Source organism: Cynocephalus volans, chromosome 1 (genome assembly GCF_027409185.1).
Source record: "Cynocephalus volans isolate mCynVol1 chromosome 1, mCynVol1.pri, whole genome shotgun sequence".
Lineage (NCBI taxonomy): Eukaryota > Metazoa > Chordata > Mammalia > Dermoptera > Cynocephalidae > Cynocephalus > Cynocephalus volans.
The window spans coordinates 82636439-82906136 of record NC_084460.1 but is presented as its reverse complement, the minus strand read 5'-3'; the positions used below and the strand labels follow the sequence as shown (position 1 = coordinate 82906136).

Genomic DNA, 269698 nt, shown 5'->3' with positions numbered 1-269698 from the left:
TTTTTCCTCCCCAGGGGTTTAAATCTCTTTCTGCTTGGTTTCCATTGAGAGTTACACCCTGGGCATAAAAAACTGGGCATTCCTTGCCATTTCATCTTCTTTCCCATTTCTAGCTGCCCTCCCAGTGGAACTACAATTTATTTCAGTGTTATTTGGCCCATTGTTAAAAGAACCATGGTGCTTATACAGATGACAGAACAAGTAAGTCTTGGCTATTGCAAAGAGCCACCTGCCATGGTTTGTATGTGTCCCCCAAGTTCACATGTTGGAAACTTAAACCCCAATGCAACAATGTTGGGAGATGGGCCTAATAAGAGGTGATTAGGTCATGAGGGCAGAGCCAATCCAGAGAATGGATTAATGTTCTTATTGTGCAAGTGGATTAGTGATCGAGGGAGTGGGTTTATTATAAAAATGGGTCTGGCCTCCTCTTGCTCCCTTCCTCTCACCCTCCCTTACCCTTCCACCTTCCGGTATGGGATGACACAGCACACAGACCCTCGCCAGATGCTGGTGGCATGCTCCTGGACCTCCCAGCCTCCAGACCATAAGCCAAATCAATTTCTGTTCATTATAAATTACCCCATCTGTGGTATTCTGTTAGAGCAGACAAAGTGGAGTAAGACACCACCCTAGCTGTGTTAGTAGATCTGAGAAAAACACAAATTCCTCGACTTGATCCCTAAAGCCCCTGCAACCTGGTCACCTTACACCAACTCTGCTCCAGCCTAAAGGTCTACATCTGACCCTGAATTCTCTTAACTCTTCCTCCAGCTGTAGCCTGGTGCCCACCAGGGGATGGGGTCTGTGCTCCCTGTCCCCACCTCTTCCAGCTCATTCCAGTGACCTGGCATCTACCTGCCTTTCTAACTGACACTCCAGTCTCCACTGAAGGCCAGCACCCAGTCCCGGCCCCAGCCCTCTGTGCCATGGCCTTGACCTTCTATTTTTTTTTTGTTTTTTTCCTGCAGCTGGCTGGTACAGGTATATGAACACTTGACCTTGGTGTTATCAGCACCACACTCTACACACTCTATCCAAGTGAGCTAAATGGCCAGCCAGACCTTCTATCTTGGCCTTGCCAAACCTTTCCTTGGCGAGCTGGATGCCCTTCTCCCCTAGATGCTGCCTGGGGACCTATCTATATCTGAACAAACCTTCCCCTCATTCCCTGAGTAAAGGGCTCTATTTCCTCCCCAGGCATGAACTCTCAACTGCTCCAGACTCTGGCTGTACCAGCTCTACCCACCAGATGAGAAAACTCTTTAGGGGTAGAGGAGGATGCACATCAGCTTGTCTTAGCCTGACCTGGCCACTTCCCAGGGTCAGGTAGCTTGCCACTTTCTTTGGAGGGCCCCTAATGCATCACCAGCCACAGTTTCCAGGTGCTCAGGTAACTGGGTGAGCTGAGTCTTTCAGCTGGACTCCTTAAAGAACCAGTTTTACATCACATAGTGCCACCCCACATTCCCTGTCCTCCCATTCTCCGCTTTATTTTTCTCCATAGCATGTATCACCATTCCGATAAACTATCTTTCCCCCTCCCCTCCTCCAGAAGCTCCCTGAGATTTTAGTCTGCTTTGCTCAAACATTGTCGCCCCATGGTTGCTGCACAAAAACTCTCTGTTTAATGGATGACTGGCATGCCCAGATCCTCAGCAGTCAGTGCCAGAGCACACATACAGAGGTGCTGGGAAGACCAGGAGTTCTTCCTTCTCAGCTGTCACAGCCCAGCTGCCTCAGGGCTGCCAAAGAGGCTTTCTAAACCTTCTCCACCTTAGCCTCAGCAAAAAATTGTCTACAAGTGCATCCTCTGTACTGCACTGGGCCTGTGGGAATGCAGAGCCTACAGGGAGCTTATTACCCCAGCTAGCCTCTGAACCATTGCCCTGCTGAAAAACGAACTGTTCCTCCTGCATGCAAGCCCTCCATGTGCCTTCACACCCCCAGAGTGGAGCTGTGTGTTACCCGCCTGTACCCCTCCTTTCCAGACAGGAGCCTGCCTCACTCAGCTTCACATCCCCAGCGCCCAGAGCAGTGCAGAGAAGCTATGAAGGGTGTCGTAAATATTTGATGAATAAATGAGTACCTGGGATTCCACATGCAGAGAGAGCCAGCCCCTTCTGAATTAATTATGTGACAGATGCCAGAGCATGATGAGTTTACTTCCCCACATTGTGATTAATGATTTTTTTCCAAAGAGTTTTTCAATTCTGAGATTCAAGTTTTATATTGTAAATTTCAAGATATCCCTTATACTATAATACTCTTTGCAAAAGATACAACATAAATTTTAGCATATATTGATGATTATGTTTCCTTTCCCTAGATCTTAACTATCTTCTTTTACTCAGAGCTGATTTTTTTTTAAGTTACGTGGAAGTGTTTTATGATATTCAAAATAAAAGTATGTGAAGGATAGCTGATGCTGCCTTTACTATCTCTTTGTGCCTGAAATAATTAAACTTTTTATTTATTTATTTATTTTACAGGCAATAACTAAGTATCCAGTTTCTCTTGGATTTAGGAGAAGGTGATTATTTAAAAAGAGAAAATAATACACAGAGAAAAAATAAAATGATTGTCTTCACATCAACAGGAGTAGAGACTGAGAATTTTCTAAATAGAACTACTTATGGATTGGACTAAGTTTTAAACCGTGCTAGATATCTAGTTAATTATATTCCCCAACTATAATTGTTAAAACTAATTTAATAAGCATGGCAAGAAAGCTTAAGGGGAGACAAATTCTCCTTTATAATTTTCAAAATTAGATACTTACACTGATCAATGTATAGATAAGTGCTTATGTGCCAGTTCATTTCTTGCCATGGAGATACTGTACTCCTCCCTGAGAGTTTTAGAAAGGTAAATCCCAGAAGGCAAAAGTAGTGTACCTCTGTTGTGGCTATCTGCGCAACATCCATTACCCCATTTTCTGGTAACAGTGTCTTGACTTTCCTTTGGGGAGACACCCCTCTCTCCACCTTCAGTTCATGAGGCTAGGAATAGTCATATGACCTATGCTTGGCCAATCACAGATTAGTTCAGAAATGGGTACATGACTAAAGCTGGGCCAATGAGAGCCTGACCTGGGATTGTGCTGGCACTATTGAGAAAGAGTACTTTGCCCTTTGGTATTGCTAGAGCTTGGAGCTGCTTCCTGAGAGTGAAGCCCACACAAAAGAAAGCACACAGATGGCAAATTCCACTTGCACTGCAACATGGATGTATCAGTAGTAGGTAATTTCTATAGTTTGTCCATTATATTAGCCAGTTTTCTGTTGCTTATAACAGAATACCAGAAACTGGGTAGTATATAAAGAAAATAAATTTATTTCTTACAATTATGGAGGCTGGAAAGTTCAAGGTACAGAAGGCATATCTGGTGAGGGCCTTCTTCATGGTGGGAAGTCCCAGTGCAGTACAGGGCATCACTTGGCAAGAGGTCTGAGTATATCCACATGCTCTTTTCCTCTATTCTAATCTCATGATAACTCATTCATCCATTAACTCACTAATCCATGAATGGATTAATCTATTCATGAGGGAATAGACCTCATGATCCAATCACTTCTTAAAAGCCCCACTTTTCAAATACCATAGTTGGATTTCCCACCCCGTTAACAATATTATAGTGAGGGCTAAGTTTCAACATGCGCTTTGGAGGGAACAAACATTCAAACTCCAATATTCATAATCAATCTGGTCCTCCACCAGTTAGTTGGGGTTTAAATTTTGGCTCAATCCAATAATTCCAATACCCCACTGGGAGTATGCTCAGTTTCTCAGGTGGCCTCCCCGTTCTTCCGCTCCTCCCATAAAGATGCTATCTGGATGTATGGCTTGTATTTAGTGGGTACATGCCATTATGTCTGGCCTGGTTGATAAAATATTGAAATATGTATGGAACAGTTGGTAAACAGGTACTGTCCTGAGGTCCCTGAGTACTCTCCATTGCTACCCCTGAGCCCCCCTAATCTCCCCACAATCCCTCAACTAAAGGGTTAATGCTGGACACAACAGGGCATCTCCATTCAGCCTCATGAGTGCCTGAGCCTGTAAGGATTTTTCAATGTTTTGAACATCATCCCTTGTAGGGTGTATAGGGTGGAGGTGGTATGTAGTTTCCATGTCTTCATGGTGTTGAGAGGAAGGAAACTCTGGGCCTTGTACTGCCCCTTGAGTATAGCTGCCCTGTGTTTGCTGATTTCTCAGGGCAATGCCCACTTTTTGCCTGTCCTTAGTGTACCCGAGCCTGTGATGTGGAAGTCTGCTGATAGTGAGCTTGTGGTCCATCCTCCAGTCTGAGGCAGTGCTCCAAAAGGTGCTCCCTGGCTGGCTTAGCTTTTTCTCTGCTCTTTTGGCTGCTATAGACTCCCTGTGACTCCTCCTGCTTCTCCTTCCATATAAGCATGTTCCAGTTTCCCAGAGTCAAAAAAACAATGACAGAAAACCACAGCCAGACTTCTTTTCTAGCTGTACCTTCCCCTTCCCTGCCCAGCTAACTCCCCTAAAGCAGCAGCCAATACCCGCTGCCCCCGCTTCTCCTCTTCCTTGACTCTGTTTGCTTCTAAGAAACCCATTGTGGCTTGGTTTCTGTTTTCACATCCCCACCAAAACCAGAATCACACGAGTCATCAATGATTTCCTCATTGCCAAATTCAACAGACACATTCCTGTGCTCATTTGCTGGACATCTCTGTGGCATTTCCCACTCCTGACCACTCCCTCAACCTGGAGAGTGTCTTATGTGAACAGCTTGAGGCCACTTTTTCCCTGTTTTCTTCCCATTCCTTCACCTCTCCTCAGGATCTCTTATTTGATCCTCAGAAGCTAGTATCTGTCAGGGTTTGGTTCTCATGATTCCATGATCTGCTTATTCTGCCAGCTCTTCTGGGCCATCTCAGCCCTGCCCCAGCTTCAGTGACCACCTCTCTGTTGACTGTTCCCCTATGGGCATCTCCACGCCTCTCTCCAAGTTTCTAACTCCTCCTGGAGGCCTTCACCTGGTTGTCCCACAAGTACATCAAAACGTGTTCAATACATGCCAGCTTCCTGTCAGACTGATTTCTATTCCTCTATTTCCTATCACGTGGTATTACCATATGTGAAGCTGCACAAAGAAGAACCTGGAAACCATCTAGATTCTTATTTTCCTCTCCCCATCCCCTGCGTACCGAGACAGAACCTGGTACCTGGCAGTGTACAAAGTATCCATTCAAAGTAGCGTGTGAATGGATGAATGACTACAGGGATTCAGAACAGCAAAGTTCTAACCTGAGTCTGAAACTTAATGTCATTTTACCATTCACGTTTTTTTTTTTTTAACTGCTTCTTCATTAACACATGGGAATCCACCCAGTTGATTTTCAACTCTGATTCCAGACTACTCCAGCCTGACACCTTAAGCACTTATCCACCATTTCTTCTTATCCACTAACCCCATTCCTCCTTCTTGTGCCTTTGCCACCTAGGAACAGAAGAGAGAGGCCCCTGTGATAAAGCACAACTTAAAGCATAAATTACACCACCTTGCAGAAAATATTTCACTCTGATAAGAGGGCCTGGTGTCTCTCTGCAGCCACCCTGAGTCACAGTGAGAGTTGGGAGGGGAGGAAAAGGAGTGGGAGGGACAGAGGTGGGAGCAACCGGAGGAAAGATAAGCAGGCCATTTCCTCCCTTTCCTGTCATGCCTGATCCTGTAACACATCGTGAGTCTCTCCAAGTGCGGCACACGGGCAAAGTGCCTTCTCTCCGGTCCGCACGACTCTGTCTGGAAACTAGTACCACACCGTGTGATTGCCTCCTGAACGCCCATGCGCCTAGCACTTTTTATTTCTCAAAACATTGCATGAATATGTGAGTGCCTTCCACATGTTGGCACTGTACTAAGCAATGTGCAGTTTATCTTACACAAATCCCGCGACCCTAGCGGGTAGGTCTTGTTTTTATTTCGGTTTTGTAGACCAGGAAACGAGGGTTAGAGAGGCTGACTGCTTCACTGAGGCCGTCCAGCTAGTAGTGTAGTCCTGCACATCAGCAGATTAGACCCAGGTCAATCCGACTCTACGCGCCCATCTGGGGCGGCCGCGGCTACGCTGCTGCTGACGCAGGCGTGGCTATCTTTCGTCGGTGCACGTGTACTGAGTACACGGTCTCCAGGCGCTTCGTTAGCGTCGCTGAAGGAGTGCCTCGGCCATGCCAACGAGAGCTGGCTCCGGTCCCAGTTGCCAGAAGCCAGAAATGCAGCTTTGAACCTTTCCCATCGCCTCTCTGCCCTTTAAGGAGGTTGTGCCTTTAACATTCTGCGGCTCCCTTCCAGGGGTGCAGTGTCCCCAGCGTGCTGCCAAGACGCGGGACACCCCCGCGCCCGGGCCACCCGGCTCTCCACGGCGGCCCCTGGCGGCTCGGCTGACGCACGCGCTCTCGCCCGCAGTCCTAGCGCGGAGCCGAGAGGCCGCAGGCCCTCTCCGCGCATGCGCGGGCCGCGACCGACCTCTCGGCCGTGCGGGGCCGACGCCAGTGTCGCCCCCGTGGCCTGGGAAGTCGGGGCTCGCGTCGGGTCTCAGCTCCCAGGCAGCTCGGAAGCCGGCAGGACTTTCCTCGCAAAGTAATGCCGCTGATTAAAACGAGAACCTCTGAGGTCACTGAGGACTCTTCCCCGGGCTGGGGGCGGCACCTGAGGTTGTGAGCTGGCGGAAGGCGGCGGCCTGCAGGAGGCGGGTTCCTCGTGGCCGCTGGGGCGCAGGAGGAAACCTGGGCGCCGGCTTCACACAGGCTGCGACGGGGAGTGTGCGTGCGGTGGGGGAGGTGACCAGGGAGAGGACACAGACAACAGGGGCAGCCAATTTACCCCACTCGTCCCGTGATCTTACTCCCGCTCCACGTGAAGAGTCCTTCCCTACAACTGAAACATTTTTATTTTTTTGAAATCAAAAAAATAAAGCACGGGAAGGGAAAAGCATGCTCATCAGAAAGTGCCTTAAGTGGTGAAAATGAACGAGATGTCAGCATTCTGAATTTGCACACCATGATACCCTCAGTCCTCCCTCCCCGGGGGTGCCACCGTGTGAAGCCCTGGGTTGTGGCTCTGAGTTTGCTTTTCCCTCTCAGGGAACGTGGAACAGCCTCTGCAGGGCTTAGGCCTGCGGTGAGCCAGAGGAGACCGGGGAAGAAGGGCCCGTCTGCAAGGTGCATCCTCCCCACCCCACGCGCAGCTCGTGCCTGTGCAGGGACAGTTCTTCCCTTCACCGCTGAGGGCATGAGTTTGTCCTGTGAAGGCTGAAGCTGAAGTCCTGCTTCTTCAAACAGGGATTTTCAGGTCATAGTAAGCGCTGGGAGGGCAGAAGATTGTCATCTGGGCCAAGGAGAGCCTTTGCCTGTGATTTCTTCTGTCAGAGTCAATGCGGAGCTGAACTCACCACACCCGGGAGGGAGATGTGCTGGCGGGAGGGCCGCAAGCTGTGCGGGGATCACAGATGATATCGTTCATTTCAGATCACTCGATTTACTTTGATTGCATTTCACTTCATTTCATTTTCTTCCCAAGTCCTAAGAAGTCTGGAAAGGGAAATACTGAAAACAATTGAAAAAGTTAAACAAGGCATGAAATGAGGTAACCCCTAAAATTAAATAGAGGTTGTAGGGATTTAACGTCTTAAGGATTTGCTTAGGTGACGTTTTAGCAATTTTTTGTTTGAGAATTGCGGATACACACACACACACCAACGCCACAAAAAACAAAACTTCAAGGAGGAAAGGTGACCTGGAAAACTGTTCATTTACTACGTCATTTCTAAGATTCACTAGATCAGAAAAAGGATATAGGGTGGGAATGTGTGGAGTGGGTGAGAAGCAGGGGTGGGGGGAGTTTTTTGAATGTGTTTCATCCGTGACTAATGTCTACAACAATGAGAAGAAAGTAATCTTTGTCTTCTGCAAAGGGAAATTGGAATTCAAAGTTTTGAAGAAACATCCTGGAAGCCACCACAGCCTCCTAGGGCCCAGCACAGCTGGGTTCTTGGAAATTCACCTACTTTTTCCAAAGGCACGTCAAAGAAGATACTGTTTTATTAAAGAGATTGTACAATCCAGGGGCTCTTTCATATTAGCAAACACCCAAATACCCCCACTATTTATGTGCCGGTTACTTCTAGCCAAGTTTGAGGGGAGACCCCCCCAAGGTATCATTAGTATAGTTTGTTGTCATGTATGTTTGTTTATTCTGGGTTGCTGTTTAAAAATAGCAGAACTTCTATGTCCAAATAGACACACACCCTGAGAAAGCTTTCAGACCACTATAAAAAAGTGGGAGCAGTGCCAGCCACATTCATCCCAGGGGATAATTCTATGCTAGCCTCTCTTCCACCCCCAACAAGTTTAAAGATGGTACCACAGTATGTGTATTTCATGCGTGGACACATCACTCCCCTATCCCAGTTACCTTTACTGGCCTGTCACTCCATATGCATAGAAATTTAGCCCAGGTCTGAAGATCCGAAAGCGTAGCTTGTGAAGAGATAAGGTCTCACAGGAGATTAATATCAATAATCTGTGAATATTCTATCCGAGATCACATTTATTTTTAAGAAACAACATCTAAACTGTCGGAGTTCAAAAAGCAGTTTCTTTGTTGTAATGTAGTACAGGAAAAAGGGTTCGGGATGTGGCAATTTAATTTGTATCTAATTTCAGCAAAATAATTGCAGACTGCTTCTAGCTTGAATGAGCAGTGAGGTATAGTTCCCAGTAGTTACTTATTTTAGTAGCACTCCCTCAGGATGAATGCTAGCTATTTTCAGTTGCATGTGGGAAAACCAAGGGTGCTGCCAAGCTGTGGCAAGTTGGCCTCGTGTGTTTGTGCGTGTGCTGTCAACCAGGATAGTTAGTTCCACTCAGATTCACTTCTAATTTGCAGTTGGCGTGTGACCTGTTTCTTTATTCAGTTTGGGGTCCCGATCACTTCCTGTCTTTGGCGCCCTGCCTTCCCACCTATCTCTACCCCTACAGGCAGCTTTTGGCTGAATCCATCTAATAATAGCAGTGCAAGTGCCAAGTGGGTTGCATAAAGTCCTCAGGGAGAGATGTGAAACGAAGCACATTGTTCTTTAGGCTCCCAGGGACAGAGTGTACTCATCAACAAAAACAAACTAATATGCAGTAAAATTATACATCTCTGTATATAATTTATGCAGAATGGAATAATGCTGAGAAGGGGCCTTAAATAGCTTTTGGTATATGTGGCAGGCAGCCTCTAAAACAGCCTCCAATAACTACCACTTCCTGGTATTCACACTCTTGTGTAACCTCCTCTCGAATGTGGGCTGGATGGACCTCGTGCCTGGCTTTAAACAAATAGAATACAAAAAAAGTGATGGAGTGTCACTTCCAAGATTAGTTTATAAGAAGTCTCTCACTCTCTCAGCCAACTGCTATGTTGTGAACTATCCTACGGAGAGGCCCATGTGGCAAGGGAATGATGTCTCCGGACCACAGCTGCATGAGAGAGCCTGGAAGGTGATCCTCCCTCAGCAGAACCTTGAGTTGATGTTGGTCCTGGCTAACACCTTGATTGCAGCCTGTGAGACCCTGAGACAGAGGACCACTAAGCTACATCTGGATTCCTGACCCACAGAAACTATGACAATACATGTTTGTTGTTTTAAGCTTCTCAGTTTTGGGGTAATTTTTTATGCAGCAGTAGGAAACTAATATAGTATATTTCCCAAAGAAGGTAATTAAACCCCCCCAGTAACCCCACCAGAGCTCTGTCTCCAGTCTTACCTCCTGCTACAGCTCCCCCCCATTAACCCCAGGGTCACTTTTTGGCATATGTTACTCTTAGGTATCTTTATGTCTTGGTAGGAGCTATTTCTCCTGCCTGAAATGACCAATCGCATCTCCACAAAGTAAGTTTCTTGACAACTTGACACTCCTTGACACCTGGTTCAGATGCTCTTGGAAAACCTTCCTAACTCAGCCAGGTGGAGCTCCTGTCCCCTGTCTCAGGGTCTCCACAGTGCTTTGCCCCTGCCTGTGCAAGGTGTGATGTCCTCATTGGTAGGCCTGCTGGGCTGCAACTCCTGGGCAGCAGGAAACTCTTCTTTATCTTCCAGTCCCTGGTGCCTAGTACCGCACTGTTCTGAAACACCACTCCTGGAATGGATCAGTGACTATTTCACAGAAGCAAGGATCTTAGGCAGAATAGGGCATCCGGTAACTAGTTCCACTCTCACCTGTTGCAGGAATCTTACTATACCATCCTCAAGGTATTTGGTAGAAGACTACTTTGGGTGATTGGACAACACATGTATTTTGAGGACTCAATCAGCATGTCAAATGCCATAGCAGCCTGCAGTACTGTATAGCTCAGTACTAGCTCCTTAGCCCATCAGTTAAGGTCATGGGATCCTGAAAGTTGACACTTGTATAATCTGAGTTATCACCATGTCAATCCATGTCCTTGGTGTCAATATGCCCTCAGTATCATGGACATTCTTTCCCTCCATTTTTAGAGAAAGCTAGAAAGAATACATGAAGGCATCCCTAGGGACAAGCCAAAGGGACATCCTTAGGGACAAAACTGAAAGAGGGGAAGGTTGTGTTTGTATCTCAGATGGTGATCTAGTCCATGACGAGAGAGGCTCACAGCAGGGAAGGCTCTTGGAAGATCCTGCAGGTGTGGAATGCATTGTAGGCCTATCTATCCCATCGCCGGCTCCTCCATTGCTCTTCTCAAGGTCTCTAGCTCACCTGTAACAAACAGCTTCCTAACTGGTCTTAGGACATTTACTGATGACCTTTTCCAAGCTGTTCTCCACAGGGCGGCCAGAGTAGTCCTCCTGAAATGCACATCTGATCTCATCGCCCATCTGCTTACACACTTCAGTGGCTCCCTGTGCATGGCCTGTCTTGTGTCCAGCCTGGTCAAGAGTCTCTCCCCCTTGCTGTCTGTGCTCTGGCCACACTTGCATCCTTCATGGCCTTGAAAACACGTGCGCCATCCCACCCTGGGGCTGCACAGTACCCATCGGGCCTAGTTAATCCCATTGTTCCTTTAGGTTTCATTTCACTGGTCGTTTCCTCAGAGATTTCCCTGATGTCCTGTATTAAATCAAGTCCCGTTATTATATACTCAGGGCCCCACACATTGCAGTGTTGTTAAATTGTGTGAGTATTTGATCAAGGTCGTCTCCTTCTCTATTTTATAAGTAGAGAACGGGACCTCCCTACTTATACAATGAAGCAGGGACCATGTCTGTCTTTGCTGACATTGTATTCTTGGTAACTAGTATGATCTGGTAAAGGGCAAGCAATCAATATTTATTGAATGAGTGAATGAATTATGGGGCTATTGAGGGTACATGGCAAAAAATGAGAAATGCAGGAAGAATGAGAATTTAACAGAAACCAAAGCTGGGGCACAGGAAGATAATTTGAAGTACACCATCCTGAAATAGCTGTCAGAGTTTCTTTAGACTACAAATTTGAAGAGTGAACCACATTTACTGACAGCTATATGCAGCTTTTATTCCCCCAGGCTACAGTAGCTTCAGGGAAAACCAAGGTTTTCAGTTAATTCCCAGAGTCTTGGCTCTGCCTCCCCGCCTCCTCCACCTCCAGCCACACCAGCCCTCCCTTCCCTGGGGAGGGGATGAAGGGCTGAGCTGCGGACACGTACCTCCTGGGCCCCCTTTCTCGGGGGCATCATGTGTTTGTGTTGCTGCCACCCCCAGCACAGCCCCTGCACCGTTCTCCGCGGAGGACACCTGATGGCCGCCATTGCTGTGGCTGGCCTGCTGGTGCTTCTGCCTGTGACGGAGGGGGACTTGTTTCCCTCCAAGTGTGGATGACTTTTCAGTCAGCCTCCAATAGAACAATAATCGATTCCCCTCTCTTCTCCCTAAAGTGATTCCGTCCTTCCTTGATTGTCATCTCTCTCAGCAGTTTTGTAGCAGGCAAGTAATTTTCCCTTATTTGTTTAAAAGTCTGAAATCTAGGGATATAGACCTGTCAATTGGATTCATTTCCCACCCTGTTTCTCCCAGGGCCAGGGGGCCTGACAGGACAAGAGGTGATGACCATACATCCCACAATCATTTATGGCATCAGGGCGAGAGAGGAAGACGCCGCTGTCATCCCCAGGAAGCTTGCCATCTTATGGACCCTGTCCAGGTGGCTTCACCTCTGGGTTAGGTATTCAACTGTCTGGCAAAGGCTCAGAATCCATCCTCTCTCTGTTAATTTTTGCCAAAAGCCAAGAGTTTAGAAGAACATTAATCTGTTTTTCTTCTAGCTTTTCCTGCACAGATTGACCCACGGCTTTTAAAGTGCAAGTCTATACACCGATCATACAGTTTGGGAGGGCTCCTGAGTCACTTGAGATATCAGCTCTTTTTTATTTCTAGCTCTTGCAAATCTCTGAATCAGCAATGTGGAAAACGGGGCTTCAGAAAAATTAAGGGAGGCTTGAAGTGAGCAGAGCAGAGTGTTCGCAAGAGCTGCGCGCTGCCGCACAGGCCGATCGCTGTCTAAGGGGGCTCGGGGTGACGTCTGCCGCTCTCAGCAACATCCACAGGCCGTGTGGGCAGATCACTGATGCTCAGAGATGAAAATACCCAGTGATATCAGCGGCTGCCATCACAGCCAGGACTTCCTAGAGGTGTGTGGTGTCAGGACGGCCTGACTCAGCCCCTTCATTTACCTGGGCCTGGCCTTGCTGTGGCGAGAACCAATCCGATGCCTTCTCCCCCGCGCCCTCTGCCCGCAGCACAGCTCTGCTATCTCTTTAGCACCGTGCACCGCGTCACATGGCGACCGATGAAGGCAGGAGCCTGGGCCCAGTTTCTCCCTCTCTCTAGCGCCTGGCACAGGGCCTGGTATCTAGTAGGTTTCTGATGAATAAGTGAATGGCTGTAGAGACGTACTCTGGGAAGCACAAGGGGCTTCTATAGCGGCAACACGTTCAATATCACAGTATGCTGTTGGCTGTTTACAGTGTGTAGGATCCAAAAAACGGATCCTTTGTACCTCCTGGGAAAGGTGTGTCTTGTGGGGGGACTGCACAAAGAAAGGTGCCTGCAAGTTAGGGATCAGGGCAGGCACAGGCAGACCGAAGGCCCAGGAAAAATGACACTGAAATGTAGATGTTCATCCTCGGGAGGCTCCAGAACATCCAAGGCAGAGCCCAGATTCTCCACGAAATAGTGCCTGAGAACAGGGCTGGGGGAGGCAGGGTCCCCCTGACACCCCAGGAGGACTCCCGTGCCTTACCCGGACTTTCCACTAGGGGGCAGGCTGAGGCCGGAGAAGACAGGCGGCGGAGGCTCCTCAGGCCCCAGTACACCCAGCCTCACGTCCCACACGGCTGGGTGGGCTGTGTGTAGTACTCAGACAAGGCCAGGCCTCTCTTCCTGCCTGTCGTTGCCTCTGTGATTTTATATGCCTTGGCCTGTGACATCAGAAACCACACGACCATGGTAACCAAAGTGTACAGCTCAATGTGAATGTTAATAAACAGAAGAAAAGAAAAATAAAAAGGTCCCTGGTGTTCTTACTTTACTTACCGTTCGTGGTTTTGCTATCCATGCCTCATGTATCTTTTATTATCCTGCACAATCAAGAGGTACCTGAATTCAGCGACTTTGTTAAATGAAAAGATACACTGGGAAAATGTGCATTGGTCTCCTGTTCATCAAGCCTTGAAAATAGCAGCACATTTCCTTATGTGTGAGATACCACTTCCTCCTGATATCCTGTTCAACACTCCTCTTGTGGACCAACCCATCATTTCAAGGGAAAATTATTTTCTTGCTAATTCCCACACACCTTCAAAAGTCATTTATTTCCAAGAAATTCCAGGTGATGGGATCCTTAAATGGTTTAAGTTTTTCGAGTCCTCAGTGATTGAAGAAAAACAGCACAACTGTCCTTCTGTACAAATTATTGGGCCCATAGGCCTGGACCTAAAATAAACTAGACTGAGCATAAAGGAATAAATATTTTACCAAGCCAGATCACAGAAATTAAAATCTCTGTGTAGGGATGAGAGTTGCTTCATACAAAATCAGAGGCTTGGAGAGTTATAGTTGAGAATGTCTGATGAGAAGCCTATTAATGCTTGATAACGTTAATAGAAATCTTTGCCTTAGTGAAATTAATGACTCTTTAATGAACCAACCATATTACATGAGCCAGTAGGGAATGGCAGGACAGTCCTAAAAGAAATGGTTTTCTAGAGGAATCAGAACTCTTATGCAAACTTTTCATGCTGCAGACTTTTTTTGAATGCTACCCCTGATTTCATTCTAATAGTATTCACAGATGAGAAATATCTTTTTAAGATCGAGCATCATGTCAAGTTACTTAATGGATTGTAACGTGCTCTCAAGAATTACCTAAAAATATGCAGTTTCAATGATACCATAGATTAGTTCATCTAAAATTGTTTGATTTTCAGTTAAAAACATAAACAGGCTTGGATATATTTGGACACAGATGTTGCCAGAGTTTCCAGAGTTTCCAGATTTCATTGTTTAAAGGTATTCCATAAATTTGACAAAATGTGTTGAGAAGGCATCCATCTGATTGGGTATTCAGGCTTAGAAAGAAAGTAATTACAGGGCCAGAGACTGGGAGTCAGCCCTCATTCACTAAAATTTGCTTTCGCATATCAACATAGCTTGACCTAGATTTTTTAGATGCATGTAGAGGACATTGATGTAATTCAGCTTAACCAGTTTTTCAAATATCTTGAGGAATCTGGAATCAGAAATGACAGACTTGACGGACAAAAGCCTGCAGGAGTAACCAAATCTTAAGTAATCATAGCGGTTCTAAAAATAGTGTCTTTCCTTCTTATTGAGCAAAATTTTCATCTTCTTTCTAGGGAACATTTGTTTGCCAGGTCCCTTAGAAAATGCCCAGATGCCAGCTTCCCCTCTCCCTCGCTGCCCTTTGGCTTTTGAGTCTTCCCACCTCCAGGCGGCCTCTGTGGTCAGCCAACGTGACCTCCAACCTTCCTCACCTTTCTCTGAGGGCAGGGGCCTCACTTTTCCTCCTGACAAAGCACTTTCAGTCAACTCTTGGGTTTCTTCATGGTTGATTAAACTGTCTGTGTTTATTCAGGACCCTCTCCTCTTTCTGTGTCCGGCAGCTGACCTTTCTGTTGGTACACTGTCGGCGGAGAAAGCTCACAGGGCAGGCCATCTGACTGCTTGTCAGCAGCCCTGGTACAGATTTTGTCCTGCAAAACATTTAGGCTGTTGAAATATCAGTGCATCTTCAAAGCGTGTGGATTTTCACCTCGGTAGTTTTTGGAGTTGCTGTTACTGGCTGAGGCAGGAGGCATGTGAAAGAGGAAAACATGAGACAGCCTGTGAGTTATATCCACTGGCATCTCCCTTGAACCTCACAGATGACGGTCATCTTGCCATTAAGCTCCACAGTGCTTCACATGGTATGAGGTTCTTAATAAGAGTAGACAGACAGGGTTTTATTGCTTGGAAATGGGAAGGAGAGAGAAAAGGAAGCACAGAGAGTTTTGTGGAGTGGCCAAAAGACAGGCCAGGACAAATTCCTTAAGCCAGAACTCCCTTTACAGAGGTTCTTGTTTGCAGGACCACTACCCTACCTGCTGACACCTGCTCTGGGGCTCTCAGGTGAACTCAGCTCCCAGGAGCACCCGCGCCCCAATACCCAGGTCAGACGCCAGTTCCACCACGTGCAGCATTGCTCCTTTCTCTGAACACTGTGACATGTACTTGGTACTTTTGCATGTTTGTATTTTGCTTATTTGTGTGTGAATCTTATCACCCTGGCTTGACTGGAGTGCGAGGAATGTGCCTTCTGTATCTTCGCGTGCCTGGAAGCCTGCGGCACATACTTTAGTGAGAGTAAATGGATAAATGGAGGTGCAGACTGAGGCCCTCCCCAGGCCTCTCTCACATTCCTCTAATGCCACTTACTCACCTTGATACCTTATGCGAATTGTTCCTCACAGTACGAATATCCTCAGCTCCTGTCTTGTACAATTGTTTGGCTTTATTTTCAGTTTAGTCATTCGCCCATCTCGCCTTTATCTGTCTGCCTAGTCGTTGCTACCCATCTCAGACGGTAAACCTCAGGGCACTGAGGTTCCACTGAACTCCTTTGCCTACCACTTGACAATAACACAGGCAGTGGGTGGACACTTACTAGACTTCAGGAGATGACGTTCATGATCGGAGAAGTGAGTTGCTGGAGCGGGTGGCTGGTCCTCTTAGAATTAACGGTTGATGGTCCAGGACTCTGCATGTTCTCAGTCACTACTGTTCTCTCTCTTGTCATGAATCTGCACCTCCCCATCCCCCCCCCCGCCCCATGCATTTTGTCTAGTTCAGCCACAAGTGAGTCAGCGAGAGATCAGAAGACCTATTTTCTAAAGGCAACATTTCCAGCAGCCTTGGGTCAGACAATACTGTCTTGGGGGGCTGTCATGTGCATTGTAGGATGTTCAGCAGCATTCCTTGTCTCTACCTGCTAGATGCTGGAAGCATCCCCCATTTTGGGCAACTAAAATCATCTCCAGATATTGCCAAATGTTCCTGGGGCCGGGGGGAAGGATCTGGGAGCCACTGCTCTAAGGGGTAAAGGTGGAGGCCACAGCCCCGGAGGGAAGGAAATGATCACCATAACCAGGGGTTTCTTCTTCTCTTTGGAGGTTTTTCATTTCCTTTTGTTTTGTTTTGTTAATGTAACCAGCATGGTGTTCTGCCCTAGACAGTTTGGGGACAGGAGAGATTCCAAAAATGTATTTAAATTATATAGCATTTCACCACTTTGTCCTTTTTTCCCTTTAGGAGTCATTTTTCCCACTGTTACCACTAGGCTGGGCCCTGCTTTCTGTGGCCTGATCCTGTCTTGTTTTAGGAATCCCACTGGCTCTCTGCAAACTCTCAGGGACAAATGAACTGAGGAGAGGCACCAGCAGGGCTGCCTGCTGTCCCAGGGTCTGGACACTGCCATCAGAAAGACACTGTGTTTGGGGCTCTGTTCCTCAGCTTTGCTGATCCAGGAACTAGATTTTTGTCTTCCCTGGGAATTAATAAGTGGTTGGGAGCAATAATTCACCCAAACCGAACTCACCGGACACTAGGCTGCAAACCAAACTGTTGCAGTATTGCCTTAGAATGCTCATCTCCCCAGAGCTCTCGCTCAGGTTTTGGAACGTGGGGCGAGTGGTGTGAAACGAGGTGCAGAGGGCAGTTGGTCTCCCAGGGTGGCAGGCTCCAGGCCATGGCCCGGTGTTGGCCTCTCTGTCTGATGACCCTGATGGCCTGGGGTGGGGTGGGGGAGGCTGGGATCTAAGAGGAGAGTGAGAGCTTAAAGATGTGCACAATCTTTAGAAATCACTTACAGTTTCTGCTTCAGTGAAATGTTGGCGTCCTGAGGCAAAGTGCCAATTATCCCTCCCTAGTGGATCCCTTTCCAGAGTGGCTTCCACTATCTGGACTGGGGCACTGCAATAGCCATGGCAGAGGTGGAATCAGGACAGAGGGAGTTGGATGATCTCATGAGACGTTCTCTCCAGGCTGTGGAAAAGCCTGATGAAATCACCCTGCTCCTAAGGAAAGCTCGTCTCCCTAGAGGTGGGAACAGCTGCTTCTGCCTGGGGGGAGCCTTGCTCTGGCTGAAGGGGGCTAAGCCTCCCTGGCAGCCTCAGGCCCCGGGACCCCCTCGCCCCACCTCCTCTGTAGCCACAGGCTTTATTCAAGGCTCTGGTCACCCCCATTCACTAACACCATGCAGGTGCGTCCTTCCGCACTCAGGGCTTGCTTGGCACAGCTTCCAGAACCCGGTGATCACAGGGGTTTCTCCCAGAGGGTCCTGCAGCCTCACTGCTGCCCCTGACCGGTAACCACGGTCAGACGTGTTCCCCAGGTTTGCCACTTGGCCTTACCCCTCTTTGGAGATGCCTTCTCCTTGACGGTAGCTGAAGCCAGAAGAGAATTCCGCTAACGGACGGTAGATGCCTTTGTGACGTTCATATTTCTCATAATGAAGTGGCAGGCAAGGAAGGAACATTGTGGTCGCCACATTTTCCAGCAATGACAGCAGAAGCCGTCCCTTTCTCAATGCCGCCTTTTGAGCCCTGCCTGTGCTGGGCTGGCAGCGGGTCCTCAGGACGTGGAAATGCATTTGGCTCCACCTGTTTTTGTGTCCCAGACCAAGTGGGGCACTAGAGCGACCACACTGAGAGGCCCTTTTTGCCAATTGAGTCATTCTCTTTCCCATTGCTGGGCCTTTGTTGGAGAGTCCTTTATCACTTTTGAAAATGTTATTTCTTAGGAAATAAGAGAACAGTATGGCCATAGATAATGTTGCTGGTAAGTTCTATTACTTGAGGCACATTTACTGTAATAGAAAAATATGAATCTGACCAGTGTGTTAGGTCAACAACCATCGTCTTTATCCCCAAACACCATGGTACCTGTACTTCAAAAGCATGTTCTTCAAAAGCCATTGTGTTGGGGAGACAGGATGAACTATGCTTGTCTGATGTCAATTTCCTCTAAAAAAGAAAGAGAGGAGAATGAACAAAAGCTGCTCCATTGCAGCAGGGCTCTCCGTGAGTGTTTCCATGCTGGTCTGCTTCACGGCTGATTTTTGTCAGGGATGTTCCAGATTTTCTTTCTGCATTTGATTCTCGTGGCTTTTTATTCAAAGCCTCATGGCTTTGTATTAGCCCATTTCTGTTGCTTATAACAAAATACTTGGAACTGGCTACTTTGTAAGAAAACCAGTTTTATTGCTTACAGTTTCGGAGGCTTGGAAGTCCAAAGTCCAGGGAACACATCTGGTGAGGGTCTTCTTTGGTGTTGGCTTTACAGCAGTGCAGGGATCTCACATGGCAGAAAATGGCAGAGAAGAGAGACTCTCGTGTCCTTTTATTTTAAAAAATTTTTAAATTTATTTTATTTTATTGAATCAAAATTGATTATACATATTTTGGGGGCTCGACATTGAGATATGTTGGTCAAATCAATATTACTAGCATATATATTGTTATAAATCATAATTATTCTTTATGCTGATTGTTCGATCTCTCCCTGTCCTCTTCTCTCTCCCCCTCCCCCCTCGAATTACCCTAGATTTCTTCTCTGCCTCTGATAGAATAATGGTTACTCTGTTGATATGTTGCCTAGATGATCTGTCCAATGCTGAGAGGTGTGATCAGGTCCCCCAGTATTATAATACAGCAAATGCTTCTTCTGTCACTCTGGAATGGGCTTTGTGGAGAGACATCCTATTCTTTATTTCTGCTGGTGACTCTCCTTGTGTCAATGCACTCCAGTGGTTGGCGGACCATCTGCGTGGTGGTTGTGGCTCTAGCTGCTTTTGTGGCAGCCATGGTTATTGTGGTGGCTGTGGTGGGCCACCCACATCGAGGTGATGTTTTTGGCATGTTCCTTGGCACTGGCCATGTGCCTGGTTGTGGGATGTGTCTGGCCCCCAAGGTGCTGTCACAGTGTGCCTGCTTGTGGGAGGGGGGTCCAGTCCCCTTCTCAATGTCTTGGGTCCCTGGCTGGGCCCCAAGATGTTGGTGTTGTGTGCCTGGTTGTGGGAGGGGGGGTCTGGTCCATGGATTCATGCCTCAGGCCCCTGGGTTGGCCCCAAGGCACTGGCACAGTGTGCCTGGTTGTGGGAGGGAAGTCCAGTCCTTGGCTCCAAGCCTCCAGTTCCCAGGCTGGCCCCAAGATGCTGGTGGTGTGCCTAGGCTGGAACTAATTTTTTGTCCTTTGCTTACTTCTAAAACAGGGGAACTTCCTGTGGGAACTAGTACTTGAGCTGTGTGGTTGAGCTAAATTGCTGTTTTGCTGCTGTTTCCCTAGGGGAAGGCTTTTTGTGCAGCTGAGCGTTTAATGGTTGACCTTATAGGTACTTCTGGCTCTCCAGAGACCCAGTGCACCTGGGTTGTGTAGAAACTCTGATCTGGGTCTGAGTCGTTTCATCAAACTCCACCACGTGCAATTCTGCATTCCCAACCAGTCTCCTCTGAATGGTCCTGCACTGATTGGGAGCTGTCCTTGCTGTGTCCCAGTGTTCTCCTGATGGGCCTGTCTCCCCCACTGCCCATGCTCCAAACACTTCCCATGGGGCCGGCACTGTGCTCTGGTCCCTTACAATGACTCACTGGCCTCTTTATGGCTCCTTTTTTCAGTTGTTCTGGCTCCTCACTCCTGCGTGGGTCCATGGGAACCCTATTAGTCGTCTTGCTGTCCTGGGGGCCACCAAGGCCCTCTTCTCCCCTGAAGCCTCCAAATAACTCCATCTGAAGGGTACAGCTGCAGCTTCTGTCAGCTCCTGCTTCATGTGCTCAGCAGCTCCAGCCTTAAAGTGGCTGCAGCATGAAACCCTCAGAGCAGTTTTTTCCTCCTCTCATCATGGTTTCTCCTGCCTTCATGATGAACTCTGTAGATCTCTCCTCCTCTTCCCCTGAGCTCCAAAGGTCCCAGCTTGGCTGATGTTACATTTTTATAGTTGTAAATTGGTTGATTTGTGGGAGAGAGTGATGCTGGGGACTGTCAATTCTGCCATCTTGACCAGAACTCTCATGTCCTACTTTTAAAGCCCTCAGAACCATGCCCACAACCACCATGAAACCATCAACTTGATCATCTCTTCAGGGCCCCACCTTTCAATTACCAGAATAGGATCTCCCACTCTCTTTACACTGGCACAGTGGAGACTAAGTTTTGGGGGACATCAATCCACAGCACCAGACCTAAGTCAGTATCCTTTGCTCGTTTGAGTTAAATGTGTCTCATTAAAGGTGTCCCGATTCTCAGTGCTTTCACACTTGGTAGGAACGTCCTCTAAAGAGATGATGAAAAAGGGTGGGATAGGGACTTGGCAGTGGAGTCCCGGAAGTGAAGATCAACACAGAGCAGCTTTCAGGTTCACTGATTTTTCTCGCAGACTTTTTGGAAATGTTTTTATATTAAATAGCGATATAATAATAGAGTTGACTGAAGTATCAATTTGCATAAATTTTAGAGATTGTGCTCAACACTTCAAAAACATTTTATGTTTATAGCAGGTGTCATAAGCAATCCCCTCAAATTCCTGAAGTGGGTAGTGTTATGCATTGAACTGTGTCTTCCCAAAATATGTCAAAGTACTAACCCCCAGTGCTTCAGAATGTGAGCTTTTTTGGAAACAGAGTTGATGCCGTGTAATTAAAGTTCAGATAAGGTCATACTGGAGCAGGATGAACCCCTAACATAGTATGACTGATGCCCTTATACAAAGGGGAATTTGGACCCAGCCATGCACACAGGAGCACATCATGTGAAGACGGAGGAAGAGGTTTACCTGCAAGCCAAGGAATTCCGAAGGTTACAACTAAGGGCCTGCAACAGATCCTCCCTCACAGCCCACAGAAGAAACCAGCCCTGCTGACACATTGATTTGGGGCTTTTGGACTCCAAAACCATGAAAAAATAAATTTCTGTTGTTTTAAGCCACCTAGTTTGTGGTAGTTTATTACCGCAGCTCTAGCAAACTAATACAAATGGTCATTCTTTTCTCTTGCTTGGGGTACTTCATTGACAGAGTCAGAGAAGCACCAAACTGTGTCAAGGAAACAGCTTAATTCTAGAGCCTAGAGACCTAGATTTGGATTCTGGCCATGCCACCTACAAGTTGTATGTCTCTGGGTGCGGATCCAAATGCCCCATTGCGAGAATAAACAAGAGCTGTGTGTAGTAACATCAACAATGGGACCTGGCAACCTGGTGGGTCCTCAATGGATGTTATTCTTGTTTCCCTGTTTTCTTCTGAGCACTTTGTATAACAGACGAAGAGCTGAGGGCCTGGAGAGGTAAAATGACATGTCCTCAGTCACGCCGTGAGTCACTGCAAGGCTGGATATCAAATCCAGGCCCCTGACTCCACACCTGCCCTGTGGTTATCCTTGATGTAGTCTCTCAGTGCTCCCCATCATAAAAACTCCCCACACACTGTCTCCCACAAGCAATTGCAGAGGAGAGGCTCCAGACCCCGGTGCTCTTTATGACATGCAGTGAGAGGTGCCTGCTATTGAAAGGTTCTTGTACTACCCAGAGAGCCTGCTTACCAAAAGAAACGTCCCGGCTTTAGTCTTATTTTTACATATTCTTGACATGTAATTGTTAGCATGAGCTAATTACTGCATCATAAAAAAGTTATATTTTGTTAAAAAGTGTTTTGCAATATTCCTTGTGGGAAAAAAGGGCTTGGGCCTTTTAAGAAAGAACCAGTTAGAGTCAGAGGGCTGGTGGAGGTTGTAAAAACTGCAGTGGCCTGTCTTTCAGAAGCACAACCTGGGTGCATTGGAAAAAGGCATTGATAAACGGGGATTCTGCAAAGGAGTTGGTGGGGACTAATCCCGGATGCAAAGTGGCCTGAGTTACGTCTTTCGAACAGAAAAAAGCTGTTGGGGAGAAATGAGTTTGCAGATTCAGGAATGTTGCCTAAGTTATGTTTCAGCATCAATAAAGATCAAGGGCTGGAGTCCAGCCTGCACAGAGCTTGTCTACCCCAGGAGACAGATACCCTCTGGAGAAAGCTACAGGTCCCCTTCTCCAAAACATGCCCCAATACGCCTATCCACAAAACATTGCAAGCACTGCAAGGGGTTCATGTTTCTTCCCAGCTTCAAGTCACTTTTAGGTCTCCGAACGCCAGGTTAAGAACCTCCTCATTCTCATTTACCTTTGCCACCCGCCCCCACCAAAAAAAAAAAAAAAAAAAAGAAAAAGAAAAAAGAAAAGAAGAGGAAAAGCTAAGTGCTAGTTTAAAGGACATTTTACGTCTTCTTTTCTATTTAATGGCTAAAGCTCACTCAGAAAAAAATGATGTGGCCTGGTGTAAAGAACAGTCAGTGATACAATAGTATCGGTGGAGAAACTAAAAGTCAAGGTTTTTTGAAGAGAACAGACAGAGTAGGGAGGCCCTTGCTGGGTTTCAGGGGCTGTCACTGCGTGGTCATGAGCCTTGGGTCACCCCCGCACTCCTCTCAGCCTCAGGGTCTTCGCGGACACCGTGGAAGTAACTGCCCACCTCCCAGCGGCCTCTGTGAGTGAGGAAGGGGACCACACCACAGATCTCAAATTAGTATGTAAATTGTGACTGAATAGAACACAATATTAATATAAAAAGAAGGTCCTCCCTGAGCCCACAATTCTGAGAACAAGGACATAGGCCCCTGGGACTGGAACCCAAAGTAGAAATAGATCTTTAGTGCTAACATGGCTTTGCCTTTGGTGAATTAACTCCAATGTCACCACGAGTGTTAGAAAGTTTGGGAAATGTGATGGGCAAAAAGGTGCCTCTGTGTTCACAAGGCCACACATAGCAGAGCTGATGTGTACCTGAGTCTACTCCAGAGAAGACTTTACTAGTGATAGCTTGGTGCATTTGCCCCAAGTGCTCTTTCCAGTGAAAACACACAACCAACTTTCTGCAGAGAGCCCTTGGCCAGGGGCCTGGAGACCTGCAAGGAGGCCTCGGCTTCTTGAGGATGGGCGGGAGACAGCTAGCAGGCACTGCTGTGGCCCAGACAAATGCTATCTCCAAAGATATCTGCCAATCCCTACAAGCTATGCCCAGGAGTGATCTCACTGCTTTCTTCTCTCTGCCAAGGATTCCACCCAAGCCTGTTTTATAGGAAGGTGCCTTTCTTCTGAGCAGAGGAGACTATCCCTGGGTTGAGCACAATATGAGTGAATGATTACCGGCAGCTGTAAAATTATCTTAGAAAGCATTTAAGTTTTCCCACAAAAAGGATCTGGTTTTGACACATCTGTCTTTTTAGTTCATTTGTTGCAGGTAAAAGGCTGCCAAAGTCATTTAATGATGCCAGGGTAAGGCTCACTGTAGGAAGTAGGGTAGCCAAGGATTTGGGATTAGATTAGATGACATGTGTAAACACCTCACAAGAGTCAACACTCAGGAAATGGTAGCTCTGAGCAGGGGCATCCCAGACCACTTGAGACATTTGCAACAATCCTGGAGAGTAATCTGCCGCTCAAACTCCAGGGAGTGATGGTCCCAGTCGGGCGTGACATCCCTTTGCCAGCCGAGCACCTTTGAGGGTCAGTTTTCTCCTCTATCTCATAACCTACAAAGGCAACTCTCTGAGTCACACACCAAGTGGACTTGTTCTGAGGAAGTAATCCACGTTCATTTGCTATGATAAACTAGTGTGGCCCCCAGAAAGAAAAGCAGGGCTTTTCCCAGGGGTTGGGGGGCCTGCCCTGGAGTGGGGTATATGATGCAGCAATGAACCCCACACTGGGGATGCTGAGATGAACAGGGTGCATTTTTGACAGGAAACACGAGGGCATCTAGGTTCAAGTTGTGGCCCAGGCAGAGGTTCTGAGCCAGGGTGGGTGGGTCCACGGGCAGCCCAAGTCCGGGACATCTGGGCTGGAGCACTTCCTGTCAGACACTGGCCGTCAGGATCCACAGGGAGATCCCCACCCAAGGGAAGCTGTCTGCTTAGTCAAAGCCTGAGTTTCCTAAAATGACTCCAGTCTCCAAAGATTCCCTGGACAGATGCTTTCTCCAAATGAACTTTGGTTTCTGACTTTTAACAATCTCAATGATTCCTCACGTCTGCATCTAGGAGATCTCTTTAGCTCAGATCCCTCAATCAGTACAGCAATGAGGACATCCCCCATCCCCATAAATCTTAGCTCGGATGGCTCCCTAGTGCCCTTTTAGGCTTCTATCCCCCACCCCGAAAAACTGTCCCTTTATCTCTAGGCAATCAAATCTGGGCAGAACCACTCGAACAATAGTTACCACCCCAAAATCTGGAGAACTGAACCCTTTAGCAAATGCATAAGTCTCAAAAGTCCCCGCCATTTAATGTAGGCTTATTCTCTGTCTGAAATATGTAGAAATTTAATTGTCTCATCTGTGGAATGGTGGTGACACCAGCTTATCTGGCTGGACCAGACAAAACTGAACCTGAGCATTTCTGGAGGTCTCTTCCGTCTCTAGAGTCTACGATTCTGAGATACTTCCAAATATACACACTGAAAATGAGTTTTTCTAAAAACAGATTGTGGTTCCCACAAAATTACTAATGACTGAATTGAGTACAAGTACTAATGACTCAATTAAGTCCTGTTTAGTTCTGGCCTCAGGAGAAACTTTATAATTTTCTTTTTAGCTGAAAACTTTCTTCCCCATCAAATACTGTATCAAAATGGCAAGATCCTCTACTGAGTGTTAATGTTACCATAGCAAACCAAGGGGGAGACTGTGAAAGTCTGAAATGTTGATATGTGACTCATTATTTTTAAAAAGTAAATGTGACAGAAAGAGGAAAGTTGCCTCCTCCTGCATCCCAGCGCAGCCCACAGCCCAGGGCCAGACACGGAGGACGCCCTGGCCCACCCCTGCCTTCGCGCACGTTCTCCCGGAGTTTGCAGAGTTTCCCCTCCCACCTGGCCTGTCTGAAGGCCCCTCATCTGCAGAGTCCCCACAGTGCAAATACGACTGCTTCTCCAGATTTCCCATGGCCCGTCTGCCCTCCTGGCCAGCCGGATCTGCTCCCTCTCAAGCTCCAGCCCTTTGTGCACTGTGACAGTGCTGGCCACATTACACTGCGTGGGTTGTACACGTGTCTGTCTCTGCTGCTGGACATAAGCTTCTGGAAGGCAGAGATGCTCTCTGTCATCACCCCCCCCATGGGCCCTTATGCAGGTTAGACATTTAGTACATTTTTACAAAGTTGAGTCGAATGAAGAAGGGTGACAGTTCTCCCATCCAGAGGTATGTATGTACAGATGTCACAGATTCTTTGGAACATATGTGAAAGTGGGAGTGACGTGGTTGGTGAAGTCAGGGTGCCTAACTCTTGGCACTATTGACCTTAGGCTAGATCACTCTTGGTTGTGGGGGGCTGTCCTGTGAGTTGCAAGATGTTTAGCAGCTCCCTTGGCCATTCCCAGTAGGTGCCAATAGCATCCCCACCTCCCAAGTTATGATAACCAAAGACACTGGCAATATCTCGATATTGCCAATGTCCCCTGGGGGCGGAACTGTCCCCAGGTGAGAAGCATTGATGTGACTCCAGAAAGAGGCTGAGAGGAAGTGCCACACACCCTGCCTGATGACGTTTCCACACAGAGTTGCTCTGACTCCTGTAATCATTGTTGTTTTAACACAACAGCATGAAGAAGCTACTTATATATATCTTCTGGCCAAATACTTCACCCTGACAGGCTATCACAGTGCCTGCTAGTCAAACACTGGAATTTTCTTACAGGAGTTGGGAAAGCCAGAACTGGATAAGGCTTAAAACCCCCTTTGAAATACAAATATTTTTGTTTGGGAGGTTGTGGTCTTGGAGACAGCACGACAGCTACTAATAGGTGCTTGGGGTCATGCCAGGAAGACTACAAGGGCAAAAAGTAATAACAGCAACAAGAGCCTGTAAGAAAAACATATTTTTCCTTAGAAGGTTGTGGGGCATCATTACTGCTTAAAATACTCACATGTACAAACTCAAGGCAGGTGCACACCTGTTTTGGCCCAAGCCCTGGGGCTGTGGGATTGATAGCTGGAGTATTTTGGGGGTGCAGGGAGGTGATAGAGTTTGGATGTGTTGTCCCCTCCAAAACTTATGTGGAAATTTGATCCCCATGTGGCAGTGTTGGAAACTGAGTCATGGGAGAGGATCCCTCATGAATGGATTAATGCTCTCCCTGGGGGAGGGGGAAGTAATGAGTGAGTTTTTGCTCTATTAGTTCCCGCAAGAGCTGGTTATTTAAAAAGACCCTGGCACCTTCTCTCTCTCTCTCTCTCTCTCTCTTGCTTCCTCTCACCATGTGATCTGCTTGTACCCGCCGACTCCTGCCACTTTCTGCCATGAGTAGAAGCAGCCTGAGGCCCATGCCATATGCAGCTGTCCCAGAATCGTAAGCCAAATAAACCTCTTTCCTTTATAAATTACCCAATCTCAGGTATTCTGTTATAGCAACACAAAACAGACTAATACAGGAGGTAATCCCCATATGCCATCAGCCTGGCCTCCTTGGGCCGGGCCACTGTCAGCCAGGGAGCAGTGCACAGGTGCATGGAGCTGCGATGAAGTGCATTTGTTCAAACATGGGAAACGGGGTCAGGAAAAGCCACCGCCCTTGCTTTTCTGCGAGGCTGTTGCACTCCAGCATGTCAGGAGCCGAACCCAAGCGATGCCCATGGCCATGAAAGCCCTGCAGGACAGGGCCTGGGGGAGCTGTGGGATTGTTTTGTCCTCACTGAGGAGGTAAAAGACTGATTTTTGAGGCAGTAACTGAGACATCACGCACTAACAACATAGGGCGTTGGCCCAAGGCCTTTCCACAACTCCTCCATCACATCATTCATCCCCCAGGATGCCGAGGCCTTTGGAGTCATGGGGGCGCTTGAGTAAAGGGCCCGTGGTTTGGTGTAGAACATCCCAGGCCAACCTATGAGAGTGGCCGATGCAGCTGCGAGACAGGACATCTGCCTGCAATGGTGACAATGCCACCCAGTCACTCGCATGTCTGACCTCCTGTCATCTGCATTCAGGGTGAGAAAATCAAAGATTTGCAGCAACAAGCAGGTTGTTGACACCATGCTCTTCTCTCTGACCCCAGGAGAGGAACTCACTTTAACCCTGGCAAGAGATGCTACTGGGCTTTGGGACGCATGGTTTCATCAGACACCAAACACCATAACAAGGGCAAGAATAACAAGGGTTAGTTTCTTCCCTGACACACAGGGACTGATGGAAGAGGTTTTTCCCACACAGATTTTATACTCCTAAGGGCAAGTCTGCAAAATAGGTATCGAAGCAAGGAGCCATCAATCTGCTGTTCAGAGCAGCCTGAGGAGTCCCTCCCTGTCTCCAAACCTCGGTTTTCCCATCTACAACATACAGTTTGCAATACCTGTGGCAGCTACCTATGGTGTGGTCAAAAGGACTAGTTTAAACAATGGTTCTTAGTTTGGGATCAATGGCTACATAGGTTTCGGGGGGGCTGTGAAACCCCAATATTAGCATGATGCATTTTGTCTCTACTGTATATGTTCATGTGCATCTTCCTGAGGCAGGATTTGTAGCTTTCACTGTATTCTCAAAGAATATATTTACTTCTAACATGTTAAGAACCCCTGGTTTAGGTAATGTGTGAAAGTGATGTATAATTGTAAGCACCCCCAAACTAAGTTATCATCAGAGAACACTGTTGAGGAGAAAGGGACACAGAGGAGCATCTACCATGGGTTAGGGGCTGTGCAGGACACAGAGAGAAGTGGGAAAACACGACTCTTGGCCTCCTGGAGCATATGACAGAGTTTGGACCTGAGACCAAAACAGATCAAAAGCTGAAAAGAAAAGGTAAATGTAGACAACACAGCTGAAAGGTCAGAAGAATCTAAGTGCCCACAGAGTCAGAGGAGAGAGATGGGCTCCCTGCAGTGGGATCAGGTCTGGGCTCAGGGCGAGAGCAGGATTGCATATAGGGGTTGGCAGGGAAGGGCATTTGTGGCACAGGGATGGCCTGGTGTGGCAGAGCTTGCATAGTGAGTGTGGAGACACATTGCATGCAGGAGACCCTCTGATAGGGACTGAGGGTCACAGAGGAGGAGGCTGCACTGTAGAGCCAGTTCTGGGGGGGACAGTCCAACCTGGGTGCCCCTTCAGATATGCACAAACTGCTCATGGTCCTTCAGGCTTTGCCCCGCAGATGGGGTTGAGGGGCTGGTCTAGAGAAGCCTGGTGGGGAGACCAGAGCCTGCCCAGGACAGATGTTCTCTTCCTGGTGACTCACGTGCTCTGGGAAGCTCTTCACGTCTAGAAGTCATTCTTGCTGTGAAGCTCACAGCAGCAGCAAAGTTCCTCTAGTGGGGCCTCATGTGACCGTACCCTCCACCTAGTTACCCCAAAGCAGACTAGGCAGATAAAGCACTGGAAAATGAGGGGAAAAAATTAAATATAATTTGATATTTCAGAAAAATATAGTGAAATAGTCATCATGAGAAACATGGGAACTTTGTTAATGTTTTTACATGTGTTGTTTCTACATGTAACTCTTGTGTGGTGGGGCCACTGTAACCCTTTTTTTGTCTGAGGGCTCCCGGGTGGTCCTATTCAGACCCTGGGCTCCACTGACCGCCAAAGCCACCCCTCCCCAAATCAGCAAGGGTTTGAACAAATGGCCATCTCTCCACTCCTCTGAGACTCTGGAAGGGCTTTCTTGGGAGCTCTTGGGGTCTTGCCATGGCCCTGCGGATATAAAGATCCTGAAGATTTTTTGTAGAATGTACTCTTGAAGACTGCAGTTGACTCTGGAGACCAATGCAGGACCAGTCTTTCCACCTTGCAGCCCGACACTCACTTCCCAAGGGAGCAATTAATTATCTGCAGACCTACAGGTTACTCAAAGTAAATATCTGAAGAAGTCTTATCTGGAGTACCCCAAGATGGTTCTCCTAGAAAAAGCAGCTGAGACCAGAAAGCCCGGCCTCTCTCAGAAAGAGAAGAGTCTGCCATTCCCTGACCACCCTCCTGTCCAATTGGCTCCTCTTTCCCTGTATGACATGCACCCACCCTAGGAACCCCCTCCCTGGCCCTGTGACTTTTCATACCTTGCTTCTATCCCTGAAATTTACCCATCCCCTTTTTCATACTGTAATGGCCTGGATGAATGATGGAGTCTCTGAGGGAGAATCTGGTCTCTTTCTGTTCCCAAGTACCAGAGGTGCCTGCAGAAAAATGGCCTTATTTTCATCCACTGGAATGAGGAGTGCTTCTTACCAGCCAGGAGGGAAAGATAGGGCTTGGAGATATTGTGTAAGGGAGAGACCTCTTGGGGACAGCCAGCCTCCTAAAATTACCCCATGTCCTGATCTGTTTTCAGAATCCCCCCAAAGCCAGGAGATGATGTCTTTTGGCTTCTCTCTTCTGCGCTGGGCTCATCGGGTGGAGAAAGGGACTCCAGCCTGGTACAAGGCAGCAGGTGGGTCACCTGGTTATTTCTGTTTTCATCTGGAACTCTGAGCTTTGACTGGTTAAAAGCAACCAGGAAGCAAGGAGACTGGGAGGGGAAGAGGCTAAAACTCAGCTCCAGTTAAAGCAGGATTGTTTATTTTACCTATTTACTCATACCCACTTCCGGCATAGTGCCTCATACACTGTGGCTTGTATTTAGAATTTCTCATACACATCTTCTCAAAGCTTAACAGTTCCTGGATTTCTTAATTTCCACAGAATTCTACTTTGGTGAAGTATGGTGGGTGGGGAGGCAAGAGTTCAATGTGGTAAATGAATCTGGGCTCAGGGATCAGCAATGGTTAGATTTTAGTGTGCCTCCCCTGCCAGGTACCATGATGTGGTAAACAGTTTTTGGTTTTGGCCATGGCCCTCATCTTCTCTGGGAATTAGTTCTCCCATATGGGAAGCTGGGCCAAGGACAGGCATGTGAACCATGCAAGGTCAGTCAGATCCTCCTTCCTTGGAATCTGAAATTTGGTCAAAGTCATCAAAAGACAGAAACTTATTGGAACACATTCATTATTCACAGTGGTGTGACCAGGTGATCCTGGTGAGGTGGTCCTATGTATTAGACTCTTGATTCTGTGTTGCTTCCTGCCTGCGAAGTTATCCCAGTTCCTGTCCATTCTGTCCTGGTTTCTGAGCCTGGTTTCCAGATGTGCCATTGCAAGATCAGCTGTTTTTCCAGTAAATTCCCTCTTGATTTACATTAGCCAAGGTCAGTTTCTGTTGCTTGCCACCCAAGGAGCCTTAACTGATACCCACAATGAGCCTGTGCTTCTGAGAGTCCCTTCAGTCACACCTCGGTTTCAGACATTGCCCCAAAGTTGTTCTAGAAGCAAATGAAGTCTTTTCATTTATCCTGACTCTACTGTAATAATTTTCTAGAATTCACTTCTTTCTTTAGTTGCCAAGTTCATGCTGGTCATTAGGTGATTGTAGTTTATAGCCAGCCTTTTGTTTTCTTTTAGCATTTTTTAGTTCATTTCAAACTTGGCCAAATGTCTCCACCCCATACCTGGGACCAAGCTTGCTTCTCTTATGGTCTGCTGCTTGATGCTACTCAGACAGGGGACACTAAGACCCGTGCCAGGGAAAGCAAACCAAGACAGCATTTCTGCAAGCCAAGTTGGAAAAACTACCAACAAGAGCTTCTAAAATGTTCTTTCTTTTTGAACTAGTAATTCAACTGATTTAGGAACTTATCCTAAGAAGTTGTCAGAGAAGCATAAAGATGTGTAAGTATATTTATCACAATATTATTTTGTTGTAAGTTAAAACTCAAAAACATTTCCCAGCAGCAGGGAAATGCTTAAATAAACAATGGTATATTCATACGATATGTGATATGTCAACTCAAAATCATGGTTTTGTAGAATATTTAATGCCATGAAGAAAATTCTCGCAGTATCTTGTGTACCAGGAGGAAACAAACAAACCTGGACGCAGAACTGTACATACAAGATAATCTCAGTTTTCTTTTCCAAGTTGGGAAGGACTGTACCAACATATCAGTAGTGGTTAGTACTTGATGGTTGATCATGGGTGGTTTAGCAGGCTCTTTGAGGGCAGGAACCACGTCTTGCTTAAGGTTATAGTTCTAAATCCTATCTCAAGTCCAGGCACATAGCTTGGCTACTGAAATAATAAATAACCTTCTTTATATTTTTCCATAGTTGTATTTTCTTTTAAATAATTAATGTGCATTTTACATAAAATCAGACAAAATATTTTAGGCAATAAAACTTCAGTGCAAGTTTATTGAAATTCTATTCATGCATCAAGGTCCCTGTGGCACTTTTAAAATGTGGCCAGAAGTATTTTACTACTTCTTCCATAGAGAGGTGGGGTCTGTGTCCCCTCCTTCTAAGTGGAACTGCTTCAACCAATGAGTGTAGTAGAAATGATGCCATGTGACTTCTGAGGCTAGGTCATAAAAGGCCAGGGGGCTTCTGTCTCATTTGCTAGGAATATTGATATTGAGGCTCTGAACCACCATGTGAGAGGTTGACCACCCCGAGGCTGCTGTATGGAGAGGCCAAATGCAGGTGCTCTGTTCAGCTATCCCAGCTGAGCCTGTCTTTCAGCCCAGGTGCCAGCATATGAGTGACTAAGCCATCTTGGAAGTAGATGCTTCCAGCCCCCTGTTGTTTGAATCACTCCCAGATAGGATCCCAGACAGCATGGGGCAGAGACATGCTGTCCACACTGTGCCCTACCCAAATTCCTGACCCCTTGAGAGTTGCAAAATGGTGCTTGTCTTATGCCACTGTTTGAGGTGGTTTGCTAGACAGCAGTAGACCCCCCCCCAAAAAACAAGTCCTACTCAAACTTCTCCTCATGAAACCTTCATTGATCCTTCATGCCCTTACCACAGTCTCAAGCTTACCACTCAAATTAGTCACTGTTGTCTCAAAAAGTCTTTCTTTATACCCATATCAGAGTACTGGCTTTTCTTGCTTTCTCCACAAGCTGATGAGTTCCCTAAGAGAGGCAACTCTGTGAGTCATTTTGTGTTCTCGGAGCACCTAGCACAGTGTCCAGCACACTGAGTTTAATTGATGGTCCCTTGATTCCTTCTGATATCAGTATAATGCACAAGAGAGACAGAAATTGACAGAAAAGGCAAATTTGATGTGTATGTCAGGCTTTTGTGGACTTCTGGCTCTCTCCATGATTCTGGGCTGCAACCTGATATCACAGATAGCACTATACCTGAAAACCATCCCAAGGGTCTTAGTTTGCTAGGGCTGTGTATCAGTCCATTTTTGTTGCTTATAACAAAATACTTGAAACTGGGTGATTTAAAAAGAAAAACGAAGTTTATCGCTTACAGTTTCTGAGGCTGGGAAGTCCAAAGTCCATCTGGTGGTGGTGACAGTGACCCAGGGGTCTCACATTGCAAGATGGTGGAAGCAGAGACAGCACACACAGAGAGAAAGACAGACTCTCCTCTTCTTTTAAAGCCCTCAGGACCATGCCCCTGACCACCATTTTTAATCCATTCACTGCTGCACAGTCCTACAATCCAATCACTTCTTCAAGGCCCCACCTTTCAATTACCATAATAGGATCTCCCGACCTCTTAACAGTCATAGTGGGGACTAAGTTTCTAATACATAAAACTTGGGGGACAAGATTCAAGCTTCAATGGGTTTTGGGGGGAACTAATTCAATCCATTACAGGCTGCCATAACAAAGTACCACAGATGGAGGGCTTAAACAACAGAAATTTATTTTCTCATAGTTCTGGAGGCTGGAAGTTCAAGATCGAGGGGTTAGCAGGTTTGGTTTCTCCCGAGGCCTCTCCTCCTGACTTGCAGATGACCATCTTCTCACTGTGTCCTTACATGGTCTTTTCTCTGTGTATACACTTCTGGCGACTCTTCCTCTTTTTATAAAAACACCAGTCCTGTTGGATTAGGGTCCTACCCTTGTGACCTCACTTAGCTTTAATTACCTTTTCTAAAAGGCCTTATCTCTAAATATAGTCATATTACTGGTTAGGGCTTCAACATATGAATTTCAGGGGCACACAATTCCATCCATAACATCAAGGGACACAGTGGAATCTTAGTTATTGTTTGCATTCCCTGTAGTTGTAGATGTCAGTGAAAAGACCCAAAGAACACAGTGATCTAAATTCTGCCCATAAACACTTCCTGGTCATAAGTTCCAGGCTTACACTGTTCTTGCTCTCATATCCCTTTAAATAATGACCTACTTAGGTGAAAGAAGTCTGTGACAACTTGCCCTTTTCCACAGCCAATGACAAGATGTAACTGCACGTAGGCTTTGTTTGTTTGATTGTTTGGTGCCCAAGGAAACCTCAAACAAATCTTCAGTATCACTGTCAGCCCACAAAATAGTGCTGATTGCAAAGTGATGCACAATATGTCACTCGCGTACAGGAGGGTGTTCTTCAATCACAACACCATCACTTGCTGAGGCTAAATAAAGAGCATCAATAAAGGCGTTTGGAAAAGAAGTTGCTACAAGCAATCAGAGGATGATTTAAGGCTTGCAGGAATGCCAGGAGCTAGGGTGTCTAGGGACTACTCTTCAAAATTTTCCTTCTCAAATTAATTCCTAGCAATTTCCTTTCTTGTCAGGCTGTTTTTATTGTTTTATATCATACTTTAAAAATATGATGGAGGAAGGGGAGAGAGAGAGCTCAACCTGTTACTGATTTGAGACTATTTTATACCCATATCTGTAAGCTATGGTTACTGAATTAGGCATGGAGCAAATATTCAAGGTCACATATTGGCCCTTCGCAATTCAAATTAAAAGGTACCTATCCTGCATTTTGCTCCTTGTTGTCAGCTGGTCTTTGTCATGCTACCTCACTGTCAAACCAGCCCTCTCCCTACACCCCCTCCCACCTTACTTTCACCACTTAAGGAATGAGAAAACGTTTCTGATGTTTCTGGTTTTGATTCATGGTATCACCAATGTATGCTCTACATGAGTCAATCAGCTCTTGTTTCCGCATAACGTAGCATGTTTGCACAATCGCCACCTGCCTGTATGGAGTATTCTAATACAAAAAAGTTCTTTATGTGAAAATAATGCCAGAAATACATTTTCTCTGCCAGTTGAAACTGGTAGGAATTTTGTTCCAATCTTTAAGAAGGCTTCATCTGTGCTCAACACGATGAAGCCCTCAAGATTTGTATCTTTCTTGAATTGTCTAAAGGTAGGAAGAGATTCAACTTGCTAAGAGCCCTTGTTTTTGACACGAAGACAAATATCCACTTCTGTGCTATCCTTCACAAAGCAGTGATTCATTTTAAAAAACCTCTCAGGAGCATCGATTCTCCAGATAGAGAAAATGAACACAAGTCTTGCTTTCTCCATTAATTTTAATATGTTCTTTCTGTGCTGTTTCACTTCAGAAAAGAGGCATAATTACTATCTTTATGAGTCAGACTCATAGCTCAGCACCTGCTAGAAAATTAAAAAACATTTTCCCCATGTCACATTCCAAAGTGAGGCTCATTGTTTTTGCGAAGTTGCTGGTGTTCACTCATTTGCCAAAATGACTATATTGCAGGCTTTAAAAGCCATGGTGATAATGGAAAACAATGACTAGAGACATTTCCAAATGTCAATACGTAAAGATAGTAACATGAACTTGATAAACTTGGATTTTCATTCTTTTTAAATTATTCATGGATTAATAAAGGAGAGTCTGTTTCTCCTAGGCATGACAAAGTGGCAGATGCAGGCAGTTCAGAGTTGTGTTCTTAAAACATACCCAGGTAGTTACTTAGGCAGCAGATATGGAATTCAGTCAATGCTAACTATGAAAGGAGATTAAATATGTTTGAATATATTATTGACATAAAGATTAAAGAATAATTGAAAGTAAGCAAAACTGGTATCATGACATAATAACTGTCCAGCTCAGGAAGGGGCAGGGTGCAATAAAAAAAATCTTTACACTGTCAATTTCTTGCCTAAATGCTCTATAAAGACATAAAGGTCAAAATACTATTATTCTGCAAATGGCAAATGTAGTGTTTGATCCCAATGCCAAACAAAAGACAGTTTTAGAGTGCCAGCTCTCTCGATTGTGCCATATTTTCCCAGCAACTTCAAAGGGTGTTTCTGTACAACACTAGCAAAATTTATTTTTTTTAAAAAAATTATTTATTATTATTATTTTTTTACATTCTAACATGTTGTGGAGCAGTTGGGGGGAGGGCGAGAGAGGGAGGAAAAGGGCGTAGGGTGGGAGGAAGAGGAAGGCAGGCCGTGGAAACCCCTCATTCCGGCAGGGGAGCACAGGGGGCTTCTGGCAGCGGCTTGGTCATCACTGGGACAGATGAGGATGTCAGAGGTCCTGTGGCTAAGGTCCTCGTCTCCCCACTGCCCCAGTTCGAGAGCCTAGGACGCTTCCAGCAGTGGCTTGGTGGCCATCACTGGGCTGGATGCAGATGTTGGGGAGGGGCATGGCTGAGGCCCTTGGCACTCCCCCTACCCTGGCTTGGGAGCCCAAGGGGCTTCTGGTCCTTCTAGATTTTATACGTGTTTTTTGGTGGTGTTAGACCTCTACTGGTTAATATCAGAACTTTGTCTCTGATCTGTGGGATTTTTGTTTTTTCTTTCAGTTCTGTGTTGGATCCTTAGCTACCCCACCACTTAAACCTTGCACTAGAACTAATTTGCTGTCCTTTGCTTCCTTCTAAAATGGAGGAACTTCCTGTGGAAACCAGCACTTGAGCTGTGTGGTTGAGCTAAATTGCTGCTTTGCTGCTGATTCTCTGGGGAAAGCTTCTTGTGCAGCTTAGATTTTAATTGTTGGCCTTGTAAGCACTTCTGGGTCTTGTGAAGTCTGGTACACCTGGGTTGTATGGAAACTCTGGTCTGGGCCTGAGTCTTTTCAGCAAACTGCACCCCCTGCAGATCTGTATTTCTGGCCAGTCTCCACTGAGTGGGCCTGTACTGACTGGAGGGCAGATCAGCTGTCCATGCTGTGCCCCAGTATTCCCCCGGGTGGCCCATCTCCCCCACTGACTGCACTCCAAACACTTCCCACGAGACAGGCCATGTGTTGATCCCTTGTGGTGACTCATCAGTCTCCAAGAGGCTCCTTTTTTCAGTTGTCTGTGGCCCCTTGCTCCTATGTGGGTCCACAGGAACCCTGTTAATGGTCTTGCTGGCCCAGGGGCTACCAAGGCCCTCTTCCCTGCAGCCTCCAAGCAACTTCATATAAAGGGCACAGCTGTAGCTTTTGCCAGCTCTTGCTCTGTGTGCTCACCAGGGCCAGTCTTGAAATGACTGGAGCTCGAAATGGTCACAATGGTCCTTTCTTTCTCTCATCATGAGGGCTCCTGGCTTCATGAACTCATAGGTCTCTCCTCGTCTTCCCTTGAGCTCTAGTGGCCCCAGCTTGGCAGTTCATTGCTTTTTAATAGTTGTAAATTAGTTGATTGTGGGAGAGGGTGATGCTGGGGACCATCTATTCTGCCATCTTGATCAGAAGTCCTAACTTGAAATTTACTTTAAAGGAGAAATATATACTTCACAGTCACAGACTGGGGTATAGCAGAGTGAGATCCACTGACACTGACACCCAGCCCAACTTACAGGCAACATTCCCAGGACCTTTCCATGTGCACTGAAGAGGAAGAGCAAACAGAGTGGAGAGGCAGTGCATGCCCCTGGCCAGTGCAATGTTCAGTGAAATCTCACTTGCGATTTATACAGTTGTCCCTCGGTATCCTCAGGGGACTGGTTCCAGGACCCCTGCAGATACCAAAATCCCAAGATGCTCAAGTCCCCTATGTAAAAAGGGTGCAGTATTTGCATATAACCTATGCACACCCTCCTGTATACTTTAAATCTTCTCTAGACTACTTAGAATACCTAATATGATGTAAATACTATGCAGATAGTTTTATGCTGATTTTAAATTTGTATTTTTATTGTTGTATTGCTATTATTTATTTATTTTAATATTTTTGATCTGAGGTTGGCTGAATCTGAGAATGAGGAACCTACGAATACAGAGGGCTGACTGTAATAGAAAATCTCACTTGAGAATTAATAACTATAGCCTGGTCCGGCCCTCACTTGGCTCTCTGTATGAATTTATATTACCTGTATCTGAAAAACTGAAATAGGAGAATTTTAATCAAAGTGTTCCCAGAATGTTTGTGTATAGTAGTCCCCACTTCTCCATGGTTTTGCATTCCATGGTTTCAGTTACCCCTGGTCAATCACGGTCTGAAAATGCTAAATAAAAAACCCCAGAAATAACTCCTAAGTTCTTAGTGTGATGAAATCTTGTGCTATCCCACTTTGTTCCACCTAGGATGTAAATCATCCTTTGTCCAGTGTATCCAGGCTGTATATACTACCTGCACCCTTAGTCAATTGGTAGCCATCATCTCTATCATCAGATCAAAAAAAACATAGTACATGAGGGTTTTTCAAAATGTTTGTTGAAAAATAGAATTAAAACATAATATGAATCTTCTCATGAACTTATTGAAGTAGCTCAAATATAGGGTCTGGTACTATCTGTGGTTTTAGGAATCCACTGGGAGGCTTGGAAGCAATCCCTGAAGATAAGGGGGCCTACTATAATCAACCAGGAGGGGCAAACACAAGTGTTCTCCGGAAAAATGCAATCTCAACCCAGGTCTCAGCGAATTCATATATTACGTTCCAAGAAACCTAAGCTCACCTTAAAACACACATACACATACCCATCTTCTCTCTCCCTCTCTCTCTCTCTCCCTCTCTCTCTCTCTTTCACACACACACACACACACACACACACACACACACACACACACACACACACGAAAATAAAAGCACTGTGACTGAGAACCAGCAGAAACAATAGACAGCAAAATCAGATCTAGAAAAAGTGTCAGACACAGAATATAAAATAAGCAAGTTTGATATGTTTAAAGAAATGGAAAATTTGTGAGCAAGGAATAAAAGTTTGTTTTTTTAATCGAGAAGACTGAAGAAAAATTGAATAAAACTTGTAGAAAGGATAATTGCTTTAGGCAGAAAGATAATGAAGCCAAATTCAGGAAGGTCTGAGGTGCAAGAAGAATTGGAGCAGAGACATTGTTAAACATGTTGGGTAAATCTAAAAAACATTGACTATAGGTAACAGTAATAATATTGTCCAATTTGTGAGGTTAAAGATACAAGGCAGAATTCAAATACTGGTCAAAACATAATATCAAATGGAAGGGGGTGAAAAATTATAGTTAAAGTATTCTAAGTTTCCTGTATTGTTTGTGTGGAGCATCAAGTAATTAACTTTAAGTGAGCATTTTAAAATGTCTAGGGTAACTCCTAAAAATAGACATAGATAATTACTTCCAAAGGAGCAGAAGGTGGTGGGGGGGGGGTGGTGGAATAAGCAAAGAAGAAAACAGAAAAGAAAATCTATTCAGAAGATGGCAGGAGAGGGAAAAATAGCTAGAGAAATAGAAAGCACATGAGAAGGTAGAAATAAATCAAAGGAAGAACAAAGATAGAGTTTTAAGATCCTCTGCATCATGACAAAACAATGGGAGTTTATACACTAAAACTATGGGTGTTAATTTCATAAATGATCTTTGAGAATAAAAGGCTTTATTCCACAAAGAAGCTTTAAACTTTTGAAGATCTATGTCTCAAAAATGGAAACTTTTATAGACAATTTTCAAGAGCACTCTTAGTGTTACTGGATTTAGAACATGTTTTTATTCTTGTACATTTTGGCCTTTGACTTTATCTGGAGAGTTTTGTCTTGTGAACAGTTGTATCATTTGTTAGTTCTCCTGTCCTACCTATATTGATACTCTTTTTCTCCTTCATATTTAGGAGGACCTGTTTTTTTAAGGCTAGAGCTAGGACACCATTTTCTAGAAATAAATTAGAAAGTACAGGACCCTAAATAATACAGGAAATGATATTTTATAAAAAGGAATATGAGACATAATATTCACCTTCTTAAGGATGCTAAATAGTTTCCTGAGAGGTCCTTATAAAATTCTGCAATAGATCTTTTTCCACAGGTCTTTTTTTTTTTTTTTTTTTTCTACTTGGTACTTTATTTTGTTCTGTAATGCTTTTTCCATAGTTTCTAAGATGGTTTTTTTATTGTTTATTTTTTCTTTTTCTCTTGAATGCTCATCCTCAAATGAGGCTAGACCTTATGTCAACAGACAGGGTACAGAGCCATCTTCAAGTTTGCTCTGGGGTGAGGGTCACCCTCCTTCTCAGAGACACAACCGAAGACAAGGTGATGTGCACAGCCCCTGGTCCAATTCCCAGCTTATAGTACCAGTTTGCCTAATCTAGGCTTTACCACTTACTAGCTGTGTGACTTTGGGAGAGTTGCTTAACCTCTCTATGCCTCAGTTTTCTCATCTTTAAAAGGAAGCTAATAAACACACCAGCCCCACAATGTTCTTGTTAGGACTAAATGAAAAGCCTTTAAAGCCCTTAGCACTGTGCATAAATAGTAAATGTCAGCTATTATTATATTATGGTTGTTACTATAATATATAGTATAATACAATGTATTGCTGCTGCTGTAGTAACTGTACTACAGCTGTCCTTCTCTGACAGAGCATGCTTCTCTAGCCACCTGGCTTAGTCTGCTGATACTCTGGACCAGTGCTGTCTTTGAGAGAATTCCACTTCCCAGGATATCACACACCACTGCCCATCTCACACTCTCCACCACCACACACAAGCTTCCTCTCCAGCCTTTTTAAGAGAGTTTCCATCTTAGAATGTTCCCAGAAAAGTGGCCTTGGGTGCCTTGAGGGGCAGCCCCCATGTGGCACAGCAATGGGGATCCAGGTTCTTGTTGTTGCTTTGTTGCTGCTATAGACTGGATGTCCCCCCAACCTCACTGATGCTTAATCCCCACTGTAACTGAGGGTGGGAAATCCTATTACGGTAATTGAAAGGTGGGGCCATGAAGAGGTGATTAGATTGTAGGATCATGTCATAGCGAATGGATTAATAATGGTGGTTGGGCGTGGTTCTGAGGGCTTTGGAAGGAGAGCACACGGGGAGTTATTCTCTCTCTGCACTGCCATTTTCTGCCATGCGACACCCCTCGGTCACTGTTGCCACCACCAAGGCCTTCACCAAAATGTGTTCCCTGGACTTTGGACTTCCCAGCCTCTGAAACTGTAAGCAATAAATTTCATTTTCTTATAAATCACTCAGTTTCAGGTATTTTGTTATAAGCAACAGAAATGGACTAACACAGTTGCTTTGAGCTGTGGGTGTTTGACCCTTTTCTTTTTCATCACAGGGCTTTTAACCAGATATTGGAAGGGGCTGCCTCAATTCCTGTTAGCCCAATGCCATGCCATCTGACACTGGAAATCTAGTTACTACTTTTAAACTGGGAACACAGAATGAGGGAGTAAGCCTAATGCCTGTGAACCAGGCAAGGAGGACCCCAGGCCCTTTTATTCATGTCTTTTTGGGGATGAAGGAAACCCATCAGTGACCTGCACTGAGACACCAATCCTAACCTGAGTTGGCTGAGGAAGTATAGTTGGCCCTCTGAATCTGTGGATTCTGCATCCATAGATTCAACTAACCACAGCTCGAAAATATTCAAAAAGAAGAAAACTGCATCTGTGCTGAACACATACAGACTTTTCTTGTCATTATTCCCTAAACAATACAGTATAACAACTATTTACACAGCATTTACATTGAATTAGGTGTTCTAAGAAGTCTAGAGATGATTTAAAGTATACGGGAGGATGTGTGTGGGTTATATGTGAATTCTACACCATTTTGTATAGGGGACTTGAGCATCCATGGATTTTGGTATTCACGGGGGGTCCTGGAACCAATTTCTACAGATACTGAGGGATGACTATAATAATAGCCCTATTTTTACACATATTTAGATAAGCTAGAAGCTTTGAGGCTAAATCATCCCCTCAGGAGTGCTAAGACTAAATCCAAAGATGGCCAAGGAAAACTGCTGAGACAATATCCCTACCATGTTTCTAGGACAATTCAGAACCTTTTTTTTTTTTTTTTTTTAAGGAATATAAAGCTATTTATTGACCACTGCTCACCAGTATTTACAATAAACAATATACAGTTGGGTAACATTCTGATTACTACAAAGTTATCGTTTTCCTGGTTTCTGCTGAACCAGTAACCCAAATACTGCAAGATTTGAGCCTACATGTAAGGAATGAGTAGGGATAAACAAAAACCATGCAGGTTGATAATTTGGTTTGCAAGTTTGTTTACCCATTTATGCCAGCAGATGCTAAACTGCCAACATCTCTAACTGCGTGACTATGTTTTCATGAGCCAAGTCTTAGATATTCCAGAAGTCATGAACTTTTAGTCAATACAACACAGGGATTTCAACTTTTTATAAAGGAATGGCTCACCAGAGGAATCTTTAAATGTCCTTTTAACTGAGTCTTGCTTAGCTGATTAAAACACTAGGATTTGTCCAGTTTCCTCATCTGGGTAGGTTGTTGGTAGTGGCAAATTTTGCAAATAAATGATAGCACTTATACAATTATAGATATAGATATGGATTCTGATATGGATCTGCTTTTAAATTATCCAATTACAGAATCATCTATTTAATTTGAAAGGTTACGGCTTCAGAAAAAATTCAACTTGAAGTGACTTATTTCTTAGGTTGTTCAGAATGATGGCATCTCAGAAATGTGAGCTTATTTACCCCATGGTTTTTGCTTTGGTGAATGTTAAAAGCACATAAACAAAAAAAGCCATTTGTATATGTATTTTTTGTATACACACACAAAAAAAACAAACCCAGAATGGTCCTTAGGCATATGAGTTAAACACAAGTTCCGACTGAGTAATGACTATGGAAATTTCCCCCAACATTTAGAAAAGATGTACTCTAATGCAGAGGAAATAATATGCTATGGAATCAAATGTCCTTTTCTGATAAAGGAGGCAACTACAGAAAGCTTTTATTTATTTGTTCAAAGTAACCAGTGCTATTGATGCAAAAGAACTCAACTCCCCCAATACTACTTTCAAAACGAACACATCAAACTTGATTTTCATTAGAATGTAGTTATTTCTTCACACTAGTAAATCAAAAACTAAGACCTAGATTTTATATATATATATAAATATATATAAAAAGCAATGCAAACAATTATTGAGCTTCATCTTCTGGACAAGAATGCCAAGTTAGTCTCTCTTCATAAAAAGTAATTACAATTTGAGGACACTTCATATTTGCCTCTTTTGCCAGCACCAAGTCTGCCTCATCTGAATCTTTCCGTTTCATGAGAAACATTAGTTCTCCACTGCTGTCTGTGGCACCAATTATTCTTTCAGGATCAAGGCCTCTGGCAAAGCCTCTTGGTTTGCCAGCAGCATCTCTTTTCTTCTTTGACTTGCTATCATCCGATTCACTGTCCGATAAAGATTTTCTTTTTGTACCGTCTTTCTCTTTACCAGCTTTTTGAGAATTAAGAAATGCTTCAATTTACTCTGGACAATCTAAATTTTCTTCAAGTTCCCAAGTATTGTCAGCATCTGTAAATCCCTTCCACTTGAGGAAATACTCCACCTTCCCATTCACTACACGTCGGTCCAGTACTTTTTCCACCACAAATTCTTCAGGCTCTGCCTCTTCGACTTTTTTACTTTTTCCATTCTGTTTCTTTCCCATTTTTTGCAATGTAGTTTTATTGGAGGCCATTTTTTATGGCAGACTTGAAGAGCTATTGCAGCACCGAGTGAGATCTAGACAGACAGCAAGCCACCGACTTCACCGCCTCCGAGCTGCTCCGGGTTGCGGGTCTGCCCAGAACCTTTATGAGATGATTTGTCTGCTGAAACCCATGGTATTACATTTAGAATAAAGGTTTATATTAAACTTTTAATGGCTGAGTTTCAGTAGTACATGAATAAACATTTCTCTTCATTAAAAGTTGAGCTGCTTTTATACTAATAAGGCCAGAAGAGGCATAAATAGTAAAACAATGAACAGTTCACAAAGATTTTGTGGTTGAAATGAAGTTCAGATCATACATGCAATCAGGACCCGTGCCCTCAGACCCAGCTGGACAACCTTCCCTGTTTCCTTCTAACAGCTGTCCTACATGCTGGGAGGCATGGGGATGGTTGTAGAAACCCTGGGTGTCTGGAGCATGAACACTTAAGAGTGTGTCTATGAAGTTAGCATTAGAAAATTTTAGGACATCAGTAATTAAATTAAAAACAGCAATCTACACTCTAAACATGCATGCTACTGAAATGCACCATGACCAACTTAAAGCATCAAACTACAGATGCTTTGACAAACATTTGACAAACATTTTCAAAGACTTTCAATACATAAGCAAATCATGAGTCATCAATAACATCAAAACACAGAGAAATATCCCTTTCCATCAGACAGGGCCATTTGTTCCTACGACTGTACTATATCCTGGGCACGAATGGTAAAAACAAGTATAGTCTCCTCCTCCAAGTCGATGAGTTGTGCAGATGTTGAGAACATGATGACATTAATAATTATTGGCTGAGAGTTCCAATCATGTCAGCTACATGTTTAAGTCACCGCCCCCACCCCCACCAACCCCTCATTAACTCAATCTTTATGGCTCACATTCCGCTTCACTGCTTGCCTTACTGCTGTCAGAGACTGGACATTGGAGAACTTCTTGGTGATTGCAGATCTGCCTTAGGTCCATTAGGTGGATGGGCTTCCTCAGTTGTGGGGTCCCTCTGGATGAGTATTATAAGGAGTTCCACAGGGATACCACCAATGCTGCACTCAGAGATGACAGATGAGCCATGAGGTGGCTCTCAGGGCCCTCTCCCTGACACTCTGAACTCCTGGGTAGAGGCAGGTTGAGGGAGGGCAACATGGCCCCTGTCTCGGATCTGAGGTCTAGGGGCCCAGCTCCTGGACCTGAGGTTTCTACACAATTTTGCCCAGAAGGTCTAATGCTTTGATGCAGACAGGATTCTCATTGGCCTGACTTGATAACAGAACAGTGGTCTTTAGCATGAGCATGTGTGCCTCAGTGCTACTTGAAGGGGTTGATGACTAGAAGTTCATAGGGCTTCCAGTATTTCCTTGACATAAATATTTCTGTTAAAGTGCAGTGCTAGAAACGTGACATTTTAGTCCACGTTGGGATTTCCTGAGATCAGATATAAGATAGAGTGTAGTGATGAGAATAAGACAATTTTGGACTAATGATTATTCTCATCTCTGCCCTGGTTTTGTCAAAGTACGCATTTGAGAGACATTTTCATAAAAGCGGGGCAAAAATTATTAATTATTAAGAATGTTCATGCAGGGCATTTTCAACAATGCATTTAAATATAAGCAGCTCTTTTCTGCTCTTCTTGACATTTTTCTTAGTATACATCATTAGCTGGAAGGAAAAGAATCTTTAAATAGCCAAAGCAGTATAGGTCAGTGTCACTAATTCTTTTAAATGTAATTAGAATGTTTTCTTAAACTGTCAAAATTTATTGATAAATTTGTTTTGAGATCTTTCCATTTGGTGCTTATAATTCAATAAAGTAGTTAGAATGATTTTATTAGATGCTGTTTAAAATGTCTATTACAGTACATTAAAATCCTCATCTTAAAATGTTTAATATTTTCCAAGTAAAATCCTATGTACAGACCAATTTTTTTTTTTACTGCATCTACCTTTCTTTTTCATTAAATATAAAGGAAAAATTTGGTATCAAATCTCATCAAGGAATGTATTGTCAATAAAATGTAACTTTTATGCTTAAAAATTATTTATCAAAATTTATAATATATTTATATTGTTTTAAATAATAGCATAGCAGTAATAACCATAAGAATAACTCAATCCAAAAAAATTTTATAAAGTTATATACATGCTTTTATAGTAACTTAATATAAGAGATCAATAAAAGGTTTACAATCATAAAAATGTCTTAAACTAACAATTTTATTTTGTAAGTGCCAATATTTATAATACATTGGTTATCTTTACAATATTCTTCACAGCTATTTAAACTTATGATAAGGAATATCAACCTAAAAATGTGCAAGAGATATATAGTTTTAAAAAATCTTTTTTCAGGGTATATTAGCAATAAGCAATGACTTATAATTCCAGAGGGAACATGTGGATTAAGTCCATACCCAGTGTTATTAAATAAGGTAGTGTATTTTTCTCTCCCTAACCTTACCAAAAGTGCATTTCTCAGTTTTAAGTACTGGGCACCACTCAGAAAAATTAAAAAATTCCAGTTTTGAGATCCTATGAAATCCCAGCTTAATTTTCAACTATACCATTTAAAAGTCTGGTAATCATGAACAGAAATTTGGCTGTTGATAGAGTTTGGATGTATTATCCCCCCAAAACTCATGCAGAAATTTGATCCTCAATGTGACAGTGTTGGAAGCTATTTGAGTCTTGGGGGTGGATCCCTCATGAATGGATTAACGCTCTCCCTGGGGGTGAGGGTCTTGAGTGAGATCTTGCTCTATAAGTTCCCATGAGAGCTCGTTGTTTAAAAGACCCTGGCACCTCCTCTTTCTCTCTTACTTCCTCTCACCATGTGATCTGTTTGTACCCACCGGCTCCCTGCCACTTTTCACCATAAGTAGAAGCAGCCTGAGGCCCACACTAGATGCAGCTGTCCCAGAATCATGAGCCAAATAAACCTCTGTTCTTTATAAATTACCCAGTCTCAGGTAATTCTGTTATAGCAACACAAATAGACTAATACAGCTGTCCTGGGTTTTAAGAAATCTTGCTTTAAATCAGTGAAAAAAAAGTAGCAACTTGAATCTTGGCAGTAACCTTAATTCCCTAGAAATTTAAAGTTCTGGTAGAAAATTACAATCACAGAACTTATTCACTTTAAGAAGATGGAAGACAGAAACTATCTTTTTAGATTTATGTGTTAGACGATATCAGATCAAGCTCACTTGGGAGAAAGGTAGATACATCTGGCAGTGGTACACAGTGCAAAGTCGGATGTTCATATTTTCCAGAAAACAAATATATTTCCAATATTTTTCTTTTCACACTAATTTTTAAATAAAAGCCTCTATTTAAAAATGCTTTAATGTTCTAAATTATATGTCTGTCTAATTTTGGTATGAATTATTTGACTATGAGAATTATTAACAGTAATAACAAATAAACATACGAGCTAAATATCAGCACTAAATATGTTAATAAAAGGTATTCAAAAACTTTTTTGTGGCAAATGAAATAAATTCCTTCAATTATTTTCTGAATTCAAAAAATTTAATGTAGGATACCCTGTGGTATCATGAGATGAGCTGACTTAAGGATCATAGGCAAGTGAGCATAATGTCTCACTATGTTGAATATAGGTTTTGAAACTGAGAATCTGAATCTAATTCCCATTCAGCCTCTGTTAGTTCTACTTTTAAAATAAATTGGTCTAGGTGTAATATTCCAAGTGACAGTGCTATATTTAAGTGATTAACAACCACTTTCAGGGGGAATAATGGTACTGTAATATTTCCTTCATAATGCTAGTAAGTTATCTAAGCAATCTGTGTTTTACGAGCCTTAAAAGACAACCAGCATTACCAAATTTTCTTTTGGGAACCAGATAGCCAAATATATGTTATCAGATTAAAATTTACTCAATGAATTTCCAATTATTAAAACCAAAGCATTTCTCTTGGATTTTTTTTTTTTTTTTTTTTTTTGTGACCGGTAAGGGGATCGGAACCCTTGGCTTGGGTGTTGCCCGCACCGTGCTCAGCCAGTGAGTGCACCGGCCATCCCTATATAGGATCTGAACCCACAGCCTCGGCGCTCCCAGCACTGCACTCTCCTGAGTGAGCCACGGGGTCGGCCCACTTGGATTTTTTAAAAAAACAACTAATTTCCAGTTCTTTTCAGGCTTACAGCTTTGGGTGCTGATATAAGATATTAAAGGTTTTTATGAATAAATATTGATTTCCTTTAATTCACTAGCTTTCCCGGAGAGTTACAGATTCACAATCACTAGGTGAAAAAGTAGAATTTGAGTGCACTGGAAGCAGGTGTAAATGGGTCAACCAATGGGATGGGTTTCAGTTAGGTATAAGGGAATTGAGTGTAGCCAAGTACTAATGCATATAGCTCTTAGATGTGGAATATGCCAGGGCCAATGGCAATTTAAGATTCTGGGTAGAAAATGCCATGAGCAATGTTTCTCATGCTCCAATGTGCATACAGATCACCTGAAGATTTCGTTAAAATCAGATCGCAAGTCAGTAGGTTTGGGCGTGAGGCCTGATATTCTGCATTTCTAACTGGCTCCCAGGAGATACTGATAATGCTGGGCCACTTTGAGTAGCAAAAAGAGCACTGATACTGTTCCTCTGGTCTAGAAATGAGATATGCAGGTCAAAGTTGGAGGCCTAGGCTCTTACATCAAGTCTGCTAAGCAGCTATGTGAATGGAAAGTTATTTAACTTCTGAGGGACCTATTATCTCCTGAAAAATTACGGGTCTGGACCAGGTGATGTGTCAAGCCCCTTCAGAACCAAGAAATTTACAGATTTTAAAATAATTTTAATTTTTATTTTGGCTGTGGTCTTTGATATTTTCCCACATAAATGATTAGCAAAAATCAGAAAGAGGTTTTGTTGTGCTGTATTACTCCAAAGGCCCCTGTGGAGCTGTGCTTTGCATTTTTGAGCCAAGGTGAAAATTTCTTCTAGATGTCAATCTCCACACTCCTTCTCCACAATATTTAGCACACAATTCATATTTGTATTTTCTCTAATTTTAAGGAGAGTTCTTATGAATGCTAAGATTATGGGGCTATCTGTTGCCCAAATGAAAATGTAGTTCCTATTATTTCACATTTTTCAGAGAAGCCATAATACTCTTAAATAGGGGATTATCCTCGAATTGGAGCCAATCTCATGAAATATACCCCTTCTAAGGTATCAATGGCAGGTAATGGTTTCAAATTGCATTTAATAGAGAACAAATCCTCTCTCTTCTCTGAATAGAATTTTAATCAGCTGCCTCCTGTTTATTTCAATATCAATGTCTTTATTCAGAACTTCATTAACTCTTGTCCGGACTACTGTTTCATCTCTAGCTTTTCCACTCCAACACAGCTCTGCCAGAGCAACATTCCTAAATTTCAACAAAGTGCATGCCACTTCCAGTCAAAAGCCTGCACTGGGCCCTTACTCAACACCTTCATGCAATGGGGTCACCTATCTTGTTAAGTTCCCATTATTTCTTTCACCACATGGTTTCCATACTTCCCATATTTGTGACTCTGTTTATGCATTTTTCTCTATCTGGTATAACTTACTCCATAAACCACTACCTATTCTTCAAAACCCACTGTAAATGCTAATTCTTGCTTACAGTATTCCTGATTCTTCTGGCAAGAAGTTGAACTCAAATAACACCTTGCTCTCATCTCTTCTCCACTCGACACCTCCTGCTCTATATTATATTTTCTGCATGTCCTTTCTGCTTTCCCCCTACTATACAATTCTTGGGAATCTGTAGTATGTCCTAATTACCTTTGCAGCTCTCACAGTGTTTTTCAGTTCTCCATATCCATTGAAGAATGAATGAATGAATAATATAGCTTCAATATTAATCTATGGATCAAGATGCTCAGAAAATGCAGAAGTTTAAAAGTATTTATTAGTCTTATCTATTATGTATTTTGGGCAAATTACTTAATCTCTGTGAGGCAATATTGCCTCACATATTTTCTTGGGGGGTATGGATGTCTAATAAATTTTTACTCACTTGATGACTATAAAGCACTATGCTATATAAATACGGGAGAAGAAGCAAGTCTTTTGACTTACTAAATCATGGTGAATATTGTTATAGGATAAGTGTGCTCCAGATTCAACTACTGTATTGTTCAGAAAATTCTATATGTGAAATTCAGAATACACAAAGATGATATAATTTCTATTTAATATTCTAAAAATCCAACATTGGCTTCCCAATTTGTTACTATACAAGGTTAATATTTTAAAGGAGAAAAGGCAAATTTCTTCCTTGAGATACTATAGATACCACCTTAGGAATGATACCATAACTATCTGTCATGGTTTGGTGACCATTAAAGGTGTCCTGTGCAAGATACAGTGTACATAAGTTATTTTCTTAAAACATGAAGATGAAAAAGTCCAATAATCCATAATCATTATAGTATTTGTGAACTCTGGGCACATACCAAATTGATTTCATGTGCTCCATAAGCTACCGCGCAATGGTTAGAAATTTTAAGCTGCAGTGTTAACCCTTTTAGGATACCAGGTTTGTCTATCTATGCAATATTGTAATAGTTGTAAGAATTTTAAAAGATAAAGTTTAAGAAAATTTGTTCCATAATCAAAGAAATTAGCTATAATTAATCTGTAATATTGCAAAAACTTTTTTTAGACTAACAGCACAAAAGATCTTAGTCTTACACAATTTTCAATATTAATGTCTCTACCAGTCAATTCCATTGCCAGAAAATATAACTTTTAAGTAATTCTGACCAATTAGAAATATCGTAATTTAATTCAGTAAGACTTTTAAGGGCTGGCCAATTAGCTCAGTTGGTAGAGCACAGCCTTATAACACCAAAGTCATTGGTTTAGATCCCCATACTGGCCAGCTGCCCCCACCAAAAAAAGATTTTAAAAAACTGCTTGAGGAGTCTACGCTAAGTATAAAAGAATTCTCTTATCTTTGTCCACCTATACCAGTTTAAGAAGAAAAACAAAGAGGGTTATAATTTCTGTAAGAAATATTTTCTATGATATTCTCTCCTCTTGACACCTATAAATCCTTCTATTTAGTCATGTGTCTTAGATAAATTAAAAGTATTAGACTTAATATCCATTACATGCGTTTGAGGTCCTTATTTTGCCATAATATTCACTATTTTCTTAATATTCCTGTTACTGTTTCATGCCAGGAGCTCATACATCAGTGAGAAAATCAGGGAAAGTTTGAATGTGATCTTAACCCCTAAGTTACATACTCTAATGCTATTCATTTTCTTTAAATGTCTTTCTTCAAAAGACACAAGCACATAGCTTAGTCTGTACCATTCAAATGATCTAGGTTGAAATAAATGTAAATATTGTCTTTCTGTTTATCGATGGGGTTACTTTTGTGGAATATAACACAACCTCACTACAGATCATGATTCTATTCTCAGAGTGATTATTTACAGAATTACTCATTGTAAAGCAAGAGTGTAACAAATTGAGAAACCAGGTTTTGCACTGATAGTCTTTCATCACTTTAGAAAAGCTTATGTGCTATTTTATTCACAAATCTAATTATGTTCATAATTTAGGAAAAATGAAGAAACTCATTGTATCCCCATGGTTCCTGAAATTGCAAGACTGTGAAAAAGCATGTATAATAGTTAACAAAGAATGTTGCCAGAAAATATTCTTTAGTGTTTTCACTAGCTTTTTTCTACCTTATGTCACAAGTATTTGCAATTTAAACATACAAATAACAGATCAGAGACAACAAGATCTAGTACAGTGGTCCCCTGCTGGCATTATGCAAGATGATTTTAGGGGGGGAAACATTTATTTTAATAGATACACTTTTATTTTAAAGTGTATTAGAAAAAATATAACTAGAGAATCAAACTCATTACTTTATAGTTATTTTTCCTTGGGTCAAGTTTCCTTTTTACGTAAATTTAAGTTTAAAAAGTAAGTGCATTTAAAGAAAAATATTCACTAAATACAGCATAGGTGCTACTGACAAAAGTCATGATGGAGGCTTTGGAAGCTCTGGTAAGATGGAAAGGTTGGAGTCAGATGACAGTGGTTCTGGTTTTAGCTCTGTCACTAACTAGCTGCACCACCTTAGCCAAGTCACGATCTCTTTGAGCATCTTTTCCTTATCTGTAAAGAGATGGTGGGATGACCTTAGCTTTCTTGTCAAATGCCATTACAAAGAATGCCAGTCTCTGTAAAACAAAGATAAGCATTCAAACCCTTAACACAAGATATCTTACCTACACTAGTCAGGGAAATCAGTGGACCTAATGTGTAAATTTTGTTGGGGTTAAAACACTCTACTGGTAGATTATTCTAATCCTTTGAAAGATTGGAGACAAACTTGATTTTGCTTAGTAACTTTACTTTTTGTGCACATGGGAGAGACCCCAAACACCACTGGATTCTCTCATCAACAAGATAGCCAAATAGCAGAGAATTTTATGTACCATATTTCACGTGTATTACTATTCTGATATGGGAGTAGGAAGAATGAATGTTCGTGACACAGTCAGAGGGAGGAATGGAGGATTTAAAGTCAAGTCAGTTTTTGAAGAAAAATACACTTTTGTTAGATGGAGAAAAAGACAGACAAACATTAAGCTAAGGTAAAGGGTTGTGTTTTAAGAAACAGGAGGAGCCTGAATCTTTAAGATAACTTAAAATAGCCTATCTGGTTTCTGGTTTTACCTTTTCACTATGAAAACAGAAAACATGTTAACCAGTTATCCATTTTCAGAAGTAATAAAATTTGAACCCCAAATTAGCTCTACGTGTCTTCACTGAACTGTCTTAAATTAGTTCTTTTATTAATGGCTCGAGAATACAAGTTCAAATCAAAACCTAACTCCAAGTACCGAAAAGCATTCAATGTAGAAAATCCCTACCAAGTAATATTTTTCATGGTCAGGATTTCTGTTTTCTAAATAATCTTTATAATTTGTGGAGTAAATTCCTTGAACTGGAGTTACCATCCCTTTTTCTAGAAGGCCCCCAGCCTCTCAGGAAAGATTGTCTTCCTGAAGGTCATCTGTCATTCCTTCTGACCTAGCCTGAAGAGAAATCAGATTAGCCATTTAGATTGCAAGGTAAGGAAAAGAAATTTTTGAGGATGGTGATGAGTTCTGTGAATGTCTGAAATAAGCATTTTAGAAATTACCTAACTGAGGAGTAAAGTACTTCCTTTTCCTATTAGGAATACTTGTTACGTCTATTTAACCCATTCAGCTCAACAAACAAATGAACCAACACCAACAAAACCAATATGATCTATTTTTGGGGGGGAAATAAATCTGTTTGTAATGGTGCAAAAAAATAGAAAAGATGCTATGATCTCTAAAAGGGCATAGTCGTAGATCACTTCTATACATATATAATACATGAGTACAGAACTTGCCCTCTGAATACCAACTTCATTATCTGCTGCAATTTCAAAGGCCTTTTTGAAAATTGTGAAGGAAAATATGGCCTCACAATTTTCCAGCTTTTTACATTCTTTTGTTGGATATCTCCAGAGACATGCATTCCTGATCTGTGAAAATAATTTTCTCTGTGTCATGCTCAGTTCCAGTAAGCCTCTGGCTCTCTATGCAAGAGCATGCACACTGTATGGAGCTGCTCCTGACTCTGCATCAATCACTGCTGGCTCAGCCTCCTCCGCAGAATGGCAGCCAGTCTCTGTCTGGTCTCATTTACTGAAGATGCTTGACCCCTGGGAGGGCGTGGCTGGGGGAGAACAGGCATACCTGAGCTGCTGGCCCTCTTGGGCTTATCTGAAGTAGGGGGAGCAGTGGGTTTTGACCCTCCGTGCAGGCTGGGGATCTTGATTCCTTTTTCAGCAGAGTTCAGTCTCGCAAGGCTTCTCTCTCCAGGATGACTGACCACTGCAGCAGAGGAGGTTAGGCTGCCCTTGCTGAGGGAACATGGTGACAAGGGTAAACTTCTGTTGAGCTTCCTGAGCTCCAGGAGCTGTTCTCTGGCTTGACTCAAAGCCTCCGTCAGTTCAAAGCGTTCTTCACACTCTCTACGCACTGTTTCCTGAAGAAAAGTGTTCTGAAAAGAGAGAGGGGAAAAAAGTCACCCTAGCTTTAAACAGTGTACATAAGTGGATAGTTATTGGCAATACAAATTGAGGACTAAACTGGAAATCAGAGGTGTATATTCTTTGACTGTCTCTATGACACTCTACCACGTGGGGCAGACAAGTCAAAAACACAGTTTGTGAAGCTGGAGAGAACTTTCAGAGAGCATTTGGTTCAATCCTTGCAGTTTGCAGATGAGAAACCAAGAACCAAAGAGATAGAGTGACTGTCCAGAGTCACTCAGATGGTAGTGGTGGGCTGTGCTAGAACCCAGGACTTTGAATTCCCACTTCAGTAGTTTTCAACCTCTCTTCCTCATGTCTCAGACAATATGTCCTGCACAGGTGATGTCTAAGAGTTAATATCTGTGGAGATATTAAACATGTTATTTTATAGTGAAGGTACACTGCAATACATACGACAAACAGGTAAAATCACTTGAATTATAATATTAAAATAATAACAAAATATATCAGCTATGGCATTTAAACAATAAAATTAGTTGCTTATATGATGCTTTCTCAATGGAACTTAAATATGCTGGTCATTTGCCATTCTGTAAAATAATATCCCAAAATAAAGAATATCTTCTGTTTTTAATTCCTTTCAGTGATCATTTATCAAGTTACTAGAAGCTGTGGTGTCTACAGTCCCTGCCCTCAAGAAGTTTGCAGGCTCGTAAATTTGAGCAGAACTGCTTTTTATATCCCTAATAGAATCTGGACCCAAGGGTGGAAACTATGGGGTTTAAGATAAGGAAGCACTTTTTAATAGTCAGAGCTGTCTGGAGAACACCCCAAAGGGCTGAATCTCACTTGGCAGGGATGCACTGAAGCAAATTAAGCTTCAAATGTGTGACTGAACTAGAGATCATTAAGGTCCCTTCAAATTCTGAGATGCTACATTTTTCATCTATGAAAACCTTTCATCTATTGAGTTCATCAAAATTATTTCAAGGCCTGTGGTAAGAATTAGGTCTTGGATCTCCCCAGTGTTCTCACATTCATGTCTACAGGATGTCAAAAAAGAGGTTGAAAAGTAAACAGTTCAAAGTGGTATCCTAATAAGGAAACACAATTAAAATAATTGTGCTATAAGATTAATAAATTCAAAACAAATTTCCATCAGGTTAGCTTGTTTGTAAAAACAGCCAAGGCATTCCCAAGTGTGACCCTTTGTGGAAAAATCCTCCTTAAGGGTTTACTGACTAACTACTGTCAGTGGAACTAAATAACAAAGCATCAGGGAAAGTAGCATTTTCCTGTATCTGAGTTTCTTGTGATTATGGACAAAATTCTATTCAATTCCAAATTTGGTAATCAAAATTGAAGAATATGGAGCAATTCCAGATTAACTAGTTGCACAGTAATTTTCTATAAAATCAGCCACATGTCTGGGTCAAACAAAGTATTATCATTTACATATATTATTTACATACATACGTGATCCACACTCACATATTTAAAAAAAAAATCATAGGTTAATTGCTTGCTTCTAGTTATTTTTACTTTTAATTTTGGGGAGGAATTGGAGACCAAGGATTGGATGTGTGCCTTCATTGCCTGGTCACCTGGTTCTCATTAACACTACCTGAAACACTTGTCAAAAAGGTGGGGTGTGGGAGGGGTAGAGAGGAAGATTAATAAGGTGTTATATTAGGTGTCATCTCATTTACTGCTCCCAACAAATATATTTGACAACAAAAGGCACTGAAGCTCAGACTGGTTATGTAACTTGCTGAGAGCAGCCCAACTGTGAAGGGTCAGAGCCCTGCCTGCCTCCAAAGCCCAGCTTCATGCTGCCTATGCCTAAATTTGTTGTCTATTTCATTGTATCAGGCATGTAGCGGCCATTTGTTCCTAGGGCATTGAAACAACAACAAATAGTAAGACATTTTCATCTCATTTTGCCCAAGTTATCTAAACTCTATTAATCTAAACTTTCTTTTAAAAGAAAAAAAAAAAGCACAATGCATTATGTTTCTTGTCTACTAGTAAACTGTCAAAATGTGTTGAAGTGATTAGGTTTAAGTAGCTTTCAATAAATTAATATAAAAGTACCCTTGATTGAGAAAGCTATGAGAAAGATGTAATTTTATTTGAATATATAAAATTAAAAAATGGATAGCAATGAACAATGAGGTTAACGAATTGGTGACATGATAATAGGTATGACAATATGGGAGGATAAAGTGATAGGGGATGTGCTGACAAGAGCTCTCACTAAAACGAAAATAAAATTGAATTGATTTACTAAAATTAAATTCAAGTCTCAAAGGGAAGGAATAGTGCTCTACAGAAAACATACATAAAGCAAGTCACTGAAAAGCTATTTCAGACAAGAGACATTCCACTAAGGGAGGATATAAAAAGGTGGAGTGAACCAAAGACATCCCCACAACAAGTGCAATGGGAGCAAAGTGCCAGTGGACTGCAGGTTGAATCTTACACCCATGCTTCATACCCAGTGAGGTCTGGGCCAGTCATGGAACGATCAGATCACACAGTTTCCACCAACCCTCACTAGATACATTCCAGAGTGAGTGGATGGCGTTAGCTGGGTGGGGGAAGGGCTGCTGACTTCTCGGTCTGGGACCCACTGTTCCAGAACTCATTCTTCCTCAAAGCTATTTAGCTTTCAGGACAAAGGATTAATTCTCTTTCTTCTGTTATTTCCCCAAACAGAAGAACCTCTGGACTAAAAACAGTATCCAAAGTTGCTACTTCTATTTTTGTCTGTGCCAAAACACTATGAAATCTTAGGCAAATCTCATAATATCTTCCTATCTTCTGTCACCATTATCTCCTACTCTAAAAGTGAGATTATAACTCAGTTTTGTCCAAAAGGCAGTTCAGATGTTATAATTTATTCAAACATGGGGTGAAAAAAATGGAAATAGAACACATGCAGTTTAGGTGATTGCTATTTCAGGGTGGAGTGCAACAGGGCATGACAAGAGGACATGTGGATGTGGCTACAGTCAGTAGACACATCAGTGGAAAATTCCATCATACGTGAAAAGAATCATCCACTTGTGGTTAGATTGTTTTCAGCAATTTAGGCAAGAGGAAGGTTGGGTTGTTGCAGAATTTTAATATGTGTTTTCACTGAACAACACAGAAAAATGTGTGAGATGGAATATATTTAGTAAGACTGAAAATCATGCATAGCATTCTGTTTTTAGGTAAAAAGGACCTTTGGCCATACTTCAGCATGGTAAAATAGTATCATTGGATTGCAACTAAATGGGAATTCAAAATGAAAAAGGAGGCACAAGCCAAGGGAGGAAGGGGTAGTGGAGTTTTCCAGGCAGAGCGGACAGTGAGCGCAAATGCCTGGCAGCGAGAGAGGGAAAGGCACACCCTGGGACAAAATATGGCTTAGCATGACCCAGGTGCAGGTGCACAGGGAAGGAAAGACCAGGACTGAAGTAGGGAAGAGTGAGCAGATCAGATTTTGGCAACATGCTAGTACTAGAGTTTTGACAATTCTGAAGGCCACATGGAGTCACTGAAAGGTTTATTTCAAGCAGGGGGCTGGCATAGTCAAATCTGCATAAAAGGAATATCCTTTTGCCAGCTCTGTGGCAAATAGCCTGGAGTAGGGCAAGATGGAAGCAGGGAGGACAGTAGGGGTCCAGAGTTTTCAGAGGGGAGTTTCCAATCCCAAGCGCCCGTTGGTTCGGGCGGTCTAGGGGAGGGATTCCTGGATCCTTAGGCTCTGCACGTTAGTGCAAGCTTTATCTGCAGATATTTCTACAACATTTTCATATGAAGGCCACTTTGAATGGGCTTAAAATATGGCTCAGTTGCACTCCCACTGAGTAGGTAAATGTCAAAATGAAAATATAAATTAGCTCACCATCTGTTTGAAATTTCTAATATTAAAAAGTGGCCAATTTCCCCCACTCTTACTGATGTAAGAGTGGTTTATTTTTATGTTTGTTTTCATTTTTATTCTTAAAGACAGCTGGTTTGCTTTCAATTCCAAAAACAGTGGAAGAAGTAAGAGAAGGCTTTGCTGGATAACTTGATCCCTCTGAAGGTGAGAATCCTGTTTGAGATGGGAATCAGCTATATTTGGCATAATTCGGGGGGAACATGCAGGGAAAGCAAGTCCTCAGTGTAGAATAAGCACAGACGGGTGGCTCTGTTCATGACTTATGCCCAGTGAGATCTGAATCAGTCACAGAATGATCAGGTCACACAGTTTCCACCAACCCTAATATATATATATCCCAGAATGGGTATGTGGTCCACCAGTTGGGTAGGGGACTGAGATGAAAGGAAATTCTGTGGCAAAGGTGAGGAGACTAGAAAGATGTGCCAAGTTCCCATTCAAGGGCTTCTGTTCAACTAATCTATCAGCCCAAAACACTGAAGAAAAGCAGTGGAAATGGCCTTTTGGTAAGATAAAAATGAAAATCTGAATAAATTTCCAGAAAGAAAGTAAGACAAATGTCAGGTAGGCTGTTTTTAAAATTATGTTTCCATGCTTGCAAACATAATAAAAACTAACTATGGCACACATATCAAAACAAAAGTTGTGGAAACAGAGGGCAATACTCAGACTGATAAGCTTCAAGAGCGGGTTTTCGGGATGGGGAAGATAACAGTGTTCAGGATTTACTTTTCTAAGTCAATAATGCAACTTTAATTAAGATTTAATTAGCATTAATTAAACACAATGAAAACAATTTCTCCACATTTCTTCTCATTCTGTCAATTTTCTTGCATCTCCCTTCTGCCCCATTCCCCATGGCTAAGGTTTTCAGGTTCTCAGTTCACCCATTCTCCCTGCCAACCAAGCCTAGAAATAGTCCCTGTCCCCTCAAACCTTTTCTGACCTTTCCCTGCTCTCTGTGGGGCCAGAGTTTACCCCTTAGTCTTTGGAAGAGACACAGATGTTCTAATTTTATTATTCCCAAAGTTGAGAACCACTCACTTGGTAATTTTTACTAGCCAGTACTTTGGTTCTCCATTTTCATAGATGGAATTACCAGAGAAGTATGTGCCACTTACTCAATATTGATTAAATATGCAAATACAGTAAATGCATACCCTAAAACTAAGCAAATCCCTCTTGCAAATAAGCTATTTGTGTTTACAAATGCTATGTATTCCTAAAATTTAATGTTAGAATTTACATAAATCCATCCTTGTCAGATTTATTACTAAACTTTCCTAAATAAATGGGGTTTTGGAAAACACCCCAAAACACCAAAAAGTTTAAAGTCATTCATGATCCCAATATTCTTAAAAAGTGCATAAGAAGTGAAACCTCTGCTTATATCTTCCTACCCTGCAATGTTAACCACTGGTAATATGGTAACCAATGGTAACCACTGGTTTGGAGGCAAATCCTTCTCTGACGTTTTCCAACCATCTCTCCGTGTCTGTAACCTTATAGAGATACATATGTATTCGCCTTTATTGTTTTTTAAACAAAAACAGATCCAAGATACCAAGAGAAGGTCAGGTGAGCCAACATAAACAGTAAAAACAGCTATTGTAATGAAAGCAAATACAGATCTATAGTCTTTCAGCCATACTTTTGACATTCAAAAAGCTCTGAAAATAAAAAAATTGTAACTCATCACATTTGGTGATAAAACCTGACTGGACTGATAGGAAGCTAATTATGGTCTTTATTTATTCCATTTAGCATGAACATTCAGATGTTTTGCTGCACATATATTAATGTCATTGCATGTGGGGGCTGCCCTATATCTGTGCAGATATATGCACTATACTAACTCTGAAATTCAAAATAATTTGAATTCTAAAACATATCTAAGCCCAAAGTTTTCAGATAAGAGATTGTGGACCTGTATAAGTTGCACACTCCTTTTAAAAAAATACTTTCTGTCCTTAGTATCCTTGATAATATTCTCTCCCAGTTTTCTGCCTATCTCACTAGCAGTTCCTTCTCTGTCACCGTTGCTAGCTTCTACTCCTTTTCCCAGACTCTAAAAGTTAGATTGCCTGTTCTCAACCTTCTTCTCTATTATCACATTCCCTGGGTGACCCATTCAGTCCCAAGGCTTAAGTATCAGCTACATAAGGACATCTACAAAACTGGTATCTCCAGCCAGCCTTCCCTGTGGACACAGTGCCTGTTAAACATTTCCATTTGGATATTTAATAGGCATATTAAGATTAACATGTCTCAAATCAAATTATTGATATTCCTCCCTAATTGTATTCCTTTTCCAGCATTTTCCATCTCAGGAAATGATACTTTCACTCACTCAGTTGCTTAGAATTCAAGCTTTAAAGTTATTCCTGACTCCCTTCATGCTTTTACATCAGCAACTCCTGTTGCCTCTCCCTTCAGAATATATCCTGAATCTGGCCGCTTCTCACCTCCTTCACCGCTATGATCACTAATGTTATTCTAGACCTCTTCAAGAGGCTTGTAACACATTTCTTTGCTTTCATTTTTACTCCCTTCAACCTATTTTCTACACAGCAGTCAGAATTATCCTCTAAAGATACGACAGATAATGTCACTCCATTGTTCAAAATTCCCAAGTGGCTTTCCATCACTCTTAGAAAAGAATCCAAAGTCCTTACTGTAGCCTACAAAGACTTCACATAAACTAGTTCCTTCAACCTTGCTTTCTATCACTGTCCTTGCTCACTAAGCTCCAGCAATGCTTGCTGACATCCTTGTGGTTTTTTGGAGGTTCCCAGGATCCTCTGTGCTGCAGGGTCCTTACACTTGTTATTTCCTCTGCTTGGAATGTTCTTTCCCTCACTGCAGGTCTGCTCAAATATTACTCCCTTGGAGAGTTCTTGACCACCCCATTTAATATAGCACCTCTCCTTCGGAAAGTATCCCTTTTACCCTGTTTTATTTTTCTTCTTAGCATCTGTAAAAACAATAACAACAAAAAAACCTTTTTACCTATTAAATGAATGCATAAACAACTGGAGCAGGAGCATAGGTATATACCTAAGCTTGCCTCTGGCATTTTGGGGCTTCATGTAGGAGCTCTCCTTACATTCAGACTTGAAGAATAAATAGAAATGTGCCAGGCTAGAACCTGCTTTGTCTTGTATATTTATTTACTCACTTACTTATTTTATTCCTCAAAATCTTTTTTAAAAACCTCATTAAGGTTCATATTCTGGTATTTATTTGCTTTACTAATAACTTTCCCAGTTTTTTTTTTCTACATTTCTTAACCTTTATCTTTGCCTCTGCTATGTTCTCTGTCAGGTCCTTTTTATACTTTACTCCTTTCCATTATTTTTCATATTTTAAAATTAAAGTAATATATTACACGTAATTAAAAGGTAAAATAACACTATAAAACTTGCAATGAAAAAGTGCTTTCCTTCACACTTGCAAATTCTGCCTCCAGGGAACAATCATTTTCAGACTTTTAAGCTGTTTTGTCTGATATTTACCTCCGTATTTCTAAATAACATCACTATACAGCTATCGCAAGGTTCTTCAATCTTGAAAATCACCTACTGATTTCACAGAATGATAGAAAAGGTTTAGCTCCCTATGCCAATTCCTAACAGATGCTTCTCCTCCTCCCATCCTCACATTATATTTCTATCATAATTTTTAGCTCAATCTTTATTATTCTTTATATGCTTATAGCATATAAATATTATGCACACCTGAGCCATTTGGTGTATTATGACGAGTTCCCGGATAGTTCCCTTCCTTCCATTTTCTCTGTACTCTCTTTCCAGAGCGTCTGCTACTGGGATATTAGCTGTCCTGGACTTATCTTCTAACTTTCTTTCCTTCTCTCCATCTCTTTGTTTTCTTCTTCACTTTCTGGGAGATTGCTCATTTTTATCACCTAACCCAAACATTGATTTGCTTTCTTTCTTTTCTTTCTTTCTTTCTTTCTTTCTTTCTTTCTTTCTTTCTTTCTTTCTTTCTTTCTTTCTTTCTTTCTTTCTTTCTTTCTTTCTTTCTTTCCTCCTTTCTCTCTCCCTCTCTCTCTTTCTTTCTTTCTTTTTAATTTCACCTCTTATATTTTAATACTCATTCTTGGTCTTTTTTCATAGCCTTTTATTCATGTTTAATGGATACAACATCATCTCTTTTCTTTCTAAGGATATTAATTATGTGTTTTTTTCTGAAGCTCTTCTTCATTCCCTGTATTGCTTTATATCTGTTCCTTCTTGAGTTTTTTTTCTTATTTGTTTCTGTTTTCTGTCCTTCATATTAGAGATGTTCATCAAATATTTGATAATCCTTGGCTGTTCATGTTTACAAATGAGCCCCCAAAATGTTACCAGAAGCTCTGTATGCCTGCACAGGGTTTATTGGCTGGTATAATTCTGAGCAGGTAGACTGTACATGGATTTAGTCATTTCACTGGGAAACCCCAACTGTCAGTATCCATAGGTCTTTTCTTTTGAGGCAGCTCATTGCTCCAGAGAGGGCTCTTCCAATTTCCTGGCTATTGATGTATAAGCCTGGTTGCCTGTGTTCTGGGAAGTGAGTGTGCTAAGGGACTAGGAGGTCTTGCCATTTAACAAACAGACTTTTGCTCTAGCTCTTGATTTATCCCGATCTCTGCTGTCTTGCATCCTCAGGTCCAGGACTTCTCTCATTCAGTTATGTTAGTGAGTGACTCTCTGGTATCCTGCTAGGATGGTGAGTAGGGGAGTGGGGATTAGGAAAAACATCTGAGGATCTATTTGCTCCTTTTACAATCTTACAAACTGTCCTGTTTTCAGCTCCACTTTTCTGTCCCTCTTTCAGAGGCATCTTGTGTCTCTAATTCCCGAGCCTCTCTAGTGCTGTGTTACAAATTAGGTTTGCTTCTTTTCAGATAGATCCAACCCCACACCCAACAGGCATTAGGTTTCAATATTCTGCAGTCTGCTAAGACAGTTACCTCTCAGCCACTTGCTTTCCATTTCCCAGCATTTCTTCTACATTTTTTTCATATAGTGTTAACTCCTCTCTCGTACCCTTTGTTCTTAGGGATTTATTCACTTTTCATTAATTTATTGCCATTTTAGCAGCAATGGAATGAAGTAGAGATAAACACATATATTCAACTCTCCGTGTTTTGCCAAAAGCATTATTTTCTATTTTTGAGTATTTTCCTCTTCATTAGATGACTACAGGAACTACAGAATTTAAAACTTCTGCTCTCTTTCCCCCCTTATTTATGGTCTTAAAACAACAAAAATATCAAACTCTCTGTACTTGTTTTCCTTTGGTATATGAGCTGTTTTTTCTAATTTACCACATTCTTCCTCTGGATCACAACCAGGCCCCTAACAGTGGGGCCCCACTGTCTTGATAGGACTCACATGGAACTCGTATGAAGGAAAACTGGCACCAAGATCCATGTGATCCATTTTAACTTGGTTTTAATTATCATGTGCTATTCTCTAACATATTAACTTTCTCTTCTCTTCTCACTCTCTTTTCTTTCTTTCTTTTTCTGATGTTCCAATTTTTTAACACGTGTGTCTTAGCAAGAATTTCCTGGGGCCCCTTGTTCACATTTGCATTTCTAATATGGTTGTAGCTTCCATTTCTCTCTTCTTATTAACCTGCACCCTTTGTTGCTCCACCCCATGACCTTGTCTCTGTGGATGCCCTCCAATAATCCCGCTTCACTTAGGAAGGCCTGTTTTGCCCTTTAGAGGCTTTGGCTTTCCTCCTATCCTTGAGAATTTTCTTTATACAATTAAGAACAAAGTCCACCCACTCTTTGGCTTCTTGAAAGAGAACAGGGCTTTCCTCCCCTTAATTAGCCTCCTTATTAGACTTTTAATTTATCTTCATTCTAGTGGGAATTTGTTCTCCACTTAAATGCAGCTTTATTTCTACGGAATCTGAGAAATTTCAAGTGTCCGGAAGGTATGATCAAAAAAAGTAGTGCTTTCCACTTTACATGCTACAGCCTCCATTCTTTCTGGCTCATAAATCCAATCACTTTTATTGGCTCATTTCCTTTTTTATAAGCATATTCTGGATTTTGGCATGCTTAGCCAGAGAAGCAGCTTTAATTATTTACCCTTCCAGTTCAGTTGTAATACTTAACTTTGAGGTGCAATTTTGATAACTTCTAATGGAAAATCTAGTCTACCCTCCCCCTATCCAAGGAAATTGCACCCCAAGCATATCCTTAATTAGCTTTTCTTTACTTTTGGGATAATTCGTTTCTTCTCTCTAGTAATGATCCATGATTTATGTACCAACACAGTGTCTTATGTCTTTCAAAAGTCCACATTTTAAAAAAAAATAAAACTTCAATCCTAAGTGGTTTCCTTTCACAACTAATGAGCAGGAAAAGCTCCAAATGTAGCTCCTTTTGTCTGATAAAGTAATCCACTCTTCAGGTTTAGTCTACTTTCTCTTACTAAAATCACCTCCATAGGCCCTGTGATGGGAAGCCTTTAAAATGGCCTCCAATTATCCCCACCCTCCTGATATTCACACCTTGTGTAACTGGCTTCACCTAGAGTATGGGTTGGACTTATCAACATAATAAACAGAATGTAATGAATAGACTACAGCAGAAGCAGTGGGATGTCACCTCTGAGATTAGGTTACAAGAAGACTGTGGCTTCTGTCTTGGCACCCTCTCTCTCATTCTCCCTTACTTGCTTGCTCTGAGGGAAGCTAGCTGACACACTGTGAGCCATTCTGTGGAGAGGTCCATGTGACAAGGAACTGAAGGAGGCCTCTGGCCAGCAGCCAGCAAGGCACTGAGGCTCTCAGTCCAACAGCCCATGAGGAAATAAACCCTGCCAGCAACTACATAAGCAAGCCTGGAAGCCAATCCTCCCCCAGTTGAGCCTCCAGATGAGACTTCAGCCCTAGTGGACACCCTGACAAAAGCTCATGAGAGACCCTGAGCCAGAGGCACCCAGCTAAGAAATGCTCAGATTCCTGACCCACAGAAAGTATGAGCTAATAAATGTTTGTCGTTTGACTGCTGAATCAGGGGGTAATCTGTCATGTAGCAATAGATAACTAATATAGGCTCTTATGGCAAATTTTCTGGCTTTTATTCTATGCTTTTTATATAATAAATTTCTGTTTAGGTCATTCTTTCCTCTGGATGTTAATTTAATTACTCATGCAAGGTTTTCTTTAAATTCTGCTTTGAAAGCAGGAGGAGGCAGTTGTCAGTCTTGGCATGACTGTATCCCCAGTACTTACCCAGCACAGTGCCTGGCATCTAGATAGATGAAAATATGTATTTACTGCATTTGACACTTTTGCTTTTTTCTACTTGTCCTAGATTATAAGTTACTTCTCACTTTCTATATTGCTATTTCTTTTGGGACTGAAGAGTTAGAAAACCTGCTAGTCTAGTTGCTTTGAACTTTCTCTCCTTTATTCCATGGTCTCTCCTCTAGAACATCAATAGTGCTGTCTCATTAGAGGCAAATCAACGTCACCTCTCTCCTCCTCAGGGTTTCTCCAGTGGAGCTGAGTCCATTCATGCTCTCCCTTCCCACTCCTCCCTGGACTGATGAAGAGCCTCCCTTTATTGGGGAGTTTGTGTAAGTAGTGTGTTTATTGGGGTGGTTTTGTTTTTGTTTTTGTTTTTTTCATTTTAAAAACAAAAAAACCCAAACAAACAAAAAAATTGAGGCCTGGAGATGTTGAGTACTAAGCCTGAGGTCACTTTATAATCTAGAAGCAGAATCACTAGAACTCAGGTTTCCTGAAAGATGTCATGTTTCATATCACAGAGATTCAAATTTCATTCTTAGTTCCACCATGCTAGATGACTGTATGAAAATTATTCAACCTTCTTCAGCCAGTTCCTCATCAGTTCTTTTTTTTTTCTGGTGGCTTCCCAGTACAGGGATTCAAACTCTTTGCACTTGGTGTTATGATCATCTGTAACATGTAAGTGATTTCTAATTGTCTTAGGCATTATTCTTGATCCAGTGTACTGTTCATTCCATATTTTATCTTAGATTTATAACTTCTTTGTAATAGATTCACTTCATAATGTAACAATGACATAAACTTTCTATTTGGCTGATAATTTAAATATGTCAAGAACATGTTATATTTGTAAATAATCAATATTACTACCAAAACCAACAAAAATATTACTTCTTACTAACATTCAGAATCTCCCTCCATTTGCCTTTGTTTGCTATTAAGTCATAAATGAGATAAAATTTTCTGATGTGATATAATGTTGGTGATTAGAAAGCAGATTAATTGTTCCACTATTTCTAAACTGCTTAGCAGTTCAGAAATAAGACTTTTTTTTGAAAAAAAAAAAAGTTTCAAATCAAAAGAAGTCCACTCTACTTTAAATAAAAACACTGATGAAATAATTATCCATACATAGGAAAGAAGACCAATGCATGTACATTATCTTATAAGTTTAGGTTGACAGAAAGATAAAACCCTAAAGTAAAATTATATTTAAAACATATTGTCCAAACATTTTTTGAAATTAAGTGGCAGGTGCTCTAAAAGTTTTTTCTCGCAAAACTTTAACGTTAAAACAAATAAGACACAAATATATAAAGATTCCTAGTCTTAGAGATTTTAAATAGCCATTTGAAACACAGAACTGGGCACTGAGAAAACTTTAGAGATTATGTAGTTCATGTATTCATCTTACAGAAAAGGAAGCCAGGTCCAGAGAGGTTAAGTGACTGCCTAGCTAAAGACAGAACCAGAAGGTGATCTCAGGTCCCTAACAGTCCACGACTGTTTCCATGACATCGAGCTGCCTTTCATGTTTTTATTTGTTTGTTTGTTTTTTGAAAGAACATATGCTCTTTCACTGACTGCAAAGGTATCACCATGTGATTCTTACCTCTTCCTGGGACTGGTTAAATTGCTGTATCAGCTGCGTTTGTTCCAGCTTTACTCTTTCCAGTTCATCTGACTTTTGTTTCATTTCCTTTCTCAACTCCTCTGAAACTGAATCATTACTGTCAATTTCCTTCTTCAAGCGAGATTCAAATTCTGCAACCAAATTTTTAAGGTTTTCAATTTCTTTTTCTTTTGACTTAGATTCTTCAGTGTGTCGGATATGGGATTCATGGAGTTTTTCCTCAAGAGTGGTTACTTCCAGCCTTAGATCTCTGGTAGTGCCTGCGATTAAGTCAGATACCTGTAAGATAAATCTTGTATTAGTTTGTAGGCAATAGTCTGTAGGTAACCACAACATTCTTATGGTTTTAAAGAGATTTATATTCTAATTAATCAGTGTACTCTTCTGGTCAGATGAATATAAATCTTATGGTATATGCAGGCCTTCAAGATTTTCTTTTTAAAAGTTGAAGATGAAAACTTTTATTTTTCCACCCACTTTAATCACTTGGACACCCTTGTGAATATATAAATCTCTGTGACTAAATTGAGGTACCAAGGATAGCTCAAGTCTTGACAAGTAGATTAGGGACCTGGTGGGACCTAAATAGGTTGTCTTTCAGACCTCAAAATGCCTGATATTTGGGGATGCAGGAAGGAGAGCCCCAGAGTTAGGCTCTACTCATACCCACCAATAAGTTTTCCTTTGACATAATTGTTCTTCCTTCTTGTATATGATGGCTATAGGTATTCCAGGCACTATACACTAGAGCAGCATGCCCAATAGAACTTTCTGTGATGATAGAAACACTCTGCGCTATCCAATGTGGTAGCCACTAGCCACATATGGCTACTGAGAGTGGTGTGCTGGTAAATGTTTAACAAGTGACTCTCAAAAAAAAGAGAGCCAGATTCATATCTAATTTCCATGGTATAAATACTCTTACCATGGCTACCAACACAATATCACTGATCAATGAGTTGGGAAGAGATGCACATGATAGACTCTTGAAAGCCAGTACTATCTATTGAGCACTTGAAATGTGGCTAATGTGACTGAGCAACTGAATTTTAAATTTTATTTAACTTTAATTAATTTAACTGAAATTTAAGTAGCCACATGTGGCTACCATATTGGACAATGCAGTTCTAGAGAACACCAGAATACTTTAAAAATGTACTGCTTCTCAAGGCGGTACCTTGAGATAAATAAATGAGAGAATAACTTGTAGAAGCTTTTTCTCATAACATGTAATCTTTAGAAGGGAAAAGACTGCTTGTCTTCTTTCTCCTTAAAAAACAAAACAAAGAAGAGAAAACAAACAAAGAAGAGCAGAGCTGTTTCTGCTGAAACATATCCTTATTACTTACACTACAGATATTGTCATATTATAAATATTAGCATGACAAGAAACTAGCCCACAAAGAATCTGGAAAACATTCATAAACCAATGTTCCAAAGACTTTATGAAATACTACTGAAAAAGAGTTATGCATCCAAAATTTGTTTCAAATGTTAAATTTACATAAAAAAATAACTTGTGAGAAATTTATTCACCACAATTAGTAACTTTATAAATTAGTATTTCATTAACTTCAATTAATTCAGGAGGGAAGAGGGTCATTGGTAGGTCTGAACAGTGCTTTCCATCAACTAAAGAAGAGATGACACTGAAATAAAGTAGGTTATGCTTGGGAGAGAAAGCTCACATAGTCACAAATATGTTCTGATTTTTTAAAAGGGAGTCAACATTTAAAAATCAGAAATTTCACTTACAAAATCTAGACTTAGGGCTTCTCTTGAGAAACTATACCATCCAGCAAGTTTGGGCCTGCCTGTCTGCATTCTCCTGCTGATGGGATCCTGAGCCACCCAGGACTGCAACAGCAGTCATGAGAAGGGAGGAAGGGAAGCGGAGACTCAGCAGAGTCTGGGGTGCCAGAGGCCAGGAAGCAAGAGGTGAGAACCTGTTTAGGGGAGCTGAGGCTCCAGGCTCACAGCACATGCTCCATTGTCCGAACAGGACTTCACTGTCCTTCACTTACAAAACACAAACTCAAAGATAAAATTGTTAAGAATTTCGAGGCAGCATCTGCAGAGCAGTAGATCCGAGGCACAGGGCCTGTGCTTCTGCACTGGTTGATACTCGTGTAGCTGCTCCTGCCCATTGTTCACAATGAACTACTGAAACGGCTGTACCATATCTCCTATACACAAATGTAGAGGCCATTAGGTATCAACTGATGCTCAATTAACATGGACTCTTAATGAGTTTATTCAAAATATGATTTCCTCACTGGGTCTTGATAATACACACAAACGTACATACAAACATATATGCACACACATACTGTACTCAAGTTCTATAAAAAAGTAAAACTTCAAAAGAACCTTAAATTATATTTAGGATGTGTTGGTTAAGAAATTAGGGAGGTGTGATTACATTTTTAAAATATGAGAGTACTTCAAAAAGTCCATGGAAAGATTTGTATTATCTTTTAATTCTATTTTTCCATGAACTTTTTGAAGTGTCCTGTATTTCTCTTCATTCAAAAATGTTTAGAATTGTAAATATTTGCATCTAAAGGTAATATGCATTAGTTGGGAAATTTTTAATTATGTAAAACTCCTCATTGTCTTTTGATGTTGGGTATTTAAAGTGTTGGAATATCTAGCCATGCTAATTATTCATCATATAATTTATTCTGTTTTAAAAATAACTTTATTTTAGTAGGACAAAAATCCATACATAGCTGGATTGTATGCTTGCATATCTATCTCCGTTATCCATTCTGGAGAAGAGCCAAACCATTTTACCTGTATGGCTAAAACCAAGGCACAATCTACAGGAAAGTTACTGGAGGTGTAAATACTATCATGTTCATAGGAGGAAATAACCAGCATCTGTGATTTTAAACTCATTACATAGTGATGAACTTTATAATTATAGACCTTCATTTGTAGTTCCTCTTGTTCTTTTTTGTACTTTTGGATTATTTCTTGGTGTTTTTCTTTTTCAATATCAAGTTCCAGTTTTGCTTCTTGCTTAAAGAGAAGTGCTTGCTCCTCAAATTCAACTAAATGTTGGGCTCTTTCCTTGGCGAGTTCAGCTTCAATCTAGAAAATAGCATTCAACACAAATACACCATTGTACATTAAAAAAGCACATTAAGCTTATTTTCAGGCTCCAATTTTGTAAAAATTCTACTATTAAGTTTTAAATTAAGTTATTTCTTTAGTTTCAAAATAAAAAAAAAAAAAACACTCTGACTTAGAACTTGATCCAGAAAAATTGACCTCAGGTTAAATGTTATAAGCCCTTCTAAGAACTTCTAAGACATGAAAAATTAGTAGAAAAGTTAGGACTATATATTGTGAAAGTTTTGAGAAGTACTAAAAGCTTAGTCATCTGTACATTTATACTGTAAACCCAGTCTTTGCCAGCAACCCATAAGGGAAAACAAAACAAAACAAACTAGATTTGGCAGCCCTTAGACACAGTTCTGCTGAAAAATGAGGGGATGCAAAGTACAAATGTTTTTTTCAAATGGCCCTTTCTTGTTGGAAGTCATGGAAGGTTTTAGAGTCACAGATTGTCATTTTAATGTGGTTGAGGCTGGAAGGATGATTAAAGGGAAACATAGTCGGTAATGCCTGTATCCATATTTTGGCTCAGATAGAATCACAATGTTGGAAGGAACCTTAAAAATCCCGTGTTCAATCTCTCAAGCTTCTACGAATTGTGGAAAGAATAAACAAAGACTTTGGATTCAGAGGGAGTTGAGTTTAAAGCCTGGCTCTAAATCCTGGCTCTGCCACTTGCTAGCTGTGTGATCTTAAGTTTGTGACTATAACCTCCTCTGATGGGGTCATAGCTAGTTCCCTTGGGGGTTGTTATAAAGATTAAATGAGGCAAAGCATCTGTGTAAAGCTCTAGCACGAGCAGGAATTCAATAGTCAGTGGAGATTACTTCTATGCTCCAACCCTTCAGTCTCTACTACAGAATCTACACCAAACTACTGTCTCCTGTGTGTGCTGTGTGCCTCACACATCCAGAAACCACAACTCACTCCTTTCCCAGCAGGCGTTTCCGTTTTCAGACAGTGCTAAGCATTAGGCAGTTTTTCCTTTAATTGAGCCAACATCTCTCTCCATGTGGTTTTTAACCACTGGTTTTGGCTCTGCCTACTGGAGCAAGAGAGTGAACAAATCTATGAGTACTGGAGTCATTCATGCTTGGGAGTTCATCTAGTGAGATACAAGAAGGAATCCAAGCAACAAGGTGGCTCCAGATTTACATTGTGCCATGATTAGAGGGGGTAAATGCCAGATAAGTTGGGAGAAAAGCAGTCAGACCTGACTGATTGTGACTGTCATTCAGGCCACTGAGAGAAGAAAAGAGGTCAACCTGAATTTCTCAAGGGAATATTGAAACCATGGTACCAGGAGACAGAAAGTTTGCTAAGAAAGTTTATGGGAAGCCCTTTTATTTTCTTTGAAAGATGACTGGTAAAGGGATCTTAACCCTTGACTTGGTGGTGTCAGCACCACACTCTCCAAGTGAGCCACAGGCCAGCCCTATGAGAAGCCCTTTAAATGAACTAAAATGCAGACAGAAGACTAGCCCAGTATGGATTCAATTGGATTTACTGGACTGGATATAGGACTCAGCATTATGCCCCGAGGCAAAATAATTATGTTTATACTCAATGCAAGGAGTTATTTTGGCTCTCTCAAAATAAATTTCTGGATTGTCTGGGTAAAAGAAACATTACAGAATTATTCACATGGGCTTATCTCAGACTGCTAAAGATAAGGAAAGCCTCAGGGGCGCTTAGAAAAAAAAACACACGCTATTCTGAATTTCAGGTACTTATATCCATGTGCCTCCTGGTAGCCATTTAGACAACTCACAGGTGTCTCCAATAAATTGTACGGCCCAGAAACCTTGATATGACACCCTCTCTCAAAGCCTGTTTCTCACCCAGCCCTCCCCACCTCAGGACACAGCACCACCATCCACATAATTATTCAAGTCAGTAACTGGAGATTTACCTTTTACACCTCTCTCTCCCTCACCCTCCACACCCAATTCAGCACCAAACCTGTTCATTTTACCTGCAAAAGATGCCTTGAATCCATCATTTCTCTACATTTCTACTTCTACCACCGTAGTCCTCGCCACCCTCACCTCCTTCCACTCCTTCCTCACTCCAATCCATGCTACACACAGCACAGTGTTCTTTACAAAATGTAAATTATATTATTTGTATTCTCTCTTAGTGGTTTCTCAGTGCATAAGTATAAAAACAAAACTCCTGTACATGATCTTTTACTGAGACATCACCAGACCATACGACACTTCTGTGTGAATTGACAAAGCACCCCTTCCTTACATAAAAACAGTCTCATGCTGGGCACAGGACTTAGTGAGCAGAGCAGTCTGGATTCCAGCTCCCTTTGCCCCCTTGGCAGGTGCAACCTAAACACTATGTACGGCAGCCTGGACTTCTCCTGCCTGACTTTCACTACTTTCCGCATTTGATCACTGTGGTTCAGCCACACTGGAATAGATAAGTCAAGAACATGTACAAGGAGGAAATCAGATGCAAAACATGCAAAAATGTTGGAAGGTCTAACTTTTAAGAGTTTAGTAGTTCACAAGATGCCCCACTATTTAAAAAAGCAAATCAAGCTTTTCTCTTTTTTGAGAAGTTCAAGAAAATGTGTGCTGAGGTACCAAAATATTGAATGCATAAAAAAAATCTCTTGTGTGGTCATTGGTAGAACCCAATGATTATTTTAGGACAAAAAGACATCTTTCAAAATATGGACTGATTGCTCAAATGAAGAGAAGAATACACACAAACTAGGTGAGACAGGACAAACTGTAAATTAGGTGACAGAAGGACTTTAAAAGAACCTTTTAAAAAAGTTCTTTAAATTTATTAAGAAGAAGAGGTCAGCAAGGCCCCTTGAAAGACGTGGAGTAAAGGAAGCATTCAGGAAAGAAAAGGTGAAGCCTGCCCGACTGAATGAGCAGAATGTTCTATTCTACCTGAGTCAGGAAGCAAGGAGATTTTCTTGCCCCTGAACTATTCCTTGAACTGCTGTATGTAAAGAGAGAGAGAGTATAAAGGAAGAAATATATGGAGAGTGGGAAAGAAAAAGCACTGTAGACGAAGGGAAAAGAGCAATTGACTATTACTGCTTTGGTTTTTAATTTGCCCAAATTGAGAAAGAGAAGACAAGTGATGAATATCAGATGAGATTTTCAAACATTTAGGGAAGCCACAATGGAATGCTAAGAGCCATCTGAGTACATTGACATTGTACCACAGAAAGATGAAACTACTAGTTCCTTCATGATCTGATTAGTTTGAACAAAATGATGAGCCCACAAACATGATTTTCATAAGGATTATACTCATATTATTTGCCGTTGAGAAAATGAATTAATGACAAATTGTCATGTTTATGTTCTTTACATGTTGATAGGAGATCTTAGTTTAAAATAGATAGTAGGACGTATGTATATGCAAAATGGATTTAGTGATGATGCACATATAAAGTATGAACAACTTTATATAATAACCAAGTAATTTTGATAACTGTGGGGAAATTCTAAAAGAAGAAGCTTGAATATTATATGAGCTCAAGTTACACAAAGTAAAATTAATTATTATCTATGTAGACATTCCAGGTTTTAATTATAAATATATATAAAAATAAAAATCTATATTCTCCTCTAGCTCAAACTGCATTTCTTTGGTGAAGGCCTTCTGATGATTCCAGAGCATTCTGAGCATTGTTCTTCTTTAATTCCTTTTGTATTTGTTGTTGAAATGCATAATTAGTATTTTATGAAATCTGTATCTAATACTGATGTGCAAAATATTGTCTTTTCACTGATTATTTTCCAGGTGAGATCTGTGTGGTTGATTCTGTTACTATTTTCTACCTGCCCATGGAGCCAATCACTATGTTATAGCATAATCATTTATTACTTTTCTTTTTAATTGAAACATAATTGATTGTACATATCTGTGGGGAACAGCAATGAATATCAATACCTGTGTGCAATATGTGGGGCTCAGATCAGGATAAATCACTTATTACTTGATGATACCTTTAAAGCCAATGGGAATTTCAGTTGCCAAGGTAGTAATCAGATCATTTGTTTATATGATATGCATATATAATTTTTGAAAATATATCTCCAAAAAATAAATTACTGTACTATTTCCCAAAAGTCAAAAACAAATTCTAACTGAAAACCAGCATTTTAGATTATTTTTGAATTAACTTCTGAATATATCATAAAAGTAGACAATTATTTAATACATAAAATTTGCAGTAAAAAAACCAATGCTGAGGAATCAGAATACATAGGCTGCAGGCCAAGTTCTGCCAGGAACTGCATGCACTTAGGATGGAAGGACAGAATGTTCACTTAGTGAATACAAGTTAAGGCAATATAGTTCAGAACACTTTTCATATATTAACTAATTTAATTCTTACAATGCTGAGAAGAACATATGGCAATATAACTATTATTTCCATTGTCTAGATTAAGAAATAGGCTTAGAGAAGTTAAATAACTTCATCAAAATCATAGAGCTATTACAAGGTGGAGAGGTGTGAACACTCAGATGTTTCTGGTAGACTAGAGCTCAATGTCATTAGTTTTCCCATGTAATCTGACTCCTCACATGTCTACACAGCATAGTAGTAAGGGCAAAGACTTGGTATGTATGTTTGTATTATTTATTTATTATTCAAAGCCTACAGCTCCTGATATTCCCAGGCAATCCCCATCCAAGTACTAACCAGGCTCAACCTTGTTTTAGTTTCCAAGGTCATACAAGATTGGATGTGTTCAGGGTGGTATATGGCCATAGACAACTTGGTATTTATTTAGTTTCAAAATATTTACAGATTTTCCAGATAACTTGCTATTAACAACTTCTAATTTAATTCCATTCTGAAAGAAAATACTTTGAATGACTTGAATCCTTTTAAATTTATTGAGACATTTATAACCCTAATTATGGTCTATTTTGGTAAACATTTCATGTGTACTTGAGAAGAATGTGTATTCTGTTGCTAACTGGAGAATTCTATAAATATTAATTAGATCAAATTATTCAATATATCTCTTAAAAATAGATTATTGCACTACTTTCCATAGTATATATCATTACTGATTTTCTGGCTATTTTTCTATCAATTATTGAGAGAGGGCTACTGACATCTCAGGATTTAGTTGTAGATTTGTCTATTTCCCCTTGCAGTTCTATCAGTTTTTGCTTCATGTATTTTAAAGCTTTGTTATTTAGGATTATCATGGCCTCCTAGTGGATGAACCCCTTTATCATTATGAATTGACCCTCTTTATCCCTGGCAATATTCTAAATGTTTTTATTTCTTTACTTTGAAATATACTTTGTCTGATAGTAACATAGCCATTCTTTCTTTTGTTTTGTGTGAGCATGTTATATTGTTTTCCATCCTTTACTTTTAACCTATTTGTGTCTTTATATTAAAGTGCATTTCTTATAGGCAACATATAGTAGGGTCTTGCATTTTTATCTAACGTGAAAATCTCTGCCTTTTTAATGGGGATATTTAGACCGGGGCTTAACAGACTATTGCCCACAAACTAACTTCATCCATGCCCATTCATTTGTATGTTGTCTATGACTGTTTTTATGCTATAATGACAGAGTTGAATGGTTGGGACAGAGACTACATGTCCCACAAAACTAAAAAGATTTACTAACTGGTTCTTTACAGAAAAGGTTTACTGTCCCTGGTTTAGGCCATTTGTGTTTAATGTGACCGATATAATTAGTTTTAAATCTACTATCTTGCTATGTGTTTTCTATTTGGCCCATATCATCTTTATTCTTATTTTCTTCTTTTTCTGTTTTCTTTTGGATTATTTAGTTAATTTAATTTGAGCTCCTTTACTGGTTTATTAGCTATAACTCTTTCTATTTTTGTGATTGCTTTAGGGTTTATAAAATACATATTTAATAAGTCTACCTTTCAGAGATATATCACTACATGTATTATGTAAGAATCTCACAAAAGTATACTTTCATTTCTCCTTTCCCAGACATTGTGCTATTGTTGACATATATTTTACTTCTATATGTTATAAATCCCATATTAAATTGTTTATTTTTGTTTAAATAGTCAGTTATATTTTAAATACATTTAAATAATAAGAAAAACCCATGTATTTACCCACATTGTTACCATTTTTGTGTTCTACATTCTTTTGTGTAGAACCATATTTCCATCCAGTGTACTTTTTTTCTGACTTAAAGAACTTCTTTTAACATTTCTTATAGTGTGAGTTGGTTGGTGAAAAATTTTTTCAGCTTTCTCTAAAAACAATTTTTTAAATTTTACCCTTATATTTAAAAAATATTTTCATTTAGTATAGAATTCTAGATCAATAACTTCCTGCCCCTCTACGCTCCTTCTTTCAGTACTTTCAGTCCCACTATCTTCTTGCTTGCATTGTTTCTGATGAAAAATCTGCTATCATCATCTTTGTTCCTCTATATACAGTATGTCTTTTTTCTCTAATTGATTTTAAAGTTTTCCTTTTATCACTATTTTTGGGTAATTGGACTATAATGTCCCTCAGAGTGCTTTTTCTTGTGCTTGAGGTTTGTTAAACTTCTTATTCTTCAACAATCTGTGAGTGTATAGTTTTCATTAAGTTTGTAAAGTTTTCAGCCATCATTATAAAAATAATTTCTCTGTCCCCTCTTCTCTCTTCTGTCCTTCAGGAATTTCAATTACACATATATTAGGCCACCTGAATATTTCTCACAGATCACTGATGTTTTGTTTTGTTTTGTTTTCTGAGTCTCCTGTTTTGTTTTATTTAGCCAATTTTTCTATTGCTGTGTCTTCAAGTTCAGTAAACTTTTCTTCTGTTACATCTATTCTATCATTAATCCAATCCAGTGTACTTTTCATTTCAGACATTGTAGTTTTCATCTCTACAAGTTCAGTTTAGGTCTTTTTTATATCTTCCATGTCTCTACTTAACATGATCAATTTTTCTTTTAGCTCTTGGATATATGAAACATAGTTATCATAATTGTTTTAATGTCCTTGTCTGTTAATTCTAATATCTGTGCCTTTCTGGGTCAGTTTTTATTCACTGATTTTTTTTTTTTTAATGAATCCTATTTTCCTGTTTCTTTCCATGCATGGCAAGCAATTTTTGATTGTATGCCAGACATTGTGAATTTTACCTTGTTAGGTGCTGGATATTTTTGTGTTCCTGTGTATATTATTGAGTTCTGTTCTGGAAATTAGTTAAGTTTCTTGAAATCAGCTTGATTATTTTAGATTTTTCTTTCAAAATTTATTAGGCAGGAGCAGGTTAACATTTTATCTAGGGCCAATTATTCCCAACTAATGATGCAATATCTTTCTGAGTACCCTACCCAGTGCCCTGTGAATTACAGGTTTTTCAGTCTGGCTGATGGAAACAGGCATTATTACTAGTCATGTGTGAATATTCAATACTCTTCTCTCTAATCCTTTTAGATGGGCCTTTTCCTAGCTTTGGGTAGTTTCCCACATGTATTCACTGATCATAAACATACTTAAAGGGGACTCTAGATCTCCAGCATTATTCTTCTGTACAGCTCTCTCCTGTGAACTCTAGCCACCTTGATCTCCCTGGATTCTCAGCAAGATCTCCTTAACTCACAGAATTTGCCAAGCTCAGCCTGAATTTTCACTCCCAGCACCATGGCCTAAAACTTATTTCAAGGCATTAAGTTATGGCAATCATAGGGCTCACCTTGTTAGTCTCCTGTCTCCAAGAATCACTGCCCATCACCACCTGATGTCCAGCATCTTCAGACTATTTCTATCTCTTCTTCAGTATTTTATTTGTTTCAGTCGAAGGGTAAATATGGTCCCTGTCACTCCATCTTGACCAAATTAGAAGTTTGGACTTTGAATTTAGATACATGGAGGTTAATTCTCAGCTCATTCTCTGGCTGTATAACCCTGGCAAATTACTTACCTTCTTTGAGTCTTACTTTTTTATGTGCAAAATGGGAATGAAAATGTCACAATGATTACAATTAAATTTAGAAAAGCATTCAGCACAAAACCTGACTCTAATAATGGGGACTATTTTTACCAGCTAGATTAATAGTTTTTATCAGGTGATCTTTGCAGGCCATTCCAAATCTAAAATATGGGAATTTTATTAATTCAATATTTAAAATTGCATGACATAATTTTAAAAATTAAAATGTGCCCTCAATCTTCCTTTTAGCCATATACTTATTATGTGTAAATGAAAATTGATATTTTATAAATCATTCTTGTCAAATATTGTATTTTACAAATTATTATTTTTAATTTTATTAATTGTACACTAAAACACAGTGGGAATTATTAGGCTATTTGTTGCTTCCATTTTGAAAAATAATTTGAGATTTTTTTCTTTTTTTTTTTGCCTCCTTTCAAAATCAGAATTGACTATTTCTTAAAGAAAACTTTCTCCTCTGCATTTTCACTATCGGTCCAGTTGCTGCAGTCAGAAAGTAGGGTTTTGTTTGTTTTAACTACTGTTTTTTAAAAGCTCTATGTGTTTTATTTAAAATGAGGTTGATAGTATAATTCTAAAATGTTTCTAAATATGATATCTTGTGGATAATCTAAGAAAATATTTGATTGAAATTTGTTAATTACATTAAGAAGTGATTGTCGGTAAATGATGTGAGTTGATTAGGTAAGCAGCCAGGCTATAGGAGAATTTTTAATTACAAAATTTTAACTGAATAGTAACAACACTCTGCATTTGGAACCAATTTTAAAGGTTTAGCATGCATATTAATTTGCTTTCTTCACATCAAAGCAAAACCTGAAATAAACAAAAATCCATGACAATTAGTAAATAACAGTTATTTTAAAATGTCCCATCCTTGTTGCATAGCAACTATTGATCCCATTATGTGCTTTTTACATAGCTTAAAATAATTAAGCACAGGCACAAATTGCTATTTACTTTTTTTGAATGTTAAAAGCACTTAAGTTATGAAGTTTATTTTAATATTTGTAATATATATTTGTAACGGGAACATTTCATTCCTACGCAAAGGCACAGTGACCCAAGAAAGGGATGACAATGTCATATTAGCGATTTTTCTTTCTCATAAGAGGAATTTTAGGGAACTTTTTATTCATAGTTTCAATAGCTAACACAGCCAAGACATAATTATCATTCCTTGGCTTTACTGGTCTGATCTCAATTTATTGCCAGCTAAATGATAACATTTATTAACAAGAAGTCATGTCCTCTCAACAAAATGAAATATCCACTTATACTATAGAAAATTATACATGCCATAACACATCTGTGATATAATTAATTTATGAGAAAAATGTCATGGTCTTAGTGAGAACTTAGAGAATATTACAAAGGATTATTTTTACCATCAAGTTAACTTAACAGCATAAATTAAGAACATAAATGCTTTTATATAGTGAGATGCTAAGACCAATTCGTACTACTCTCTGTGTTAGTACCTCAGGGACAGGGTACAGTGACCAGGAGTATTAGAGTGGGTCATAAGTACAGAGATCTCTTCTCCAGTGATGTGTATCTGAAAACCCCTAGTGGGGTGCAATGTGGAGATGGGGAACTTCTACACAAGCAAAGTCAGGAAGGTTCACTCCATCAGTCTAAGAGAAGGAGCTCAGGCACTTGAGAAAAGGAAACAATTTCTGAATCTCTATTCATGTTAATGCCATCAGTGAAATTTCTGAGTCAGAAGATGGGATGTTTACGATATCTCCTGATACATGTGGACAAACTGCTCTCCAAAAGGTTGCTTTAATTTTCAGTCCCTTAAAGAGTAAGGCACTCTTTTATAAGACTATCTCACTAGACTTTCACCCGGTGCCAAAACTATTGTATCAATTGGATGGGTAAAAAATAATCTCTCACTATTTTAATTTGTGTATTTTGGATGAGTAGTTAGGTTGATCATCTTTTCAAACTTTTAAACACGATTGGTAAGAAAGGAGGGGAGGGGATGTGAATAAGAGCAGACCAGCCAATTGAGTACACTGAGACTAATAACAATTAGTAAGAATTAAAGATATGTAGGCCTTAGAAAAGAAAGAAAAGAAAAGGCCTGTTATAAAAAACAAAATAAGAATGAGACACTTATAGCACCTTTAGTCCATATTTCCAACTTTTATTTTTGCATGTATGGAACTGTTGTTATAGTAACAATTTTTATTTCAGCCCGACTTTGCACCCTGAGGGACAAGGATAGGGGTACTGATTTATAGAAAGCTAGTACTGGCTGAGTATGGCTAACTGTTTGAAGATTGGAAACAGAAGTGACAAATTTAGAATTGACCTGAGCCAGCAACAATACCTAAAAGGTTTCAATTGGTGGAATAGCAGGGTGGGGGATTCCTGGTGGAGTAGTTAGTTTGAAGGTTGCCACAGCTTGTTGCTTGAGGTTACTAGTTATAGGGTCCAGTTCCCAAGGAGAAGAATCTGGTAATAAGCAAACAGGTTGTCAGTACTTCAGTAAAACAATTTGAACTTCAGTGGTCAGCTCTAGTTCTAGAGGAAAATTTAAGACACAATAAGAAAACTGAGGTAGAAGGCCAAATGGGGAAGAGATGGAGTTAGGAAAGCTTTGGCTCAGTGTGGAGGATAGGTCCTAGGGATCAATCAAGGAGTATTGGAAGCTTACGGCAGGGAAGCGATGACTGTTGCCTCAATGCCTAGAGCTGTGCAGGACCTGAGAAGGTAGGGACTAACAATTTTTAAAACATTACTTGTACTATTTAAAATTATGACAGTAATACATATTCACCGAAAAACATAGAAAAGTTCATACACTAAGAGCAAACATTTCTTTGTAAATAATAATGAGCTTAATATATATTCATTTTACCTTGCCAGGGTAAATATGTCAAAAGTTCATAACTGAGTAATTTTAAGTCATTTTCCATTCTCTTTTATTATCTTCTTATGGGAGAGCAGAGAAGTTGCAAAAATTAATATTTTCTTACTTTCAGGAATGTGATCAAATGCAGATTCTGATACTTGATGAGAAAGTAAATATATGAAACTAAAAATTATGCTTTTGCATGAAAACCAAGGGCTATGTTAATTTTACAAGATCCCAAAATCTGTAATTCCTTTTTTATTTCGCATTATGTTGCTTAATATTTTGAAAAAGACACACATCATAAGAATGTTCGGTCTAGGAAATTCCATAAGTAATCAAGTGTGCACAGAAGCAAAGAAATCTATCTGGAATAGTCTTCTCATAGATGGACAGAATTTTAAAAAAGCAAATAAAACACATGCTGATGGAAGCCACTATACTGTTACCTTCTCCCTCCAGTTATCATCACTCAGCAACTTCTGTCTAAGAGTTTCCTGTAGCTGCTCGATGCTTTTCTGATGTGAAATCAGCATCAGTCCCCTGAAAATCATAAACCCAACAAATGAGTCAAGACTCACCCCTGACACTCTTCCTAAGCTGCAGTTCATGGCTCAGAGAATATTATTTCACAACTTAGTTTGCTTATTCTCTTTAGCTATATGTATGCAACTACTACTTACCTTTTGAACTGTTAACTGAAATTGATAAATACTACATACAAGGCAAGTATTTTCTCAGGCTTAATTTTTGCTTAATAAGGAATAAGTTATTTTTGCATGAAATAGTAACAACATATGCATAATCACAAATATAATAAAATTCTATAAATTTTGTTTCACAAAGTTTATGACTAAATTTTAACACCAGACAATATTTCATTTCTTAAAAGAAAAGAAAATACATTGGGATATCCCATAAAGTCAATACATGTTAGCAGTTCCTGCTAAATTTATTTTTCTTTTGCTTATCTCAAATACTCATAGGAACAAACCAAATTAAGTAGACAGTAGTGCCAGGGATGTAGTATAGTACAAAACATATTAGAAATTAGAAAAGAAAACATAAAGAACACCTTAACATTTTAATCCACGTAAATGAATCTATGCTTAGCTTGTGATCTTCTAGGTGGAAGTGTTTGGGAGATTCATGAGAAAATTTCACAGGGGCCCTGAAACTTCGAATATTTCTAGTAGTGGCAAAAGCATGCTTGTTGATCAGGGCTCCTTGTCTCTTGCATAACCACCATGACTCTTCTTCTAAGTAGGACATTTTTCTCTATTGCTTATTCCTTCTTCTAATCCCTTTGTTTTCTATCATTACTCTCTTCCTTTTAGCTCTGACCAACCTTTTCTCAAACTTGTGACTTTCACTTATGCCTGCCTGTTGTATATCTCCACTAATGATCCATCAACACCAAATATTCCACACAGAAAAAAAGATTTAAAAACAAAATTCACCAGCATCTCCTATAATCTTTCCTCTCCTACTGACTTCTGAAAACTTTCAATGATGAAAACCTTTGGCTCAAATTCCTTAAGTCATCTTTGATTATTCCTTCTCCCTGTTTCATCACATCCACTCAATAGTAAGTTCTATATATTGTTTCCTCAGTGTCCCTCAAAATATTTCCTTCTTTCCTTTCCCACTACCAAAAGCCTCCTTAAGTTTCTTCCCTTTATCTTCCACCTAGAGTATTATTATAGAGTTTTAATCTTTTAGTCTTTATTCTAGCCTCACTCTTAAAATATTATTAAACATTTTTATCATAATAAAAATAATGCCTACAAGCCTAGGCTAGAAAATTTTAATGACACAAACATAAGAAGACACATTTGATTTGGTAATCCAGATATGAATATCATGTGAAGAAAATTGATAAAAACAAAACTCCCAGACTTCCCTTTCCATAAGTATGTCAGACAAGAGACCTTAGCAACTTTCTTACTGAAAATAAATAAAATTCTAATTAAAATATCAAGAAAAATATCTTGAGTTTCATCAGTGAGCTGAACAAAAAGTGAGGAAGATGCAGAGAATAAAACTCAAGTGAAAGATTGAAAAAAGGTTATCAGTAGAAAATGAGTAAAATTGGAATAAAGTCTGTAGGTCAGTTAATAGTATTATATCAATGTTAATTTCTTAGTTTTGACATATATACCATGGTTATGAAAGGTGGGCCAAAGGGAAATGAACTTTCTGTACTGTCCTTTTAAATTTTTGTAAATCTAAATTATTCCAAACAAAAAGTTTTTAAAAAATGAAGTGAAAGGAAGAACTCCAGCAATAAGTAGAGCACTGATGCTCACTCTCACCTTGAAGGTACTTTCTAAATCCAATTAATTTGAGCTTCAAATTTCATAGCCATGAAAGGCACAGGAGTCAGGAGACTCACCTGCATAAAGCTGGGTCTTAAAGAACTACATATGCAGTATATATGTGAAATTCACACTACACATATGTAAAATACAAATAACATCTCCTCTCAAGGGAAAAAAGAAAATTACCTGCTTCAAATTTTGTGTTAGGTAGAGGGGAAAACACTAATCTTCCATAAAAATTTGTAGATACAAACTGACCCTAAAACAGGTTTGTATTCTGAATTCACGCTACCTGAGTGGTACAAAAAACCTCAGACTGAGAATTTATTTTAAAGTGGTGCTAGGTTAGTCTTACCTCCAGATGCCTGGTAGGTAAAACACCAACAGTGTATTTTTTGGAGAAACCTATCTTCAACCTAGGACTCAAAGAATTCCCATAGATAAAGTTTTAAGACATATGAGTTTATAATAAAAAAAAAAATCACAAAACCATTGTTAAAAAGCCAGTAAGAGGAAAAATGAACAGATAAAATGACAGCATAATCAAACTCACAAATTCCAAAGATATTAAATTTTCAGACACAGACTACAAAATAAGGATATTTAACATGTTAGAAGAAATAGAAGATTAATTTAAATGGTTAATAAAATTTGAAAAAGAATCAAATTAAACTTGTAGAAATAAAAAATACAATAATTGAAATTAAAAACTCAATAGATGGTCCTATAGCAGATTATTCACAGCTGAAAAATAAAGTAATAAGCTGAAAGGAGATTCAAAGAAATTATACAGAGTATGGTACTGGGAGTAAAAAATAAAGAAAATAAAAAAGAGAAGTTGAGATGCTGACTGCTCCCAAGGGAAGTATGAAAAAATTAAATATGTATCTATTCACTATTTCAGAAGCAAAGGAGAGAGAAAGGGGGAGGAAGCAATATCTGAGTGGAATAGTCCAGAATGACAGAAAACAATCCATAAATCCAAAAAGCCCAATGGATTCCAAGCACGATAAATATGAATAAATCTCACATCGGGGCACCTCATAGTGAAAATGAAGAACACCAAAGTTAAAGGGAAGATGTTAAAAGAAGCTGGAAAGAAAAAACAGAGTATCTTGAAAGGAACCAAAATATACTGAAAACTTGTTCTCACCAGAAACCACGGAAGACAAAACATAGCAAAACAATATGTTCCGAGTACTATGAGAAAATAACCATCAATCTAAAGTTGGGTACTCATCAAAACTATCTTTCAGAATAAGGCTGAAATAAAGACATATTCAGATAAATAAAACCCAAGAGTTTACCACCAACTCAAGGACCTTAAGGAGCTTCTAAAACATATGCTTTGCAAGAAGAAATATTATCTCAGAAGGAAGGTCAGACACGAAAGAGGATGTTAAAAAAAAAAAAAAAAAAGAAGAAAGAAAAAAGAAGAAAGAAGAAAGAAATTGGCAAACAAAGACTAGGAGGACTCCTTGGGTGTGTGACCAGGACAACTGAATATGGCCCCAGGCTCAGATGAGGACTGTGGGCTTGAGGATTAATGCTCTGTGATCACCATTCTGAAATTCTCAACAATTTTATCTTTGAATTTGTGTTTTGTCAGTGAAATCTGATGGAATCATAAAGCATGTGCTGGGGGCTTGGAGCCTAAGATCTGACACGATCTTACCTCCTTCCATCTCCCTTCCTTCCCTGGATGGTTCTCAACCATCTGCTCCCCTGCTGTGGCCCAGAAACTACTTCCATTGCATCATGTGGGCATGGGGAGGGTCAGTGCCTGTGAGAGTCTGTGTTCACCCTGTGATATCCCCATGCCTGAGGAAGCACAACATTAAATAGCAAACAGAAAACCACCATGACAGGTTGAGAGGGAGACTGTGAAAGGAAGGGAAAGGCTTCCTTTCATAAAGGAACAAGGGCCCCACATTTTTACTTTGCACTGGGCTCTGAAAATTATGTAGCCAGAACTGCATGTAGGTAAGTATAAGCAAATATTGTCTGTATAAAATAATAAATTTGATCACGTGTAGTTAATGGGGCTAACAAAAATGTAGAATGTATGTCAGGAGGGCAAATATCAGGATTCAGGTATTCTTTGGTCCTTGTGTTATTCAAGAGGAGTTTAAGATATTAATTCTAGACTTCATTAAGTACGCATAGTAAAATTTCAAGAGTAACCACTAAAAGAATAGAAAATAGAAAAGAATAAAAATAAAATATACTATTAGTGGAAATATGCACTAAGAAAATAAAACTCCAACAATTCTTCCCCGAAAAAGGCCCAAAAGGAGAAAATAGTGCAGAAAAAGAGGGAGAAATAGAGAGCTTACAGTAATAATCACAATAACAGTAAATAAACTAAACTTATGAATTAAAAGAGAGAAATAAACTTGATACAAACAACAAACAAATAGACAAATTCTAGCTATATGCTCTTTATAAGAGACATTCCTAAAACATAAGGACATGGGAAGATCGAAAAGTTTGTGAAAGATATAACAATAATATATTAAAGAAAAGAAAGTGTGTAACTATATTAATATCCAGCAAAATAGACTTTAAGACCTAAGTCATTATTTGGGGCTGATGATAATTAATTTACTATAAGTTTTCTAAATCTATATGCATCTATTAAAATAGCCTCAAACATATAAAGTAAAACTTGATGTGAGTTGGGAGAAATGGTCAAATCCACACCATAGTGGTAGAATTCAATACAGCTCCCTCAGTTTAGATAAGTCAGTCCAGGACCACTACATAAGATTATGGCCATGGAAGTATACACTGCCGAACTCCAGACTGTTATGTGAATAGTCCTCTATAGTTTTGTAATGAAGCAACCCAGGGTCAAGCAGAGAAATAATTCAGTAAAGATTGATAAAGATATAGAAGATTTACACATATAATAAGATAGACTTAATGCAGATAATATGATTGATTGATTTAAATCAATATATATATACGTATTTTTGTGCATAGAACCTTGTACATAGTTAGAGGCAAAATGCATAATTGTTTTCTGCTCATATAAAATTGACCACATACTGGGCTAGAAAGTTTCAACCAATTTCAAACTAAGAGACTTCAAAGCCAAGGGTAATGTCCTTTATCCTAAACTGAATGGTTGATACACAGATGTTCATTGTATTGTACTTATTTATACTTTATACCTATATAAACCTTCTATGTATCTACTCAATATTTATAAAAACAATTACTGATATATCCTGAGCACAGAGTAGAATGGGTATGTGAAGAAAAGAAAATTCAAGGTAAAGACCAAGGTGAAGGAATAGGCAGATGAATAGTAAGTCTCTGCTGAGTGGTGGGGTTTAATACCCTCTATGAACAGTCTCTAGGCTGGAGAAAAGGGAGTGAAGCAGAGAGAACAAAGAATGAGGACAGCAAAAGTGAAATTACATAAAAAATTTCGTTGTGGCTTTCCTCCAAATATCTGGCCGGTTCTGTCTCCTTTGCAGACTCATCTTCCTCTAGTACAATCTAGATGCTGACTGCTCCCAAATTTTATCTCTTGTTCAGATCTGTTCTCAGAGTATCTGATTCATATATCCAACTTTCCACCTGACTGTTCTACTTTATTTTAGAAACACCTCAAACTTAGCACGTCTGTAATCTCTGTCTTACAATACCAGTTTATTTTTTGCTCAGGTTGTGTCATCTGCTGCTCTGCACCACATGTTTTGTTCCAGTATGTAGACCAAGGAACAACTCTTACCTGGGAATGTTGTTTTTGTCGCAGACAGAAAAGAAAAACTGCCAAAACATAGAATCTCTTAAAGCTTCTGTTTAGAATTGGTGTACATCACTTCTTTCACATTTCAGTGGCAAAAACAAATCAAATGGCCAAGTTAGTAACAATCAGGAGTAGATAGTGTAGTCCTCTTACTGGGATGTGCACTGTAAGTCACCTGGCATCAGTTGAGCCCATCACAACTCTGAAATGCCACTGGAAGCCTACCCTGGAGGTGGGAAACATTCCTTGCTTAGACTGATTCTTTCTCCTGGGAGTAATTTCTCAGTCCAGTTTTCACCACAGTTCCTGGCTTTCCTCTCTGAGATGTGCTTCTTATTAGTTATTCAGCTTGGCCACATCAGAAGAGGGCATTAGAGATTTTGCCCTGTTGGGAAACAAATAGCTTTCTCAACTTCTTTCAGGTCCAAAGAAGATGTTGGTACCCCTTTTTAATTCCTTACTCCTGTCCCTCTCCTGCCCCACCTCCTACAATCAATAGCTTGCTTTCTGTCACTATAGGTTATTTTGCTTTTTCAGAATATATTTAATAAATATGAAACCATACTATATATATATATATATATATATATATATATATATTTGGTCTGGCATATTTTACTCAGCATAATTATTTTTGGATTCATCCATGTTGTATCATGTATCAGCAGTTCATTCATTTTTATTGCTGAGTAGTAGTCCATTGTATGGATATACCACAATTTGTTTATCCACTTATCTGTTGAACATTTAGATTGTTGCACAGATTTTGGAAGTTACAAATAAAGCTGCTATCAATATCTGTTTACAAGTTTTTGTGTGGACCTATGCTTTTGTTTCTCTTGGATAAATACATAGGAGTGAAATGGCTAGGTAACAAGGTAGGTATATAATTAACTTTTTAAGAAACTTCCAAACTGTTTTCTAAAGAAGTTGTACCATTTTACATTCCCAACAGTAGGGTATGAGAGTTCCAGTTCCTCCATATTCTAGCCAACATTTGGTACTTCTAAGCTTTTTAATTTTAGACATTCTAAAAGAGTGTAGGGTTTTCTTTTCTTTTTTGAGAACTTTTTAAAAATTATTATTCATACATGTGGAGTACAATGTTGATTTTCAATAATTGTGTACAACGTGTGGTGGTTAGATCAGTATAGTTAGCTTATTCGTCATTACAATATGCAATCATTCTTTGTGTCCGTTGACCAATTCCTCTTTAGACCTGCTCTCTCTCCCTCTGCCCTCTCCTTTTCCACCTCTAGTTCTCTAAAAGTTTAATCTATTACTGTGCTTGTTGTTTCTTTCTTTCTTTCTTTCCCTCTGTTTCTCCTTATTGTTCATTTGTTTATTTATGGATTCAGCTCCAACTAATGAGTGAGAACATGTGGTATTTCTCTTTCCTGTACCTGGGTTGTTTCACTTAGAATAATTTTCTCCAGGTACAACCATGTTGCTGCAAATGGTAGAATTTCCTTCTTTTTTTATGGCTGGTAGTATTCCATTGTGTATATATACCACAATTTCCTTATCCAGTCATCCATCCCTGGACATTTAGGTTGGTTCCATCACCTAGCTATTGTAAATAGAGCTGCAATAAACATGGGAGTGCAGGTATCCCTTCAACCTGATGTTTTCCAATCCTCTGGATAGATCCCCAGTAGTGGGATTGCTGGATCATGTGGAAGTTCTATCTGTAGTTGTTTAAGGAACCTCCATACTGTTCTCCATAATGGCTGCACTAATTTACAGTTCCACCAACAGTGCAGGAGGGTTCCTCTCTCTCCACATCCTCACCAGCACTTGTTATCTCTGTCCTTTTTATAATAGCCAGTCTGGTTGGGGTGAGGTGATATCTCAAAGTGATTTTGATTTGCATTTCCCTGATGATTAGTGATGTTGAGCATTTTTTCATATACCTGTTGGCCATTTGTATGTTTCCCTTTGAGAAATGTCTATTCAGCTCCTTTGCTCCTTTTTAAATTGGATTATTTGTCTTTTTTCTGTAAAGTTGTCTGAGTTCTTTATATATTCTGGATATTAATCCCTCGTCAGATGCATATTTTGCAAATATTTTCTCCCATTCTGCAGGATATCTTTTCACTCTATTGTTTCCTTTCCTGTGCAGAAGCTTTTTAGTTTGATATAATCCCATTTGTTTATTTTTTCTTCTGTTGCCTGTGCTTTTAGGGTGTTTTTCATAAAGTCATTGTCCAGTCCTAAATCCTGGAGCATTTTCCCTTTTTCTCCTAGGAGTTTTAAAGTTTCACTCTTCTACAAATGGATATCCAGTTTTCCTAGCACCATTTATTAAAGAGGCAGTCTTTTCCCCAATGTATGTTCTTGGTGCCTTTGTCAAAGATCAGTTAGCTGTAAATATGTGGGTTGATTTCTGAGTTTTCTGTTCTGTTCCATTTGTCCACATGTCTGTTTTTATGCCAGTACCATGCTGTTTTTGTTACTACAGATTTGTAATATAGTTTGAATATATAATGCCTCCAGCTTTACATTTTTTGCTCAGGATTGCTTTGGCTATTGGGAGTCTTTTTAAAAGAGTGTGATTTTAATTCACATTTCTCTAATGACTATTGATATTGAGCATCATTTTATGTGCTTATTGGCCATCTGTATATCTTCTTTGGTAAAGTGACTGTTCAAATCTTTTGCTCATTTTTTATTAGGTTGTTTATGTTCATTAAGTAAGTTTCTAAAATTCTTTATATATTCTGGAAACAAGTCCTTTGATATATTCTTTGCAAGTATATTATTTCTGTCTATGGCTTGTCTTTTCATTCTCTTAACAGTCTCTTTTGAAGAACAAGTTTTTAATTTTGATGAAGTTCAATTTATCAGATTTCTTTTGCATTGTGGATTGTGCTTTTGGTGTTGAATCTAAGAAATCTTTGTTACCAAGCTCACAAAGATTTTCTCCTATATTTTCTTCTAAAAATTTTATGGTTCTAGACTTGATATATAGATCTATAATATATTTTGAGTTAATTTTTGTATGTATTTCAAGATAGGAATCACAGTTCTTTTCTCTCTCTCTCTTTTTTTTTTTTTTGCATATGGATATTCAATTGTTTCAGCACCATTAGTTACAAAAAACTATCCTTTCCCCAATGAATTTCTTTGGCACTGATGTAGAAAATTAATTGACCATATGTGTGTCTATTTCTGGATTCTCTATTCTGTTCTATTGATCTTTTTGTCTATCTTGATCTTAATACCACATTGTCTTGATTATTTGTAGCTTTACAATAAGTCTTGAAGTCAGGTAGTAACTTTGATCTTTTGACTATTTCAAGTTTTTTGGAAAGTTGTTTTGGCTATTCTAGATCCTTTGGCTTTATATACAAATTTTAGAATTAGCTTGTTAATTTGTTTAAAAAAAAAGTTTGCTGAGATTTTGATTGGGATTGCATCTATAAATTAAAATGAATCTATAAATTAATTTGGTAATAACTGTTAACAATAGTAAGTCTTCTGTTCCTTAGGTCTTCTTTTATTTCTCTCAGCAAACGTTTTAAAGTTTTCAGTGTACAAGTCTTTCACATCTTTTGTCAGATTCATTCCTAGGTATTTCATATTTTTTTGAAATATTTTTGTAAATATTGCTTTCTAATTTCAATTTTCAATTTTTCTTTGCAAATACATATAAATTAAGTTTACTTTTGGATGTTGATCTTGTATCCTGCAATCTGGTTAAACTCTTATTAGTTCTAGTAACTTTTCTGTAAACCCAGAGGATTTTCGATGTTAGAGAGTATGACATCTGTGAATAAAGACAGTTTTATTTCTTCCCTTCCTATATGATGTCTTTTGTTTCTTTTTCGTGCATGATTGTATTGGCTAGAACCTTCAGCACAATGTTGAATAGAAGCATTGACAGTGGATATCCTTTTCCTGGTCCTGATCTTAGAAGAAAGCATTTAGTCTTTTAGTATTATGTATGATGTTATCTGTGGGGTTTTGTACATGCCTTTATAAGTTTGAGGAAGTTCCACACTATTTCTACTTTTCTCAGATTTTTTTTTTTAAAAAGGAAGAATGGATGTTGTATTTTATCAAATGCGTTTTTTGCTTCTATTGACATAATCATATACGTTTTCTTTTTTGATTTGCTAATGTACTGGATATCATTGATTGATTTTTGAATATTAAATCAATCCTATATAGCTGTGAGAAACTCCACTTACTCATAATTTGTTTCCTTTTTATATGATACTGGACTTAATTTGCGAAAATTTTGCTTAGAGTTTTTGCATCTGTGCTCACGAGGGATGCTTCTCCATTAATTTTCCTGTAATGTCTTTATCATGTTTTTGTATCAGAGTAATGCTGGCTTCATAAATTCATTCAGAAACTATTATTTCTTATTCAATATTATGAAAGAGTTTGAGTAGAATTAGTATTAATTTTCTCCTTAAACGTTTGGTGAAATTCACCAGTAAAACCTCTGAGCTTGAAGTTTTGTTTGTCGGAAGATTTTAAACTACAAATTCAATTTCTTTAAAAGCTATGAGGGTACTTCAAAGAAGTTCACGGAAAGATTGGTATTATCTTTTAATTCTATTTTTCTGTGAACTTTTTGAAGTACCATTGTATAGGGATATTCAGGTTATTTATTTTTACTTTAATGAGCTTTGGAAGTTTATGTTTTAAAAATTTTGTCCATTTCATCAGAGTTGTCAAAATTAACAGCACAAAGCTTTTAATATTTTTCTATTATCATTTTACTATCTCAGGAATCTGTTGTAATGTCACCTCTCCCATTCCTGATATTGGTAATTTCTTTTTCTTCCCCCCACAGTTTTACTTATTTATTTATATATTTTATTTTATCTTACTCCTCAATATACATTGTAGTTGATTTTCACGTCCCTTTACCCGTTCCTCTTCACCCCCTCCATTCTCCCCCCACATCATATCTGTTCACTTGACTTAAATAGTTCAAGGTTATTCTGTCTTCTTCCCCCCACACCCTTGATTTGTTTGTGTGTTTATTTATTCATTTTTAGCTCCCACAACTAAGTGAGAACATGTGGTATTTCTCTTTCTGTGCTTGACTTGTTTCACTTAATATAATTTTCTCGAAGTCCATCCATGTTGTTGTGAATGGTAGTATTTCATTCTTTTTTATAGCAGAGTAGTATTCCATTGTGTAGATATACTACAGTTTCCTTATCCAGTCATCAGATGATGGACATTTAAGCTGGTTCCAAATCTTGGCTACTATAAATAGAGCTGTGATAAACATTGGAGTACAGGTATCCCTTTGGCAAAAATAGAATACTTAGGAATAAAGCTGACCAAGGATGTCAAAAATCTCTACAAAGAGAACTACAAACCACTGTTGAGGGAAATTAAAGAGGACACAAGAAGATGGAAAGATATCCTTTGCTCTTGGATTGGAAGAATTAACATTGTGAAAATGTCCATATTAATCAAAGTGATCTACAGATTCAATGCAATCCCCATCAAAATTCCAATGACATTTTTCTCTGAGATGGAAAAAGCTATCCAGACATTTATATGGAAAAACAAAACACCACACATAGCCAAAGCAATCCTGAACAAAAAATATAAAGCTGGAAACATAACACTACCTGACTTTAAACTATATTACAAAGCCATAATAACCAAAATAGCATGGTCCTGGCATAAAAATAGATACACGGATCAATGGAATATGATATTGGCAATTTCTGACTTCTGTTTTTTTTCCCTGATCAATCTCACATGAGGTTTATTAATTTTATTGATCTCTAAGAAACAGGTTTTTGTTTTGATATTCTCTATTGTTTTTCTGTTTTCTACTGATTATTGCTCTATTTTACTTTCTTCTGCTTATCTTATGTTTTTTTGTGTGTGTGCTTCTTTTTCTATTTTTTTAAGGTGGAAGCTGAAATATTTTTTCTTTTTTCAGATAGACATTTAGTGCTATAAATCTACCCCTCAGTTTTTTGCCTTAGACACATCCCACAAATTTTGATGTTTTCATGTTTACTTAGTTCAAAATACGTTCTAATTTCCCTTTGAATATTTTGTTCGACCAATGTCATTAAAAATTGTGTTATCAAATTTACAAATATTCAGGAGATTTTCTGGATACATTTCTGCATTTGATTCCTAAATTAATTACACTGTGACCAGAGAACATACTTTGTACGATTTGAATCTTTTGAAATTTCTTTGGTTTTGTTTCATGGCCCAATTATATGGTCTGTCTTGTTGAATACACTGTACACCTTTGGGGGAAAACTGTGTATTCTGCTGTTGCTGAGTGAAATGCTGTACAATGTCAACGAGGTTAAGGTGATTGATTACAAAGTTCAAGTCTTTTATAGCCTTATTGATTTTTCCATCAATTATTGAGAAAGGGCTATTGAAACCTCTAACAATAATTGTGTATTTGTCTACTTTTCCTCACAATTCTATCAGTTTTTGCTTCGTGTCTTTTAAAGTTCTGTTATTAGATGCATAAACATTTAGGATTATTATGTCCTCCTAATGAACTGACCTGTTTATCATTGTGAAATGAACTTCTTTAATTCCTGGTAACATCTGTGTTCTGCAATCTACTTTGTTTGATATCAATAGACCCATCCCAGCTTTCCTTTGATTAGGGTCAGCATAGCATTTTTTAATTTTTTTATTCTTTTACTTTTAACCTATTGCACCTTTATATTTAATATGTCTCCTGTAGGCAGCATGTATCCAGATCTTACTTTCTTACACAATCTGATAATCTCTGCCTTTTCATTAGAATGCTTAGACAACTTACATTTGATTTGTTGATATGCTTAGGCTTAAATCTATCATCTTGCTGTTTGATTACTATTTGTCCCATCTGTTCTTTCTTCTCTTCTTCTTTCTCTGCCTTCTTTTGGATTTTGCACATGTCTTATGATTCATTTTCATCTCTTTTGTTGGCTTATTAGCTATAACTCTTTGTTTAATTTTAGTGGTTTTTATAGCATCAATAATAGACATCTTTAACTTATCACAGTTGTGATAGGCTGAATAATAGCCTTCAAAGATGTCCATGTATGAATCTGTGAATGTTTCCTTATATGGCAAAAGGGACTTTGCAGATGTGTTTAAGTTAAGGATTTTGAGGTGGGTAGATTATTTTGGATTATCTGGATGGGCCCTAAGTGTAATTAGTAGGGTCCTTATAAGACGGAGGCAAGAGAGTTAATGTGAGAGAAGGTGATGTGTAATGAAAGCAGAGACTGGATTCATGGGGCCAGGAGCTAAGGAAGCTGACAGCTTGTAAAAGTTGAAAGAGTTGAATGTGCTCTCCTCTGGAGCCTCCAGAGGGAACCTGCCCTGCTGACACCTTTAGTTTAGACCTTTGAGCCTCATTTGAACTTCTGACCTCCAGAACTGTAAGATTATAAATTTGTGTTGTTTAAACCACTAAATTTGTAATCATCTGTCGTAGTAGCAATAGGAAATTAAAATGAGTACAATGGTCCACCCTGAAGTGATATTATGTAACTTCAGGTATAATATTAGAATCTTATAATAGTAAACTTGATCTAGATAAGCAGTAGCAGTAAAAGGAAATGAAGTAGCACTTCACCTGGTTTTCAAAATGCCAGGATCATAGAATGGATGTGGCTGGCCACGTGCTTGTTAGAAGTTGCCAGATAGCAAAGTCCTAGCAATTTGATCCACGTTATTTCTTAAACCAGTTTTCTGGTTTGAAAAGAGGTCTTACTGATTTTCTAATCAATGAGCATTTCCACATGGTGCCTGTGAGTACATTAGAAGTTACCTCCACTATAAAGTAGATGGCACTGAATATTTGAGATGATTGAGTTTCAGTTTTCCTGGAGATAGTTACAATTTTGATACCGCAAAAAGTAGAGTCTATTTCATATACATTCCTCTAATGGACCCAATACAAAGCATGGTTATTATATGTATCCTTTTAGAACAAAAACTGTAAAAGTCTAGTAGATTACGGCATCTAAAATATAATAGGCCAGAAATTAAACAATATTTATGAAGTAATCATTATTCACTGAATTTTCAAAGAATTATGAAGTTTTTTATGACATTTCTACAAAGTATAAAGTATTTTGAGTGAATTGCTATAAAATATGAATTTGCATCTGTGATGGTAATTTTTTTTGATATTATGGTTATGGAAATTAGAAGGACTTTTATACCTCTTTGATTCCCCACTGAGCCTCTGTTCCTGACTCTAAAAACTCTTCAGTGCAACTCTTTAACAGGATAAGGCAGAAAGAATAATTATACATGGTAAGTACTCACTGTCCTTGATTAGAATCGAATGGGCAGAGAGTAATATATACAGAGATGATTACAGGTGTGAAAAAGATAATCCTGCTTCCAAAAATAAAAACCACACTTTTATCATAAACCCATGGAAGGGCTCATACATTGTTCAAGATTACAAAACCATCTTAAGACACTGAAAAAGAGAAAGCAATTTTGTGTTGAAAGAAACTATAAAGGACCAGCCCTGAGTCTAGTGGGACTTTTTGCTAGAAATCTGAAGGGATTATGAGAAATAAAACATTAATTGTTAAGGCATAGTCCATATTTTCTCATGTTATAGAAAGCTGAAAATGTGCACCTGTTTAGACATTTCACTTCTTCTTCAGAACCAGTTCTAGAGATGTTGATGCTTTAGAATTGTAGGAAACAACATAGATGTAGATCTTAAATTTTAATTTTACCAAGAATCTAATAGAGAGTATTACTAGAATGCAGAAGTTTGCACGTACTCTGAGCTCTGATATTTGGCAAGTCAGAATCCCTCTGCACCTGAGAGAAAAACTGAGAGCTTCCCAATTTTAAATCCTGTTATCAGTATTTGTTTGGAATTAAATTCATTCCCATCCATCTATTTATTCAACCAGAAAATATTGCTGAGTATCTACTATGTGTCAGGCACTATTTTAGTCTCTGGTGATACAGCGGTTCTTTCTTGCCATTCCTTAGAAATATGTTAATACAATTCCCTCATTTTTAGAAGAAATGAAGACCTGAGTGGTAAATAACCATCTGAAGTGACATGATTCACAAGCAGCAAAGCTAGCTCAACCTGTGCCAGCCCAGTGCTCTCTGCAATATATCATGCTGCCTTTGTTTGCATATCTCAGAGGAAGGTGTAGCTGTCTTTGACAACCTATCCTGCAATCATACCAAATATGTTGAAAAACAACGTTTATGGAGTTGGCACAATAGGCAAATTAGGATCTAGTCACAATTAAGAGTATTTATTTTAAAACTTTAACTTTTAAATTCTTAGATCAAAAAGAAAATGAGAATCTAATTTCTTATACACATGCAAAAATCTAGATTCCTTTAACTGTAATTAAAAACATAACTGCAAACAAATGTCAAACTGTAATGCCAAAAAAACAGTTTTAAATGCTGTTTCACAAGTTGCTCCTTTAGAGATGTCTTCACATTGTCAATCGAGGAGATAATTTTGATTTTGCCACAACTCCTGCTTTCGTTAAAAGCAGTTAAAGTGTGTGGTATAAGAAGCTTGGCAACCCTCTTGTTCAGAGAGCGTTTGATAGACAGAAAATCAGAGAAAGAGGCAAGTCTTGGGGAAAAAACCTGATAATGTTTATTATTTTAGAATATTACTGAGAACACTTCATTTAATAATGCTTTAAACTGATAAGATAGCACCAAATTGAATCACTCCAAGGTTTAATCTTAACAACTGTATAAGCAAAGCAGTTAATATTGAATTCAACAGATATTTACTGAATAACTACATGGCTTGTTCAGGATGTGAAAATTAATAAGATATGATGCTCTAAGGGGATAGTATCCTAAAGAAAGATGAAAGAGAGGGAACTAATACTATCGGAGTACCTACAACCTACAAGGCACTGTGCAAGATGCTTTAATATTAACAAGAATATAGCTATTATTAACATGCCCACTTTACAGATAAGGAAAAGGAGCCTTAAAGTGGTTAAGTTGCCCAAGATTGACTCGGTCAAGTAGGATTTAAATCTTTGTCTGCCTGACTCTAAAGTCCATTCTTTTTATATGCACTAAACCACCCTACTACAAGATATCAGAACCCTTGCACCGCTTCTGAATCTTTTTTAATATCTAATACTAGATACGGTCAAGCTCCACATAACATTTTGGTCAATGACAACCACATATATGATGGTGGTCACATAAGATGATAATGGCTGTACCATATAGCCTAGATATGAAGTAGTCTATACCACCTAGGTTTGTGTGAATACTCTTTAATGTTCACACAATGAAGACATCACCCAATGATGCATTTCTTAGAACATATCCCAGTAATTAAGCCACACGCATGACTGTATATCTGATCACTTCTCACAGCCTCTAGCCTTTATGAAAATATGAGCCTCATTAAAGTAACTAAACACTAAGCTTCTCTTCTTTTAGAATGTGATTGTGAAATGTTTTTTTCTGTTTTCAATCTGGACATAGAGCTCTACTTCTGATTTTTCCAAGACACTTGAGAGCAGAGGACACCATTTCATATTTATTGAATGAATGGAAGATTCCTGAGAGGGAGGGGGTGGGTGAAAAATTGAGAGGAGGGGAGAGGGGACAAAAAAGGACACTCTTAGGTCTTTCTGCAGGTATGAGTTCCCTGAAGACGCAGTGTTACAACATGGTTGAGAAAGAGAAGTCACACTGAGAGAGGCTGACAAATCTTAGCCCTTCAAGACAAATGCTTAGGGAATTATGCACACTTTAGAGAAGGGAACATGTGTTATAAGGTCAGACACAACAGAGCTTGATTTCTGTCTCTGCCAATTTTGTGACCCTGAGCAAGAAATTCAGCTTTGGTTAACCTTAATGTTCTCACATGTAAAGTGTAGAAAATGACACCTACTTCATAGGTGAAGGCCATAGCTCTGCTAAACAGAGCCCTTGTGCAAATTTGAAAATGGATTCTCCTCTGGGTTGGTGAACTGGAAAAAGTTCTCCTTCTGTCTGGGGGCAGACCCATGGGCACAGGGCTTGGGAAGGAGATGGCACACTTATGCAAGAAAACGAGCCCCTTCTTCTGTGGCAAGTGGCTTGGAGTTCAGAGTCCAGGCTGGCTGTGGGCCCCCCTTAGCCCTTCCACTGACCCTATGCAATAGTACAGGGTAACATGAAGACAAGATAAGGTAATGAACACAGAAGCACTTAGAGAGTTCCCCACAACAGTGAAACCTGTAGATTGCATGTGAGAGCTTGAGAGGGAGAAAGAGGATGGAGGAGAATAGGTATGGAGGAGGATTGGAGAAAGGGAAGGAAAGAGAGAAAATGAGAAAGCAGTTATGTTTAATCATGGGGTTGTGCCATATATAGAAAAACAGTAGACTCCATGAAGCTCCTGAAGTGATTTGCTTGATTTCATGTATATTTTTCTGGGATGAGGTTTTATAGCTTTCTTTTAAAAAAAATTTAAAAATTTTTATTTCTTAATTTATCAATATACAATGTAGTTGATTTACGTGTCCCGTTACCAATTCCTCCCTTTCCCCTCTCCCTCCCCCCCACTCCCATCCCCATCAACATCATATCTTTTCACTTATCTTAACAAGTTCAAGGAATTATTGTGATTGTTGTATCTTTTTCCCCCATTTATTTGTATATTTGTTTGTTTATTTTTATCAGCTCCCATATATAAGTGAGAGCATGCAGTATTTCTCTTTCTGTGCCTGCCTTATTTCTCATAACATAATTTTCTCTAAGTTCATCCATGTTGCTGCAAATGGTAGTATTTCATTCTTTTTTACAGAAGAATAGTATTCCATTGTAGATATACCACATTTTCTGTATACACTCATCGGATGATGGGCATTTAGGCTGGTTCCAACTCTTGGCTATTGTAAATAGCACAATAAACATGGGGCTACAGGTATCACTTCGACATGATTATTTCCATTCCTCTGGGTATATTCCCAGCAGTGGGATACCAGGGTCATATGGTAGATCTATCTGTAATTGTTTGAGGAACCACCATATACCATCTTCTATAATGGCTGCACCATTTTGCAGTCCCATCAACAGTGGAGGAGAGTTCCCTTTCCCCCACATCCTCAACAGCTTTTATTATTCTCAGTCTTTTGGGTATTAGCCAGCCTAACTGGAATGAGATGATATGTCAATGTGGTTTTAATTTGCATTTCTCTGATGATTAGTGATGTTGAGCATTTTTTTCGAGTACCTGTTTGCCATTTGCATGTCTTCCTTCAAAAAATGTCTATTCAGCTCCCTTGCTAAATTTTTAAATTGTGTTGTCTTTTTACTGTGTAATTGAGTTCCTTGTATACTCTGAATATTAATCCTTTGTCAGATGTATAGTTTGCAAATATTTTCTCTCATTCTGTAAGTTGTCTTTTCACTCTGTTGATTGTTTCCTTTGCTGTGCAGAAGCTTTTTGGTTTGATATAATCACATTTATTTACTTTTTCTTTTGTTGCTTGTCCTTTGGGGATTTTATTCATAAAGTGTATGCCCAGTTCTTCTTCCTGAAGTGTTTCCACTATGTTTTCCTTTAGTAGTTTTATAGTTTCAGGTCTTATTTGTAAGTCTTTTATCCATTTTGAGTTGATTTTGGTATATGGCAAGAGGTGCAGGTCTAGTTTCATTCTTCTACATATGGACGTCCAAATTTCCCAGTACCATTTATTGAAGAGGCACTCTTTTCCCCAACATATGCTCTTGTTGCCTTTGCCAAAGATCAGTTGGCTGTAATTCTCTGGGTTGAATTTCTGGGTTCTTTATTCTGTTCCATTGGTCCTAGTGTCTATTTTTATGACAGTACCATGTTGTTTTGGTTAATATAGCTTTGTAGTATAATTTGGAGTCAGGTAGTGTTATGCCTACAGCTTTACTTTTTTTTTTTTTTTGCTCAGGATTGCTTTGGCTATTCAGGGTCTTTTGGTGTTTCATATGAATGTTAGGATTGCTTTTTCTTATTTCTGTGAAAAATGTCATTGGTATTTTCATGGGGATTTGCACTGGATCTTTAGATCCCTTTGGGTAGTATGGACATTTTCACAATGTTGATTATTCCAATGTAAGAGCATGGAATATCTTTCTACCTTTTTGTGTCATCTTTAATTTTTTTCAGTAGTGAATTGTAATTCTCTTTGAAGAGATTACCTCATTGGTTAAATTGATTCCTAGGTATTTTATTCTTTTAATGACTGTTGTAAATAGGCATACTTTCTTGATTTCTTTTTCTGCTAGTTTGTTATTGGAGAATAGAAATGCTACTGATTTTTGGGTGTTGATTTTGTATCCTGCAACATTGCTGAAATTGTTTATCAGCTCTAAGAGTTTTGTGTAGAGTCTTCAGGTTTTTCTATATATAGAATCATGTCATCCACAAACAGGGACAATTTGGCTTTATTTTTTCCAATCTGATGCCCTTTATTTCTTTCTCTTCCCTGATTGGTCTGGCTAGTACTTCTAATATTATGTTAAATGTGGTGATAGTGGGCATCCTTGTCTTGGTGCCATTTTTAAGGGAAAAGCTTTCAGCTTTTCTGCTCTCAGGATGATGCTGGTGGTGAGTTTTTTTGTATATGACTTTTATTGTGTTGTGATACTTCCCTTTTATACCTAATTTGCTGAGGGACTTTATGATGAAGGAATGCTAAAATGTGCCAACTGCTTTTTCTGCATCTATTGAGATAATCGTGTGGTTTTTGTTCTTGATTTTGTTGATATGGTGTATCGCATTTATCCATCTCCATATGTTGAACCATCCTTGCATCCCTGGGATGAATCCAACTTGATCATGGTGTATAATTTTTTTTGATGTGTTGCTTTATTCTGATTGCTAGTATTTTATTGAGGATTTTTGTATCTATGTTCATCACAGATATTGGCCTTCAGTTTTCTTTTTTTCTTGAATCTTTGTCTGGTTTTTGTATCAAGGTGATGCTAGCCTCATAGAATGAGTTTGGGAGAATGGCTTCTAATTCAATTTCTTGGAATAGTTTGAAGAGAATTAGTATTAACTTCTCTTTAAAGATTTGGTAGAATTCAGCAGTAAAGCCATTTGGTCCTGGGCTTTTCTTTGTTGGGAGACTGCTGATTACTGCTTCAATTTCATTGCTTGTTATTGGTCTGTTCAGGTTTTCTATTTCTTCTTGATTCAGCCTTGGTAGTTTTTCATGTGGCTAGAAATGTATACATTTCCTCCAAATTTTCAAATTTGTTGGCATATAGTTATTTGTAATAGTCTCTAACAATTCTTTAGATTTCTGTGGTATCAGTTGTAATGTTTCCTATTTCACTTCTGATCTTTGTATTTGGGTCTTCTCTCTTCTTTCTTTTGTTAATCTAGCAAATGGTTTATCTATTTAGTTTACCTCCTCGAAAAATGGACTTTTAGTTTCACAATCTTTTGTATCATTTTTGGATCTCTACTTCATTTAGTTCTGCTCTGATCTTAATTATTTCTTTCCATCTACTATCTTTGGGATTGGATTGTTCTTGTTTTTAAGTTCTTTGCAGTGTAGCATCAGGTTTATTTGAAATCTTTCTATTTTTTTGACATAAGCATTTATTGAAATAAACTTCCCTCTTAGTACTGCTTTTGCAGTATCCCATAGATTTTGGTATGATGTGTCTTTATTTCAGTGGTTTCAAGAAATTTTTTTTATTTCCTATTTAATTTCTTCTTGGACCCATATGTCATTTAATTTTGTTGTTATGCCTGCTGTTTAATTTCCACATATTTGTATATCTTGAGTTCCACATGTCATTAATTTCTAGTTTTAATCTACTGTGGTCTAAAAAGATGCTTGAGATGATTTTGATTTTTAAAACATTTTTGAGATTTGATTTGTGACCTAACATATGGTGTATCCCAGAGAATGTTCCATGTGCTGACGAGAAGAATGCATATTTTGTTGTTGTTGGATGAAATGTTCTGTAGGTATCTGCCATGTCTAATTGGTCTAAATTGTAGTTTAACTACTGTATTTCTCTGTTGACTTGTTGCCTGGATGACCTGCCCAATGCTGAGAGAGGGGTGTTCGGGTCCCCCACTATTATTGTATTGGGGTCTATCTCTTTCTTAAGGTCTAATAGTGTTTTTTTTTTTAATCTATCTGGGTACTCCAGTATTCAGTTCATATGTACTTATGGTTGTTATATCTTCTTGCTGGATACATTCCTTTATCATTATACAGTGACCTTTTTTGTCTTTTTATGGTTTTTGGTTTAAAGTCTATTTTATCTGATATAGGAATAGCTACTTCTGCTCAGTTTTGGTTTCCATTTTTATGGTACATCTTTTTCCATTTTTTCACTATTTGTGTGTGTCTTTACAGGTGAGGTGATTTTCTTAAAGACAGCATATAGTTGGGTCTAGCTTTTTAATCCAATCTGTCAGTCTGTGTCTTTTGAGTGGGGAGTTTAATCCACTTACATTGAGGGTTGTTATTGAGAGGTACTGCCTTCTGCCATTTTATTGCTTTTTGCTTAGATGTTTTAAACATCATTTCATCCTTTCTTCTCCTTTTATTATTTGTCTTTGATTTTTTTTTTTTGAGGTGGTAAGATTTAGTTTCTTTTTTCTTTCTTGTTTGCATTTGTGTTTTACCAGTGGGTTTTGTTCTTTCCTGTGTATTCATGGTAGTGATTATTGTTTCTTGGATTCAGATGCAGGACTCCCTTGAGAATTTCTTGCAGAGCTGGTCATGTGGTGATGAAATCTTGCAGTTTTTGTTTGTCTGAGAATTACACTATTTCTCCCTCATTCTGAGGGATAACTTTGCTGGGTATAGTATTCTTGGCTGGCAGTTTTTTTCTTTTAGAATTTTGAATATGTCATCCCATTTTCTTCTCACCTGTAGAGTTTCAATTGAGATATCTGTGGTTATAGACTTCCCTTACATATCTGGGGCTCCCTTATAAGTGAGTTGACTTTTTTCTCTTGCTGCTTTTAGGATTCTGACTTTGTCTTTGAGCTTTGGCAGTTTGGCTATAATGTGTCTCAGAGAGGATCTTTTTGGACCAAATCTGTTTAAGTGTGTATCTTTTAGCTTCCTGCATCTGAAGGTCTGTACCTTTTCCTATACCTGGGAAGTTTTCCATTATTATTTTATTGAATGGATTTTCAATGCCTTTACCTTTCTCCTACCATTCTGGAACACCTATGATTCAAATGTCTGTGCACTTAAGGTTGTCTGCTATCTCTCTTAGACTTTTTCTATTTTTTCAAGTTCTTTTTTCTTGGCCACCTGTGCTATTTTGTAAAGACCACCTTCAAGATCAGAAATTCTTTCTTCTGCTTCCTCTAATCTATTGCTTAAGGTCTTAGTTGCTTTTTAAATTTCATTGTTTGAATCCTTCAGTTCCAGGAGTTCTGCTACATTCTTTCTTAAGGTATTAATCTCTTTGTAAATTTCCTCCTTCATATCCTGGATATTTTTTCTCATTTCATTGTGTTGTCTAATTGAGTCTTCTCATCTCATTGAGTTTCCTTAACATTGTTACTCAGAATTCCTTTTCAGTCATTTCAAGGGTTTCCTTTTCTGTAGGGTCTGGTTCTTGAGAATTATATATTCCTTTGGCAGTGTCATATTTTATTGTTTTTTTCATATTTCTAGTATCTCTATGTTGATTTCTGTCTTCTGTTAGATCAGTTGCTTCTATTATTCTGGAATGGACTTTGAGGAAAGACTTCCTCCTCTCTTTCCAGGCTCCTCTGGTGACTTTGCTTGTGTCAAAGCAGTTCAATATGTGGTGGGCCACTTGCACAGTGATAGTGGCTGCTACTGGAGTGGAAGCCATCCTTACAAGGGTAGAAGCTGAGATGATGGCTGTTGTGGACGACCTCTGCAGAAGCAGTGTTGGACCTCCCAGTCATGGTGGTACTTGCTCCTTCCTTCTGTGCGGGTGGCAGGAGGCTGCTGGGGCTTTCCCACCTTAGTCTCCCTGGTCGCAGTGGGCAGCACTGGGTCCTGTCTTCTGTACACGTGGTGGGAGGGATTCCCAGGGCTTTTCCCTGCACGGGCCTCCCAAGTTTTGGTGGGCGGTGCTGAGTCCTGCCTTCTGTGTGGGCAGTAGGAAGGCTTTCCAGGGCTTTTCCTTGCCTGGGCCTCCCCAGTCACCATAGGTGGCGCTGGGTCCTGCCTTCTGTCCCATTGAACACTATTTAACCTACAATATGCCTGAAGTGGTGTTGTTCAATGACAGTCTTGGCAAGGTTCCAGCCCTGGCCACAGAGACTTTGTTTCCCAGGAGGATGAGAGCTGAGGGCTCTTTTGCACAGAATTTAAAAACCAGCCACACTTTTCTCTAGCACTACTCCTATGCCTTGCTTCATTCCTCCCCATCCACAAAAGAGGCCCCCCCACCAGCCCCAATGTGTCTGTGACCAAGCTGGCAAGACTATCTCTACCTGCAGAATCACATGGTCTGAAAAGATCTACTTCTCCTTTCAATGAAGCTTCTTCTAACTAGAGCTTCCTCAGCTGAGTGTGGGGGGAGAAAGCAGTGAATACTTAAATAGATTTGTGCAAATGGATGAACTTTTTCCTAGTCACTAACTCCCTTCCTGTTCCAAAATCAGAAGTTCTGCCAGTTTTTTCCTAGGGTCAGTTCTGGCTTTTTACATCTCTTTCTCCTCTTCTGAAACTATGTAGCCTCTAAATTGCACGTTTTTCCACCTCAGCAAGGGCTCTGCTGTCCAGAGGGGTGGCAGAGGAGGGTTGGTGTGTATTTAAGACTGCCTGGATTATAAAAGCTCCAATTTTCGCTGGGAAGGAGTTGGGCTCTGACCTTTGATGAGCACATCTGGCAGCCTGGTTGGTTGCAGTACTTCCAACCGCCATTTTGGTGGCCATGTTTTGGGACCTTGCTGTGTAGCAGATTCGTGGGCACTGCCCAGATGTACTGTAATAGAATCTCCTCAGATGTCATCAAGCATCTCTATATTGTTTTCTGGGCCCAGCTTCTTCTTTTGGAGGGACTATTACACCCCCAACTGCTTAAAAACACCTCTATTTAGAGGTCCCACTGGTGCTTCAAATCAGAACTTCAAGAGCACACTTGCTCAGCTGCCAGACAGGTTCATTCTACTGAAGGAAAGAATGTGGAGAGAGGAAAGTCAAGTTCATGTGTGAATGTCTTACCAGGTGGTTGCAGGAGGAAAGAGGAAAAGAACCAAAACAGAGACAGGAAAAGAGCAGGATAACAGGTTGCCCTTGGGGCCAGAAGATGACAAAATTTCAAGGCAGGTTTGGACAGTGATGTCAAAAGCTTCCAGAGGTCATTTGTTCTTCAGGATGGCTTTTTAACCCTTTTGCTCACCATGGAGTAAGCCCTGGCTGTTTTGCTACCACTCATTTGATGCAGACACTACAGTAACCCAAAAGAAAAGAGCTGGCAGATGGATGCTGAAGATTTTCATTTTTCTCATGTCTCTTAGGCTTAACTACATACAAAATCCTTTATCAAAACTGTAAATGTCCTGACTTGCCCCACTGCCATTATTTTCTCCACTCAGTAGCCAGAATGATCTTTCTGCAGTGTCACTCCTCTACTTAAATCCCTTCAATGGTTTCTTTTCATTGCAATGAAAAAAATAGCCAACTACAAAAGTCCTGCAAGGCCCTGAATAATTTGGCTCCTGCCTGCTTCCCTTGCACTTGCTAGACCACCAGCCACACTGCCCTCCTGTTATTTTCTAGTACTCACCAAGCTTGTTCTTTGCTTGTAAAGTACTTCCCTGGCTGTTGACATGATAACCTCTACTTGTCTTTCTTCATGTATTATCTTGGAAGTCACTTTTATGACTACCCTAATCCAAAGCAGGCACTGATCCAACAGTGTCTACTATAATACTCTTTTACTTACTTCATTATCACAATGTATAGTTATTCTAGTTAGTTCTCTACTTTTTTTCTCTTTTTTTCTGTTTGTCTTTCCCATTAGAACACAAGCTTCATGAGGAAAGGGATGTTTCAGATTCACTGTTGTATCCCCAGGGCACATACTACCTGGCATATAATAAAAGTTCAACGAACAATTGACTAATTGGCTGGCTTACCCAGAGCAAGTTACTCATGCATTCATCCATTCACTCAAGTATTTATTAAGGTAGACATGTGTCAGACTCTGGGGATACAGTAGAGGACAAGGCCAAGAAAATCTGACAGTAGCCTCGAACGAAGAAAAAGGGCAATGCTTATGTCTAGGAGTAACCCTATGATTATAAGATGACTTGATGGCCCACAAGTAAATTTTAATTTTCATTATGTGACAGACATAATGTCAGTAAACTTAGTGCCACCAAATTACTAAATAACATCATGTCTGCTTCTGGATAGACTAAAGCATGGAGAGCAAAGGAGGAACAAGGTCAAGGATATAGGAAAAATAAAGAAGGGAAAAGAAGAAGAGGAAGAGGCAGCTCAGTGATGTTGCTATTCTCTGAAAGCTGATAGAAAATGTCCTTCTCATTTAACCCTTATAACACAAGGTAAGATTACAATCATACTAAATTTTAAAAAAAATACAGCAAAACATATATATCCAATACTATTTCAAAGAAAACTATATTCAATTTATGTTACTGATCCTCAAAACATTCATAAAACTCCCTTCTTCAAATGGCAGCCAGAGATAATTTGTTAAGCATAGGAAAGAAAACATTTTACTTTATTTTTTCATCTGAAATGGTATTTCCCAGATTGATTTCACATCATGTTCACCGGACTCACTTTCATTGGACCTATTTGAGATTGTTTCAAATATCAAATTTATTTCTAAAAGTTAAAGATTCATCATACTGATGATAGTTCAAAACATATCAACTTAAGCCAATCCTCAGAGAAGAGTTCCAGAAACATTTGAACAAAGATAGGATCTTCTCAATGACTACTGTGAAGGAGGTGGCATTCATCTGAGTAAACAGTTAAGCCCAATTAATCTGGTATCATTGGAAATGGGATATTCTAAATAATACAGGAACTTCTTAGATAACCGAAGTTCAACACCAAAGACTTTAAAAATGTTTATTTATTTCATGGTGTCTTTTTTGAAGATGTATGATGCTGTGCCTTTTACATGGTATAATTGATTTTAACCTTTCTGACTCAGGGCCATCATAATGGCCATCAGATTATTAGCCCATGATATAAATATAAGGACATGCTCAAGGTTATTGATGTGTGCAGGACTATTTGTCTCTATTGTATTGGGCCAAAGTGCAATGCTTTTGAAGATTTTGTCTGCATATACAGTTTTTTCTCTCTGCTTATGCATGCTTAATCTTCCAGCTGCTATTCCTTCTTTTTATTGGTAAGCCTATCTCTTATAAATTTCCTGGTTATAAAATTGCCACTTCTAGTATGCTACTGGCTGAGCAACTACATAATCATGAAATGGCAGAGGAGGTGAGGTGGAATAAGGAGTCATGTAAGTACAAGGTACATCATCTTTGCAAGAAACAGGTTATTGGTGTTGCGGGGTGAAGAGGAAATGGTGAATCGCCATCAGATTTGCAGTTGTTCATCTTATTGAATTAAAAAGAAGTAAATGTAAAGTCATCCCAGGAAGAACCAGAAACAAGCCTTATTTCCCTATGAACTACACAGAGCCAGCCTGGAGTAGAAATAGATATGACACCCAGGATAAGTTGGTAAGAGAATTCTAAGACGATGAACCAAATTCTAAGCTGCCTGCTACCTACTGCCCTGATCCTCTCCCAGACTCTTCCTCAGCAAATAGCTCCCTTTATAAAGAAAATCCAAAAAAAGATTATAAATCTTCTAAATAATATTCATGAAATGAAATGAATAAAATAAAAAATAAGCTAAAATATAAACATACGGGAAAAATGAAAAACAGCCTATCATATGCCTTCTGCATACAGAGAACAATACAAAACAAAAATTTCTGCCCTTATAAAACTTGTGTTCTTCTGGAACATAATAATTTTGTCAATAAATGTAAATGCAATAATCTCTTACATTAAAGACTCCCAAATTTTTAAAACCAACGAAACAAAACCCCAAAATTTGTGGTATATATTAGATATACATTTAAAACAAAAGATTCAGAAAAGGACAAAGACCCCTTTCCCCCTCACCCCAACTGTTCCACAACATCTTAGAATGTAAAATAATAATAATAAATAAATAAATAAATAAATACATTTTTAAAAAAAGAAATAGGCAAAGACATATCAGCTAAATAAAAACAAAAAGAAAGGGGGATTGAGATATTAATTACAGATAAGGTTAAAGAGAAATTAACTGAACAAAAATATCTTGGAATGCCAGACCAATACATCTCTTAGTATCCTCAGAACCATCTAAGGAGGTATCTTTGTTTGTGGCAAGCCCTCAATAAGATATACTGACAGATAAAGAGGAGAGAAGAAAAATAGAAGCCAATAAAAGGAAAAAGTGATAAAAAGATGTTTTTCTGTTGGAGAATGAATTTGTAATAGTACAAATATCACACATGGCCGGATTTTTTACAATAAAGATCTGACACCAAGTGCAACGTGGGTTCCATCCCTGCTTTCACTAACTAGCTTTGCAATTTTAAGCAAGACATTTAATCAGTTTGGGCTTCAGTTTAATCACTTGTAAAATGGGGTAGTGAGATGCAATGACCTTGTAGGCAAAATATATCTTTAATACTATGATTTCACTGTTATTACAATATGTAGGACATTAATGTTTCAAAAATATATAGAATAATGACTAAAACATAAAATATTTTTGTAAGAAATTATTCTTGACTGCACCTTTCATTCTTCAGAGTTACAACCTCTTCCTTTGTCTGATTCAGAAGAACTTTGGTTATCTCTAGTTCATTTTCTGCAAGGTTTATTCTTCTTTTTATTTCTTCTTCTTGCCTTTCTTTTGCAGTCAGCTCTTCTTGTAAAGTTTTATATATTTGTTGACAAGTCATTAAAGAGTCTTCTTTTTCTTTAAGCAGTCGAGTGTGCCTAAAAAGGAATAGAAAAACTTCTCAACAAGCATTACATATTGTATTTTTATACTGATCAAAGATTTATGAAAAGCTCATTTAAAATTACAGATTATAATCGTAATTTTAAAAAATGTAAAGACGTTTAGAAAATAGTTTTGTGATGTTGAATTTTCCCATCTAGGCAAAAGCAAAAGAAATGAACAATTGCAAGACATTATAAGTTCAAATTAGGTATTATATGTGTAAACAATAAGAAAATACAAAAAGCTAAGTACATTTTAAACAAAATGTTATTTAAAATATGGTTTCAAATTCAATTATTCAAAACATTAATTTAAAAATTTGCAGTGTGTACCGTGACTCAGAAATAATGGATTCAAATTTCAGTTTTCTAAATTCTCTTCGACAGTCATCAGCTTCATTAGATTTATTCCTAAAATAATACAAAAGAGTTTCAAATATACTATTTCAAAATAGCTAAAGTATACATGTTTTTCTATATCACTATTTTATTCATCTGTAGAAAGAATTTAACATCTTCATATTATTATTTCTTTAATAAGTGAACATTCAGTCTACTTCTGTAATGGTGAAGTAAGCTCCTATCAGACTGATTTTCTCTTAAATAAAAAAGTATAAACTGTAGACCAGAGCAAAAACAAAACAAAAACCTATGTGAAGTCATTGGAAAGCGACTAAAAAAAGGGAGATTCTGGAGGAAAGTTGATGCTTAGAATGAGGTGACAGCATGGGGTCAGGTTTTTAAAAATGATTTTAAGCTTGAAGACAGGCCCCAGTCTGCACCATGTAAAGGAACTAAAACTAGTAGAAAACTTTTGGTCTTTCTGGCCTGAAGAATGAGAGCATAGTGTTTGGGGCAACCATAGCTGCTGGAAAGTGAAGGAGGAACCCTGAATAGGAGAGAGCCAGGGACAGGGAGTCCCAAACACTGCATATAAATTCTGCCCACATGTCTGGCTGAACCCTGAACTACATGTGAACACAACAGATTCCAAGATGCCTAATTAAAGATAAAAGAAATGAACTGAAATTGAGCTGCTGCCATAGCAGCAAAAACACAGCACAAACTGCTGAGACACAGTTTGCAGTTTGAGGCCAATGAAGTTAATTACCTGCTTACACCACCACCATCAACAACATTAACATTTTTTGGAGGAATATAACAGATTCCAGAATCTCAATAATATAACATTCACAATGTCTAGAATTGAATAAAAACTATTCAACATATAAAGAAACAAAAATGTGACACATTCTCAAGAGAAAGACAGTTAACAGGGACTCTGAGATGACTCAGATATTGAAATTAGCAGACTAAGATTTTTGAAGGAGCAATTATAACTCTGCTCAAAGACATAAAGGAAAATCTGTTCTAACTAATAAAAAGATGAGTAACCCCAGCAGAGAAGTAAAAACCATTAAAAAGAACCAAATGGAAATTCTGAAACTGAAATAAACATTTGCCTCAATCTTAGGAGACTGGGTTTTATAACAATACTCAAAAGGTTAACAGATTAAGAAAGATTAACATTCCAATTTAGAATTTATTTAGGCTTCTCATTAATAAGTTATTATCTAAATGAATCTCAAAATAGCTTAAAAACTGCATAAGTATAAATATATATGTTAGATTATTGATGGGTCTCCCCTACTTGCAGAATGACTTTTATTTCTAATAAATAATAATGTAAAAATCATTGCGAACATACACAAGATTCATTTATTTTTAAATCTTTTTTTATGGTAAAATATAACAAATTGTAAGATATAGAAAGTTTCATAAAACAAATATATAATGAATCACTATAAGGAGAGCACTCTGGTGACTATTTATCCAGGTCAAAATATAAAACCTTACCTGCTATTCTAGAAGCCTTCACATCCCTGGTCACAATCATAGCCAACTCCCTCCTCCCTAAAAGTAACCATTCTCACAATTTTATGGTAATCATTTTGATTTTCTTTGGAGTTTTATTATCTAAGTTTCATCCCTGAATACTATATTTTAATTTTGCTTTTATTTTAATGTTTTTTTACCCGCCCCCCTTTGTGTAAAATGGCTCTATTAAGATATTGTGTTGACATATGATAAACTGCACATCTTTAAGGTATACAATTTGATCATATATATGACCATGAAACTATAACCACAATCAAGTAGCACAAGAGCACACTCAGAGCCCAGATCTTGGTCTCTAACACCATTCCCAATTAAAAGGAACCAGGACTACTCAGAGAAATGGCTGATTCCAAGGCTGGGGCAGAGTAGGTATATTTGAAACATTGTTATGCCAGAGAGAAAGGGAGTATCTATAATAGAGGATGAGATCATGTTTCAAATGTGAGAAGAGCCAGTTTGAAGGAGCTCCCACTCACTAAGCCTATAAGTGAGTATCAAATAATTAAGTACAGTAATAAATTATAAACTGAAAAACAGGAATTTGTGGGTGTGTGCCATGAATGAATGAATGAGTGGAAGAAGGGAGTCTCTTGCTTACAGGAGAATGATGAGGGTTGAGTAATAAATGCAGAAGATAGTCTGAAGGTGAAAAATAATGATTTAGCAACCAGCGTAGTAAAGATTGGATCAGGCATAAATCCATTAATGGATGCTATGTCTAGGTATAAATTTTGGTGAGGAGCATTTAAAGTGTCTCTTATAGACCTCTTACTAATTCGAAGGGAACAATATCTCCCAGTAATAATACAGTAGAAAAACTGAGCAACATCTTGACCAGGTGATCAAAATTAACATCACCAGTGAGGAGGAGATGGCCATAGTGTGTCTCCAGATGTGATGCCCTGAGATCTGAACACCACCTCTTTACTCCAATCAAGAGGAAACTTCAGATCAATACAAAATGGGGAAATTTTTATTTTAAAAAGAGTGAAGGGTTCTGCATTCTTTAAAAACGTCAGTGTCATAAAAAGACAAAGACGGACTGTGGAAATATTTAACTCAAGTTGGTTAAAGACACATCCAAGTAGACTGATGTCCTGTACTAGAGGAGAAAATGCTATAAAGGATATCACTAGGTCAACTGGCAAAACTGAAATATGGATGGCAGATTAAAGTATCATACATAAATAGATGACACTTATTACTTGACTGCTGTTATATAAAATATCACTGTCCTGAGGAAAGGCAGACTGAACTATCTAGAGGCAAAGGGCCATGCAGTATATGTATATTTATATTTGTACATATGGAGGAAGAGGGAGAAAGCAAATGGGTTACAATGTTAACAGTAGGTGAATCTGGGTAATGACTATTTGGGTGCTCTTTGAACTATTATTATTTTTACAAATTTTTGTAAATTTGAAGTTATTTCCAAATAAAACATTAGAAAAGAAGGAATAAGGAAAAGGTTAACACACCATTAGAAAAGTGGGCAAAGGCTATGCTCAGGTTAGACACAAATGACAGAATACAAGAAGCCAAAAATTCAGGGGTACAATATTTTATCAATTTTTTAGAAGTCCAATGAGCTATCCATTGTGCCACGGAGCCACCTGTTTTATCAATTTTTTAAAAGTTATAATACCCAGTATTGGCTAGGCAATAGAGGAATGGTTATTAACAAACACTGATGAGATTATAAATCAGTAAAGTCTCATTGGAGGACAATGAGTCATTAGGCATTAAAAGCCTTAAAAATATTCAAGTTTGATTCTAGCAAAAATTACCCCAAGCAAATAATTGTATGTGAGTAGAAAATTTATATGAATTTTCAAAGTACCTTACTTATAAAAGTGAAAAATTTGGATATTCTAAAAACAAAGGATTAGTAAATAAGTTATGATTCATCCATAGATTGGAATACTATGTAGCCACTTAATAATTATCTATAAATTTATCACGTAATGACAAAAAAAAAAAAAAAAAAAAAGACCAGGATATAACATCAAGTGAAACAAGTTTGCAAAACAGTACATAAAGTATGTTCCCAATTATGTTAAAAAATACGAATTACTTAGAAAAATAGACTAGAAGGATATATGAAAATACAACTATGACTTTTTTTGTACATTCCTGTATATTCCAAGTTTTAAACATTTGCTTTGAAACCAAACAAAAATGTTACTTTAAAAAATGCCTTGAGATTCAGCAGCTCCACCACAACTTTCACTTTATCTTTAGACTCTTACACACACTTTTCCAAATTTAGAGGCAGGGAGAATAGAAACCCTTTACATGGTTATTTTATTAAATATATAGATAATAAATTTTGACTGCAATTTTTTTTCTTTTCTTTTAAAGAAAGCCCGCTCCCTAGGGAGCATACCTTACCAAGAACTCCCCTACCATGGCCCTCTCTCACCCCTGGTGCCAGTTAAACCTCCCTTTCTATGGTCTATCCTTCGCTACCCAATTTTTATCTTCATCTTCATTAGGATTCAGGGAATTGGAAGGAATAGAAAGAATGCCCAACATCTCTTTAAGCACTGCATTCCTTCTTTTACTCTCAGCAAATAGTGTTAATCCTTTCTCTTCAACTGCTATGAATAAGCCTTCAGAAAAGCCCCTGCTGCTCCTGCCAATCAAAGCAAAGGAAATAAGATGAAATAATTGGATATTTCCCCCCAATTTGAAAGGCGATGGCCCATACTCTTTCACTCTTTTAGATGAAATGGCCATTCCTAAACTGCCTCCTTAATATTTCCATTTTGCTGTCTAAAACACAGCTCAATTCTAAGAGTTGATTCCCCCACTTCCCATATCTATTTTTTTCACAGATTTCCCCACTTCAATAAATGGAACCAACACAATAATGATACTAATAGGTAACAACTTATACTCATGTATCTCATGTGCTCCTCAGAGCAGCCCTTATTTTCATTTTACAGTTGAAAGAACAGAGACCAAAGAGATAACTTGCCCAAGGTGTCATAACTGCAAGTAATACTGCTGGGATTTGAACCCCAGCAGTGTGGATCTGAAGTTGGCGCTCTGAGTCAGTATATTCTACTACCTCTCAATTGTCTACCATGATGCTGAAAAGCCTCAATCCCCATTCTTTATTCTATCCTTTTATTTCCAGTCTTCTTCCTCCTCAGAAACATTTACTCCTCCAGTAAATCCTGCCAGATTGACCTCTGGCATAGACAGTATTTCTCTCCATCTCCACATTACAGCCTTAGGCTAAACCACAGCCACTTCTCACTTGATGAATGAATGCACAGCCTCCCAGCAGTCTCCCTGTTTCTCTTTTACTCCCACTCCAGTCCATTCGCCAAGTAACAGCCACAGAGACCTGTTAAAATACAGATCAGATCACTCTCTTGCCCAAAATCTTCCCATAGCTTCCACTGATCTCCAAATAAATCTAAACTCCTCACAAACTCTTTTAGACACACCGGTAGATTTACTTTTTTTAGTTCAAAATATTTTCACATTGACTTGTACATATTTGTGGGATGCAGCATATTGTTCCAATACATACGCATAGTGCACAATGATTCACTTAGGGTAGATAGCATAGTTTTATACCCATTAGTCCACCATCTTTTCCTCCCCACTCTCCAAACCCCATGGATTAATTTCTTATTGCTCCTGTGACAAAAAAACCATACATTTAGCGTAAAGCAATGCAAATGTATTATTTCACAGTTCTGGAGGTCAGAAGTCCTAAAATCAAGGTGTCACCAGGACTGTTTTCCTTCTGGAGGATCCAGGAGAGAATCTATTTCCTTGCCTTTTCTAGCTTCTAGAGACCACCTGCAATTCTTGGTTTGTGGCCCCCTTCTCCATCTTCAAATCACATTAATGCAACCCCTGCTTTCATCCTCACATTTACTTTCGTGACTTTGACCCTTTTGCTTCCCTCTTATAAGGGCCCCTCTGATTACATTGGGCCTGCTACATAATCCAGGATAAACTTCCCATCCTGAAATCCTTAATCAAATCTGCAAAGTCCCTTTTGCCATGTAAGGGAACATACTCACAGATTCTAAGGACTAGGACATGAAAATCTTTGGGGAGTCATTTTCTGTCTACCACAACTGACCTTCTTCATGTTTCCTGAACTTGTAAAACTCATTTCCAAGAATTTAGGGCCTTGTCCTTAATCTCCCTGCTTCCAGATATTAGCATGGCTAGCTCTTTTCTGTTAGTCAGATCTTAACTCAGAGGTCATAAACTCAGGGATGCCATTTTGATCACTCTATCAAAAGTATACCACCTCTCTCCATCATTCACAATCTATTATGCCTATTTTATATTTTTGCAGCACCTTGTATTACCTGAAGTTACCTAAGTAGCTCTATGGGGGCTTGCCAGTCTTGATACTCCATCTAGTGCCTGTACATAAGTCCTGGCACATAATCACCTCTCAATAAACATTTTGTATTGTATTGAATGAATGAATATAATACAACTAGTCTGTTTAAGCCAAGATCAAGTGAAAAGTGGATCTACACATTAACACTGGAATGCCACCAGACCACTTTCTGCTTACTAAGCAAAATATTCTCATGAGTGAACAAAGAAGAGAAAAATCAGAACACTGATATCTATAACTCAGTTAGGGAACGTTCCAAGAACAGACTAGTCAACTGTGTCTGTGTCCAATGTTGCTGAGAGGTCAAGTAAGAGCATTACAAATTAATAATTTGTGGTCATAAGCTTATTATTGCTCAAATTATTAGTTAAATGAGGAGGTGGCTGCTAATGAAATTAAAGTGTAAGTATGTTACAAAGGTCCCTAAATTAGACAATGTATTTTGTATAAAAACTTCAGACATATTCATTAGTAATTGATAAATTACAAATAATTTAAGTGAATTTTGTTCTTTTCATTACATACATGAAAATAAATACACTCACACTATAAACTATTTAAGCAATATATAAATATATAGAGTGAAATAAGAATCTTCAAATTCCCCACATTCTCATCCCCAGAGGTAACTGTTGTAATTCTGCCAATCATTTATTTCATGCATTTAAACCCATATACATTTTTTATATGAATGGGATCATTTTTCTATTTTTAATCTTCCAAATTCCTAGCAGCTTCCTTTTCATAACAGCCTGTTTTTCTTTCATGGTTACAATCCTGGACATACTTAGGAGGATATTAATCTCACTTATTTTAATGTCTTCTATTTTCTACTTAACAATTCCCTAGGGTGTTAAAGTTTTTCTGTGTGAAAAAGTATAGCCACTTTTCTGGGTGGTTCAAGGAAAGATTTTTTCACACAACTGGTAATTTTTGGTTGTGTGTTCATCCTCAGCCTTAAGATTCTGTTTGCTTGCCTGCTTTGCTGTTTATTTTGCCTTAGGTTGTTTCGAAGGTCATGGTGAAGGGACAGGGTGTGCTACCTAGTGGAGGCACTGGAGGTATGTCTTGAGCTGTGAGGACCCCAGGCTCTCCAGCTCCAGTCCCCATACTCATTGCTTTAGTCTGAGTATAGATCCCTCAGCAAATACTTCTTTACACAGAGCCTGTTAATTGGAGGAAGTTTGGTGAGGGGCCAGTGGCTTAAATGTTCCATGTGATTCCTCCAAGTGGGCTTCATGGAACCACCTGCATCAAAATCATGCATTAAAAATGTGATTACTTACTTCCAGTCAATATAGCAGAATAGATGGTCCTCAGCATCACTCTCTCTCACAAATCAACCAATTTACAACTATAAAAAAAAAAAAAAAAAAAAAAAAAAGACAGCCAAGCTGGGGCTGCTAGAGCTCAGGGGAAAGGGAGGAGAGATCTACGGAGTACATGAAGGTGGGAGAAGCTATGATGAGAGAAAGAACGAACTGCTCTGACCGTTTCGAATCCTGGCTGCTTCCAGTCTGGAGCTGTTGAGCAAACAGAGCAGAAGCCGGCAAAAGCCACAGCTGTGCCCTTTGGATGGAGTTGCTTGGAGGCAGCAGGGGAGAAGAGGGCTTTGGTGACCCCCAGGGTAGCAAGACCACTAATAGAGTTCCCCACTAATAGGACCCACACAGGAGCAAGGAGTCACAACAACTGATAAAAAGGAGCCACTCAGAGGCTGAGTCATCACAAGGGACCTGAGAGCATGGCCCGTCCAAAGGGAAGTGTTTGGAGCACAGGCAGTGGGAGAGACAGGTCCACCAGGGGAACACTGGGGCACAGCAAAGACAGTTGATCTGTCTCCCAATCAGCACAGGACCACTCAGAGGATACTGGTCAGGAATATAGAATTGCATGAGGTAAAGTTTGATGAAAAGACTCAGGCCCAGACCAGAGTCTCGACACAACCCAGGTGCACTGGATCTCACTAGACACAGAAGTATCTATAAAGTCAACCATTAAAACCTGAGCTGCACAAAAAGCCTTCCCCAGGGAATCAGCAGCAAAGCAGCAATTTAGCTCAACCACAGAGCTCAAGTACCAGTCCCCACAGGAAGTTCCCGTATTTTAGAAGTAAGCAAAGGACAACAAATTAATTCCAGCACAGAGTTTAAGTGGTGGGAACAGCAAATAATCCAACACAGAACTGAACAAAAAAACAAAATACCCACAACCAGAGACAAAGTTTGATATCAACTAGTAAAAGTCTCATTTCACCAAAGAACACCTATAATACCTAGAAGGACCAGAATTCCCCTGGGCTACCAAGCCAGAAAGGCGGAAGGGCCAGGCGCCTCAGCCATGCCCCTGACACCCACAACCAGTCCCAAGGGTGAGAGCCTCAGGCCTTGGTCACACCTCCCCTGATACATGAACACCGAGCTGCGACAGGAAGTGTCCTAGGCTCTCCTGAGCCAGGGCAGCCCAGCCAGGCACTCCTGACATGTGCAACTAGCCCAGCAATGACCACCAAGCCACAGCAAGAAGGGCCCTGGGTTCCCAAGCTGAGGTGGTTGGGGGTGGGGTCTTTTGCCACATTCCCCTGACATCTGCACCCAGCCCAACAATGACCAAGCCACCACTAGAAATCCCCTGTTCTCCCCTGTGGGAATGAGGGGGTGCCACAGGCCTCAATCCCACTCCTCCTCCTTCCTCTTTCTCCCATCCCATTTCCTTCTCCTTTCCCCCTCCCTCTCCCTTCCAACTGCTCTGCAATGACATCATAGAATATAAAAAAATAATATTAATTTTTAAAAAATGTGATTACTTGAAGCCACCCCATGCCCAAATGTAAAATCAGAGTATCTGTGGAAATGAAGCCCAGAAATCTGACCCTGGGGCTGGGTCTGTGGGGGAGGTCATACTGTAATGTACAGTTTAAACAAGCTCCCCAGGATTCTTACACAGATTGGAGTTTGAGAACCACTGTTCTGATGATTTACCAGGTCTCACTCCCTTCTCTTTGTTGTAACTGACTTTGAAAAAAGTCCTGCCTATTGCATGCCTATCACGAGCACACAACTGGTTTGCCTGTTTTTTTCCCCAATAGAGTTGACTGATTTTACTATCTAGGAATTCCTAAAAATTTCTCACCAACTATGGCAGTCTTTCTTGTTAGCCTTATTTATCTGTCTCTATCCTGAGATATGTGTGTGTGTATGCATATATTTTATATGTGTATATATATGTAAAAGGAATAAAATTGCATTTCATAGCCTTCATATTTTTCATTATTTCAGGAAAGTCTTCTCTTAATTAATCTAGATATTATGACACTTATAAATAACATTTATAGAAAATTTCATCATCAACTTTTCAGAACATCATTAATGCTCTACCTCTTTAGCAAACACCACTGGTTACCTTCCGGAATTTCACTACAGCTTTCTTTTTTTTTTAATTTTATTTTGTCGATATACATTGTGGCTGATTATTGTTGCCCCTCACCAAAACCTCCCTCCCTCCTCCCTCCCCCCCTCCCCACCACCAATGTCCCCTCTGTTTGCTTGTTGTATCAACTTCAAGTAACTGTGGTTGTTATACCTCCTTCCCCCCCAACCCGGTTTTTATTTCTGTGTGTGTGTGTGTGTGTGAATTTATATATTAATTTTTAGCTCCCACCAATAAGTGAGAACATGTGGTATTTCTTTTTCTGTGCCTGACTCGTTTCAATTAATATAATTCTCTCAAGGTCCATCCATGTTGTTGCAAATGGCAGTATTTCATTCGTTTTTATAGCTGAGTAGTATTCCATTGTGTAGATGTACCACATTTTCCGTATCCACTCATCCGATGATGGACATTTGGGCTAGTTCCAACTCTTGGCTATTGTAAAGAGTGCTACAATGAACAGTGGGGAACAGGTATACCTTCGACTTGATGATTTCCATTCCTCTGGGAATATTCCCAGCAGTGGGATAGCTGGGTCATATGGTAGATCTATCTGCAACTGTTTGAGGAACCTCCATACCATTTTCCATAGAGGCTGCACCATTTTGCAGTCCCACCAACAATGTATGAGAGTTCCTTTTTCTCCACAACCTCGCCAGCATTTATCGTTAGAGTCTTTTGGATTTTAGCCATCCTTACTGGGGTTAGATGGTATCTCAGTGTGGTTTTGATTTGCATTTCCCGGATGCTGAGTGATGTTGAGCATTTTTTCATATGTCTGTTGGCCATTTGTATATCTTCCTTAGAGAAATGCCTATTTAGCTCTTTTGCCCATTTTTTAATTGGGTTGCTTGTTTTCTTCTTGTAAAGTTGTTTGAGTTCCTTATATATTCTGGATATTAATCCCTTGTCAGATGTATATTTTGCAAATATTTTCTCCCACTCTGTTGGTTGTCTTTTAACTCTGTTAATTGTTTCTTTTGCTGTGCAGAAGTTTTTTAGTTTGATATAATCCCATTTGTTTATTTTTCCTTTGGTTGCCCGTGCTTTTGGGGTCATATTCATGAAGTCTGTGTCCTGTCCTTTTTCCTGAAGTGTTTCTCCTATGATTTCTTTAAGAGGTTTTATTGTTTCAGGGTGTATATTTAAATCCTTAATCCATTTTGAGTTGATTTTAGTATATGGTGAGAGGTATGGGTCTAGCTTCATTCTCCAGCATATGGATATCCAGTTATCCCAGCTCCATTTGCTGAAGAGGCAGTCCCTTCCCCAGTGAATAGGCTTGGTGCCTTTGTCAAAGATCAGATGGCAGTAAGTGTGTGGGTTGATTTCTGGATTCTCTATTCTATTCCATTGATCAGTGTGTCTGTTTTTATGCCAGTACCATACTGTTTTGGTTATTATAGCTTTGTAGTATAGCTTAAAGTCGGGTAGTGTTATGCCTCCAGCTTTATTTTTTTTGTTCAGCATTGCTTTGGCTACGTGTGGTCTTTTATTATTCCATATAAATATCTCGATAGTTCTTTCCATTTCTGAGAAAAATGTCTTTGGAATTTTGATGGGGATTGCATTGAATTTGTATATCACTTTGGGTATTTTGGACATTTTCACTATGTTGATTCTTCCAATCCAAGAGCATGGGATATCTTTCCATCTTCTTGTATCCTCTCTAATTTCTCTCAGCAGTGGTTTGCAGTTCTCATTATAGAGATTTTTCACATCCTTGGTTAACTCAATTCCTAAGTATTTTATTTTTTTGGTGGCTATTGTAAATGGGCAGGCTTTCTTCATTTCTCATTCTGTATGTTCACTATTGGAGAAAAGAAATGCTACTGATTTTTGTGTGTTGAATTTGTATCCTGCTACTGTACTGAAATCATTCATCAATTCCAAGAGTTTTTTTGTAGAGGTTTTAGGCTGTTCGATATATAGGATCATGTCATCTGCAAACAGGGACAGTTTGACTTCATCTTTTCCAATATGGATGCCCTTTATTTCCTTCTCTTCTCTGATTGCTCTGGCTAATACTTCCAACACTATGTTGAATAGGAGTGGTGAGAGTGGGCATCCTTGTCTAGTTCCTGTTCTTAAAGGAAAAGCTTTCAGCTTTTCCCCATTCAGGATGATATTGGCTGTGGGTTTGTCATATATGGCTTTAATTATGTTGAGACACTTTCCCTCTATACCTAACTTATAGAGGGTCTTTGTCATGAATGAGTGCTGAAATTTATCACATGCTTTTTCAGCATCTATAGAGATGATCATATGGTCCCTGTGTTTGACTTTATTAATATGGTGTATCACATTTATTGATTTGCGTATGTTGAACCAACCTTGCATCCCTGGGATGAATCCCACTTGATCGTGGTGAATAATTTTACGTATGTGTTGCTGTATTCTGTTTGCTAGTATTTTAGTGAGGATTTTTGCATCTATATTCATCAAGGATATTGGCCTGTAGTTTTCTTTTTTGGTTATATCTTTACCTGGTTTTGTTATCAGGATGATGTTTGCTTCATAGAATGAGTTTGGGAGATTTGCGTCTGTTTCAATCTTTTGGAATAGTTTGTAAAGAATCGGTGTCAATTCCTCTTTGAATGTTTGGTAAAATTCTGCTGTGAATCCATCTGGTCCTGGGCTTTTCTTTGTTGGGAGCCTTCTAATAACAGCTTCAATCTCCTTTACTGTTATCGGTCTGTTCAAATTTTCTACGTCTTCATGGTTCAGTTTTGGGAGCTTGTGTGTGTCCAGAAATTTATCCATTCCTCCAGATTTTCAAATTTGTTGGTGTATAGTTGTTTATAGTAGTCTCGAATGATTCCTTGTATTTCAGATGAATCAGTTGTGATATCGCCTTTTTCATTTCTAATTTTTGTTTTTTGAGTCTTCTCTCTTCTTTTTTTTGTTAGCCATGCTAATGGTTTGTCAATTTTATTTATCTTTTGAAAAAACCAACTTTTTGATTCATTGATCTTTTGAATTGTTTTTTGGTTTTCAATTTCATTCAGTTCTGCTCTGATCTTAATGATTTCTTTCCATCTGCTAACTTTAGGTTTGGATTGTTCTTGTTTTTCTAGTTCTTTAAGGTGAAGTGTTAGGTTGTTCACTTGCCATCTTTCCATTCTTCTGAAGTGAGCATTTAATGCAATAAATTTCCCCCTTAATACTGCTTTTGCAGTATCCCACAGGTTTTGGTATGATGTATCATTATTTTCATTAGTTTCAATAAATTTTTTGATTTCCTGCTTGATTTCTTCTTGCACCCATATGTCATTAAGTAGAATGCTGTTTAATTTCCACGTGTTTGTATAGTTTCCAGAGTTTCGCTTGTTATTAATTTCTAGTTTTAATCAATTGTGGTCTGAGAAAATACATGGGATAATTCCAATTTTTTTGAATTTATTGAGACTTGATTTGTGACCTAATATGTGATCTATCCTGGAGAATGATCCATGTGCTGATGAGAAGAATGAATATTCTGAGGTTGTTGGATGGAATGTTCTGTAGATATCTGCCAATTCCAATTGGTCTAGAGTCTTGTTTAGATCTTGTGTTTCTCTACTGATTCTTTGCCTAGATGATCTGTCTAATATTGACAGTGGGTTGTTCAGGTCCCCTGCTATTATGGTATTAGTGTCTATTTCCTTCTTTAGGTCTAATAGAGTTTGTTTTATAAATCTGGCTGCTCCAACATTGGGTGCATACATATTTATGATTGTTATGTCTTCTTGATGGATCAGTCCTTTTATCATTAAGTAGTGTCCCTCATTGTCTCTTTTTATGGTTTTTAGTTTAAAGTCTATTTTGTCAGATATAAGAATAGCTACTCCAGTTCGTTTTTCTTTTCTGTTTGCATGGTAAATCTTTTTCCATCCTTTCACTCTTAGTCTATGTGAATCTTTATGGGTGAGGTGTGTCTCTTGTAGGCAGCATATATTTGGGGCCTCCTTTTTGATCCAGTCAGCCAGTCTGTGTCTTTTGATTGGGGAATTTAAGCCTTTTACATTAAGAGTTGTTATTGAAAGGTGTTGATTTATTCCTAGCATTTTATTGGTTGTTTGGTTGTCTTAGGTGTCTTTTGTTCCTTGCTTTCTGATTTACTGTTTGGTTTCTGTGTTTGTTGGTTCCTTAGGTTGTAGACAGTGTTTTTGTTTGTTTGTTTTCTCTTCATGAATGCCATTTTTATTATACTAGTGGGTTTAGATTTTTCTTGGGTTTTTATGGCAGTGGTAGTTATTTTTCAGGAACCAAACCCAGTACTCCCTTGAGGATTTCTTGTAAGGGTGGTCGTGTGGTAGTGAACTCCCGCAGTTTTTGTTTGTCTGAGAAATATATTTTTTGCCCTTCATTTCAGAAGGATAGCCTTGCAGGGTAGAGTATTCTTGGCTGGCAATCTTTGTCTTTTAGTATTTTGAATATATCATCCCGTTCCTTTCTAGCTTTTAGGGTTTGGGATGAAAAGTCTGATGTTAGTCTGATTGGGGCTCCCTTATAGGTGATTTGATGCTTCTCTCTTGCAGCTTTTAAGATTCTCTCTTTGTCTTTGAGTTTTGCCAATTTGACTATAACACGTCTTGGAGAAGGCCTTTGTGGGTTGAATACGTTTGGAGATTGTTGAGCTTCCTGGATCTGAAGATCTGTGATTTTTCCTATACCTGGGAAATTTTCTGCCACTATTTTGTTGAATATGTTTTCAATGCAATCTCCGTTTTCCTCCCCTTCTGGAATACCCATGACTCGGATATTTGAGCGCTTATGGTTGTCTGATATCTCTCTCAGATTTTCTTCAATGTCTTTGATTCTTTTTTCTTTCTTTTTGTCTGCTTGTGTTATTTCAAACAGCCCATCTTCAAGTTCAGAGGTTCTCTCTCCAACTTCGACAAGCCTGCTGGTTAAACTCTCCGTTGTGTTTTTTATTTCGCTGAATAACTTCTTCAGTTCAGCAAGTTCTGCTACATTTTTTTTCAGGACATTGATTTCCTTGTACATTTCCTCTTTCAGGTCCTGTATACTTTTCCTCATTTCATCATGATGTCTAGCTGAGTTTTCTTGTATCTCATTCAGTTTCCTTGGAATTATCACTCAAAATTCCTTGTCAGTCATTTCAAGGGCTTCTTGTTCTATAGGGTCTAGAGTTTGAGATTTATTAACTTTTGGTGGTGTACTTTCTTGATTTTTTTGTATTTCTGGTATCCTTTTTTTTATGTTTATTCATTGTGGCAGGGGGTTTCACAGTCCACCGGTTTGAGACTATTGACTAACTAAGATGTTGCTGTGGTTGCCAATTTGGTATGGCTACCTCTGTGACTGCTCAGTTGGCCTCTAGTGCCTTGTGTGTGTGGTTGCCTCGGGTCTTGGGCCTCTCTGGGGAGCCACCTCTCTAGTCAGCTTGGACTGTGCTGGGCTGCTGGATCACGGGGCGGTATCGCAGGGTGTGTAGTCTCTGCTGAGCTTCCACTTCCTGTGCAGGACTTCTCCCTGTTCTGTGAGCTCTGACCCGGGCTCTTGGATCGTGCAGTGGTGACCCCACAGGGTGTGTGGTTTCTGTCGAGTCTCCGCCTCCCTAGCCGGACGTCTCCCCGCTCTGTGTGCACTGGGCTGGGCTGGGACATGTCTTTTTAACCCTCGTCTATCAGCTGGGCCTTCAAGACCCTGCTCGGCACTGCCTCGCCCAGGAGGTCTACCAGGTTTCTGCTTGGAGCAGGCAACCGGTCACTCTGGGTGCCTTTGTAGCACTGTGTAGATCTTTCTCGGGACTTATCACCTTCCTCCTGGTATCACGGTTATTTGTGTACTTGTCTTATCTCCCACACCAGAGCATGAGCTCCTTGGGGGAGGAGCCTACAGCACACGGTTCACCTTTGAATCCCCCTGGCGTAGACCAAGTCCGGTGCCCGCCCGCAGTCAGCTCTCCGGCAGGTTCAAGCGAACTTGGGAACTCTCCGACCACACTATTCCTAACCAGAAATTGGTTAGGTGTTTTTCCGAACTGGTGGCCGCAGAGATGGCATCTGCCTCCCAGTAACAGGAAGTTTACCGGGGGCCGGAGCCCAGGGTGCGGTGGAGTGACAGTCGGCCCAGCCCGTACTTCGTTGCCCTCCCGACGCTGGCCGGGGACGCCTCACGCCACCAGCCCCGCCAGAGAACCACGGAGGGATTGGGAGGGGAGGCGGCCCACAGGCCCCGGGAAGCCCCGTGCCAGGGCAAGCAAGTGGGAAGGCTCAGTGAGGAGCCGAGCCAGGCGAGGAGGACAGGCTTGGCCAAGCCGGGCTGGAGCTGCCACCATCTGAGACAATGGAGGCAGCCCTGGGGGCAGTGAGTGGCCCGGTGGGGCAGGCGGAAGCCGGGAGGGCGTCTCCCCCCCCCCCCCGAGCAGGGCCAGGCCGGGGGTCACTCACAGGGCTGTGCCGGGTCGGGCGGCTCCCTCTCTGCCTCTGCTTTGTCACCGTCTCCGTTCTCGGCTGCTGCCACCTCGGGCTGCTCAGTCGGTCCTGCAGCGCAGCTTGGGCGCTCCCAGGAATCTTCTTTTATGCCGGCCTGAAACCTCGAGTCCTGAATAGGGCAGCTGGCCGCCTTCAGCGCGGCCCCGGCCTCCGGGATCCTGGCTGCATCAACAGCAGCCCCGGCACCGTGTTCCCAGTTTAGAGACTCGCTTTTGCAGCTAAGAAACAGTTCTTTTCCTGCTCCATACTTCAAAGCTGTTGCCTGTAAATGAGGCAGCCTCTCCTGCCAAGGGCAAAGTGGCGGTCAGCCCCCACGACTGGCCACCAGCAGCGGTCCTCCCTTAAGAGACGGCAAGAGAAAGGTCCACAAGTTTCCCAGCTGCCTAAGGCCCAGTGGCTGCCTTTTCCACCTCAGCTACTGCCACAGCCACCGCCATCTTAGGATCCTCCCACTACAGCTTTCTTAATGGCTATCAGAGTCCCCTTTATCACCTGCCTCCAGGATTAATTCTGCTTGGTCTAAGCTAATTATAGTAGTCTCTTCTCCTTGCCAGAGATTCATTTAGGACAAGGCATGTAAAGGCTTCTACCCAAAGAAATGTCAGAGAGGGATGTTTGGTGGCTTCTGGGAAAATTTTTTCTCACTTCTGAGGGGACACCAGAAAAACATGCCCTTCCTGCCTCTGGGGTCACCTCATTTGGATATGGCACGTGGAACTGCAGCCATCTCACATGCACAAGGGACCTAGCTTTGGGTTGAAGCCAGTGCTGAGGGCAGCAGGATGAAGACAGAACACTGAGATCCTTGGTGATATCATTAAGCCTCTGGATCAACTACATCTGACACTACTCTACCTCTGTTACTTTAATCCAAAGCATCCTGACTGATAAAATCTATTTTCAAATATATAATGATGTTCTTATAAACCTTGGAAAATACTTTCTTCAAAATCTTAGAAAAAAGAACCCCAATTTCATCCATTTATAAACTTCCTCTTCCCCTTTGTCAAAATTCACAAAACTTATATGCAAATATATAAAGATCTTTGAACAACAAAAGAATTATCTTAAGTTGGATAGGTAAAAACCATTTCTACTCCCAGGTCCCACAATTGGTGAAGATTAAAAATTTAAATAAACCTGATTTTATAGCATCTTCTAATTTCTGGAAGTCCAAAGAGGTTTGGGTAGGTTCAGTAAATCTCCAATTTATTAAAAAATTGTATGTCAAATATTTCGAGTGAATTATTTTGACTTCAAACTTAATTTATCATTGAAAAAAAAGCCATGCCACAAATTTGGCTCTAACCTACAAATAAAATAGTACTAATATATTACTGGGGACCTCCGGACCTCTTAGTACCCTTAGTCTTCCAGTCTCTGATCCTAAATGCCCACCCTCCCCAACTTAATTCTAAAGGTGAAGGAGAGTAGATGGAGTATAGATGGAAGAGCTAGAGACAGGTAGCACAGAGAAAGGTCTGTAGCACTTGAGGCCATTTAAGTGGCTCTATCTTTTTATAACAAACATTTTCTAAAAATGGGTACTCTGTCCATTTTTTAATTTTAAGAAAGTCTCCTATGGGTAGGAAGCATGAGTTTTATAAACTGATAAGACAGCATCAGCATTTCTGCAATTGTACAGTGATTTCATACAGGCAATCAGTTTAATGGATTTTAGTGAAGTGGTATATTGCTCCCTCAATGCCAATATACCCTAACTCTTATCATTTTTCAGCACTAATGTCACAAATTATGTTAAAATGTAATTTTAAAAAACCCCGCAAAGCATATATTAATATTAAATGGGCAGGTTCTTCAGAATATACAAAGAATTCTGTGCAAACTGGACTGTGCTCTCTTCACTTCTTGAGTTCCTAGAAGCAAATGTCATACAGTATCTATGGTTTAACAAGGCTGTTCTCCACATGAGACAGCCATATAGCCAAAGCTCTCCCTGATGTTATGAAAGGGAGGAGAATAATGACTTTTTTTTCCCTGGCAACCACGGTCTTGTTTCTTATCTCTCAGAAAGTTACCTCCCAGGCCCCGGGGCAGGGGGGTCCACTCATTCCTTCAACCCCAGCTATCATACACAATTGACCTACTGTACTTACTGTTCTATTAGCCACACTATTATAAAGCTGAATATTTGTTTTTTCTTGTTTTTAAAAGATAAACTATTTTGCTAGAAATAGTTCAAGTATATATTAATTTAATAGGAAATTTTTGGAATTTGTTCTCCCTTCTGATGTTCAGTATTTTATTAAACACATTGTTCTTAGGTGTAGCCCGTGGTCAATACAAACATTTGGTTGCTAAGCATTCTAAATATTTATATTTCTTCTGAGGTTCATCATTCTAAAATATAGGAACTGAAAACCAGAGCTACCAGATCATATACAACAAAGTATAAGAATTTACTTACTTTTCAAAGATTATATACATTCTGTTTTAGTGTTATAATTATAGATGTACTATGTTTATATTATAAAGTAATTTTCAAAATTTTGAAATAAATTTAATTTTTAAAATAAATAATGTGCTGGATATTTTACAAAGTTATTTCCTTATTATTTGTTTTCTGGTATTTTCTTTCTTGCTTTTATAAAGCACAATACACCAGCATTTCAAGGGTACCCAACTCTTTTTCTGAACCAAAAAATTGGTCATTTTAAGAAACAACTTCACTATTGTTTCTTATGGACAGATTTAAAAAGAAGCAAAGATTTTTAAAAAGTTCACAGAATATTTCAAATTAAGTTGCTGCATTTGAACAAGGGAAAACTTTAATATATGGATAAGTAAGTTGAGGGAAAGAAGCCCTTCAAGTATTTAAAAATATTTACCAGCCCTTCAATATATAATCTAGCCCAGCAAAGTAGCCAAGAAAAGCAGCAGTAGACTATTACCCACACACCGAATCACTGCCCAAAGTGTCAACAGAGAACACACCAGACCCCTTCTAAATCCTTCATCTTCTTACACATCTGCAGGGCCCTGTAATCTTACAAGTTGTTCATCATCTTACACGAGCATTTCTTTATAGTTGTCCATCTCAGTCACTGCCTTCTGAAGTTTTAACCCAAGTGCTTCTACTTGACATTGTAAATCTGAAATGACACAGTGTATTCATCTGATTAGTACATTTTAAGTGTCCAGATATTTTCATAGAGTAAACCATATTCTTTTAAAGTTGTCCCTCAGCTCCCTAAGAATAATGCAACTGTTTATTCCACTTTGCCTGTATGACCATATACAACTTGTCATTGACTGCTTGGTCCCTCCTACCCTAACATCCCACAGAATTAATGGGTTTTGACAGACCTGATTTTTTGGCCTCTTTCTGCCCTTACCATCATGCTAATTTTCAAACAGCTAATAGTCTAAATTTTACTAATGCTTTCAAAGGAAATTTATGTAGCTGACACATAAATTTCAGATCATGTGGCTCACTTCTGAAACACTTGATTGCCTGAGCTCACTCTTGTGGTCCAGAACTGAGAAGCATGGCTGAGTCCTTCTGGTAGAACTGAAATAGTCAAATCATGTGCCAGGCTCACAGTAAAGAATTTTTAAAACTCTGGGTGGCATCTTAAATGCATTTTAATGAATTTCAAAGCCAAAACAACACAAACAGAAGATTGGCTTCCACAGAGTCTTCAACTGGGGAATTTAAGCAGTATTTGAGGAAGAGTATTCAAGCAGCCACGTCTAACATGTGTGTGGATGCAGAACTGAAACTAAAGCAGAAAGAACAAATAGCTTAAATTATCTCAGTCCTGCCATTAGCTTGTATGGGGGAACTGTGATCTGAACCCTAGCCCCAATGACAGCCCTTGTTGGTACTCTTTTAAGGAATAAGTTTAGGTGGAATTTAAACTTACACAGATAGACTAACTGGTTTCTACAGAAAAAATAGTTCAAAACACTGGAATTTAAAATTTCTATGTTCCATCTGCTCAGGTGTTTTAATAACATATTTTTTATAGTAAACTTTAAAATCTTTATGCAGCCATACAAATACATAAAACTTATACACAAATCTTCAACCAGCCTTGTAAACTGTTTTACAAAGAGTCAATTTTTTAAATCACAAAATAAACTCACTCTGAACAAATACTTTAATAAGAATTTGCCAGACATTTGTATAAATCTTTATGCTTATCCAGTATTTTCACATACATTTTCATTTTTAATTAATTATTTTTAAGTTGACATATAAAAATTGTATATATTTATCCTGTAGATGTTTTGAAATATGTATTCAAGGGTTCTTCACAAAGATCATAAGAAAATAGAATTAAAAGATAATATGAGTCTTTCCGTCAGCTTTTTGAAGACCCTTGTACATTGTGGAATGGCTAAATTGAGATAATTAAAATCATGTTTTGTGGTGATAACACTTAAAATTTAGAGATTTTCCAGAATGCAATACATCATTACTAACTATAGTCATCATGTTGTACAAAGATCTCTTGAATGCATCCTTCTGTCTAACTGAAATTTTATATCCTTTGGCCATCTCCTCTCCTCCCAGTTATTTCATTTTATCCCTCACACTGCCCTGTAGGTGCTAATAGCTCCGCTTTTCAGATGAGGATAAAATGGGATCCTCTGATTCTTTTGCCTGGTATCTTACAATCAGTAAGTGAATTAGCCAGTGGTCAAACTGACTGCAGATTTTAAATTCTGCTGGGGGGGGATCTGTTTGAGAGGATGGCCCCTCAAAACAAGATTCAATATGGGCTTATTTGACAGGTAATATTTGTGGGGTACATCCCTATTTATCAAGTGATATCATTACATGGGGAAAGAGAGAAAATGACATATGCAAGAGAATTTATTTTTGAGCATAAGCTTTCGAAAATGGCAATCTTTTGTGAATGTACTGTAATGTGCTGCTTTGTTATTAAGCTCAAGTGGGATTGCAGAGGGGATCTATTCACACAGGCACAGTCAAAAGATTTTGATTCATCCTCTGAAGAATGAGAAGGGAAAGAAGTTGATGTTTGCTGATGGTGTACTATGTCCAGTCACTGTGCAGGGTGCTTTCTCCTATATCATTTCATCCTTAGTCACAACTACCATAAAGAACAGGTAAATATTTTACTTTTACAGGTAAACACTCTAAGGATGAGAGTAATTAATGAACTTATCAAAGGTCACACAGCTAGTAAAAAGTGATCCTATGGTTCAAACTCAGTTCTGCCTAATCCCAAAGTCCTTATCTCTCTCACGTTGAAACATAAAAGCTGCAAGGGAACATGATATTTGTCTATAAAAGTGTGATTAGCATGCCTATAGATCTGGTACCATACCAGAATCTCTTTAAAGATTCTGAGAATCCTAAGACAAATGAAAAGTATTACTTTATATAAAATATGTAGCAAACTGAAAGAATTTCTAACTCCAAAGCATGATTTAGATTTCCATTTTTGAAATTTTAAAAATTAATATATTATAATTAATAAAAGATATCAAGACAAATATGGTGTTATTGTGACTGATTTTCTAAGACTGACATCAAAGAGAACAATTATGCCTTCCTATTAAGTGTCCCTTGGTGCTTTTGTCAGGATATAATCCAAACTAGATGAAGCATGGGACTGAGCGCATATGATAAATTTCATGTTATTACTTCTAAATGCAGCTATAGTTAAAAGAGAGAATTGATTATCTTAAAAATAAACCCCACTGAACTGGTATTTGATATGTGAATTTTACGCAATTCAGAGAATTAGTAGAATAGACAGTAAAAACAACAGCTAATTCAAAGCCCATTTTTATAGTATTGAAAAGGATTCTTAGGCTCACATTAGAATATGCTTGTTCATCATAGTTACAGAATTTACCAGATTTAAAATAAAATAAACTACAGCTGACCCTTGAACAACATGGGGGTTAGGGCGCTGACTCCTTGTGCAGTCAAAAATCCGAGTATAACTCTCCAAAAACTTTACTATTGACTGGAAGCCTTACCAATAATATAAATAGTCTATTAACACAGTTTGCATGTTATATGTATTATATACTGTATTCTTACAATAAAGTAAGCAGAGAAAGGAAAACATTATTTAGAAATCATAAGGAAGAAAAAATACATTTAGAGTACTGTATGTACAGTATGTACTGAAAAAAATCCTTGAATAAGTGGACCCACGCAGTTCAATCCTGTGCTGTTCAAGGGTCAACTGTACACAATCATGACCCAACTCAAGAATAAAGAAAAACCAATTATACTTTCCAGTATTATTTTCTCTACCTACCCACCTAAATGTCCTTTTCTCCCTATTTCAACATAATCATAGATAGCTCAGCCTTAATTCACAGTACCTAGTGAAAAGAAAAGCCACTTCCTCCAAGATTATTTGCTATGTATTTTACATCATCTATGAGTAAAAATTGGGAAAATAAATAAATGTTTACTTTTAAAAACAGGAACCTCTGAAGGCTGTCATGTGAAGTAAACAGAAGCAGAAAATACAAGTAATGTCAACAAAGAAACCATTTTATATAAGCAGAGAAGATACCACATAGAATCGAGAAAAAGAGATTCATTATGAATTATCCTTCATGTAAAAAGCCCACCAGTGTATAATCAGGAGTTGATTTATATGTTTTTATGGCTTTTTTCTAACTTTTGGTTATATTTTCTCTAATTAAGAAGTGCTAAGTGTTATTTTCAAAAAACATAGGACATATTTTTGCTGTTCTGAATGAAGCATAGCATCCTATTGGTTTATTATGGGTTCTGGTAGATTAGTAAGGTCCTTTTGTTTTCAGAAGCAGAGTGGCCAGTTCCTGTCCTTAATAAATAAAGGAACACAGGGTAAGCAGCAGAGAGATTAAGCCACCTGCACAAAACAGCTCCTTTGGTTCTGAGGCAAGAAGTTCTTAAATAAGTGTATTGTTCTGTGCAGTCCTTCTCTATAGTTAAATAAATTCAGCTTCAATTTTCCATCATTCAGCATGACACTAGATTATAAGGAAAAGGCCCTGAATGCCTACAAAAAGAAAGGAAGCATTGGTTTTAAACACCATGCAGATGCAAGGCGGAACCCATGGAAACAATCCAAAATTTACAACAGCAAATTCTACTGTGATGTGACTGTGTTCTTTGCAGATATTAAATAAGAAGCAAATGATTTTAAATGAACAAGACAAAATAGAGCTCTTAGCCTCTCTTTATATGAAGCCAGCTGCTTGCTGGATAGCATTACACAGGCATCAGATTTGTGGTAATTAGTCATTTAAAAAAATCCTGTTATTCCAAAAGGTTTCTAGAAACTACAACAACAAGAGGTATTGATAGTTAGCTATTTTATAGGATAATATAAAACTTTACAAACACTTGGAGGAGGATATTAAGTTAGTATAATGTTTGAGAAAATAATAAATAAAACTTTCATAGTGGAAAATATTTCAAGCTTAAAATTTCCTGGATTAAAAAAATTTATTTTTACAAGTCTGGTTCAAGGTGCTATATGGAGGAAAATGATTCCAGTTTCAAGCAACAGAATGGAAGAAGAACAAGCAGGCAGAAGTGGCACACGGAAATCCAGGGGAAATTTTTTTTTAATGAGAAATTGAAGGCTGTATTTTTTTTTTTTAACAGTAGAGATAATCGAAGACAAGGAAAAACAAAAGTCAACACTCTTTTAACACATTCTAAGACAGGATAGTATAGAGGTACTGTGCATGAGCTCTAAAGCCAGACTGCCTAATTTCAAATCCTGGCTCTGCTTCCTACTAAGTGTATAACTTTAGACACTTCAGTTTCCTTATCTGTAAAATGGTCACTGATGCGTAGGACTGTTCTGAGAATTAAATGACAAAGGTAAAGAAGGAGAACAGTGGCTGGCACATGGAGAGTACTACATAAATTCAAGCTATTATAATTAATGATGGTGTTAAGGCCACTGCTCCACTTCTTTTCTGAATCTCATCATTTTTCACCTCGAGGACATTGCTCTTGCACTTGGGCTCGTTGTCACCAATTGTTATCCTTGTGTGGGAAGAGTAAAAACGGAGGGGTAAACTGTGTTTTTTTTCTTTAACAATCTATAGAGTATGGCAAATGTTAAAACTTTTAAAATATAGGTGACAGGTTCACACATATTTGTTATATTATTCTCTGTATTTTCTGTGTTTGAAAAATTTTATAGATATATTGTTTAGAGAGAGGCCTTGCTTGCATGGGTCTAAAATGACTACAAGCATGCTCTGTACCAAAGGGTCTAATTAGTTCTGTTCTGTGTATCTAAGGAATAAAGTAAAATAAAACAAAAAGGGGAAGAAAATTTGTTGGGGTGGGAGGAGCAGATGAAGTTGAAACAGCGATTAAAGACAACCTATTTGATTCTGTGAGTAGGGAGCAGAGAAATTCAATAGTAGCTGGAGGGGGATACAGTAGTGAGGGGGGTTGTTTGTATTGTTTTGTTTTTAAGATAGGTGATATTGAGACTTGTTCATTTGCATTTGGGAATGATCCATTCTAGAGGGTATCCACACTTATGAATTTAATGTATGCCTTCTAACCCGAATATTATGTGTGAAAAACTTGTACTTTTTTGCAGGTGTTTTACAAAATCAAATAGTGTTAAGCCACAAATCTCATTCTAATTCTTTCTTTTTCATTCAACATCATGTTTTTGAGACCTATCCATGTTGCTGTGTACAGATATGATTCATTCTTTTCTGACTGCTATATAATATTTCATCGTGTGCACACACAACATGTTACTTATTCAATCCTATAGTGATAGAACCTAGGTTACCTGAAACTTTCTGTCACCACAAATAATCCTGCAATAAAAGTTTCTTACCCATCCTGTGGTATACTTGTGGGAGGGCTATTCTGCAATATGTCCCCAGACCAGTAGTAGGTATGAGTATGAGGTCACAGGCATACACATACTTAAAACATGCACATGTTTCCCAGAATGGAGGCACTAGCTTACACTCCCATCTCACTGATTGAAGGTTCCTGCTTTCCTAATACTCATTAGAAACAGCTAGTTTACTAACTTTGCCCATCCAAAGGGTACAAAGTGTTGTCTCACTGTCAGTTTAAGTTGTAGTTCTTGGCTTACCACCACATCTGAGCACCTCATCTTATACTTCTTGGCCATTCATGATTGATTCCTTTTCAATGATTTGCTTTCCTCCACTATCTACTCCAACTGAGTTTTCTTCTCCACAGATACAGATCTCTTCAAGGTCACAAATGACCTTCTATATTGACAATTCCAAAATTTAATTGTTCTTATCGAATTCAAACTTTAAGCAGCATTTGAGGCAGTTGTTTTCTCACTCTTGGCAATACTCTATCACTTCTCAGTCTCTACTGATGATTCTCATTCTTAGATCCACTCTAAATGTTGGGGAAAACCAGGGGCTCTGTCCTTAGCCCATTTCTATACTGTGTTATATGCCAAGGTGATCTCATCTAGTCTCATGGCTTTGAATAGCATCTATATATGGTGTCTTTCATCATCATCATCACAACTAATAAATATGAAATATTTATTATGTGCCAGGCACTATATCCTAAGTGCTTTACACTCATTGAATCCTTAGAATGTAAACTTATAGAATGTAAGTTTCATAAGAACAGGAACCTTATCTGTTATATTCATAGTGCCTGAGATATAAAAGTGTTTTTAAAAATAATCATTGAAAGAATAAACATTTTGCAGACTTTAGAAATAAGAATGACAGTGAAATTAAATACCTAATATTAAAATACATGAAACAAATACAGTTGTGCAGTTTACATTGATATTATCTGGTATGTATCTTGGCATTAAAATGCAACTTTCTTATAAATATTTTATTTCAACACACACTTTTTGAGTACCTACTTCATCTATAGCTTGTTTCCATGCTAGTTAGATGCAGTGTACAAATATTAATAAGATCTATTCCCTTAGATGAATTACAATCAAGTACCTCATTTGGCCTTGATGAATGATAAATTAATGTTTTAAATAACAAATCAGTAACTCCTTTAAACTAAAGTCTGCTTTAGTTTTTCACCATTTTAAATTATTTTATTTAGTTATGTTGCTTTGCCTCACATGGATTTGTCACCTCTCTTCCCCTGGGCGATGGAGCTGCAAAAGGATTACTCAAAGCCCATCTCTTCTGAGCAGTGAGAGACTGCAAAGGGTTAATTTCCTGGAATCCTCAAGAGAGAGGCATTCCTTCCTTTGGAAATTAACCATGAACTGTTGTTCTTTCCCCACATTTATTCTCCAGACCAGGAAGTTACAGGAAAAGAACATAGGTGGACTTATAGTTTAACAATAGAGGCTGGTAGTATCAGTGAAATAACAGGGTGACATCCCATAATGCAATTTGCAAAAGGTTAAGTTGATCCACCAACAAAAGCTTGTTCTTAGCAAACGTTGTCCTTCCCCACAGCAACCTCCCCAGTATTTTACATATCAATCAAGTAACTTGTCTGTCCTTGAGCCAGCAACTTTGCTATGTTACAGAGACTTTAGCCTGAGGAAAGTTTCCTATCTTTTGCAAGGTTAACATTTCTATACATAATTCCAAAAGGTTAGGCTAAACCTGAGACTACAGGGCTTTGGAAAACTAGTCCCTGTGAAATACACTTGCTCCACAAATGCTGGTATACTCCACATAGTTAGATGTTAGATAATTATGTGGTTGAAGTTGTGGGATTTCTGATCATATATAAGCAATCTGAATGAACAAATCCATCTGCTACATTAGATATAATTTATATATGTATATTATTGTACAACAGTCTGCTGAGCTCTTAGCCCTTTACAAAAGTAATATCTCACTTAAAATTTTTATAATGAGCATTCACAGAGGAAACTTTTGCACACGTAAAAATATATACCAATAATAGAAGTTATTTAATGAGTATTCAACTATGTCAATTTCAAATTAATATATTTTAACTTCAGCAAACACTTTAAAAAGGTCAGATGGTGATACAGCCACTTAGAAAAATCATTTCATTTTAGGGTTTATATTTCAGAGGTTTGATTCACATCTATTTTGAAACAAGAATTCTTGAACAACATTCAACATTTTTTGCATTATGCCAGAAAGGATTGAAATAACATTTGGAGATTTTTATAAAGCAGATGCTAGAACAGGTGTGCATATATAGCTAAAAAATTTGGTTGGTACAGATGCAGTTACATTAAAACCAGAAAACTATTTGGCTGTGTGGGGTATGGGAGGGGGTAGGGGGTGGTGGTTGTAAATTAAAGCTAAAAAAAAAAAAATCAGAATATCTAAATTTATAAACAAACTATATTTTAATATTAAGGATCAAGACTTTCACTTCATGCAAAAATTGTTCATGCAAAAAATGCTTCTAAATCTTCATTGTATTTTTTACTTCAAATATTAAACCAATCCAATATACAGGAAGATAATTGTAACTTACAGTGGCTTATGAAATATGATGAATTATGAATGTATAATATAGAGAGTTTTAAATTCTAATTGTGTGGGCTTTTTTTTTTTACCCTGGTTAAACTATTTAACCAACCTTTCTCAACTCACAAAATGAATATAATACTTTGTCTATCTCATATGAACAATCCTGATGGATTTAGAAACTTTTCTGAATGCTTTACAACAGTATTTTGCTTTCTGATGAATCTGAACAAATAAATAAATTCACAAAATCACATGCATTTATAAGTTACAAAGAGATTTTTTTAAGACTAAAAAATATCAGTAAAGGATATGTATACCCAGAGCAAACTAAGTGAACTAAGTAGAAAGAAACAGGGATCTATAATGAATAAACCAGAATATTAGCTGAGAATACTTATGGGATTAAAAAAGAAAAAGACTTAGGGTTAATAATAAAGTATATGAATAATTGGAAGATAGAGAAGTTTATATCTAAAAATATTTAAGGCATTTTCTAAGAGTCACATAACCATATAAACATCAACTTCCTTTAATGAACTGATAAGTTGCATGATCGAGTGCTTGCAGAGATTCCTGTATTCAGGACTAATTCTACACAAAACTTCAAAGGAGACAGAATATTCACTTCAGCCACACAAAGTACTGATTCTTCTTTCTGTACCCTTTCTCTATGTGCTGAGAAGGCAGTAAAATAGTCAAAGGACAAGACATTCTTCAAAAGAGTGCTTTCATGCTACAAAACTACTTTAAATGAATTGCATTCTAAAAAAAATTCTACCACACAATTACATGACATAAAAAAGCAAAAAAAGAAAACCACCAACATATTTTTATAATTTAAAAATTTTAAGACTGAAGAGATCCTAAGACAATATTCACAGACATGTAAAAAATTTAGCTATGAGGATGTTATCATAATATCATTTCAACAGAAAAAAGTAAAAAGAAAAAAATAATAGGGTAAGATTAAGTAAATTATGATTCATTCAAACAACAGAATACTATGAATATTTTTGACATGGAAATACTTCATAATAGAGGAAATGGGTGTGTGTGAAAATTATAAAACTTTATTATCCTATTTTTGTAAAAATATGTATTAAAAATTTCAAGTCTAGACAGATACACGTCAAATGTTTATATAACTTTATCTGAATGTTGGAATTTCCTAATCAATAGTAAACATGGATTATTTTGGTAATAGGAAACACAAAAATCATATTAAACTAGTTTAACACTAAACAATGTAACATACATCTTATAACCTACCTCACAACCTGTTTATGGTTCTTGTAAGCAATCATCATGTGCCTACGTCCTTTGGACCGCCTCCGTACTCCCCATATAGAAACTTATGTTTACTACCAGTCATGCTGGAAGTGGCCTGGCACAGTAGCTAACTCTGAAGTATAAATTAATGGTAACAACGTATATGCTTTGATGCTCACAGGCAGTGGAGATCAGAGGTTAAGAGCTTAACAGTTCTGCTTCATTCTGCTGATTAGTAGCTATGTGGTCTTGGGGAAATGACTTAATTCCTCTAGGCCTCAGTAATCTCATTTGTAAACTGGAGATAATAAAAGTGCTTAACCCAGGAGGGTGAGAGTAGGGGGAACTTATGGCTGTACTGTACCTGACATGTGGTTAAGTGCTTTGTGAATGTTAGCTGCTATTTAGATTATAGTAGGAAATCTACCTGAACTCAAAGGAATATATATTTTTTAATGATGTAAGAACAGTATTTATTAGTGATTAGTGAGAAAGATGCTGGAGATGCTGACAAGAGGTAAGAGAAACTGGTCAAGGGTGTGAGGGTAAGGGGAGAGGGAGTCATTTGTTTCTCATTCAGACAGTGTCTCTATTACTCATGCTATTGGCCCATCAGTAAATGTGGTCAGTCTGTAAATGTCCATGAGCTGCAGGTATGTTCTGTGACTCAGTGAGTCCATTTGTGAAAGTGTGTCTGTGTGTGTAGGCAGCAGGGTGTCCATGTGGGTGCTAGAGAAGGGGCAGATTAAAGCTCCTCTCCCCTCACTGCTTAGCTGGAGTTGCCTTGAGGATGTATCATGCCTAATGTAGAAGCCATGTGTGACAGAGAAGACAGACATCTAGCACATTTCTTCCTAATCAAGCCTAGTGTTATTCATGATAGGTGCCTAATTAATATTGCTGAATGACCCCCCCCACCACCACCAAAAAAAAATGGTGATTGGTGTCTAAATGAGAAGAAAAGGGCTACTGGGGTGAGGGGAGGTGGGGGGATGCAGTCACATTAAGCCACAATATAGAATGGGAGAAAGAACGAAAGGAGAAAACCTGAGACTGGCTGATTTGGGAAATGAGGCAAAGGATGGTGCAGTCAAAGAGAAGGCAGAGAAGGTGGCAAGGCTAAGATCTAGCTTTGGAAGATGAAAACAACACCGAAGTTGGAAAACAAGGAGAGGAGAAGGGAGCAATGGCACCGGTGAAAAATGACCAGAGAATGAACCAGAATTACAGCTATCTCAAAGGAGAGAAAAGAGCTTCAGAGGAGAGACAGCCATCCTAAGTAGAAAATTCTTTAAAATGTTATAAAAAATTCTTCTAAAATTCAAACATTCATAAAACAAACATAATATGAAAGCTCACCATCGAGAGCAAAGGAAAAAGCAGGAAACAAAGATAATCTTATAAGACTCCAATGATCAAAGACTAAATGACTTCCATAGGAGACCCCTTTATTAGACTCCATATTTCAATGGTGACTTGGTACTAAAAAAGAATTCTCAGGATTCTGGTTAGTACTTATCTGGTTTGCAACCTGTCTAGAGACCTAGGAAAACTGTATTTTTTGTGTTGCCCTGCTTTGGGGCACAGAAGCAGCCCACAGTGTCCTAATACCAAGCTGGTCCCTTTTAGGGCTGTTGGATCTAGTGTAACTAAGGATCACTGCAAACCTCCTTGGTTTTCTGTTTGTAAAATCAGCACTTTTCCCCTTTCATTAGAAACCAAGGTTACAATATTCAAACTGGAGCTGAAAGGTTCAAAAGGTATCATAAAGGCTGGTCAAGCCACCACAGTGAGCTCTCTGAAAACCATACCTTGCAGGTCAAGTTCATAGACTCCTGCATCCCATACAATAGATGACTCCTGAATTTATCATAGCCACTCCTTTCCTTAGCAACCTGTTCTAAGAGCAGGCAGACTACTATCACAGCTAACTAAGGCTGACTGGAAAGTAAATTAGTGGAGGCAAATGGACGTTTGGGCAAAGAGAAATTAAAATTTATAGTTTTCCTTTGTGACTAAAGTAGTATCTAAGGAAATGCTAATACTTTTATCCTAAATATGATCATTTAGTTTTCCATCACACCAGAAAAAACACTTTAGAATGCAGTTTAATATTCTATATTTATATAGTTCTTTAGGTGTTTCTACATTTCACCTTGTTTATTCTCTTAACACTTTAAGGTTAGTAAGGAAAGCTACCATACTCCCATTTCATAGATAAAGTAACTGAGTCAAAGAAATTAATCACTGGTCCAGGGGGCCTGCAAGTGGCATAAACAGAACCAGAAGGCAGAAGTATTTTACTCCTGGATAGTAATTTTTTTCTACTGAGCCACATCACTCATTTTGACTTTTTTTTTCCACTTTATTGCAGAAACTACTAATTAAAGAATACAGTATTTCTATATGCTACAACACTGATGAAACTCACAGACATTATCCTAAGTGACAGAAGTCACACACAAAAGACCACATACCATATGGGTCTATTTCTATGAACTGTCCATAACAGACAAATCTATAGAGACAGAAAGGAGATTAATAGTCAGTGGGAGAAGGGCAGTAGTCAGTAGAGTAAGGGATTAACTGTTAATGGCCACAAGTTTTCTTTGGGGTGATAGAATTGCTCTAAAATTAGATCTTAGTGATGGTCACCCAACTCTGTAAATATCCTAAAAACCATTGAATTGTACACTTAAATTGGGTGAATTTTATGATATGTAAATTAAATCTCAATAAGGCTATTTCAAAAAAGTCAATTAGGATGTTAAAATGTTATGTAGAAAATAATTTCATTAAAATATTTGAGTATTACTTATTATAACAAACAACTTATTGGAAGAAAACAGTCCAAAAGTTTTTTCAATTGGAAAAAAATGTGAGAGTTGGTCAAATAAATTTAAGGAAGGATATTAATGCTGAAGTGATTTATATGAACTCTGTCTTCCAATATTTGTGACTGCTGACAAAAAGTAAAGGATACTTTATTCTACCAGGTGGGAAGAAAATCATTTAAGTGGACTGATTTGTGGGTCACAATGACCTCTAAGAGAAGTATTATCAATTGAGATAAATTGTACATTTTGTAAGTTATGTTAGTGTGAGCTAAAAATAAAATTACAAAACTTACGTAAATAAATCTTTAATAAGGAAACCAAAAATTTGATCTTCACAATTTTATTTTATATGTTTAGTTTGCTATGAAAAAATTTTTAAAGAATTTTGGGCGGGGGGTGGCTGGCCAGTATGGGATCTGAACCCTAGACTTTGGCATGAAAACATTAAATTTTGGCATTAAGAGTTAGGTTACTATTGATAGCCCATTATTTACCCTTAAACCACTATAATACTATATGGACTAGAATTAACAAATGTATTTAAATTTCTGAACTTCTATATTTCAAAAGGTAAATAAGAGGAAAATGTGAGACGAAGTTAAAAGTTTTTACATAGTAATGAATCATAAAAACTATATACTTGAATCAAAGTTGAAGCTGTTCAATGGTGATTTAAAAGAAAGAGTACAAAATGTGAAAATATGAGCATTTATTTAACTTTAGGAAACAAGCAAACAGTATCAGAGTTAGAATCAGAATCACAGTATATCAGAGCACAAAGGGGCTTCGAAGGTCTTATTCCAACCCATTTGTTGCCTAGGTGTGGACTCACACTCCTTGAGGACAAAGGGCATGTTAGAGCCACCTGGCTAATGTGTGGCGGGGTCATCATCTTCTGATTCTTGGCCTAGCATGCTTTCAATTAATATCACATTTGTAGGAAATATGGGGTAGGGGCTGGAAGAAACGACGGAGAGATAGTTACATAGTTTAAAATGGAGAAAGATAAAGATTATTCTAAAAGTGAATTCTAAAGGTAAATTATATGGGAATATGAAATATTAGAACAACTTTTAAAATGTATTTATAAGGAAACACAAAAATGATGTAATATTAAGCACGGGTTTAAGAATTCAAGGTATAAAGAAATATAGTTCATGTTAGGAAAAAAAATAAAAGAGTCATGTTAACTCATATACTAACAGAGAGAACCTAAGAGAGACTGAGGAAAAACTGAAAGTGTGGATAATAACAGGCCACAGTACATAAATTCAGGTGAGACGAATGAAGAGATTGCAAGACATAGGAGGAATAGATAATATAGAGTTGAATTCTGTAAAGGCAAAAAAAGAGTGGGGAGGTAAGGGGGGAGGAGAGGGGCGTAAAAAGGGTGGGGCAGAGAATTAGGCCAGGAAAACAGAAGGGAAATTTTCAACCAGTACTAGAAAGGAAGCCTTATGTGATATTTAACACTTAAAGCTGGTTCTACAAGTGTGGAAAAGCTGGTAAAATGGCTTGCAGGAAGGAATATAAACAATGCAAATGCTTAGAATTGGAGTTAAGATGATTAATTATAATAAGCCATTTACAAAGTTCATATAAAAAAAGTGAATTTAAATATCTTCTATTGTATTCTTTAAACAAATAAGTGTTTTTTAAAAACAAGACATAAGAAAGAAGAGTGGTATATTGGTCTGCCCTTATTTTAATTTGCTCAAAGAAAATCTAAAATGCTATTATGCACATTATGTTAATCCAATGATTTATCTGGGGAGAAGATTCACTGTAATGTATTGGTTTTCGCTGACATAATTTTTGAAGAGACATTGGTAAGCTGGAAAAGCTATAGATGATAGTTATCAAGACAACAGAAAATCTTACAGACACTAAGCAGATAGTAACAGAAAATTAGGCATGCATTTAAAAGAAAGGAGATTGAGAAGAAAGATGGTTGAAGTTCATGCAAATTATGAAAGTAAATGTCATAAGGTGGTAGAGAAAGTAAACTAAACATATTTAGTTGAATGACAACACAGTTGGAGCTAGTGAAATTTACCGAATATTCTTTATACAGAGGGAAAAAAAAAAAAAACCCTACCAAGAATTGCTAAAGTTAAGAGTACCTGCACATATGACTGATGTGAGAAGTCCCATAGAGACCCATGAAGAGTTGGAGAACATTCATGCCAGAAGCTGAAGTAAAGACAAAGCCCATTGGCTGTCATGAAGTAGAAGCCCAATAAATACTTTCTGAAAAACTGAAGTCAGTACCAGGACATGGTCAGCCCAGGACACACAGAAGACTGTGGTAAGAGGCTAGTGAACAGGGTAATGAATAATAAGCAGAAATAAAATCAGATTATAACAAGTAGAAAATAGGTAGTGGAGAGGAGGAGAGCAAAGGCGCAGGCATGGAGCACTGGAGGTGTGAACATCTGGGAAAGTCCCCCATGGGCCCTGGAGGGGAGAAGACAGTGTACCTAGTTTGAGATACAACACTGCAAGACCTGAGATGGAAACTTCGCTGTCTTTCTTGCACTTGTAGTTCTATAGCCTTCCTAAACCACTGTAACCACTTTTGCAAAATGAATTGGATGGAAACAATAAGTTGGTGCAATCAGTTCACCAGAGAGGTATTTGTGGACAAAGCAAGAAGTACATTTATGAACACTTCTCTAATTTTGATAATTTCCATCATGAGACCCTGACATAGGAATGCATCAGACTGTTATTGGTTTTTTAAAAAAAAGAAAAAAGAAAAAAAAAAAAAAAAACCAATAACCCGGTACCCTTCACACGTAGATACATAGGACGTGCTCCTTGTCATCTAGTTGGGAGTAGCTCTAGTAATCCTGTCCACCCTCATCTATCAATTTTAAATGGTTTTAAACAAGAGATAATATAACAGCCCTTTAAAATGTCTTTTTCTGTTAACATAGTTTGGGTGTTACCTACATGCAGCACCAGCAGTAAAAATGAAACTCTAATTTAGTCCTGAAATTATATGGCTCTTTGCTCTGCAATTACACTGCCCTTTAGAAGAGCCTGCATTACATCTATAACTGCACAACCTCTACATGAAGACTGAATAGATTAGGCTCTCCACCTGTACTTTTCATTTCGATATAGACTGCACTTAATGAAGGTGAGGCCTTAAAGAGTATAAAAACTGTAGCTGATTAGTACTACATTGTTTGGGGGAGGTTTTTACTGTAGGACATGAAATGTGAGCTAAGTCTTGAAAGATCTGTAGGGTTGGGATTTTTTAAAGTTTATTTATTGTTAAAATAACATCAGAAAGAAAATTTAAAAGGGGGGAAAATAAAAAACAACCCCTATTTCCATCACCCTGAAATTTATTTTCATATCTCCACATTCCCTTTTGGTTTCTATGTGCAAATATACCTATTTTGACCTAATTGTACTTATACATACATTTTGTGGGTGTTTATAATCATAAACATGTTCCTATGTTAATGTCCAGTGTTCATATTTTCATTTTAAAAGTCTGAATAATGTTGCAAATGTATGTGATAATTTATTGCCCATTTCATTAGTGTTGGCATAAATTATTTCTAATCATTCACTATTATATATATGATCTTACCACATAAATACTTTTCTTCTTCCAAATTGTTTCCTAAGCATAAATTCTCAAGAAAGTTACTTGATCTCAAACATTTCTATGGGTTAAAAGAGAAAAAGTAACAATTATTACCACCAAATGAAGAGAAACTTTACCATTAATGTTTGTGTACTAATGTAAAAGGTAGAGATTTGTTTATGAAGTTACTAGTAATTAAACATTTTGTGTTTATTTATTATGTGTATTTCCTTTGTTAATGGTCTGTTTTTGTTTTTCAACCATTTGCCTGCTTGAGGTCCTGGGGTTTTCTTACAGAAATGAATAAATCCTTTATATGGTATGGATTTTAACCCTTTGCATATTACACATGATATAAACGCTTTTTGTCAGTTTGCTATTTTTAGGTTGTTTGGCAGTTTTTAAACTCAGGGATTCTATATTTTTTTAATAAACAAATTCTGTCAATATTACCCTTTGCAATTTTTAAAGTTCTGCTTTATCCTTCCAGAATTAGGATATGCTCTGGGTTTTTTTGTTTGTTTGTTTTTTGTTTTTGTTTTTGTTTTTTGGTGTTAGTTTTCCTTTACTTAACTTGAGGTTTATTTTTGTTTACTTGGTTTATTTGTTTTAGTTATCCCTATACTTCTTATTATATAATTTTGCTTTTCTCTATTGTTAATAATCTTTATATTAAAATCTGATTTTACTTCTGGATTTGCTACTCTGTTCTAAAGAAATAAATATATTGCCATTTTTATAGCAGCAAAGTATCACTATAAAAACATAGTCTAAATATGCTAGGACTAGGTTACCAAACATGGTTCTTCCTTTCCAGACTATTTTAAAAAATATTTTTCCTGAGATCTTGTCCAAGAACAATTGACATCAAGCAGCTGAGGCAGCAGTGAATTCATTCAAGGATCAACTGGGTTCAGGACCAGAGGATGAGGTGGGTCAGGTAGGTGTCCAGTGTCTTAGGGACACAGCAGCTGTATCCTCATCAGATAGTCCTTGTGACATGATTTTGGCAAAGTCTTGCTTAACCGAGTTCCTAACCACTTTCTAAGCCTAGTTCTACCTTTTCAGTGATTATAAATATCTAAATAATATTCTTTTAATAAATTGCTTTTCAGTTTGAATTAGAGTCAGTTTTGGGTGCTGGCAACTAAGAAACTTCACAATGCACTTCTGCTTGAAAATGTAAACCACTCCATTTTTTCTTTTTTTTTTTCACTATGCTACAGTGTAAACATCCTTTTTTCAACATTCCTTATTATTTTTTTAGGCTAGTACCAAACTTGCCTGGTCAAAAGAACCACCTGGAGCACTTATTAAAAAGAAAAAGCTTTAGGATCTTGGAGAGTCTACAAACCTACCCGTTCCTCCTCCCCACAAACCCCCACAATATTCACAGCCCCAGATATTCTTGCAGTCAGGCAATTTTAGAAAACATTGTCCTAAGCTTAAACTCTTAGAATATTTGCTAGGTTAAGTCTATTTTTGTAAGTGGGGAGAAACCCCTCTTTTTTTCCTTTTTCTTTCTGTTTAAGAAAAAGTAGTTCAGTGTTTTTATATGCCTTCTTGAAACTCATTGAAATAATTATTAAGCCAACACAAGCTTTGGCCTGACAAAGACCTGGGTTTGAATCTCAGCTGTGTGACTATGGACTACTTCTCTGTGTCTGACAGGGATAATAAAAGCTTCCACAGAAGGACAATGTGAGGATCAGATGACAGAAAACTAGTCAAATGCTTAGTGCTAGTGAAATGACTGGCACAGGAGTGTGGGGGATGTCCCAGGAAGTGAAACTGTCTTCCCTTTCTTCTTGTCATTATTCATTATTCCCACAAATCCCATGCACAATATCACTTCTTTTTTCAAATATGGAAAGGTTTTCACTAACCCTCAACTATCTATTTGTGCAATATAAGATACCATGTTCTCTGATGTTTTACTGTTCTTCCAAGAAACTAAAATATGCAAGGAAACTGCTTATTTTATAAGCCAGATTAAAAGGATGAAATAGAAGAGAAATGAGAACAATATGCTTAGACTTGGGGGGAATAGTGGCATCTTGGGAAAGTGGTTTTTAAGTGTAGAATGTGTATTTTAGCACATCTGTCCTAAGTTTGTCCTCTTACATCTAAAATGAATAGAATGGCCTATTCAGAGTTTTGTTTTATTTATAAATTTATTTATTTAATTCTATAAATAGGTACAAGTAATACATTTAAGTAATTCAAAATAGTTTTAAAAATATGAAGTATATAGTAAAAAGTCTCCCCTTTTTACTATAAGAAAGTCTCCCCCCTTTTACTAAAAGAAGCTAGAATGATCCAACTGGTAATAAATTAGAGTTCTAACATCAGTGATAACTCATGTTTAGCTTAACGTAGTTATATATGGCTACATATAGAAATATTTATAGATATGTGTATATACATATATATTTCTTTGCTCTGTGGGCTGAGAGGGCCTACAAGAAATAGCAGCCCAGTATTGATAAACACACCTAGCACCCAGATCTTGGTTTTGAATACCATTTTCCTATAAAAGGAAACAGAGCTCCTTGGAGAAATGGCTGATTTTAGAACTGGGGCAGAAAATCTACTAGATGAGCTTTTCTTGTGGTGCCAGAAAGCAAAGAACTTAAAAAACAAAGAAACAAACAAACAAAAGACCACCCCACAGTGATGGGAATATGTCAAAGGGACACAGGAGCCAAATGAAGAAATTTCAATGGTCAAAACTGGAAAATTTGAGCAAAAAAATAAGGGAAGTAGTATTGGATTATAACCTAAATATAAAATAAATATCCTGAGTTCATACTCATATAAATAATAAATTAATAAATGGGAAGAAGAGACAAATCTCCATGCAGAAGAATTCCAAATAATTTATGGAGATACTCTTCCCTAAAGGAGAGGGAACATAACTTCCTACTCATGTCTGGGCCTCACATAAGGATTTCCTTCCAAAGAGTATAGTGTGGAATGGAGGAAAGGAGTGACTTTACTGTGGAGAAACCAGACAAACACCCCCTCAGCCAGGTGATCAAGGTCAATATCAATAGTCAAAAGTCATGTTGGTAGTATCTACTCTTTACAAGATATGATGAAAATGGCACTCTGCCTCTGTGCTTCTCCTCCCCCAAGCCCACAACTCCAGTTTAATTGTGAGAAAAACATCAGACAAATCTAATAAAGGGGCATCCTGCAATATACTTGACCAATACTCCTTCAACCCGTGAAGGACATCGAAAACAAATAAAAGCATGAGAAACTGTCAGTCAAGAGAAGCCTAGGAAGACATGACACTGAATGTAATGTGGTGTCCTGAATGGGATCCAGGAACAGAAAAAGGACATTACGTAAAAACTAAGGAAATCTGAATAAACTAAGTACTTTAGTTAATAATAATTTGTTAATATTCGTTCATTAATTGGAACAAATGTACCATACTAATGTAAGATGTTAACAATAAGGGAAACTGTGTGGGGGGGTGGGAGTGATATACGAAAACTGTCTAATATTATCTTCTCATTTTTTTCTGTAAATCTCAAATTGCTATAAAAAATAAAGCCTATTTTAAAAAAGACTCCTCTCACTTATCTCTCATTCACCTAATTCCTATTGCCCCCAGATAGATACAGACTGTTATTAGTTTCTTGTATACATATGTCTCCAAAGATTTTTAAAATTTATATACAAGTAAATATGAATACACATATATTTCACTTCCTCTTTTTTATGCAAATTGTACAATGGAGCATAGGCAATATTATGTGTCTTGCTTTCCTTACTTGACAATATAGTTTGGAGATCTCTGCATATCAATATTCAAGGAACTTGCTCATTTTTTTTTTTTAATGCCTGCATGGATTCTACAGTTTGAGTATTGTACAATTTATTTAACCAGTCACTTATTATGATCTTTTAAATTGCTTGCAATATTTTGCTATTACCTTGCTTCAATAAATAATTTTGTACATATGTTATTTCATTTATAAAGGAGCATATCTATACTTAATTCCTAGAAATGGAACTGTAGGGTCAAGGGGGTGGGGTGTTCATTTGTATTTCAAACAGATATTGACAAACTACCCTCTGTAGTAGTCCCTGGCAATACATGACAGTGCTTCACCAACCCAACTTGCTATCATACTCTTGGGTTTTGTTTATCTGATGCATGAAAATATATATCTTAGCAGTTTTATTTTTCATTGCTCTTATAAATATTAAAAGTATTTTGTTTTGACAGTGTTTTATTTTGAGGGAAGAAAAGTCAAAGCTAAACTTCAAAATATAACAGTTTCCATGAGTATCTACTATTCATATATTAAAGAATTTCACAAATATTTATATTTTCAGCATTAAAAGATTCTGGGGTAATAAATTCCAAAAATTTATTTTTGCTGCCATTAATTCTTACATGTCTTCATTGTGCTTCCATCTAGCTAAAGACAGTCTCTAGTTCTAAAATATCTCCAGGAATCTACAACGGGGGGGGCTATATCACAGCAGCTATTCCAGGTCAAGTGGGAAATCTACGATATAAGAGAAAAATTTGAATTTTCTAAGAAATGCTAGATAAAGCTCACCACATTAGTTCCCTGCTTTATCTAGTTCATAAAATCAAAACTCCATATACTATGTTGACATATTTCAGGTCACAAGTATAAGGAACTCATCTGAAAAGAACTTTCATACATTCACAGTTTAAGAATTGATTTATTCTTTCTTTATACTACATCCACTAGGAAAAAAATATTTGAAGTGTTAGAATCTTAGAATTCTAAGCTACCTAGTCTAACTCACCACAAAACCTAGAAATTCTTTTATAATACGCCTGAAAGATGGCCATCAGACTCAGCTCACTTCTCTCTAAGTGAGTCACATATTGTTAAATAGCTCTACTAAGAAAAAGTTATTTTCTAAAATTTGCTTCCCTAAAGAAACAGACTAAATTTATTCCATTTTCTACACAGCAGCCCAGTAAGAAACAGGGGCACATTTCCTTGTAAATGTTCCACATTTCCAGTTCCCTCCAAAGTCCTCAAATAAATGATTTCCAAATTCCAATGTCAATTCCCATTGGAAAGAGCACTGAATGCTGCAACAGGCTTCAGTTAATAGACTAAATATCAGATAAAATAGGACATTTAATTCCTTTAATCACTTTGTCATGGTTATGTCATATCTTTCTTGCTTACTAGCTTTGTAAAGCAGGTTACTTTAAATGTCAGCAACTATTGTGACATAGCGCTGTGGAAAAGAGTGAGCTTTGAAATTGAACTGCCTAGGTACAAAGTGTGATTTCAACATTTACTAGCTGTATGACCTTCTAGAAGTTATTTAACTTCTCTGGGCCTTAGTTTGCTTATTTATAGAATTAGTATAGTAAATAGTCCCTACCTCACAGGGTTTTTGTAAGGATTCTCAAGTACAGAATCGTATATTACTTGGTATTTTAAAGGAACATTTACAAGAATTGGTCATGTAGTCAGCATAAAGAAAAGCTGTTGGTTTCAATTTACTAATATTTTGTTGAAACTTGTTATATCAATATTTGGAATAAAAACAGGCCTATTATATTCTTTTCTTTTAATATCTGTTTGATTATGATAACAAGGTTACTCTGGCCTTGTAGAATGTGTTGAGAAATGAACCCTGATTTGTGGTTGTTTCAAACATATTGAAAGTTTGGTAGAATTTTCTTCTAAAACCATCCGGTCTTTTCTTTGTGGGAAGACAATGCTTCAATTTCTTTAATAGTTATAGAAAGTTTTGATATATTTGAGTATATCTCTTACTAAGATATATTTTTCTAATAATATGTCTATTTCATCCAAGATTTCAAAGTTGCTAACAAAAAATTGTTCAAAGCATCTTCTTTTGTGATTTTTTAGCCTTTATTTTATCTATTATTACTGTCCCTCTTTCATTCATTGTATTGTTAATTTGTGTCTTCTCTACTCACATCATCAAACTTGCCAGAAGTTTGTCTATTTTGTTGGCTAAAAAAAAATCAATGTTTTGTTGATCTTTATTATATCTTTGTTTTCTATTTCTCTCACTACTATTCTTATTTTTATAATATTTTTTTCTTCTATGTTCTTTGGGTTAATTCTTTAGTTCTTATGTAATTATTTAAGGCTGTACATTTATCTCAAAGTACCACTTTGGCTGCATCCCACAAGTTTTGACATATAGTTTTACATTTTCAGTAGACTTTCTGTTTCAACCCAAAAGTTACTTAGCAGTGTGTTTTTGTAAAACTGTGAATGAGACAAGGATACTCACTATCACCATTTTATTGAATATTATATGTGATGTCCTAACCAGTGCATAAGTCTGTCAAAAATTATGAGTCATGAATTAAGGATTATGAGTGATCCAACTGGATGCTCCTGAGGTTCAATGAAAAACAGAGGAGAAAAGAGAAACAGAGAAAGATCTAACAAACTTCTATGTAAAAGAACATGTTACCTTTAAATGAAAAAGAATCAGAGCTGCAGTACACTTCTCATTTGCAATACTGAAAGCTAAAAGTCAATGCATTAGCATTTATAGTTTACTGAGAGAAAAGAACCCAAATTCTACATCTGGCTAAGACACCATTATATCCGTCAAGTAGAGAATTATATTTTATTTTGTATTTTGAAAAAAACATTTATAAAACTTAATTGTGTACTCAATATTTAAAAAAGCGCAAACTCAAAGAGGTATAAGTCACATTCTTTAATGAGAATACACCCAAAACTAAATAAATAATAAAAAAATCAACTCCCCCCAAAGCAGTTAACTACATAAGAATTAAGAAATATACTCCTAGGTAACCCTTCAATCAGAGAAAAAATGAGAAATTACAGAGTAGAGATCACTGAAAAGGAGAATAATTCACATTTAAAGCTATGAAACACAGAGAAAATTTTATTCGTAGTAAAATTTATACATTTAAATCCCTCTAATATTAAAAAAATAAGAAATATAAGAAATAAATATTTATCTTCAGAAGTATAAAAAGTAAAACCAAAATACCAAAAGAAACTAAGAGGAAATTAATAACTATAGAAGCCATGTTATGGAAAAGTTGTAGAAAACAAAAAAATCCAAAATCTAGGTCTTTGAAAAGACCAAAAAATAAAGGCCTTGCAAGCTGATTAATAATAAAAGATAAAACAAAAATAGACAAGATTAAAAATCAGAAATCAGGTATAACAACAGATAGAGAAGATATGTTAAAAGTAAGAGTATTACATGCCGCTTTATGGTCACAGAGTTTAAATCTTACAGAAAAATGAATAATTTCAAGTCAAAATATAAATAACCCAAACTGATCTGAGAAGAAGTAAAAAATTAAATAGTTCAATTACCAAAGAAAACTTTGGAAATATTAAATAACTATCATTGAAAGAGACACCAAGGTGAGAAGAGTTAATAATTAAATTTTACCTAAAGATTCTGGGCTTATAGAAAAGTTTTATCTCACTTTTAAAGAACAGATAATGCAATGTTATTTAACCTATTTATTTTATAAAGTTCACTCAATTTTAACAAAAAACTCTGACAAAATTATTGACCCCCCCAAAAAAAATTTTGTAGACCAATCTCACTCATGAATATAGGACTAAACATATAAATAAAATATAACCATGCAGAAAACAATATACAGAAAAGGAAATAATGTAGGATTTGTTACATGCAAGCAAAGGTGCTTTGCTACTAGGAAATTTGTCAACAATAATCAATCTTACAAGTTGGCTGAAGAAGGAAAAACCACGCTATTAAATCAACAGATGCTACAAAAAAGCATTTGACAAAATCCAAAAGACTTTCTAATAAAACATCAAAGTAAAATAGGAATAAAAAAAATGAAGAATATTTATCAAAAAACAAACATCAAGTATAATTCCAAGTGGCAAAACACCCAACAATTTCAATTAAAATCAGTAACTAGATATGGATGCTTACTGTCACCATTATTATTTAACACAGTTTCAGAGGTTCAAATGAATTTAATAAGATATAAACAAGACAAAAAAAATAACAGATATAAACACTGGAAAAGAACAGATGAACTCTTTTTGGGGGTGTGGGCACTTCTGATATAATTGTACAACTAAAAAATCTAAGAGTCACTAACAAAATACGACCACTTGTAGAATTAATACGAGAATTTTATAAAGTCAATGGATATAAGAAAATATACAACAATCAATAGCTTTTGTTTATTCTACCAACAAACACCAAGAAGTTGAAACAGAAAAAAACAGTCCATTCCTAGTAGAGGCAAAAATGACAGTTAACAAATTTAACAAGAATCACAAAGAAATATATCTGAATAAAAACATGAAATTTTATTAAAGAATACAAAACAACATTTAAGGAAATAGGATGGCATACCATATTCTTGGATGACAAGACTTTTATGCTATTAAAAATACAGTATTGCTAAAAATTTCAGTAATCTGAAAATTAGTATATAAATATAACGTGATTCCAATTAGAATCCCTACTGAGGACTTCAAGTCAAGATGGCAGAATAGATGTTCCCCAGCGTCACTATCTCCCACAAATCAACCAATCTGCAACTATAAAAAAGCAATGACAGCCAAGCTAGGGCTGCTAAAGCTCAGGGGAAAAGGAGAAGAGGCCTATGGAGTGCATGAAGGTGAGAGAAGCCACTGTGAGAGAAAGAGAAAACTGCTCCAACCATTTCAAGCCCTGGCCACTTCCAGTCTGGAGCTGCTGAGCTCAGGGAGCAGGAGCTGGCAAAAGCTGCAACTGTGCCCTTCTGATGAAGTTGCTTGTAGGCAGCAGGGGAGAAGGCCTTGGTGACACCCAGGCCAGCAAGACCACTAATAGGGTTCCTGTGGACCCACACAGGAGTGAGGAGCCAGAACAACGGAAAAAAAAGAGCCACTCAGAGGCCGGGAAGTCATTGCAAGGAACCAGCACACGGCCTGCCCCATGGGAAGTGTTTGGAGCACAGGCAGTGGGGGAGACGGGTCCACAAGAGGAACACTAGGGCACAGCAAGGACAGCTGATCTACCTCCCAATCAGTGTAGGACCACTCAGAGGAGACTCTTCAGGAATACAGAATTGCATGGAGTGCAGTTTGATGTAAAGACTCAGGCCCACACCAGAGTTTCTACACAACCCAGGTGCACCAGATCTCATGAGAGCTGGAAGTACCTATAAAGTCAACCATTAAAACCTGAGTGCACAAAAGGCCTTCCCTAGGGAACTCAGCAGCAAACCAGCAATTTTAGCTCAACTACAGAGTTCAATTACCAGTCCCCACAGGAAGTTCCCCCATTTTAGAAGGTAAGCAAAGGACAACAAATTAATTCCAGCACAGAGTTTGAGTGGTGGGAACAGTGAATAATCCAACACAAAACGGAAAGAAAAAACAAAGTACCCACAACCAGAGACAAAGTTTGATATTAATTAGTAAAGGTCTCATTTCACCAAAGAACACCTATAACACCTAGAAGGACCAGAAGTTGCCCCCTGACACCTGCAACCAGTCCAGAGGGTTGGGGCCAAGGGCCTTGGCCATGCCCCCCTGACACATGCAACCAGCTCAGTGATGAGCACTGAGCCACCATTGGAAGTGTCCAGGGCTCTCCTGAGCTGGGGAGGTGGGGCCCTTGGCCCTCGGCCACGCCCCCTCAACACACAACCAGCCCAGAAATGACCACTAAGCCACTGCAGGACATGCCCTGGGTTCCCAAGGTGGGGTGGTGCAGGGGAGAGGGCTTTTGTCACTCCCCTGACATCTGCACCCAGCCTGGCAATGACCAAGCCACTGCTAGAAGGCCCCTGTTCTCCCCTGTGGGAATAAGGGGGTTGCCACAGGCCTCAATCCCGCCCCTCCTCCTTCCTCCTTCTTCCATCCCAATTCCTTCCCCTTTCCCTCTCCCCCTCCCTCCCAACTGCTTTACAACAACATCATACAATGTAAAAAAACGACAATAGTAATAAAATAAATTAAATTAAATTAAAAAAAGAACCCCTATTGAAATGAGAATTAAATGAAATTATCTTAAAGTTTATGTGGAAGAACATGTAAGAAAGGTATAAAGATGGGAGAGAGAAAAACTTTAATAGGTACCTATCAGAGCCTTTGGATTAGAGGCTAATAAAATTATCTTCAAGTTCAAGTGTAAGAATAATTACCTGCAAATACATATTTAAAAAGTAAGAGCAGTAAAGAGAAAAGACTTACCACCTGTAAGAATATGCTAATAAGTCATTATATTCAAATCAATATGATATTAATGATATCAAATAAATCAGTAGAACAGAAGAGAGTAATAGATGCTAGTATATGTGAAATTATAACATGGTAGATAATAGCTCTATTCAGTGGGAAAAGGACGGATTTATTACATAAAGTTTTTACATAAGTTTTTAATACATAATACTGGTAAAACCAGCTATCCACTTGAAAAAGAACAATACTGGACCCCTACATCTCACGCCATATAAAAAAATAATTCTATATGTATTAATGACTTATATGAAAGAAAACCCAGGAGACTATATGTACTATCTAGGAATGGGACTGTTTTAACCAAGACTAACCAGAAACAATACAATATAATTATCTGATCATACCAAAATAAAAAGCTTTGATATGATGAAATTTACCATAACAAAGTCAATAGACAAATTACATATTAGAAAAAAATGAATATATAAGATAACTAACACCTATACTATACAAACTATTCTTAAAATTTTTCAAGGATAAATCCAATAACGCAATAGAAATTTGCCAAAATCTGCGAATAGGTAATTCACAGAAGAGAAAATTAACATATCTGATTATTTTTTATTTTGTCTGATTTTAAAATTTTTATCTGGTCTTATATTGCTACCAAATTTATGTGATGACTCATTATCTTCTCTTCTAACACCAGCTTCTCTTGAGATTTCCCTAGTCTGCAGTATGGACTCATCATTAAAGGCTCTCAAGCTCAGGAGGTTGAGAGACATTTGTTACTTCCTTCTGTCCCTTATCTACTCAGACAGATATTCACCTCTCTGGTCTTGGGTAGTCCTCTCAACCCTGATTCTATCACAGCCTTCTCACTGTGGCCATGATGAGGGCCAAGAAGACACAGCGGGATAAGCTAGGTTTGATTTCACTCCCTGCCGTTTACCAGCTATATGGTACCAGGCATGTTACTTTCTGTGCTTTGGTTCTTTCCTCTGTAAGATAGGGTAATTATGTCTGCTTTCATGGTCACTGTAAAAACTTTGACAGAAGTAATTTATATAAAGTGCTAGCATGGTATCTAGCATACTTAGGACCAAAAAAATGTTAATTTCTTATGGTTAGTCTGGGGACTGAGTTACTGGCAAAGATATTTTCCCAATGTCTACCTGGCTCCAATCTCTTGATGTTAAAAACACCCCCATTCATTGCTAACAGATTAATTTTTCAAAAACACTGCTTTTATTATACCATTTTCCTGATTACTAATTTTCAATGATTCCTTACTATCTTCAGGTAAAAGTCAAATTCCTTAGACTTACTACCACAACATTCAGTACTCTGAGGTGAAGAAAAGTTTAAAAACCTTGCCCAACATGACCCAAACACAATTTTTAATCTTTTCACTTGGGAAAATGGAGGATTGCCTAAAATTTTGGATTGATCTTTATAAGGAAACACAGGGGGAAAGCTTCAGAACACTTAATTTGGCAATGATTTCTTAGATATGACACCAAAAGCACAGGAAACAAAAGCAAAAACACACAAATAGACTACATCAAACTTAAAAACTTCTGCATATCAAAGAAAACAACAGATGAAAAAGGCAACCTATGGAATGGGAGAATCATATCTCTTAAAGATATTTTTTTTGGTGGCTGGCCAGTACAGGGAACTGAACTCTCAACTTTGGTGTTATAAGACCATAGTCTAACCAACAGAGCTAGCTAACCAGCCAGCACCTGAGAATCATATATCTGATGTGTTAATATCCAGAATTTATAAACAACTTCTACAACTCAACAACAAAAAACCCCAAATAACCCAATTTTAAAAATGAGCAAAGGACTTGAATAGACAACTCTCTGAGGAAGACATACCAATGCCCAAAAAGTGTATAAAAAGATGTTCAATGTCACTAATCATAACAGAAACACAAATCAAAACTACAATAACATGTCACTTCACATCCATTAGGTTGGCCACTATCAAAAGAACAGAATATAACAAGTGTTGGTGAAGAAGCAGAGAAATTGAAACCCTGTGCACTGTTGGTAGTAATGTAAAATGGTACAGCCAGTATGCAAAACAGTAAGGAACCCCCAGCCCAGGCCAGTCCCTGACACCCAGGGAGGCCCAGGAGCTACTGAAAATGCACACCCTGAATTAGCTGCTCCAGAACAGGCAGGCACCATGGGACCCCCAGCCCAGGCCAGTCCCTGCTGCCCAGAGAGGCCTGAGAGCCACTGGACCCACATGCTCTGAGTCAGCTGTGCCGGAAAAGGCAGGTTCCACAGGACCCCCAGCCCAGGCTAGTCCCCACTGCCCAGAATTGGCAGTCCCTACAGGATCCAGACAAGACATCAGGGTGGAATGATTGGACTGTGATACCCCCTGCCACAATGACTAAACACCAAAGGAAAGATACCAGAAATATGAAAAAATCAAGAAAGTACATCACCGCCAAAGGAAAATAATAGCTCTCAAACTCTAGATCTTATATAACAGGAAGTCCTTGAAATGACTGACAAGGAATTTTGAACAACAATTCTAAGGAAACTAAATGAAATACAAAAAAACTCTATTAGACAACACAATGAAATGAGAAAAAAATCTACAGGATCTGAAAGAAGAAATGCACAAAAAAACCAATGCCCTGAAAAAACAAATGCGGCAGAGCTTGAGGAGCTGAAGGATTCATTCAACGAAATAAAAAACACAATGAGAGTCTAACCAGCAGGCTAGAACAAGCAGAATAGAGAATTTCTGACCTAGAAGACAGGCTGTTTGAATTAACACAGGTGGAAAAGAAAAAAGAATCAAAAAAATTAAAGAAAATCTATGAGAGATAACAGACAACCTTAAGTGCTCAAATATCTGAATCATGGGTATTCCAGAAGGGGAGGAAAAAGGAAATGGCATTGAAAACATATTCAACAAAATAATAGCAGAAAACTTCCCAGGTATAGAGAAAGTCACAGATCTTCAGATTCAGGAGGCCCAAAGATCACCAAACATATTCAACCCAAAAAGGTCCTCTCTAAGACATGTTATAGTCAAACTGGCAAAACTCAAAGACAAAGACAGAATCTTAAAAGCTGCAAGAGAGAAGTGTCAAGTCACCTATAAGGGAGCCCCAATCAGACTAACATCAGACGTTTCATCAGAAACCCTAAAAGCCAGAAAAGAATGGGATGATATATTCAAAATACAAAAAGTCAAAAACTGCCAGCCAAGAATACTTTACCCAGCAAGGCTATCCTTCTGAAATGAAGGACGAATAGTATATTTCCCAGAAAAACAAAAACTGTGGGAGTTCCCTACCACACAACCAGCCTTACAAGAAATTCCCAAGGGAGTACTGGGTTTGATACCTGAAAACAACCATCACTGCCATGAATACTCAAGAAAGAACAAAACCTCCCAGTAAAACAAAATGCTAACAATTAAGAGAAAAAATAGTTTATCTACCACTCCAAGAATCCAAAAAACACAGAAGACAAACAGAAAATCAGAAAGAAAGGAACAAAAGATACTCTAGACATCTAAACAAAAATCAATAAAATGCTATGAGTAAATCAACACCTTTCAATAATAACTCTAAATGTAAAAGGACTAAATTCCTCACTAAAAAGGTACAGACTTACTGGATTTAAAAGATGGACCCAACAATATGCTGCCTTCAAGAGACTCACCTGACCTGTAAAGACACACATAGACTAAGAGTGAAAGGAGGGAAAAAGATATACCACGCAAATAGAAATGAAAAACAAGCTGGAATGCTATTCTTATATCAGATAAAACAGACTTTAAACCAAAAATCATAAAAAGAGATAAAGAAGGCCACTATATAATGATAAAAGGATCTATCCACCAAGAAGACATAACAATCATAACGTCGGAGCAGCCAGATTTATAAAGCAAATGCTATTAGATCTAAAGAATGAGATAGATACTAACACCATAATAGCAGGGGACCTGAACTCCCCACTCTCCACATTGGACAGATCATCTAGGCAAAAAATCATTAGAGAAAATCAAGATTTAAACAACAATGTAGACCAATTGGACTTGGCAGATTTCTACAGAACATTCCATCCAACAACCTCAGAATATTCATTCTTCTCATCAGCACATGGAACATTCTCCAGGATAGATCACATGTTAGGTCACAAATCAAGTCTCAACAAATTCAGAAAAACTGGAATTATTCCATGTATTTTTTCAGATCACAATAGATTAAAATTAGAAATCCACAACAAATGAAACTCTGGAAACTATACAAACACATGGAAGTTAAACAACATTCTACTTAATGACATATGGGTCCAAGAAGAAATTAAACAAGAAATCAAAAAATTTCTTGAAACTAATGAAAAAAAATGACACATCATACCACAACCTGTGGGATACTGCAAAAGCATTACAACAGGGAAATTTATCACATTAAATGCTTACTTCAGAAGAATGGAAAGATTGCAAAAAAACAACCTAACACTTCACCTTAACGATAGAAAAACAAGAACAATCCAAACTCGAAGTTAGTAGACAGAAAGAAATAATTAAGATCAGAGCAGAACTAAATGAAATAGAAACCTGAAAAATGATACAAAAGATCAATGAAACAAAAAGTTAGGTTTTTGAAAAGATAAATAAAACTGACAAACCTTTAGCAAGGCTAACTAAGAAGAGAGAAGACCCAAATAACAGAAATTAGAAATAAAAATGGTGATATTACAACTGATACATCAGAAATAGAATGAATCATTAGAGACTACTATAAACAACTATATGCCAACAGATTTGAAAATATGGAGGAAATTGATAAATTTCTGGACACATACAAACTACCAAAACTGAGCCAAGAAAATATAGAAAATCTGAAAGACCAATAACAATAAAAGAGATTGAAGCTATTATCAGAAGGCTCCCAACAAAGAAAAGCCTAGGACTGGACAGGCTCACTGCAGTTCTACCAAACCTTCAAAGAGGAATGGATACCAGTTCTCTACAAACTATTCCAAAAGATTGAAACACAGGCCATTCTCCCAAACTCATTCTATGAGGCAAACATCACCCTGATACCAAAACCAGACAAAGATATATCAAAAATAGAAAACTACAGGCCAATATCCTTGATGAATATAGATGCAAAAATCCTCAATAAAATACTGACAGAATACAGCAACACATACACAAAATTATATACCATGATCAAGTGGGATTCATCCCAGGGATTCAAGGATGGTTCAACATATGCAAATCAATAAATGTTAAACACCACATCAATAAAAGCAAAGACAAAAACCATAAGATCATCTCTATGGATGCTGAAAAAGCATTTGACAAAATTCAACATTCGTTCATGATAAAGACTCTCCACAAGTTAGGTATAGATAGAAAGTATCTCAACACTATTAAAACCATATATGCTAAGCCCACTGCCAATATCATTCTGAATGGGGAAAAAGTGAAAGCTTTTCCCTTAAGAACAAGAAGTAGACAAGGATGCCCACTCTCACTCCTGTTCAACATAGTGTTGGAAATACTAGCCAGAGCAATCAGAGAAGAGAAGGAAATAAAGGGCATCCAGATTGGAAAGGATGAAGTCAAGCTGTCCCTTTTTGTGGATGATATGATCCTATATATTGAACAGCCTAAAGCCTCTACAAAAAAACTCCTAGAGTTGATAAATTATTTCAGCAAAGTTGCTGGATACAAAATCAACACACAAAAATCAGTAGCATTTCTATAGTCTGACAGTGAACACACAGAAAAAGAAATCAAGAAAGCCAGCCCATTTGCAATAACCACCAAAAAAATAAAATACTTAGGAATAAAGTTAATCAAGGATGTGAAAAATCTCAACAAAGAGAACTACAAGGGCCAGCCTGTGGCTCACCTGGGAGAGTGTGGTGCTGATAACACAAAGGCCATGGGTTCAGATCCCTATAGGGATGGCCGGATAGCTCACTTGGGAGAGAGTGGTCTTAACAACACCAAGTTAAGGGTTAAGATTCCCTTACCAGTCATCTTAAAAAAAAAAAAATAGACCTACAAACCACTGTTGAGAGAAATTAAAGAGGATACAAGATGGAAAGATATCCCATGCCTTGTATCAGAAGAATTAACATTGTGAAAATGTCCACATTACCCAAAGTTTTCTACAGATTCAATCCAATCCCCATCAAAATTCCAATGACATTTTTCTCAGAAATGGAAAAAACTATCCAGACATTTGTATGGAATAACAAAGGACCACACATAGCCAAAGCAACCCTGAGCCAAAAAAAAAATAAAGATGGAGACATAACACTAACTGACTTTAAACCATACTACAAAGTTATAATAACCAAAACAGCATGGTACTGGCATAAATACAGGCACACTGATCAACGGAATAGAATAGAGAACCTAGAAATGAACCCATACACCTACAGCCATCTGATCTTTGACAAAGGCACCAAGTCTACACACTGGGGAAGAAACTGCCTCTTCAGCAAATGGTGCTGAGAAAACTAGATATTCATATGTGGGAGAATGAAACTAGACCCATATGTCTCACCATATACCCAAATCAACTCAAAATCGATTAAAGAATTAAATATACATCCTGAAACAATAAAACTCCTTAACAAAAACATAGGGGAAACACTCCAGGAAGTAGGAGTGATACAGACTTCATGAATATGACCCCAAAAACACAGACAACCAAAGGAAAAATAAATAAATAGGATTATATCAAACTAAAAAGCTTATACACAGCAAAAGGAACAATCAACAGAGTGAAAAGACAAGCAACAGATTGGGAGAAAATATTTGCAAAATATACAGCTGACAAAACATTAATATCCAGAATATACAAGGAACTCAAACAACTTTACAGCAAAAAAATAACCCAATTAAAAAATGGGCAAATGAGCTGAATAGGCATTTCTCAAAGGAAGATATATGAATGGCCCACAGATACCTGAAAAAATTCTCAACATCATTCAGCATTCTGGAAATGCAAATCAAAACCACTTTGAGATACCTTCTTACTCATCCAAAAGACTGAGAATGATAAATGCTGGTGAGGTTGTAGAGAAAATGGAATTCTCATATGCTGTTGGTGGGACTGCAAAATGGTGCAGCTTTATGGAAAATGGTATGGAGGTCCCACAATTACAGATAGATCTACCATATGACCCGGCTATTCCACTGCTGGGTATATACCCAGAGGAATGGAAATCATCATGCCAAAGGGATACCTGTACTCCCATGTTTATTGCAGTGCTATTTATAATAGCCAAGAGTTGAAACCACCCTAAATGCCATCATCAGATGAGTGGATAAGGAAAATGTGGTGTATCTACATAATGAAATACTACTCTTCTATAAAAAAGAATGAAATATGACCATTCACAACAACATGGATGGACTTAGAGAAAATTATATTAAGTGAAACAAGTCAGGCACAGAAAGAGAAATAGCACAGGTTCTCAACTATTTGTGGGAGCTAAAAAAAATAAATAAATATACAAACAAATAAAGGGTGGGGGTGGATAAGAAGACACAACAATCACAACAATTCCTTGAACTTAAGACAAATGAACAGATATGATGTAGTGGGGTGGGGGGAGGGGAGAGAGGGAGGTGGGGAAAGAGGAATGGGTAAAGGGACATGAAAATCAACTATAATGTATATTGAGAAGTTAAAAAAAATTTTTTTTAATTAAAAATAGAATTAAATATGATCCAGCAATCCTACTTCTGGGTATACATACAAAAGAATTTAAAGCAGAGTCTCAAAGAGAGATTTGCACACCCACGTTCATTGCAACATTATTCACAATAACAAGAGATGAAAGCAACTCAAATGTCCACTGAGAAATGAACGGATAAAGAAAATATGGTGTGTGTATATATGTGTGTGTATATATGTATATATATATATACATATATACACACACACATACAATATAACATTCACCCATAAAAAGAAGGAAATCCTGCCATGTGGGACAACATGGATGAACCTGGATGACATTATGGTAAGTGAAATAATCCAAACACAGAGATAAATATTGTGTGGTCTCCCTTATATGTGGAATCTAAAAAAGTCGAACTCATAGAAACAGAAAACAGAAAGGTGGTTGCCAAAGGTGGGAGGGGAGAAAGAATTAGTGTGTAGTGGGTGTAGAGTTTCAGTTTTGCAAGATAAAAAGGTTCTAGATGTCTGTTGCAGAAAATGTAAATGTACTTTAACACTAAAGTACACTTAAAAATGGTCAAGATGGCATATTTGATGTCATATGTTTTGTGCCACAATTTTAAAAAGTACAGAGAACATGATAATTACGTTATATATTCAACACTAGGTTTTTAAAGCCTTATTGCTTTGCTTAATAATTTTAAAATTTTAAATTTTAGAAATAAAAATGAAGTTATATTTAGAAATATAAATGAAAATTTAAAAATTTGGGTTCACATCATATGCTGTTTTTACTCAGTACCCCAAAGTACCAATCCACTGAGGATAATGATATACCAAAGTAAATTGCACTTTGTTTTTCTGAAATCTTACTTTGCACTTGAAATTTTTTTAATACAACCACTTATGTCTTACCACTCTAAATGGCAAAATTGGAGGGATGATAGTAAACATCCATCACAGATCTCACCATAGTAACTAATAATTAGGCATATTTGTAACCCAAAATAATTTTTAAAAGATCTTGATGTGATTATAAGAAAAAACTAGACATTTTCTTATTTATTTATTTTTACATTTCCTTATTATAGCTAGTTGCTAATAGCAAAAAAGAATTCTCTTTACCTAGTACTTCTTTTTGCAAGTCATAGCATCTGGTTTGCAAGCTCACTTCCTGTTGTTTGGATGTTTGAATCTGTTGAGACCTCAACATGGCTGCATGTGACAACAATTTCAGATTTTTCATTTCCTCTTCAAGGCACACCTTACTTCTCTGGGACACTGTCAAACTTTTATTTAGTATATCTATTTCTGTAAAGAAAATTCAAAGTTTACAAATAGGCAACATTGGATCATATAACATTTCTCCAATAATTGATTGTTTTCTTTTAGGAAATTAATAGTTGAAAGCCAAGGTGACTTTTCTGAGAGTATTATGTCACCTAACTGAAAAGTTTAATTTAAATTCAGTAGTCATTTTGAAAAAGAAACAAGAAAATGGGTTGTACCGCTAAATGATGCATGAAATCTTTTAGTAGTTTTATTTTAGCCTTTAAATTGTATTAAATGGCAATACAGCCTGGTTTTTAAATACTCACATAAATGAATAGCATAATATCTGTGTAATGTTCTGGGTTTTATTGAAATTACATTGTTTTCTTGGCAACATGATTCAGAAAAGTAAATTTAAATATGCTAGACAAGCTGGTTGGGTAGCATTTCTAAGAGAGTAACTAGGATATATTCTATACAAAATATAAAGAAAGCTGGTAGGGATGGAGAGGACTAAAAGAATGCAGTGTTTAAAACTATTAAATTTATGGGCAGAAAGTATTAGTTAATATATCTTAATAGTTCGAATAGAGCTCTGTCTCCCCAAAATGAGGCCAGAATTCATCATTGCAATTACTTGTCATTGTTCTATATACTTAGATTAAGTTTAACAAAATATGCCTTTACAACTCTACTTAGATCTAAATGTACTAATTTTATATAATTGCATGAGAAATGCATGGAGCATACTATCATTCGTATAATTATCAAGCTCCTCTTTCATCAGACTGTTTAGCACTCCTGCCTTAAACCACCATTAAAATACATAAACATGCACACAACAATGATAAAATACTATAAAATCTATATAACCACAATTAACTGAATCTATGAAGATGTGTTCTACATGAAAATCTGGACAGTCTGCTTTTCTAGAGAGTTCATTTGATGTTTCCTTCTTTGGTTAACCCATCCTGAGCTGTGTGATGGGTTCAATGTGTGATTACATGTCAAAAGAGGTCAGCTTGGTTTATTGCAAATGGAGCCACCATAGCAGAAATAGCAGCTACACAGGCCAGTGAAGACGAGAAGTAGAGAAACACAGGACAGACCTGCCATCAGAGACAATATGGTCAGCAGATGGTTACAGAAGTAAAGCAATGAGCTAGACACAGCACAGAGAAACGAGCATGTCTTAAGGGATTATGATAAACAGGATCATGAATGTGGTCCAAGGAGAGAAAAGCAAAAAGTCTTTTCAAAGGTAGAAAGAATGTCTGGGGGTGGGGGGAAGTGGCATTTACAAAAGACATGAATACAAGGGGTCTGGCACTATCTTCACTTTTAGTTCCTGCTCAAAATGGAAAACCTGGAGAAATAAATTGGCAGTAACCAAATAAGTGGGGTTCTTCCATAGTCCAATGATTACTTTATGTGGGAATTTTTTCCCTAAGAATAGCTATGTGCTTCTAAAAACTTACGACTATGCACTCATTTGTGTGACGAAAACTAATAACACACTAGTAAAGTTTTAAAAAGAACGTAGTTAAAGAAAATAACAAGGTCACAGTTTTCCTTCACACTCCAGAAAAAGTCTTTCTGGGTATTTCTGTAGCCATAAAGGTGGCTTCTTATGCCTGAATAAACTGTGCCGTACCAAAACCATATCTAAGTCAGAATGACACTGCAGAGTAGCACACACATGCTGTCACCTATTTATTGTCTGTCAAAAAACTCTGTTCGTGTACAATACTGTCTCTAAAATAACTACTCATGTCAATGTGACTTTCTGTCTGACATTAAAAGGATAAGAATCTGCAATACAAATTTATTTGTAAAATATATTCTAACACATGGAAAAGTACAGTAAGATTTCAAAACTGATGGGAAATACAACTTTCCTAACATGGAATTAGGAAAGTAAAAACTCAATGGTGGTGAATTAACTCACCCTCGGCAAACTAAACACTCCTGTACCTGTGGTAATCTAGGTGTCAAAGACTCGATTCTACCTTTACCATTATATAAGAGTACTTTAAAAACTTCATATGAATCTTTCCTTGAACTTTTTGAAGTACCTTCACACAATTTCATACTTGTCAGTCACGTGTCCGAATTTGGGGTTCAGAAATTATCATCCCAACCAGATCAACCTATATTGGTCATTGTACCCACTCTGGACCTTCTCTTTCTTAGAACTGCCCCATGAAGAAGGTCTTCCTATCCTTATACACTCGGCCTACTGTGTGGGACCTTTTCTGACCTGATCTGGATGTGACCTTGATACTCTTAAAACTAGCACCAATTTACATTATTTGTATTGTACTGATCATATGTATACATGTGATCTACTACTGAACTATAAATTAATTTTGGTCAAACAGCCCTGTAACACCAAGGTCACAGGTTTGGATCCCCCTACTGGCCAGCCACACACAAAAAAAGAAAATTTGGCCCAGAGATAATATCTTACTCGTTTTTACTCCCCCCATAATTTCTACCACGATGTCCTACTATTAGTAAGAACTCAATAAATACCTACTAAATGAGTAAAGGCACTGTTGAGTAAACCTTCTACATAGTTTCTAATATACCACTAGTGGAAGAGCCAGAATGTCTTTGTTTTATTTCAGCCTTCGTTTCAGAGACAGACATTTTGAGCCCCATATTTTTTTATGTCAAACTAGGCTAGACACATATCCCCCCAAAACAAACATTTTTTAATGGGATAAGCAAATAGGCCTATTTGATCCATAAATTCATCAGTTTTATGAGAAATGTGGACTACATGTTTAAGCCTAATTCTGGACTTGAATTTTAAATGTTCAAGAGCTACTTAGTCAATAGCTGTTTGGGAGTGAAAGCAAATTTGATTCTATACCTGTTAAAATATTCTGCTGTGATAAAACTATCTTTTTCCAAAATTTCTTTCATTAAGATAACTATGCTCTGTTTTAAGAAAATCTAATCTATGAACACGAATTTAAAAATATGAATTACATAAAGTGATATTCAATCACTAGAAGAATAGAAAATATTTTACATATCTGCTATTCAATATTCAGCATACCTTATCAGCAAGAAAATATTAAGCAATGCCTTTTTCTAAGAATGTTGTTTCTGTTTTAAACTTTGATTTTAAAATCAAACTTAAAGTGCAAATCTTTTAAAGTGCTGAATAATATTATACAATGTGTATAGAGTTTACCATATTAGTTTGCTAGGACTGTGTAACAAAGTACCACAGACTGGGAGGCTTAAATAATAGAAATTTATTTTCTCACAGTTCTGGAGGCCAGAAGTCTGAGATCATGGCATCAGCAGGCTTGGCTCCTTCTGTAGAGCATTAGAAATCTTGATTCTCATTTGATTTTTAGAATAGGGTTCTCAGGTGATGCATGTATGGGGCAAAAGCCCTAACTTAAGGGGCAAAAGCCCACAGATAGTATGGCAAAAGCCCATTTAATCAATTCTAATTAAGTATATGTTGATTCTCATTTGATTTTTAGAATAAGGTTTTCAAGTAATGTATGTGCGAGGCAAAAGCTCCTGCCCAGGGGGCAAAAGACCACAGCTAGCCAGGCAACAGCCCAGCTAATCAACTCTAATCACTGCTTGGGTATGGGATTGTACACTTTAATGATTTTAGAGCTGACAGGTGGTTGTCATACCAATCCTGTTAAGAGATTTTAAAGAATTTCTGTGGGGAAAAATGTGAAAAAACGTTTGCTAAGGGCAAGATGTCTGTTGGTGGAAACTTCAGAGACAATTATACTTAGATTTAATCATAAGAATGTAACTTTCACTTAAATCATTTGACGAGAGGTTATATTTTAGATAATGATCACAATTTGGCCAACTTAGCTTTTCACAAATTGTACTTTGGACTGTCACATTGTTCATTTTACTGATTTTACTAGTTTCCATTGTTTAAGCTATATTTAGCCATAGATAACTTTTGTCACACTATGTCTTTGTGTCCTTTTGAAATGATTGAATCAACTGATTTTTCTTGTGAAACTTCCTTGTCTTTACAATAAAAAACAGAAGCTCACTTTGAATCAGGGCTGTACCCAGTTTTCTCCTTCTAACAGAGGAGTTGCTGACGTGCAGTCCCTTCAGGCTTCTCATTGCATTCATGTTGCTTTGAGTAATCCTTTTTTGCATCTCTGTTACACAGAGAGAAGTGTAACATTCTTCTGAGGGTGGTGAAGAAAGGATCTGTTCCAGGTCTCTCCCCTTGGCTTTTAGATGGCTATCTTCTCCCTGTGTTTTCACGTGGTTCTCCTTTTGTAAGTGTCTGTGTACAAATTTCCTCTTCTTATGATACAAGTCAGATTGGACTAGGGCCCACCCTAATAACCTCATTTTAATTTAATTACCTGTTTAAATACTCTGTTTCCAAATATAGTTACACTCTGAAGTACCGGGGGTTAAGACTTCAACATAAGTATTTGATTGGGGCAGGGACACAATTCAGCCCAGAACACTATATTTTAGAATATGAGTTATTTAAAATGTTTGTAATATTGTCAAAGGTCATAGCCAATACATTTTTTTTTAGTTTTTAGAATAAGTGTTTCCTTATGGGGAAGATGGCAGAATAGACAGTCCCCAGTGTCACTCTCTCCCACAAATAAACCAATTTACAACTATTAAAAAGCAACAACAGCCAAGCTGGGGCCACTAGAGCTCAGGGGAAGAGGAGGAGAAACCTATAGAGTTCAGGAAGACAGGAGAAGCCACGATGAGAGAAAGAAAGGATTGCTCCCACCATTTTGAGCCCTGGCTGCTTCGAGGCTGGCCCTGGTGAGCACACGGAGCAAGAGCTGGCAAAAGCCGCAGCTGTGCCCTTTTTATGAAGTTGCCTGCAGGGGAGAGGAGAGCCTTGATGGCCCTCAGGCCAGCAGGACCACTAACAGGGCTCCCGTGGACACACATAGGAACGCAGAGCCACAGACAACTGAAAAAAGGAGCCACTCTGAGACCTGTGAGTCATCACAAGGGACCAGTGCATGACCCATCCCATGGGAAGCGTTTGGAGTGCAGGCAGTGGGGGAGACAGGCCCACTGGGGGAACATTGGGGCACAGAAAGGACAGCTGATCTGCCCCCCAACCAGCACAGGACCACTCTATGTAGACTGGCCAGGAGTACAGAATTGCAAGGGGACCAGTTTGCTGAAAAGACTCAGGTCCAGAACAGTTTCTATACAACCCAGGTGTACTGGATCTCATGAGACCCAGAAGTACCTAAAAGTCAACCATTAAAACCTGAGCGGCACAAAAAGCCTTCCCCAGGGAATCAGCAGCAAAGCAGCAATTTAGCTCAACTACACAGCTCAAGTGCTGGCCCCTACAGAAAGCTACCCCATTTTAGAAGTAAGCAAAGGACAACAAATTAGTTCCAGCGCAGAGTTTAAGTGGTAGGAACAGCAAATAATCCAACGCAGAACTGAAAGAAAAAACAAAATGCCCATAGACCAAAGACAAAGTTTGATATTAACTAGTAAAGGTCTCACATCACCAAAGAATACCTATAACACCTAGAAGAACAGAAGTCCCCTAGGCCCAGAAGCCATAAAGGGGGTAGGGCTGGGGGTTTCAGCTGTGCCCCCCGACACCCACAACCAGCCCAGCAATGACCACCGAGCCACCACAGGAAATACCCTGGTCACTAGAGCCAGGGCGGGGGGGTGATGAGGGCTTCAGCAACACCCCCCTGACATCTGTATTCAGCCCAACAACAGTCCAAGCCACCACTGGAAGCCTCCTGGTCTCCCCTGCAGGAATGAGGGGGGTACCACAGGCCTCAACCATGCCCCCCTCCTTCCTTCTTCTCCCACACTATGTACTTCCTCCTTCCCCCACCATATTTCCTTCCTCCTTCTCCTCTCCCCCTCCCACCCAACTGCTCCACAGCAACTTAGAATGTAGAAATACATGGAGCCAGGGACCAACTCCTCCTCCCACAACCAGGCATGCTGCTGCCGCCCACCATGGGGCCTGCCTGGGGTCCTGAGGCATGCAGCTGTGGACCAACCCCTCCTCCCACAACCAGGCATGCCACCACTGCCACAGTACCTGCCCAAGGGCCTGAGGTATGGAGCCAGGGATCAACCCCTCTTCCTGCAATCAGGCAAGCCACCACTACCATGGGGCCTGCCCAGGGTCCTGAGACATGAAGGCAGGCATGACCCCTCCTCCTGCATCCAGGCATTCCACCACTACCACAGGGCCCACCTAGGATCCTGAGATATGGAGCCGTGGACCAACCCCTCTTCCTGCAACCAGGCAAGGAGCATGCCAAAAACACCACTTCTGTGTGGGTGGCCCACCACAGCCATCACAATAGTCATGGCTGCTGCAAAAGCAGCTAGATGTCACAACCACCATGCAGATGGTCTGCCAACCACTTGAGTACACTGACACAAGGAGAGTCACCAGCAGAGACCAAAGAAATGAAGAGGATGTCTCTCTCCACAAAGCCCATTCCAGAGTGACAGAAGAAGCACCTACTCTACGATAATAGTGGGGGACCTGAACACCCCTCTCTCAGCACTAAATAGATCATCTAGGCAACAAATCAACAGAGCAACAATTACTCTTTCAGAAGGAAAGACGAAATCTGAGATTATCAGAGGTGGGGGTGAGGGATGGGGTATGGGTAGAGATTGAATAAGGGGCATAAAGAATAAGTACGATTTGTAATAACATGCATTCTAATAATATTGATCACAACATATGTCAGTGTTGAACCCCCAAAATACATATAATCAATTATGATTCAATAAAAAAGCATGTGTTATTATATAATTTACTAGCTAGTGAAAGTATAATTATTAGTATTAATCACATGTGATCAATTTCTTTACCTTGATAACATTTTTCTGCTGTTTTTAGTCCTGTGACTTTAGTCAAATGAACTTAAAATTATTTTAGGTTATTATGTTATTAGGATGCCTCCATAACCTTATTATCAAGGCATTCTGATGTTACAAACATTGTGTGACCATTAATCGACACAACTTACATAATTTTATTAAAATAATCAGAAAAAAACACTCAGTGACTAGATTTATCAAATGAAGAAATCAGGAAACACTACATAGATTTTTTTAAAAAAACTTTTTATTTTGAAACAGTTACAGATTTACAGGAAACATATAGGGAGGTCCTATTCCCTCAACCCCACTTCTCCCCATGTTGACATTTTGCATAACTGTAGTACACTGTCAAAACTAGGAAACTGACATTGGTATAATACACAGTATTTAGATTTTACTAGTTTTATACTCACTTGTGTGTATGTGTCTGTATAAATCAAAATACAGTATTGTTTTATCACCACAAAGCTGAGTGCTGCTACCCCCTTACAGACAAACCTACCGCTAGCCCCACCATCGCTAATCCCAGATTAGCTGTTGCTAATCTGTTCTCTACATCTATAATTTTGTTACTTCAAGAATGCTATATAAATGGAATCATGAGGTATGTAAGCTTTTAAGATTGGCTTTTTTCACTCAGCAAAACTTCCTTGAGGTCCATTCAAGTTGTTGCTCTAGTACTCTATGGTATGAATATCGCACAGTTTGTCCTTCACCCATTGAAGGACATTTGGGTTGTTTCCAGTTTTGGACTATTATAAATAAAGCTGCTATGAACATTTACATACAGGCTACGAGCAATGTCGAATGATCTAGTTTCTCTGATCCTCACCAACACCTGGTATGATCAGTCTTTTTAATTTTAGACATTCTAATAGATCTGTAGTAGTGTATCTCATTGTGGTTTTATTTTGCATTTCCCTGATGACTAATGATGTTGAACTTTTTTTGTGTATGGTACTTGTTATCTGTAAATCTTTGGTTAAATTTATGCTCATATCTTTTGCCCATTTTCTAATCAGATTTTTTTTCTTAAGGTAGAGTTTTGAGAGTTCTTTATATACTCTACATGTAAGTCCTTTGTTGGATTTGTGGTTTGCAAATATTTTCTCCCAATCTGTAGCTTTTATTTTCATCCTCTTAACAGGGGCTTTCACAGAGCAAAAGTTCTTAATTTTGCTGAGGCCCAATTTATCAATTTTTCTTTTGGGTATCATACTTTTAATTCAAGTCTAAGAACTCTTTGCTCAAGTCTAGGCCCCAAAGATTTTCTTTTTTCCCAAAAGTTTTATAGTGTTACATTTTACATTTAAGTCTGTGATTCATTCTGACTTAATTTTTGTGTAAGTGTGAGGGTTATGTCAAGGCTCATTTTCTTTTTCTGCCTAAGGATATCCTATTGTTCCTGCACCATTTGTTGAAAAGACTGTTGTTCTTCCATTAAATTGCTTGTGCACCATTGTCAAAAATCAGTTGAGTATATTTTTATGGGTCTAATTTATATAGATTTAAAAAAAAAACTATAGGTGAAAAACATTCACTTTGTACCCTCATTTAGAAGAAAAGCTATAATCCCATTACAATAAACACTTCTGCACCATAAATGAGAATTTAATACAATAGAATGAACATGGACTTTAGAATAAAAGAGAATGAAATAATAACAGCTAACATTTCTTTATTTCTTACTGCACTAGGCATATTGTGTGTGTGTGTGTCTGTGTGCGTTTCTTCATTTTATAGATAAAACACTGAGGCACTCAGTTATTTGTAAGTAGCTGAGCCAGAATGTGAACTTTGGCTCTCTGGCTCTAGAGTCCTGCTCTTAGGATGCCTATATATATATATGTCTTTAGTATTAAGAATTGAAGCCTAGAACAGAGGCCAGCACAGGCTGGCACAGCCACACTGGCTTGTGTGGCCCTTCTCCAGACCTGGTGGTCACGTTGGTAAAAGGGCAAAACTACCAAGGATCCTACATTTCCCGCTAGATTTTTCCTGATTTGTCTCGAGTTCTAACATTATTGACTTTGAGTAGAGTTTGTTTAATAAGTTTAAGTAAAACCTGTATTAAATAATCAAGACAACAAAATAAAAATAAGAAACATTAGCAAGAGTGATTGTTGAAAGCATTCTTCAGCTATAATTCATATTGTTCTTATCATTTTTGTAAATATCAAATAAATTGTAACTATAATATTTTTGAACCTTTTAAAAAGTGTGAAAAACTTTATTTCACTATTTATATCTCTACCAGCAATATTCAACAGAAATATATATAATGCAAGCCATATATGTAATTTTAAATTTCTAGAAGCCATGTTAAAAATGTAAAAAGAAACACATAAAATTTTGATAGTGTATTTTACTGAACTCCACATATCTGAAATACTATCATTTCGACAAGAGGCTACAGTCACATTTCAAGTGCTCAATAGCCACCTGTGGCTGGTGGCTACCATACTGGACAGTGTAGGTCTACATGCTTCTTAGGCTCGTTATCTTTTCATGTAGGTATTATGATAGTTCCTCAAGCTTCGCCAGAATCAACCTTTAAAAACATTATATTCGGTTTATTTTTTCTATATTTAAATTTAAGGTATAGATTATTTACTTAAAATTCTATGTTGTGAAATTGACATTTTTATATATATATTTTTTTAAGTGTGTTCAGATTGATGAAATAAACTGTAAAAAGGCAAGCATCAGCACCTTTCAAGTTCTGCACATATTTGTACATATTTGCATATCCATGCCCTGGGGCTCTGACTGAGCCCATAGCACTGAGTAAGGAGAAAAGTTTTCTAAAAGGATTTTTTAAAAAACCCTTTTTTAAATAATATAATTTCAGTTTCACATACCCCATCTGTTGTATTCACTAAGTTCTTGCTTGGGAATTGAATATACTGTCCTTGTGTATGTATTTTCACCTCTGAGCTTCTGCAATCACATCTGTATAACTTCTGAACAAAGCTCTCCATCTTCTGAAGCAAAAGTAATTTATTTAGTGGTAAATGTAAAAGTCAAGAGTTGAAAACTAACTCCTATCTCCTCATGTTAGAGAAAATGTAAAATGCAATATTACTTGCAAATGAAAAGCAAAATGGGACTACACTTTGACTCTGCAATTCCACTCGTAGGAATTAACTATGTTAAGGAAAAAATGGGACAAGATCATAAACAGGCATGTGTACAGATGTTCACTGAAGCCTCTTTTATAACAGCTAAAACTATGATCAACCTAGATGTTTATGGATAGAAAACTAGTTAAATAAGTTAAGATACATTCCTATAATGAAATATTAGGTCAACATAGTTAATTGGCATGACTATATTTTCACATTACATTAAGTGTATATCTATCTATGCACAGAAAAAAAAGTTTAGAAAGTTCTGTACTGAAATGTTAACAGTGAATTTCTCTGTGTAATGAGATTATAGATAATGTTAACTTCCTTTTTTGCCTTTTTTCTGTTTTTACATTGAGACTATTTTATGTTTATGGTCAGAAAATTCCTTAAAGGTCTTTGAATTAGGGAAAAAAGAGAATTATTAAGTTTTTATAATTGCCTTCTTATAAGTTCAATAAACAACTTTCAAAGTGGTTTTTAAAATCCAATTAAAAATTGTACTATGATAATAACCTAGAAAAAACATGCTCTTGGCTTTCAGTGAAGTACAGCTCTTGAATGAGGCCTCTCCTTTCTCCTTGGATTATGAAAGTAATACATGAGTGTTACCAATAAACTTTAAAAAATACTCACAGATCTAAAAAAAAGAACATAAAGGTTAAAATTTGGGTGTATTTTTACTTCCATTTCAATTCCAAAAAGTTCACTGAGCATCTACTTTATGACAGGCACATATCTCTTAAAATGTTAGTAGTACAGTATTCAGCAAAGCAGTCAAAATTCCTGTCCTTTTATACCCTAAGAGGAGGAGACTGGCAGTAAATAACTAAATCAATAAATGAATAGAATATTTATACAGTGATAAATATTATTAAAAACGAAACAGAAAATTAGGATAGAGAAGTACAACAGAAGATGACTTTAACTAGGGTGGTTAGCAAAGATCATCTTGAGGAGGTGACATTTGAACTGAGACCTAAATCACAAGAAGGGGCAGGTATTTTTTCTGGGAGACACTTAGCCAATTTTCCCTTTCATGAACCTGAAGTGCCTCCCTCTGTCCATAAATCATAGTCATGGCTACGGGTCATGTTCAGTGCGAATAAAGAGAGTCAGGCCTTCTGAGGGAGTAGTGTTGTCCCTCCATGTGGAACAGTTGTCAGTGCCTTCTTGCTTGTTCTTTTTCTGAGATTGCGACATTGCTCCATGTGTTCCCACCTACATGGTTTAATTAACAGTCCTCAAATGGACAATTGACTTAAAAGATTCCCAAAAAGAAAACATAGATTAGAAAAAATATTTTAATAATGCATGCAACCCAAATGAAAATGAAATGGTGTAGAGTGGATGCCTCTCCTATTCTGGTATAATTGAGTTCATCATTACTGATATTCTGAGGTAAATATTCTGTAATAAGATGTGACAAGGCACTCAGAAATGAAAAAACTATCAAGAAGAATATTTGAAATGTGGATTAATATCCTCTATACATATCCCATTAAAATGACTAAAATTAAAAAGACTGACAATACTAAGTGTTGACAAGGATATGGAACAACTAGAGCTCTTTTACATTGCTGGTAGAAATGTGAAAGAACCACCACTTTGGAAAACTGTTGGGTAGCCTCTTAAAAAGCTGAATATATTGTGCCATATGACCCAGCCATTCCACTTCTAAAAACTTACGAAAAAGAAACAAAAAGACATATTCACAAAAAGACATACATACATGAATGTTCAAATAATGGAAATGATGCACACAATAGAGTACATATATTTATATGATGAAATAAAATTATGTAAAGTATATCTATCATTAACTGTGGCAGACACTGTTAGTGTCCTGTCTATATCTCTTGGACCTTCAGTGTTCTTCTACTAACTTCTAATTCTCAGTAACTTATATCTCTGTGCTGGAGGAATCTTTTCTCTGGAACTGCATGCAGAAAGTGGCACTGCTCACCACATGGCAGCCTAGAAATGCCAAGGAATTTATATGGTCTGTGAGCAGCCCTTAACCAGTGACTCTCTTAGGAGTTGAGGCCCAACTCCTTCACTCCTTGAGTAGGGAATTCTGAGGCATGTGTTTAAAACCATTTCTCAGAGTTTCCTCATGGGATTAAGCTCCTGATGTTCATTGTCATAGCATGATCTTTATTGGCTGCCTTTTCTTGCCTATATCTGTGTTACTTTAACTTCCCAAATAAACTACCTACACCCATATCCTTGATTCAACATCTTCTGGAGAGCTAAGACACTAACGTATAGGTAATATTTTATTTTTATTAATATTGATCTCAAAAACATCACTGAATTAAAAAAGCAAGTTGAAAGTGTACCTATTTAAAAATCTAGTGTAAAAGTAGTAAATATAAATCATAAATGCTTGTATATTAAAGTAAAAACAATTACATTTATAATATAATATTTTTCTTTTTAAAAATACAAAGTACTAAAAATTATCAATTTTTGGAATAGAAAACATTGTTGTTTGTTACAACATGCCTCTATTTGCCTAAATTTAACTCTTGAAATTAATTTTTAAAATTAAAATCATGTCATCATATACAAATGCATTTGTGAAGGCACATAATAAGTAACAAAATTCTTCATAAGTAAAATTAAAGTTTTGTCATTTAAAATGATTTCTTTTTTCCAACATTTAACTATAAAAATTTTAAAACATACAGAAAAGTTGAAAGAATTGTACAGTGAACACAAATATACACACCACCTAGATTCTACAATAACTATTTTACTATATTTGTTTTATCACATAATTATCTACCACTTTATCCATTCATTGATCCATCTTATTTTTTATGAATGTCAAGGTAAGTTGCAGACATATACTTCACTTCTAAACACTTCAGCATACGGATCATTAGAGTTCAGTATCTTTATATATTTCTTTTATTTCTGAGTAACATTTACCTACAAAGAAATGCACAAATGTCAAGTGCACGCATGAGTTTTGACAAATGCATCCACCTGTGTAACCCAAACCTCTATCAAAACAGAGCATTACTATCACCACAGAAATTGCCCTTGTGCTTTTCCAATCAGTCCTCACCTCTGAGCAACCACTATTCTGTTTTTTTGTTTGTTTGTTTTTTTCATCACTACAGATTACTTTTGCATGTTCTAGAACATCATATGAACAGAATTATACAATATGTATTATTTGTGGAAGGCTCCTCTCAGGCAGTATAATAGAATGAAGTTTATCCAAGTTGTTGCATTAACTGCAGTTCATTATATATTTCACTGTTTATAGTCGGTTGTTTGATAATCCATTCTCCTATTGATGTACTCCTGGGCTTCTCCAGTTTTATGCTATTTTGAATTAAACTTGAATAAAGTTGCTGAATATTCTCATACAAGTATTTTGCGGACATATTTTTCATCCCCTTTGGATAAATACCAAAGAGTGGAATTTCATGGTCATTGGACAGATGTATCTTTAGATTAATAAGAAATTGTCAGAACATTTTTCAAAGTAGCTCACCAATTAGTATGAGAATTCCAGTTGCTCTACTTACTTGCTAACATCTGCTGCTGTCAGTCTTTTCCTTTCTAACCTATTAGGTGGGCTGATGATATTGAGTACTTTTTTATGTCCTTATTGGCCATTTGTATATCTTCCCTTGTAAAGTGTTCAAATCTTTTGGCCACTTTTTATTGGATTCCTTGTCCTTTTATTACTGACTTGTAGACATTCCTTATGTAAGTTGGACAACAGTCCTTTGTCACATGTTTTGTGAATATTTTCTCTTTCTGTGATGTACCTAGTCATTTTCTTAATGGCATTTTTTAATGAGCAGATGTTTTTAAGTCTGAAGAAGTCTAATTAATCAATTTTTGTTTTTATAGTTCTTACTTCTATGCCCTATCCAAAAAACGTTCATTTACCATTAAGTCATGAAGATATTTTGCTATGTTTCCAATTTTAGTAGTAATAAATATGTTTCTAATATTTTAGTAGTTTATAGTTTTACTTTCTAGATTTAGCTGTATGATTTATCTTGAATTAATTTTTATGTGTGGTATGAGGTAGGGATTGAGGTTTATTTTCCCATATGTGTATTTGGTTGTTCCACCACGATTTGTTGGAAGACTTTCTTTTTTCCTACCAGACTATTTTGGTGCTTTTGTCAAAAGTTAAAGTCATGTAAGAATAATTTACCAGGTTATTTGTTCCATTGATATATTGTTGATCTGTATGCCAGTACTACACTGAGATTTGATTAATACAGCGTTATAATAAATCTTAGAGGTTGGTGATGTTTAATCCTTTACCTTTTGGATTGTTTGAACTCTTTACCTTTTAAAGAGTTACCTTTTAATTTACTTATTAAATTTTTAGCTACATCTCTTTGCATTTTTTTTAAGGTTTGCTCTAGGAATTGCCTTTAACTTTTTAGTTTAAATAGAATGAATATTCCACTATGTCACAAAAAATACAAAAAAGAGTGCAACCATATGGATCCATTTACCCTCTCCTTCCATCCTTTATGTTCTAGATGTCATATGCTACATTGACATACTTTATAAGCTCCACAATACAATAATTCTTGCTTTATATAAACATGTAGATTTTAAGGAAATTTAAAGGAAAATACAGTATTTTATACAATATTTTATATTTACTCATATTTAAAATGTACAGTGCATTCCTTCTTAAAGACCCTGGAGCTCTGTTTATTTTTTTCCGTGTTTATCTCTCTTCCTCAAATTGAATAATTTCTATTGATCTATCTTAAAGTTCACTGATTCTTCTTTCTGTATATGTAATATATGCTATATCTATCCTGTGAATTTTTATTTCAGATACTGTATTTTTCAATTCTTGAATTTCCAATTTTTAATAGTTTCTCACCAAGATTTTCTATCTTTGTATTCATTACTAGCATATTTTCCTTTATGTACTTGAGCACATTTATAATAGTTTATTTAAAATCCTGGTTAGTGAATTACATCATCTGGATCAACTTGGGGTTGGTCTCTATTAATTGTCTATTCTTTTGGGTATGGGCCATATTTTCCTGTTTCTTCCCAAGTCAAGTAACTTTGGATTTTATCCTGAACATTGTAAATGTTGACGTTATGCTATGGAGACTTTGGATTCTGTCATACTCCTCCAAAGAGTATTGATTTTTTTTTGTCTTGTTTTATTTTAATAAGCAGTTAATTTAGCTAAATTCAAACTATTAAATCTGTCTCCTCTGGGGTAGGTGGCAGTTAAAATATAAATTATTTTAGTCTTAGATAGACTGCTTAGTGTCTTCCTTATGCACATGTATTTCAGGGATAAGCCAGAGATTTGGAAAGAGTTTATATGCAAACTTTGAGCTTTCCCTCTCTGACTATCTTTTTTCTAGGATACTCCCTCACTTCTCAGAGACAGGGGCTACCTTGATCTCTGTTATGTAATCTATCAGATTTTTAGCTTTACTATATGGAGCAAACTATATCCTGTCTTCAGTCCAATAGCCTTAAAAAAAAAAAAAAAAAAAAATCACCCAGTGCCATGCCCTTCTTTTGGTGTTAAAAAAAAAAACAAAAATAATAGAATATTTTTTAGAGCGGTTTTAGGTTCACAGCAAAATTGAACAGAAAATACAGGGAATTCCCATATGTGCCCTGTCCCTGTACACACACAACTTCCCCCAATATTGACATCCTGCACCAGGGGGATATATTTGTTACAATCAATAAACCAACACTAACAAATTTTTATTACCCAAAATTCATAGTTTACATTAGGATTCATTCCTGGTGTTGTATGTTCTATGGGTTTTGACAAATGTATAATGACATGTATCCACCACCATGTAGTACACAGAATAGTTTCACTGCCCTGAAAACCCTCTGCACTCCACCTATTCATCTTTCCTTGTCCTGAACCCTTAGGAACCACCCTAGGAATCTTTTTACTGTCCATAGTTTTGCCTTCTCCATATGTCATACAGTTGGAATAATACAGTATGTAGCCTTTTCAGATTGGCATCTTTCACTTAGTAATACGCCTTCTTTCAATTTTTGACACCCCCTCCATTATGTGTTTGATTTTCATCAATCTTCAGTGTTTTTAGGTAGTTATTTTGTTCAGAATTTATAGCTGTTATCAGTGGGAAGGCTGATATAATATGAGCTACTCAGCCATTAAAAAATTTAAAAATACAAATTGGTATATTTAAAAGAAATAACAAGTCTTCTGGCAACAGCTCAAGATAGATATATCATAGCTTATCTTAAATTAGCCTATAATTATTGAATTTCAGGGTTGGAATAGATCTTAATGGTCATCTAGTCTACCAACCAATAGCAGGCCTAAGAAGTTAATTCTAATTCCCATAAAATAAAATAAAATAAAATACTATTTCATTATTTATAATATACAATTTACTAAAAATAAGAACAATTATGTTCTAAATATATGTAACAAACCTGTCAAGGCTGTTTCACTTATAGATTTAATTTGTAGAAAAACTTCTCCTTTCAGTGAGGTCCAATTTTGAAAATTATCATACACTTCATTTTTAATATTGGTTAGCTCCCTTTTAGTAAAAGTAAGTAGTGAAAGAGTCTTATCCCAGCAATATCTGTACTCTGACAATCTTTGACTGTAAAGAAGAAAAAAAAAATCAAGATTTTTACAAATAGTAAGCATAACAACAAATATTTCTTCCAAAAATGGTTTTAGAGTGACCGTATAATCTACTGTCTAAATGGTGACAATTTGGAAAGTAAAAGGAAGTGCTATTCATATCATGCTGAGACAATACATATAAATTGGAAATATCTCAGTAGACTAAGGTATATGGTCACTCCAACTCACTTCCATTTTGTTATTATTTTAACTATAAAGAAACATAGCTAACTATTTTTGTACATATTTATTCTATTAATCTTTTTTTTTATTAATTCAACAGCAAACAATTATTGAAGAAAATTAGGTCAGAGCAATTTAGTCATAGAGCCTAAATGAGAATCTTAGATTCTTAGGCAACATTCTTTCCACATACCATGGTTCCACAGGCAGTGTAAAACTGGAGTAGTAATGAATAAAACTTTCAAAGTGACTGATCTGGTGCTTTTGCTTCATCAAATGATACAGCTCAAAGTAATCACATGCTTTATAGTCGTTTCAGTGATTTTTATTACTTCAGATATCCTGGCTATAATTTCCTTAATAATCAAGCAAGATACATAGATTTGGGAGTTATTAGCAAAAAGGTGATGACTGAAACCACGGGAGTATATTTATTTGGGATATTTATGTTTGTGAGCAGACTAAGACATATAATATAGAAACTGTCTTTCTCATCACAATCTCTCTAGGATCTAGCACAGTACCTACCACCTAGTATGTGCTCAACAAATATTGACAAATAAATAAAGGAGTGAATAGAATAGATTCCTCCTCAGAGAATTAAGAAGTGAGAAGTGCTAAGGATAACATACTGGACAGCACTAACATTTAAGGGACTAAAACAGAAAAAAAAAAAAAATCCCTCAAAGGAGACTAGGTAGAACCAATCAGGGAATTAGAAGAGAAAGCAAAAGAATAATGTCAGAAAAGCCAGGGGATAAGAGAATTTCAGGAAAAAAGTAGTGGTAAGTGTTTAAGGCCTCAGACAAAGGCTGAACGAAGTCCATTGTATCTGTTTTAAGGAGGCCTTTGATGACCTCAGAGAGAGGCATGAGGCAGGAAAGCGCTGAGCGGTAAAGTAGAAGTGAGAAAACAGTATGTGGTACTAGCTATCAGGAACTTTGATGGAGGCGGCAAGGAGAGAAAGAGGAAGATGCAGAGTGGAGCAGTATGTTAGGATGGGAATCACCTGAATGTGTACACAGCTGAGCAGGCAGTATGAGAGCAGACACACGGGCTAAACACACAGACAACAGATGTAATCGTTTCTTATGCAATGTCCTAGAAAGGCCAGATACAAAGCAGAGGCTGAAAAATCAACCTTTTCTAGGAAGAAGAGGAATGTTGTGATTCTGTGTGGTCAATAAGGTCCACCTGGGTGACCAGAAGCCACAGGGGATGACCCAATCAGCATGCAGAGCTGGGAGCTAAGAGAGATGTTGAGTTCAGAACGCAGAGAAAGAGTCCCCAGTAAGTCACTAAAGCAAGGGAGCCAAAAGTGAGGATAGGAAGCCTGAATGTGGAGCAGGAACTGATAAAGCAGGGAGACCAGGGCTAAAAACTAAGTCAAGTTAAAGGGCTAAGAGCCCCAGTTTGAGGTCAAGCTACACACACTGGGGTCAGGGCCTAGAGGGATATTTAACAGAAGAAAGGACTGGATGTAGATGTAGATGCAGATGTAGATGTAGGGAGAAAGGCAAAAAGCAAAAACTAAAGCTTGTTAGGTCAAAGCAGATCCAAGTTTTGTGGGGCATAAATCTAATATGATTTCATGAAAAAAAGAAAACAAAAAACAATGACTATAAAATAGGTTAAAAAATGTGTAATTATTTATAGGATAAAAAAATCACTACAAACAAAATATAGAAAAACAATGTACCTTTTTAATAAGTAAAGTAACAGTTCTACAATACCTTTTTGTTTACAATTTTTGGCTGCATGCTCTACAATCACCTCATCATATGAAAATCATTTTATAATATTACTTTATGTAGAGAAATTTTAAAATTATACTGCTTTTTGCCTGGCATGGCCATTACTTTTTATTAATTGTTTAGAAAGATCTTTTGGCTTCACAGCTCATTATGAGAAATGTCATGTAAGTACTTAGTGTTGCCAAATTTGAGCAAATGCATATCAAATTTTTCTCATAGAATTGTAAGATTTTTGCATTTCAAGTTTTCTTGGAAAGTGACTAATCTTAAACACTTTGAAATAATAAAACTCATTAACCAATTTAACTTAGATGTCCTCCTTGAAGTAGTATATTATAATTTTATGTTATGTTCAATATTATTGGTAGTTTTTGTCAAATCAGCAGGAAACTTAAGTATTTCTCCAATTAACTCTCTTCATTGGATTATCAAATAATCCAAAAATTTTTACTGCAAATTTATCTTTTTCTCTTAATGAATTTGTTTTGATGTAATCTGAAAAAAAATATTGTTATAATTTGCTTCTTCATGCCAGAATAATTCCTATTGCTTAAATTGCTCATCTTTATTGCTTTCATTTCACTAATTCTAAAAAATTCATACACATCCAAATTTTTAGTCTGTAATTTCTTGCTTCTTTTATTGAAGCCTTCTAAAATGTCTTTCCAAATGACAACTATAATGGTGTATTCTCAAGTCAACTTTGCCTTCCTCAGGTTGCCCAAATGCCTGTGACTACTCCCATGGCATACCAACATCAGAAGTGGGACAGAGGGGAAATCAGAATGGAAAGAGAAGTTTTAACCAATTACAACCAAAGGACCTTACTTTCACCAGGGCCCCTCCTACAACATTGGAAGGAAGTCTTGAGTGAGGGGTTCTGAAATTTAAGCATCATTTGATTCACAGTAAAATTGTGCCTGTATTGGTAATCTTAACTTTTTTCTGTGAAACATGAGGCAAGACACAGCTACTGAGAGATGAAAAGCACCAAGAAGCCTAAGTAGAATAGTGAGGATTCCTCACTGACAGCCCAGTTTTTAACAACCTGGAAGTAGGTATGAAGACTGAGGGTTTTACAGTTAAATACAACTAAGTAAGTAGAGGTAAAAGGACTTAGAGTACTGGTAAACTCCTTTATGTAGAAACATCCTCTATGTAAAAAATCCTAAAGAATACATACATGTGCACACACACAGAAACATCAGAACTAATAAATGGGTTTATCAGGTCACAGGATACAAGACCCACATGCAAAACCAATTTTATTTCTGTATATTAGCAATGACCAATCCCAAAAATAAAATTAGGAAAACAGTCCCATTCATAATAATATAAAAAGAATAAAACACTGAGAAATAAATTTAATAAATGAAGTACAAGAAAACAAAACATTTCTGAGAGAACCAAAAAATATCCATAGAAAGACATACCGTGTTTATGAATTGAAAGATTCAATATTTTTAAGATGGCAGTTCTCTCCAACTTGATCTATATAGATTTAATGCTTTACCTATCAAAATCCCAGCAAGCTACTTTGCAGAAGTTGACAAACTGATCCTAAAACTCATATGAAAATTCAAGGGACCCAGAATAGCTAAAACAATCTTGAAAGCAAAGAAGAAAGTTGGAGGACTTTCATTTCCTCATTTCAAAATTTACCAAAAAACTGTAGCATTCAAGAGAATGTATGGTACCAACATATGAAAAGACATATAGATTAATGAAACAGAACAGCACATACAGAAATAATCCTTTATATTTATGGTGAATTGATTTTAGGTAAAGGTGCCAAAACAGTTTAATAGGAAAAGAATAGTGGTCTTTTCTTTTCAACAAATGGTGCTGGAACAATTATTCAAATGAAAAAAAAAAAAGAATTTAGATCAATACCTCGCTTCATACACAAAAGTTAATTCACCAGGATCACAGACCTCAAGGTAGGAGCTGAAACTATAAAACTTCTAAGACACTACAGGAGACAATCTTTGTGACCTTGGCTTAGGCAGAGTTCTTAGATACATCACCAAAAGCACAATCCATAAAAGAAAACAGATAAATTATATTTCATCAAAAATAGAAATTTTTGCTTTCAAAGACACGATTAAGAAAATGAAAAAGATAAACCACAAACTGGGAGAAAATATTTGCAAATCATATTTCATATAAAGGACTTGTACCAAGAATATTTAAGGAACTCTTATAATAAAGCAAACCAATTAAAAAATGGACAATAGATTTCAATATATATATCACCAAACAAGATATACAAATGGCTAATAAGCATATGAAAAGATATGCAACATCATTAGTCATTTTGGAAACACAAATCAAAGCCATAAGAAGATACCATCTGACACCCACTAGAACAGCTACAATCAAAAGACAGACTTAAGTATTGATGTATATGTGGGAAAACTAGAATCCTCATTCCTGGTGGGAAAGTAAAATGGTGCAGCCACTTTGGAAAACTTTTTAGTTTCCTAAAAAGTTAAATATAAATTAACCATATGACCCAGTAATACCACACTTAGGCATCTACCTCAAAGAAACGAAAACATATGTTCACACAAAAAGTTTGTGCAGAAATAGAATTAAAAGACAATATCAATCTTTCCCTGAACTTTTTGAAGTACTCTTGGATGTGAATATTTATTGCAGCATTTTTCATAAGTGCCAAGTGGAAATAATCCAAATGTCCATCAACTGGTAAATGTGGTATATCCATACAATGGAATACTAGTCACCAATTTTTAAAAAGTACAGATAAATGCCACTACATGAATGAACCTCAGAAACATAATTAGTGAAAGAAACCAGACGTACAGAACCCCATATTTTATGATTCCATATATCTGAAATATCCAGAAAAATGTAACTCTACAGAAACAGAAGGAAGGTTAGTGGTTGCCTAGAACTGGGGGTGAGAACAGAGATTGATTGTAAATGGCACTTGGGTCTTTTTGGGTGTGACTCAAATGTTTTAATATTGGATAAAATTGGATAAAGTTTGCACAATTACACAGGTTTCTTAAAAATCATTAAATTGTCCACTTAAAATGGGTGGATTTTGTGGTATGTAAATTACATCTCAATGAAGTGGTTTTTAAAAAGATGTAGGCTAACACACTATGGGATCAAAGCTAGAAAACAAAGTAAAGCCAGAATATGGTTGAGAAAGTGCGAAAAAATACTGGAAACCTTAATGAAGTTGAAGAATTGAAATGAAAGAAAACTAGGAGGGGAGATCTTTGGAGGTGGCATTGAAAATTTCAGAGATGACAGGGTCTAGACTTACAAATAATAAAAACTGTAAGTACTTCATATTTCAAATGATTAATGAAACATTCACAATGGAAGTTCTCTAAAAGTAAACTCGACTAGAATATTCCAAATATGGCCTGATTTGGAACATTGGATTTACACACAACTTTACATGAACTGAAGTATACCTATATTCCATATTATAGTTTAGTATCTATTTTCTAGGCCTTCTAAACTTAATTTCTCTTTTCCAAAGACATTTTATTCTGAACAGCAGATGTGCTGAGCTGAGACATATGACGCCCATGCTTGATCACTTCCTTGCAAGAGACAGGTTGGAAATGATGTTAGGAAAAATACAGAGCATGAAGAACACTTTGCTGGAGGCTAGGTGACTAGGCCCAATTGTAATTAAAAAATTAGAGAATACTTTAAAAAAGAGCAAGTGACCCAAAAACATAGTTCACTGATCTATTGAAAATTTGTTTGGGGCTCCATAAAAAAAGATGATTACATTTAACTAGAAAGCTCATGCTGCTTTCCCTGACCTTTTTAAGAGAGATTATAAGCTCCTTTTCTTTATCCAGAGCAATAACTAATAATTTTGTTCTAATAGCAATCAATATACTAATTTAAAATCAGCTTTTAATGAAGCAACAAAAGTCACTGAGTTCTGCAACATTTGGTTTGATTTTATTTGGTTTGATTTGATTTACCAGTATGCAATGTATTTACTAGTGAGCACATAAATAAAACAAGTAATTGTTTCTATTTATCTACCACAAACTTTAATTTGTACTAAGTGTCTAGTTGGATGGTTACCTCAAAAACTGTTTTTAGTATGTACTACTATTTTTTATATGAGTCAAATCCCAGCCTCCTAATTTGTGATCTTTTAGCTAAAAATGAAAAAAAATCACATTGAAACATGTGAACAAAATAAGCATTTAATAGTATAACTCAAATGACAAAATTAGTATAACTATGACAAAATTAGAATACAGAATAAAATGACATTTAAATATGTATGTATAAGTTTCTTTCTTTCTTTCTTTTTTTTTTTTTTTTGTCTTTTTTGTGACCTGCACTCAGCCAGTGAGTGCACCGGCCATTCCTATATAGGATCCGAACCCACGGCGGGAGCGTCGCTGCGCTCCCAACGCTGCACTCTCCCGTGTGCGCCACGGCTCGGCCGTATAAGTTTCTTTAAGAATTTAAAATACTGCAAATGACATGCAAAAATGTGAATAAGGAAGATCAACTGTATCAGTCCCATAATATCTCGAAGCAGCAGTAATTATTTGATCTAGTCCCAGTATAATCTTTAAAATTCAGTCAATCCTACCATCTGTGATGGCATTGGTAGATAAAACAGATGGGACTTTCTTAGCAGACCTGAGCCAAAGGTATTGTAGGAGCCAAGAATAAATATTGATGATCCTGATTAAAATAGGAGAGGTAGGGGGCTGATCACTTAGCTCACTTGATTAGAGCACGGTGCTGGTAACACCAAGGTCAAGGGTTCAGATCCCTACCAAAAAAAATTTTTAGGTAAATAAGGTAAAATAAAATAGGAAAGTTGGGGTCACCTGAGTGGTATTATCCTGCTAGTTTAATACCAAACTTTTGGGAAATGGTCAAAGGTATTTCTGATGACAAAAATGGTCATCTGTGAGTAGACTTCATTCATTCATTCAGTCAAAAATTATTGATTGAGCATCAGTGATGTGCAAGTCATTTATCAAAAGTAGATAGCTAATAGGCTATGATAATGCATAAAAAATTAATAGCCCAGAGAATTTATTTAACAGAACATTTCTCGTAATAATTAGTTGATTAAAAACAAAAAGAAAACCAAAAACCTAACATTCAAAATACTCACCCAACATATTATTTTAGTCATCCTGAATTTGTGTCATTCGCCATGTTGATTTAACTTATTTAGAAGAGCTAGGGCCAGCCCCATGGCTCACTCGGGAGAGTGCAGCGCTGGTAGCGCCGAGGCCGTGAGTTCGGATCCTATATAGGGATGGCCGGTGCGCTCACCGACTGAGCGTGGTGCAGACCACACCCTGCCAAGGGTTGTGATCCCCTTCCCAGTCAAAAAAAAAAAAAAAAAAGAAGAGCTAAAAGTTACTCATCTTAAAAAGGAATCATTCTTCTCATGAAATTCTCAATATATTTGATTTCATTTTTAGAAAAGAAAATCTATTTCCTAGTTTCTTTAGAACATTGGGATTTCACCTTTAGGTATTATAAACCCTCCAAAGATTATATAAAAGCAGAATTAACACACTTTATGTTGAAGATTTATAAATTTAGAAGATCTATTACTATCATTTAGAAAGTTTTCCTATTCTACTACTGTTCATGTCACTAGACTATCATTCAGGGGATCAAATACACCAAGAAATAGCAGTCAAGAGAAAAATGGATTAGTTACTGTGCTTTCATTCTAAATGTCACTGAAAAATAAGAACAAGGTGTTAACAGAACAAAGTATTTGCCTGAATTAAATTTTATTAGTAAAACTATTCAGCTGAGATAACGGTTACAAAAAAGAAAGAAAAAGTCAAGTTATTTCCATTTTGTTTCAGTCATACCAGATATAAAAACTATACGAGGGATGGCTGGTTAGCTCAGTCAGTGAGAGCATGGTGCTGATAATACCACAGTCCTGGGTTCATTTCCTATACCAGCCAGCCACCAAAATAACCAAAAAACAAAAAACCATACAATACAAGTATTACTAAAATGCATTTGAATGTTTATAAAGTTAGTATTAAGTGTATCTTTTCAATCTTGTAATTTTCAATTCCTTAAAGATAATCTCACCTGAAGAGTTGTGATTGCTTATGTTTACTTTTTAACTCATGTTGCAAATGACTCAATTCTTTCCGTACTCTCTGAAATTCATTTTGTTGATTTTCTAACTGCATGCTTGCATCTCGAATTCTAAAAATATGAACAAACATCGACTACAAGCTTAAACATTCCCTCATGAATACTATTTTTAAATTAGAATTTAAATATACCTTTAATAAAAATAAGTAGAAGAAAACTATGTATTTTTATATATGTTATATGAATTTATAGAAAAAAATATGGAGAAACACACACTAAACAGCCACTGTCACTGGGGAGAAGAGTGGAATTTATGGCCAGGGAAAAAGGTAAAGAATACTGAAGCAAGGCAGAACTTTTACTCTATATTCTTTTGTATTTTTCACATTTTTACAATGAGCACATATACATAAATATAAATTAAAATGTAACTAAACAAATATTAATTTAATTTTTTCTAAGTAATACATGTACATAATTTAAAATGTCAAATATTACTAAAAGGGTTATTAGAAAAAATAGTAATCATTTGCCTTTACCCCAATTCTCACTACCAAAGGCAACTACTTTCAACTTTTTTTCCTGTTTCTTCTAGTGTTTACCTCCATATTGCTAAATAATATGTTTATACTCTGTTTCTTAACATTTAACTTTAGATATTATCTAGTGAATTAGAAATCAGTTAAGATCTGGTTTTGCTACATATAATTGAGACCTGAATATTATGGCATAAATACACACAAACACACACACACACACACACACACACACAGAGTCAGTCCTCTGTATCTGCAGGTTTTACATCCACATATTCAACCAACTGCAGATAAAAAATATTTGGGAAAACATAAATAAATAAAAAATAACAATATGTAAATAAAAAATAATACAAAAATACAGTACAACAACTATTTACATAGCATTTACATTATATTAGGTATTACAAGTAATCTAGAGATGATTAATGTACATGGGAGAATGTGCATAAGTCACAGGCAAATACTGCACTATCTTATATAAAAGACTCAGATTTTGGTATCCCCAGGGATGGGGGGTGAGGGGGGTCCTGGTACCAATCCCCTGTGGATACCAAGGGACAATTATACATATATATACAAACACACGCACACACACATATATATATATATATTCGTACTATATATGTATATATTCATACCACTACATTTGTTTTATGAGATGATATATATGTCATCAATGTAGTGCAATGTTGATATGATAGCTTTATAATGTCATCAGGGCCTCAGGATCCTTCCTACTCTCTAGTTCACCATCTTTGGTGTGTGTATCGTATTCTCACAGTCTGTGACAATGATGGTAGCTCCAACCTTACATTCCCATTCCAGACAAGCAGCATAAAGATAATAATGTCCTACTCCCAATCTCTTGACAAAGTTGTGAGAAGTATGTAAGGGAAGGTACTTGAGCCTTGACAGGGGAAGTCATTTCAATGTTCCAACAGTCAACTTTCACTTGATCTCCCATTTTCATTTCACCACCTCCCTTCTACCACTCTCCATCCTTAGCTATGCCTAGTGCCACTAGGACCAGAGAAGAAACGTCCAGCCTTCTACCAGGGTCAGAGAAAGATAATTATATGTCTTTGGAAAGGTGAGGTAAGAGAGGAGATCTGGAAGCCTAAATACACCTTTAAAAGATTTTTAATTAATCCTCTTATTTTTGGCACTGCTTTTTTCATACCTTGGTAAGTTTTTCTCTTAGTATATATTAAGGGACAAAAGTCGGCCAAATGTTGTTTTTAGGAGTCATATCTTTAAAAAAAAAAAAGAAAAAAAAGAAGAAAGAAGAAAATTAACATAGGAATGTAGAAAATAAATGGTTATAAAAATATAGGCCAGACAGATGCTTTAAAAGTGATAAAATATATGTTGATATTAATAACTAGCAAGAGCATTAAATGGAGCAAAGGACTTTCATTTCAATAAAAAGCCCAAACCACCAAGAAAACTGATAAACAAACTTTTGTATACTCAAGAACAGCTTCAAAATATATAAAGAAAAATCTACTAAAAATCCAATGAGAATAAATTAAAAATCAGAACAGGAAGTATAAACACTTTTCTCACAGAAATGCAAAGGTCACAGTGACATGAAAAATAGGTAGATATTCAGGATTTGAATAACACAATTAACAAACTTGATGTATGGATATAATTGGAATCTTATACCTAATAATCATGTTTTCCAAATATATGATATAATCCCCAAAATCAACCATGTAATTGGCCACAATTGAAATCTTAACATATGCTTAAAAAAAAAAAAAACACATTTATTGCCCACAATAAAATTACATGAAAAATCTATATACATGGAGATGTATTATATATATAACTAATAATCCTTGTGCCAAAGAGGAAATAATAATAGAAATCATAAACTATCTAGAAATAAATGATAATGAAAACACCATATAATTAAAACACTATATATCAAAGTACTCAGTAAAATTTATAGCCTTAAATGCATTTATTAAAAAGCAATGAATGGATATTCTGAATTTCATGATCCAAGAGAAAGGTACAAATGACAAAAACAATGAATGCTCAGAAGCAAAGCTATCCCAGTAGCAATCAGCATACCCAGTGCCCAAATCTTGGTTTCTAAATAACATTCTCCAGTAGAAGAAGTCAGGACATCTTTGAGAACTGGTTGATTCCAGTGCTGGAGCAGGAAAAATTCAAGATGAGTCTAGAACATTTTGTGGTGCCAGAAAGTAAGGAAGAGCTCAGCAGACGATGGGGGAAGGTTGAAAGAGCACGGTACAACCAGAGAGAGCTCGTAATGTCCCAAACTGGAGCAATTAAGCAACAAAATAAATAATCATAGCATTGAGTTATAACCCACAAAATGATAGTGAATGAGTCCACACTTATATAAATAAATAACTGAATACATAAATAAGTGGGAGGGAAGAGACAGGTCTTCCTCAGAGACAAAGTCCAATTAGTAAATGTAGAGGAAATGAGGGAAAGAGAAAACCACCCTAAAAAGCACAGTAATAATTGTTGCAGGCAAGCTCTACTGACAGTTGCTTAAAAACAGGTGAAAGTTAGAGGAGAAACAGAATGTTTGCAGTCTCTAAGTATTTATCCCAAGATATTTATTAATTACAAAGGGAAAAATAATAACTCCATAGTGGAGGATCCTTGCAAACACTACCTTAGCCAAGTGATCCAAGGTTAACATCCCCAATAACAGGACATACTGACATCATCACATACTCCCTGACGTGATGCACTGAGAAAGGCACACCACTTCTGTGGTATTTTTACCAAAAATGAATAATCTCAGTATAATTATGAGTAAACATCCCAAATTGAGGGATATTCTATAAAATAACTGACTAGTACTCTTCAAAAGCTTCAAGGTCATGAAAGACAAAGGAAGACTGAGAAACTTTCACAAATCAAAGAAGACTGAGCTGGTATCAACTCTAAATGCGATGTGGGATTCCAGATTAAATTCTGGACCAGAAAAAAAGACATTAGTAGAAAAAAGACAAAGTCAAATAAAGTCTGTAGGTTAGTTAGTATCATACCAATGTTAATTTCTTAGTTTTTATAATTGTATCATAGTTTTGTAAGGTGTTGACATTGGGGGAAGCTGAGTATCTGGGAACTCGCTGTACTATTTTTGCAACTTTGTATAAGTCTAAAATTATTTCAAAATAAAAAGTTAAAGAATTACTTGTACATACACACTGTATAATTTGTACATTTCATACATATCTGTAGTATAAATTATGGTATAAAAGAGTGGCTACATTTAAATTTTGGAAGTTACATAATATTGTTTTAATAGCAAAAATAAAAGGAAATAACCTTCATGGTCAATATTCTCTTATATATGGTCAGTATTAGAGGAACAGTTAAATAATCTATGGTCCTATGGAATACTATACAAAAAATAAAAAAATAAAATGAAGCAGATTTCTATGTTCTGGCATGGAAAGAATGTCAAGATTTATTATCGAGGAGGAAAAAGCATGATGTGACTTACAGATCAGTAAGTACGACTTGAAACCATGTACTTTCATGACATTTCTATATGTACGTATATGTATTTAAAACTTTAGAAAAAGGATTGGAAAACCTTCACCAATGTTAAAACTGGGCTATTTCTAGGAAGAGAACCAGGATTGGCAAGGAAGGCTCGTCAAGGGGACATTTTAGTTTTCCCTACAATATTTAGATTATTTACAATGAAGATTATTTATTTGTTGATTAAAAATCTAAAATTAGAATTGAAAACAATCTAGATAGTCTCATTAAATGTGTAAGCATATCTCAAGTTTACAAATGGGAAAAAATCTAGAAACAGAAAGAAATTTAAGCTTATATAGTACAGTACTAAATAGTTAAATAATGTGTATTAAACATTTCTTTAAAAAACCCCCTCCAACAATTATGATTCACTCAGAAAAGAATTTTGTCTGTGTTCTTGCAAAACATTTTTCTTCTTACAATTAAAAAAAAATGCCAATTAAAACACTTTCCAAAGTCACTTCTTTTAATATATTCCCCAAATGAATGTTACATATAAAGAGCATCTCAATCCCTCTGATTATACTCCCTGAGAAGTGTAGTCACATTAGTTTATTCTGCTTTGGCTATGCTAGTCTACTTCACTTCTTTCAAATCAAACTGATATAGTTAAAAATAACATGCCTGGAAAGGCACAAATATTCACTTTCACTGTACATATCGACTTTATGAAATAAACAGTTCACAAAACATCACAATACAGTACGTACTGGGCTAGCACACAGTTTTCTCTAACAGTCATAATTCTGCACGGAATTTGAACACTATGTTGATGTAAGGTCATGACGCTGTCTAGTCAGAAGGTGTTCCTGAAAATAGTGGGAACTAACAGCATGTTCTAGGGGAGAAAATCCTGTACTGGGAATTAGATGACTTGCATTATAACCCTCTTGCCAATGGAACCATAAGAACAAGCACATTTACTACTCTTATCTATTTCCCAGTGTTTCTGAGTCAACTTGATTAAAATAGATCATGTGAGAATTTCTGAGTTATAAAACAAATGAAAACAAGGTATTACAGTCCCTTCTTAATTATTTTCATTTAGATTATCTATTAAAATTACTCATAATGAAAATATTCTAAAGGAAAATACTTCAAAACTACCTTTTAACTTCCCCCCACTCTATAATCAAACACTTTAGAACACACAACAAGAAAGCTGGTCACATCATTGGAGATTTTACCACCCGTAATTACACTCTATTTTGTTAAGCTCCTAGTCCTAAATAAAGATTAATTTATTTTTAGTTTTTCCCTCAAACTAGTTTTGCAGCAAAGATAACAAGTCTGAAAAAATGAAGTGGGGGATTTTCAGGATTACATTCTACCAAAATCTGACAGGCAAAGACATCAAAATATCAAGGGGAAAATTAGGACTGCAACAAAGAAAACAATCAAAACAAGGTAATACTTCAGGAGTTCTTGGGAAACAAATTTCAGAAATTGACATACAACTGCCAATTATGAGAAGTGGCTTCTGTAACTGTTCCTTTGGAATTAACCACTACCTAAACGCATTCAGAAGACTAAATTACCCTTCAGGAAAGTAGGGAACAGAGGGTGGAGAGTCCAAGTATTACAGATACATACATCACATAGGATTCAGTAAAACCAGAAAGAACTCTAATTTTGCAGATAAGTCATAGCACTTTGCAAAACCCTAGAGGCAGAAACAAAATCACCTATTATCAGGAGCTATGGCAACTTCAAAAATGTCAACAGGAGAATGCATGAGACAAGAAATGTCACTAACATGCAAGTATATAGAACAATGGCAATATTTAAAACAAAATTATTTGTAAATACAAATACTTAATTTCCTGTTGGATAGTATTCTATTGCTTTTGTTTAGAAAATTAGCATGACACTCACTTATATCTTCCTACAAAATTCTAATTTAGTCACTCAAATATATCATTTTGTTAAGGTAATTTTAATTTTATACTTCAATCATTATTCTGTATATTACAATGTCCTTAATAGCTTGACTCCTTCTGAAGAGTACTTGCCCTATTGAGTAATGATCAGGAATATTCACCTTTGCTAACATGTAGGAGTTTCAAAATTCTAACAATAAGCCATTATCTTGACTTTGATATCACACATTCATATTCATTCATGTTTATTTGCTCTCCCTTCTCCTCTCCCCTCTCTCTGACTTTCCCCTCCCTCTCCAAAAAGGTAGGAGAAAGGTAACAAGCATTGGACTGAATTAATATTGCTTTTTAAATCAGTCTCATTTAATTAATCTCATTTGAGCTTTATTTAGTCTTCAGTTATTCACTTATTTCCTCCCGGTCTCCTTAATATACAGATAGTCTATTAAAATAATAGATCTTTCTTTGACTAAATATGATACCCTTAAGGTTTACTAGTACAGAAGCAGAAGTTAAAAACTTAACCCCGACTTAATAAAAAACTGAACACATAATTCTATATTGTAGAGTTGACAAATAATTTCACAAAATGGAGGCATAATGTTTTACTGTATTTTTCTTGAAGGCAAAGGGATAGAAGACAATTTGAAGAAAAATTGAAATCCATTGTTTTGAAGTGCTCTTAATACAATCACATTGTTTACATAAAACATCATTTTAAATTTTGTTACAATCATTTTAAAGTACTCTAAATAACATCAAATTGTTTATTCTTCAGTGCAGGGACTTATATTTCTTACTTCCCTTATTGTTTTCTCCCAGTTCTGGTAGGCATTGATAAATATTCTTCTATTGACTAATTCTAAAAGATGGAAAAGGATATCTTTGGATATTCTTTTTCATGTGGTTGTTACCTACTGTTTTGTCCACTCAAAATAATTACCCTTCTTTCAGGAATTATCAACCCTTTATTCAAGGAATTACTTCTTTCTATCTTACTCTTATAGTTCTAACACATTATGGAACTAACTGCCACAGAAGTCTCCATGTTCTATGACACAACCCAACTTTCTTAGTGGACAAAACACCTGCCCCAAACTGGGTCAGTCAAAGTTCTTTTATAGGATGTTTTCCTTGGGACTAGAGAAAATAGCAGGCAGTCTCTTTCAGGTAGCAGTGGACGTAAGAAGTAAAACTTTGGGGCAACTACTTTTCCTTCTAGGTGGAGAAAGTTGATTCGCAGTTTAAGGGAATAAAGCCAACATGCAAAGAGAAGCAGAGGTGAAGGACAAAAGGAGAATCTTAGAGGTAGTTATGTCCTTTGTTTAAGTTATTCTGGAGGCCTAGCTACATAGGTCCTTCTTTCCCATGGTTCAATTTTTCCTTGAAATTTGTGATCCATTAAACACTTCTTGCCTATGCTAGTTCAAGCTAAAGTTTAGTTACTTGCAACCGACAATCCTAACTAATAATATATGGCCCAGAATCTGTCATATAGCAACCTTAAAATAATTTATAAGAGGTTGTTTTGAAGACTGGATATTATAGTTAAATAAGCAAATGACAATAAATAGGCTATTAAGAGAAAAGAAATATTCTAAGTAAAAACAAAAAAATATACATTAGTAAAAGTCAGAGAAACAGATTGAAACAATAATATTTTAATTTAATAAATTAACAAAGATCCAACAAAAATAAGTATACCCAATATTGGCAACTTACAATGAAACAACATTCTCTTACATTATTTGTGAGAGTATAAATTTTTATAGACTGTTTTTATAATACTCTTTGAAACTTTGCATTAAAAAGCTTAAAGTGTTCACATTCTTTGACCCAGAAATTCCACTGCTGGGAATCTACCCTAAGAAAATAGATCTAAATACAGATAACTTTTTTTTTTCTTTGGTTTTGAGGAAAGCCTATCACCACAGTAATTTGTGCTGACAAAAATCTGGGAGTAATACAAATGTTCAGTAAGAAAATGATTAATTGATTTACTCAATGTAATATTTATCATTAAAAATAATGCTTATAATGGGTGTAAATTACAAAAATGCTTATATTATGGTGTTAGATTTTTAAAAATCAGGATATTAATAGTTTAATTGAATGTTTTTAAAAACTATATATATATATATAATAATTCAGCCATTTCTCTATGAAAGGTTTTATAATATAAACTAGATATCATTCAATAGGTTGATAGGGAATGTGACTTGCATTCTGAGGACTGCTATTAATAAAAAGTTGATCTCTATCAGGAACTAGCCCCTTAAGTTAAGGAAAAAAAGCTATAGTTCTCTAAATATAGGAACACCAGCCACGCTGTTTAAGAGGCTGCCTGCTCAGTTGGCCTTGCCTCTTTTCTTTACTGTTGGTGGTTATGAAACTATAACAATTTCTAGAAACCCAATTTTAGTAGTTTTACATGCTGTTCATGATATCCTCAGTGATATTTAGGAATATATTTGTCCCTTAGCTAAACCTACTTAATTATTATTTTTACACTGCAATAATAAAATATTTATAAAAGATTATAAAAAAATTTAATTGAAATTCTTATAGAAAAAATCAACTTATTCTGATTATGAAATTCTCAGCTTCTAAATCTTTTTCTCATTGAAATATACTTTTAAAAATACAATTTTTGAGGTTCATTGGGCTATATAATGAACATATTTTTTAGCATCAATTATCTTAGGAAGTGATATTAAGGACAATCTTTTTCATCTACTTTCTACTTTCCAAATATTCCATAATGCACACAGTGAAAACAAGATTCTTAATTTTTGTTAAAGAATGGACAGTAGATCAGCAAATAAATAATTTATAAATTCATGTGTGAAGCTATAAAAAAAGAGTGCATTTGAAACACAAAATGAAAGCCCATTTACTAATGCACTACAAAATATCACTAGATTACATTTGTTGTTTTAAACACTGGTATCTACGTCTGTTTTTCTTTGAAATGTTTCAAGAGAATGATATATGAGCTTCTGGAAATAACACAGAGAACTGAGATGTTAAAAGAATCATTAAAATTGAGATTTCCTTTTCTTTCCATTTTTGGATTTGAAGCAACAGTAACTGGTTCAATAAAAGGAAAAGAGGATATGTAACAGCTGTGGGTCATTATTTTTAACTTCTGATAAAACTGTAATTATTCTAGGGAGAAAAAAGAAAAAATTCACTCAAAAATATGTATTACATGCCCACTATGTGCAGGATACCATACAGGTGCAATTAAGGATTCAGAAACAAAGGAAAGGCACTTGTCCTCAAGTGGCTCATGGTTAGGTATGGCAGAGAACAAAAAAGAAGTTACATTACGGTGTGGTAAAGATGGTAGAGGAGGAGACACAGAGAGACAAGTAACCAGCTGCTCCTTAGTGTGTCCTGGAAAGTATGAGGAACATTAATTAGAGAATCTCTGCTTGCATCATAAGTGCTGTGGAAAGCAGGCAAGGACGGGGGGAAGAGAAAGGAGAAAGGAGGTTATTTGGAGGTCATGACGGGAAGGAAAGAAAGCTTGTCAGAAAGGTGTTTAATTTCTTCTCAAGATACCTAATAATCAAGAAAAAATGTGAGTTATTATGGTTACTACCAAATCAGAGATCATCCAAAGACTTTCATTAATACTTCAGTGACATTTAAAAATGCCTAAAGAATCTTTCAACAAGGTGCTCTTCATTTCACCATTCAAAAATAAAAATAAAGAAATATAATAGAATTTATTCAAAACCCAAATTATTGCCTGCCATACACCAAGAAAAATATTCTTCTAATTATAAATTATTAAATCATATAAAAATATAGTAGTCATAATACTCTTGCAAAGAAGAAACCTATTTTACTTTTGGCCAGTGTTTCTCTATCAGTGTTTTTTTTTTTTTTTTTTTTTTTTTTCAAATATTCACGAGATACAAAGCTGTTTGTCCCCCCTCCTGCCCACGATGTGGGGGCCAGATTCATACTGGGGACATACCCATTACCTGAAATTGCTTTTGTACTATCAGTGTTTTTACTAAATATTTTCTAACTCAAATTCTACAATCTTACACTGAAAGTTTTATGCCTACTGGCAATGCCATTAGGAAATGTAATGTGATATTTTTTACATCACCAAATAATGATACTATGCTCTCAAATTAATTTTAAGTAGATGCATATGAGGTTCACAAAAATCACCTCAGTTATGGGACTGACTAGGTACATCAGTACCCTAGTTTCTTTGTAAAGAGTTCTGTAATAGATTCAGAGCTGAGCTGGTATGAAGACTTAACTAGGTTATGCTATGAGCAGTCTTACATTTGCCTAATTTAGAAGTTGCAAACTGTTTTATTTGACTTGCAGAGTAGTTTTTTTTTAATGAACACCAACATTTAAACTTTCAGAAACTTCATATAAAGATCCCAGATTCCCTGCTTCTCTTTAAAAATTAAATAATTCAGAAACAATGGGCTCACCTTCTCCCCACAAAACACAGTCTCCTGTAGCAGCTGCCTCCTTTAGGGAGCAGGCATTTTTCAGTTCACTGAAGTTCCCACCCTGCATGTTTCACTCACTTATTCTGGCATACCACTGGCATTTGAGTTTGCCGTCCTGCCTAATTCTAAAAGTCACTCACTGGATTTAAAATGTTTTTATAATCCATTTAAAGCCCATCTGAACGAGCCTTTGGCTGTCGCAAATACTTTTTCTATGAAAATAACAAAGGGTGGCTGCATGCCATTCACTTGAGGAATTATTCATAAAAAATGAATTTTATTTTTATTTTGAATAATTTAGAAAAATACATGGGTAGAGAGAGAGAGACAGAGAATGATGAAAACCGTAGGGAAAAAAAGTGAATTTATACTGACAGTTACCAAGATACTGAAACTTGAAAGCAAGGAAAAACCATGACTACTCCAAAACTGCAGTGGTTCCTTAGTTGAGGGATTAGCTGATGTCTACCCCACTGACAGCAACTTGTCTCTCACACAGCTGGCAAGAATGGCCTTTTTTGTCTCATCACCCATTAAACAACAAAAACAATAACAACAGCTAACAAATGATTCATCACCAACTATGCAAAAGGCCCTATGCAACATGCTTTACAGATGCTTTTTCATTTAAACCTTTTTTAAACTATTACCTCCAGCTTCTCAATTTCCTTTTCGTTCCAATCAATGGCTTCTGCCCGATTTTTAGCAATTTCCTTGACATAACAAATGCTTTACTAACATTTTCTAATCCTTATTTTAGTGTTGTCCAAGTGTGTTTTACAGTAAGCTCCCACCACACCCCCAAAACGGTTTCAGAGTAAACTAAGATTGAAAATAACAGGTTCTTTTACTTTAAGACATTTCAGAGCTTTTACTATGTGCCTTAGTCCTTTTGGGCTGCTATAACAATAAGTACCATAGCCTGGGTGGCATATAAACAACAGAAATTTATTTCTCACAGCTCTATAGCCTGAGAAGTACAAGATCAACGTGCCGGCAGATTCAGTGTCTGGTAAGTGCCTGCTTCTTGAGTCATAGACGGCCATCTTCTCACTGTAACATCACACAGAGGAAAAGGCAAGGGATCTCTCTGAGATCTTTTTTATAAGGGCACTAATGCCATTCATGAGGGCAAAGTCTTCATGACTTGATCACCTCCCAAAGGCTCCACCTCCTAATACCATCACCTTGGGGGTTAGGATTTCAACATATGAATTTGGGGCGTGCGGGGACACAAACATTCAGATCATAGCACTATGCTAACATGTAGAGTCAACCACCAAGAGGAGACAGATGCAGAGTATTTTCCAAACATAAAATTTGACCATAGAATAATATTTCTGAGTAATCACTTGGAACACACTTTGAGGGGCAATGCTTTATTTTTAGCACTATGTTTATAATCATTTTATGTGATTACTTTTGTTTAAAGTGTTGTTCACTTCAATAGGGTATCAGAAAGTATCAGCAGAAGGGGGAAAGTCTAGTAGATAACAGGTACTCCCAAAAAGAATAGAGATTATTCTTTTCCTTAAGTCTTGAAGAGGCTTTATCTGTACACCTGAGCTGTCCCCTTCACAAGGGACTCCTGCTGCCCAGCATGGAGTACACTCCATCAAAGACTTCCCTCTCCTACACACAGTTTCAGACACTGCCCTACAAACTTTCTTGATCGTCAAACTGGTTTCCAGCTCCTGACCCTTGGGGTGTTTCTAAGTTTACCCCTTGCCCATTGCTTTAGACTTGGAAGACTTCTTGGGCAGGACATTTGCCCCATCCTGTTCCCAACTTGGAAGGGACACTGAGGCATATTCACTACCCCAAAACCAATTTTCTGCTCCAGGCCTAGACATAGTTTCTTTGACAATGAAAGAAGATTGACAATCTCACACCTAAGGATTTCATTCCTATCATCTTGGTGAAGTTGTATGTTAATATTTTTCTTGTAAAAGATCAGTAAGTCCAATCCAAAAGATACATCTAATGAACTAATGAACAGAGTTTTCTCATACCCACAAATAGTCACATTGTCAAATCCACAGAGTCTGACTTATCTGATTTTCAGATATCCACCAAGTAGCTCACACCATGAACTTCAAGAACCATGGATAAAAATCTTACCCAGGAAGGTCTGCCCAATACCATTCTCCTACCAGGGACTTGAAGACAGAGACTACATTATTTCTTTTACAATTCCCCACTCTCCAAAATACAGAACCTGAAACCTCCCTTTACAGCAAAGGCATAATGGGAATTCCAGAGCCCCTCAGGAACAGAAATTTTCCTATATATCCTGACCTTACAAGGCTCCAGTATTCCAAAAAGGAATTTGGAGAAACAGAAGCCAGCTAACAAAGATCTCTTGAAAGTTTTGAGATGGCTCCTTCACGGCAAACAGGAAGTTATCAATAGGTCTGAGGTGCTTCAAACAAGCTAACATCAAACTGCACTAAATCTTAGCCATATTTCTCTCCATTCAGGATCTCATTTGATTTGTGCATTTATTCATTCACCAAAGAACTTCAGATAATGCAGAAGACTGGTTGGTTTGTCAACCAGCACTAAGAGTAAGTAACATACCAGCAGGCATTTACAGAATTTTATGCGAGCACAAAGGAGGTCAAGGAAACTGAATGGTAAAGGATGAGTTAGGGGCAGAGTGAAGCAAAGGACATATCGAGCAAGAATTCTAGAAGGGCAATGGCCAAAACAGAGAAGCTTAAGAGAAGACAGCACATTCTGGCTAATTCTTAGTGGTTCATGTGTAGCAACAAGAATCAAAGGCCAACTAAAGATCATGTATACCATATTACGAGATTTTCAATTTTTCTTCAGTGCTACAGGACCCCTGGAGGATTTAAAACAGGAATCAGATTTGCATCTTAGAAATATCATTCTACCAGAAATTACCTAAGAAACTTCCACCAAGACTTAGGCCCAGGAATATCTGTATCACTTGAAACCTCCCCATCCATCAGTCTGTCTTCCCACTGAGGCCTCTCCTTCAGAATCCTGTCTCTTCTATAAAGCTCAACTTATAGACACTCTCTTTGATGGATAAAATCAATTATCTACCCTCAGTATGTCAGTGCTTATTCTATCTCGCAGCTATGCAATATGATTCCCCTACTTAGAGACCTCCTTGCCTTCAGGCCTTCCTCCTTCCCATTCCCTCTCCCCTGCTTGTTCGGATCAATCCTGACTTTAGGCCTGAGTTCAACAGCTCCTGTCCAACTCTGCACCAATTCACTCTTATTACTAATTTTTTTTTTCCCTCCTTTAATAAGTAGACTAATACCTTGGTTTCTTATAACCTTGTCTTCTATTGGTAACCCCACTTAAGTAGATCCCTAATATTCTCTTTTCAGGCCAGGACTACATACCCTTGCAATTCAGTTTCTCTAACTGGCACTAGATGAGTGATTAGACTTTTAAATTCCCCAGCATGAGTCCTACCATCTGTGGGAACAACTTATTAGTACTTTGTCTTGAACTTTTCTTGTTAACTACTCAGCCAGACACATTAATCCTCTCTGGAAATTCGAGGCCTGTGTGTGAGGTGGGGGTGGGGGATGGTAGTAGAAGACTACACCTGTATAGTACTTAAGGCTGGGGCTGTTTCCCTCAGCACCTGTCCTAACCAATGGCTATGTGTAACTCCAGGTCCAGACCCTTCAAGTAATCTATGTACTTGTCATAAGAAACTGAACCATGCTCAGTTGAGTTCTGGGAGATAAGAAGTATAACTGATTCTAACTGTTCTCTCAGATGATAACCTGGCCCCTTAGATTGATCCTCACTGATACCTAATCTAATATGCATAGCACAGAACAATCAATCACCTTATTTTTCTCCCTTACTAACCCTTTAAGTTTTTGCTTCTCTTACCAGATTAAAAAGATTAATAAGCCCTTCAGTTCTTCCACTTTTAGAAACTAGACAGTATTGGACCTGTCCTGTAGTATTAATAATTTATTAAGTATGGAATCATATAACCACAAAAGGCAAATGTATATGCTTTTTTTTAACCATTAAATAACCTTGGATTGTATTTTCCAAAGTTGAAATTATCCTGAAATGTAACAGTGTAAACAAATACAAAGATGCTTATCTAGTTTTCCATAAATCCTTCAGGCTTCTTTGTTAAAAAGAAGCATGGCTTTTAGAAAACAGATGCCCATATCCAAAGTTGCTACCTTTTTTCTTTCCCATCCTTCTATCAAAGTAATACTGGTTAAGCATCACTTTGGGGTAGCTGATCACACTGATCTCAATTAACAATACAGAGAGGCTTCAGAATTGTCTGGTAAATACAATGCCATATTACAAATTTGTTTGGTTCCAAATACACTAATGGAATTTCTGATAGTTAGAATAAAAGTCTAGGCTAAAGTTTTCATTATTTATGATGGAAACATTAATATAGTTTTTGCTCACAAAACAGAAAAATACTTAAAATGAACTATATATTTAGAAATAATTAAAAATTATAATATTAGGTTTGGAGGTTTATTAAAGCAAATCCAAGAAGTATTAAATCGTGCAATATTTTGCTGTCATGGTTTTATTAATTACATGTACTTAAATGAATTAAAACAGATTTATAAATTATTCTATCATTTAGATATTTACTGATATAGATTGCTCTTGGCATACAAATCTAAATTGTGAGGTTATACAATATATATTGGGTCAATTACACTATAACTTCTCAGAGTTCACTTATCTTCTTTTGACATTGAAATAAATGAGTTAGTTCAACATGCTGACATTTTTATATTCTGACATTTTATTGATATTAAAGTGTTTATTTTTCATAATCATATTTTCCTGCCATTCAGAAAATGCTAATAACAATGATAATAACAACAAAAATAAAACTCTATTGAGCATTTACTAAGTGCCAGGCACTGTGCTTAATAATTTACATGAGCAATCACATTTAAACATCACCATATTCCTATTAGGTAGATCCATTATAAGCCCTATCTGATAGATGAAGGAATGGAGAGGCATAGAGGTAAGTAAGCAAGCTGAACAAATGAGGCCACACAACCAGCAGGTGACCATCTGGGATTTGAACCCAGGTAGCCCTATGATTATTCTGCTACTAATGTGTAGTTGGACTACACTTAGCTCTACTTTTGTACCTTTGATTATTTCTTTTCATATCATTTTAAAATATAGATTTTGATTGCATACTGTACTTTGAATTCTACCTTGATTATACATGCTTAATAGGGATTGGCAGAAATTTAGGAATGGGTAATGGCATTACCAAAAAAAGGAAGGGAGCAGCAGCTAAAAACCACAAATGTTGTGGGCATGAAGAAAAGTAAGCAGAAGATGAACTATACACATATCCCCAAATACATGTTTTTTAAAATTCTCCTTACAAAACCCAGGGTTTGCAGAGGAAAGAGTTCAGTGGTAATTCTCATGAACATTTGTTTTCATGGACATAAAGTGTTTTCAGAATCAACCCAAGTTAGTCTTTCTTTCAACATGGTAAGGATTTGGCATGTTTCTCCTCTCCTCCTGAGAGAGAAATCCAAATGCTTGCCAGATCACTTAATATTCTTGCTTCCACAGCAAATCGCTTTCATTTCCTTCTAACCAACTCCAAACTGACTTCAGATTTAGGCAAAAGAGAGAAAAAAAAAAGGAAAAAGGAGGCACAGAGGTGGGTGTTCTGTTGATTTTTATTTTTTACTGCAACAAAACATAGATATAATCCTGTGAAACATAACTTTTTTAGTATCATTCTTCCTATCAACCCTAGAACTCTTTCTAGTTGTAGCCTTCCCTCCCCCCAATAGCATAAGACACCAGGCCAATATTATAGTGTAAATAAGGTACTAAATGACTGCTTTCTAACTCAGGGACAGTTTTGAGTTGTACTTCAATAGCCAACTTTTTTCCTTTAAAAGAGGATAGGAAATGGAGAAAATTATAATCTATTCTCCTAGATATAAGCATATGAGTGAATAAAATATCTAGCCAAAGAAGACAGGATTATTAATAAATAATTGTATGATTTAGCATGTGCAAGAAAATAAACTTTCCTTTTTAGAAAATAAGAGCTATAAAACATTATGCTACAGTTAAGTTTTCAAAGGCATAAACACAATATGTTTTGGTTTTTGGCTCATATTCTAATTTATTTTTCACTGAGTTAAAAAAAAACAAAAAACAAAGACAGGCTTGTGTTTGAATGTGATGCTGGTGAGAAGGATTTGAAAACACTGGACAAAGTCTGACACAGAAGAATGATGATGACAAATATTTTATGAAAATGCTGCTTTTAACATACAATTTAAAAAATAAAGTTGGGCTAAAAGTAAAAGGTTAGGGAAAACAAAATGTAAGCAAAAGAAAGGGAGAAAGAGAACATGGCACATTTTATTAGCTATCTATTTCCTCAGATTAGCAGCCCCCAAATCTGCTGGCCAATTCTAACTAGGCATTTTCTTTCTGCTTGTTCCTCTGTGCCTTTCCAAAATCTCTGGCTTAATATCAAATGACTAACTTCATTTCACAAAATTATTTATTTTGCAAAAACAAAGTAAAAAACTTCTAAGGAAAGCTTAAATCACAGACCTATGTATGGCTCAATGAGAGAATATTGTGGATCAGGCATTACTTCTTTTGGTTGGCAACATTTTACTTCCAGTCTAAGCTTAAGTCTGAAATACAATCTGCTGTTAAGATTGGTCATAAATACTACCATGTCTCCCAACTGTATATTTGCTTTTTAACAGAAGTGTTGACCAGCTAACTTGTTTTTTTTTTTGTCCCTTCCCTGACCCAATTCTCTGCCCACCCCTACTCTCCTACCTTCTTTTTTTTTTTTGACCGGTAAGGGGATTGCAACCCTCAGCACGGTGTTGTCTGCACCACATTCAGCCAGTGAGTGCACCGGCCATCCCTATGTAGTATCCGAACCCACGGCCTCGGCGCTAGCAGTGCCACACTCTCCCAAGTGAGCCACGGGGCCGGCCCTCTCCTACCTTCTTTGACCACCTTTTATGCAATCACATTCAATTAAATAGTTTCATTAGACATAGTGAAAAGCTACGTGAACTGAGACCACATATTAAGCAGAAAAGGGAGATATTTTTTCCACTCCCTGAAATATATATCATTATGTTTCCTGTATAACAATTTTATCTGCATGTTAATAATGGAATATGGACTGAACAACTCTCTTGAATTTGTCAAAATAATAACATAATGATATAAAATATACATAGATGAATATTAAAATATATATATAGATGAATATTCAAATATATTTCTCTAGATATATAATGTGGAAAAAGGAGAAAATGAGTGATTCATGAATAAATTAATGAATAAGTGAGTTAACCTAAATCTTAATGGAATTTTATGAAACTGCAGGGGGGAAAGGACCCTGACCCCAGCATCTTAACAAAATAATTATGTCCCAATTTTAATTTTTAAAATTTCTAATAGACAAAAATGATTCTAAATTAGATCCTCCATAGGATTGAAACTCATATGATTAAGTGAATTTTTGTTTGATTGCTCTCTCCTGAGAAATTACCAGAGGACTTTCATCTATATGTACATCAGAATACATAAATTAATCATTCAAATATTTTTAGTAGAGAGTTCAGAATTCAAAACACCATTCTGATGGCCACATAAAACATCTAAAAAATAGTCCACAATATTTATGAACATGTTTCTAAATATGAAGTTGTATTCCCTGAAAGAAAAACAATATAATATTTAACTAATATAAAGTGTGAAAAAGTTCTCTATGAAAATAAACATGATTTTTTTTCACTTTTATGACACATACAGTATGAGTCTTTTGAACACAAAGGGTCCTGAAGAAAAAAAAAAGCTTTAAAAAAATTTTAAGTTTATCTACATAATTATGGACACAACAAAAAAATGTATAATTATTACAAAGTAAATTATTTTTCTTTCTCTGAGTCCTGATTAACTAAAATCTAATCCCACATTTAAACATGCACTTTCCTTCTTCTCTGTCTCCTTGTCACGCCCTATCCCAAATTTGTGCAAGGAAGTGTTAATAAATTATTTTCCACTTTTCCTCTCCCTCCATTTCTTTGCTTTCCTTTCTGAGCTAAGGCACAGGCATTTCACAAGGTGAAATACATCCCTTCTCTTCTGAGGACAGACAATGATAAAACTCAGGAGTAATCATATACAGGTGACAAAACTCAATATAGAAACTCACGTCCATTAATAGAAAAATGAGATATAAATTCTAGGAAATTATTATGATTCAGTCTTTTAAATGATACACTTGTCAATGTCATTGACATTCATCTGAAACCACATAGAAGCAAAGCAAGAAATAACCTTTCACAGTTCTCTAAGCATTCATCTAAGTACAAATATTAGAAAATTCAGTACAAGTGAGGTTGCATGCTGAGAACAGAAACTGAAATGCCAGAAGGCATATTAAAAGCCAGTGTAAATGATGCAATTCATGGCAGAGAGCCATCTATAAGCATACATGCATTTACTGCTAATAGAAAACAGAGGTGGCAGCAAGAGATATACTGTTTCCACTTCTCCTTTCTTGACATGGAAATCACTTATAATATAAAACAACACATAGGCCTGAGTACCTTCTAGGAGATGTGTAAACATTAAGTACAGCGGTAAAATCACAGTGAAATGTAATATGAAGAGGCAAGTCCCCACCCTTGAGAGAGGCTGCAGCTGCCATTGACCCCCAGGACCCAAGGCAGCAGAGCCATGGAGTTCCAGGCACCCTCTGCACATGGGATGCCCAGGCCACCACCAGGCAAGTCCACATCCCCAAGAGAGGCTGTAGCTGCCTCCGCCGACCTCCAGGACCTGAGGCAGCAATAGGCAGCTAAGCTTCAACAAACTCCCTGATATTGCCCCAGACACCAGGGTGGAACAAGTAGACTGCAATAGCCTTACCCACAATAACTAAACACCAATGGAGAAATATGAGAAATATGAAAAACCAAAAAAGTACGACACCACCAAAGGAATATAATAACTCTCAAGTTCTAGACCTTATAGAACAGGAAGTTCTGAAATGACAGACAAGGAATTTCGAGCAAGAATCCTAAGGAAACTAAGTGAGATACAAGAAAACTCAGTTAGACAACACAACGAAATGAAAAAAAGTATACAGGACCTGAAAGAAGAAATGTACAAAAAAATCAGTGCCCTGAAAAAGAATGTAGCAGAGCCTGTGGAGCTGAAGGATTCATTCAACAAAATTAAAAGCACAACAGGGAGCTGAAACAGTAGGCTAGATCAAGCAGAAGAGAGAATATCTGACCTTGAAAATGGCTTGTTCAAAATAACACAGATGGACCAAAAAAAAAAAAAAAAAAAAAAGAATTTAAAAACTTAAAGAAAATCTAAGAGAGATAACAGACAACCTCAAGCACTCCAATATCTGAATCATGGGTATTCCAGAGGGGGAGGAAAAAGGAAATGGCATTGAAAACATATTCAGTGAAATAATAGCAGAAAACTCCCCAGGTATAGGGAGAGATACAGATCTTCAGATACAGGAAGCTCAAATATCTCCCAACATATTCAACCCAAAAAGGTCCTCTCCAAGACATGTTATCATCAAACTGGCAAAACTCAAAGACAAAGAGAGAATCTTACAAGCTGCAAGAGAAAAGTGTCAAGTCACTTATAAGGGAACCCCTATCAGACTAACATCAGACTTTTCATCAGAAAACGTAAAAGCCAGAAGAGAATGGGGTAATATATTCAAAATACTAAAAGGCAAAAATTGCCAACCAATAATACTTTACCCAGGAAGGCCATCCTTCCAAAACTAAGGACAAATAGTATATTTCCCAGATAAGCAATAACTGTGGGAGTTCACTACCACATGCCCAGCCTTACAAGAAATTCTCAAGAGAGTACTGGGTCTGGTACCTGAAAAACAACCATCACTACTGTGAATACTCAAGACAGAACAAAACCCACCAGTAAAATAAAATGTTAACATTAAAGAGAAAAAAAAAGTTTGTCTACTATTCCAAGAAACCAACAAGCACAGAAGACAATCAGTAAATCAGAAAGAAAAGAAAAAAGATATTTAAAACATCCAAACAAAAATTAATATAATGCCAGGAGTAAATCAATACTTTTCAATAATAACACAATGTAAAAGGATTAAATTCCCCACTCAAAAGATACAGACTGAATGACTGGATTAAAAAGATGGACCCAACAATATCCTACCTTCAAGAGACCTGCCTCACCTATAAAGACACACATAGACTAAGAGTGAAAGGATGGAAAAAGATATACCATGCAAATACAAATGAAAAAAGAGCTAGAGTAGCTATTCCTATATCAGATAAAACAGACTTTAAACCAAAAATCATTAAAGAAAAAGATAAAGAAGGCGACTGTGTAATGATAAAAGGATCTATCTAAGAAGAAGACATAACAATCATAAATACCTATACTCCCAATGTCGGAGCAGCCAGATTTGTAAAGCAAACACTATTAGAACTAAAGAAAGAGATAGACACTAATACCATAATAGTTGGGGATCTTAACACCCCACTCTCCACATTGGACAGATCATCTAGGCAAAAAATCAACAGAGAAACACAAGACTTAAATAACACTTCAGACCAATTGGACTTTGTGTATATATATATACAGAACATTTCATCCAACAACATCAGAATATTCATTCTTCTCTTCAGCACACAGAACATTCTACAGGATAGACCACATGTTAGGTCATAAATCAAGTCTCAACAAATTCAAAAAAACTGGAATTATTCCATGTATTTTTTCAGACCACAATGGATTAAAACTAGCAATCAATAACAAAAGAAACTCTGGAAACTATACAAATACATGGGAATTACACAGCATTCTACTTAATGACATATGGGCCCAAGAAGAAATTAAATAGGAAATCAAAAAATTTATTGAAACTAAGGAAAATAATGACACATCATATCTAAACCTGTGGGATACTGCAAAAGCAGTACTAAGAGGGAAATTTGTTGCACTAAATGCTTACTTTGGAGGAATGGAAAGATGGAAAGTAAACAGCCTAACACTTCACCTTAAAGAATTAGAAAAACAAGAACAATCCAAACCCAAAGTTACTAGAGGGAAAGAAATAATTAAGATCAGAGCAGAACCAAATTAAATAGAAACCCGAAAAATGATACAAAAGATCAATGAAACAAAAAGTTGTTTTTTTGAAAAGATAAATAAAATTGACAAACCAGTAGCAAGGCTAACTAAAAAAAGAAGAGAGAAGACACAAATAACAAAAATTAGAAATGAAAATGGTGGTATTATAACTGATACCTCAGAAATACAAGGAATCATCAGAGACTACTATAAAAAACTATATGCCAACAAATTTGAAAATCTGGAGGAAATGGATAAATTTTTGGACACATACAAACTACCAAGACTGAGCCAAGAAAACTCAGATAACCTGAACAGACAATAACAATCAAAGAGACTGAAGCAGTTATCAGCAGTCTCCCAACAAAGAAAAGCCCAGGACCACATGCTTCACTGAAGAATTCTACCATACCTTTAAAGAATTAATTACAATTCCCTACAAACTATTCCAAAAGATTGAAACACAGGCAACTCTCCCAAACTCATTCTATGAAGCAAACATCACCCTGATACCAAAACCAGACAAAGATACAACAAAAAAAGAAAACTACAGGCCAATATTATCAATGAATATAGATGCAAAAATCCTCAATAAAATACTAGCTAACAGAATACAGCAACACATACATAAAATTATACACCATGATCAAGTGGGATTCATTCCAAAATGCAAGGTTAGTTCAACTATGCAAATCAATAAATATGATACAATATATCAATAAAATCAAACACAAAAACCATATGACCAGCTGTATAGATGCTGAAAAAGCATTTGATAAAATTCAACATTCATTCATGATAAAGACTCTATAAATTGGGTATAGAAGGAAAGTATCTCAACAGAATTAAAGCCATATATGGCACACCCACTGCCAATATCATTGTGAATGGACAAAAATTGAAAGCCTTTCCCTTAAGAACGGGAACAAGACAAGGATGCCCACTCTTGCCACTCCTATTCAAAATAGTGTTGGAAGTACTAGCCAGAGCAATCAGGGGAGTAAAGGAAATAAAGGGCATCCATATTGGAAAAGATGAGGTCAAACTGTCCCTGTTTGCAGATAACATGATTCTATACATAGAACAGCCTAAAGACTACAAAAAAAAAACTCTTAGAGTATGATTTCAGCAAAGTTTCAGGATACAAAATCAACACAAAAATCAGTAGCATTTCTATATTCTAACAATGAACTGGCAGAAAAAGAAATCAAGAAAACTAGCCCATTCTTTTAGTCTATTTTGTGTTGCTATAACAGAATACCTGAAACTGGGTGATTTATAAAGAAGAGAGGTTTATTTGGCTTACGATTCTGGGACAGCTGTATCTGGCATGGGCCTCAGGCTGCTTCTACTCATGGCAGAAAGTAGCTGGCAGCCAGCAGGTACAAGCAGATCACATGGCGAGAGAGGAAGCAAGAAAGAGAAAGCAAGAGAGAGAGAGAGAGAGAGAGAGAGAGAGAGAGAGAGGAGGTGCCAGGGTCCTTTAAACAATCAGGTCTCACAGGAACTAATAGAGCGAGAACTCACTCACTACTCCTCCTCCCCCAGGGAGAGCATTAATCCATTCATGAGGGATCGGCCCCCAAGGACTCAAGCAGTTTCCAACATTGCCACATTGGAGATCAAATTTCCACATGAGTTTTGGAGGGGATAACACATCCAAACTCCATCACCCATTTACAATAGCCACCAAAAAAATAAAATACATATGAATAAATTTAACCAAGGATGTGAAAAATCTCTATGATGAGAACTACAAACCACTGTTGAGAGAAATTAAAGAGGACACAAGATGGAAAGATATGCCATGTTCTTGGATTGGAAGAATTAACATTGTGAAAATGTCCATACTACCCAAAGTGATCTACAGATTTAACACAATCCCCATCAAAATTCCAAAGACATCTTTCTCAGAATTGGCAAAAACAATCCTAACATTCATATGGAAGAACAAAAGACCATGACTAGCCAAAGCAATCCTGAGAAAAAAAAATAAAGCAAGAAGCATACACTAACTGACTTTAAACTATACTACAAAGCTATAGTAACCAAAACAGCATGGTACTGGCATAAAAACAGACACATGGACCAATGGAACAGAATAGAGAATCCAGAAATCAACCCGTGCACCTACAGCCGTCTGATCTTTGACAAAGTCTCCAAGACCACACACTGGGGAAGAGACTGCCTCTTCAGTAAATGGTGCTGAGAAAATTGGACATTCATATGTAGGGGAATGAAACTAGACCCGTACCTCTCACCATACACCAAAATCAACTCAAAATGGATTAAAGAATTAAATATACTTTCCAAAACAATAAAACTCCTTAAAGAAAACATAGGGGAAACACTCCAGGAAGTAGGATTGGGTCCAGACTTTATGGATATCACTACAACAGCACAGGCAACCAAAGGAAAAATAAACAAATGGGATTATATGAAACTAAAAAGCTTCTGCATAGCAAAAGAAACAATTAACAGAGCAAAAAGACATCCAACAGAGTGGGAGAAAATATTTGCAAAATATACATCTGACAAAGCACTAATAACCAGAATATACAAGGAACTCAAACAACTTAACAGCAAAAAAACAAGTAACCTAATTAAAAAATGGGCAAATGAGCTGAATAGGCATTTCTCAAAGGAAGATATACAAATGGTCAACAGATACATGAAAAAATCCTTAACGTCACTCAGCATTCAGGAAATGCAAATCAAAACCACTTTGAGATACCATCTCACTCCAGTTAGGATGGCTAATATCCAAAAGACCGAGAATGACAGATGCTCGCAAGAATGTGGAGAAAAGGGAACCCTCCTACACTGTTGGTGGGACTGCAAAATGGTGCTGCCTTTATGGAGAATGGTATGGAGGTTCCTCAAGCAATTACAGATAGATCTACCATATGACCCAGCTATTCCACTGCTGGGTATATACCCAGAGGAATGGAAATCATCATGTAGAAGGGATACCTGTACTCCCACATTTATTGCAGCACTATTTACAATAGTCAAGAGTTGGAACCAGCCTAAATGCCATCATCAGATGAGTGGATAAGGAAAATGTGGTAGATACACAATGGAATACTACCCTGCTATAAAAAAAAAAAAATTGAAATACTAACATTCGCAGCAACATGGATGGACTTAGAAAACATTACATTAAGTGAAATAAGCCAGGCACAGAAAGAGAAATACCACGTACTCACTTATTTGTGGGAGGTAATAAAAATAAATAAGTAAATATACAAATGAATGGGGGGGCAGGGAAGAAGACACAACAATCACAATAATTCCTTGATTTTATTAAGACAAGTGAACAGATATGATGTTGATGGGGGAAGGAGAGACAGGGAGGGAGGAAAAGGAGGAATTGGTAAAGGGACATGAAAATCAACTATATTGTATATTGATAAAATAAAATAAGAAAGAAATGTAATATGAAAATTTTGGATTCATGATTCCTTTCACACATTTCAATCACTCAGCAAATTAGCAAATACCTACCATGTGCCTAGCATTGTGGTAGGTCCTACGGGTAATACAAGGGAAGATAAAGACATGGTTTCTGGTTTTAAAGATTTTGACATATTAAATGGTAAGACTTAAGAAAAAACACCAACAAAAAAAGACAAAACAAGACAGCATATATTCAATTGCTAAACTATATATTTTAAAATGTAAGTGCTATACAGTATTAAAAAGAGATCATTGTGAGCTAGAGTAACTGGAAGAAACATTACAAAACAGAAGGATCTTGAAGGATAAAAATAATTTAACCACACAGAAAGAAATGAAATGGGTAGTTTATTTTGGCTAAGGAAAAAAACATGTGCAAACACAGTGAAATGAGAACCGCCTCAGAGAGTTTCATACTAACTCAAATCTATATCTAAATTACAGACTTTCTGACATATAGAAATGAGTTATTTTCCTAAAATTAGTATATGCCCTGGAAATAAGTTTGAGCTTATTGTTCAAGAATGATTCATGATAGCACTCCCTTTTACTCTCAGAAAGCTCCTAATTTGGACTATAAATTTTATGGTCATCTTACTTATAATGAGCTATCTCAGCAGAGAATTATACTACTTGACAATCTTTCATTTAATAAAGGTTATTTTGCTTTAAACACCATTGGAAAAAGACATTTGCCAAGATACATCCTTGATTCAAGATTCTTTGTTTTCTAAATTATCAGGGATACATCACAGATTGACCCAAATGTTTATGAGTCTCTAAACTGTAAGAGTATAGAGGCTGCCCTCTTAGAGGATTTAATTTTTTGAATCCAAATTAAACCTGTAACTCAGAGCCCTCCTTAATGAAATATCCTCTTCAAACCTCAATCAACATGGTCATCAATAAACATTTGTTGGGTATCTACTATATGCAGGGCAGTGCTCAGGGTGGATAAAGTTGGATGTGGGGAAGGGAGATACAAAAAAATGTAGGATATGATCTCTATTCTCCAGCAGTTTGTAATCTACTGGTTGCTGTCCGTCCATCCATCCATCCACCTATTCACCTACCCATCTATCCATCCATTTACCCACCTATCCATCAATCCATTGATCCACAATCATAGAATAGCGCATACTAGGTACCAAATAAGTAATGTAGAGAGGCAGTGCATGTATCAGGGATTGCTTCTGGCTACATATAACAGAAATCAAACTATAGTATCTTCTTGGTGCCTGGCAGAAGAGCACCAAGATATCATCAATGACAGTCTCTTTATGTCTGTTTTAGTATGTCATGCTTATCCTCACAGTAACCTCATCATTGCAAGAAAGTTGATCTGCCTCCAGCCTGTCCTCTAAATTTCAGGTAGGAAGATGAAGGAGGCAACAAAGGGGAGAGGTGGTGCAAAATCTCCTAGAGAAAGTTTTACTTACATCACATGCGACAGAACTTCATAGAAAATCACCCTTAATTTCAAGGGAGGCTGGGAAAATGAGTGTCTGGACTTTTTAGCATCCACAGGGAATGCTCAGCTCTACTGTCCACAAGAATTGGACAATGAAGAATTGCTCAAACATAGGAAGACATCATACTCTTTTCATATCTGCTCATAAATGAATCAATTCAACAAATATTTTTGAAGCATTATTATGTGCCAGACACTGTGTTAGGTGCTATAGAGAGATAAAGCAAAGAATAAAACTGGATTGCATGGAGCTTATATTGTAGCCAGGAATGCAAGCATTTAAAAAGGAATTGTAATTAAAAAGCACTAAGAAAGGAAAAACAAAGAATGTCATGGGAACCCCACCAAGGGTTGGCAAGTGCCTTCCTGAGGATGTGACATCTCAGCCAAGCCTTTAAAAAGGAGGTAGAGAAAAGGTGGTGGAAGGGAAAAGAGTACCAGGCAGAACATAACAGTACATTCAAAGTATCAGAGGTGAGAGTATGTTACCTTTCAGGAACTGAAAAAAAAAAAAAAAGGTTGAAGGTGACTGAAACAAAGACAGTGAGACAGTGAAGCTAAAGGGACAACCAAGGGCCAGAGATCACACAGACTCTCAAACCAGAGAGGATTTTGGACGTTATGATAAGAGCAATGTGAACCTGCAGCAGGTAAAGTAGTGGAGTACAATGGTCAGATATGCATTTGACACAATCACCCAGTTACAAGAGTAAACAATAGATTAGAAACGGACAACAGGTCATGTAGGGAGATTATTGTAGATGTTCAGAGAATGGACCAGGATGGTGGCTGTATGGGTAGAGAGACCTACAGACAGATTTGAGAGATATTCAGTAGGAAGGCGATAAAATAGGAAAACACAAGGATCATGCCCAGGATGGATGATAATCATAATTACAGTTTTTATATAATTAATTCATATATTTTATTAAATTTACATAGGTATAAACATTGCACAACCCTATTTAATACTTAGAATAACACTATGACACAGGTAGTATCATTACTTCCATTTTACAGACTAGGAAACTGAGGCAAAGAGTATTTAAGTAATTTTCCCAAGCCCATACCACTAATAACTGATAGAGCCATGATTCAAACCCAGGCAGTCTGACTGCAGAACACAGACGCTTCTAACACCATCTTAATGTTGCACTGTGATGACTGAGACAACATTTCCTGAAGCTAAGAACATTGGATGGAGGAGCAGGTATAGAAGGAGGATTATCAGTTCACTTTCGGGCATGTTGAAGCCTGTGATGCAGCCAGGTGGAGATGCTGAATAGACAGGTGAAGAGATTAGTCTGGAGCTCAGAAGAGAAGGTAGAAGCAGAACTGGAAATTCAGAAGCCTACAAAACAAAGAGGGTAACTGAAGCCTTGGAGTTGGGTTAGGTCAACTGGAAACTGAAAAAAGAATAGAATGAAAATAGAAGAGACCTATGGACAGCGCCCTGAAAGGCTCCATTATTTACACAACAGGAAGAAGTGGAGAGGTCAGAAAAGGATAATGACAAACTTACAAGAGGCCACACAAAACCAGATTAGTATATCATGGAAGTAAAAGAAGAGAGTGTTTGAATAGAAGGGGTAAAACATTGTGTCAAAAGCTAAGAAGTTAAGAAAAAAAGAACTAGCATATTTTTAAAATTAAGTAACATGGAAGTAGCTAGTGACCTGAATTAGAACATTTTCTTTGAAATGACAATGAGTGAATCCAAATTACAGTGAACTGAGAAATACATGGACGGGAGAAAATGGAAACAGTAAGTCCAAATAGTCTGGATAATGGACACACAATAGCTACATAGGAAAAATACGTTCTATTGGTGTACAGTCAAGCTAGTTATCTATAACTAATAATAATTTACTGCGTGTTACCAAATAGCCAGAGGAGAGGAGTTTGAATGTCCTCATCACAAGGAAATGGTTAAGTTCTTCAGTGATGAATATGCTAATTACCCCGATTTGATCATTACACATTGTGCACATGTATTGAAATACAATTCTGTAACCCCACAAATACGTATAATCAATACATTTCCATTTAAAAAAAACTGGCATGAAAAGGAAAAGAGAGTGAAGACAGTAGCTGGAAGAAGTCTCAAACTGAGTGGTCTCGCTTGTTTGGAAAGTCTTGAGGAAATGCTGTTGGAAAGGAAGGAGTCTGCAGAGAAAAAGATGGAAACACTATAGAAAGAGGAAATAATAGTTAGTGCCAAGTTCCTGGCAGCCAGGGCACTGGTACAGAGAATGTGGTTAGCTGGAGTCATCCACATAAGGGGTTTTCCTGGCTGATATAATGGAAGGATAATGCAAAAAGAAACTTTAGGATACTCTCAAGGGAATGACTGACATAACAGAACATGAAATCTAAGCTGGACAGGATAAAAGGAATAACAGAAAGAGAAAGAGAAGGTAGAGGCATTAATAGACTTCAGGACTCAATGAAACTGATCAAGTTGGACAGTGAGGAGAATGTAAACAAAGAATGGCACATCCAAATTAGTGAGTTCAGATGTGGAGCTGACACTCCGGCTGATTAAAAGAATTTTCCATTCTCACATCTTCAGTTTACTTTAAAATATGGCCAATAATACACAGAGATTCCTTGTTGAGTTCTTCACATTGTATCCAGGGACAACTTCTGTACAATTCTGCCAACTCAACCAACATGTCTTTTACTAACAATGGATGGCTTTTCATACAACTGGTGATGGAGTTTGGATGTCTGCTTGTACTTGCCGGCTGCCTGCCATTTTCTGCCATGAGTAGAAGCAGCCTGAGGCCCGTGCCAAATGCAGCTGTCCCAGAATCGTAAGCCAAATAAACCTCTCTTCTTTATAAATTACCCAGTCTCAGGTATTTCTGTTATAGCAACACAAAAAGGACTAAAACAACTGGGTTTCAAAGGTCAAGCTCTGGTGTGCCCTCTTGTCCCATCAGAATAGGCAATGAGACAGTAACTTCACTCTGCCATAACTTTCCATAGCCACATTTGTTTGGTTTCGTCAGCTAATCCAAATAGTAATATTACAGAAAAGAGAACTTAACCAGCTGTGTGAGCACCACTATTTAATTTCTTTGTGTTTGCTTAGCCATCTGTAAAATGGATATAACAGGAGTTGCTCATCATACCTTAGTCAACGAGTTAATTCGTTGTTCTTAATATAAAAACTGTTCCCTTTAGAAATATGTAAATAATGTGTAAAAAATCTTTGAAGAAACCATATTGCACACTTTTTTGAAGATAAGTTAATTCAACACTGCAACAAATAAAAATCGTCCTATTCTAAGTTAAAATAACATGATCTGACTTGTTTGGTCTGGCCTGCTGGTAAATGAAGCAGTACTGAAGTGGGTGGAGGGATGAGGATCAAGAGAAAAGCTAACAGAAAGACAAGCTGGGGCTGTGTTCTTTAGAACAGTTTTGCTGTCTCCTCGATGAACAGCAGCATAGAATCTAGCACCTATTAGGAATGGCTTCAAATACACAAATAGTGGAAGTTTGCACTAGGGCCTAACTGCTCTCCTGAATTATCTCCCTTAGACCTCTTGTGGATTTCTTCTCATGTTAAGTCAGCCTTACCTAAGCAAACACAGAAGGAAACTAAAAACCACACCCCCAGCACTTGTTCTGCTCCTACTCCTACAAAAAGGCTATGAATATGGAAATCCCTGGAGCTTACAAGAAAGGATTTGCAGGAAAGCTGAACTTAACTGTTGACCCTTTGGGTTTACATATTTAGTTTCCTCGTTTTTGTCCAACACTTTCCTCCTTTTTCCCCCCATGTTGTTAATTTTATTATGTCCTTTTAAACGACCTCATCTCCTTTTTGGAAAGAAAGGGAGTAAATAAACAAAAGTAATAATTAAGTCCCAAAGTTATGCTTTCCACAAAATCTACTCCACTGAGCAGAAACACAGGCTGTAGACCTAATCAAAGTTGGGCTAGGCATCTTAAAACACCAGTTAAGCTGGAATCAACTGTGGTAGAGCTGAGATCAGAATATTTCCTAGACCCAAGAAATTCCCTGAGATATTAGTCACAGATAATCCAAGGTATGTACAAATGTGATAATATCTATAGGGGGAAATATTATGCTATTAACCTTAGTTAGCAAACATGAAAAGAAAAAACAGGAAGGTGAGGGAAGTGCAACGTAACTAAATTCCTACCAGGCACTGAGTAATGTGTGTACCATCCCTGTAAAGTAGCTCTTTCTCTGACCATTTCACAGATAAAGAAACCAAGGCACAGAAAGGTTAAGAAGCAAGATCATGAGACTAGGTAATAACAGAGTCTATATTGTTTATAGTATATCACACACTGCTTCCCTTCTAATTCATTCTTATAATTCCCACTAGGATTTAAACCAATAATAGTTGTATTTTATTTGTTAAAATTATAAATAACTAATTTCAAGTAAGGGAAATTAAAGGCGGAAAGATGTATGTAAAGAATAATGAATGACTGGGCCTGAAACTCTACACTGATGATTAAAAAGCTTGGAGGGGCAGAGGGGAGAAAGAATGCCTTTAAAAAGACAAAGCAGAAAAAAATGTACCTTATTTTGGTAACCACGTTGCTGCGGCAACAGCATAATGATACACAGAAGGGCTTTCAAATTTATACTGGTAATAAAAGATATACATGGATACATAGGTTTATCAATATTGTTGAATAAATATCAATCTCTGAAACCTTGCCAGTTCCAGTAACAAGAAAACCTGTGTAAACATTATTTATACCAATCATAAAACACCTGCCAACTTCTATTTATTGTTTGCATATGTCCACAGAGAAAAGGAATAAAAGAAAACAGTATGCTGTATATCTAAGGACTTTGGTCTGGAATCTAGTACTGTTGTGGGAGAAAAATGAAAAGATAATAAAAGGAGTAGCTGGTCTTTGAATGACATGGTATGAATAAAACTTGTTTAGATTCCTCAAAGTTCAAGTAATGCATAGCACAAATATCAATATAATAAATTTATATCTGTACATCTGGACAAAAAAAAGGAATATGATCTTCTAGGTTTAAATAACTTGTTAACAGCCCTGTGTCTATTGCATCCATTTTTCAGTGGCCTGAAAAAGAATAAATGCTTGTCTACAATGGTTCTCAAACTTTTTTTTCCTGCCTTCCCCACATTCATATGCCTGGCTACATTTCCATCAGAAACAGTTCTCATTTTACTGTAGGGATTCTCATCTTGCCCCGAAAGTAGCAAATCAGAATCTCAGAAGAAATGAGAGGGTTTGAGAAAGCCCCCCAAATGTGAAATGGTTTCCTAGGAAGTAGCCCCACCCCACAAAATTACAAAAAAAAAAAAATACTCCAAGAAAAGCCTGATACCTAGCTGACCAGGAAATGGGTAACTGAAGAACAGAAAACATTCTTGGCAATACCTGCCCTACTCCAGTCAAACACCAACTGAAAAACTGTCCTTCCCCACCATACAGTTTCAGTGCACTAAGTGGGGAGTTGATCTTCCTTACCATCCCATCCCTGCCCCATGGAAGAAGGTGGTGCATTTCAATTGCCCCCACTGGTGTAATGTCAATGGGGCTAAGCTGAGAGCTGATCTTCCAATCCCCTCTTGCAGAAGTAAGTGATGCTCCAATTCCCCCACCAGGTAGTATCAATAGGGCCAGTGGTGAGATAGGCCTCCATCCTCACCCCACGAGACTGAGCAAGGTGGCATAAGTCGGTAGTAGTAAGCACTGCACTTTCCTCTCACCCCTGGTGTGAGGCCCAGAGGAGAACTAAACCTCCATACCTACCTGGTAGCAAAAATATTGAGTGAGGCAGTGAAAACAGAACTAGTTGGCACTCCTATTCCCACCTCCACCCACCACTTCTGGTGCCAGCAGGTCTCAGGAGTAGCCCTCAAACCCACATAGGGAGTATATGTGGTTTATACATCATCAGTGAGGTACAATGAGGTGGTGAGAGACAAGGTTATCAACACTCTGCTTCTCCATCCCTAGGTATCAGTGGGACCAGCAGGGAGCTGAGCATCCACTACCAGTTGTCATCAACAAGGCAGAATTAAGTAGTTGGAGGCAGGGCTAGTTGGCACTCTACTTCTATCTCTTCAACCCTTTGGTGTCAGTGGGCACAGAGGGATGCCAAACTTCTGCCCCTTCCCTACAGCAACAAAGTGATGTAAGTCAGCCTTCTGATATCGCCCTCTCTAGTAACAGTGAGTTTAGCAGAAGGGAGCTGATCTTACAATACCACAGAGAGATAAAGGCAGTGCAAGTTGTTGACCTACTTTCACTAGAAATGTATGAAAGGGACTGAGGGGGTAGATAAATTTCCATTCCACCAATCTGATATGAGACATGCGAGTCAGTGTCCCACTTTTCCTTGAGTAATGTCAGTGGGCCCAGTGGAAAGCTGAACATACATACTGTATTAAGGTTCTTCAGAGAAAGAGAAAAAATTGGATATAGATATAAATATATGGAAATAGATTTATTATGAAGGATTAGCTTGTGTGACTATGAGAAGTCCCATGGCCTGCCATCTGCAAGCTGTAGGCCCAGGAAAGATGGTCGTGTACTTTCAGTCCAAGTTCAAAGGCCTGAGAACCAGCAGAGCCAAAGGTATAAGTTCCAGTCCAAGTCTGAAGGCCTAAGAATCAGGAGTGCTGATATCTGAAGGAAGGAGAAGATAGATGTCCCAGCCTAAGAAAAGAGAGAAAATTCATTGTTCTTCCTCCTTTTTGTTCTATTCAGGCCCTCAGATGATTGAATGATGACCATCCACATTGATGACAGTGATCTTTTTTACTCAGTCTACCAATTCAAATGCTAATCTCTTCTGTAAACACCCTCATAGACACACCCAGAATTAATGCTTTACCAGCTATCTGAGTATCCCTTAGCTCAGTCACATTGCCACATAAAATTAACCATTACACACATTTACCTGGCTTTCACACTATACCTCAACAGATGCAGAGCCTATTAAAAATATTTTAAACATGAATCAGAGTTTCATAGTATAACCTCCAAAATACCAGGATACAAGTGAAAATTATGCATCAAAACAGAATCAGGAAAATCAAACATAAATGAGAAAAGATAATCAACAGACCTAACACTGAGATGAATCAGATGTTGGAATTATCTGACAAGAATTATAAAGCAGCCATCATAAAAAAGCTTAAAAAAGCAATTACAGCCCACCAAACCACAGTGTCGGCTAATCAGGTGAGCATATGCAGGACCTGAGCCATGCCACACCCTGTCCAGGGGGCCAATGGAGCCACAGGGCCCACCCACACCTGAGCAAGCACTGGAGAGGCTCACAGGCCCCATGAGACTACCACACAGGCCACCCAGGTGAGCACACGCAGGACCTGAGCCATGCTGCACAGTGCCCAGGAGATTGGCACAGCCACAGGGCCCACCTGCACCCAAGCAAGCGCTGGAGGGGCTCACAGGTCCCAGCGAACCACCACACAGGCTGCCTGGGAGAGCGCACACAGGACCTGCTCACTGACTGAACAGGAGCCAAGGCAGCCCACTGCATACTCGACTGCATTGAGAAAAGAGTCACCAGCAAAACCTACAAACAGAGGAAGAAGTCTTCCCCCTCATAACACACTCCAGACTGATAGCAGAATTAAGTGTTCTACCAGGTGACCAAACATCAGTGTAAAAATACTAGAACTATAAATAAACAAGATATGACACCACAAAGGAATATGGTAATTCTCAAGTACCAAACCCCATAGAGCAAGAAACCCTGGAGATGTCTGAAAAGGAATTCCAAGCACTGATTTTAAGAAAACTCCAAGAAATGAGAAGAATCAACTAGAGAACACAATGAAACAAGAAAAAATATCCAGGATATGATGGAGGAAATTTACAAAGAGATTAATAACTTAAAAAAGAATGTAATTCCATTTCTCCTGGAAATGAAGGATTCTCTCAATGAAATAAAAAACAGAACAGAAAGCTTAAGGAGCAGGCTAGAGCAAGCAGAAGAAAGAATCTCAGAATTCGAAGACGGTCTGTTTGAAATAACCCAGGCTGACAAGAAAAAGGAAAAAAGAATGTATAAATATCAAGAAAATTTAAGAGAGTCAGCAGACAACCTCAAGTGCACAAACATCTGAATCATGGGTATTCCAGAAGGGGATAAAGGAAAAGGCATTGAAAACTTATTTGAGGAAGTAAAAACAGGAAAGTTCCCAGGCATAGGAAGGGATACAGACCATCAGATCCAGTAAGCTCAAAGATCCCTAAAAAGAGTCAATCCGAAAAGATCCTCTCCAAGACATGTGATGGTCAAACTGGCAAAACTCAAAGAAAAAGAAAAACTTCTAAAATCAGCAAGAGAAAAGCACCACATCACCTATAAGGGAGCCTCCATCAGACTAACAGCAGATTTCTCAAGTGAAGCCTTACAGGACAGAAGAAAATGGGATGATATATTCAAAAGACTAAAAGAAGAAAATTGCCAGCCAGGAATCCTATACCCAGCATGGTTAGTCTTCAGAAAACTAGGGAGAAATAGTGTATTTCCCTGACAAACAAAAATCATGGGAGTTCACTACCAAAGGACCAGCCCTGGAAGAAATACTCAAAGGAATTCTGCATCTGGAATCTGAAAAATGAAAACCAATATCACAGATTCACAAGAAAGAGCAAAACCCACCATTAAAACAAAAATGCAAATGAGAAAGAATCCAACTAACATTGAAAATGAAAAACAATAAGGGGAAGAAAGGGACAAACATGTAAACAAAAAGCAATATAATGACAGGAGTAAAGCAATACTTATCAATAGCAACCCTAATTGTAAATGGATTAAACTCCCCACTCAAAAGACACAGATTGACTAATTGGATTAAAAAGCTAGACCCAACTATATGCTGTCTTCAAGAGACACACCTCACATATAAAGACAAACACAGACTAAAAGTGAAGGGATGGCAAAAGAGATACCATGCAAATGGACAACAAAAACAAGCAGGGGTAGCTATTCTTATATCAGATAAATTAGACTTCAAACCAAAAAACCACAAAAAGAGATAAAGAAGGCCATTATGTAATAATAAAGGGATCCATCCAGTTACAGGACATAACAATCATAAATATGTATGCACCCAACAGTGGAGCACCTAGATATGTAAAGCAAACACTTTTTATACCTAAGAAAAGAGATAGACCCAAATACAATAATAGTGGATGACCTGAACAGCACTCTCTCACCATTAGACACATATTTCAGGCAACAAATAAAAGAAGAAACACAGCATTTAAACTACACCTTAGACCAATTAAACCTGGCAGACATCTACAGAACACTTTATACAATAACTAGAGAATATACATTCTTATTCTCCATTCTCCAGAATACACTACATACTAGGTCACAAATCAAGACTTAGCAAATTTTAAAAAACTGAAATCATTCCAAATATCTTTCCAGACCACAATGGATTAAAACTGGAAATCAATAGCAAGAAAAATTCTGGAAACTATTCATGTACATGGAAACTGAACATCAGACTCCTGAATGACCTATGGGTCCAAGAAGAAATTAAACAGGAATAAAAAAATTTCTTGAAACTAATGAAAATAAAGATACATCACACCAAAACTTATGGGATACTGCAGAAGCAGTACTAAGAGGGAAGTTTATTGTAATAAATGTTTACATCAAAAGAATAAAAGTTTTCAAATAAATGACCTAACACTATGCCTCAAAAAACTAGAAAAACAACAACAATCCAATCTCAAAAGTAGTAGCCAGAAGGAAATAATCAAGATCAGGGCAGAACTAATTGAAATAGAGACCAAAAAAACAATACAAAAGATCAACAAAACAAAAAGTTGTTTTTTTGAGAAGATACATAAAATAGATAAACCATTAGCTGGCTTAACCAAAAAAAAAAAAAAAAGTATGAGAGAAGATCCAAATAACAAAACTCAGAAATGAAAAGGGAGACATTATAACCGATAGCACAGAAATACAAAGAATCATTACAGATTATTATAAACAATTGTACATGAACAAATAAGAAAACTTGGAGGAAATGGATAAATTTCTGGACACATACAAACTACCAAGGCTGAACCAAGAAGAAATGGAGAACCTGAACAGACCAATAACAAGCAATGAGACTGAAGCAGTAATCAGAAAACTTCCAGCAAAGAAAAGCACAAGACTGGATGGCTTTATTGCTGAAGTCTATCAAACCTTTAAAGAGGAATTAATAACACTTCTCTTCAAACTTTTCCAAAAAATTGAAACAGAAGCCATTCTCCCAAACTCATTCTATGACGCCAGCATCACCCCGATACCAAAACCAGATAAACGGGCAACAAAAAAAGAAAACTACAGGCCAATATCCTTGATGAACACAGATGCAAAAATCCTCAGCAAAATACTAGCAATCAGAGTACAGCAACACATCAAAAAAACTTTACACTATGATCAAGTAGGATCCATCCCAGGGATGCAAGGATAGTTTAACATACGCAAGTCAATAAATGTGATATACCACATCAACAAAACCAAGGATAAAAACCATATGATTATCTCAATTGATGCAGAAAAGGCATTCAATAAACTTCAACATCCCTTCATAATTGAGATTCTCAGCAAATTAGGGAATAAATGGAAAGTATCTCAATACAATAAAATCCATTTATGACAAAACAATCACCAATATCATCCTGAATGGGGAAAAGCTTTCCTTAACAACAGGGACAAGACAAGGATGCCCACTCTCACCACTCCTGTTTAACATAGTATTGGAAGTACTAGCCAGAGAAATTAGGCAAGAGAAAGTAATAAAGGGCATCAAGATTGGAGAGTATGAGGTCAAACTGTCATTGTCTGCCAATGACATGATCTAATATATAGAAAAAGCTATAGACTATAACAAAAAACTCTTACAGATGATTAACAATTTCAGTAATGTTGCAGGATACAAAATCAACACCCAAAAATCAATAGCATTTTTATACTCCAATAACAAACTAGCAGAAAATGAAACCAAGAAAGCATCCATTTACAATAGTTGCCAAAAAAAAAAAAAAAAAAAATAGCTAGGTATCAATTTAACCAAGGAAGTGAAAGATCTCTACAATGAGAACTACAAAACATTACTGAAAGAAATTAAACAGGACACAAAAAAGTGGAAAGACATACCAGGGCTCTTAGATGGGAAGAATTAACATCATGAAAATGTCCATTCTACCCAAAGCAATATACAGATTCAATGCAATCCCCATCAAAATACCAATGACATTCTTCAGAGAAACAGAAAAAGCAATCCAAACATTCAAATGGAACAACAAAAGACCCCAAATAGCCATAGCAATCGTAAGCAAAAAAATAAAGCTGGAGACATAACACTACCTAACTACAAATTATATTACAAAGCTATTGTAACCAAAACGGCATGGTACTGGCATAAAAACAGACACTCGGATCAATGGAACAAAATAGAAAACCTGGGTATGAACCCACATACTTACAGCCAACTGAGATTTGACAAAGGCAGCAAGAACATACATTGGGAAAAAGACTGCTTCTTCAAAATATGGTGCTGGGAAAATTGGACATCCATTTCCAGAAAAATTAAACTGGACCTATACCATTCACCATATATAAAAGTCAACTCAAAATGGATTAAAGACTTAAATATAAAACCTGAAACCATAAAATTACTAAAGGAAAACATAGGGGAAACACTCCAGGTAATAGGACTGGGCAAACACTTTATGAACAAGACCTCAAAAGCATACGCAACAAAAGAAAAAGTAAAAAAGTGGAATTATATCAAACTAAAAAGCTTCCACACAGCAAAGGAAACAATCAACAGAGTGGAAAGACAACCTACAGAATGGGAGAAAATATTTGCAAACTATAGATCTGATAAGGGACTAATACCCAGAATATACAAATAACTCAAACAACTATACAGTAAAAAACCAAATAAGCCAATCAAAAAATGGGCAAAGGAGATGATTTTTCAAAGAAAGACATACAAATGGCCAGCAGGCACAGGAAAAAATGCTCAGCATCACTATTCATCAGAGAAATACAAATCCAAAACACTTTGAAATATCATCTCACCCCAGTTAGACTGGCCTATATTAAAAAGACCAAGAACAACAAATTCTGGTGAGGGATGCAGGGAAAGGGAACTCTTCTACACTCTTGGTGGGACTGTAAACTAGCACATCCATTATGGAAAACAGTACAGAGGCTTCTTAAACAACTACACATAAAACTACCATATGATCCAGGAATCCCATGGATGGGTATAGATCCAGAGAAATGGAAATCATCATGTCAAAGGGATACCTGCACTGCATGTTCATTGCAGCTCTATTTACAATAGCCAAAATATGGAACCAACCTAAGTGTCCATCAACAGATGACTGATAAAGAAAATGTGGTATATATACAAAATGGAATACTACTCAGCCATAAAAAGGAATGAAATTCTGCCATTTGCAGCAACATGGATAAGTCTGGAGAAAACTGTGTTAAGTGAAATAAGCCAGATGAAGAAACACAAATTCTGCATGTTCTCACTCATAACTGGCTTCTAGGAAGAAAAGGAGAGAAGGAGAAAGAGGAGGGAGGGAAGGAGGGGAAAATGAAAGAATGAAGGAAAGAAAGAAAAAAAGAAAAAGCTACAACAATAAGGTGAACTTTCAGGAGAGAACAAAACTAAGGATGCTAGAGATGCGGGGGATGGAGAGAGGATTTGGGAAGTGACAGGTCAGGCAAAGGGTATAAAGAAATATCTCGATTTGTAAGAATGAATATGCTAATAATAAAATCTTAAATTAAATAAATAAAAATAAATAAAAAGATATTACAAATTCTTTTGACACAAAATTAAAAAATAGAAAATCTCAACAAAGAAAAAGATGCTGCAAAAAGAACCAAATAGAAATTACAGAACTGAAAATACAATCAATAGCTGAAATAAAAAACTCACTGAATAAAATAGAGAGGAATGAAAGAGGACAGAATCGGTAAATTTTAAGATAAATAAACAGAATTTACTTAATCTGAACAACAGAGAGAAAATAGAAAAAAAAATTAGTCTCAGGGACTTGCAGAGTAACAAAAGTGTTAATAGTCACATGATCAGAGTCTGAAAAGGAAGAGGGAGAGGGAGTAGGACTAAAGAGTATTCAAAGAAATAATGGCTGGAAACTTCCTGAATATGGTAAGAGATATAAGTCTACAGACTCAACAAGGTGTTTTCATTTTTAGAATAGAAAAGATCCACATAGGAAAACCCAAAGAAATCTATGCCAAGAGACATCATAATTAAACCCCAAAACTGTGACAAATTATGCAGGTATATTGCAATACCTAGATAAACCACTAAGAAACTTATATAAAGTGATATCCTAAAATCACTATAAGTAAATCAAGACATAATTCTAAAAAATATTCAAGAAACCCACAGAAAAACTGAAATCATGCAGAGTAAATATATTCTGACCATAACAGAATCAAACTAGAAATCAATAACATAAAGATAACACAAAAATCTAAAAATACTTGGAACCTAAACAGCACCCAAAGCAAGCAGAAAAGATATGCAAAAAAAAAAAAGAGTAGAAATCAATTAAATTGAAAACAGAAAAACAATAGAGAAAAACCAAACAAAAAGCTGCCTCTTCAAAAAATAAAAAAACGTATAAATCTATAGCAAGAATAAAAAATCTGAAAAAAGATAAGACAGTGCTCACCAATATCAGGAATGAAACAGGAAATATCACCATAGACCCTACAGCCATTAAAAGGATAGAAAGAACAAAGCCCGCACACTAGGCAGGAGCCAGCGCCACCACAATAGGGGAGGCCCAGGTAGGCAAAAATCCCAGGCAGCACCATTGCCCCACCCACACAGTAGGCAGAAGCCTACGCCACCATGTCTGGGGAAGCTACACACCATTTCTTTGTTGGTGGTCCACAACAGCCACCACCATAGCATCTACCACTGCAAGGATGGCTTACTGCCACAGTAGCAGCCATGACCACCATGCACATGCCCCACTGCATATTCAACAGCATTGACACAAGGAGAGTCACTAGAGAAGCCTGGAAAAACAGGAGGAAGTCTTTCTCCTCAAAGTCTACTCCAGAGTAATAGAAGAAGCAACTGGTCTACAAGATGACCAGAAATCAATGTAGAAATACTAGAACTATGAAAAAACCAAGAAAATATGACACCAACAAAAGAATATAGTAATTTTTAAGTACCAGACCCAAAAGAACAGGAAACCCTTGAAATGACTGAAAAGGAATTCCAAGTAACTATCTTAAGGAAACTCAACGAAATAAGAGAAGGCTCAATTAGATAACACAATGAATGAAAAAAAAATATCCAGGATATGAAGGAGGAAATTTATGAAGAGATTAATACTTTAAAAAAGAATATAGCAGAACACGTAAAACTGAAACTCTGTCAATGAAATAAAAAACACAAAAGAGAGCTTAAGCACATATTAGAGCAAGCAGAAGAAACAATTTCTGATCTCAAAGATGGTCTTTATAAAAGAACCCATGCACACAAAAAAAGGGACAAAGAATTTTTAAAAATGAAGAAAGTCTAAGAGAGCAAGCAGACAACCTTAAGCATACAAACATCTGAATCATGGTGTTCCAGCAGGGGAGGAGAAAGGTAAAGGCATTGAAAACCTATTCAATTAAATAATAATGAAAAACCTCCCAGGTATAGGGAAAGACAAGACTTTCAGGTCCAGGAAGCCCAAAGATCCCCAAACAGATTCAATCCAAAAAGATCCTCTCCAAGACACATTATTGTCAAACTGGCGAAGCTCAAAGACAAAGACAATCATAAAAGCAGCAAAAGTGTCAATCACTTATAAGGGAGACTAACAGCAGACTTTTTAATTGAAACTCAACAGGCCAGAAAAAAATGGGATGACAAATTTTAAATACTAAAAGAAAAAAAAACTACCAGCCAAAAAGACTATACCCAGCAAGGCTATCCTTCAGAAATAACAGAGAAATAGTATATTTCCCAGATAAACAAAAACTGCAAGAATTCATCACCATACAACCACTCCTGCAAGGAATTCTCAAGGGAGTCCTGCATCTGGAATCTGAAAAACAATAATCACTACCATGAACACACAAGAGAGAACAAAATCCACTGGTAGAACACAAATGCAAATGAGAAAGAAAAAAGAAGCTAAATCATAACACCTCAAAAAAACAAACACTGAAGACAAATAATAACAGGGGAAGAAGGAACAAAAGATATTTAAAACATCTAAACAAAACATAATAATATGAAGAGTAAGACAATACCTTTCAATAGCAACCCTAAATGTAAGAGTATTAAACTCCCCACTGAAAAGACACAGACTGATGAATTGGCTTAAAAAGCTAGACCCAACTATCTGCTGTCTTTAAGAGACTCACCTTGGGCTGACCCTGTGGCTCACTCGGGAGAGTGCGGCACTGGGAGCGCCGAGGCCACGGGTTCGGATCCTATATAGGGATAGCCGGTGCGCTCACTGGCTGAGCGCAGTGCGGGTGACACCACGCCAAGGGTTGCGATCCCCTTACCGGTCACAAAAAAAAAAAAGAGAGAGACTCACCTCACTTGTAAAGACAAACACAGTCTAACAGTGAAGGGATAGAAAAAGATGCACCACACAAATGTAAACCAAAACAAAGCAGGAGTAGCTATATTGATATCAGGTAAAATAGACTTTAAACCAAAAATCATAAAAAGAGACAAAGAAGGCCACTATATAATGATAAAGGGATCTATCCAGCAAGAAGACATTATAATCATAAATATATCTGTATACAACACTGGAGCACCCAGATATAAAGTAAACACTATTAGACCTAAAGAAAAAGGAAGACCTAAACACAATAGTAGTGGGGGACCTGAACACTCCTTTCTCAGCGTTGGACAGATCATCTAGGCAACAAATCAACAGATAAACATCGGATTTAAACTACACTTAAGACTAATTGGACCTGGCAGATATCTACAGAACATTTCATACAACAACTACAGAATATAAATTCTTCTCATCAACACATGGAACTTTCTCCAAGACAGGCCACACGTTTGTTCACAAATCAAGTCTCAACAACTTTAAGAAAATCAAAATCACCTCAAGTAACTTTTCAAACAACAACAAATTAAAACTAGAAATTAATAACAAGTTAAACTCAGGACATTACAAAAATATGTAAATTAAACAACAGGCTTTTGAATGACCTATGGGTCCAAGAAGAAAATAAACAGTAAATCCAAAAATTTCTTTTCTTTTCTTTTTTTTTCTTTTTTTGTTCTTTGGTTTTTTTGGTGGCTGGCCAGTATGGGGATCCTAACCCTTGGCCTTGGTATTATGACACCATGCTCTAACTAACTGAGCTAGCCAGCAAGCCCTAGTAAATCAGAAAATGTCTTAAAACCAATGAAAATAAAGATACATCATACCAAAACCTATGGGGTACTGAGAAAGCAGTATTAAGAGGGAAGTTTATTGCAATAAATGCCTACATCAAAAAAAAAGAGATATTTCAAATAAACAACCTAACACTATACCTCAAAGAACTAGAAAAACAAGAACAATCCATTCCCAAAGCTAGCAGATGGAAACAAATAATTACGATCAGAACAGAACTAAATGATGTCAAGACCCAAAAAATGATAAAAAAGATCAATGAAATAAAAAGTTGGTTTTTTGAGAGTATAAACAAAATAAACAAACCATTAGCTAGATTAACAAAAAAAAAAGAGCACATATTCAAATAACAAATATCAGAAATGAAAAAGGAGACATTACAACTGATACCACAGAAATATAAAGAATCATTAGAGACTCTTACAAACAACTATATGCCAACAAATATGAAAACCTGCAGGAAATGTATAAAATTTCTGGACACTTACAAACTACCAAGACTGAACAGAAAGCCTGAACAGACCAATAACAAGCAATGAAATTAAAGCAATCATCAGCAGTCTCCCAACAAAGAAAAACCCAGGATCAGATGGCTTTAATGATGAATTCTACCAAATCTTTAAAAAGGAACTCATAACATTTCTCCTCAAATTGTTCAAAAAATTGAAACAGAGGCCACTCTTCCAAACTCATTCTATAACAACTTACACCAAAACCAGACAAAGATACCACAAAAGAGGAAAACTACAGGCCAATATCCTTGATGAACACAGAGGCAAAAATCCTCAACAAAATACTAGCAATCAGAATACATCAACACATCAAAAAAATTATATACCATGATCAAGTGTGACTTACCCCAGGATGAAAGGATAGTTCAACATACACAAGTCAATAAATGTGATACACCACATCAATAGAACCGAGGACAAAAACCATATCATTATCTCAATAGACACAGTAAAAGCTTTCAACAAAATTCAACATCTCTCCATAATAAAAGCTAAATTTAGGTCTAAAAGGAAAATACTTCAACACAATAAAAGCTATATATGACAAGCCCACCACCAATGTCATCCTGAATAGGGAAAAGCTGAAGGCTTTCCACTTAAGAACAGGAACAAGATAAGGATGTCCAGTATCACCACTCCTATTTAACAAAGTATTGGAAATACTAGCTAGAGCAATCAGGCAAGAAAAAGAAATAAAGGGCATCAAGATTGGAAAAGACAAAGTCAAACTGTCCCTGTCTGCAGATGGGGATGACCTGATCCTATATTTGGAAAAACCTAAAGATTCTACCAAAAAACTCTTGGAACTGATTAACAATTTCAGTAATGTCACAGGATACAAAATCAATACCACAAAATCAGTAGCATTTATACTCTCCAACAACAAACTAGCAGAAAAAGAAATTGAGAGAATAAGCCCATTTACAATAGTCACCAAAAACATAAAATACCTAGTAATAAATTTAATGAAGGAGGTAAAAGATCTCTATAATGATAACTACAAATCACTGAACAAAGAAATTAAAGTCACAAAATAGTGGAAAGTTATTCCATGCTCTTGGATTGGAAAAATCAACATTGTGAAAATGTCCATACTACCTATCCAAAGCAGTCTACAGATTTAATGCAATCCAATGACATTCTTCACTGAAACAGAGAAAAACAATCCTAACATTCACAAGGAACAACAAAAGACCCTGAATAGCCAAAGCAATTCTAAACAAACAAATTTTTAAAAAGGCGGAGACATAACACTACTTGACTTCCAATTATTCAACAATGTTATACTAACCAAAACAGCATGGTACAGGCATAAAAAGACACTCAAATTAATGGAACAGAATGGAGAACCCAGAAATCAACTCAAAGAGTTACAGCCAACTGATCTGAGACAAAGGCAGCAGAAGCATACATTGGGGAGAAGACTGCCTCTTCAATAAATGGTGCTGGGAAAATTGGACATTCATATGCAGAAGAATGAAACTAGAACATACCAAAATCAACTCAAAATGGAGTAAAGACTTAAAAGTATAATACTAGAAACTATAAAACTACTAAAGGAAAACATAGGGGAAACACTTCAGGAAGTAGGACTGGGTAAAGACTTTATGAATAAGACCCCAAAAGCACAAGCAACAAAAGAAAAATAAGTGGTATTATATCAAACTAAAAAGCTTCTGCACAGCAAAGGGAACAATCAACAAAGCGAAAAGACAACCTACAGAATGAGAAAAAATATTTGCAAACTAGACATCTGACAAGCAGTTAATATCTGGAATACACAATGAACTCAAATAACTACATGATAAAAAAAAATAATAACCAGTTAAGTAATGGGCAAAGAAGCAAAGTAGACATTTTTTGAAGGAAGACATACAAATGGTGAACAGGTACTTGAAAAAATGCTCAACATCACTAATCATCAGGAAAATGCAAGGCAAAACCATACTGAGATATCATCTAACCCAATTAGACTGGCCATAATCAAAAACATTGAGAATAACAAATGCTGGCAAGGAAGCAGAGAGAGGGGAACTCTCCTATACTGTCTGTGAGAGTGTAATTTAGTACAGCCACTATAGAAAACAGCATGGAGAGTTCACAAACTACAGATAGAACTACCATATGATCCAGCAATCCCACTTCTGGGTATATACCCAACGGAATGGAAATCATCACATTGAAGGGATACCTGTGCTCCCATGTTCATCGCAGCTCTATTTACAATAGCCAAGATATGGAGCCAACCCAAATGTCCATAGACAGAAGACAGACAACTGGATAAGGAAAATGTGGTATATATACAAAATGGAATACTACTCAGGCATAAAAAAAAATGAAATTCTGCCATTTGCAACATGGATCAGCTTGGAAAAAATTATGGGAAGTGAAATAAGCCACACACAGAGGGAAATACACCACATGTCCCCACTCATAAATGAGAGCTAAAGAGAAAGAAGGAAGGAAAGAAAGACCACAGGTGCATTGAACTTGCAGAGGAAGAGAAAAGAACTAAGGTTGTGGGGCAGGGATAAGAGGGCTTGGGGAGAGGTTGGGTAGGGGACACAGGAAATAATTGTAATTTGCTCACCAAATTGTAGCATGCTCACCAAATCTTCGGTACAAGTGCTGATGGTCAATTCAATGTCCTATGAATATGGATAATCAATTTTTTTTAAAAAGGATAGAAACAGAGAATACTATAAACATTAGTGTCATAATTTTGACAACATAGAAGGAATAGAACAATTGTTTGAGAACCACAAACTACCAATGCTCAACCAAAATGAAATAGGTAACTTGGATAGTCTTATACCCCTTAAAGACATTGAATTTGTAATTGAAAAGTTTCCTGAAAAGTAATTTCCAAGCCCATATGGTTTCACTGGAGAATAGTACCAAACATTTAAAGATTAATTAACAATGATTTTACATAAAAATACAAGAAGAAGGACCACTTCCCAACTCATTTTATGAGGCCAATATTACCAGATACCAAAACCAGACAAAGATACTATAAAATAATGAAAACTAACTACCAATATCTCAATAATTTAAACATAGAAACTCTCAACAAAATATTAGCAAATCAAATTCAGCAAACATATCCAATATACCAAAATCACATGGATTTATTCTAAGAATGCAGGCTGGTTCAACATTTTTAAATTAATATATGCCACCATATCTACAGCATTAAGGAGAAAAATCATATGATCATACAAAAGGAAATAGAAAAAACATTTAACAAAATCCAACACTCTTTATGATAAACACTCTCAGAAAACTAAGAATAGAGGGGCACTTCCTCAACTTGATAAAGAGCAACTACAAAAAGCCTACAAATGACTTCACATTCAATGCAGTAAAAGACTGTATGCTTTTCCTTTAAGACTGAGAACAACACAAGGATGTCCATTCTCTCACCGCACTTATTTGACATATTACTGCAAGTTTTAATCACTGTAACAAGGCAAAAAAAAAAAAAAAAAAAAAAAGAAAGAAAAGAAAATGGTAAGGAAGAAACAAAACTGTCTATAAGTGAGGTAACATGATTGTGCAGAAAATCTCATGGAATATACAGAAAGACTCCTAGAACTAATAAGAGTTCAGCAAGGCCACAGAACATAAGATAAACATACAAAAATCAATTGCATTTCTATATACTAACAATGAACATGTGGAAAACAATATTAAAAACACAAGACCATCAAGACCATTTATAATTGCTCCAAAGAAAATTAAATACTTAAATATAAATTAACAACACCTGTATAAGATCTGAATGCTGATAATTACAAAATGCTTATGAATAAAATCGAGTAAGAACTAAATAAATGGAGCGATAGACTGTGTTCATGGACTGGAAGACTTAGCATAGTAAAAATGTCAATTCTCCCCAAATTGGTACACAGGTTTAAAGCAATTCCTATTAAAATACCAGAAATATGGTTTGGAGACATAAACAAGCTTATTCTGAATTTTATAAAGAAAGGCAAAGGAACAAGAACTAAAACAATCTTTAGAAAGAAGAGTAAAATGGGAGAAATCACTCTTATCATTAATATTAAGGCCAATTATATAGCTACAATAATCAAAGCTGTGTGGTATTGGTAAGAATAGACACATAGATCAAAAGAACAAAATAGAGAACCCAGAAATAAATTCACATAAATTGTGCCTAACTGATTTTTACAAATGTGCAAAAGCAATTAAATGGAGGAAAGGTAGCCTTTTTAACAAATGGGCTGGAGCACTTGGACATCTACAAGCAAAAAAATGAATCTCAACCTAAGTTTCACACCTTATAAAAAACATACTCAAAATAAATCACGGTATTAAATGTAAAACATAAAAGTATCACACTTTAAAAAAAAAATAGGGTAAAATCTTCAGGATTCATGGCTAGGCAAATAGTTCTTAGACTTGATAACAAAAGCATGATCCGTCAAAAGGAAAACTGATAAACTGAATCTCACCTACAGTAAAAACTTTTGCTCTGCAAAAAGCCCTGAGAAGAGGGTGAAAAGACAAGCTACAGACTGGAAGAATATCTTTACAAACCACATATCCAAAAAAGGGCTAGAATCTAGAATACAAAAAGCATTCTCAAAACTCAACAATACAAAAGCAAACAATCCAATTAGAAAATAGGCAAATTATATGAATAGACATTTCACCAAAGAGACTACACACAAAGCAAATTATTATTGATTAAATTGTGTTCCTTGCAAACGTCATATGTTGAATGCTGAACCTCCAATTAGAAATATGACATTTAGGGAGGTAACTAATATTAAATAAGGTCATGAAGGTGGGGCCATAATCCAACAGGATTGGTGTCTATATAAAGAGGAAGAGATACCAGGATAATGAATTGTGGGACAATGAAGTGAAAGAAACTCATTTGAAAAGCCTACACACTGTATGATTCCAACTATATGACCTTCTGGGAAAGGCAGAACCATGGACACATAATAAATGACATTCTCTCTCTCCATTTATACACAAAGAAGAAGCCAGGTGTGAAAATGAGAAGGCAGCCTCCTGCAAGCCTCCAGGAGGAGAGGCCTCCCAGAAACCAAATTTGCTGGCACTTCGTTCTGAGACTTCTAGCCACCAGAACTGGGAGAAAATAAATTTCTGTTGTTTAAGCCACTCAGTCTATTTTGTTATAGTAGCCCTAGTAGACTAAATACACATGAAAAGATGTTTAACATCACTAGCCATTAGGGAAATGCAAATTAAAACCACAATGAGGTACACACTTATCAGAATGCCTAAAATAAAAAAGTGACATCAAATGTTGGTGAGGGTGCAGAGAAACTGGATTACTCATATAATGTCAATAAGAATGTAAAATGTTACAGCCATTCTAGAACACTGTTTGAAAGTTTCTTATAAAACTAAACATGCAACTGCCATACAACCCAGCAATTGCACTCTGGGCATTTATCCCAGAAAAACAAAAAATTACATTCACACCAAAACCTGTATACAAATATTCATAGCATCTTTATAATAGTGAAAAACTAAAAGCAACCCTTATGCCCGTCTATGAATGATCAAGGTGAATAATTAAAATATGGCAAATCCACACCATGGTATACTACTCAGCAACAAAAGGAATGAACTATTGTAATACACAAGAACTTGGATGAATATCAAGGAAATTGTACTGAGTGAAAAGTCTATCCCAAGAGATTATATACTCTATGATTCCATTTATATAACATTCTTGAAAGGACAAAATTATAGAATGGTGGTTTCTAGGGGTCAGAGGCAGGGAGGAAGATGGGTGGTCATCAGTATAAAAGGGATTGCCCTTTTTCTCAAAACTGAGAAAGTTTTGTCATGATGGAACTGTTCTGTCTGTATCTTGACTGTATCAATATCAATATCCTGATTGTGATATCATACTATAGTTTTATAAACTGCTACCATTGGGGAAACTGGGTAAAGGGTATACAGGATCTCTATTCTTTCTTACAAATACATGTGAATCTACAATTATCTCAAAATTGAATGTTAAATTAAAAAAACAATTAAATCCTAAACACATATTTCTGACCAATAACCTGCTATTACAGCTCTTCAATTCTCTGAAATAAACACCCGGCTCTCATCAACGTGCCACTCTACTGATGGCTGTGAAAGGTATAATTTACCAGATATGTCATTCTGGCCTGCTGGTAAGTGAGTATTATAAGTTTACAGCAATAACTTCAATAAGCTGAATTTCATTAAAATTAAAACCTGCTCTGCAAGAGAATGAGAAGACAAGCTACAGATTGGCAGAAAATATTTGAAAAAGACACATATGATAAAGGATTGTTATCTAAAATATACAAAGAACTCAACGATAAGAAAACAACCTGATTTAAAAATGGTCAGAAGATGTGAATAAACATCTCACAAAGATATATGACGGTACTTCAAAAAGTTTGTAGAAAAATAGAAGTAAAGAAATGCAAATCTTTCCATGAGCTTTTTGGAGACTCCCTTATATAGATGGCAAATTAAAACAACAATGACATATTAAACTATACCTATTAGAATGAACAAAATCCGAAATACTGAAAACATCAAATGCTGGCAAGGATGTGGAATAAGAAGAACTCTCACTCATTGCTGTTAGGAATGCAAAATAGTCCAGTCACTTTAGAAGACAATTTGGCAGTTTCTTACACAGACAACTTTGGGTGATAATGATGTGTCAGTATAGCTATAGTTGAAAAAACTTAAGTAGGTCAAGAATAATATTCTATATTAACAAATATATGTAATCCAAAAATGTTAGTTTTATATACCCCATCAAAGTAAAGATATATAGATATATAGATATATAGAACAGCACAATTAACTAGTGTAATTTAAGGATCTATTAAAATGTTATATCCATAAAACAAAGAATATGTACCCTTTTCAAGTAGCTATGGAATATTTCCTAAACTTATTGTTTATTAAACTTAGTAAGTTCTCCTAAATAGGTTACAATCTCTATCTGCAATGGAATAAAAATAGACATAAATAAAAGGATAGCCAAAAAAAACCTATCCACTTAGAAAGTTAAAAACATTCTTCCAAGTATTTCTTGGGTTAAAGAGGAAACTGAACTTCCATTTTATTTAGAAGCAAATGAAAACAAAATACTATTATCAAAAGGTTCGTTGTTGCCAAAACTTGTCACCACAGGGAAACTTGATAGCTTTAAAAGTATTTATTAGAAAAAGAGACTAAAAACAAATTAACCAAGACTCCAACTCAAGTATCTAGGAAGAGAACTAGAAATCAAAGAAAAGATTAAAAACAAAATACAAATAAGAGCACAAATGAAACAGAAACGAACTGAAAAGAAACAGATTTGATTAATTAAACCAAAATCCGGTTCTCTGAAGAGGCCAATGAAATAGACAAATATGTTTGTTTTCCTAGGAAATAAAAAGATCTCTCTACCTCTCTCCCTCTCTCCCTCCCTCATCTCTTTTTCAATCAAATACACATAATCAACCTAAGGAAAGAAAAAGGGGGTCATTACATATACAGAAGAAAACTTTTAAGTAAGATGATTCTACATATTACTAAATACCAAGAAATTTGAAATGATAAGTAAAATGTTAAACTGTCTACGAAAATACAAATTTCTAAAATTGACTCAAGAAGAGGTAAAAATCCAAAAATAAACCAATAATTATAGAGGAAACATAATAGGTCATCAAAATTCTACCACCCAAAAAAGATACATTTTTTATTTTATTTAATTTTTCTGTTTGTTTGTTTTTTATAAAAGATACATTTTTTTATGAAGGAGATCTATAAAAGCTGCAAGAAGGAATAGGCAACTCGTGTGTTATTCAAAATGTCTGCTTCTTACCTTATTATAAGAAACTGGTATAAGCCAGGCTTCATACCCTGTATGAAAACTACACACAAAAAAAGAAAACTACAGGCCCACCTCACCTGTGAACATAGATGTAAAAATGTATATAATGTATTAGCAAATTAATCCAGTACTCTATTTAAAAAAATGCTATTCATAAATTGTTTCATACATCACTAGTACTATAAGCAATTATTTTAGTGTTACAGAGACAAAACACTTTTAATGAGTATATATTTATTTTTTAACCTTCTATTTATGGTAAGTGATAATGTTTCTCCACCTACTATACTCACAGAAACACACATATTTAAGGAAGTATTTTCAGAAAAATAGTACACAGTACTTATAGCAGTGGCAAAAATCATGAATAAGATAAGCAAATACCTAAAATTTAGGGGATCCTGAAATACATACCATAATTAAAATGGCTTTATACCAAAAATTTAAGTGTAGCTTCATGTTAGATAACCTATTAGTATATTTATTACATAAGCAGATTAAAAGAGAAAAATCATATGATCATCCCAACAGAAGATGGAAAAGCATTTATTAAAATTCAATAACCATTTCTGATTAAAAAGTAAACTTTAAAGAGCTAGAAGTAAAAGGGGAATTCCTTAAATTGATAAAAGGCATCTTTATGAAAGCTATAGCAAACATCCTATTTAACACAGTAACACACTCTACAGGTTCACATTGAATTAGAAATAAAGACAAAGATGTGCTCTACAGGTTTACTATTCAACACTATTTTATAAGTCCAATCCAATTTAATAAGACAAGAAGGAGAGAGGGAAAGGTATACCTATTAGAAATAAAAAGATAAGACAGTTACTACTGCATATGATGTGACTGTTTTGTGTGTACGTATTATGAATATATATAACATATATTCAAGAAAATCAACTGAAAAACACATACAAGTAATAAATGAATTCAGTAAGGGAGTTAGAAACAAAATCAATACACAAAAATCAATAACATTAAGAAAAATTTTTAAATGTAATAAAAAAGATTCCATTGCCAACAGCAACAAAAATTATATGTTTAGGAATTAAACTAATACAGAATATGCAAGAAAATTATAAAATTTTATTGAGGGATTTAAAAAACATCTGAATGAATGGGGATGGGGGTGGGGAAGAAATATGTTCCAGGATAGGAATTCTCAAGTTATAAAGATGTCAATTCTCAAGATATCTAATTGCCCTAGAAAGTAAGTGCAACCCCAATTTAAATCATAATACATAATGTTTTATGAAATCTGACAAGCTGATTCTAGAGTTCATCTAGAATAGCAAATATACTAGAAAAGCCAATATAACCTGAACAGCAAAACAAAGACTTGTCCTACAAAATACCAAGTATATTATAAAGCTAAAGCAGTTTAAAGTGTAGTACTGATCCATTGATAGATAACAGATCAATAACACAAAATAGAGAATCCAAAAATAGACTAAAGAGAAATTAATAGATGGAATTCCAGATGAGAGAGAAAAGATGTAGGATTTAATGAATAATATTGGGAAAACAAGCCAGACATGTGAAAAACAACAGCAAACACGAAATTATAAATCTACTTTATATTATACGAGGGTACTTCAAAAAGTATGTAGAACAATGGAATTAAAAGATAATGTGAATTTGTCCATGAACTTTCTGAAGTACCCACATACACAAAAAGTAATTCCAAATTGATTAAAAAGCTAATTCTGAAACAAAAACACTGTAAGTTTAACATATGTTCTTTTCATTTGCCCAAATCTATTCCCTCTTCTTCTGATAATAATCCTGTAATTTTTCTTTAATGGATAGCTTTCCTTCATTGTATGAAGTCTCCGTAGAAATGTCAATTAAGGTTCCCCTCCTCCTCAGGCTAATGGGGTGAAGTGGGGGTAGGAGTCACGTAACTCAAATGAAGCCAAGTAGACTCTCCCTTCTGGGATTTGAATCTTGAAGGAAATGATGCAAAGAAGAAAAAGTTGAGCTAATTCACCTTAAAGAGATTTCCCAAATCCTTGAACAAGCTCTGTTTCTTGACAATTTCCAGAGCCTTTCTTTCAATGAGCTACCACTTCCTGCTCTTCCAGTAAATTACTTTGTGTGTGTGAGTTAGTGTTAGAGTAAGTTTCTGTTGTTTGCAACCAAAAGAAATGGACACAGAACCCTAACTGACCAGAGCTTAACATAGAATCGTAGAATAGTGCGCGCGCGCGCACGCACACACGCACACGCACACACACACACACACACACACAAAGATTAGGCAAAAAATACAAGAAACAAAGTAAAAAGATAAGCAACCATGAGTAAATATTAACAGCATATATAAACAAAGTATAATGCCAATATTTTACTAAAATCTCCCACAAATAAACAAAAATAAACAAGTAACTCAATAGAAAACTGGCAAAATACGTTTATGGTAATCAACAGAGGAAAGAAATATAAATGTCTAATAAAGATATGAAAAAATGTGCAGTTTCATCGGCAAAAAAAAAATTAAATAACCACAAGGTAACATTTTTTTCACTCAAGAGACTGAGAAAAATTAAGATGTAGAAAAATGGCCATTTCATGAACTATTAGCCAAATATAATCTAATACTATCTTCTCAAAGAACAATTTGGCATAATACCCATCAAAATTTTAAATTGACATTTGCTTTTTTTCAGCAATTTCAATTCTATGAATTTATCTTATGAAAAAACATATGTTCAGAAAAATGTAAATACAAATACTATACGTAATAATAAAAATTGTAAATAATATAAATGTTAAAAAGAGAAATGTTTAAGTACATTATGGTATATTCTTAGTAAAGAAAATATTGCAGTTCAGAAGAGGTAGATCTATACACATTAACATGAGATAATTTCCCATATATACCTAAGTAGCAAAAGTAAGTCATGGAGCAATGTTTATAACATGCTGCTTATGTTCAAAAGTAGTCTATTCAAAAATAAAGACATAAAACTATGTGTATTAAGGAAATACATCTACAGTAAATGCAAAGGCTCAATGAAGGATTTAGCAAGATATATACCAAACCATTAAAAGCAATTTTACCTCCAGTAAAAAGAATGCAATCAGCAGGACTTTCTTGTCTTTTGTTCTATACACATCCTTCACTTCATGTGTTTATGTATTACTTGTACAATACAATATTTTATTAAAGAAAGAAAAGTGTGAATAACACCAACAAAGGAATCCCTGACAGGCAAAAAAAACCCTCCAAATTTAAAATTTAAAATTGAATACTTCAAATTTTTTAATTTTTCCACTCAAATATTATAAAATATTATTAAGATCTGAAATTGAAAAAACTATAAACAAAGTTTTATTGGTAAAAGACTGAGAAATATATGACTCAATTGGCATTTATTATAATTATAGATTTTTATATAAAATTTTAAAACACAATCTAATAAAAGTACTTAATCCTGAGATTTAAGAAAGTTTCTACTTTTACATAGACACGATATTAAATTCATTAACTCAAGGTTCACTAATATCAACTGTCATAATCAAGAAACTTTCATTCATAGGAAAAACCATAAAACACCATCAAAAACCCTTCTGTAGAAGTGTCCATTTAAGCTCATTGAAGTGTCTTTAGGCAGACTAAATTGCTGACTAGATTCTATAGTGTTAGGAATCCATTCTTTAATTTTATTCCTATTTCAATGATTTAGAATCATACACTAAATTCTTAGATGTTGGCATCCTTTTCAAAACACAGAAACCTTATTTTATAAACCTAACAATTCAAAGCCATTTAAAAATAAATGTTAGGTATCAAAAACTATCAAAATTCATCTGATTTTGAATTCCTAATGATAAAAAGTAAGATATTCATCTGGGAGAAAAAAAAATCGACCCATCCCAACTTACAGTTATTGAGTTAATTGGTTTCTAATTATTCACATAATAAATATATGCCTCAAAAGAAAGCTGCAAACTATAATTAATATTATATGTAGTAATTATTAATATAATTAATGAACAAACAAATGTAAAGTATAAATTATACCTGACATAGGGAAATTCCAGAAAAACATTCAAAGTCTATTTTCTGTACTTTCCTTTCAAATTAAATAAATAAGAGAAAAGAAAAACATACTCCCACCTTTCTGTTCTGGATTCATTGTCAATTTTGTACTGTTCGAAAGCTTGGCTGAGAGACTGCAGCTTTTCTTGAAGTCTCTTTTCACGTTCTACACTTTCTTGATAAAATTTCAACTCTTTTTCCATTGCTTTCACTTTTTCTTCCATAGCCTTAAATTCATGAAGAATTAAATAGCTGACGCCGCAGTACTTACAAACTTTTTCTTCAGGTGACATCTAGAAAATAGAATATACATTTACTGAAATGGTATTTTTTAATTCTGAAAAATAACAGTTCAACTGAGGATGTTATTGCAACCATGCTAGTTGAATGAAGTAAATACATTGTGTACTATGCCATGGAATAATAATTATGACATTGCCTATATCTGAATAAAATTTTAAAAACTAGTGTATTGACTCTGACACAAAATCTTGGAATTAGAAAAGGGTCTTTCAGAATAATTATCCCTCCAAGGTATCTCTAAGAATGATTTACTCTTGAAACATTTTCCATGAAATAAAACTAAAAATGGTGAAAATATCTTCACAATTCTTGTTTTAAGATGAGTTTTCCATGAAATGAGGAGAAATCAGTGGACTTTCACTGCCAGCTATTCTGTGATCCTGGAAATGCCTCTTGGCTTTTGCAGATCTTACTTTCCTCATTTGTAAAATTATGGCATTGGACCAAATGAAATCTAAGTTCCTATTCAGTTTCAACATTATATGATTCTTACAAAATTTAACATTCTGTCATAAACCTACAAATATGAAGAACACTATGAACCTAATTTCTTCTCCCTAAATCAGTTATTTCCCCTCAGTAGGTATGCTTATAACCACTTTATACATAAAAAACTGAGACTATTGAAGTTAAATAACCAGATGATATGTGGAGAAGTTGGGATTAAAACCCAGGTCTATTTAAAACCAGTACCCATGCCTTTAACCAGTTGTATTATACTTATATTTATCTACCATGTATGTCAGCTAAATCCACTTACTTCCTTCAGAGAGTGTGTTTGTATTACTCTGACCAGCATAGGGGTGGTGAAAGATGAAATTTCAGCACAACGAGGTGAAAGATAGTTCTTTTTTTCTGCCTCATATATAAATATTCCTCAAGTAGCCTCTGCTTGTTTTACTATTCACAAAGGATATGAGACTGTTTAATGAAATACTTGCTCTAGGACACTAAGTTGAAATCAACTCTCAGGGGCTGCCCAGTTAGCTCTGTTGGTTAGAGTGCAGCCTTGTAACCCCAAAGTCAAGCATTTGAATACCATACCAGACAGCCCCCTCCAAAATAAAATTAAATTTAAAAAAAAGAAGAAGAAATCAACTCTTGAATCATTTGAGGCATACTTACTTTTTAAAAAAGTTTATGGTCCTTTCCTCCCCTCGCCCCAGCCACCTCCCCTCCGGTCACCTGGGTGTTCTCTCCCTCCCGAAAGGCCTGTGCAACCCGCTGCCACAGATTGCCCTACTATTCAGATTTTCCTTAAGAAAGTCTCAGCGCCCCTGCGTCTTCACTGGCCTGCATCCAACCAAGACCAACCCATGGCTACAACACTTTGCTGCCCCCAAACCTTCTCCCTCTTGCCCCACCTGCTTTGTAAAGGTTTTTTCAAGATGGCGGTGGCTGCGGCGGCTGGCGCGGAGTAGCTGAGGTGGAAAAGGCGGCCACTGGGCCTCAGGCAGCCGGGAAACTTGTGGACCTTCCTCTCGCCATCTCTTAAGGGAGGACCGCTGCTGCTGGCCAGTCGTGGGGGGTGACCACCACTTTGCCCCCGGCAGGAGAGGCTGCCTCACTTACAGGCAACAGCTTTGAAGTGTGGAGCAGGAAAAGAACTGTTTCTTAGCTGCAAAAGCGAGTCTCGAAACAGGGAACACGGCACCAGGGATGCTGTGGATGCAGACAGGATCCCAGAGGCCGGGGCCGTGCTGAAGGCAGCCAGCTGCCCTATACAGGATTCAAGGTTTCAGGCCGGCATTAAAGAAGATTCCTGGGAGCGCCCGAGCCGCGCCACAACTGAACAGCCCAAGGCGGCAGCGGCCGAGAACCGGGAAGGCAACAAACCAGAGACAGAGAGTGAGCGCCCGACCTGGCACAGCACTGTGAGTGACCCCTGGCACAGCTCTGTTCGGGGGGCGGATGCCCACCCGGCTCCCGCCTGCACCACCAGGCCACTCACCGCCCCCGGGGCTGCCTCCATTTTCCCCAGGTGCTCGCAGCCCCGCCCGGCTCGGCCATCACTGAGCCCTCCCACTTGCTTGGCCAGGCGCAGGGCTTTATGGAGCCTGCGGGCCGGCCTCCCCTCCCACTCCCTCCGCGGTTCTCTGGCGGGGCTGGTGGTGTGGGGCGTCCCCGGCCAGTGTCGGGAGGGCAAGGAAGTACGGGCGGGCTGACTGTCACTCCACGACACCCTGGACTCTGGCCCCCGGTAAACTCCCTGTTGCTGGGAGGCAGATACCATCTCTGCGGCCACCAGTTTGGAAAAAAGCCTAACCAATTTCTGGTTGGGAAAAGTGTGGTAGGAGAGTTCCCAGGTCCGCTTGAACCTGCCGGAGAGCAGGCTGCCGGCGGGCGCTAGACTCGGTTTATACCGGGGGGATACAAAGGTGAACAAGACCCGAGAAAGATCTACATAGTACTACAAAGGCACCCAGAGAGACTGGTCGTCTGTTCCTAGCAGAAACCTGGTAGACTTCCTGGGCGAGGCGGTGCCGAGCAGGGTCTTGAAGGCCCAGCTGATAGACAAGGGGTGCAGAAGACACGCCCCAGCCCAGCACAGTGCGCACAGAGTGGGGAGACGTGCGGCCAGGGAGGCGGAGACTCGACAGAAACCACACACCCGGTGGGGTAGCCACTGCACGATCTAACAGCCTGGGCCAGAGCACACGGAACAGGGAGAAGTCCTACACAGGAAGTGGAAGCTCAACAGAGATCACACACCCTGTGGTACGTGATCCACCAGCCCAGCAGAGTCCAAGCTGACCAGAAAGGTGGATCCCCGGAGAAGCCCAAGACCCGAGGCAACCACACACACAAGGCACTAGAGGCCAACTGAGCAGTCACGGAGGGAGCCATACGAAATTGGCAACCACAGCAACATCCTAGTTAGTCATTAGTCTCAAACCGGTGGACTGTGAAACCCCCTGCCACAATGAATAAACACCAAAAAAAAGATACCAGAAATACAAAAAATCAAGAAAGTACACCACCAAAAGTTAATAAATCTCAAACTCTAGATCCTATAGAACAAGAAGCCCTTGAAATAACTGACAAGGAATTTCGAGTGATAATTCTAAGGAAACTGAATGAGATACAAGAAAACTCAGCTAGACATCATGAGGAAATGAGGAAAAGTATACAGGATCTGAAAGAGGAAATGTATAAGGATATCAATGTCCTGAAAAAAAAATGTAGCAGAACTTGCTGAACTGAAGAAGTTATTCAGCAAAATAAAAAACACAACAGAGAGTTTAACCAGCAGGCTTGTTGAAGTTGAAAAGAGAACCTCTGAACTTGAAGATGGGCTGTTTGAAATAACACAAGCAGACAAAAAGAAAGAAAAAAGAATCAAGGACATGGAAGAAAATCTGAGAGAGATATCAGACAACCTTAAGCGATCAAATATCCGAGTCATGGTTATTCCAGAAGGGGAGGAAAATGGAGATTCCATTGAAAACATATTCAACAAAATAGTGGCAGAAAACTTCCCAGGTATAGGAAAAAGCACAGATCTTCAGATCCAGGAAGCTCAACGATCTCCAAATGTATTCAACCCAAAAAGACCTTCTCCAAGACATGTCATAGTCAAATTGGCAAAACTCAGAGACAAAGAGAGAATCTTAAAAGCTGCAAGAGAGAAGCGTCAAATCACCTATAAGGGAGCCCCAATCAGGTTAACATCAGACTTTTCATCACAAACCCTAAAAGCTAGAAAAGAATGGGATGATATTTTCAAAATACTAAAAGACAAAGATTGCCACCCAAGAATACTCTACCCTGCAAGGCTATCCTTCCGAAATGAGGGGCAAATAGTATATTTCTCAGACAAACAAAAACTGCGGGAGTTCACTACCACACGACCACCCTTACAAGAAATCCTCAAGGGAGTACTGGGTTTGGTTCCTGAAAAATAACTACCACTGCCATAAAAACCCAAGAAAAATCTAAACCCGCTAGTATAATAAAAATGGCAGTCATGAAGAGAAAACAAGCTAACCAAAATACTATCTACAACCTAAGGAACCAACAAACACAGAAACCAAACAGTAAATCAGAAAGCAAGGAACAAAAGACACCTAAGACAACCAAACAACCAATAAAATGCTAGGAATAAATCAACACCTTTCAATAACAACTCTTAATGTAAAAGGCTTAAATTCCCCAATCAAAAGACACAGACTGGCTGACTGGATCAAAAAGCAGGACCCAACTATATGCTGCCTACAAGAGACCCACCTCACCCATAAAGATTCACACAGACTAAGAGTGAAAGGATGGAAAAAGATTTGCCATGCAAACAGAAAAGAAAAACGAGCTGGAGTAGCTATTCTTATATATGACAAAATAGACTTTAAACTAAAAACCATAAAAAGAGACAATGAGGGACACTACTTAATGATAAAAGGACTGATCCATCAAGAAGACATAACAATCATAAATATGTACGCACCCAATGTTGGAGCAGCCAGATTTATAAAACAAACTCTATTAGACCTAAAGAAGGAAATAGACACTAATACCATAATAGCAGGGGACCTGAACACCCCACTGTCAATATTAGACAGATCATCTAGGCAAAGAATCAGTAGAGAAACACAAGATCTAAACAAGACTCTAGACCAATTGGAATTGGCAGATATCTACAGAACATTCCACCCAACAACCTAAGAATATTCATTCTTCTCAGCAGCACATGGATCATTCTCCAGGATAGATCACATATTAGGTCACAAATCAAGTCTCAATAAATTCAAAAAATTTGGAATTATCCCATGTATCTTCTCAGACCACAATGGATTAAAACTAGAAATTAATAACAAACGAAACTCTGGAAACTATACAAACACATGGAAATTAAACAGCATCCTACTTAATGACATATGGGTCCAAGAAGAAATTAGCAGGAAATCAAAAAATTTATTGAAACTAATGAAAACAATGATACATCATACCAAAACCTGTGGGATACTGCAAAAGCAATATTGAGGGGAAAATTTATTGCATTAAACGCTCACTTCAGAAGAATGGAAAGATGGCAAGTGAACAACCTAACACTTCACCTTAAAGAACTAGAAAAACAAGAACAATCCAAACCTAAAGTTAGCAGATGGAAAGAAATCATTAAGATCAGAGCAGAACTGAATGAAATTGAAAACCAAAAAACAATTCAAAAGATCAACGAATCAAAAAGTTGGTTTTTTGAAAAGATAAATAAAATTGACAAACCATTAGCATGGCTAACAAAAAAAAGAAGAGAGAAGACTCAAATAACCAAAATTAGAATTGAAAAAGGCGATATTACAACTGATTCATCTGAAATACAGGAATCATTCGAGACTACTATAAACAACTATACGCCAACAAATTTGAAAATCTGGAGGAAATGGATAAATTTCTGGACACACACAAGCTCCCAAAACTGAACCGTGAAGACGTAGATAATTTGAACAGACCAATAACAATAAAGAAGATTGAAGCTGTTATCAGAAGGCTCCCAACAAAGAAAAGCCCAGGATCAGATGGATTCACAGCAGAATTTTACCAAACACTCAAAGAGGAATTGACACCGATTCTTTACAAACTATTCCAAAAGATTGAAACGGACGCAAATCTCCCAAAATCATTCTATGAAGCAAACATCATCCTGATACCAAAACCAGGTAAAGATATAACCAAAAAACAAAACTACAGGCCAATATCCTTGATGAATATAGATGCAAAAATCCTCACTAAAATACTAGCAAACAGAATACAGCAACATATACGAAAAATTATTCATCACGATCAAGTGGGATTCATCCCAGGGATGCAAGATTGGTTCAACATTCCCAAATCAATAAATGTGATACACCATATTAATAAACTCAAATACAAGGACCATATGATCATATCTATAGATGCTGAAAAAGCATTTGATAAAGTTCAGCACTCATTCATGGCAAAGACCCTCTATAAGTTAGGTATAGAGGGAAAGTATCTCAACCTAATTAAAGCCATATATGCCAAACCCACTGCAAATATCATCCTGAATGGGGAAAAGCTGAAAGCTTTTCCTTTAAGAACAGGAACTAGACAAGGATGCCCACTCTCACCACTCCTATTCAACATAGTGTTGGAAGTACTAGCCAGAGCAATCAGAGAAGAGAAGGAAATAAAGGGCATCCAGATTGGAAAAGATGAAGTCAAACTGTCCCTGTTTGCAGATGACATGATCCTATATATCGAACAGCCTAAAACCTCTACAAAAAAACTGTTGGAATTGATAAATGATTTCAGCACAGTAGCAGGATACAAAATCAACACACAAAAATCAGTAGCATTTCTTTTCTCCAATAGTGAACATGCAGAACGAGAAATGAAGAAAGCCTGCCCATTTACAATAGCCACCAAAAAAATAAAATACTTAGGAATTGAGTTAACCAAAGAGGTGAAAAATCTCTATAATGAGAATTACAAACCACTGCTGAGAGAAATTAGAGAGGATACAAGAAGATGGAAAGATATCCCATGCTCTTGGATTGGAAGAATCAACATAGTGAAAATGTCCATACTACCCAAAGTGATATACAAATTCAATGCAATTCCCATCAAAATTCCAAAGACATTTTTCTCAGAAATGGAAAAAACTATTCAGACATTTATATGGAACAATAAAAGACCACGCATAGCCAAAGCAATGCTGAGCAAAAAAAATAAAGCTGGAGGCATAACACTACCTGACTTTAAGCTATACTACAAAGCTATAATAACCAAAACAGTATGGTACTGGCATAAAAACAGACACACTGACCAATGGAATAGAATAGAGAATCCAGAAATCAACCCACACACTTACTGCCATCTGATCTTTGACAAAGGCACCAAGCCTATTCACTGGGGAAGGGACTGCCTCTTCAGCAAATGGTGCTGGGATAACTGGATATCCATATGCAGGAGAATGAAACTAGATCCATACCTCTCACCGTATACGAAAATCAACTCAAAAGGGATTAAGGATTTAAATATACACCCTGAAACAATAAAACTTCTTAAAGAAAACATAGGAGAAACACTTCAGGAAATAGGACTAGGCACAGACTTCATGAATACGACCCCAAAAGCACGGGCAACCAAAGGAAAAATAAACAAATGGGATTATATCAAACTAAAAAGCTTCTGCACAGCAAAAGAAACAATTAACAGAGTGAAAAGACAACCAACAGAGTGGGAGAAAATATTTGCAAAATATACATCTGACAAAGGATTAATATCAAGAATATATAAGGAACTCAAACAACTTTACAAGAAGAAAACAAGCAACCCAATTAAAAAATGGGCAAAAGAGCTAAGTAGGCATTTCTCTAAGGAAGATATACAAATGGCCAACAGACATATGAAAAAATGCTCAACATCACTCAGCATCCAGGAAATGCAAATCAAAACCACATTGAGATACCATCTAACCCCAGTTAGGATGGCTAAAATCCAAAAGACTATGAACGATAAATGCTGGCGAGGTTGCGGAGAAAAAGGAACTCTCATACATTGTTGGTGAGACTGCAAAATGGTGCAGCCTCTATGGAAAATGGTATGGAGGTTCCTCAAACAATTGCAGATAGATCTACCATACGACCCAGCTATCCCACTGTTGGGAATATACCCAGAGGAATGGAAATCATCAAGTCGAAGGTATACCTGTTCCCCAATGTTTATCGCAGCACTCTTTACAATAGCCAAGAGTTGGAACCAGCCCAAATGCCCATCATCAGATGAGTGGATACGGAAAATGTGGTACATCTACACAATGGAATACTACTCAGCTATAAAAACGAATGAAATACTGCCATTTGCAACAACATGGATGGACCTTGAGAGAATTATATTAAGTGAAACAAGTCAGGCACAGAAAGAGAAATACCACATGTTCTCACTTATTGATGGGAGCTAAAAATTAATATATAAATTCACACACACACACACACACACACACACACACACACACACACAAAAAAAAAAAAAAAACAAAAACCGGGGGGGGGGGGAAGAAGATATAAGAACCACAATTATTTGAAGTTGATACGACAAGCAAATAGAAAGAACATTGTTTCGGGGGGGAGGCGTGGAGGGAGAAAGGAGGGAGGTTTTGGTGATGGGGAGCAATAATCAGCCACAATGTATATCGACAAAATAAAATTTAAAAAAATAAAATAAAATAAAAAATAAATTTACAAAAAATAAATAAATAAATAAATAAATAAATAAATTTTTTTTAAAAATTAAAAAGTTTATTAATGTATATATATATATTTTTTACATTCTATGATGTTGCGGAGCAGCTGGGGGGAGGCTGAGAGGGGAAAGAGGAAATAAGGTGGGAGAAGGAGGAAGGAGGAAAGGTGGAGTTGAGGCCTGTGGCACCCCCCTCATTCCTGCCTGGGAGACCAGGGGGCTTCCAGAGGTAGCCTGGTCATTGCTGAGCTGGGTGCAGAAGTCACAGGGGTGTGGCTGAAGCCCTTGGCCCCCCCCCCACCCCAGCTCAGGAGAGCCCGGGGCACTTCCTGTGGTGGCTCAGTGGTCATTGCTGGGCTGGTTGCAGGTGTGGGGGGGCATTGCTGAGGCCCCCAGCCCTCCCCATTCCCTGGCTTAATAGCCCAGGGGACTTCCGGTCCTTGTAGGTTTTATAGGTGTTCTTTAGTGATGTGAAACCTTTACTAGTTAATATCAAACTTTGTCTCTAGTCTGAGGGCATTTTGTTTTGTCTTTCAGTTCGGCATTGGATTATTCACTGTTCCCACCACTTTAACTCTGCACTGGAACTACTTTGTTGTCCTTTCTTACTTCTAAAATAGGGGAACTTCCTGTGGGGACCAGCAATTGAGCTCTGTGGTTGAGCTAAATTGTTGCTTTACTGCTGATTCCCTGGGGAAGGCTTTTTGTGCAGCTCAGGTTTTAATAGTTAACTTTATAGGTACTTCTGGTTCTAGTGTGTGGAAATTCTTGTCTGGGCCTGAGACTTTTCAGGAAACTGCACCCCATGCAGATCTGTATTTCTGACCAGCCTCCACTGAGTGGTCCTACAGTGATTGGGGTGCAGATCAGCTGTCCTTGCTGTGCCCCAATGTTCTCCAGGTGGGCCCATCTCCCCCACCGCCCATGCTCCATTTTCCATGGGACAGGCCATGGACCAGTCCCTTGAGATGATTCACCAGCCTCTGAGTGGCTCCTTTTTTTCAGTTGTTGTGGCTCCTCGCTCCTATGTAGGTACATGGGAACCCTACCAGTAGTCTTGCTGGCCCGGGAGCCACCAAGGCACTCTTCTCCCCTGCTGCCTCCAAGAAACTCCTTCCAAAGGGCACAGCTGTGGCTTTTGCCAGCTCCTGCTGTGTGCTCACCAGGGCCAGCCTGGAAGCAGCCAGGGCTCAAATGGTCTGAGCGGTTCTTTCTTTCTTTCATTGTGGCTTCTCCCGCCTTCGTGTACTCTGTAGGTCTCTCCTCTTCCCCTGAACTCTAGTGGCCCCAGCTTGGCTGTTGTTGCTTTTTAATAGTTGTAAATTGATTTATTTGTGGGAGACAGTGACACTGGGGACCATCTATTCTGCCATCTTGACCACAGCCCCACAGCATACTTACTCTTAATGCAACCTCCCTTGAAACTACAGAAACTGCTCCGTAACTAAGAGTAATGCCACCATATCTGCCTATCAACACCATTTCACAAATGTTAGTTGGAAAACACTAATCACAAATTCTTATAAAGTAAAATTTGGCTCATTCAAACGTTAATAGTAAATATTTCAAATTAAAAACCATAGTACAATATTGTGGGATATAGGTGAATGATTACATCACTTATCTAATTGCCACTGGTACCAAATTTATAGATTTATAAAATATCTGGTTTGAAAGAAATCATAAAGATAACCTGGTTCAAGAGCTGGATGCATTCATCAAGACTATTCCATATAGATACAGATATGTTGTTGTCCAGCTGCTATTTTAACAAATGACAGGAAACTACTTTCTAAAGAAGCCTGCTCCATCTTCTGCCAGTTTTGTCTCTCAGGAAATTCTTTCTCATGCTCATCCTAAATCTGCCTCCCTGGAGTGTCCACTGGTCCTAGTCCTCCTAGTAACCATGTGGAATAATCCCAGGCTTCTTTCACACAGAGGTCTTTCTAATATTTGAAGACAGCTATCAGGAACACTCCATATCTTCTCCAGGTCAACACTTCCAATGCCTTCAGCTGTTTCCCATATGACATGGTTTTGAATTTCTTCCTCATTCTAGATAATTTTCTCTGAACTTGTTCCAGTGTTCTATATGTGTTTCAAACTGAAACACATTGACTAGTTTCAGCATACTTTGTCTCACTAAATAGAGAGAGGACTCAAACTTCCCCAATTTTAATATCTCATTAGTAACATCATTAGTAATATCTTCTTATGAAACCTTAAATCGCACTGGTATTTTTAGCAATTATATGGTGCTATTATATACTACAACTGGCTTGTATATTAAAGTCCCTGTCTAAAAAAATACAATAAAATGCAAACCCACATCTCATTACACTTAATATACCAATCTCTTCCTTCCCACCTATGTCCCCCTTTCAAAGAATCCACTTTCCACAGGCCTGGCTGCTCTATTTGGTAATGTGACTAAGACTCCCTCCAGCCATCCACCCTAGCCATAGTTGACTGGTGGACCAGGTTTGGACTTCAGACCCAGAAGAACCAAGCCCTAAATTGGGATAACCCATCTAGACCTACATGTATTGAAGATCACAGGCATTTAGGTCATCTTTGGGGAAGCCATAAGGGAGAAGGATCATGTGCAAGATACAGAATAAGCCATGTCACTGGAATGGGAGAGAAGAATGAGTAGACACTCAGAGCAGCTTAGACAAAGACACTGTGGCTCCTGAGAGAAAGAGAAAAACATAGAACCCATTGTGATCTTACACCCAATAACCTTCCAGTTCTTCACTTTAGCCCCTCTTAAGATTTGACTGTCCTACTTGTCCTTTGGGATCCATACCCAATCTTCCTCCACCATTCTTTCTTTTCCCCCTTAAGCTACCTATTCCTTGCAACCGATACTTCCCATTCGATCACTGGAGCATTTGGCTTTTCATATCCAAGTGCAGAACTATAAATGTAAATGTAAATACATATTTTTTATTATCTTAGACCCAAATATATATATCAGATCAGCCTTGAGTTATTGTCTTTGGTATCCAGGAAATTCTAAGCTTTGTGTCTTTTGCAAATTTGGTCCTTGTAAGTTATTTTATCCATCTAGTTCATTGCTTTAAAAATGTTGAATAAGACAAAGTTGAAGTTAGAATGCCATAGCGTGTCTTATCACTTTGGTTGATACTGTTCCATTACTCCGCATATCTCAGGTACAACTCTTCATCTGGTTATTAAACTACCCAATTATCTTTGTAACCAACCTATACTTACACATACCATCTTCAGGATATTATGACAGACTTTGTCAAATGCCTTCATAAGGTCCATTTTTTCTATGTCTAATACAGTTCCTAGATCTAGTAACCCTAGATAAAATGAAATGGCAAGGCCTACCTTCTAGCTGTAAATGAACATAAAATTGGTCCAAGGGTTATTGCCCTCTCTAACATACTCATATCTTTACAAACCACCTCTTAATAATGTATTCTAGAATCTTGTCTGGGATTTAAATTAAGATTTAATTTCTTGGCCTTTTATACATGGAATCGCATTTGTGCATTATCCTCCTACTCTCTGCGTGTCCTCAAAGATAACCAAAAGTTGCTCTGCAATCTCATTCAAAGATACTATCAGGCTCCAGAAATATAATTCATCCAGGTCAAAACACCTGAACTAATTCAGAGCAGATGGGTGTTTTCTCACAGTCCCTTTGCCCATCTTGAATTCTGGTTCCTTCTTATCAGTTTGAAAATTATATTGCTTACTCCAAGGCATATTCATCTTTAACCCTGGCCTATTAATCACAGTTCTTGCCCTGCTCCTGGCAAAGTACCCTATCCTTATTCTGAAGAAAACTCTTGATGAGTGAAGTATATTTGCAGCCTGATGCGCAAAACAGAAACAATATAAACTCCACATTGCGAAAGCTATTACAATGTTATTTTATCATAGCAATCAAGGGAGGAAAAGGTGAAATAAGTGAAGCAATATAATTCAGAGAATAGGTTTTCTAGAAGTTCAACAAAGAAATAGAAAACATGATATTCATTATGATCTAGGAAACAGGATAATAAAATTATAAAATAACAGGTCTACAAGAGTGGTCTCCATATTTCACCTAGCACAATCTGAATCACTGAGTAATCTGTTAAGTAAGTATATTGCACAACAGTTTTCAATGCTATTAAATTGTAAATAATTTTCTGTAAGCAAAACTGCAACAGAAAAAAATGTAATAACCCTTTCAAATTCTTAGTGTCTGTATGAGCTAATTAGGACATTTTTGTGAAACTGGAAAAGATATAAAATACTATAATTATGTTCCCAAATGAAGTGAAAGTTACTTTTTTGTGTGAAATATAATTTGTGCTTCATTCTTATAACTTGGTGTTATATCATCTCCTCATTTTGAAAGTGAAATAATGACATGTTGTCATTCTTGACAACAGGGCTATCATTAGCAGGGTGTTTTTGCTTTCTACAAGATGCACTTTGGAGGAGGCATTAACAAATGCAGTATATTAAACAAATGCAGAAACATTTGAAAATAAATTATAAAACAAACTTCTCAAATGCAGTGCTTTTATTTTTAAAATTAGAGTTATTTAATATAAAAATGATGTAAATTTTTAAAAAGGCTAAATTAGGCTTCAGATCCTTTTCAGAGCTACTGTTCATACCCCAGCTAGAAAGGCATTCAGTAATCTCCTGCTGTCCAATTGAGGCATTCTCCACTCTAAAAATTGTGCCTCCTTTCTTTTCCCGCCCATCCAAGCTTTTTGTGCTTGGATAGGGAGAAAGGAAACATAAACTATTACCCAAAAGAGTAATTCATTCTAGGAGGTTTTGCATTAAAAAAGATGCCTTTACTCAAAACAGTGTCTAACTAATAAATTTCATTTAGATTGTGAGACAATTTTTGAGATAGGACAGTGGACCCTTTGAGCTATCAGTCACACAGACCACCTGAACACTTTGCAAGGCTATCAGGACACTTCCTCATCATTAAGTCAACCTTCTGTGCTACCAATTTAAAAACCACTTTGGTAAAGAGCATCTACCAAAAAAATCTATAGCTACATTATACTTAATAGCAAAATACTGACTGCTTTTCCCCTAAGACTAAGAAAAAGGCAAGGGTGTGCACTTATTCAACATAATGCTGAAAGTTCTAGCCAAAGCAATAAGACAAGAAGAGAAAGTAAAAGGCATACATATTAGAAGGAAGAAGTAAAGCTGTCCCTATTTGGGATTGTCTACATAGAAAATCTCAAGAAATCTACAATAAAACTCCTAGAATTAATAAGTTCAGCAAGATCTGAAAAAGCATGATTCAAAATGCACCTAGAAAAATCAATTTTATTTCTATATATTCCCAGTGACAACATGAACACTGAAATTAAAAATATAATACCAATTACAATTCCTCAAAGAAAATTAAATACTTAGGTGTACATCTAATAAAATATGTACAGGATTTATAATGCTAAAAACTATAAAATGCTGATGAAATAAACTGAAGATCTAAATAAATGGAAAGACATACTGTGTTTATGGGTTGGAAGACTCAAAATAATAAAGATATCAATTCTCCTTAAATTGTATGGAGGTATAATGCAATTCCTATCAAAATCCCAACATGACATTTTATAGCTATAGACAAGATTATTCTCAAATGTATATGGAAAGCCAAAGAAACAAGAATAGCTAAAACAAACCCTGAAAAAGAAGAATAAAGTGGGAGAATTCACTCTACCTGATTTCAAGACATAATGTATTGCTACAGTAATCAAGACTGTATGGAACTGGTAGAAAGAAAGATACATAGATCAATAGAACAGAATAAAGAACCCAGAAGTAGACCTGATTTTGTCAAACTGATTTTTGACAAAAGTGCAAAAACAATTCAGTGAAGAAAATATAGCCTTTTCAACAAATGGTGCTGGTACAATTGAATAGCCATAAGTGTGGGGGGGGTGGGGTTGAGGACCTCAACCTAAACCTTATACCTTATACAAAAGTATATTCAAAATGGATCATGGACTTAAATATAAAACATAAAAATATAATTTTAGAAAACAAAAGCAAAACCAGGAGAAAACCTTCAGGATATAAACTAGGCAGAGACCTTACACTTAATACCAAAAGCATAATCCATAAATGGAAAATTTGATAACCTGTATTTCATCAAAATTAAAAACTTTTGCTCTGCAAAACACCCTGTGAAGATGATAAAAACATAAGCCACAGACCAGGTGAAAATATTTGCAAACCATATATCTCACTAGTATCTAGATTATATAAAGAATTCTCAAAACTCAACAGTAAAAAAACACAGCTAGAAAATGGACAAAAGACATGAAGAGACATTTCACCTAAGAAGATAATCAGATGTCAAATAAGCACATGAAAAGATATTCAACATCCTTAGCCATTATGAAAATGCAAATTAAAACTACAATGAGATATTACTGCACACCAGTGACAACATCAAATGCTGATAAAGATGTGGAGAAACTGGATCACTCATATTGCAAGTGAGAATATAAAATGGTACATCCACTCTGGAAAACAGTTTAGCAGTGTCTTATTTTAAAAAATAACATATAACTACCATACAACTTAGTAATTGAACTCCTGGGCATTTATGCCAGGAAAATGAAAACATATGTTCACATACACAAATGTTTATAGCAACTTTATTCATAATAGCCAAAAACTAGGGGGGAACAAACCCTAGATGCCCTTCAACAGGTGAATGGTTAAACAAACTGATACATTCATACCATAGAATACTACTCAGCAATAAAAAAAAAAACAAACTCTTGATACACACAATAACCTGAATAAAGCTCCAGAGAATTAAAGAGTGAAAAAAGTTAATCCCACAAGGTTACACACTGTGTGATTTCATTTATCTAACATTCTTGAAATAACAAAATTGTTAGAGACAAGGTCATGGGTTGCCAGAGGTCATGGATGGGGGTAAGGGAAGAGTATTGCAGAAATTAAGGTGAATATGGCTATAAAAGGGCAACAAGAGCAATCCTGGTTGTGAAGGAACTGCTATGTATCTTGGGTATAGCAATAGTTAATATCCTAGTTGTGATATTGTTCTTTAGTTTTGCCAGATGTTACCATTGGGGGAAAGTGGGTGAAAGATACATGGGATATCTTGGTATTATTTCTTCCAATTGCACGTGAATCTTCTACAATTATCGCAAAAAAAAAAAAAATTTAATTTTAAAATAATACAAATAAAAAGAAATCAATTTGGAACTAAAATACCAGAAATTAATCCATAAAAACATTTGAATGAGCAATATGAGAAATGTGGGCTTCATAATATATATATTATTCATGATACACCTACATCTATCTAAATATTCTTCCAAAGTATATTTCTTCCAATACCTATTTTTCCACTTGGAAACTTCACCTTAGTAAACTCTATGACCTTATATGGCTAGCCAGCAAAAGTATTTCTGGCTGCAAACTGAAAAATGCAGATTTTTCAAGAATTATGTAATATTTAGAAAAACTTTTTCCTAACAAACTACCTTGGGTCACAATATTAAGTGAATAGTCTCTTCAAAAATTACATAGCTTTCTATTTCTTTTGTCATAAGGTTTTAAAACTGCAATTGCTTAAACCACACCACACATTTACACATACACACACACATCACTACTTTCCCAGGATCCTAAGTCTAACATTTCTATGACCATTTTCTTTTTCCTTTTCCTCTGTTTTAACTAAACACTAAATCTGAACCTAGCCACAGTGGCCCAAAATGACCCAGAAAATTAAGTTTATTTTTTCTGGCAATGGCAGAAATGGTTGGAAATATAAAACTGTTATTCTGAATAAATTCAAAATTCCAAAGTACTAAAATTACCTTACTGAAACAGGACAAAATGAGCTGTTACTGCTGGGGAAAGGGATTGTTATCCCGGAAAGAACAGTGTGCTCTCCAGCCCTTGTATTGCCACTTCTGTTTTGCAAAATAAACAACTCTGGTCTCTTTATTTTCTTTGTGTCCTGTGGTAGTAAAGATCTCCTGAAGGTAAAATCTTATTACAAGTGTTCATTTTGTCACCATTTTAAAAAACAAGAGATCAGTTTCACTTTTGCAAACTGGCTGATTTTTCCACTAGTTTGTTGCTGTTGTTTTGACTTCTGCATATATTCCCTTGCAAAAACAGCAAAAGGAAAATTGCTCATTGCTTTTTTTAAAAAAAGAGAAGTCCTTATGCCTCTAAAATGGATTGACATTAATGATGGGAAGAGATATGGAATTATTTCTTTGTTGATCTATAAGTGTTGTTTTAGTTTTAAATTGTGGCAATAAAATCCTAAACACAGAAGTGTATTATCATTACAAGTTCATTCTGCCTTCAGTATACAGGCTGAAAATTCTAGCAGTGCTGCTAGTTATTTGAGTTCAGAGACAGGTAGGAGTCAGTTCAGCCCAGCAAGAAAGCAGATTTAGAGATATGGCCTAAGTAATACACACAGAAGTAAACTTTATAGTCAGCAGTACACAACAGGGGGTAAATATGGTCTTGCTGTCCACTCCATGGGCCTCTTACATTTTCTGCCGCTTTAGGAGATGGAAGTCTGAGAAGTATTCTATGCTCAGCCAGAAATTGTGATAAAAAGCAAAAAGACCTGGACATGAGATTGAAGATTATCTTATTCCTTTTTCTCTAGGATTCCCTGAGGTGACGAGACCTGGGAAAGATGATTTAATAATCTTAACCTTCTAACCAGGCAATGGATGGATTCTCTAACTATAGCTTATCATCATTATCTTTTTTCTTCACACTTTTTCTTTAGTGGCCATAATCCCACCACCTTTGCATTCTCTTCCAACTCTTCTTTCTGTACTACTACTCATTTTGCTATTAATAGTACAGTGTAATACAGTCATTTTCATGTTCCAATTTATCAACCATCCATTTCCATATCACATAACAAAAGTACAGAAAGAAACAGGAAAGGCTCTCCTTACCTTCTCTTCCCTGATTTCTACACTAACCTCCCTTGCCTATACACAGAGGGAATAAAAGGAAACACAGCAGGGGCTTCTCTAGAAAGAGGAGCCAGTATAAAAAGTAACACAAAAAGTTAACAGAAGAACAAGAAAGAACAGGGGAAAAGCCTTTGAAAGACTTTTCTGTCATTATACTGATCCACTCACCTCAAGTCCTTTTTTCCTTCAATAAAGAAATGGAACACAATTTCTAAGCCATTATGAAAAAAAAATTGTTTTATTCATCTTAAAAACGAAATGGTTCCAATCTGAACTATTCCTGTTAACACTATAAGCTATATATCTATAAATCTAATATGGTTCTGTGTAGAATGATGTACACAAGCTATAACTAAATAGATACACTGCCCAATCACTAGGCAATTAAAAAGAAATTATAAATAAGCTAATAAATCAAACATAGGTAAGAAGTTGTGGAAAACAAATATTTATTTTAAAAGACTGTTTTTTTTATAGGCTTTGGGATGTACAGACACATTTTGGTTGCTTTATAATCAAGCACCTAGAGCAGTGTCTGGCACATAACAGGTGTAATAAATATTTGTTTGATAAATGTATCTAACTTAGGTCTGAAAAAGTGCAAAACTGCACTTTACATTCTAAACATTGGGCAGAACAAGGGCTACAACCAGCCCACTTTTCCAGGGCCTTAGGTAGCTGAGCCTCTCCCAGTGTCCCTACTTCTCTGCACTGCCTGGACAGCTGCCTGCGATTCCTGTTTTGGATTCTAACTGTAGATTTATGAAATGCTGGGTTTTAACATTTTTAAAATAATTTACTTATAAAGTAGCTCAAACATGAGAAAAAACAGTCTAAAACTCTCATAAAAACCTTATCAAAATAAATACATATTTTATATATTCAAAACATTGAAGTTATTAAACATTCTCTAACTTGGCCAGCTTTTTTTTCACCAGGAAGCTTCAGTTCCTTTGGCCTAGGATGCCTTATACCCTGTCTGTAGCAATACTTGGCTTCAAGTATTTGGCCAACTCCAGCTCTACCTCCTGAAACTCCCTATTCAACCATCTCAATATGCAGGGATTCTTCTCCCCACCTTCTCCATTCTCACAGCAAATACTATTATATATGGCACTTAAACCATACACTGTTTTGTAGTTATCTTTTTTTTTTTTTTTTTTTTTTTTTTTAAAAGATGACCGGTAAGGGGATCTTAACCCTTGACTTGGTGTTGTCAGCACCACGCTCAGCCAGTGAGCTAACCGGCCATCCCTATATGGGATCCAAACCCGTGGCCTTGGTGTTATCAGCACCACACTCTTCCGAGTGAGCCACGGGCTGGCCCTGTAGTTATCTTTTTCATGTCTTTGTGTATGCTCTTCCTTACAGGTAATTAGGATTTAAAGTGTGGTGTAGTGGAATTATATCCCCCCAAAACTCAATGAAGCTTGAACTGTGTCTCCCATGGTTTATGTATTAGAAACTTAGCCTCCACTTTGACTGTTAACAGGGTGGGAAATTTTATTACGGTTAATTGCAAGGTGGCGTTTTGAAGAGGTGATTGGATGGTAGGACAGTGCAGTAATGAATGGATTAAAAATGGTGGTCAGGAGCATGGTTCTGAAGGCTTTAAAAGAAGAGGAGAGTCTCTGCTCTCTCTGCTTCCACCATCTTGCAATGTGAGACCCCTGGGTCACTGCCGCCACCACCAGATAGACTTTGGACTTCCCAGCCTCAGAAACTGTAAGCTTTATTGCCCAGCTTATCACCCAGCTTCAAGTATTCTGTTATACGTAACAGGTACAGACTGACACATGTGAGTATTGTTTCTTACAGATTTGTTTTTGTTTTGTTTTGTATCTTTTAATCTCTACCACATCTAGGTGAGTAGTACATGGAAGGAACTCAGTTCAGGGTGAGAGAAAGGATATTACACGTCTTCAAACACACATAAGCACCATTTTTCAGGTGAGCATAAGCATAACTAAACTCTCTCTGTGCTTACTATTTAACAACTAATTTAAAAGGTGAAGAGAATTAAACGTAACAATTTATAAGGTCTTTTCTGGTAATTGCACTTTCCTTCCAGTTTCTGCTAGGTTGCAGTTTACATAAATCTGAAGGACAGGCAGCAACGGTAAGCATCTAGTTAAATTAATGGCATAATTAATGCTAAAAGGCAGCCCAAAGCAACATGCACTGGATAAAAGCATATCTGAGAATTGACTGGAATTTTTAGTTAAAATATAAAGGATTGGTGGTTAATTAAGAGTTGACTACAGATTTACTAAAAATGATTAATGATAGCTAAGGCTTGAGGTTTTAACTCACAATTTAAGTCAATCACTTTCAAAGAGAATTTTTAAAATAATTTTTTTAAATTATACTATCAACAATGTATGGATTACCAAACTAAATATGAGAGAAATGCTTTTACCTAAAAGGGAGGAGAATAATAAACTTCAAAGACTTGACTGTTAACCAGATTAAATGAGTTGACATATTTGAAAGGGCTTAAATAGTGCCCAACACATGGCAGGTGGCAAGAATTAATGTAGGTGAAACTGCATTATATAGAGAGACTTAAAAATCTAGCATCATTAAAAGTTACAAACATGAACATTTCTGGGGCCTTCTTTTCACTAGGGCTCCACAAGCACCTGGTCAAATACTGTACTGGAATTATATGTTTTCTTTCATAGAAAGGAACATTCTTTGCAGTGAATTGAATTCCACAGTTCTGCCCATTATGATTATTCCCTCTCCCATTCCACCAATTCACAATGATTCTATGAATAAAATAAGTATAAAACCTCTGAATTCAATCCCCTAGGTTTTAGAATTATCTAACGGCTAAAATGCTCCTAATGTTATGCTGCAATAACACAATATAATATCATACCTTTTGGATTTCTTCAGGTAAAGCATGTATGGGAATGTGACGATCCATAATTTCCCAAAATATACTGAGAAGGCTCTGGAGCAAAATAATCCAGAAACATTGATGGCAATAGTCAAAACTGAAATAATGTGAAGAAAATTCAAATTAAGATGATTTATAAATTCTTAGAAGTATTTAAGGATGAATGGTGATAACTGTTTGAACAGAGTATGTTTCATCAACTCAGTGTTAGAAGGTACAACTGGGTTTTCTCAGTTATTAGGTCAGTGGAACAGAAAAGAACTATAGAGAGAGACTGCTGAGTTAGAAATGATATCTTCTCTTTTGTTAGAACTTCATAATCTAATAGTAATTTCTGTTGTGGTTTATTACTAATTATTTGCTTTTCAAATACAGAATAACTATACAATTTTAAATAGACTCATTTATTTCAGTATTATAAAAAATCAAGATTTTTTTCTGAAAAGCTGCCAGAAAAAAATATCTAAATATAGTATTTTAGTTCTGCAGATGATATGAAAATCAACTGTGGCATGAATTCTTGTTTAAATGATAAAGTACAGAAAAAAAATTTAGAATTACCAGATTAAATATGATATGCAGGCTCTGAGCAGAAGAGTTGTCAAAGTATCAGGTGCCAAGTGCCAATTTTATCTAAGACAGACATTTATAAAATTTTGTGCAGATATTTTACTTTTAACAGATTTTCATTTTCTAATAAAAATAATTCAATATAAAACTCTATCACTACTTTCATAAAACCAGAAGATGAATGGAAGAGCACTTCGGATTCTTTTTTTAACCCTTCCCAAAATGTTGAAAGAACAGACAGTTCAGTTTCATAAGTGAGGGATAATTATATCTATCTATCTAAGGAGTGGAGGGAAGGGGAGGGCAGCAGAGTCAGATGACACAGGCACAATTCCATAGCAGGGAAGAAGGCCTGAGGGCCATGAGTTGCAGACAAGAGCAATCAGTCTAAGAGTTCAGGAAGGGAAAATGTCTTATCTTTCAAATGGGGGTGGGGAGTTAGTGAAGGCTTCCAGAAGCTGTTTGCATTTGACCAGGCCAGGATTTTGACAAAGAGAGACTGGAGAGGCATAGTACAATCCATCCTCTGTATCCATGGGTTCCACATCCATGAATTCAACCAACAACACATCAAAAATATTGGGGAAAAAAAATTGTGTCTGTACTGAACATATACAGACTTTTTTCTTGTCATTATTCCCTAAACAATACAGTAAAACAACTACTTACATTGTATTAAGTAAGTAATCTAGAGATGATTTAAAGTATATGGGAAGATGTGCATAGGTTATATGCAAGTACTACACCACTTAATATCAGGGACTTGAGCATCCACAGATTTTGGTGTCTTGGAACCAATCCCTGATGGATACTCTATCAGAGACAGCAACCCCGAGTACAGCAAAGTGGTAGGAAAATACTAGTTGAAAAAAAGTCTTGTAATGTCATTATTTTTGTAAATTGTGCAACCATTGGTGGAAGAGAGGATTTCTCATCCCCTGTGTAAGCATAAACACTGTTTATTTCAACAAGCTGCTGTTTAAAATAAATAACTTTAAATAAATTTTATTATTTTAATAATAATAAAATAATGAGCTGTCTTCTCACATAAAACATAATACAACCTGTGTTGGGTAAAGTTAAATGAGGTCAACTATGGGGGAAAGTTAAGTATGTCAATATAGGCCCAAATCGCCAAGTGCATAAATTGATGTTTGGCAGATTGTCAGTCATGTGGCAAGAGCCCATAAGGCTCATTTCTGCCATTTTACAGTGGACTTGCCATCAGTAAAATAAAATCATATCATCTTTAACTCTATTGAGGGCACAATTCTCCCAAAAATTACCAACTAAAACTCCTGGTAAAGTTTCACCCATAAAATTATTTGAGAGCATGGATCTGAGTGACAGAATAAATAAGTCACCAGTTGAACTATTTTGTTTTGTTTTGTTAATACCTTCATTGTCTGCTTTATGGCCTTTCTATTGCAGGAGCAAAGAGGGAAAGCTTCCCCTCTGCTCTCTGAAGCTTCTCTGGAATGATCTGACAATAGACAGATTACTAGGAGAAAAGAGCATACAAAATTTACTAACATGCATGAGGGAAAAATCAGAGGAGAGTGACTGCCCAATAACCCAATGAGGTCCAAATACTTATAAACCCTTCTTCATAAGGGTAGATAGGGGAATGTGGCAATTTGAGTAAATGATTTTTAGGGGTAGTAAATTAATCTACCTAATGCTCAAACAGTGAATGGTTAGTAAATGATTCTCTATGGGAAAATGAATAGGTCTAGAAGAGAAATAATAGCTCATGACAAAATCTGTCCATGTGTAGTTACATTCCTCAGTCTTCATCCCTGTGACATGAGTTTAGTTAATGAAAACTCAGGGAAGAGACCGAAGGTAATTTTTTCTTCTTTGGCAGGTTGGTCTTAAGGCAGATAAGGGAATATCAGAGTAAAATCTCTTCCAACATCTACTGATCTCCAAGAGTCTTTAATTTAAAATAATTAGCATGCAAGGATGCCATAGTTTGGGGTGACCTTTCCAGGACTCCTTTCACTATACCAAGGGGAGAAACTGGCAGGTTCTGATTATTGAGAAAACACTAAAAACAAAATATCCTGACAATTCAGAAAACTCTCCACAATGCAGAAAGAAAATATTTTATTACTGAATAAGATTTAACTAGACTTCAACGCAAGTCACAGCCAATGTGCTAATGAGATTACAAAAACAGAAATAAATCCCACTTTTTATGCAGCCAAGGAGATACAATCCATTACAAACATGTTCTCGAGGAAACTGGTAACTTGTCCTCATGTAAGAGAATTTAACACTGTTTGCTATATATTCTTTCACAGTGCATCTTAAATTTACTTAGTAATTGCGCTAGCTAGCTAATTAGCTAATCTAGGCTAGCTAATTGCCGTCTTCCTAAGGAATGCATATCTCTGTAACAAAGCAAGTGATTACAACTAGGAGTAAGGCGCCTAGGCTAAGCTCCCAAGGTGACAAGGAGATAGAGATGCTATCTTCCTTGATGTTTACAGTTTAAAGAAATGGTTTCCAGGCCCTCAAGAAAAGCATTCCTAGGTCTTTACAAAGATTTGCCTACATATTATGGGAATAGAGGAAGTATTCACAAATATTAGGTTTCTCAAGAAAGTGAACGGTCTCTCCCTTTTGGCAACAGGGAAAATTTGTAGTTTTTAATTTATTCTTACTATTTCCGTGTTTTATCAAACAATTCCCCCCTTTTATTCTTTCACATTACACACGTGTAGGCTGCCCTTTGGCAAGAGGTGTAGTGATAAGTGACTGCAGCTACGTAGGTGTTTTGTGAACCTCTCTCAAACAAAATCACATTTCAAAAAATGCAGAAGCGCCTTTGATTGTTCGTTTCTGATTCCCTTTCTCACTCCAGTGTCACGCTGGGCCTTTAACTCACGTTCAGCTTTCGGGCCCTTCCAGAAAGAACCATTCTCTTGGAGTGAATCACCCACAATGAGCAGGTCATGGGCAGGTGAAGCTGGAGTTCACGTTCCAAGACATTCCTGAAGCGGCGGGATTTTCCAAATACAAACCAACTGCAAGGCCAGACAAAACCGCTGGAAAGGCTTTGAACTCCGTCCCTTTCTAACTAACCCCGTTTCCTCAGGTCCTCCGGTGGCCGGAAGAGGAGAAGGGTCGGGTGTGAGGAGGCAGAGCCGCGCTTCCCGGGGGCGGGCTCGCGGAGACCAGGCGCGGGGCCCCGTCCCCTGACCCCGGCGCCGGGCTCGGCTTTCTGGCCCTCTCCCCGGGTGCGAGCACGCCTCCGCTGCAGAACTGCGCCCCGGGGGACCGGGTCGTCCAGCGGGTGCGGAAAGCCATTGTCTCTCACCTAGACCTCGACTCCGCCGGGTGTCAAACGGCTTTCCCAGTCTCCCGGGCGACCGCGCCGCACGTCGGCCTGGCGTCAGGGCGCGGTGACGTCACGGCCCACGCTTCCCGCCGACGCGGAAGCAGAGCGCCCCTGCATTCCCATCCTCATGCGCCCAGCGGTAGCGGGAAATCTCTTGGCGGGGGTCGAGGGTCGGAAGTAAGGGCTGGTCATATGCGTAGTGCTGTGAAAGGGAGGGACGGGAAGCGAAGAGCGAAGGTGGGCTGGAGGCTTGGTAGCGGCTGCTGAATTGCAGGGAGCCGTCCCAGCCCTGCGGGGGGTTGGAGAGGACGCTGCCGGCGGTGGAAGGCAGCCCTCCCATCTCTCACTCCTGGCCCCAGACCTGTGTGGCGGGCACTACAGAGGGCAATTCCTGTTCTGGAGCGGAGGAAGAAGAGATGCCTGTATTGGTCATGGGTGTAAAGGGAAGGTCTGGTCTCAGCCATTGCAGCGAGAGCAAATTAATTGGGAAGTCGTTGGTAAAATTTTCATCCTGGTCCGAAAGAAAAGATGAAAGCCTTAGTTCGAAAAGTATTTTGAGGCCACTAATCCACACTTTATTTATAGAAAGCTGTCCACACTTACACGTGACTGGCTTCCCTTCATTCATACGTTCATTCATAAAACAGGTATTTATTGATGACCTACTATGAGACAAGCACTGCATACCAGGACAGGGTTATGCTCTGACTAACTCAGGCAAGAACAACCATTGGTATGATTAGCAGGTTACCCATTCATAGTCCAAATCTCTCCTTTTTGAGGATTATATAAGGTCCAAAATACAGCTCTTCCAAGAACCAAAGAAAACATTCACGGCTACCTAGCAGGGAAAGAGACTGGTTACTGTAGAATTAAATAAGGTTGAGTGAATACAACGAATATTAATGATACTTGTAGATTTAGAGAAAAGATCAAATGATGCACAGCAGCACTAGCACAGTACTCAAATTGATGATTGATAGCTATTTATTAATGAAAATAACAGCATGAATTCCTGAACACTTCCTAAAAGCCTTGCTCCTAAGGGCACTAAAAGTCTTAAGAGATAGATGTACCCTGTACACTTAACCTGACTGATATTTTTGACCCAGTGCCTACCATTGATTTTGTTTTCACCGCCTCAAAGAGAATTCCTCATCTAGGAAAGATAAGCAATAATTAAAGGATTAAAGAAAAGACTAAGGGGCGCAGAGGACAGCCAACCAAGTGGTCAAGCACAGCATGCTTATGAGAAGCACAGAGAACTTTCAGAGCTAGTCATCCTCATGTGTTTCTTTGAAAGACAGTAAAGATAGGACTGTTCTCATTTTGTAGCAATGGGAGTTTACATATAGAGCACAAAAAAGTTTATACAGATAAGTTGAGTGCCTTATCTGGAAAAGAAATTGCATGCCTAAAGCAAGATCACTCTATTCTGAGATTGGTTTTGCTAGTGGTGTTATTATTAGAAATGATACTTTTTATTGAGTACTTTATGTGTAAGATAACAAAAGGCAACACTTTAAGGATGGGGGAATATCCAGTTGAAAGGCTATATAGTTCACTCTGTGTTTTAATTTCATGTGTGCTTATTCATCTGCACAATGCCTTTGAGACCAATTTCCTTTCCACTGTAAATATCCCTTAGAACCTGCACTGTCCAATCGGGTAGCCACATGACTAATTTAGCTAAAATGAAACAAATTTTAAAATGTATTTACTATATTTCACTAGCCACATTTCAAGTGCTCAGTGCCCATATGTGGCTACTGTATTAAGACAGCACAAATACAGAACATTTTCATCATTGTAGTAACTTCTATCGGACAACCATAGACCCCGTAAGAATTTCAAGGGAGAAAGAGAGTTAAGTCATGAAGGATAGCCTTCGTAAAGGATGCAGTGAGAAGTGTTATTCCTGAAGAAGACAGCACAGATGAACTGTTGTGACCAGGTGTTAGAAAATAGGTTTTAAAAAAGAAAAAAGCCACCAAGCCTCTTCCCTATGTGTTTTTTCTTGGCTCCCTATTGGTCTGAGGCTCTCTATCTCTCTCCAGGTTTCTCTCTTGCCACCTCCCCCTCCCAACCCCTTTTCTCTACCTCATTACTGGCTATGCTACAATTGTAGAATAATTTAAAATATTCCCATTACTGAGCACATTGAATACAATTTTGTGTTATTCTGTTTTTAATTTTTAAATCAGCTACGTTTTACTTTTTAATGTGACTTCTAAAAATAACTTAGTAACAACCAAATTAAGTTCCTTTTCACTTCTTTTGTGTCCCTTTATTATTTTTTTCCCCTGGGGAGAAAAATGCATTCTAGTTTTTGGAGTCGAGTCTCTGTAAAGCAATTAAACTAAAGCTTTCTGTATGGTCTGCAGACCTTTGTCTTGGTTTATTAGAATACAGTGTCTGCTTTTGTTATGAATTTACCTAAGATATTTATCCACCTGGGCATTGTCATTCATCCCATTCATTTTGGTAAGTAATTTTAT

At 37.4% G+C, this 269698-nt stretch overlaps 1 protein-coding gene and 1 pseudogene across 1 annotated transcript; both read right to left on the bottom strand.

Annotated features, from left to right (window-relative positions):
• Positions 1-42583: 42583 nt before the first annotated feature.
• LOC134388901 (chromobox protein homolog 3-like) lies at positions 42584-43367 on the bottom strand (annotated as a pseudogene).
• Positions 43368-52961: 9594 nt separating this feature from the next.
• On the bottom strand, positions 52962-243168 carry LEKR1 (leucine, glutamate and lysine rich 1). The gene is made up of 11 exons (XM_063096049.1): positions 242954-243168; positions 187404-187523; positions 179166-179341; positions 162553-162738; positions 127412-127493; positions 108562-108639; positions 108019-108222; positions 80618-80711; positions 69156-69320; positions 66204-66503; positions 52962-53378 (listed from the first exon to the last, which is right to left on the bottom strand). The coding sequence occupies exons 1-11, from the start codon at positions 243166-243168 to the stop codon at positions 52962-52964; spliced, it is 2037 nt and encodes a 678-aa protein (XP_062952119.1).
• Positions 243169-269698: the final 26530 nt, after the last annotated feature.

Coding starts and splice junctions, on each gene's coding strand:
- LEKR1 (XM_063096049.1), bottom strand. CDS start 243,168: ATGTCACCTGAAGAAAAAGTTTGTAAGTACTGCGGCGTCAGCTATTTA. Junction 80,712..108,018: donor GTAACTCTGAAGAATGAAAG/GTGCAGTCAAGA, acceptor TATGATTTTCAG/GGGACTGATGCTGATTTCAC. Junction 66,504..69,155: donor AAGAGGAACTACAAATGAAG/GTCTATAATTAT, acceptor TTTATCTTACAG/GTATCTGACTTAATCGCAGG.